Source organism: Pithys albifrons, chromosome 10 (genome assembly GCF_047495875.1).
Source record: "Pithys albifrons albifrons isolate INPA30051 chromosome 10, PitAlb_v1, whole genome shotgun sequence".
Lineage (NCBI taxonomy): Eukaryota > Metazoa > Chordata > Aves > Passeriformes > Thamnophilidae > Pithys > Pithys albifrons.
The window spans coordinates 27526756-27773852 of record NC_092467.1 but is presented as its reverse complement, the minus strand read 5'-3'; the positions used below and the strand labels follow the sequence as shown (position 1 = coordinate 27773852).

General features: G+C 42.0%; 7 protein-coding genes across 11 annotated transcripts; 5 read left to right on the top strand and 2 right to left on the bottom strand.

The window, feature by feature from the left end:
* Positions 1-16850: 16850 nt before the first annotated feature.
* On the bottom strand, positions 16851-26080 carry BTF3L4 (basic transcription factor 3 like 4). The gene is made up of 6 exons (XM_071565700.1): positions 25993-26080; positions 24912-24975; positions 23956-24069; positions 21497-21698; positions 20097-20156; positions 16851-19259 (listed from the first exon to the last, which is right to left on the bottom strand). Exons 2-6 carry the CDS (start codon positions 24963-24965, stop codon positions 19213-19215), a joined length of 477 nt encoding a protein of 158 aa, XP_071421801.1. The 5' UTR covers positions 24966-24975; positions 25993-26080; the 3' UTR covers positions 16851-19212.
* A 541-nt stretch (positions 26081-26621) lies between these two features.
* TXNDC12 (thioredoxin domain containing 12) lies at positions 26622-36134 on the top strand. The gene is made up of 7 exons (XM_071565698.1): positions 26622-26822; positions 28923-28983; positions 33524-33576; positions 34046-34119; positions 34646-34715; positions 34805-34888; positions 35318-36134. Exons 1-7 carry the CDS (start codon positions 26738-26740, stop codon positions 35395-35397), a joined length of 507 nt encoding a protein of 168 aa, XP_071421799.1. The 5' UTR covers positions 26622-26737; the 3' UTR covers positions 35398-36134.
* Positions 30366-32570, top strand: KTI12 (KTI12 chromatin associated homolog). The gene has a single exon (XM_071565699.1). It carries the CDS (start codon positions 30750-30752, stop codon positions 31470-31472), a length of 723 nt encoding a protein of 240 aa, XP_071421800.1. The 5' UTR covers positions 30366-30749; the 3' UTR covers positions 31473-32570.
* A 6852-nt stretch (positions 36135-42986) lies between the features above and the next one.
* On the top strand, positions 42987-93389 carry RAB3B (RAB3B, member RAS oncogene family). 2 transcript variants are annotated; one of them, XM_071564718.1, is made up of 6 exons: positions 42987-43145; positions 48009-48089; positions 53991-54218; positions 83342-83460; positions 88093-88217; positions 91496-93389. In XM_071564718.1, the coding sequence occupies exons 2-6, from the start codon at positions 48069-48071 to the stop codon at positions 91681-91683; spliced, it is 681 nt and encodes a 226-aa protein (XP_071420819.1). In that variant the 5' UTR covers positions 42987-43145; positions 48009-48068; the 3' UTR covers positions 91684-93389. The 2 variants fall into 2 exon arrangements, with proteins under 2 accessions (XP_071420819.1, XP_071420820.1); XM_071564719.1 differs by lacking the exon at positions 48009-48089.
* Positions 93390-95379: 1990 nt separating this feature from the next.
* On the top strand, positions 95380-121775 carry NRDC (nardilysin convertase). Its single transcript, XM_071565481.1, has 31 exons — positions 95380-95734; positions 99472-99784; positions 99972-100053; positions 100638-100791; positions 102543-102616; positions 103663-103758; positions 104691-104813; positions 106213-106270; positions 107260-107333; positions 107519-107588; positions 107982-108059; positions 108458-108578; positions 108657-108715; positions 109316-109370; positions 110541-110645; positions 110918-111041; positions 111583-111669; positions 112265-112384; positions 113094-113145; positions 113957-114107; positions 115267-115394; positions 115688-115850; positions 116851-116882; positions 117163-117301; positions 117714-117761; positions 118075-118127; positions 118723-118806; positions 119781-119871; positions 120142-120258; positions 120501-120590; positions 120805-121775. The coding sequence occupies exons 1-31, from the start codon at positions 95382-95384 to the stop codon at positions 120994-120996; spliced, it is 3486 nt and encodes a 1161-aa protein (XP_071421582.1). The 5' UTR covers positions 95380-95381; the 3' UTR covers positions 120997-121775.
* On the bottom strand, positions 121727-180938 carry OSBPL9 (oxysterol binding protein like 9). Of its 4 annotated transcripts, none has more exons than XM_071565482.1 (24): positions 180757-180938; positions 170984-171034; positions 166696-166774; positions 154636-154712; positions 144729-144824; positions 142791-142838; positions 138780-138809; positions 137912-137962; positions 133833-133871; positions 130880-130973; positions 130336-130437; positions 129706-129865; positions 128894-129006; positions 128561-128679; positions 127073-127158; positions 126671-126845; positions 125572-125656; positions 125198-125308; positions 124763-124826; positions 124511-124651; positions 123544-123622; positions 123094-123185; positions 122574-122709; positions 121727-122472 (listed from the first exon to the last, which is right to left on the bottom strand). In XM_071565482.1, the coding sequence occupies exons 1-24, from the start codon at positions 180865-180867 to the stop codon at positions 122395-122397; spliced, it is 2217 nt and encodes a 738-aa protein (XP_071421583.1). In that variant the 5' UTR covers positions 180868-180938; the 3' UTR covers positions 121727-122394. The 4 variants fall into 4 exon arrangements, 3 of the variants coding, with proteins under 3 accessions (XP_071421583.1, XP_071421584.1, XP_071421585.1); XR_011698662.1 differs by having other exon boundaries at positions 122383-122472; positions 123135-123185; XM_071565483.1 differs by lacking the exon at positions 133833-133871.
* A 20022-nt stretch (positions 180939-200960) lies between these two features.
* Positions 200961-246766, top strand: EPS15 (epidermal growth factor receptor pathway substrate 15). Its single transcript, XM_071564678.1, is given in 28 exon segments — positions 200961-201083; positions 201085-201180; positions 201183-201219; positions 201222-201259; positions 208224-208265; positions 211864-211953; positions 212282-212329; positions 213283-213378; positions 213787-213852; positions 214302-214427; positions 214864-214923; positions 215727-215927; positions 216686-216831; positions 217651-217810; positions 221307-221392; positions 226564-226636; positions 231028-231189; positions 231819-232016; positions 233924-234121; positions 234666-234740; positions 235083-235173; positions 236473-236508; positions 237399-237535; positions 239060-239129; positions 240313-240389; positions 240901-241063; positions 243769-243947; positions 245834-246766. Coding segments are annotated over 28 exon segments (3021 nt in total). The 3' UTR covers positions 245981-246766.
* The last annotated feature ends 331 nt before the right edge of the window (positions 246767-247097 follow it).

Below are 247097 nucleotides of genomic sequence, written 5' to 3'. Positions count from 1 at the left end.
GGAAGCCTCCATCCCTCACCTCAGGAACGCCTCACACCTGGAGCCCTCTCACCTCACCCCAGAGCCCCTCACCTTGGCTCCCTCTCCCGAAGGGCTCACCCACACCCTGGGGATGGGAAGGAGCCGCTGTGCCCTCCCCTCTGGGCCGTGCTGTGCCCTCCCTGCCCCATGTCACCTCGGGAGGGACACAAAGGTGACTGTGGTGGCTGCCCGTGCAGTTGCGGCCATTCGCTCTTCTCAGGCCGTCATACTTCCAGGCTATCACTTTCCAGCAGGTTCGGCTTCTCCATTAACTTCCCAGATATGTCAGTGAATGTAGTGTGATGAGCCCTGGTGATAAAATTGAGGCCTCCTCACTCCAAAAGCATCAGCCCATCCTGCTTGAGATGAAAGGGAAGCACTTAATGTTTATTCATTGATTCTGGTGGAACTATGTGCTTTTCAAGCAGAAAATGCAACATGCTCCCAATCAACTGAATCATCAATCCATGGGCAAAGAGCTGAGGATATTAAAAATTGCTCATCAATCATAGCTGGGAGTAGCTTTTTAATGGAGATGGGACTTAGTTTCTCCCATAAAGCATTCCCTGTTAACCCCAACTCTTTAGCTATTAGTGGTGTCAGGCTTGTGAAGCACAGGTGAGGACTTCAGATTGGTCCAATACACAATTACTGTCCTCAAAACAATTCTCATGAAACACAGACTGAGAAACACACAATATGCCTGAAAAACAAAAAGGAAATAAATTAAAGGGTGAGCAGCATAACTCTCCGTACCCTCTGGCCAAATGCATGCAAATACGTAGGTTTGCCATCTACAAATGTCCCACAGAGGTATATCACTAATATAATTATGTTCTACTTTAATCCCTCTGGATACAGCCATTCATTGGAATGTTTTCTCACCAAACACTGAGGTTTTTCCTGAAGGATATTTTAGCTGGCTGTGTTGCAAGAATGCTGTCACATGAAAGCATGCAAAACAGGAGTCAGAAGCAATGGGAAGCATCTCCATGAGTTAAAGTGATGAGATATGGTCTCATTTCCCATTCCTTCTGGGTGTCTTGGATGCCACATGACTTGTTCCTAATGGAGATGTATCAGAGGAGCAGCAAACTCCACAAACCCACATTGCTGCTCCAGGCAGTTGTGGTGCCAGATACCTGAGCTTTGCACAGGGAGATTGCCCATCCTGTGCTCTTACTGTGCTCTCTCTACAAGTGTCCAAACAGGAAACATTTCACTAGGGATGGTGAGAAACACTATTCCAAACCAAACCAATAATTTTGATCCCAGGCCCCAGCAAAGTTGTAAGATGTGGACTATATACCTTCTACTTGGCACATTCAGTGCTGGTGACTCTGAAGTTAAAAATTCTCCAAGTATCTTCATCTCCTTCATGTCCATGAGCCTCTACAGCATCACCATAAGAAATCACACCCAATGATGTCCCAACGTGATAGCATGGACATTTGATATTGAGTTTCCCACCTCTTTTCCTAAGTATTTTGCCATCTTTCCACAGCTCCTTATGAGAAGCTACCAAGGAAAAATCATAAAGAGCATAAAGAAGGGGATACTCCAACTTGCAAAAGTCGGGGACCTGGAAAGCAGGTGAGAAGACCACAGTTATAGAGGTGAGGGGAAGCTCTGAGATGCCCTGGTTGGAAGGAGCAGCAGAGAGTTACAGGCTCAGTACAGAGATGTACACTGGGAGCTAGGAGTTCCAGAGAACTGATACGGGATTCAAAGTGATGGAAGAGTAATCTCTGAATAACAGAGTTAAGGACAAATAAGAGGATTTTTTAACTACTTGGGGAAAGTTGCAGAAACTGGGAGGAAAGGGAAGCTTAATAAAGGCTTCACTCTATTCATAGATGGCAATAGTAGAATGGTTAACAGCAGTGGAGGAAAGGCAGAAGAACTCAATAACTATTTCTGGTCTGTATTTGGGGAAGAGGGAGATGATATACGAATATCATGTGATGATGATGAAATACCTTCCATTACTGCAAGCACTAAGGAGGATGTTAAACAGAAGCTAATGAAGTTGGGCATCAGCAGGTCCAGGTAACTTGTATCCAAAAGTTTTAAAAGCACTGGCACAGAGTATCTTTAGACCATTAATGTTGATTTTCAATAAATCTTGGAACACTGTTGAAGTTCCAGAGGACTGGATGAAATATTGTACCAATATTTTAAAAGGGTAAACAAGGTGATCGGGGTAATTATGACCTGCCAGACTGACAAGAATTCTGGGTAATATAATGGGACATTATCTATATTACTTGATTAAAAAAGAATTAAAGGATGGAAACACAATAAATGCAAATTAATGTGGAAAATAAATCTTGCCAAAATAATTTGATTTTTTAATGGCATTACAAGTTTGGTTGATGAAGGTAAGTGGGTCTGCAAAATATTCATTCTGGTAACTCACAGCATTTTAATTAAGAAGCCAAAATGATACAGACTCATCACAGCACATATTAAACTGCTGAGACTCCAACTAACTGACAGTTACAAAGTGGGGAAATAAGAAGTCATCATCAAAGAATGTGTTTCTGGGCCCTGTGGCAATTAGTTCTGTGCTGTATTGTATTGATATTAATGGCTCTAAGGAAAATATAAAATCATCACTCACAAAGTTTGCAAGTGATGTAAGCAATAGGGAGTCATAAATAACAAGTCATGCTGTAAAGTAGCTGAGACAGCTTGATAACAAGGAATATGCATTTCTGTACAGCCAAATGTAAAAACATGCACCAAAGAATAAAGACAGTGATTACAGGATGAGGGAATTTGTGCTCTAACATGTTAATGCTCAAAAACCTGGAGAATCATCACATATAATCAGAAGAAAATAAGCAGGTTGAGTGGCTAATGCAATCCTTGGGTTTATAAACAGAATATGAAAGATGTCTGTATTTATTTTTCTGGTTACAGTCCCACTGCTCCTGAAGTCTGATACCTCCAAACTCCCTAATTCCTTAACAGAAGGTGAAAAAAAGATGTTTCAGAGAAGATCAATAAACATGAATTAGGTTGAAAATGAAAATGTTCAGTCTATTTCAGGTCAAAAAGGAAGGTGAAGGGGTGACCCAATCACAGGTTTTAAGTACTTCCAAAATTCAGTGGCTCTATGGTAAAGGCAGATGTATTCAGCTTCCCAGTGAGGTCGTCTACCAGGGAAGGTGATTAATCACTGAGACACTTCAGGGAGGGGCAAGTTAGATTTCCCAGCACTGGAAATGTCAAACTCAGGTGCTTGTAAGAACTAAATTTTAGTAGAAGCAGGAGTTCAGTCCTGTAAGTCTGCACCTCATGAGACAGAACTCTGTGAACGGCACTGTGGATTCTGACTGCTCGTCTGTGCAGAAGTCGATTTCCTTGGGCACTAAAAAGTAGCAACCTGTCATCCCTTTCAGCATCATCTGACACAGCTCATGTGCTCCTCAGCACATGATGGGAGCAGCCGTGGGGATGGCAATGTTTACACCGGGGAAGGGATGGGTGGACTTGCTCACAGAAGGCAAAGCCTTTGAAGCATATTGCATGCTGAGAGAACTTTTCTCACTAAGACAGTCTGAGACATACATTGCTGGGAGCTGGGAGGTTACTCCTGACAAGTGTGACTGTATGATTATCCTGCTACTAAACTCCTCCTCTGGCATCTGCTTCTGGCCACTGTCACAGACAGGATACCGATCTTGTGCCAAGCAGTCTCTCAGGTCCACATTAAGGCTGACCCATGCCCGATCCTGGAACAGTGGAGAAGGAATTCTAGCAGGAGCAGAGAACAGACACTCGATAATATGCATGGGCACAAGAAAGAGCAACGACCAGGGGAGGGAAGAACAGAAACACTTAATATTAGAAGGTCAAAGTCTGACTTGGGTAGGGAATTGTACCTAAGGCTCTGGACCTCTCCAAAATCTGTCACTGATTGAAACGTTCAGGAATTTCCCAGTCTGATCTGGCCACATCAAACAATTAGGAAACCTTGCAGCAAAATGTCCATTACTTTCCCGATGTAGTTCCTGATACAAGTGCTCAGTCTTGTACTGATATGTAAGATCTCGAGTAGGAGAGGATGGTGCTGTGAACCTAAAGCATCCAAAACTCTTGGGTGACTGAAGCTTTTATTCACAGTTCCATGGAAGAAAATGTCCTTTTTTCCCCACACAGTTGCTAATGACTGCCTGCATACCACACTCTAGCAGAAACAATACTCTAAGTATTCATCACTAACGCCATTGACAGGGAAGGGCTTAGTGATCATTTAACCAGTGCTTGTAAAAACCCAACCCCTCGTTGATAACATCAGTAGAAAGGGGCAAAGGGCCCGGGATGATGAAGATTGCAGTGTCCTGGCTTTGCCCTCTAGTGGCTGAGAGACTGGCCAAGCTCCTGTGTTGTCTCTCTTAATACATTTTGATTACCTCATCAGCCTCAAATCTTTGATTTTTCTAAATTTTGTGCAGACTTCATCCATTATACTCAAGTACTACCTGCACCAGAACAATGTGAATCAATAAAACCCTTGGCTTAATATTCTCAGAATCCTATATTAAGGTTAACTCAGTATTAGTGAGTCATACAATAAAGCCACTAATACATGGGCACTTAATTAATCTATGATGCATTTTCCAACAGATAGGACTTAATCTCTAGGAAGGAAAAAGACCTGCTAGGTCACCAGCACATTGTGTGAGTCAATTTAGTCATTCCATGCTGAATATCTATTCTTATTTTGTCCAGTTTAAATTTTATACATGCCACGCATTCTTAGGTGTAAAAAAAAAGATTGCATTGTAATCCTTTCCAACAGTAAACTCAATAGGCTATGTATTAAAAGGGGGCATAACTTCCTTACTGTCTATGCTGCCTAAATCTTGAGACATCCATCACTCTTCTCTCCAGTATCCCATACACTGGCCTAGAGGCTCTAAGAGATCTGTGTCTATATCTGTTTTAAACTTCTGTGGGAACTTGAGCAAGGGCTTTGAACTTCAATTACATCTCGATTTTTTCTTCTTCTCTCCCTCTGGTACCCATTTTAGCTTACTAGCCCAAGCTTCATAAGGAAATAACACTTATTCAATTAAATTGTCTTTCTCTCCCCCTTCCTATGTCTTTAGGATCTCTTGGCCAGTTTCTGCCACAGCTTAAAAAGTGGCAAGTCTCATAGGAAATGTAGTTCTTACAAGTTTTGTCAGTCCCTGGTCAGACCCACAGGGGCTGAGCCAAAGCCAGTCCAAGTCTGCTGGTACATACTGAGTGTGGCAGCAGCCAGTTTGTTAACCAGGCTCTGCTCTGGCCCTCCAGGGCATGTGGAAGAAGCTGAGGTTGGTGTACCACAGGGTCACCCTGGACGTGGCAGGGCTGGGGTGAGCACAAGGAAGGGATCACAGGGTGATGACACAAATCCATGTGCAAACAAGGGCTATTTTCGTGATACTCACAGGACAACTTGCCAGGGTTGTTATTTGGACTTGGTATTTGCAAATGAGATGTGATACTCAGGTAATTTGAAAGCCTCTGTTAAGCAGTAAGTCAAATTACAGGATTTAGTAGTCCCTGTTAACAAGAAAACAATAAACAACTGGATCATTTAATTCTTGTTTATTTTGTTATTAATCTGCATTTGTAAGCCCTGGAAATGCTTAAGTACCTTTTTGATTACATTCCTGTTTTGGTCAGAAGATAGAAATGCCTTCAGTGAATACCCATGGGGTTCAAGTATTTGTGAGTGTTCCAGATGAACATGTCTGTGCTCAGTAACAACAAACCTGCCAGGATCTGGAATCAGCAGAAACAGGTTCTTGTTCAACTCTTTGCTGAGTGACATTTAACCCATCTGATCCTCTCTCTTCATGTGTGTAGTACAAGTAGTCACACTTAGAGCATGAGTAAGTATTGCATGAGACCTTAGGAAGGTCTGTGAAACCACTTGGAGAGTCCCTTAAGGGAAGTGTTATTATGATGATTACATGAAAAGCTATCATTTGGAAGATATGAAATCATCACCTAAATATGTGCTTTCTGGTTCAAGGAAACAAAAGAACTTGAGGTTCAAAAATAGGTAGGCGTTTCAGACAGTAACTCGATCTACAGAACTTCATCTTAAAATGCTGACCGATGTGTTTTTTAACATTTGAAGATCCAAAAGTGATTTACAAATAGTTGAAACCTACTAGTTGGCCTGTGAGGATTAACCAACCTGCTCCACAACACTCAAAAAATGCATTTAAGAGTTTTTTGATCTAGAATTATGGACCTCCTAATTTTGCACTCTATCCCAGGTATATTGGGATAGCACTGGGCTGTGGTATTATTTAGTTTTCTCAGTCTTATAAAACTCTTTCAAATATTATAGTATTCCACGAATAATGTTGCGACTGGGCCAGAGGATGGTGGATTGAGAACTGAAATTCTCATTGTCTGGATAAAAGTCATAATTCATGCTAGTTTAGTCTAAAAAAATTGCCTTAAGTATGATATATTGGTGAGGAGGGAGGGAACATCTCACAGCTTCTGGAAGTTTCTGAGTTGCTGACAGCCATTTCTAAAAAGCCATACACACTTTTACAAACATCCCACCAACATGTTTATGCTTCATGGCTAATAGGAAGCACAATAGTGAAGAATGGGTGATTTTAAAACTGAGATTCTCCCAAATAGACCAACTGTGGGCCTACAAGCTCACAAATAGTCTCAGGCGTCTGTGTGGGCTTCAGTGAACATCCCTAGTGCTGGGTGCACTCACTCTGAGGCAAGACTTACTCAATATGTTGGCTGGGGACAAACTGCATCAGGCACTGCAGAAAGGAATTCCACCAGCAAACAGGAGTACAGAGGATGTTTTGTGGAGGACTTCTGAATGACTGTTTGTGTGAACAGAAATCCACTCCCTCAAATGTCAACACTTCAGATGCAAGGAAAATTCTAAGAACAAAACAATTTTAGAGAAATCAACACTACAATTCAAACTTGACTCAATTTTAATTATACACTACGCAAATTAAAACTACTGCTGAAAAATTGTACCAACATAGATATTTTTGAGTAACCCATTATCATGAATGTTGATATCTTTTGATTTCTTTTGTTCCTGCCAACATAACTACATTCTATGACCAAAAAAAGCTGTCAGTTTTTTTACAGATTCAGTATACATCTTGAATAAATTAGTTAATTGTTGTACTTAACTAATATAAATGGACACACAGTTTATACAGAAGAAGATCTAATCCGTTTAAATCCTGTTTTAATCTGTGACATCTTTTAACAGGGACTTCCAAGAACTCATTGTGGTACTTCAAAAGTATATTTTTTCATCAGATGTAAATGCTCTGCTGCACAATTTAACTTAATACCCTTTTTTTCTCATATAGGATCAATCTTTCTCTGTATAATCCTTCATACTGTGTATTTCCACTGCATTCCTTCTGATCCTTCTTCGTTCTGCAAAGATTATGACATTTTCCATATCTCTTTAATCACAAGTTTCTCTGCATCATGAGTGCTGGGGCAGAGGACGAGGGACAGCTGGAGCAGTGAGGGCACACGTCCTGCATGGAGCTCACACTTTCTGGTTGAAGTAGAAAATGTGTTTCAGAAAAAGTTTTCAGTCCAAGTGTAGAGTTGTCAACGTGTCTATGATCATGTAATTACCTGCTTCCAGTCTGGTTGGTTCTGTTGTCTGAGAGACTTTTTTCTGAGGATATAAGTAAACAGAAGTACAGATCTTCATTTGTAATACCTTCTCTTTCAATGCTTATGTGATCTAATATGGATATATGAAGGGGTTTTTTAGGTCTTTCTTAGATTCAAAGGGTTTTCTTTAGAAAGGAACTGAAACTTCCTTGAAAGGAAGTGATAGATGTAGTTGGCTCATTGTTATCTTAAGGATTTCCCTTCTTTGTTGTGCTGGAGATAAATTAATAGCTGCTATGCATTGACTTGCATGACTCTCAAACTCTGGTTAATGATTTTTTGTAATTAAATCATTCAAGGTGTGATTAAGTCAAACTCCAACAAAAGGGATTTTATTCTTGAAGGAATCTGGCAGGCATCACTTCTGCAACACTGTCTTGGCTTATCTGCTGCTGGGATCCTGGTCTTTTCCTCTCTACTCCTCAGTGACAGTGGGTGCTGTGGGCATCAAAACCACCAGCCTTTGTGTACCAAGTATTTGAAGCTGCCTCTGGGAGGAGGAAGGCTCACACATCTGTGCTGCAGATTTCAGGAACATCTTCCTTTCTCTTTAAATAATTCAGGAATACGTTGCTCAGATTTAAGCACACTTGAAAGAGGCAACTGGTGACTGCTGTAGAAGGTCACAAATGGCTGTCAGGGCTGAGGGCACAGAGAGGGAGGGCAGCCACTGCAGTAGCTTTCAGCAGCAGGTGGCTGTCACTCAGAGGTCTAAAATCCCTTTTAAGGTTATTTCTCCTCTATCAGAACCACCACAGGGAATACAGTGCCCACACCTCAGGGAAAAGGTGTGTTGGGGGACAGGTTAAAAAACGTGGGCTCCTCCTGCTCTCATTAGTTCTTTTGTGCAGTGAAACAGTTCACACACACACAGGTTTAAGTACACCCTGAAGTATTCAAGGCATTAACGAAAATCCAAAGCATCTTGTTCATTTCAATTACTTCTCCACCCACATTCTTCATTGAATTAAAGGATATCCTACACACTCCTTTGTTTCACTTATTCCCCAAAGATCATTTCATCGCACACCAAGCAAAGATCTTCAGCATATTCACAGTAATGTCTCTGCCATGGCATTCAGCATTCTGATGTTCCTGGCACAAGGGATGTTATTAAAGGATTGAGGAGAAGAATAGATGGCAGATTTCCCCAGGGCAGCACATCAGAAAATGGACATCAAAAGAACCTGCCTCAAAATGCAGTGGGTATTACTGGCTCCTGGCAAATCCCATTTATTTCTGAACAGTAGCACTGTCAGGCTGTGTTAGGGACATGCCTCTCCTGGAATACCTCCATGAAACTGTGTCTGCTTATCCAGGAAAAGCATTCCCATTTCAACACCCACTGTCTCGTTGAAGACAGGGCAATCTTCATTAGCCAAAATCATTTTGGGCCAAACCCAAACCCAAATCTAAATCCAATCTTACTCCTATCATTAGCAATATTCCAAGGCTCTGTAGCCACCAATATTACCTTGACTTTCTCCTGCCATTTCTCATGAACCCATGTAGATTGTCCTGGAAACCCTCTTTGAACTTGTGATTCTCTCCTACAGAATGTCTAGGTTGTCACATATTGCATGTTGTCTTCACAGGGTCCAACAAGATGACAGGCCACAGTCTGTGATAGGAAATTTTTAAAATTTCTACTTCCTCTTTCAGGAAGAATTGGTTGGAATTTATTTTCTTAAAGCGACTTTAAATCACAAGCACCAATTCTGAAGTAGGCATTGAGGAAGGAGAAGCAGATACACTGACATGATGTCACCACCTGAATTATTCTGCTGAGATATAAAAATAGTTTGAAAAGCAGCACGGCCAAAATTACTATATCATTTAATAACAACCTACTTTCATGACAGGCCATCAGTTAATTAAGAGTGTCAAAATGCAGAATTGCCTCCAGCTTCTACATGCTTTGCAAATGACATGGAAGTCATCTTTTTAAATAGCAACAGCTTAACTGAAAATGGAAAACCCATAGTGAAAAATGAGGCAGTCAGCTCAGCTGACATGAAATACCCCACACCATAAATCCACTAGGCAAGACACTTATAACCCATTTCATTGACTCTCTGAAGATCATATTCACATGATGATTTCTCCTCTGTGTTCAAAACTATTTTTCTGAAATTGTTGTAATTTTGAAGGGTTATAGAACAGGAGCCTTAAGTGACTGTGGTCTGTGCAGTGACACACAGGGCCTGGCCCCAGCACTGGCACCTTCCCTCCAGGCTGCTACAATACAGGCAACAGCAAAGAAACAAAAGGCTCAGAAAAAGTGGGTTTTTTTCTTCAGAAATAAGTCACCTTCACAGATTCTCAAGCATCACACATGACACTAGAGAAAAATCTCCATAGAGGGAATCATGTTTCAATAAACTTGGAAAATTATGGAAATAGTTTATCCATTTATTTTCTTTTCCTCCAAGGAAAATGAATATTTCACACTGGGAAAAAAAACTTGGTGAGCAAACATCTCCCCCTATAGTTTGCAAAAAGCTGAGCATCTTAATAATAATTGAAATTCCATCCCGTGGCTGAATAAGGGACAGAAGCTGAAACTGAGCCAGAACTTTGTGTGTTATGGAAATGGATACCTCAGGGAGAGAGCTTGAATAAGGACAAGGCTACAAGCAAGAACTCTGAGAATGTGGCAGGCCTGTGGCCTCACAACTGTGGCAGTGTGCACATGATTAATGAATTGGGGCAAGGGGAGATAGACTGGGTTTCAAGAGCATGTACATGTGGGACTAAGGGGAGTTCCTTGGGCCTGTAATTTATGCCATAGGCAAGGGTCTTCAAATACTAGAAAGAAGTGAATGAGCTTTCTAAGCTGAGTTCAAAGCACTCCCTGTTACTAAAGACTTTGATTCCAAATATGTTTGAGCTTGGTAAAAATGCCAGTTAGTTTAACAGGCCATAAAAATGAAAGCTGACCAGTAAACAAGGATGGTTCCCTTTCCAGGATGACAAATACCTCAATGCAACTTTCACAAAATGGTGATTATTCAACAATTTTAAGTCTGCTTCAAAGGGAATGTGTGTGGCATGGCTCCTGTTATCCATGTCCTCCTGCTGGGACACTACAGCTATTTCTGTAAGGAAAAAGCCTTGAGCCCTGTAAATAGACCCTACTGCCATTCTCAATTACTGAACACCAGTTTCATTAATTGTACAATCCCTGTGAAGGTTTAAGGGCTGTCTTTTATTCTAGGTTTTTACAGAAAACAGTTTAAAAGGAGTTAGGCCCACTACACAGTATGTTGATGCAGCATTAATGGTACACTGTTCTCCCCTTACCTTCAGTGTTTACCAGGCAATTCTTGAGATCCCAGCATTAGCCCAACAGTGGCTGGAATGGCATTGGCTACACCCATTTTCCCCAGTGGCAGAAAATATCCAGTCAGCTGCAGCTGCACTGGCTTAGCAAATGCTGCACATACCAGCCTGTGTGCTGGCCTCCTTATGCATAGAAACATACCTAAAATTCCAATTTGCCAGGTGTTGAGGATGGACTGGAGAGTCTGGAATCCCACAGACACTGGAATATGCCAGGAGTTGGAACTATGTGATCTTCAAGGTCCCTTTCAAACCATTCTGATTCCATATGACAGAAAGTCACATTCACTGAGTGAAAGAAGCAATAACATCACTGGTATTCCATAGAGATCTGGCTGAATAGTCACTCACTGTTCCAAGCAGGTGTGCCTGCCTCCCCAGCAGTGCATTCCTCTTTCACTAACACATATGAGGGGGGGAAAAACCCCCAAAATTCCATGAATGCACATTCATCTCAATTATGGCCTTTGTTGAGTCGGCAGCGATGGCAAACAGGGAATGACTTGGTCTTACCATTACAGGCAAACACCACCACAGGCCACGGAGTGGACACAGGAGAGAAGAGGGGCAGGGGTGCACACACTCCTTGTCCCAGGAACTCCGTGGCTCTGCCAGAGCCTTCCTGTTCTCCCGGCAATGGTTTGCCTTCCTGGCACTGTGGCAACTCCCTGCTCCAGCAAAAGGACATTGCCTCACCAGGTGTAATTAAGCCTTTAAAAAATCCACCCCAGGCTCATTTGTGCCTTGCTAAATCATATGATTGGGATTTTGTGGAGTGCTGTGAGTCAGACACCTGGGAAGGCCCAACCAGCTATTTCCTCAACATGTCAGTGATTGATGCCTGCATGTTGTTCAGGTTTGCACCTCAGAACTGAGTCAGCTGAATGCTCTGAGTTTGCTAAAAAAGCCTGATACCTCATTTCAACCTGCCAGAACCCCTGCAAACAATTTTGGCTATGATGTGGATTAAATAGGGCAGAATAAATAACAGTACATACATGAGGAAGCCGCTTTGTTGGAGGGGAGGGTGGAGGGAGAGAAAGAAAAATGCTCTTTGGCATCTCTGAAATCTGCCCTTTATTTTGCTTTTACCAAACCAGAGCAACATCTCAAGTATAAAACTTGCAAATGTTTCTGCTTTAACAGGATTACTTAACTATGGTAAGAACAACTATTAAAGCCTGTTTTTATTGTGCAGGCAGACAATGCATGAAATGCCTCCCACAGCAGTTTTTCATGGGACTGCTTTATGAGGGCAAGAGTAGCTGAGGACAAGAATTTAATGACCTCTCTCCTATGTTAGTTTACCTCAGTGTTAACAAAAGGGTGAGACTTGAACTAAGGCACATCTCATACAAATTTTAACACAGATTAATGTCTCAGCAGAGAAACTAATGAAAAGAATTGCTCACCATATTTATTCAATGCAAGTGAATTCTTGTTCTAGTTCATTTGTTCTTTCCTGACAAATACTTGCCATCCTGGATCATAATGAACATGAGAGCCCAAGCAGTTTGAAAGTACCTGCATACTGTGATGTCAGTTCAAATTCAACAGTTCTGGTTCTCAGACAACACTCACAACAGCTACAGAGAAAGGAAGATGACAAAACTGGCAGTCTCAGAGAGAGTGCCCTTGGTACACACTCCTGATGATGGATTTGGGAGCTATTGAGGAAGTGTAGGTGTAAGACACCTAAACCTTTTATTACAGCTTACTGCAAACTCAGGGAGTGCTTGTGCAGATTAAAACCATTAAGACTGTGCATTTTTCATGGAAAAGCTTCCATCAGTTAAGATGCTAATGATGTATGTCTGCTTGCAGTCAAAGAACGAGCAAGCTGGTTCAAAGAACTCCCCAAGTTCTCTGTGACCCAGACTGCATTATAAAAATCCTCTATAATTTACAAAATCATCAGGGTAGAACATGTATACCACAAGAAACAATAGCCAGATTATCCCTTCAAATTTGACTATAGCCTTTTAAAGAAAAAGAGAGGCTGGAATATTTTTATGGAAAACCCATTTCAAGGTTCTCAGGAGAAGTGAGCTGGAAAAAATCACCATGTAATGGGATGAACTATTACAATTTCAGGGCTGCAAGTGGCCAACATGCTTTCTCAGTGCTTGCTGCCAATGAAAGCAACCCTGCAACTCAAAGGGCAGAAGAGTTAGAGGCAGTAACATCCCTGTGTTCAAAATAATTTACAACACAGAAATCAAGTGGCTGAGAGAAAGGTGATACAGAAAAGACTAGAAAATGTAACACATTCCCTGTTTTTCAGAAGATCAACATCACTTTTGTGTCAAAATAGAAGGTCTCAGCAAATTACCCAAATATCCAGCAGCAGGTCATGGGAAAACCTGGTGTCTTTCAGTTGAGCAGGCTGAGGGAAATTTAAGACATATAAGGGAAGAAATCCTTATTCAAAGTGAAAATTATTTTAGGCCTTATTTTCTTTCTTTCAGAAACAAACATGCAAAAATGTCATTAATTACAATTGTCCATCAACAAAGCAAGTTTCAAAACGAACAGAGCAGAAACTTAAGTTGCATCATTACTCCCTGGAGATTGTAACAGTGCTGTAAGCAAGTTACAGCTATTTTAAATGGGACACTGTGTCACAACCCACTTGAAACCAGAACTTGTCACAAAGGTGGAAATTCCTTATTAAAGATCTCGATCAGTAACTTAAAAAGTGATTTTCAGTGAATAGAACCAGCAGGATGAATCAACCCTTCAACAGTGTGCCCCAATAAATCAGCGTTTACCTGAACAGAGCCATGCAAAGCAGGCTCACAGAAAGGCTGCAGAGCAGTGGTGTGGCTGGCTCAGGGTGACAGGGACACGCTGGGGTCACATGCTGCAGCTCATCAGCCCAAGGTGAGGCAGAACCTCTGCCTCACAAGGCACAGGGAACTGGCCTGAGCCCCTATTTCACAACATAAAGTTCAGAAACAAACTGCAAGTTCCAGCATCTGAACCCAAGGCATCAGTACAGCAAATCCTTCCCTTTTCCCAACCTCAGTTATGACCCAGGCAACAGCAGTTTCCCCCAGTCTTGCCAAACCAAGGCCAGCTCAGTGCATCCTGCGAGGCTGGTTTGCTGCAGCCCATCCCCACCTGCCCCAGCAGAGCCTGCAAGCGCTGCCCATCACCCCTTATGCCACACAAACTCATGCCTGGTGGGGGGAAGCAAAGGCAACAAGAGGGGCTCCACAGCTACAGCTTCAGAGCAAGCTGGGCCAGCTGACCATAGGCATCAGCTTGAGAAAGCAAACAAAGGGAAAGACTTGCTCTACTGGCAGCAGAGAAGTTGGAGATTAGTGAAAGCTTTTCAGGGAACTTCACTCTTGGTGTGCAAAAGTCTGATAACCTGCTGACAACCCACTGAGTTTTGAAGTCTTCACTTACCTGTATCTGGCACTACCTGCATTGCTTGGAAATGTCCATCTTCCCCACATGGTCTCAAAATGAGATTTGCTGTTGTCAAAATGGAGTTTATGCCACATTTCCCAATGTCTGTAGAGAGCTGGTCTCACAGCACTGGCTCTTCTTTGTCAGCTAAGTTGCATTAGACAGAATCTAAAAATATATTAAATACTTTCTAATATTACTTTTTGACATAAGCAGTTACTATTGCTGCCACAAGGATGTTGCAAGGGAGGGCAAGAGGTTGCATAACTCCTCTTATTCAGCTGGGATATGTGCACTGAAAGGTCAAAAAGCCTTGGGATAGTTTTTGTTTCAATGTCTGCCTTAAAACTGATATTTTATCAAAAGTATCAAAAACAGCTTCAAAAATTCAAATGAGCAGATAATCTCCTTTTACTTCAAGGAGGCAACTCATCTAGCTCAGCTACAAAAATCTACCTGTAATGCAAAGTTCAAGGAAATGCCACCTAACATTTGAGGATCTGACTAATACCAATTGTCAAGAAAAACATCACCTGAGTAGCTGGGGGTTTGTTGTTTAGGGAGAGGGTGTTCAATAGCACTGACAGCCCTCTGAATGCTCTATCATGTAGAAGGAGCTGCTTATACCAATTGCAGAGATGTAGCTCTCTTAAGAAACATCCAGTTTTGTGTTCAATTATTTACAAAGTACATAGAGGAGGTAAAGCAGGACTGAAATCAAGGCACTGGAAGATGTACAAGTGTTATTTCTGGCCCAACAGATCAGTGGATGTGAATGAAAGCCGAATTCCCAATAGGAATCAACTCAAGCTTCCACCCAAACATACCAATATTTTAGCTAGTCCCTTTGCTTGCTCTGCTTGGCTGCCTGAATCCTTGATTGACACTGCAGTCCTCATGTTTCTGAATAAATCCATGAAGCTCTTCAGTGTCTGCAAACTGGTCTTTGACAGGAGGGAATAAAAAAAACATTACTTGATGTGAAAGCAAAGAGTTGAACATGAATAAGCATTCTCTGCACTTCTGCTGTCACTGCTGCAAAGCTGTTGTGGCTGCTGTTGTGCTTTTGTTCTGCATCACTTCATTTGCTCAAGTACAAAACATGGATCACTGAATTAGTGAAATCTGCACCTCCAGAATAAAGTCTGTTCACTCTGTTGAACAAACCAGTATTGTCTTAAAATAATAAAAGCAGACTGATCTTAAGTGCCAGTGGACAAACTGACTCTCTTACCTTCGCCTAAGGGGCAGTTTGCTCAGCCCCTCTGTACATCCCTACTGTCTGGAGCAGCACAGCCTGATGCCAGGGAATGTCAGAGGATCCTTCCCAGATGTTCCTCATGAGAGGCACAAATTCATCTCTTACATACAGCACAGCTTTACTGTGCTGCTACAGATTGCTCAGTTCCTTCCTGCTGACCGGGGTACACTGGTCAATCAACACGCTGCTCAGTAATTAAATCAGCTCTAAGACTTCCAGAGTTCATTTTGCACACACCAAATGCACCATACATTAAGATCCTGACAGAAGGAAGTTCATGGAAACTCCTAGTTCCCGTGGGAAGTTGACAAATATGAGCAACTTATCAACATATTTCATTAAAACTTCAGCAGTTCTAAATACTTGTGTACTCCTCAAATATTCCTATGTAACGAGAGCTAAAAATAAAAAATTCAAGGTCTGTATTGTGTGTTAAATGTTCTTTTTATATCAACTCCTTCCACCCTACCAACACCCCCAGCTGCACACTTACTTCCTGAGCACTGTGTGGGACACCCCTTGCCAGCCCCAGCCTCGAGTCTCCAGCAAGCCCTGCCCGTGCTGGAGCCTTTGCCATCCACCACACACCAGCATTTCTTTTTCAGAGAGCAAATGCACCACAACTACAGGTTTTTACAGACTTACTCTTCAGCCAGACCCAGGATTCCCATCCATTATCTAGGGAACTACACAAATCTCCCAGTAGCCAGGGCAGGAACATCAGTGTTTGCCATTTCCCAGTTCATTGGTCTTTGCTGACTCAGCTTTGATTCTCTCGCACACAATCCAGGAGATGTTTCTTTTTACTTTCTGCTTCATCTTCCTACTTTCAAAATCACTGCCAAATTATTTAATGTCAGTACCATGACCTGTATCTTTAGCATGTCAGCAGTTAGGTGGTGTGCAGATAAGCACAAGAGCTTCAGAAGTATGGTGGCTATCATGTTTCAAGCCAAGCAAAGAATATTTTCATGCTCACCTTTGTGGGGAGTTTTTATTTACCAACACTCCCTGAAACTATTTTTAATAACCTTTCATTTCCAATAGCACATACAAACACTGTGTTATACCATCAATAAATACAAAAGAGGTTTTCCCACAACAGCCTTGATGGGCTACTTTTAATTAAAATCAGTTTAATGATTGATAAGCTCTAGTATTTCCAGCAGCAAATCATAAGTGGTCGACTGTTTCCAGATACAGTGAAAAAACTGAATAGAACTACATAAGCTAGCATAGTTAGTTTACTGGTTGTCAACATAGAAAAATTGAGGGTTTAACACATGAATTGTCATGACCAAGAGCAAAAACTAAATGAGTATTTTGTAGGAATTAGGAAGTTCAGCTATATAAACTTATGGAACCATTGTTTCCAAGGCTTACTTTTATTCTCTCTCAAAATTACTTTTGACATACTGCCTACATCAGAAACCAATGAGCAGGAATTTTCAGTATCTGATTAGTATTTAGGAAGGGGATGTCCCATACATCACCTCAGTGCAGTTGCTACTTTGAAAGGTTCTTCACTCACACCCCTTCAGCAAGGGGAAGGACACTGCACACACCTGTTGCTGTGCGTCCTTCCTTTGCTCCTGGGGCTCCCAGAGGCAGCAGAAGGCAATTCCATGTGCCTGAGCACACGCCAATGAAGACATCTCCTTCTCACAGACAAAACAAATCATCTGCAGCTGATCCACCACACACCAAACAAAAGGTTCATTCAACACCAGAGGAAAAATAGGAGCGAGTCTAGGGAGTGTGAAATCCTTAAGCTGTACCAGAATCCTCCCCAGTCCTGCATGTGCCTTCCTCGGCCACTGCCATCAGGAATGCACTGCTGTTCCAAACAGCTGCTGCATCCACCTGCCCTGGGTGGGAGGAGCAGACAACACACAGGAGGGAGCACTCCTCTTTTGTACTGTCATTTTATTTTGTAGTAAGATCCATGTAGTATATAAAATGTAACAGGAAAAACTGAATGAAGCCTGTAAAAGGAACCGAGGAGTTCAGATGACAAACCACTACAGCTCTACTTCCGTGGTTTTATGAAGTCTCCAGAACTCATGGACTGTTTGTTTGTACTATTACAGTTCTCTAGCGTATGAGCCTACAGCAAAAGCTGGTATGTTCCAATCAAGCCATAGTTAAGTGACAGATGTAGAAAAAACAAAAACCAGAACGGCTTTCTTAAGCCACAGCTGCCCTTGACAGAGGTTACAATGATGTCTAACTATACTGTAATGCACATTACATCAAGAACCTTGAAAGAGCCTCTGAGAAAACAGGTTCACATTAAGCATTTTAAGGAAAGGTCATAAATACTGCACTGTACCAACAGTACCTCCCAATGCCCTCCTCATGCCTGAGGAGCATTTGTGTTCTGTAAGAAGCTACTACATAGATCACACACCAAACCTAGAGGTAGGTTATAGGCCAAGGTAAGTTACAGGCAAAAAAAAAAAATCCCTTTAGAGCTAATCACTGCACAAACTCCCCAGCAGGAAGCAAGGCAAAGTGTCAACAAGTCTTTCCTCCACCCTTAACATTGCTCACACAGTGCATTTAATTCCTAGGGCCGCAAGAATGACAGTGGATCATCAGCTGCCAGTAAATGCAGTCATGCCAAGAGAACAGCTTGAAGTTATTTAAGCAAAAACCTGTTACTGTGCAACACTGGGTGCACTGGGACTGTTACCAACCAGACCTCCAAGCTTGGGAAGGGACCCAATAGTAGAGAACCAAAATGTTTTCCTTTTGACTGGGAAATACTCTAGCAAACAACAACACACAGCTAAGCCTAGGTGGAAGGAGTCAAATATCAACTTGTATCAAAAGGTTAGAGACAAAGGGAAAAAAAGCTGAAAAAGGTTAAGAAAAGCACACTTCTCTGAGACCAGGTTTTTAAAATGTTACTGTACCAGACAAGCCGCTCAAACAGCTCATCTTGGGCAACATGTGGGATCAACTCAAGGCTGATAAACCCGTACAGTGAGAAACATCTGCAAGTACACAACAGTTAACAGCAAAGTAACCCCAAGTGTTAATGGTGCAATGCCTTCAGGTCACAAAATGTGGACAAAATGGTCATCTTAACTATCTTCTGTGCACTGTTTGGTGATACTCCAAAGTAGCAATGCTGAAAATCTGTTTTATTTCTACTTCCAATGGAAAAGGGGAAATGGTTAAATAAGTGTTCTCCAATTTGTTCTCCACTATACGTACACCCACGCACATACACACACCCCTCAAACTGCACTGACATTTCTTTTTGACCAAAAGAGTAGATCCTGGGAGTAAGTGCAAAATGCAAAATCAACTGACAGAAAATGCTGAACAAACAGCATCATAAAAATACAAAATATTTATATTACTGAACTATTAACAGATGATGTTCTCTGTTTCTTTAAAACTTTGGAACCACATAGCTGATTTCTTAAATCTAGTCCATGCCAGCTTCCAGAACTATTAATGTTTTAGTTAGCTTCATTCTTTGATGCTTCATCAAAATTTTCTACGAGATCTGAAAAAGATGAAGATATTTAATACAGTAATGCCCAGTAAAATTATCTTCTTAAGTTTAATGAAAATACATGTATTATAGGACAGGTTAAGTAGTACTTAAGTATACTGAGGGAAACCATTTGCTTATGGGCAGATTTCAAAGGGCTTTAGAAAAGACTATTTGGACATACACAAAGATCTAGAAATGCAGGAACACTCAGACAGTGGCAATCCTAATATTAAGTGATTAAAATTTGATTTTCAGAGGTGCTCTATTAGCTGCGGTTGGTTTTGAGTATCAGCATTCTTTGAGGAATGCCTGAAGTTTCAGAGAATTGAATTTTATGGAAGGTTACAAAAAATAAACCAGTGCCACATATGAGGAATTGAACCTCTGGTCCACAATGTGTTGTTTTAGCCAACACACCACACTGACGGGTACAGTAGAACGTGGTGATAGAGTAACTGTGTTATCATTGACAAAATAAGAACTTACCATATTTATTTACTTTCAGACACTGACATAAGCCTTTTTCATTCTACTACAGAAATAAAAATCCCCACTCCAGACTCTGATTTAGAAACAATGTGGTAACTATGCCAGTTATGCCATTTTTTGCAGCCCTAACCTCCTGTTGGGATATTTAGATACCTGTTCAACCTCACTGGAAGTATTTTAACCTAGTCTCACAATTATTTGCACAAGGCAAACCCTTTCTCAAAAGCTGGAATCCAAAGTTCTAATGCTGCCCTAAATATGAAGCGAGGAGTGTAATCACATTGTGAGCTAAACATTTCAATGTATGAATCAAAATATTTAGACATTAAATGGACATAAAAGCTTGTATGTGCTTACCTGGGACATCATCATCTTCTTCATCAATATCTTCTGATTTTGGTGCTTTACTATCCAAAACTGTAAAGAGAAATTTGGTGCTGAGTTCTGATACAGAATTAGGGACACTCACACAACAAAATAAAAATGATACAGGTGAAAAAAGAAGGCACTTCCCCAATCCCCAACAGTGACACACACACAAATGTCCAGGTATTGACAGCTAACAGCATGATCAAAAGGTCTAAGTGTGGACATTCTTATATCAAAGTATTAGCAGAGCCATTTTCAAGTATTCATTCACAGCTTGCAAAAGATCAAAAGATACCAAACACTCCCAGCATGACTGAATCGAACTGCAGTCACATGTTCCAAGGCAACAGCAACGTGGTGCCAGTCAGTGACCAACATATCCTATGAGTCAATTAGCAAGGGGCCACAACTGTAACAAAAAGTATTTCCAATCAGCTGTCCTGCATCAAACCTGGTCTGTCAGTGACAGAGTGTGCTCCAAGTAACCTGGAGAAATTAAAGAACTGAAAAAATAAAGTACTTTTTCCTCGTGGGTCTGACTTCCCACACTATCCAAAGAAAGAATAGAATACATTGGTACTGAGGTTGCATCAACAGAAATATGCTTATGATGATCCACCTCTTTGAATTTTAAAAGATATTTTACATATTAATAGAGAAAAAAGTAAGTCCTTTACTTTTGCTTAAACTCTGAACACAAAGCGTGGAAAAATTAAAAACTGACTTAGAAGGAATAACTACCTGCTGAAAACATTAGACCAGGTGATGTATATTCCAGTTCCAAATACAGACAAATGCAACATGTCCAACTACAGTCATCCTAATGGCCAGAACAGTCTAAACTGGAACTGTCCCTAATGTTCATTTCAGAACTGTAACATTACACTAATAGTTATACCACACACACACACACCCAAGGCTTTAAAGTTAATAGAAAAATCAAGAATCACACTCAAAACTGATTAGAGGGTTTTTTTTAATTTTCAGTCAAAACTTGGATTTTTTTTAAGTCCTGGTTGAATTCTAAAGGGAACTGTTGAGTAGAAGAACATATTTTTTCCTCTACAGCCATAACAGAAATATGTTTTGCATGAACAAAAAACCAGAACTGATGCCTTGACAAAAAAACCAGTTGAGGTTTTCCAAGTAAAAAACTGAATTTGCTTACAGCATGCCAGACTTAAAACTATTTAATTTTTTTAAGTCACTGCCTGCCTATATAATCTTGAATCAACAAGAAAGGCTTTTCCCCCACCCTCCACTTCCACAACAGCAGCAAATAAAAAGTGTGTGCGCTTTTATTTAAGTCGCACATGTTGTTAAATTTGGGTTAAAACTGTTAGTACTTCATACATTCTTTAAGTCAGCAAGATTCCAAGAAGACCCACCTTGTCTTGGGAATTGTTCAGCTAACTTCCTGAGACTTGTTAAGCTGTCAGCACCAAGCTGGCTTAAGATGCCCGGAAGCATTTCTGTGATCGGTTTGGCCTCTGCATGACCAGTGATTGCAAAGGTGTTGGCAGAGAGGGAAGCTTGAACCTTGGGATTGTTGAAGTGAATAACTGTTCCATCATCTTTTATCATGTTCACCTGTTTAAATATATTAATAACATTTACCAAAGTGTTGTAGCATCCTGTTAAACAAGCATGATCATTAAAATCTAGATTTAAAATATGAAAAAATCACAAAACTACCACTCCTCCTAGAGAATAATATAACCAAGACAAAAGCACCTGGAATTAATACCACCTAAACTGGAAATAAAACATGAGTTAATGGTAAAACAGGGGTTGATATATACTATATGAAAAGGCAGAATTTAAGAGCTATGTTTCCTCCATAAAATGTACTTATCTGAATACTAATAAATACATAATGAGTTAGGTTGTAATACAGTTCATGTGCATTTTTAACAAAAGCAAAAAATATACATAATGATTAGACTGTCAGGTATAAACACGTTGACAAGAAGAATGTGTGGGGATGGGAGGGGGAAAAAAACCCCCAACAAACTAACCAAACCCTTCAGCTCTGTAACTCTGTATGGACTCAAAGCTCCAACACAAGCTCAGCCACACCAGTTTAAGCCACTGCCTTTCACAGGTACCTGTGACACCTGTCAGGAAATCCCAATAATCCTATGATGACTCTTTGAAGACCAAGGACATCACACAGTGATCCTGCTCTCTTCCTCTTCCCTGGTCTGCAGAATCACCAAGAATTACAGCCAGTTTAGTAACCTGCTTTGCTCCTTCTGTCACAGTTTATACTGGCATATTTGTATGGGTCTGTGTTGTGGTTTTTAACTTATTGGGAAATCGAATGGAAAGTTAGAAAGGTTTTTCTTCTGGGCATGGCTAAGCTAAAGTTGTGTGGAAAATAATTTTGTCTGATCAAAGGAAGAGAGTCCTACCCATCCAACACAGCAGTGCTATTAAACTTACAAGACAAAATTAATACGCAATGTTTTTTAGTGGAAATTACAGAGAGAAGTAAGATATTTAAAACATAAAAACATCCAAGTTCTCAATCCTCACACAGCAGCAGATTTCAAAATATGTTTTGAACAGGAAAAACAGGTGTGTTGCTTTCCTGAAAAACTAAATACCCCTCCTTTGCACATGAGAAAATAGTAAAGGCGTCAAGCACAGTCATCCTATTACTTAAAAACCTCCCTTAAAATCCCACAGATGTTACTCATGCTTGACTCTATTATTACCCTCCCCAAACTGTTCTGCACAAAGCTTACCAAGGTCAACTTGTGTTCATCTGGAAGCAACACTACAAATTCTGTCCACAGCTATCAAGGTAGAAACATTTTGCATTACCTTCTTTCACACTGGGATATTTAAAATCCTTAATAACTGTGTCTGAATAAAGATCCTGTGCTTTGTGTGCAAAAAAACCCCCAAACACACAGCCAGAACAGTGTCTTCCTTGGGTTCATACAGCTCAGCATATACATATTGAGCTTAAGAAAACAGACAAATTGAAGTGTTTCTGCAACAGAGGACTGAAAATTTACAGGCAGGCCAGGCTGCTACTCTGCATCTGCCTTTGAAGAGAGGATGCACTCTGTGACCTCTGCAAGCACCTTGCAATCCTGCTTAAATTAATTAATCACAGATTAAATACTGTGCTTCTTTAACCAAGCACTAAAGTAATACTGCGTTCGTGGTGGAGGAACTCCTCCCTCCTCCTCATCCTTCTGCCCCCAGCAGTGTCACTCCCTACAGTGTCATGGAAAACTGCTTTATTCATACATATCAATCACAGGTGTTCAAGGAATATCTGAAACCTTCACATTCCCACTTACATTAGCACAGAACCTGCTTCTGTGGGGTCTCTGCAGTGTTTTAAGAAACGTTCATCTCCTTTTTTGCATAGTAAAAGATCCTAATTCTGACAATGTGAACAAGTTCTTACTCAAGGTATCTTCTAAACTTTTCTTTATATTCTGCACCACTGAACTCTTGCCTTAGATGTGCCTGCACAGAACATGTGTATTTACTGCTCTTCTCTTTAGGCAATCAAGTTCACAGAAGAGCAAAGAGAAGTTTTGCTCTGCAAGGAACACAAGACACAGACAGAACAAAGAGCTTACTGCCTCCTGTAAGCACTGTCTGGCCAGCAGAACCTTCCCTCCTTTCTCCAGGTACACACACACATTTCATGTCAACAAAACAATCCATCAAATAACTCTACCTATCTAACCAGACCTAGAAGTTTTTCTTGGAAAATAAACTGCTGTCAAAAACAAAAACAAAGGCAAAACCCACCACACCATCACCAGAACAATACAGTGTATTTAATTTCAAACAGGAAATGCTGATTTTATCCCTGTACCTCTTCAATGCCAGCAATGTTATTTACTGCCAGTTTTTTGAGGGAGCTCTGAAGTTTTTTGTCATCAGCTGTAGCTGTTCTGTGCACCACCTTCTTCTTTCTGCGAGCTGTTCCCTGGGAAAGACACAAGGTGTAACAGTCAGCTGAACTCAAAATCTCTCAACACCAATTGTGAAAGTCACATCACAGTCTCAGCAACATCTTTCAAGTTATGAGACATTTCTGTAGTCAAAAATGTTTCTCAACTTACTTCCCTTTACCTACAACTTTAGCCATCAGCCTCAATTTTAAGGGTTTTATTAAATATAGAAGACCAAAAAGACACCAAACAGCAACACATTTTCTCTTCCTGTAAACCACAGTACAAAAATACTATGTACTATTAAGCAATATATAAGAAAGCTCCCCAAGAACTTTATTTTTTCCAATATGAAGCATAAATACAGGGATTTAAAAGGTCAGAGTTCTGTAACTAAGTAATTAACATTTTTAAAGTGTTCCACAGGCGCAGTTTTGGAATTTCCACTTGGCAAACTTTCCCCTCCATGGCAGGGGACGAGCACCCACACTGAACAAATGTCATGCCTTTTTTTGGGTCATATTAACTACCTGCTGGCTCAGAGAAAAGAAAACTGCTCCGTGCAGAGTCAGTGCCTGGAGCTGGCAGTGAAAACCCCCACGAGGGAGAGGAGAAAGGCAGGACTGGAACACCCAACAGGTGAGTTTAACTGAACTTCCACAGGTCACAACAAGTCACTGAATTAAAAGAACACTGACACACTGGAAACTGCTCAGCCAGCAGTTGGGAACTGAAAGAAACTTGCCTTTCAGGTAGCAGCAGCACAATACAGGCCACACAAACCCTGTATCTGTCAAGCCTCAGAAGTATGTATTTTTTTCCCCCTTCTATGAGCTCCAGCCTATATTTTGAAAAGCATCTCTGGTGGGTTTCTTACCTTTCCTCCTATTCGGACCTGCGCTTGAAGCTTGGCCAGTTTTTCTTGGTTCATAGTGACGTGTCTAAAGAACAAGACACAAACTCAAATTAACAATCAAAACAGTAAGAAAAAAATTGTCATGGTCCATTTTGAAAATACTCTTAAAATTGCAGTGTTTATTTTAAACTTACAGAACACCATCCAAAGCAGTGTGCCTAATGAACACACAAATAAAGCTTTAAAACCTGAATAATTCGAAGGGGTCCTGCAGCAGGACAGTTTGCTGGAGTGCCTGTGGCACAAAGAGGCAAAGCAACAAGACTCATCACTCTGCACCAGTCTGAGACACTGTAAATTCCCAGAGTGCCAATTCACTTTTAGAAGCATTTAACTGACCTATTGACTGAAAACAGACCCAAAACAGCAGAACAGCAGTGTCTGGGAAAACACCCTTCTCTTATCAGGGCCCAGGGAGAGACTCATCGCTCAAGTACTTTGAATACTATTTCCATACAATGAATCTTTGGTACTTTAACTAATAAGTGCGCTCTGAACCCAGCGGAGGTCGCGTCTGGGCAGACTCCCTGTATGAAGCCCTGGCAGCTCTTCATCCCATTCAATGACCGCCAAGTTAGTCCAGTGGCTTCTCCCACAGGTCAAGGTGGGACCTTTAAAGACTGAAAGCCCTGAAAAAAACCCCTAATGCGTGGAAAAACACCTCAGGCCCTCCAGGAGAAGGCAGGCGTTCCGCTGCTGTGCCGCGGGCAGCGCTCAGAGCCCCCGGGATGAGGAGGAGCCCCCTCCGCGTGTGCTCCGTGCCGGGGGAGGGCGAGGGGCTGGGGGCCGGGCCCCCGAGCGCGGGGAGCGAGAGGGGCTCAAGACACACCCTTCAAAGCCCGCGTGGGAGGGCCGCGGCCCCCAAGCCAGGGCAGCCCCCGCGCATCGTCCCGCCGCAGGGCCTCGCTCCCCAGCGTCTGCTCGGGGAACGGCCCAACGCGCCGGGCGGGCGCGGCACCGAGCCCCCCGTCCCAGGCCACCGCGGCCAAGGGCCAGGCAGCCCCAGGGCCACGGGAGGGCCGGGCCGGGCAGGACCCCTCACCTGAGCGCGACGCAGCCCCCGCGGCCAACACGCGGCGAGCACAAGATGGCGGCCAGGGAAGGAAAGAGAGGCGCACAGAGAAAGGAAGCCCGGCGCCACGTGACGGGGCGGGCCCGCGCGCGGATTGGCGGAGGCGCCAGATCATTTGCATAGGGGCGGGAGGCGGGGCGCGCGCAGGGGCTGCTGGGAGTTGTAGTCCCCAGGGAGGGACACACAGCCCGTCTCCCCGGCCAGTAACACGGGCCCCGGGGCAGGCACCAACGCCCCGCTGTAGTCTCCGGTGCCACCGGCACAGGGAGCGGTGCCCGGTGACCCGCATGAGGGACACGGCGGCTCCACCCGCGCCACCACGCGCCCCGCCGCGGCCCTCAGCGAGCGCTCCCTCACCGGCCGCGCCCTGCGGCCGGTCCTGCATCCCCCGCGCCTGGGCAGCCCTGCAGAGCAGCGCGGCTAAAGCGTGTCTTTGGGAAGCAGAAAATAAATCCGGAAGCACCCCCATCCCGCCGGGATAACCGTGGGTGTGTCCGGGGCAGTAACCGGGCCCCGGGCTCATGGCTCCGGACCCTCCCGCCGGGACCCTCCCCCGACACCCCCGAGCCGAGCCAGGGCCGCGCACCGCCCACATCCGCCCTACATCACTTCCTGGGCTTTAGGAAAAAAGGGGAGGAAAAAAAAAGAGAGGAAAAAAAGAACCGACCTGAGCTGCGGGGCCGTACGGGGCGCCGCCGCTGCTCGCGCCGACACCATGAGGGCTCAGCCCGCGGCATCCTCTGTCTTCTGCCTGTGCCTGGTGCTGGCGGCCGCCTCCGCCCAGGGAGGGCTCGGAAAGGGTCAGGAAAACGCTTCCTTCGGGTTTTCCTCAACCTGTGCCCCCAGCCCGCGGCGTCGGGGGGCGGGGGAGAGAGCGGGAGCGGGGCCGGGGTCGGAGGGCAGCGGGGCTGGCACCGTCCCTGCCGCCGTGGTGACCCCGGCCGAGCCCCGTCCCGAGGGGCAACCCCTCGGTCTGCATGTGCCTGCCAGCCCCTCGGTGTGCCTGTGTCTGCCCAGCCCCTCGATGTGCCTTTCCCTGTCCCTGTCCAGCCCCTCGGTGTGCCAGTGTTTGCCCAGCCCCTCGATGTGCCTTTCCCTGTCCCTGTCCAGCCCCTCGGTGTCCTTGTGCCTGTCCCTGTGTCTGCCCAGCCCCTCTGTGTACCTGTCCCTGTCCCTGCCAGCCCCTCGGTGTCCCTGTCCAGCCTCTCAATGTGCCTGTCCCTGTCCAGCCCCTCGGTGTCCCTATGCCTGTCCCTGTCCCTGCCCAGCCTCCGCCGGCTGCTGGCGGGCGGTGAGTGGCGCTCCCCTCAGCCTCGGCTTCCCTCGCCCTCCGTGACCGCTGCTCGCCTCCCCCTTGGCTAATTACCGTGTCTAATAGCCGGGCTTAGCCAGGCCCTGTGCTTCACCCCAGGTGGTGGCTTTGCCGTAGAAGTAAACCTCCTCCTCAGGACCGGGAGTAACCCATTTGATCAATGACAGCAAAGCTCTGTGGTGTGGATCCCGGCCAGCCATCCACCTGTAGTTCCCCAGATGACTTTCATTCAGAAGAAACACTCCATAATGTGTTGTGTAATGCTTTTAAAAATGCACTGAAGCTGGCCACAAAGTGGGGTTTAGTTTAAGCATAAAAGAGCTTTCAGAAAGTCTTTCCTAGCTAGAACAATGGAAGGCTTTCCCTATTTCCCTTCTGGCCTTTCACTGAAATAGCTGACGTGTCAATATTCTGGGTAAATATGACTTCTGGTAATCCAGCTGGTTTTTGCTGGGGTATGTTGAGCTTGTACAAACGTGGCCCAGTGTGCCTGAGCAGCAGGTGTGTGATTGGGCTGTACGGAGCATCCCCACCTCCCTGCGAGCTCATCTCTTGGTGTGTGTTGCGTCATTGTGTTCACAGCTGTTCATATCAGGAGACAGGATCAGGTAACACAAACACTGTGCCAACTGTCCTCACCTCCTGGATGCTGAACTGGTGAAGACAATGTCCCCTGTGTCAGCACTGGGCAGTCTGGGGCTCTGACCCCTGTGTAGCTCCCAAAATCTGCTCCTTTCAGCACCCTGGGGGTTGCTGACTAATCCAAACCCTCAGTAATGGGAAGGGGAGAGCCGAGGCTGATGTTTGGTCATCCAGTGCACTAATTGTTAATTACTGGAGCCTCTGAGGAAGCCTTTCAAGGGAGTTACTCTTCAAACAGGTCATGGATCTGCTTCATCTCATCTCTCCCTGTGGCTTTTGGCCATGTGCTGTGTTGGCTACCGAAAAACCCCAACCCTGGCAGACCCTGCTCTGCAGCTGCTGAACATGCACTGACTCACCCTTGTGTCAATTGACATAACAAAACTTGTTATCTGGATACGGGATAAAATACTTCCTGGTCGTTCAGTCACTGTAACACTCAGAAATCTGTGTAGTGCTGTTCTTTCTTACTCTTCAATTATCATCAGCAGTAATAATTAGCATAATTTTAGAGCAATTAATGATCATATATTGGCCTAGGAATTTTTAAGTTTTGCTTAAGTTCACATTCAATGGGATTTAGGAAGCCAAATGCTGACATGTTTAATTTGTCACTCATCAGTTAATAAATATTCATAGATTGAAGAAGAATGGAGAATAATCAGAAGGCCCTTCAATTTTAATATCAGTTTGGGGGATTTTGGTGTCATTTGCATATAGATATAAATATTCATGAGCATGGTATGTTTTTGCTAATTAATTTCAGTGGGATTCCTCATACTATGTGGGTTGTAACTATTTGCAGAAGTCTTTCCAGAACTGGGATTATAATTGGCTTTAAAAAAAGAATATAAAATAAGTTGAAAATACACTTGAGGGTTGGACTGCTTTGCTCTGTTGGCCGACATGTTAAATTATGCAGCATTCATAAACCTTTCTCTGACAGGTTTTGGAGATCATATTCATTGGAGAACACTAGAAGATGGGAAGAAGGAGGCAGCAGCAAGGTATGTTTGCTAATTTTAAATACAGAAAAGTGTCTTTAAAAGCATTCACAAGGGTTCTATATCAATTCTAAATTTTACCACAGAAAAGAGTCATTATTAACAAAAATAAGGATGGTAAGAAGATTCTTCAGATCCCTACAGCTTATTAGAGGGAAAATAAAGTTTTATTAACTTTGCTAAGGCGTCACCTAAGTTTAATCACTGCAGTCTAATTAAATCATTGAAGCCCTAACATGTCTTTGAAATGAGAAGAAAATAATTATTTATTACAGTAAAGAAAGATGTGTGTCTCAGACTGACAAATGCATGTGTAAATAGTGCTCAGTGCCTTTGAACTCAGCAGTGCTGAGAGTTTCCCTAAATTCCTTGTGCCTGTATAGATGAGGCCTCAGCCTGAGATATTTTGTTCCAATCTGCAGAAAATGTCTGGAAGTTTCAAACTAGTGAATGGATAGAACCTGATTTGGTTAAGCTTAAACACAAAAAAGAACAGTCTCTAAATAGATTAAAAAAAATATATTTTGACACAATTTTTTCCTCAGAATTTCTTCTGTTTCTTGTTAAAATGTGAGAAGGAAAATCGTATGCTTATTTTAAATTTATAACCTAGATCTGACAATGTTGATATAAGCAGAAATTCCTCATGCTTTCCAGAATTTTGTGCTCAAACTAATCCATTTTTCAAGTTCTACACTCTACACACCAAAATAACCCAGGTGGTGCAGTTCAGAGGTCTTACAAGTTTCTGTGACTGGATATTTTTGGGGAAAAAATGTTATTTCAGTATTTACAGGTACAATTGTGGCATTACTTTGCAGTGAAGCAGAGGAAGCTTTAAAATGAGACAGAGGAGGATGGGAGGGGTGGTGAGCCATGAGTTTCAGGTTCAGGCAGGTTGGGAATTTCTGCTCCAAGAGACCCTGCAGCCAGGGATGAATGTGATCCACACCCTCTCCTTCCGCTGTCGGAAGCACAGCCCTGTTCACTGATCTGAGTTCAGCAGCATTTGAGCATTTCTGAATTGAAGGATTGGGACGTGCCACTAATAACAAAGAAAATACAAACCTAAAAAGTAGATTTGCTTTCCTGTTTCTGACCTTAGGGCAGGAGGAGATGAAAAATTATATGAAATTAACTGTGATGTGTCAAGCGAGATGCAGCAGACAGTGGCTGGGAAGCTTCACGACTATGATTTCAGTTTTGTCAACTGCACAGTGTGGATGTGGCTGGGGATGCTGGAAGCGTCTCGTTTCTAAGTTCCCCGCGGGCGAGGGCGGGGTGCTTGCTCGAACGGGGATCCAGCGGCCCCACAACTGTCGGGTGCGCGGTTCTCAGGGGCGATCGCAGTCGCATCGCGTTTCTGAGCCGGTGTCCCGGCGCCCGAGGGAAGGCAGGAGGACCGGCGGGGCGGTCCCGTGCCGGTGTCCGAGGGCAGGAGGACCGGCGGGGCGGTCCCCTGCCGGTGTCCGAGGGCAGGAGGACCGGCGGGGCGGTCCCCTGCCGGTGTCCGAGGGCAGGAGGACGCGCGGGGCGTTCCCGTGCCGGTGTCCGAGGGCAGGAGGACCGGCGGGGCGTTCCCGTGCCGGTGTCCGAGGGCAGGAGGACCGGCGGGGCGTTCCCGTGCCGGTGTCCGAGGGCAGGAGGACCGGCGGGGCGTTCCCGTGCCGGTGTTCGAGGGCAGGAGGACCGGCGGGGCGGTCCCGTGCGGGGCCGTGCGTGCGGGCGGCGGAAGCAGTCGATGCGCGTCCGGGTCGCGGCGCGGGGCGATGCCGCTCGTGGTGCTGTGCGGGCGGCGCGGCAGCGGCAAGAGCCGGCGGGCGGCGGAGCTGCGGGCGGCGCTGGGCGGCCCCGAGCGCGCCGCGCACGTCGTGGCCGAGGCGGAGGGCGGACGGGCGGCGCTGCGGGCCGAGGTGGAGCGGCGGCTGAGCCGGCGGGACGTGGTGATCGTGGACGCGGGCAACGAGCTGCGGAGCATCCGATACGAGCTGTACTGCGCGGCGCGGCAGGCGGGCACGGCGCGCTGCCTCCTGCACTGCGCCGGCGGCGCGGGCGGCCCCGACGAGCCGCCCTTCGAGGAGCCCGACCCGGGCTGCCGTTGGGACCGGCCGCTGTTCACGGTGCGCGGGGACGAGCCGCTGCCGCTGGGCGATATCCGCGCCGCGCTGTTCGAGGCCGCGCCGCCGCCGCCGCACCGCTCCACGCGCGCGCAGCCGCTGCAGTCGGGCGAGTTCCTGCACCGCCTGGACCGCGCCACGCAGGACGTGCTGGCCGCAGTGATGGCCGCGCAGGGCAGCGGGGCACTGCCCGGAGACACCGTCCGCGTCCCCGGCCTGCCCCAGGGGCTGGTGCTGACCCGGCCCGTGAGCCTGGCCGAGCTGAGCCGCCTGCGCAGGCAGTTCATCAGTTACACCAAGATGCAGCCCAGCGACGAGAACATTCCCCAGTTGGCCAGCATGTTCATGCAGTATCTGAGCCGCAGCATCCAGTGAAGCTGGCAGTGCCCGTGATCCCCTCTCCAGCTACTTCCTACAATAAGAACACGCCTTCCAGGCACAGGCCCTGCAGAGCCTGTCGTGCTTCGGGTCATTTGGCAGCAGCAGCTCTGCGAAGGTGGGTGCTCTGTTCCCTCAGTGGCGAGCACCGCTGCATTGCTGAGAGGATGTGTACGGATACAGTTCCCCTGCCCTGGATTCTCCCTGTGGAACAGGAGAGCAACTGTTGCATCCCCGAGCAAGTGCAGTCTCCTGTGGAGACATAAACTCCAGTAATCAAAGTGTCTGAACGTGGAGGACTAAAAGGTGATGACTTTGGTGAAGACTTCCCCTCTGCATTGACCTGTGTATGTCCTGAGTAAGAAGATTGTTTTTCCAGTGCTGCCACCAGATAATGTCAAACTACAGAACAGACTTCAGGTCCAGAACTGGAACAGGCTGTGTTTTGGGATGTGACTGTTTCAAAAAACCTGACTGAACCCAAGAGAGTTTTGCAACTCTGCACTGCAAAAGGTGGCTGGCTTAGCAGACTCAAACCTATTTTGGGTTAACAATAAAATGCGTGCCTTAAATAGACTAAACCCCTAATTTATCTGCAGGACTATTTTATTGAAAGAATAAAAGGTCATTAAATACTTTTTCTGCAAGGTCATCATTAAATACTTTTAAAAGCACTAATTGCTTAAGAATGAGTGTTTCCATAGGAAAAATGAACTAAAATGACAGTGTCTGTTCTTGCTGAAACACATAAGTCTGTACCAGCTGTGATGGGCAGCTTAGTTTTGTGCTTAATTTCCAGTAATTTGGGGTTTGCTACACAGGTACAGCTTACATAAATTTCTTACTTTCTGGTGGATGTGTCATCCCTCATTGTAATAAATTGTGGGGTTTGGGTTTAATTGTGTGTGTGGTGCTCCTTGGGAGGAGATGGTACAGTGGGGCTGTTTGGGTTCCTTCAGTTACAGTGTGTGCCTGACACATCAACTGATGGGGGAGTTATGCGTTGCAGAACTGAGAAATTACTATAGAAAAGTTTTGATGTAACTAAGTTTATCTTACCAGTCAAAGTAAAGAGAATAAAGCTGAGAAAACACATTCATTATCTCAGACTTCTGTGAGTTCTCTCTAAGAGTTGGTAGTTCAAGACTGAGCACTTTGATTTAAAATCTGCTTTGAAAATTTCTCTTAAAGTGTGTTGCAGTACCGATCACCAGATGATTGAACTCTTTTAACATGAACCACTGATCCTTGATAAGAACAATGTGTATTTTCCAGCTGTAAATCAGCCTCTGCTCAAGAAAGAGGCAGAACAATTTGTGACTCTAAAAACAATGCAAAAATGGTTTTTCATCCTCAGGGAGAGGACCCTGATGCAATGCAAGGAATGTGTATGAGTGTAAACAGGGCCCTGTGTAAAGGTGATGACATATCAGTTTATTATAAAGAGCAAACTTCTGTTTGAACAACTCCAAATGTTAATGGCTTCCTATCCACCCTTTCCTGGTTCTAAAGATAATAACTGAACACTGCTCAGTAGGGGTTTCTTTTCCTATCTGGTTACAGCTAAAGGGTTACTGGGCTTGATGGTTTATCAGTGGAGCGTCTTAGTCACAGGAGGTGACTGAAACATGGGCTGTGATGGGGAGGGGGATGGATGGGTGACTGTCATCCCCTGCATTACCATGAGCTCCAAAAATCCATCCTGAGCTCTCTCAAGCAGCTGGTGTCACTTCCATTTCCAGTAATCAATGTATGGCCAGTTGTGTATCTGAGGAATCTAAACTAAGAAGAGGAAACCTTCCAAAGGCAAAGTCTCCTCTACACAAGCAGTTACAATAAATTATTATATGACACATTTTAAGATGGGGAAACCTTTTTGCAACACAACCTTAGAACACAGCAGAATGTCTTTACATCTCACTTAGAATTTTCTGTTACATTTAGCCTTTGAGGAAGCCTGGACTATTAAAATGTACATGTAATAGAATTTGATTTAGAGGCTTTTTGAGAGGTTTCTATTACAATTTTCTTTCTTCTTTTTTTTTTAGTGGTTTGCCTCTTATGGTTATCATCCACAAGTCCTGGTGTGGAGCTTGCAAAGGTAATTGTATTTAATACTAGAGCTTGCTGAAATTCCTAATGAACCTTTGTATGCAAATCATGTAGCCATGAGAAACCAGAACTTTGCATTCAAAATGTAGCCAAGTGATAATTGTATTTTACTGACAGTGGCACAATATGGCCCTGCCATCACAAACAAGCAAGTTGGGGGTCCTGGCTAAGCTTAGAGGATGAGAATACTGATTTACAGCAGGCTTTCTGCTCTGTTCCATTGGTTCCTATACAACCACACATGTTGGTCAGGCTTCATCCCATGGCTGCCCAGCAAGAATTCCTTCAGTCACCTGCTGCTCTTAGCCTGGCTTTGGATGGTTTGATACATATATTCCATTTACTCACTGCTTATTGAAAAGTACCAGCTTTCCAGAGGGAGGGATGAAGTGGAGGTTTTGATGCTGATATTTTCCACTGTCTTTACATAGCTCTCTATTTTTTTCCCCCTTATTTAGCTTTAAAGCCAAAGTTTGCTGAATCTAAGGAGATCTCTGAACTTGCCCATAATTTTGTTATGGTCAACCTTGAGGTAGGCTGCCTTCTGATCTGTATCCATGTCACTGCCTGGTAATTAAGCATTTGGAATCAACTGGTTGCATCCTGTTTGGTGTACATCCTAAATCCTGTACTCCTGAATAGGCATTCAGGATTGATTGATACAGCTCATTGTTTTAAAAAAGACCCTTCAGTCTGGTTATTTTGTGTTTATAAACCTGGCTCTCTGCCACTGTCTCTTTTAACAATTTGTACCTTCTGTGTTTCTATTGCTGCAGGAGTTTGTGTTTATTTTCTCATTACTTATCAAACATTCCTACACCAAAGTGGGGTCTGTGATGCAAAATGACAGGGCAGAAAAAATATTATTTCCACAAAGGATACTTGTTTGGGTAAAAATAACTTACTTTCCTTTGAGAGTGAAAGATGCTGCAATTACTTAAGTGTCTGTTCAAGATGGAAATTGCTCAGGGCAAAAGGAATCTTGTTTCTTTAAAAAGCCAAATTTTTTGTTAGATATCTTGCTAATGTGTTCCGACTCTTCTCTCTTGCTTTGGTAGGATGATGAAGAGCCCAAGGATGAAGCCTTTAGTCCTGATGGAAGTTACATTCCCAGAATCCTTTTCATGGGTAAGGCACCCACAGCTCTTGTGTCCACTCACAGGACTGGGGTCTTACTGTTGCCACCTACATTTCCTGAGGGATTTCTTGTTTCATAGATCCAAGTGGGAAGGTCCATCCAGAAATCATAAATGAGAGAGGAAACCCCAGCTACAAGTATTTCTATACCAATGCTGATCAAGGTATGTGCAAAGTAGTTGCAACTGCATTTTAAGTGAGGACACACCTTCACTTTTTAGTGGAGAAAAGTGGTGGTACTTTCCAGCGTAACTGGGAGCTGTTAGATACAGTGTCAGTGAGTGGTTCTCTAATGCCTGAGGAACCAGATTCAGAATTATGATTCACCTTAAGACATGCTGTTATGTCTATAGGGCCTAAATTTTTTCTCCAGTGGTGGTATGGGAAATGGTGGAATTTGCATGATCCAGCTACACATAGTTGAGGAAATGGTGCCAGACTGAGTGTTTGGGATGTTTATGTTTTGGTTTTTTTTCCCAATTTGTAGCTATACATTCTATAACTATGTTGTTTTAAAACACTTTCATTACCAGTCCACCTTGATGTTTTCATCTTGAGATTAATAGCTGGTGTCTCTCTGTCTAATCTTTCAGTTGTCCAAGGGATGAAGGAGGCCCAGGAGAAGCTGACAGGTGATGCTTTCAAACAAAAGCACCTGGCAGATGAACTATAATGGATACACTAATTGATGGTTTTTCATTGCTTCAAAACTCTAAAAGGAAACAATTGACCAAGAATGTAGTTGCACTGAAGGGAGATAATTCTCCTGTCAACAAATGTTAGGTTAAACCCTGTTTGGAGTTCATACACATGCATCAGTCACAGTGTTTTCTCCTCCTGCCTGGAAGTTTGCACTGTGATGGTTATTTGTAACTGGGTAATGTGCAAACACACCCTTTGTGTGTTTGAGCAACCACTAATACTGGGAAGAACATTATTTGAGGACAAACAGTGTGATTGGAAAAACTAGAAGTAGCTGACATTTTGACACCTAAATCAGGGTTGAATTCCTCTTTTCTCACTGGTATTATGTGATCCTGTTGTTTTTACTGGGCATTGCCAGGAATGGGGCATGTTCCTGGGCCAGGTGTTTTCTAGATATCCTGAACCACAGATTCTGCCAGTAAACCAAGTAGAATACATTTCATGAATGTCCAAGTAGCATGTGAAATTATCAGCTCTGCACATGTATTTTTGTGTAAAACTCTGTGTTTCATCTTTATTTGCCTTTGGGCAGCAATTTTCCTTATGCACTCACCTTTTGATTGTTCCATCAAGTGAGGGTGGGTTATGTTGAAGCTTTATGGGGTTTCCCCTTTTATTCTTTGAATGTTTCTGGCGAATGCCTTGCCATCACATTGTACTGTATTTTTGTACCAGGGTGAAAAAAATAAACCTTTTTAAACATAAGCATGCAGAGAGTGTGTTGTGATAAAGGGCATAACTTTCCATTCTTAAGCACTGAGGGATATATTTATGTTGCAATGGTTATTAATGTTGAATGTTCCAGATAAAGAAGGTTTCTCCTTTTTTTAGTTTAAACACAGCAGTTGGTTTTCCTTGCAGTTACAGTTCAGCCATTCTTACACTGCCTGTACTGTCAAGGGCTAGGTAGTGTTTATCTACTGGAACTGAAAAGGAAAATAGAAGGGAGAAAAACCACCTCTCAACCTGCTGGGGACACTTTTCTTAATGCAGCCCAGGGTGCTGTTGCTTCTTTGCCACTTGGGTGCATTGCTGGTTCATGTCAGCTTGTTTTCCACCTGGACTCCCATATTCTCCTCTGGAAAGGAAACAGACTCTGCTGGTGCACAGGTTATTCCTCCCCAGGTGAAGGGCTCTGCATGTCCCTTTCTTCAACTTCCTGACAACCCTCCCTGCCCATTTCTCCATCCTCTTGAGATCCTTTTGAATAGCAATACAACCACCTGGTTTGCCAACTACTCTTCCCCAGCCTTTTATCATCTCTGTTTGCTCAGAGTGGGCTCTCTCAGTTCATCCAGGTAGTTAATGAAGGTGTTACAGTACCAACAAGGGGTACTCCAGTAATGATGAGCCCCTTTCAGCCCAGCAGTTCTGCCAATTTTCCATCCACCTCACTGCCCATTTATTCAGGTCATACTTCTTCAGCTGGTCTATGAGGATGCTTTGGGAGACTGTCAGAAGCCATAGTATGGCCAAAATAAACTACATCTGCTGCACTACCCTCATCCAAATTAAGTCATCTAAAGCAAAAATTCCCATCCCAAAAGCACTTGCCATAACTTCCCATAACAAACACACAGACCATTTTCTACAGATACATTTTGAAGAGTGATCTGAGGACATTAAGTGGGCAAAATTGTTGTATATACGATAAATCCAACTTGTCTACTGAGTCCATTTTTACTGTTCAGTAGCATTACATATTTTACTTTCCAGACCAGTTTGTCTAGTGTCTGATTTCAGACACCAAATCTCAATTGACCACTAAAAGAGAGGGACTCAGTGGATATAACGGGATAATTGCACATTACAATTACTCTGATCAGCTGCTGAAAGTTATTCTACAGGCTTTATCCTTTGCTTCCCTTGCAAATTGTCTGATAAATTTAACAATGAAATTGAACTCAGTAATGTTTCTCAAGTTGTATCAGCCTTCAAAGTAAAAACCTATGTAAGTCCTGGAAAAGGTTTTGTGTTTTGCCAAATTGTCTTTTCTTTCTTCTCAGCTGCATCAGTTAACCTAATAAAAAATTGGACCTGTCTGATGCTCATTTCATTTCTAGCCTTGGATGACATGATTTAAAAAGCATTGCTGTGGCTTTCCTTACTTGCCACCAGGGGGAGGACTCCGCGTTTCCATCTGGGATAGGATCCAACCAATCGTAATTAAAAGAACAATCCCTAATGAACAATAGCAAGCAAGGTGCACCTCTGCAACTTCCTATGCACAGCTTGGTGGTGGCTCTGCCCTTGGCTTATCTCTGCAGTGAAATTACAGCCCGTGAGATGTACAGCATCTGTCCCTTTCTCTGCAAACACTCTCATGTCAGAGGCAAGGTGGCCTCAAAGTAATTTTTAAAAAGTTCTTCATATAGAGACACCTCTGTTCAGTGACAGATGTGGGCAATGTGCTTCACCCTTCACATTTAAGACCATCCCGATTCAAAATTACTCTCCTTCGCATTTCATCTTGTGCATCTCCTCCTTCCAGACTTGCTACACTGGAAGGAAGAAAATATTCCATGAGCCTTTTCCCTGTGTTACTTGGCTGCCTTCTCGCTAATCCTTTTGAGCCTCCGTATGTTCAGACACGGTGAGCAGGCACAGCTTCCCCACCCTCCCTCCCACTTGCTCTTTTCCAGACCATGCTTTTGTCCTCTGTAGCAGGATGGAGCTTGGCCCTTGCTGGCCTGCTCGGTGTTTAGCTGGGTCTCAGCAGAACATGACATATGTGCTGCCACAGCTTGGTTGCCAGGGGCACCTACTTAACTCATGTGAAAGCTGTTTCACATCTCTGGATTGCAGAGTGAACTTAATCCAGTGCTTAAATATTTTTCTCTTTCCTACCTGCCAGCTTTGTATCTGGAGATTTTAGTTGCTCACTCCCACTGCAGATTCTTTACATCCTTCTTCTTTTTTGCCTAGATCAGGTGATGCTGCTGGTTGGCATTTTCTCCTGTGCAGAGGGATCCATCCAGCAGTTATTTCTGTATGTGGTGTGATTTTCTGCACACAAGCAAGTGCACAGGGCTCAGAGGGGCTGCTTGCAGGTCAGTGTTTGCTGTAGTTGTGTTTAATTATACACTGCAGCAGCTCAGCTCAACACTGCACAGAACCACTGCTTCAGATTAGTTTGACCCCATCAGCTTTGTTTCATTTGCTGCCCATCTGTGTACGACTTGCAGTAAACCTGCACACTTACATAACTTCTTCAGATGCATCCTAGAAGTCCCCATGGATTCTCAGCTTCTCCTCCTTCTGTGGTGATAACAAAACCCAAAGACCCTTCAAAATTCTTAGTACAGACCCAGGGAACTGACAGGCCAAATCAATCTCATGTAAACAAACATGCTGTCAGCTCCCTTTCCCCTAGAAACAACCCACAGAGGAAAAAAACCCAAAGTTAATTAGGGAGTGCCTGGATTGCTGCTGGCCATCTGGCTGCCTGGGAGCAGAGGTTGCTTTGTGCACCTGAGGCTGAACAGGCTGACTGGGTTTGCCCAGCCAGGAGAAGCACTTCAGGGCTATTCCTTGACAACTGTGCTATGGGTGGATCAAAACCTGAGCCCTGAGGATGGAGATTCAGAAAGCACTAAAGGTGGAATTACACTGAGCAGAGCTCTGTCCAGAGAGTGGGGTGAAAAGGGGAACCTCACTGCAATTCCACACTTGTTTCAAAGACAGCAAAGCCAAAGATGAAGGGTTGCACCCCCTCCAGCTGTGTAAGTTGTCTTTGGCACTGACTGCATAGGAAAGGTTGCTGCCTGGAGGGAACCAGGAAATAATCATGAAGGTCTGTCAAAATGGTGAAAGTCACTTTGTCTCAAAACTATTTGGAGTATCAACTCATTCCCACTTTCCTCCTCAAAGAAACAGGTGCTGATTTGTTAAGCAATTAGTCAAATAAACTCAGTTTGCTTTCCCTTTCAAAGTTTGTCCAGAGTAAGGAGTGGCTGTGCAGTTCCCAGGCCTGCCATTGTCCAGGGAGCACCACTCTTGCCAGGGCTGGTGATTCACTCTTGCAGTGCCAGCCTGGTGCCACCATGACAGCACAGGAGGAGGAACCTCCACTGACAACTGCCAGCCAGCTCCTGTGGCCTGTCACAGGGACTGGGGACAGGGGCCAGCACCTGAGTGGTCCTCTCTAGGCTGTGAAAAATGTCCTGGCACAATTCTGTGACAACTTTTGATTAGGGATGAAAAAAAATTAGAGACCTCCAACTTCGGTGTTCATAACTATGCTGGAAGCAGGAACTGGCTATCCTGTGCCTACAGCATTCCAGGTTCAGACAGCCCAGTGAGAGAGGCAGTTACACACCATCCCAGGCTGGCTGCTGGCCCAGCACAGGGCAGAGTGGCCCATCAGGGCAAGTGCAGGGGGTGGGCAGGGGATGTTCTGGGCATGGGATCACTGAGGGGGTGGCCACTGCTCCTGTGTTCTGCATTCCTGTGACCAACACAGGTGTCTCCTCCTCCATTTCCCAAGTCCCTGCCGTGATGTGGTGGATGAAGGGGAGCCACCTTCCTAGAGTTTCTCCCCTCCCCAGCTGCTGCCACTCCAAGTCAGGGCAAGGCAGAGAAGCCCCCAGAAGCAGAGAGAGGAGCTGGGGCAGAGCTGAAGGGGCAGGACAGGCTGGACTGGGTTTGGCAAAAGGTTGTGGGTAACTGGTTGCTGATTAGACATAATTTACTGGTCCAAACTCATTTTTGGGACATTTTGCACATGCACAGCATGGCATAGGTAGACCTGCTGCAGAAATATTAATTGCTAAGAATTGCAGATGTTCTCCCTGCTTTCTGAGTGTGTTTCACAACATAACATGCTGTGCATAAAAGAAGCCATACTGGTAGCACAGTGAAATTTGGATGTCACTTTATTGTGCTATCTCTGATATGAACAATGTTCAAAATGCCATTTGTGAGGATTTGGGTACATTAGTTCTGTTAAAGAGAATGAAATCTGCACACATCCTGGGGACACAGCATGGGCCACACATACTCTTTATTCCACACCAAAGCAAAGAAGCACCTGGGTGAGTGCTATTCAAACAAGGAGGATTCTGTTTTCTCCTTGAGGTTGGCATGTTTTTACCTGGCTTCCCTGGATAGCAGCTGGCAGTGAGCTGAAACCACCACTCCGTGTGCAAACTGTGGGATCCCAAACTTTGGGATACAGTTTTGTTTATGCATGTCCAATGCGTATAATTAGCTCAGACAGAGAATCTGTTAGACTCAGGGTCATTACTACCTTTCACGGCATTGCACATAGCAGACCATCATCCTTGATTTAAATGTTTTGGTGCTGCTCTTGCTTTAAGAATAAATAAATAAATAGATTGATTAATAAACCTCCCCTTTTGAGAAAAAAAGAAACTAAAAATATTAAAATTATTTCCTTAGATCAATTGCACTGTGTGAGGATGCAGTGCCTTGAATAAAAAATGCTGGGAGAATAGTAGAGTATATGTATTGTGCTTGATAAATGTGCTCTCAGGACTGTGGTGAGAGAGTGAGATAGATCCACACATCAGAAAACAAGATAAAGCACAACATTTGCTCTTCCCTTCCACCTCCGTGGGTTTGTGGGAGTTCTTTCCTGTTCCCTCATTTCCTCATCTATAAATCTAAAATGACACAGGCTTCCCTTGCTGGAAGTTGTGCAAGCAACTCATTGTACAATGTTAAAACCTGGAAGGGAAGTGATCTAGAAGAGCAAAATATATTCACTCCATAAATTAAAGAAACATGGCTAAACAAATTCCCCTGTTCTAATTACCTGGGTGCATCCCTTCTTTTGGTTATCCCTGACTGAGAACGGGCTTGTATGTAAGCACTGGCATTCAGGGATGGCAAGAAACCTGGAAAAACCTTTGGAAATTAGGCTGAACAATGGCTCTGTGCTTGTGGCTGCGATTAGGGGATGTCAAACCAGGTGTTCACTAAGCAGATGCCCAGGTGCGCCTGAGTCATAAGTGAGCTCTTTGCATCAAAAGTGCAGGTTATCTGCTTATGACCACTTGCCTTCTGCTTTATAGGGCTGTTGGCACATGGTGGTCCTCTGGATTGAGGATCAGTCAGGAGGCAGAGGGAAGACCATCCTCTCCAGAACTGCAGACACCGTGTCACACAGAGTGGAAATCAGGTTCTGGAAAAGGCAGAGATCACCTTTCCCAGAGCAATGAGAGGATTGCAAGGAACTAGAAAGACTTTTGTAGGTGTCAATCCTGTTAGGCTGTCTTTGACATACCTGTTGTAATGAATCTGGGATTCTGTTATGCTGTTGATTGTTTCTGGTTGCCTACACAAAGCTGGTATCTTACTTAAGACTTAAATCAGGGCCAGGCTTATAAAACAATAATTTTAGTTGTGGTTTTGATGGCAAATAAACATTGTCATTCTAGACGAGGGCAGAAAATCACTCTGATGCTGGGTAGAATTGTCCCCCGAGTTCCCTGGCAGATAGCTCTGGCTTGAGTAAAATGGAGAAGTTGAGTGGCATCTCTGATCTGCAGTGAGAAGGTGTTCCTCAAAGCTTCTTAGCATCTCTCCTGTAATTATTCCTAAAATGCACACCTTGGTTATATGCTCATTATATAGCACTACCACATCAACTAGTCAACTGCCCTGGTGAAAATGTGGCAATAAAAGTCAGACTCCTTTAAAGTGGCTGTACTGTTAAAAAGCTCAGGCTGGTCCAAGTGCTGGTTGATCTACAAGCCAGTCCAAAGATCACTGAAGATCAGATGCTGAAGACCGCTAGATGTGCTGAAAGCTCTTACAAGTAGACAAAACAATCCCTGAAACGCTGCAACTCCAGTGCCTTCCGGTGGCTCCTGCTCTGGCATCCCCTTACCAGGAGCCTCTCTCTCCCAGAACTGCTCAAGAACCAAGTCTTTGTGCTTGGGCACTTGTTTGAAGCCTGGCAGTGGGAAACGTGCTGCCATCTTGGCTGGCTGCGTGGGAACCACCAGAGATACATTCAAAATGCCCTTACTCTGTTCATTCTGTCCGGGGGACTATCTCTGAAAGCTGTTTTGGCTTCCCAGCAAGGAACAGACTGCAGTCAGGTCTCTGATGTGCACTTGGGCTCTGGAGGATTTTAAAGCCAACAGTGGCTGCTGCAGCTTTGTCATGAGACCTCCACGCAAACAATACAGATCGCAGCCAATGCCTCATCTTTCTACCTTCAGGTCAGATGTAGTTCCCGATGCCACAGCCGCCTCCCTGGGCTTAAGAGTTCTACCGATGAGAATCCCAAGCCGTGCAGAAGTGCGACAAGGATGGCAAGTTAGGGTGGCACGCGAGATGTGATGTCTTCTGTGCCAGCGGGGCTTTAGGAGCGGCTGAGGCGACTCTGTCCCCAGGAGCGGAGGACGGGGTGGACGGCGAGCACCTGGCCGGGGCCATTGGAGGGCTCGGGCAGCCTGTCTGTGTCTCTGTCTGTCAGTCGCCTTTGCACTGAGGGCCACTTCTCGATGCCCACACGTTGAGATTCCCCCCAGCCGCCGCTAACAGACGGGGCCACCGCCCCCGCCCCGCCGCGCTCCGCCCCCGGGGCCGCCCCAGGTACCGGCGGGGGACGGCTCCGCCACGCGAGCAGCGGCCGCGGGACCCGCACGGCTCGGCTCGGCACGGCACGGCACGGCTCGGCTCGGCTCGGCTCGGCTCGGCTCGGCTCGGCTCGGCTCGGCTCGGCTCGGCGCTCCCCCACCGCAGGTAAGAGCCGGTGCCGCGGACGGGGACTCCTCCCGCGCCGTCGGAGCGCTGCGTTCCCCTCAGAAGTACCGCGCAGGGGGTGCGGGCGGGGACTCGCCGCGCCTCACCGTCCTCGCCGGCACCCAGAAACTCTTCCCGCCCTCCTGGCACGGCGCGTCGGGGCTGTCCGGGCTCCGCGGGCCGGGCAGGGGCAGGAGGTGCCCGCGGGGCCGGGGGGTGCGCCCCGCGCCCCGAGGTGCGGAGTGACGGGCAGCCCTGGGAGCGGCGGGGCGGAGAGGGCAGCGGCAGTCCCATCGCTAAAATAAACATTTCCCAGCAATGCGAGGCTGTATAATAATCCTTTATGGTTAAAATATCCTGCGAATGGGGCGGGGGGGAGGCTGGAGAGCGGGGCCCTGCCGGCTGCTCTCCAGCTGGTGTGTGACCTGCCCGTTCCCGGCACCTCGGGCGGTGCTCGGCTCGGAGTGCCAGCAGGTAACAAACAGCACAACCGCACAGCGAGGGAGCCCTGCCGGGAAACGCGGATCGCGCCGGCGGGGCCGCTGCGGGGCACGGGCAGAGCCCCGGGGCTGCCGCACCGCACAGCCCACCCCGGGCCCCCGGGAGGTGCGGGACCGGGCTGGTGTGTCCCCCACTCTGCCCCATAGCACTGGGCAGTGCGGCCATTGCAGACCCAAACGGACCATTCTAGTTTAATTCATAAAAACTCACCAGTTTGTCCAGTTTATGCTGTGCAAAACACACATATTATTTGCCAGACTTCTGAGTCTACACGTTGATTTTCCCCAGTGTTTTCCCCGTGCTCTCAGCAGTGTCATCAGATGTAGGAGGTAACTTCGTGCCATGGGACTGCAGGACAATGTCACCAACACCGGGACGAGTCGTTCCACCTTTTTGCTTCCCAAGGCTCTGCCTTCACACCATCCTTTCCTTTTTACAAGCAGGACGTGTTGTGTGCTTGTGCAGTGCATCAGGTTGATCTGACCTAAATTAAGTCTAATCTGTCAAAGAAAAAGTGGGGGTTAATATTAACTTGGATTTTCCCTTGCCCTGAGACAAATATAAGAATGTGGCCTCAGAACACATGTTTTTGTGTAATTCTTTGGTGGCCAATCTGGTTTCAAGGTCTCCTGCTGTTTCCCGTTGCTCATTCCTGATCCTGTGCTGCACTCTCACTTGTGCAAGTGACAGTCTGTGGAGCTTCACAGTACCCTGGATTAGCTCTGGTTCAGAAAAACATCTACTTATAAATGTGGTTTTTTCCCTCACAAGATAGAAATGTCACTGGAACTATAATTTTGATCTGTGTAACAGTACCCATGGGAGAACTGGTACTGGTTTATAGTGGGTACAAGATTGAATCCATGCACTGCTGTATGGAAGTGTACAGCTAAAAGGCTTTTATTTCCTGTTATTTGTGCTTGCTATCCTGGAAGTGGTTGCATATGCTTTTACTGACACTTCAATGTGATCACTGCCTTCAGGACAGTTTTATCAGAACAATTTATAGTGTAAGTCAAAAGAGAGACAAACCAATCTTGAAATCAAGCTTCCTTTGCAATTTTGACAAAATCCTGCTGTCCCCTTTGCAGATCCAATACATTTTCAGGTAACAAATTGAAAACCCTTACTAGCTTTAGGTTTTAATAGCAGTAGTTCTTGCTACATCTTGGTGTAGCAAAGGAATACATTTAGTATTTGTTAACATGATAGTTGTTGTCATGTGATAGTCATGTTAGTTGACTTGTGTGTGGTTCAGAGGTAGTTCTTCCTACCTTCCTTTTATTTTGGTTGAGTTCCAGATTAAAATGGGCAGGTCTCAGCATCACATTTCAGTGTCCTGGGTCACGCTGGCTGGTTGTAGTTCCAGCGAAAGGCACTTGTATCCACTTGGCCCTCCCCAACAGGTCCACGTCTGTTCTCTGTTGCTGGTTTGGCTGAGGAAGTACATTTTTTTGAGGCAATTCTCGGCGGTTAACATTGAGAAATGGCCTGAACTGGTCATTTCAGGTATGTTTTTTGCTGTAAGAATGTATCTTGTGCTTCAAGTTCTGCCTATTTAGTGAGCTCCTGGAAATGGGTGCTTAGCTTAGAGCAGTGCAGGAGTGTTTGATATTTGATGTAGGCAATAAGATTTATTTTGGAAGTATTAGCTAATTAAAACACAGGAAGTGTGAGTGTGCTGCTTGTAATCCCAGTTAGCAGGTAGCTTACTTTGCAGCACAGAGAACATCACAGCACAGAGAAGTAAATTAACTTGTTCATCATGGGTTTTCTGCTTGGAAGAGGAGGATAAAAGGCAGTAAATTAAACTTCAGCACTGCAGAGGCATCCTGAGCTGGCCCTGTCTCTGTGTGATTCTGGTTTACTGGTTGTTTCTGCAGGACAGTAACAGTCTCTGGTCACCTGATTTGGCTAGGACAGAAGCTTGCTTTTACTTGTAAGTGAAAGGTTTTGGACCCAGTGATGCAGAAGAATGGGTAGTGCTGGCTCCTTTGCACTGGTGGGGCGTGTCTGCCTGAATCTGCAGATGACCTCCCTCTAGCTCCAGAAAGGATGAGTTCCATCATGTACCTGAACTTTCCTTGTCTTCCACTACTGTGGGAGGGCATGGTCTTGGCTTTCTCTGTGGAGGGCTGTATCCCAGTGTAGCTGTGCCTTGCCTTCCAGCTGGAGAAGGGTCAGCAGGGACTTACAGGTGTCCCGGAGCACAGCTGGTACAGATTGGTCTTGTGTGTTGCTTAGAGTTCTTTTATGTTGCTGTCAGTGTGTTCAGCAGTGATACACTGGCAAGTGCTTCACTACTGCCAGTTCCTTCTTGGACAAACCAAGGCAGGACTGTGAGGCTGGAGAGCCCATGAGAAGGGACCGCAGTCTGTTGTCTTGGCCATCGTTCCAGTGTTTGTGGCAGGAAGGAAGGGCTTTCCTGACAATGAGTTTTGTGGCAGCAATCAACATGGTCAGTGTGTGCTGTTCTTTGGTTTGGGGCTGGATTTGGGGCCAGCCTCAGCTACTGGTTCTGTAGGTCTAAGAACTGGCTGGCCCCTGGGCTTCCAGAATTCAGTGGAATATTCAGGGAATTGTGGAAATCTCTGCATCTGATCTTCAGGGCATAAGGAGGATATAAATCCCCTGTTCTGTGCATCCTTTGGGAGAGAGCTGGGCTGGGCTCAGTTAGTGGCTTCCCTTTACAAGGGAAGATTTTTTTACTGTGGAATATTTTTCTCTGTATTTTCAGGAGTAGCGTGTTTGCCAACAGATGTGGAATCATGTGGTGATAAAAAAGTCACAGACACTCAAGGAAGAGAGTAACAAAGTGGGAACTTCTATTTCTTTACCTTTTTCTTTTTTTTGCCATTGTAAAGTTAGAATGACTAATTCCTCCTTCCTGAGAATTTTGTTGTGGCTCTAAACTGGACTTTGAGGATGTTGAACATTGTGCAGGAAGTGGGAGAGGCCTGGCTTCAGAGACAGACACATTTGGTTCAAGGAAATCTTTCTAACAACAGTCCCAGCCTGCAACTGAACTAAGTGTAGTTGTAAAATTAGAGAGTTCATGGCAGAAGGGTGATATCTGCTGGTTCTTGACTCTTGTTCCACATGCAGAAAGTTCTTAAAAACCTTTTTAAAGCTCTTATTAAAGCCTGTGTTCCCAAATCTAAATGGGTAATAATAATAAATAACCCCTGTCATTGCTTAGAGGTTTTTATCCCTCAGTTGTCATGTATATGTTGAACTTATTTATGGCATGTAAATTCCAGAGCAAATCCACTACAAGCATCTTCTTGTAAAGACTTCTGGAGTAATTAATAAAGGGATTTTAGTTTTTGCTGTCAAGATGAGATGATCACATTTTTAAAGTAAGAAACATAGATTTTCTGTGTACAGATTTATTTTTGTTCTGGATCTATCAATAGAGTTATTTGGATGACACCCCAGAATCCAGCTGTGGACAGCCCTGAAGTGTGAGCAGAGACTGTCCCAGGGAGCAGCTGTTGCAGAGGGCAGGGGTGTGAGAGCAGAAGGAAACGTAACTGATACCAAGAAATATGCAATACTTTGGGCAAGACCAATGTGCAGCCTTGTTGCCACGTGAGGTGATTGTCAATTGTGTGGGTCATGAGAAAGGATTTGCCTTTGATCCAAATTCTCACCTGGAGTAGGTGGCTGCAGCTTGTTGTTTACACAAGGTCCGAGTTTGCCCACGTGTTTTGGCAGCCTCCACAAGGCAAGACAATGCAAGTCAGGATGACAAACAGTGGTGTGCCCTGGGTTACTGCAGAGGAAGTGCACCACAGACAAAGCTGGCCTTTAGATTGTATTAGCCATGAAAAAGATGAGTAAATTCTGTTATGTTCCTGCTCTAAATCCGGAATGACTATTACTTTCAGGCAGCTCTTTGTGTGCAGATGTGCTGTAAGTTGCAGACATTTCCATGTCCTGTTGCAGTTGCCTTTGCAGCACTACAGACTGTGATCCAGGCTTTGAGCAAAGCACCAGCCATTATGGATGTATTTCAGCTGCTCCTTGGTTCCATTTGCTGTGATGATTCCTAGCTAAGGTTTTCCATCCACTTATAGATCTGGAACTTTTATTTTAGCTTAATCAAGGTAATTTCCCTTTAATAAACTTTGATGGCCTCAAATATCTGCTGCTGTCTTAATATCTGTCACTAACTCAAACACTGTTTCTGTTCTCTTTGTACACTACAGGACTTTCCTCTTTGCCTTCTGTGAAGGAAGCTCAGGCCTTACACAGCAGTGTGTTCCCAGCCTAACCTGCCTACCTGTTAGTGTCGTACCTAATATTCTCTTTATTCACCTTTCTCATAAACATTGTAATCCTTTTGCTTCTACATCACAGGTTCAACAGTGTGACCACTCTCTTGATTCATATTCTCACAGCAAAGCCTTCATCTGTCTCATGGATTATAGATCTAAATTGGTAACTATCACTTGCTTGCAATATTTATTAGCAGTTATGTTAATTGCTTACACTGTTCTCTGCTTCTGATAAATCTCTCTTGTAGTGCAGTATTTGTGTAAGACTCCATAAGGTCACGGCCTTATTTCCTTTATGAGCTTTATTCTTAGGACAGCACACATTGGCTGTGAAAAATTCCCATTGCTTAATAGAAATTTGATTCAGAATTTAACTCAACTTCTGAAAAAGAAAACAAAAAATATTTATTTTTCCAATGACAGAGCACATAAAGGAGTGAGTTTTTATAATAGAAAGTTGACATAGATGTGTAACATGAACTAGGCTGTTTTTAATTTAGATGCACTTTTAAAAGCTCTTTTTGGGAAATAAACCCCTACAAGGTATTAACTCTTTCAAAAAGAAGTTGCATTGCATGTTAGTAATGTCTCTCATGTGTTGCTGTTAAACTATAGATATTAGAGATTAAGAAGTTTTTTAGTTTGTCTACTTTTTTTTGTTGCTTCTCTACCACATAACTTCCAGAACATTTCCCACAGTCTTTTAGCATAGTCCTGTATTTCTGTAAGAGCCTTGGCCTGTGTGTGATCTATTTGACTTAAGCACAATGCATGTGGGTTTTTTTAAAACTTTGACCTTTAATTAGACTCAGTATTTCTGCTTTACCAAATGAGTGTGTCTGGTAGTCTCTTTTCTTCCTTCCTCACTCCTCGGTGCCTGTGGATAACCAGGAATCCAACAGGTACAGCTGTTTGTGACTGTGCCCCTTCTCTTACTGCCTGCTGTTACCATTGGTTCCTTCTAGACTGATAGGCATCAGCTTCTTTCTTAGATTTTTTTTCTTGGCTGATCTTGAGCCCTGGAAGTCAGGCACAGTGCTGTGGAAGTAAGAAAATAGGAGTTCGGACTCTGATATAAAGGAATGGTTTAACACTGATAGCTCTGTGAAAAAAAATGTCAAGAGGAACAGCAGAGGCTCAGTTGCTGAAAACACAGACAAACACACACAGAAAACAAGGCTGAACCCAGCCTGGAGCAGCTGTCATAAGATCTTGGACTCTTAGAAATATGGAGGGGTTGTTTTACTCCATCTTCTCATCTGCCTAAACAAAGAAATGTGTCTGTGCTGGTGGATGATGATGAAACACTTGAACAGTCACATTCAAATTGTTACCGATCCTATATAGCACAAAACATATGTAGGTAATTTCAGTTTTGGCTTTAAAAATGAAGCAGTGATATATTAAAAGATGTTTTTACTGCTATAAATGCCCAGAAGTTGTAATATACAGAATCCACAGGTTCATAACAGATTGAATTCGCAAGTATGTCTTAGTGAGTAGTGTGAAGTACAAGTTGCATTAGTGTGACCATGTTTCATGGTTAAGTGGGGTGGCTGACGGCACACAAGGAGACTCTTCCAAACTCAGGCTTCTTTCTCACAGTGTTGTGACAGAGAATGAGACATGGAAATGGCCATGTCTGTCAACACAGCAATGTGGTTGCTAATAAAGAGATATGTAACTTCCAGGATAATGATGGGATTTTGTGTTTCTTGTCTGTGAGAGGGTAAAGAAGAAGTCTTCCATCAATTTGTAGCCAAAACTTTAAGGGCTGGCAACACTTGAAGTCAACCTTGGCTTTTTTTTTTTCTGGAAATAATTGCATGGCAAGATACAGCAGTTGATTTCTAGCCAACACTTCAGACAGTTCATGTATTTTAGTGAAGTTGGCTGTGACAGTAGATAGTGCAGAACAGGGGTGGCAGTGACCACTTGCAGTGACTCCTAAGAGCAGTAACACTGATGTTTGGTGTTTCACTACAAACTATTTTAATTCTTCTTGGTCACAAACTGAAGAGCACAGCTGTGTGAATCCATCTATATGACACATTTCAGTGAGCACTGAAAACAGCAAAGGCTGTTTTCCCATGGAGGTGTTTTAGGGCAATAGCCTTTTTTCTTTTAAACTTCATTAGACCAAAATAGAAACTAAATGCAGGAGAGCCACCTTGACTGAGGAACATACTCTTTGGTGGCTAATAGGCTCTGATTAAGATTTTATTGCTTTAGAGCATTTGCAGCATCCTGCTCTTATGTGGTTTCTCTGTCTAATAAAAGACAAGCTCACACTGCAGGCTTTTCCCTCAATAGGGAAATAATAAGATATCTCATTGCTATGTAACTGCCAATTCTGACAAAACTAGCTGGAAGTGGATGTGTTTGAGACCTTGCTCCCCTTGCTAAAGCACATGGGGGAAAAAAAGGTTCTCAATTTTAGTATGCTCTTAGCTACAAAGAAGTGGGCTAGCAAGGCAAAGAACTAAATGATTAAAGGTCTCATACTGAAGTGTCCTCAAGGACAATCTGAGTGGCAGCTTTTTCCTCTCCCATGTAATGGTTTTTATGGAATGTAGCTAAATATTTCCTGTACAGGTATTTTATTGAGGGTTATACCGAGGCGGTCGAGATGGAAACATTCCCAAGCCCCTCCTTTGCCCTCTGCGGGCCTGTTGTGTTTGCTGTGACCCTCGTTGGGGTGTGAACCTGCAGAGATGCTGCTCCATGTGGAGTCATCCTGAAAGAGCAGTGTATGTCGCTGTGCACCCAGGGACAGGGGATGGCACTGCCGGCCGAATGGCCTCTGACCAAGGAGGGATACACCCCCTGGGAGCCATGGCAGTGGGAGCTGTGCCATGGTTTGGGCAGGACCTGCCTGACCTGGGCGTGTTGTCGCTGCTGCTGCTGCAGCACCTGCTCCAGGTGCGGAGGTGCAGGAGATGTGAGTCCATGGCCCTCTCTCTCAGTAGCATAGCAACTGCCATCGCTTCCCACTGCTCCGTCCCCTCTGCTTGGCTCCCTCCACGGTGCTGGGTCAGGGGATGGACCAACCTGACAAACAGCCCTACTACAACACAGGAGTTGTAGGAGGATGTATTTTTAACTGGGCTCTCTATGTGCTCTGAACCAGCTCTCTGCGGGGTCCTCAGGACTAGCTTGACCAGGGAGTGTTGGAGGAGGAGTGAGACAACAGGTGGGGAAGAGGAAGAGAGGGGAAGAGAACCAGGAGAAAGGGCTGTTGTTTCCTGGCTGCAGAATTGAGCACACTCAGGGGCAGCCCCGTGAACACCTTCGGCCCAAATGCTGGTGGGGCAGAGCTTTAGCAATGACCTGCCTCCAGAGGAGTAACCAGAAATTAGTACCAAAGTTTCACTCCATTGACTGGGGGGCGGCGGAGAGGGAGAAGACAAATTTAAGCGAAGGGCTGGAATTTTCTTTGCCATCTTTGTGCTCTGCCGCTGCCTGTGGCGATTCAGGGCGCTGACCCGCAGCATCTCCGGCGCAGCGCAGAGCCAGGCGCGGCCAGCACAGTTGTGCTTCTATGACAACAGCCCCGCGCTCCCCGCAAGTATCATTTGATCTTATTTTCTGTGTTGTGCCTCGAACAAAGCTGCTCTAGCTGGCCGCGTTCTGTAATTGCTTTCTTAACTGAGATCTGAAAGTCACACTCTCTGCCAGCTACAGTTCTGATTAGAGCAATCCAGGAGGGTTAATGGAAGCAGCTTCAGTTAAAAGAGCAGCTTGGAGTGTGCGGGTGGGTTCTGGGGAGGCAGGGGTAGAAAGAAGATATTGATTCCTCTGTGATTAGTGGAATGTTTCTTTGTTAAAGGTCTAGCTCTGAACTTTAAATGACCACCCTTGAAGTGATGAGGGCTTCTCATTTTTTCAAGCCTCTGTGAGTGGCATGGAGAAGTAGAGATTTAATGCACAAGTGTTCTCAATTGCATTTGTAAAAATTATAATGTTTATGGGGAAGGTAAATTACTCAAATAGACAACTTCTTACTGTCTTCCAACTTGGTAATGGTACAAGTCAACTAATCACCTGATTCATAATTTGTGAAGCTCAGATTTCTGAGATTAAGGAGGGAGGGAGTGCATTGGCCTGAGTGTATGTATGGAAGTTAGTCAGATGTTGAATTTTTATTTTTAGAAATTCCTGTTATGAACACAACACATGGGTAGAAGAGCTGTTTTCTGATACACTGATGAGAGGAAAATTTGTTCATGTGTTTTCTGGAGTGCTTGCAAAGGACTGTAATCTGAGTGAATAGCAGCTGAAGTTCATAAAAGAGTATCAGAATTGTGTTGTATCCTACAGAAAAACACTTGTGGGAAGATTTCATTGCATTCAGTGCAGCTGTTCACTATTGAGCTACTGATAAGTTTCTTCAGAAACTACCCTTGTTAGTGCAGTCTGTGAATGAAATATCTGCTGCACCAGCCCTTCTCTGTGTGAGAAAGGTGCATGTGTTTAATCAGAGATAAACCGTCCTGCATATTGTACTGAAGTTTAAACTGGGTTGGTTTTGGTTTGGTTCCCCTCTGTGGGGAGTTTAAGTTAAATTATCATTGTTATTTAAATTGCCTTTGGGCAGCATTTTGGTTCAGAGCTGTTGAACTACAGCGAATTTTGAAGTATTTCTTTTGGTTTGTTTTTTTTGTTTGTTTTGTTTTGTTTTGTTTTGGGGTGTTTTTTCAGTGAATGAGTGAAGTCCTGTGTGCAGGCGAGACTTGGTAAGAAGGAAAGTATTTGGGCACATGGTGAGCGCTGACCACAGAGGGAGTTCTGTTCCCAAAGGTGCCTGTGAATCTGAGTTGAGAGGAAAATTAGTTGATCTCCTTGGATTCTGGGGAAAGATGAGTCTCTGGTCTCCACCCAGTGCTTTCTGCCCCTGCAGACAAGTAGCACAGGTCCCAGTTTGGATGGGCAGCTGCTGCTCAGACCTGTGCTGTCACTGCCCCAATTTACCAACCCTGTGACTCCTCATAAGGAACCAAAACCTTTGCTTGTTTGATGTGGGGTAGGGGTTGAAACAGCATGAGGGATTAAAAGTGTGGCATATCAGGTAAAAGGTGAAGTTTCCCTTTTCTCCTCTGTAGTCACTTGCTGTGTGTAGTTGTGTTGTGCTCTGTGCAAACCGAGATGAAAAGTCAGGGCCTTGCCTTCTCCCACGAAGTGTCTGAGCTGTATTCATTAAAGCAGCCAGGGCTGCTCAGTGAGTCTTGATGTTTCAGATTCTGCTGTTGGTTTTTGGTTTCTGAATCCAGTTCAGAGTCACAAGGGACTCTGAGGCTGCATCTTCCCCCCTCCCCACCCCACTAACATCCACAACTCTCCTGACCACATAATAGAAAGGGATAATTTATCCATCACAGATAATCTATCCATTCCACACTAAGCCCTCATATTTTATACGGTGCTGTTTATTTCAATTGCAGTCTTGCTAGTAGGTAAGTGTTGCAGAGACTCAAACTTTTCATCTGAAATTCATGGTGTTTCATCTTATCCTCTTGCCTTTTTATTTTTGCTTCTGTAAATGTTGAGGACAGAACTTTTCTGAGGGTAAAATGGTGGTGGTGCATGTGCTAGAAGTGCAGATTTTCCACAGGAGTTATAAAAGGAATTATTTAGGTTTATTTACCTTGGAGGCTGCCTGATGAATTGCACAGTTGGCTGCACTGTCAAAGATTTTAGTTCTTGGTTGCAGTGCTGCAGTTTATTGGAGCAACAGAAGTGGCACCCTGCCACTGGAGTAAGGAATGTTGTTTCCCCACGAGTATTTGAACAATCTGCAATAGCCATCTGTTATTCTGTTAAACACAAAGCAGTGCAACAGGTGTATTTCTTGGGCTTGGGAATCTTAGCAGCACAAGTGAATAATTGGCACTTAAAGCCAGGATTTAAAAAAATATTTCCAAGTGTGTCCCTCTTTATTCAGCAGATACAGTGGTTATGACATTAGAAAGTAGAGAGATAACTAAACATATGGTACACAGTTGAGGAAAACAAATTATCAACTGCCCTTAAATCTATTATTTTTCTGTGTTTGTCATTTTCTTAGATGGCTTCAGTAACAGATGCCAGATACAGGCAGAAAGACACTTCAGACCAAAATTTTGATTACATGTTCAAGCTCCTGATCATTGGCAACAGCAGCGTGGGTAAAACCTCCTTCCTGTTCCGATACGCCGATGACACTTTCACCCCAGCCTTCGTCAGCACCGTGGGGATCGACTTCAAAGTGAAAACAGTTTACAGGAATGACAAGAGGGTGAAACTGCAGATCTGGGTAAGTGCCAGCATCTCCAGAAATGCTTTATATTAATCACAGCAAAGACACCATGGTAAAAAAGAGCTTGTTTGGAAGGAGAGTTTTGAGTTGCTGTAGGTGTTGGTTGGTCTTGAGCTCAGTGAGTGAACTCTGCACGTAACTCCTACTACCAGTTTATGTCCTCTGCATAAAATACTTGTATGTTCCTGCAACTCCTGAACCTGCTTAGCAGCACCAAGCATTGCTACCTAAATCCTGAGAGCTTAGTCTTCTAATTGATCTATATACACTTGATTTATAATTAATCTTCAATAATTATATTTAAATGTAAAATTATAATAACTGCATCTGGTTTCTTGTATTTATTATGAGGATCTTGAACAGTCACAATAAATAGTGAGAATCTAAAATGAGGATTTTTTTCTTTTAACTACAACTATATGATTCATTTTATTTCTGGGTTGCTGGGTGCAAGGTACAGCAAATGATTTAATAAAAGATCCTTTTTGTGTTGTAAAACCCTGACATTGAAAATGATGTAGATAACCTGGCATGAAACTGTTTGATTTAATTTAGGGTTTAGGTCATAAAAATGTTTGTGCTTCAGGCCTTATAAGCAACTAAAGATGGTTTTCATCCAGTTGGTCTTTCTTATTTTCGGAACATGAAATTTTCTAATAAGTTGTGTAAAAGCAAGACAGAAAGCACCATAAAATAGTTGGTTTTTTTTCCAAAGATACTGGAATTAAAGTGAATTAAGCAATAATCTTAATTAAATCTGTTTGAAGGCTTTGGGGGTGGAGAGGGCTTTAATAACCTTAAACTTCTTATGAAAAGAGATGTCAGGTGGATTCCTTGGAGGTTGCTATCTGTAGGACCTGTAATGTTGGAGTTACCAACAACACTGTTGTTTTAACATTTATTTTTAATAAAAGACTCATCTAAGTGCTTGACAGTTTCCACAGTAACTCCTGTTCTGTTCTTCTCTCTTTCTGTGCCCATTGCACGAATCCCTTACGTATTCAAGGACCTTAATAAAAACACTGTGTACCTCTATAAAAACACAGTATTTGAACATGTTCATCTCCTGCCCATCCAGAGATTATACTTTTAATTTCAGTGTGTTCTTCAGGGTACATGTAGAAATAATGTGATCCTGGGTGTAGGAAGGAAGAGGTTTTTTACCAGCCTGTCTTCCAATTGCTTTTTAAAGTGATTTGCAGCTGCTGTTGAGTTTCTGTGAGTGTGGGACTCTGTGGCTCCAGTGAACACTGCTTTGACCTACAATTTTCCAGTTATGTTGACTTTCTACAATTATGCTCCTCCTGAGGCTGATGTTAAGCCAGGTTTAATGTGAAGCCAAGTGAGGAAGGAGAAGGTGCAAGTGCTTAATTTAACCACTTCAAATGCCTTTACAGAGTCCAGAGAGAAGCACTTGTAGGAACCTCTGATGCTCTCTTCTCTGCAGAGGAGGGCTCTGTGAGTTCAGGGGTACTTGTGGAGTTCTCGAGTGTGTGCAGCTGTGGCAGACTGGAGGTGCTCAAGGGCTGTGCCACATAATCTTGTTTTGTGTTCTGCAAACCTCAGGGTGAGGGAGAGGTTCCTGCTGCTGTGCTGTGATATGGAGAGATCAGCGATCAGTGGGACTTTCTGCTCTGACCTGTGCCTGTGTTGAGCAGAAGAGCAGGATATTTGGGCACAGGCTCCAGCTGCAAACAGTTCTTTGGGTTTTTATTAAGCTGAGAAACATAAGTGCCAAACAGCTGCAGGGAAAGCCTGGCAGCTCTGTCAGTGAATGTCCTTCTGCCTGTCTCAAGGGTTTGTGTCTCCAGCAGATATGAATGAGCATTTTAAAGCCAGAGGTCCAGCATTTGTGCTGTGCCAGGCTTGAGGAAGTCTGTATTTTGTGAATCAGGATTTGACAAGCTATCAAATGTAATTGTCAAAAAAGTGCTCCTCTGTTTAATTTTGATGTCATTAGTGGGCTTGTTTTGTTGACATTAATGCCTCAATTGCCCAAATTGATATTTTAATAGGAGCCCTATCAGTTGTGCCAGTGGCCAAGCAGGCTGGGAAACAATCTGCTTTGGAAAGACTGGAAAGGAATATCTCTTTAGCTTGAGAGGAAGGGCACATAGCAAAGACATTCATGATGTTTTTAAGGTAGAATGACAGTGCTGCTGCTAGAAATGAAATAATGAAATGGTCCAGAGAGGGTGGATGTGAAATAATGCTTTGCAGCTTTTTTTTACTTTCTGCCTTTCTTTAAACAACTCCCAAGATGAGTTGACTGTGTTTTAATTTCAAAATTTGCTGACTTGTTTAGAAATGGTGGTGCTATATAAATTATCTTTGTTGAGAAAGTTCATGTTGTAGTTGGATGAGATTTTATAATTAAATAGGCAATTTAAAACATTATTTACATAAATATATTCATATACTATATAGATATTATCTACATAAATGTAATTCTTGGATTAGATTTTTTTGTGCCACTGCCATCTGTAATAGTACTTTCATATAAAGAATTTTCCTTCTGATCACTTTGTAGGGAGCCAGTTTATAATCCCTCTCTGCATTTGGGGTGTGCATGTAGGTTATTTCTTTCTTGGCCAACAATTTTGTGTTCCCAAAGTTGCTAATTACTGATTACTGAAGGGAAGGTATTATATTTTGAGCTAGGTATGTGTTTTTATTATAAATAAACCTCAAAGGTAGCATTATTATATTTTTAGAAAAGCAAACAGTTAATACTTTAAGCAGAGTTCAGGTTGCCTAGCAGCTAGAGAGGCCACTTTGTCCAGGTCCAGATGGAAGCAGGCTGAATGAATAAAAGTGAGTTCAGTTTTAGGTGAGATTTCTTTTTTTTTCCCCCATTCTTCTGTGCATTTGTTTATCTGTTGGTGGTAAGTAATAATGGTGGTCAGAGCAAGAGCAGAGCTGGAGAGCAGCACAGCTTTGGGGTTAAATACTGAGGGCAAGCTCTGGTCCTTGTGCTGGCCCAGACTGTGTTAATTACATGAACTCTTTGCATGGTAACAGAAATTAATTGATGGAAAATCATTGGCATTGGAAAAATCACTGGAAAATCAACCCCAATCACTGGCACACCACACCATCCATACATTGTGTGAGGTGTTGGATGACACTCCCACTACACTTGGGTACAGCCTCTGCCCAGGGGCTCTCACATCACCAATTATGTGATTCATAATAAACAAAAACAAATACAGGGTTTGGCAGCTGATGTTACAGTTGAAAGTACTTTCAACCCCCCTTGTGAAAGGCAAATAGACTTAAATTTGACTTCAGGTTAGAAGGCAGAAAGGCTGTGCTGTTCAGAGGCCCCATGTTTAGACTGCAGTATGATTCTTCTTTTAAGGTCCTGCTTGTCAGAGTTAAACTGCCAGGATGAAGAGTTTTCCTTACCTTAACAAAATGTTTCCATGTCTTAAGTGCTGAAAGGTGTTGGGGTGTGAGTTTAGCTGGAGGGGATGTCTGGGACACGTGTTCCAGCTCTCAGGCACAGCTGGGGAGAGTGTACAAAGCAACATCCCTCTGGGTTTTTTTGATCTGTAAGAACAGAAATATGACAACTGCTAATTATACTGAGTGGCAGTTCCCATTACACAACAGAAAAATGTAAACCAAAATAAACCCCATGCTGTGTAGCTGTCCAGAAAGCACATAAGCAGTGTTTTTAAAAGCTTTTTGTATCAGTTGTCTCATGGATGACAGGATGTTACTGAGCAGCTCATCCCATAGGGAGGCATTCAAAGAAGTAACACTGGTAACTGAGGTTTTTGGATTTTTTTGGTTTCTTTTTTCATTTACAGGAGGTAAAATTAGAACACCATCATACTTGATTGTAAATTTTAATGTTAATTGCACACTTAACCAAAAGCTAATTACGCATTTCAGATGAGAGGGGATCATCTATTCCCCAGGCATCCCATTCCCATCATGGTTCTGCTGAGTTCCTTGCAAGCACTGACTTTAAGCTTGAATGCTTGCACAAAACGTGTTTCTAAAAAAAGAGATAATAAGGTTCTGTAATTTAGTGTAGAGATGCAATGGCAGTGGATGTCTCTGAAGATCTAAGGGGCCTGATTCTGCTCTGTGGGTTCACAGCTGTTGTCAAACCCTCTGATTTGCTGTTTAAACAAAGAACTAAAATGGAGACATTCACAACAGTGAAAAGAACCACTTGATCCTTATTAAAGAGTCAAGAATTACATTGTATTTGCAGCATTAAGGACTTAGTGGGTCCCAGGAATGGGAATCCTTGTGGTGAGTGGCCATAAAGCACTACTTCTGATGCTAAAACACTGTGCAGAATGTTTGAATGGAGAAGAGATGCTGTAGCAGTGTCTGTAATTCAATTCCAAGGTCTTGGTTACATCTCAAGTAATGATACTACTGCTTTGAGAAGAACTTTGTGCTCGTGGCATGAATGGGCCTTAAGGTTAGAGCTGCAAGAGAGATACAAGGAGAGAAATGAAAACTTAAAAAATGAGACCCTGAGTGGTTCGTTATCCGTCTCACTATTGAATTTATTGAACAGCCTGAGCTGGCTGAGCAGGGCATTGCTGTGTTTGCAGCTACACTGTTGACATGGAGGGTTTATTTCTGTTTATAGTTAATCACCTCAATCCCATTGTTATCTCATTATAACTCTGCATTATAACTCTGTGACGGCCAAATTCAACTTCAGTCTGAGCTCTGTTACCACTGCAGTTATTCCTGCTGACAGTGCTGGATTTGCTCTCACTGCAAGGTGGAGTATCACTTCTTGTGCTCCATCTTTGCAGACTTACTGCACATATGGAGCATTTGCCCTTGTTTTGTGCATTTCAGCCAAGTGAAAAAAGTTACAACCTGCATTTAGAGGTACCAGGCTGTATCCAGGAGCAGAGTGGAGTGTGTCTGTGTTAGCTGATAGAGCTCTTGGTGGTTCAAAGGTTTGGACCTTTTCTAGAGAAGCAGGTCAATGTTAACTGTCCTGCAGAGGAAAAGCTGTATGTGGGAAATTTCAAATAAAATTCCTCAGTTGATGTAGTAAGGCAGTTAAGCTTTGAGAGGACAAATGGGTTGCTGGCCTCCTGACATTTTGCATTTAATACTTTTTTATCTCAAATTCCAAACAGATATTTTGTATTCATTTAAATAAGGTCTTAGACTCATCTGCCTCAAAACATTTTCCTGTTGTCTTATCAGGATCACCCTTATTATGATTTTCTTTCACAGTATTATCTTCTGCATAATGACTAGGTATAGTCTATATTTAAATATACTTGGTTACACTGTGATCAGTTATGAGATAGTACAGTGGGAGGAATTTATGAGTTCTCATAGTATTTGTCTCAAGTGAGCACATACTTAAACTGTGTCACTTTTGGTCAAAAGAGACTATGGAGCTTATTCACATTTATAACTTTCATGCATTGTGTTGTCTACTGCAGTGCCATGTTGTGCAACACTTGTGTTTGCTGAATGGCTGATTTTAGAGCTAAAACCAGGAATCCAACCCCTCAAAATGGTTTTCAGATATGAGAAATTGTACCCAGGAGTTTAGCAGTGGGTACTTTGTGATTTATTTTCTGTTGTCCAGCTATTCACCATCATCCTGATTCATTAAACAGCGTGAACTGAGCTCCCAGATGCTGACACTGACTTCCTGTATTGCTCTCGGCAAGGCTGTTTCCAGTTATGTTGAGGGAAAGTCGTGTGAGTATCCCTGAAGCAGATTTGGATTTGTTAGGAAGGTGGGTGAGTGATGATCCTCCCAGCACATGGAAAAGAGTGATATTAGTTCCTTATCTACAACATAACATCCTATGGTGTTTGGTTCTTTTTTCCCTTTTAATAACCAGGTCCCCAAAATGACCTTTCAGCTGGTTCCTGTGGTTACCTGGTGCTGAAGCTGCAGTGTCACCCCAGTGTGCTCAGACACTGTTTACCAGGAGACACTGATCTCAACCTAGATTTTGGATGAGCTGTTCTGGCTGCCCAGCAAATACTATTGAGAGTGAAAGAGGAGGAGACATAGATCCTGTTTGGAATGAAGATGTATCTTTCAATAGCAGCTGAGCACCTTGCATTTTATGATCAGGGACCACTGCAGCCCCCAAGTGTGCCCTGGGCATCCCAGCCTGTGCTGTGTTTCTATCACAGTCTGGGCTCTGCAGCACTGCTGAGATGTTCCTCCATCCAAATGGAGCTGCCAGTCCCAAGGGTGTTGCTCAGCTTGCACGTGTCATCCCGTGCTGCTGTTGTGCACTTGCATCTTGTTTGAAAATTCCTCTGGTTTTGCCAGTTCTGCTTTGCATCCATTTCTGTGCTAATCAGATGCTCACTGCTTTGCTACTAATTTATGTTAGAAACTGAAACAGGAGGTGGCAAGAGTGTCTGAAACTTGGGGTGAGCAGGTGTAAGTGGAGCAGATAAACACATGTCATGAGCTGCTGTGCTTCATTAACTGAAGTACCTTCACATGGTAGAAGACTCAAGTGATTAAACTTTGTGTGTTACTCAAAGGAGGCTCAGAGATGGTATTTTCTCAGCCCTGTTCTGGCTGGCTGGTTGCTCTGACAAAGGGATCCAGCCATCTGCAGCAGTGCTGGAGGGGAAGGTCACGGCGAGAGAGCAGCGTGTGTGTGCACCTCTGTTGCCGTTGCTCTCAGGTGTCACTGCTGCTCTGCATTGCTTGTGGCCACAGCAGTAACACGGAGCACGCAGAGGGGCTGTGCACAGGGGATTTGTGAGGCAGAGCACTCTCTTTGGCATGTTCTTACTCAAAGATTCACCTGCAGCCTCCTCTCCTTGGTCCCTGTGCTGGCGATAGTGCCGTGGCAGTTGTGGAGCTCTGCGTGTTCGAGTGCCATGGTAACTGTGTCCCACTCCAGGGGGCACTGAGCTTCCCTCTTGTGAGAGGAAGCAAGTGCTCCAAGTGCCAAACTGTGGTAGACTGGTGTGAGTGAGCCTTGATAAGTCCCTGGAAACTCCTTTACCCAGGACTGCAGGTCTCTTTTTTTTTCGCAAGGGAAGAAAGAGAAGTAACTCCCATCAAACGTGTTTTGGACTTTTTTTTTTAAACTCTAAAACTGTCCTACATTATTGAAAGGCTAAAAGATGCATTCCCATCAAAGTTACCACCAAGTGCTAAATTGCTTCCTCGCTGTGCATTTTAGCCTCATGCTGTACACATTTCTGTAAGGCTGTGCCACTTTTCCTGTCCTTTTCTCTGGGCTCTGTGTTGTGCACCTTGGATTGCTCTTGGTGAGGTCAGAGAGCACCTTTGTAAGCACTTTTGCACTGATGTAAGGATAGTTCTCATGGTGTATGGTCATGACAGCATTTGCAATCATGGAGTGATCAAGAGGAGCTGGGGAGGAGAGAGGAAATTGTTTGCTTTTTGGAGAAGAAATATTCTGACTACAATAAAGCACACAGATGCATCATTTGATTCCATGGAATAATAACACTGAAAATTTACAGCCAGACAAAGGTAGTTAAGGAATCCATTTTTGGGGTCTGCCATGTGTAAAAGTGGAATGATGGACCTGAACCTTTCTGCTTCTCTTACCCTCTCATGGGCCTTGCTGGACGTAGAACTACCAAAACTGAGTGTAGTAAAAACTGGCATGAAGCTTGAGCAGAACCAGAGCAGGACCATGAAAAGAAAAACCCCAGTGCCTTTATTGATGACATAATTACAGCAGAAAACAACACCAAAGAAGCAGTGCTCATAGTACTGGCTTGCTAAGCAGCAAGGAGTGAGTAGCCCTGAGCAGCAAGCCCAGGAGGTCTGGGCTGTGCAGGGATGGAACCCCTGTCCAAAAAAAGTTGGGTCTGCATGAACACCGCATGGATTCCAGATTTCCTGGGATGTGGTTCTGGCTGGGCTTACTGCTGCCTGAGGTGAAGGTATGCATTTGGCAAAGCTCTTCAGCCTGTTTCTATACTCCCTTCCTCATCCAACCCCCTCCCTGGGTTCTTTTCCTCAGTGTGAGACATGGCGTGAGGCACTGGAGGGACTCAAATGGATTGGTGGTTATAGGGACTCAGAGCTCCAGAGGAACATTGTTTCTGTACCAATGCTCGTGGAACAGCTGCAACTCCATACCTGTTGAGGGCTTCTTGTCCTAGTAAGGATATTCTCTTTTATAAGAATGCCCTTCCTGTAGAAAACAGCATGCAGGAAGATATTAAATACGGTAAATTTGTGGGAACTGCTTGGCCCCACTCGAGGCTTTGTCATTGGAAGGGTAAAATTAATAATTTCCTTTCACTTGAACTGGTTAGTGGTTTTGGGGAAAAGTGAGTTTTTCTAAGGGAAGAATCTGCAGAAAGTTCTGCCTCTGTGATGTCCTTGCTGCTGTTCTGGAGTTGCACGTCCCACTTCATGGTGGTGTGTTCAAAGCTGTGACCATTGTTCTGAAGTCTTGGATGTGTTTGAAATTACTTCAGATTTTCTGCTAAATTTCTGATGTAAATGTGCATAGGAACGACTTAATATTCTGTCAAGAGACTGCAAGAAATCCAAAGGGAAAAATTCACCAGAAATCATCCATGCCATTGTCTTGGCAAAACTGTGATTTGAATAATCTTTCACCTAAATCTGGGAATGGTCTCAGTCTTCAGGATATTTACTGTTTTAATGTGAAGTTTCACCCGAATTGGTGGTACTTGCAGAGTCTGGCTGTGACTTGGACACAGCTTTGCATGGCTGTGGTGTTGGCCGAGTCAGTTGCCCCTTCTCCATCCCCAGCACAGGCTGTGGGAATCCTCTGCTCTCCACGCAGCTCAGGAGCTCCAGTTGCGTGGCAAAGCCTGAGGTTGCTAAGTGATGGCAGGGCAGCTCCTGCCTTGCCATTTACAGACCCCAGTGCTCAGACAGGAGGAAATGAACAGCTTTATTTTCCACTGAATGCATCCAAGGTGTTTATTCACTCTGGTGCTGGAGATACCAAACCTGCGCTTCCCTTTTATTCCAGCTGGAATCTTCAGAGTTCTAAAGTTCCTGGCATGGCAGCTGTTTATCCTGCTTGGAAATGTATCCTACAAGTGTGTAACGTTGTGTTACCCCACAACTGTGACAGTGCAGTCAGTTTGATGATTAAAAAACCACAGAGTGAAAAAAAAAACCCAAACAACCCACCCCAAAAAACCCCAATATAAAACCAAACTGCTTTTCATCACCTAATACAAAGGCAGAGAAGAGGTGGTATTTGTTTTGTTGGTTATGTCATAGTCCATGCAATATGGTCCTCTTCTGTTTTCTTCTTCTTTTTAACTGTAGTCTACGTGGCCAAGAAGCATCATAGCATTGATTTCTTTTCTTAATGTATTTTTTTGTGAAGGAAGAGGAGAACAGATCCAGGTTATCATATTTGCTAACTGCTCTTGGACTCTTATCAGGAAATAGGAGAAGTATGATGTTTTTTGCTTCTTCTCTATTTATTTTATGGATAAAAAAATTAATCAAGGTTTAATTGCCCTCATGCTACAGGTGAGTCATGTGTGTTCTGCTGAAATCTCTCTGCTCAATAAAGTACTTGTTCAAAATAGTCTCTCAAATTGAGATGCTGAGTGACTTTTGCAGTCATGACTCATTGGATCTCCATTTTTTAAATTAAAAGATTCCCAAGACATGTTAATTTTAAGATCTCATCTATTAAATTCTTGATTAATAACAATAAGAGTATTAATTTGACAGTGCATCAGGGCTTGAGGGATTCGTGTAGCTGGTTTCTCAGAAAAGCAGGGATAGTTCATTTTTTCAGAGAGGCGGACTTGCACAGACCCAGGTTTGGAACTCAAGACCCTCCGTCTGAGACAGTGGAAGCCTTGCAGTGTTTGTCTCTCTGTGAGGTGCAATCAGGAATCCACCTCCCCATCTGCAGAGTCTCCTCTTCATCCAGAGGGTGCAGAGCTCCTGTGTCAGAGGTTTTCAGGAATGAAAACCTTGCTGGCATCAGTGATTACTTCCTGCTCCTCAGAAACAAGCTTTTCCCAAGCTTTACACTTCTGCACAGCACAGGTTTTACTGGAATTCGGACATCTAGTTTGGAGCAGTTTCCAGCAGGGACTTCTGACTCCAGAGGGGGTGTTCTCCCAGAGTCAGATGTGTGTTCTGTGTACAGAAGTGTTCTCAGCTGGGAGGCTTCGTGCCTTGGTTCTTGGTTTGGGTGGTTTCAAAGTATAGCTCAATTCTCACAGGTTGCTGCAAAATCCTGTAGTTTAACATTGCACTTATGACTGACCTCTTCATTCTCTCTCAGTAATGAATGGAACAGAAAATTGTGTTTCTTTGTTTTATTGAGTAATGGAAGAGAAAATTGTGCCTCTTACTAAACAACCTTTGCCAAAAATAGCACCTGACTATATTTTATCTGTCTCTTTTTCCTTACTATTATTTTGCTATACTAAATGCAATCTTTTTTTTTCCCCCCTTTGGATTTCTTTCCATATTTGTGCCCTGAAGCTTCAAAGACCAAATTTTGTGAGTCACATAAATGTTCCAAGACATCAAATTAAGTAGAAACTGGAGAATGAGTTCTCAAAAGGTTGTGAATGCTGCTGACGTCAGTCTCAGATTGAAATAAGAAAGAAGATATGGCTGGCAGATCCTGTGAGCAAGACTGTAAGCACTTATGCTAATTCTGTTGTTGGAGGAGAAATTGTGTTTTTATAAATGAAGGCAATAGTCCCAACTGAAGATTTAACAGGCATTCATCTTGGTAACTAGATGATCTTGAGCTTTCATACTTTACACTGAAATTTGCCTTCAGCGGATTCAAACAGAATTGCTTGGAAGTGACTAAAATGAATGGCAGCATGCTCTCTGCTTTTTCAGCTTGTAATATAATTCAGGTTTCCAGCTCTGCTTTTGCAGAATTCCACTTTCAAAGTAGCATGGCATGGGGTTTTTTAATGATCAGAAGACTAAGAACCTGTTTAGAGATTTTTCTTGATTGTCTGTGACAGAAAACAGAATTTGTAAAGTTGCAAGGAGTCATGAAAGTCAATATGTCTTATGAATTATTTTGATAACATGAAACATTTATCTTGTAGGAAGCAGTTGCTAATACTGTTTTTGAAGTCAAATGCATACAGATTGCATATCCATACTGATTTGATGGTGCTATTGAAACTTCTATAGGTGTAGTGAGAAAAGTGCAAAAAGAGGCTGAAGGAAAGGGATGTTTTCCTTGTGGAAAGTAATTTTTTTATGAGCTAATCAATGCAGAATGCTTTTATGTATGTGCATGTTTTGGCAGTTCACAGTTGACAGATCACAGATGTACTTGCTGACTATCCTGCCTCCATTCAGACAGTTCACTGTAAGTCTGCAACTAATTGTTAATTAACAGTGCTGCAGTGATCCCTTTGAGTCTCGATGTGTTTTAGGCAAAGGTATGTTTCCACTGGTGAATTAGAAGTTGAAGATGCTTATCCTTTTGTCAAATCAAACTCTATTTTGGAGAGGATCTTACAGCAGTAGATACAATAGTGTCAAGTTCAGAGAGACCAAAGTGAATTGAAGTGAGCCCAGAGGTATTGAAGGAGCGAGGTAATGTGATTGCTGCTTAACTGGATCAGGGCAGCAAAGGAAATGCCTCCATCAGGTATCTGTGTTGCTGGGCTCAGGTGCCTCCCGGATGCTGCCAAGACCTTTTGACAGATTTCTGTGGGGAGTCAGTTTACAGATTGGTGGCATAGCATGTGCCTGTGCATGAACTGCCACAGTCAGGGCCAGGATGAAAACAAACAGGAAATATTCCTTCAAATGTAGGGATTAATATGGATTGGATTTGCCTGCAGGTAGCCAGCAGGAGCTCAACAGGGACATAATGAAGCAGGGCTGTCTGGCTGGGTACTCAGTGTGAAATGTGCTTGTGCTGTGAAGTGAGGAGAGTGCACGGGAAGAGGTTCTGGCTCTCGGAGCCTGTGCATGACATTCTGTGAACAGAAGTAGCAAAGAGGAGCAGCCCTGGGGGCTGGTGCTGATGCCAGCTGCAGGGGACACCCAAGTGCTTCCCACAGCTCAGTGTCCAGCTGCAGGGGACACCCAAGTGCTTCCCACAGCTCAGTGTCCAGCTGCAGGGGACACCAAGTGCTTCCCACAGCTCAGTGTCCAGCTGCAGGGGACACCAAGTGCTTCCCACAGCTCAGTGTCCAGCTGCAGGGGACACCAAGTGCTTCACACAGCTCAGGCTCCAGCCACAGGCTCCTTCTGGGAGGGGGACCAAACCCCATCAATTTACACTCCTGCTTCTGCCATAACTCCTTGGTTACCGCTGAAAGGGAGAGGCAGGCAGTAATGATAGATAATGGGACTGCAAATTTATCAGCCACTGAGACAGGAGTTAACTTGCCTGATGTATGTGATGGCAGTAGATTTCTAAGGCTTCTGAGCAAGAATAATCAGAGAGCATCTTGTCAGTTTCATCAGTGAGGGAGGGACATGTGACGGGAGAAGTCCTTTATATTATATTTAAAGGGTTAAGAAAAAGTTTGAAACTGAGAGCATCATGTCATAAAAGAGTCTGTGGAATTCGTCTGATTCTGCATGGAGGAGGAGAGGTTTTAGTGTTTCAGTTATATGGGAATATTTTGGTATTGAAAAGGGGATCCACCACAAGCTGGTTTATTGGTCATTGGCTTGTGACTTAGGAAGCTGCTTCGCCTGTTGGTAAAGTTTTACATAAATGTACTTTGCTGCAATTTTGTATCTATTCTAGAAACATCCATTTCTCATCACTGTTTAGATCAGAAGCTTGTACTGTTCAGGACCAGATGCTGAAACACTTGAGCTGCTGATCTGATCTGGCAAGGTGATTTCTTTACCCCATGGTGATTTCTCTACCTCATGGTGATTTCTTTTACCCCGTAGTGATTTCTGTACTCCATGGTGAATGAGCACAGAGAAGCAGTTTCCTGTATCTTCCTGTTTCTGATTAACTAGGATAAAAATGAATATCTGCTGAATTGATGCTTATCAGAATTCCTAAACAACTCCCCTGCCTCCAGCAGTGACACTCGATTATGTTTCTCACTCCTAAGCCTCTTAGAGGTTTAGCATTTATGAATCCCTTCTAATACTTTGCTTGACACATTTGGTTAAGCATATGACAGTGATCAGTTGAGAGAAAAACAAGTCGTCTCATCAAGTACAAATTGAGGCTTCTCGTAAGGAGAGTGGAGAGGCAAGGAATGGCTTCCTCCTGTTTGAAATCAGAACAGGGCTTTAAAATAGCTGTAATGCATTTAATACAAAAACAGGCTATGTGTCCACTTCCCAGTGGCTGTTGGGGCTCACTCCTGGTCTTGCTGGACAGAGACACCTCCAGCAGCGGCTGGAGAAGGGGCTGCTCTGCCAGTCTCAGTAACCTTTCAGCAGTGGCTTCATGATGAAGGGTCCTGAGCATTCCTGTAATACAAGTGATATTAGGAAGTAGTTGGTATTGTGAGCAGGTGCATTCCAGCTTGGTGTGCCTTGAGAATTTGACAGCAGCCAGATGTTTAACTGGGTAGAGTAAGCGGTGACTTAAATACCATCACATAAATCTTGCAAATGCTGCCGAAGCTGAGGCTCTGGGTATGCCGGGTGAATTGTGATTTCTCAGAGGTCCTGTTTGATCAGAGAGTAAGTTCTTGCATTTAACCCTTGATGGGACCCCACAGAGACTGCAGGTATTGTGATGCATCACTAGTAGCTAAATCCAGCAAGTCAGCTAATTAATCCTTTGGAGCTGTGCAAGGCGGTTGAAAATAGTTAAAAAAAGGTTTTCTTAGGATTTTAATGGGAATTGACCCAATGTTGCTGTAAGATGTAGCTGCAGAAATAATCTTCCTACAGCAGCACAGTTCTCGCTTTGGAATACATTTCAGCCAGCATATGGTATACATTTTCACTGAACACATGGAAAATTAGGTTGATTTAAGCTGATTGATTTTGATTACTGACATGAGGATATGCTAATGAGAAACAATCCAGTGTGTCTAAAAGACTGTTTCAATTTCTAGCACAGCTGATACATAATGCTTGTATCACATGCATGAAAAGTACAGGGAAAATGTGTTGGACTATTTGGAAATTTTTCTCAGTGGTTGCTCCTTGATGAACAGGAGGAGGTGCATTATTCTGATTGCAGTTCTTCTGTCACTACAAATTAGTACATTGAATACATCTAGCAAGGATGGATTTTTTTTGCCTCAGGAAATTGGTAGTTTTGGTAGCTGTAAAATTATTAAATGAAGCAAGCAAACCTGCTAAGCAGACAGGAGTGTGGAGTCTGGGGGCTCACAGCTTTGCACCCCCATGCTGAGGTGTGCAAACCCCCTTCAGCTGCCACACTTTGTGGTGGGAAAGGGTAACCTGGTGCCATTTTTCTGCCTGTGGAGCAGAAGGTGAATCTAAAAAGTTTCAGAAGGGGGTTGTTAAATACTATGTTGAACTCCAGCAGAGGTGTACAAGGTCTAGGTGGCCAGCTCAGACCAATGTCTTTGTAATTGGTCTGTTAGGTTTTAATTTACTGGAGACTGTCAGGTTTGATGTTTGTGTACATGTTGCTTAAGGAGAAAAAGCATAATGTCAGAGTGGACAGTTTTTAGAGAAAGGAGATTGTTGGATGCAACATTTCAAACCTGAGGCTAAAAGCTTTTGCTGGTAAGCATTCAGTTATGGGTAGGAAGCCTTCCTTTTGTATTGTGTGGATATAAATCAGCCAAGGTATGAAGTGCTGCTCTTTGTGAAGAAGTGTCACTCCTTCCTTGGTGTAGTTATTCCTCCTGCACTCTCAGAAAGTCATATCAATGTATCTATATTGTGGTCCTGTAAATGCTGAGTAAAGATGCTTCACTCCGCACAACTTAGAACAGCCAGCTCTGCTGCTCTTACCCTTAGGAATGTGGATTGAAATAAAAGTCCTTCCAAATGGTCCGTAAATGAAGTTGTTTCACAGCAGGTCAACTACTCTCCCTATGGGAGACTTAGAATCATGGAATTAGTGAGTCCAGAAGTTAATCCAGCACTGCCATGTCCATCCAACTGTGTTCCCAAGTGCCACATCCATATGTCTTTTAAGTGTCTTCAGAGATGGTGACTCTGTCACTTCCCTGGGCAGCCTGTTCCAGTACCTGGTTACTCCTTCAATGAAGAAACTTTCCCTAATACTCAATCTGAACCTCCTCTGGCACAACTTGAGGCCATTTCCTCTTGTCCTGTCACTTGTTACCTGTGAGAAGAGACCAACCCCTAGCTGGCTACAATGTCCTGACAGGGAGTTGTAGGGAGCAGTAAGGTCCTCCCTGAGCCTCCTTTTGTCCAGGCTAAACATCCCCAGCTGCTCCTCATCACTTGTGCTCCAGACCCTTCCCCAGCTCTGTTGCCCTTCTCTGCACACAACTGATGTCTAAGCCCCAGAGCGGTTTCCACCTTGCCAAAAATTCCCACTTCATCAAGGAGGTACAAAACCTTATTTGTATAAGAACATTAAATGATAATCCACCGCATAGTAATTGATAGCAACTGATCTGAGCGACTTATGCAAATAATCACTGTAGACACAGCTGCTTCATGAGGAGGAAAGCGAGGGGGATGTTTTACAGCTCTCTGTGTGACGTTTCTCACACAGCACTTGAGTAATCACACTGCCTGTGCCACCAAGGTGAGCCATGTAAACAGCAATTATTTAAGCAGACAAGAGCCCCCTGTACTGAACACGAGCAGGAGGAGGGGAGCTCTGCGTCTCCCCCACCTCCTTGGTGGTGTCAGATTTGTGCTTGGGCAGGAAACTGTCCCCTGAGGAGAAGAAAACCACGGGTAGGAGGAGCCCACAGGTGTCAGAGCTGCAGTTGCTTCCTCCCAGAGCAGCTCCAAGATGATGGCAGAGTGTGATGTGGTGTTGGCAGCACAGCTGGCAGGAGTGCCACTGAGATTGCTCTGAAGCTGCAAAAGCTTTCAAGTTCCCTCACTTTTAGGCACTGTGATGTGTTGAGAGGAGGAGACAGCACTCCCATGAAGCAGAAAGTCCCACTGACATGTGAAGTGTTGCTCTGGAGCCAGGTGAGGTGTCCTCCCTGGGCACAGAACAACACAACCTGGCTTTTCTGCTTTCACTGTGTGTTTTGCGAGAGTGATTCATGGGATGTGAGCACAATTGCTAAGATCAGGAAGAAGTTTGCTGATATTTAATCTGCTCCTGTCAGGCATCAGGGTGGTATCTCCTCCTGGATGCGGCAGGTGACAGCCTTGGTGTGTCTGTGAGGCAGTTTGGGTATGATAATTTGGAAGGTACAGCTTGTAGTTAACACCTGTATTCATTCAGGTGGGGAAGCAGAGAGGAAGTAATGACAAATGAAGTATAGTCAATACAAACATATGAAACCTAATTCTCTGTGGCCAAAACAACCTGTATTGCAATGCAAATGAATAGCTGTCTCCAATCTGTATTTTGCTATAAATGAATAGCTCCAATCTGTATTTCAATATGAATGGCTACCTCGAGGCTGGTGTTTCTTTTTTTTTCCTTTTTATTTCTTTTGTATATCAACTTTTCATTCCTTAAGAAGAACACAAACTGGTCCTGGACATGACTTTGTCATACTCATGTCTATAGATGCCTGTCTCTCCCCCAAAATTCCTGTCTTCTCTGCAAGGCCAGTTTGGCATAGAAGTGAATCTGTAGCACTGGAAGTAATCAATGGAGGTGGGAAGGTGTTTGTGTGGGTGGGAGGAAAATACTTGCCAGTAAAAGGTCAGTGCAGAGAGAATTGTTCTCTCAAAGACTCAGCAGGTCTTCTAAAAGGCCCTGGAAATGTGCCTTTGTCTCCCTGGCTTTATTACCTGGCTTTCTCTCCTCACTTTCGAGCTGCCCCTCTGGCACTGTCCGTTTGCAGTGACAGGAGTGTGCTCTGCAATGGGCAGGATTTCTTGCTATTGAGCAAGTGAAGACATGGAAGATCAGAACCTTCTGATTTATGAGCAGATTTTGCTTGGGTTTTGTTGTCTTAGGCTTTCATTTTACCTGCTTGACTTCTAGAACCTTCAATGTCTTTATATTTTTGTTTAATACTCACCTCAAGTCAGCAGTGGGGCTTTTTTCCTGGTTTGGGAGGCAGTAAATTGAAAATTGCCTGATCAACTCTTCATTTCCACCAAATCTTGAAAAATGACACATTATGATTTTAAAGACCTAAAAAAGATACTATATTTTATTTTTATTGGCATGTTGTTCTTAATATAAATTAATCTTGTTTATTTTATTTTTGTTTTGCTGCTGCACTTCAATTTACAGTACATGTTCTTTTCTCATGGTTGTAATTCAGTTTGGTACTTTAATCTCAAACCCACCATAAACAGCTTTCCAGAATTTCTGCTAATCTCAGCTGAGATCAGACCAACCCAGAGCAGTCCAACCCCTACAGTGGTGTCCCCGAGAGCAAAATCTGCACCAGATGCTTTGCCTGAAGTTACATTGGAAAACAGCGGCCAAAAATTGTTTCACTTTCAGATTGTAACTATAATGAGCTGTGAAAAACAAGCTGGTGACTCCTGTGAACAAAGAAATTCTGAAAAATCCTGTGCTGGTTATTGCAGCTTCCCACAGAACAGGATGAATGAGTTTGCAGTGGGGAAAGTACAGCTCTATGTTGCCTTAAAGTATTCGATTTTGTGTTGAAAACATGAAGCTGGAAGGAACAACAGTACCCTGGTAACCTGTGATCTTAATCTTTCTTACAAGATTGTATTACTGTTTACCCTGACAATATCAAGTTAATAGAGCACATTCTTTCTGAGTTTCTTGTTTTCCCTTTTGTTTTAATGGTGTGTTTGAAAACTCTCTGATGCTCTATACTGCTTTGGAAGCTTTGCAATCCCTTCAGTAACACAAATATGCTAATTACAAGCATTTTTACTACTGTGCCTAGTTGGCTTTTTATCTTTACTTGTTCACTTTCTTTTTTTAACAATCCTGTTGATACCTGAGAATTCTGATCTAAGCACAGTCTAATTGAGACACAATGTGAAGGCTGTGACTGAGTTTCTGTTTTCATTAGATAATTTCATTGGTTGTATTTCCATCCATTGCTCCTGAAATCTGAGAATGATGTCTGAGAAATGGCTTTCCAGTCACCACGTGGATGTAGAGGTGGTGACAACTCTGCCTCTACAGAGTGTGGAGTTCTCAGTGCAGTCTGTGCACTAAAATCTGCATTGCCATACTGTGAACTTGTCAGACATCCAGATTATGGGCACAAAATGGAAAAGCTCCAAGAAGAGGAGGATGCTGCATGTCAGAAGCATATGTCACAAGTCATCCAATCCTGAGTCTCTTGGGTGCAAACAGAGCATGAAGAAAATGCATCTTTGACTTCGAAAGCCCTAAGCTTTACCAGGTTTCTTGACAGCTCTGGGAGTGCTGAGTTTGGCCACATCCCTGGAAGTGACACAAGGAACTCTACATAAAGATGTAAAAACAAACCAACGAAACCCCCCAACAACTAAAACCCCCAACCCACCAGCAGAAGCAGAGGCCTACAGTTACCAAATAAAATAACTGATTGAAGAGTGTTCCTTCTCTATTAAAAATTTAAATAGTGAAATGGGCACAAGTCTTAGACCCAATAAGATCAACAAGAGTTCTTTGATCTTATTGAAAATGATAAGGATAATATCACTTTATCATGTTTAGTTTCTAATGTTTCTTGGGAGTTGTAGAATCAGAGAGTCATTCAAGCTTGAAGGAGAGACTATCTGAAGACAGTCCTGCTGTTCTCTGTCAGAGCTGAAGAGACCTGTCCCCTGCCCGAGGAAGCTGCTTGTTTTGCCTTTTCTGAAACAAGCCTTGTAACACCCTGGGATGATTGTTGCGATTAACTCATTCAAATACAGCTTGCCTTTCCAGTGGTTTATGATAAGCCAGCCCTCCCATCATCTTTTCTTGCTGGTCTTTTGGTTTATTTTGGTTTGGCCCTTTTTCCTCCTCCATGAGGTTCCCCTTCCCAGTAGTAAAGTTTCCACAGCAGATCCTGTTCCTTCTGGAGGAGTTTCAGTCTATTTCTAGTGTCATCTCTTCTATTTTCTTTCATGGGCACAGGGACGAACCTCTTTATGTACCAGATGCACCTTTAATACCTCCTAATTTTCTTCTTCCCACACAAACCCGCAGCCTCTTCCCTCTCTGAGGGGCTGAGCCATGGCCATGTCACTGGAGCAGCTGTGGGGGAGAGGTGAGTCCTGAGGTCTTGTCAATGAGCTGTTTTGAAAGATGGGGCATGTGTGGAGGTCATTTATGTTTACATCTCATTTCACAAGATAGACTGCAGCTAGTCTGTTCTCTAATTAAAAGGAAGTAAACATGTGCCAGAATGTTGCCTGTTCTTATCTGAGGGTTTTTACATAACATTTGCTGTCTGTTGATGTAACTCCTAATGAATGCAGGGCTGATTTGATATGATGCCATTAGTGATGTGGAAGGACACTTTGAGATTAGAATAGACTGTTTATTCTTTATCATCTGACTTATTTATCATCAGACTTATTGTCTGACTGTTTGACTCCAGGAAGAGTGCATGCCTTGGGTGAAACTTTGCAGCATATTTATGCCCTGCTTTATGAGGATAACTAGAATCTAGGAGATTTTTAGTCAGCATAAGGAAGGCTGGCACAAAGCACTGTCTAACCGTGGTAAAGACTCCTTGGTGAGGATTAGATCTGAGGGATTCCCTTCTCTCAGCTGCAGGTGCTGGCAGGAGATGAGCTCTGGTGTCACCACATGGTCTGCCAAGAAGGCCTGACTAAGGTTGTCAGATTTATGGGAGCTTTCTGTTTGTCCTGGTGTGGCAGGGAGGAAGCTTTCTGATGTCTCTTCAGGCTCCATATGAAGAACTAGCAAAAGAACACATATAAACAGATTTGGATAGTATTGTGGCTTTCATAATTTTTCAACTGGCTCAGAAGATAAAAAAGGAAACCTTTGGTCAAGGGAAATTACTTCCTTTTGGTACACTGGTTGGAGAAGGTAGATCTGAGTGCCATGTGAAGGCAGTTCTTTCCCTTTCACTTTTTTGTGTTAATTTTATTAATGTTTTAAAGGGGAATACATTTTGTTCTCTGGACTCTTCTGAGAATGGTGTTTGTGGTATGAGTATAGCAGTGAAACAGGAACTGTTCCCTCAAGACCAGAAATCATTCTGTTCTGCAGATCCTGTCACTGCCTGAATCTTGGAATAAAGCATTAGGGTAAACTGCAGACAGCCAACACCAAAGCTTCCCCTGCTGCTCTACAGCCTCCAAAATTGGGTTGAGTTACCATTCTTTGATGTCAGAGTAAAGTAAAACAGCAGCAGGCAGAAAGCACAATTCATTTAATTGTAGTTTCACAATGTTTTGAAGCAGTTATGCTGTTGCTGAAGTCATGTCCTCTTTTGTGAAAATGTCTTTAGTCCATTGGCAGATCTCATTCCACTCACTTATACCTTATGCTTTGCTTTAAAGTTTGCTTTTCCACTCTTTCAGCCAAGAGATGGGATTTGTACTGGGCTGGGATCAAGAAAAAAGTCTTAAGAGCGTTCTTTTTATCTCTGCCACAGTAAATCACTTGTATTCCTCAAAACATCAACGTGTTGCACCTTCTCCAGACAAGTCACGTAGATACACATGAAAGCAGAGGAGCTCAGTCTGCCCAGAGGTTTATTCTTGCTAAGGAAGCTGCTTTCATTTGATAAATATTTCAGTATCTGTTTTTCCCAGTGTGACACGACAAATTCACTCCTAAGCTGGGAAATGTCTCTAGAAGTGCGACGGTAACGGAGTGTAGAGTTGCCCTTTGCTGAACTGAGCTGGTGGTCCAGAAAGTCTGTTGTCAATTTGTTGCTGGCAGAGGGCCTGAGTAATTTGGGAAGCAGCATAATGCATGAACTTGTGCTTGGATTGTGCCTGATACTGTGATTGCTTCAATTACAGATTTGTTGATAGACCTTTGCTTGCTTTGGGTGATGCTGTGCAGTTTCCCTCTTTTATGAAGCTATATTAATGTAAAATTGCTAGAATATAATGAAGACTGATGCTCCCCATATTGTTGTTGATCTGTAAAACATCACACACATTTAGTGTTCTGTACAAATACGATCTCATGCTGTCCCTCTTGCACAGAGGCTTTTTATTAGCTTTAAATAAGCCAGTTTTTAGTTGTCATTAACAGCTCTTTTCACAGCTTTCTTTCCTTGGGCTGAGGTCTGTGTTTTGTGAAACAAGGCACATGGAAAAATGCCGTGTCTTCTTTTGCTCTTATCTGGAAATTTAGTCTCATTAGAGAGGAGTCAGGACCTCTGCCTATGCAGGATTCTTCACTGCGGTCACTGGATGCAGGCAGGACCTTACAATTCAGGACTTATGGATCAGAGTTCAATCACCAAGTGGCATCTCCCCAAATCTGGGCTGAACTGAGTGGCCCTAGTAAGTCCAGGCAGTCAGCTGTGCTTGGGAGCCTGACCAAAGCCCCACTGGGTGGTGAATGGCTGGGGACAGGTGACCCTGGAGCATACTTGCTTTTTTATAATGCCAACAACATGTTTTCTTCAGCTGGGAAATCTGCTGAGATTTCCTTCTGTCTTTCTGAAAAGATAGATAGGAAGATGTGCTTTTCATCAGGAAGAGTTGGGCCATTTGGGCCCTTGATGTGGCCACTGGCCAAAGGCAGGTCATGGCCTGGACAGAGCAAAGGGTGTCGTGGTGATGAAGTGATTAGCAAAAATAAAACAGTAAAAATACCCAACTGCTTGGCTCTCTCGCTCGTTACCATGACATTTGATCACCCAGAAACAGGCTCCGGGAGGTGTGTCTGGCTCTTGTCCGGCTGCGCTGGAGCGGGGCTCGCTCCCTTGTGCCGCTGTGCCTCGGAGCGGGAGCGGGGCCGGTGGCACCGCCGGGTGATTCCCTCCGCCTGCCCGCGCTCCTTTCAGATCCCAGAACCAGGCTCCTGAATCCAGACAGATTTGTACTGCAGATCACTTGACTTCCTCCTCACAGACTGTGCACTTGTTCTTTTGGCAGCTGATTCATAATGTGTGATGTCCCTTTGTGCCGCACATCTCCCGGGTGAGCAGAGTGCTGTCCCGACCCACGCGGTGCGACTGGATCAATCCCTGCCCTGCAGGACCATTCAGGATGTCCACACTGGCTCTTGCTCAGGAGCCCAGTGCTGCTTCTGAAGTACTCTGGCTGCCATTAATTTGTGTTCTTCTCAACAGCAGCTAATTAACAGTGCTTATGGTGACTAACATTGCTCAGACATCTGTGTGCTGCACAGCTGTTCTTACAGTTCTGATTAACAGAATTAAAGGATATACATGGGATAAGTAAAAAGATCTAGCCAAACTAGCAATATGATAAGAATGCATTCAGTGCCCAGAATGCTTCTTATCCCAGGATCTCAGCCTCTTAACATTTTCTCGTATGTTTTGGGTTTTTTTATCATGTCAGTGATGGTCTTATCACTTGCCCACAGTGGATGGGCTTTCAGATGCATTCTGTACCTCTTGAACTTTGCTGTTTACCTGCAGCTAAAGCAGTGGAAGTTGAGGTAGACATAGATGCTACATATTTTTATTACTGCCATTTCTTTATTTTTCTATCAAGGTAACTGGATCAGGGAGAATAAAAAATAAAAGATTGATCTTCATGTAATTCTGAGTTATGAAAAATAATACTTTTCATGACTTAGAATTTAAGTAATGTGCAAAATGTCCTTAATCTTTGTGTGTACCTCCTAATGTGATTTCACCTTTGCAGCCACTGCCTTTTAAGTACAGAAAAACTCTACCTACAAAAAGATGAGAAGAGTAGATAATGTTTCTAAGCAAGCAGCCCTATTCCAGTCCTCCTTACCCTCTGACAGATCAGGAAGGGCAACTGCTGCTAATCTTCACTACAATCTCAAGGCACCTGGGAAAATGGAAATAATATTTTTAACATCTTAGCAGGTCATGAGCAGTAGTGTCAATCACAGTGGCTTGGCCTGATTCCAGTGTGGGAATTACATTCTGCTGAGCAAAAGCATCCTTGTTGCATTTGCAGTGATTTACTTTTTGTTTTTTCTGGCGTGGAGTTGCTGAGAAAACCTAAAAGACTTGAGGCTTCCCTACCACTTGGAATGTTTTATAGTGGATTAGGTCAGCTTACATAACTTTTCCTCCTTGTCCATCAGTTTAATGTACAAAAATACTTTGAAAAGTAAGTGCAGTGCCTCACCTGAAAGGACACACAGCCACTGAGCTACAGAGGACTTCAAAAGTGTGTGTGTTGGGTGTGACCAAGGCCTCTGATGACTGACCAGATGCTGGTGAGCGCTTGCAGACTCTCCATGTGTTAAAAGTCTCTTTTCAAAAAGTTTCCATCTCTCTGGTGGGAGCAGTTAGAGAGAACAGGGTGGTAGAACCTTCTGTACGGGGTGAAGTGAAATAGGATAGAAAAAGTGAAGTTTGTGGAACTGGTAGTACTGAAGTTATCCAAGGCTGCTGGTTTTACTGCCTCTGAAGAGTAAAAGTGAATATAGCCATAATGGGGAAATGTTTAAAAGGCACTTGGCAACGATAGAGCTTTTCGTCAAAAAAGACAGGAGTGTTCACATCAGAAATGTTTTCCTGCATATTGCTCAAATGAAACTGGCTCTCAAGGTAGCTAAAGGTGTCTGAGTAGGTTCCAGTGACTCTGGGCAGTGGGAGCACTCAACAACAAGAGAGAAAAAAAACATGCTTAATGTGATCTGTTGAACTGGAGCATTTTAATCAGAGCTGAGTTCTGAAGGAACCAGGTGTTATTTTGCTCCTGGCAGCAATTGAAACTTCACAGGTTTTTCATGACATCACATCTTTTCCATGTCTTAACCAGTGACTCATCTTGCTTGCCTGTTTGTTCCTATTTCTAGCTGCCAGCAGGAACACTAAGCTCAATATTAACATTCTTTTATTAATGCCACATCCTAGTCTGTCCAAGGCTACTCTCCCTTGTGGTACCTGGTGGGTGGGTTGTTTTTTTTCCCCTTCATCCTTCCAAGGTGACTTTTGTTTATCTGATTCTCATTGGCTTCCACTCAAAAGTCTCCTAGTGCAAAGAAATGTGCATGTGTGGCTGTAACATCCAGGAGCTTCGATGGCAGAACAGATCCTTTCTGTACTGAGCACTGGGGAAACATCCAGCTGAGGCAGGCCCAGTCCCACATGTCTGAAATGCATGTCCTGGCAGGAGAGTGGTGGGATGGGGACAGAGCAGCCACCTTGCAGCAGACAGCCAGTACTAGTGACCAAAACAACTAGATTTGCCAGAGGCCATGGGAAATTTAGCACTTCACATTGCAACAGTTCTGAATGGTAAGGAAAAGCAGATCAGTCCAGGGGGGAAGGCAGAGCAAGGCAGCAGTGGAGGGGACTGCATGAGCACCTGGTGATATGGGGAGAGAGTGGGGTGGAATGGAGGTTATGGGTGGCCTTCAGGAGGTACCTCTATTTCTTGCTTCTTGGGGCTATCTTTCAGGTAGACAACAGGAGCTGAGGTGACTGGTCTTGCTGAGAACTGAGCTGTGCTTGCAGGGAGTGAGATGTTCCCTGACACCTGGATGTCTTAACAATGTGCTGCCCCTTTAACCACAGGGCTTGGAAGTGGGTTATCCTGTCTCTAAGGCTGACTAAACTCCAAACAAGGTGAAAACCCTATAGTGTAGGTGTTATGATGTGATGCTGAATAGCAGGGAGAAGAAGTCTTTACCACAGTGAAGCCCCAAACTGTGGTGGGTGCTGTTTTCTGGAGTGGACTTAGCCCCTGCTCTGACTCTGAGCAGCCTAAGCAAGGATGGTGCCAAGTACATGCACCTTGTAAATGTTGCCAGCTAGCTGGACAATAAGCAACTCTTATTCTTGGGTATTATTCTTCTTTCAAAAAACCCAAACTCCATGAAAATCAAACCATAATCCTTTAAAAAACCTGAAAGGTTTATTTCTTTAGAGGCTATTTGTCACATACACTGTTAGAAAAGTCATGGTGCTAAGAGGATTAAATCCAATACAGATTGGATGTTTCAGTGACATTTTAGTTGGAACAAAGAACTTGAGGCTGGAAATCTTCACTAGGAGATGGATGGTTCAGAATGACGGACTCTGATTTTTCAGACCTGCAGCAAAGGGCATCTGTCATAATTTAAAAACTCAAATATGTTTTCTGTGTAAGTACCTTGCAGTTTCTGCTGAGACAGCCAAGTAAATTTATGGAAAGCTGGTTGTGCTTCTGTTGTGAATGTTTATGTGATGGATCTTGTGACTAGAGGGCATCTGCACACAATGCTATTCCATTTAGGTCTCTTTCTCCTCTGAATAACACTGAATTTTGATGGCTCATTAATGCAAAACCTTCAAATTTTTGTTTCAAGCTACCAGCTAATGGTCTTGTGGGTGTTTTTAATTGTTTGTATCAAAGACAGGCACATACATAAGCTGCAGAAGAACAGAGTTGTTAGCACACTGGTGTAAATACACCTCCCAGACACCCTTCTGTGCTTGGTTACAGCCAAGCTCCCTGATTCCTCATCAGGGACAGCCTAGCGGGCTGCTGGATGCTGAGGGCTCAGGCTCTCCTTCCCAGGCTTTTGGCTAGACTGTTAATTAGTGCTCCATCGCCTCTCTGCTGATCCCTCCCTGTGCCTCAGCTACTTGTCTTCTAATGAGTTTGTGGTCTACCTGGAAATCTTGCAAACAGCTTAGTGGGGGGGGAGCAATCTCTGTCAGTTATTTTCTCCTTCATTGCATAAACAGCTTGAGCGTCAAAACCTGAAATGCCTAATTACCTAAGGTTTCTGGTGGTTTAAACTGAGGTAAGGACAACTATTGTAAGTGCTGAAAGAAGTGAGCTCAGATTTTGCAGTCTATTTTATTTATGTTGAGGCAGCTGTGTGTGTGTATAGGGGGTGCTCACTGAAGCTACCAAGAAAATTAAGCCAATTTATCGCTGTCTAAATCTAATGTAACCTGAGGAAAGAAGTAATTTCAGGGTGGTATTACAACAATTCAAATGCATTTGTAGAAATGCAAGTGCAAACCTGTAAGGGGAGATGACATGCTCTGCACCTGTACAGTAAAACAGAGCGAGGAAGCCATCGGTGACTCAGGGAGGTGAATCACATCTCTGCATTGTCCTACCAGGGCAAGGGTGGGAATAAAATTTATATACCATGAAATACAGGATGCCTTTCCCTCACACACACTCCTGTTGATAACCTGAGAAGGCAGACACCTAAGTGTGTCCTAATGAATATGCAAATTACCTGTCTAATGAGCTAAGTGCACTGTCCACCAGAGAATGGGTTATGACTATGTGATGTACAAAGCCCTCTGGGGTTCTGTGCCTCCTACAGCCCCATCTCTCCCTAACATATAAATGGGTGCACCCACACACAGGGGTTCACAGGCAGAATCTGCAATCAGCAAACCAGATTTGCTCAATTCCAGAGCTTTCAAGCCATAGCACAATGTGCCTTTATCACAGGTAAGTCCAATTGCTCACTGAGCTGAGGTACTGAGGTGGTATCAGGACAGGTTTTGGAAGTCACCCTCAGCATCCCTTGGGGCTGCTTCCCAGGACAGCCTGGATAGATGTCCCCAGAGCAAAGTCCTTGCTCTGAGCCACTGTCAAAATTTAATTTCTTTCCAAAATATGCCACATGTAGCCAGACAATATGTCTTGCAATCCCTGACTGCCTAGTCACATCCTCATGCCCTAAGCCAAAATGAGCACTAGTTACAAACAGAGGAGAAAATACTAGGTGAGATTTGGGAGAGAGAAGAACCTGGGAATGCAGGTGTAAAACAATAATGCTGTGAGCATGAGAAGTGAAGAATCCAGACCTCTATGGATTTGTTTGGATTTGTTGGTTGCAGAATCTGTGAAGTTACTAATATTGATTTAGGGCTTTCTCCTAATGAGGCACAAAGAAAGCCTCTCTCCTAGTGCTGGACAAAGATCATTGCACTTCAGCTTTCCTCCCAGCTAAGATATCCTTAAGGTCTCTCTTCACCTTATCAACTATTTTTTGTGACATCTGTAAGAACATTTGAAAGCATTTCCCCTCAGTCAAATTTGATCAAAAGTGCATGTGTGGGGACTGATGATTTAATAAGCCTTGTGTCTTTATAAACTCAGGCTAAAATAAGGCAACTGTTATGTCTCTCTGAATTAAAGGACAATACTATTGCTGCTGAGACTTTCCTGCTTGAAGAAGTGTAGTTAGGATCTAGTTTTCATGGCTGGTTTAGCTGGTCAGCAGCCAAGTCAGGATATGGTGTCAGTGAATACTGGAGTGCTCTGTGGTGGATTTCTCACTGGCAGGAGAAGAAAAGGTCACTCAGGCTGCAAGGTGGAGTCCACTTCATTCTGGTACCTCATGTCAGGAGAGGACAGGAAGACTCTTTCTCGGCCAGGGTACGAGGCTTCATCATGATCCGCCAGTGGACCACCCCCTCTTGAAACAAATGCACTGGTTTAGAGGAAAAAGCCTCTTCTTTTTCCTGAGAATTGGTGGAGAAATGGCATAGCCTCTCCACTGGGAAATGCACAGTGTGTTCCAGCTGTGGATGGTCTCACAGTAGTGCAACAGGCAGAGCCCTTTAAGCAAGCTGTCGGGAGTTTATTTACAAGCACTTTCCTCCTGCAGAGAGGCTCCTGCAGAGATGGTCTGTGTGATACCCTGGTGCAGAACAGCAGGCGATCACAGACTGGCTGCTCTCTCTTCTGGAAGAGCCAACACTGTCTCTTGCATGCAGGAAATACAAAGATCCATGTGTGGGAATGATGGACAAGATGGTTTTAAAGCTGAGTGGTTTCCCACCCACTGTCTACTGGGTTGTAGTGATGTGCTCTGTCTGATCTCTGTACTCCTGCAACAGTGCTCTACATGGATTTATTTCACTTTTCCAGCTAATTACAAGGTTGACAAGTCCTTTAGGGTATTTTTCTCTAGAAAAAAGAACTTTAATCACATTTTAAACCAGTTGGCAGCAAATGCTTTCGTCAGTGTGGGCTTTGGGGGACTAAAGCACTGCTCATTTCAGAACTGCTAAACCATCACAGTAACTAGCAGTCAGCACCATACTGAGCATGTGCTTTGAAGGCAAAGCCTTTTGCCTCCCTGCAGCTGTTCACAGAGCTGCCAATTGCCAAAAAATGAATGAAATAAATGTGTTTGTTCAATTGACAGATAGCTCCTGAATGAGAGATACATTCAGCACATGACTTCTTTCCTTTGTCCAGGAGAAACAGACTGGCTGCAGGACTGCTGATTTGGAAGTAGAAATATTCCTCAGTTTAAAAGCAGGCATGAAAAATGTGAGGCACAAATGTTATTGGCATCCAACAGATGGTGGTTGACATGTTTTCTAGCTGTCATGGGTCTTTCAGAATTCTTCTGTTGCATATGCCAGAGTTTCACCTTTGTGCTTCCAGCACAGGAATGACAAACACAGGCACAGGTACTCTGCAGTGCTGTACAAGTAAAGGGAATTAAGCTGAACCAACAGAAGAAGATTAGGAAATCTCAAATTACTATGTGCACCTCAGACATTGTGATGGGGATATTCCACATTAAATTCACTCTGTATAGTAATGTTCATTGCATCATATCTTTAATTATTGCCTCCAACCTGAGGTAAGAACTGAGTGACCCACAGCACCTCTCCCAAGGACATTTTCCGGACCGTGATGCTGAATTGCAACATGTAAATGTCTTTTTGCCTGGTACATCCTGGACTGTTTTCTTTTGCCTCTGCCTTGAAGTGTCAGCTTTCAGTGAACTCTGGTAACATTTCATTATTGCATTGAGGCTGAGGCAGAGAAGAGCAATTAAAGGGTTGACATCTTTGGTATTTTTTTAATAGTACATGTGTCAAAATGCATTTGACAAATCATGGTTGATGCAAAAGCCTAATTAAAGCTAAAATGTAAGCAGAGTTCATTTCAGTTGGGAGCAAATGAGAATTTTAAAATGTACAATAACAAAAAGTGTTCGCCTTATTTTAGATACAGGACCTCATTTGAACTCTTGCTTCTGAGAACTGAAGTCTTAAAGGCTAAGTATTCTCTTCTGTTCCAGGATACAGCTGGACAAGAAAGATACAGGACCATCACTACAGCCTATTACCGGGGAGCCATGGGCTTTGTGCTCATGTATGACATCACCAGTGAGGACTCCTTCAATGCAGTGCAGGACTGGTATGGAACACTGCTGGGCTTGGGCGGGGTTGGGTTTTGGCCAGTTCTCTCCTCACAAATGTTTGTTGAGAACATGAGAAATCCCACCCTGCATCACCATATTCCTTCCTCTTCATCTAAACCCTGGGATAAGTAGTTTGATTTAGAAACTTTCCTTGGAAAATATTCTACAGCTTCACTTCAATGACAAGGTTTTAATTCGAGTAGTGTAACATACTGCAGTAGTTGTTGCTTTTAAAAGTTTGAATTTATTGTAAAGAAAGAAATCCTTCAATGCATTATTTGGGCTTATGAGGTTTCTGCCTGTGGTGCTAAACCAATCCAGTTTAACAGTGGTTGTTTGATGCACAAGGGTTTGGGGAAAGGAGAAGCAGCAGCGCCATGAATCCCCTCAATCATTTCTGCCTGTAACCTGGTCACTGTGCACTGCAGGGGAGTGTGGTGAGGGTGCAGAGAAAGGCAGTGGTTGATGTAATGCCCTGAGTCTGACTGGTCTGCAGTGATCTCGGTGATGTGCTGGCAGCACGTGCCGTGCGGGCTGTGCACTGGGTCTCAGCATCCAGCTCAGCCTGCCTGCCTGCTGAACACCTATTCTGTACCCTCCAGTCTAGGCTGGAACTCGAGAGCTGCAATGATGTGGTTTGTTGTTTCTAACAGCTTGGCTTTCCCCTGGGGCTGCCCCTGTTTTGTTCTCACTCTCCACTGAGGCAGTTGGTTGTGATCATCATGTCTAAAGATGTGGCCTCCACTTTCACCCCATCTCCAGGACCATGACACCAGCCTGCAGGAGAACTGCAGCACATCCTAAGTTGTCCTTCAGCAGCTGGTGACAGAGGAGTAATTCTGTTCCTTGCTGGAAACACAAACCCAGAGGTTTTGCCAGGAACAGTTTCCTCCATGTGGCACACCCTCCACCAAGCTCAGATGAACCTTCTGCAAGTGTCTGCACGGGGATGTTTTCTGGTAGAATGGTAGGGCAATATCTTTCAGTAAACTATAAACATTTTCAGCTTGGTTCCCTGATGGAACAAGATATATATGACCATAGAGTTCATCTACTTGTCTGTTGGTTCTGCTCTAGTAAGTTTTACTTGTTAGTCATGAACTCAGACAAAGAAATACCAAATCTCAATCTCTGAGCTGCTACTATTTTAAAGTTTGTACAGATGAAGTTTTATATTGGAAGTGGTCTAAAGTCTGTTCCATCAAAGGCACTGGTGCAAGAGTAAGAATTGGGAAAGGTCATCTTTGTCTGTTTGACTTGTTGTCTCCCAGTGCCACGAGAGCTGCAGGAATATCTTTGCTAAGAGCACCTTGTCAGCCAAAGGACAGAGGTGAACCATCAGTGTATTTTTACTGTGTGTATCAAGAATCTTTCCAACCAGTTTTACAATTCTGAGCACAAACGATGTAGTGGGGAGGATAAAATCAGCACATTTCCTTCCTTCCTGGAGCTGGTCCATAGGAGAGGAGATGAGGGTGCAGCACAGCATGGCTGGGCCAGCAGAGTCCTCTAGTGGCTGTGCAGCTGAGACGTGGCTTTTACTAGGCTGAAAAACTGCTTTCTGAACTTCCAAAGGCACAAGAAAATGCAAACAAAAGCTTTTGTCTGATGTTGGTGCTGCTGTATCAGCCCATGCCATTTTCTAACATAGCAAATAGGTAGGATTTTGGGTTTTTTTCCCCCACTGTGCTGTAGGATATGGTTATGCTTTAAAACCCCATCACATTGGATCTGGTCTTCAGTCAGGAGCTATGGTCTCCATGGAAAAATAAGGTGTCTGTTACTTGAGCTCCTTTAGCTCAGAGCCTTTATCTTCATCTCTGGTTCGTTGGTACATGACTGTTTAACAGCCTCCTGATATTTGAAAATATGTAATTATTGTCTTTGAATATAAGATGTGTTTTCTATAGGGTGAGTGGAAGGGTTGAATGAGCTTTCACGACTTTCAGCTCAGCTTCCAGAATTTTTTTTAGTAGTCTGCTTTGATAGCTGTTAGTTGGCATTGGGTTGATAGTTTTGTGTGTAGATAAATCAGTGGTTTATATCTCATTTGAAACTGTACTGGAACTAGAATATACTCAGTATGTGAAACTGTAAATAGAAAATATTATGGAAGCTCTGCTTTGAACAATCTAGACAATTTCATAGAAGACAAATAAAAATTGGTAAAATTTAATTTAGATATGTGACAGCTGGGTTCTCAAACCATCAGCTTTATTTATCTTTAAACCTGATCTCTATATTGGGTTGTTGATACCTCCTGTTGTTAACTGTGAACCTGAGACTATTTTTCTTCAAAGTGTAAAGCACAAAAAACGTGCCTTATCGTTAATTTGGGGGATTCAGCACAAACAAGGCACAGCATTTTTATTGTGCCACAGAAATACGTTTCTCCCTGTGTGTATATTGGGCCACCCTGGTACTTGTTGAAACATCTCAGTTGCACAAGCCTTGTTAATTAGTTATTTGTCTTTCCAAATCTTCTAGAAATTTGCTGCCATTCTTTTTGGATGGGCATCAAGGTTTCTTTTAGATGTCCTTCATAACATTTTTTTGGTTGGTTCATTTTTATTCCTACTAAGAGTAAATGTTGTTGTTCTGTAAGAGATTTCTCACTAACTTGTACAAAACAAGAGGGATGTGTTTCTGTGAGGGACCCTTCAGTCTGTTTGCTTCTTTTTCATTTTCTAAGTAATTCTGTTTCAATGGTTGAGATTTGTCAATGTGTCCCCACACAATGTCAGGGGCTGAAATGAGTCCAGAGGTTGAACTGGTTGTCAGAAGAAGAGCCTGTTACGGTGTTTTAAATTGACCCTGGAGAGACTTTATTTCTGTTGCCTATGAAGGGAGGTTGGGGACATTTCATCTTCTGGGCTTTTGGTTGATTTCTGCAGTCCCCTCATTCTGTGAGGAGCCTTCAGAAACCCCAGAGTTCCACACAAACTCACCACAGACTCATATTAGCTCCCTCAAGGCTTGTCTACATGGAGGCACTCAGAAGGATGAAACTGGAGGAGCCAAAACTGGGACTGGAGTGAGTCCCTTTCTAGGAGGACATGTAAAAAGTTTCATTGCCCAGAGCCTTTGTTTGTATTTGGGTGTTGCACTGTGGCTCTGGTCTTGGGTTAGGGTTATGTTTTCCAATGCAATCCAACCAGGCTGCTGCTTCAAGGCAAGTTGCACAGGGAAATTTCCCCCTTTTTCATAGTTATCTGTGGAATAGCAAATCTGGCTTCCTTCCATGGAAAAGGCAAGTAAGCAACTCAAACTAATTAAAAATTGTCATTAGCAGATCAGAGCTGGAGGCTCTTGCTAATTCAAAAGAGAAGGAGTCAAGTGTTTTATTGTTAAGAGAGTTTAAATAAAAAGAAGTAAAAATTTGAGGAGACTCCTGGCTTTCCTGGGAAATGGCAGGTTTGCCTCAAAGTGTAGTGTCCAGTCTGGAGTGGTGGTTAGGAGGGACAGTGTGGGAAGGGTTGAGGACTAGAGGAGGGACTGGAGAAGGTGGGAAGGAGTGTATTGCTTCTGGCAGAGCAGTCTAATTACCCTTGGAAAGGAGGGAGTCTTAAAAGATAGAGCTGACTTGGTAAAGGTAAAATAGGTTGTGCTGGTCTGAAAGAATGGATGGAAGTGAATGGTATAAAGCTAATACTGTTCTGCTGCTGGCTCTGGGACACCTCACCAAGGTGGTGGGAGAGGACTGGCCCCTCAGGATAAACAGAAAAAAGCCTCCTGTTTGTCAAGGGAAAACTATGAAGAGGCCAAATGTAAGGTCAGAATCCTGGGATCCACAGTGAGCTCCACTGGAGTCTTTAAGTTCCCCTGAGTGCTGCTGCCTAAGCCCCCAAGCACTGCACCCTCTGCCACTGATCTGGTATTGCTGGTCTGTCATTGCATCTGCTGTTTGCTGCCTTAGGTATCACTTAATCCTGCTGGGTTCAGATATTAGCTCACAGAGCCTTGCCTTGATCTCTGTCTTCCTGATTTGGTAAATTCCTGTTACTCTCTAGGAATTGTTTCCATGTTTCTATGCAGTTTTCTGTCTCCATGATCCAGTTTTCCTGTTCAAGCAAAGATGACTTGATGCTTCCTTCTGTTCTTACAGTGCTCCTAAAACTCTACAGCAAATGTGCTGCAGCAAATCAGCATCTTTTTGTTGTCTGCTCTAAATTACTGTTGTTCTGTCTTTTATAAAAAGTTGTAAATCAGCCTGGAGTGTACATCTATTGTATGGCTTTCTCTATGGGACAGAATCTTTAAGAGGTGTAATTGATTGTCGTTCCTCTGACAGATGACAGCTGAAGCAGAATAAGCTTTTTTACCCCTAGACTTCCAAAATTCTTCAGTTCAGCTTTCTATCTGGATCTCATGATCTTTGTAACACTTGCAAAGTCTTAACAAGGAACTTTATTGTCACACCAGATTAATGAGTAGTAAAAGAGAACAGTGCTGTGAGTTACAGAGTCTGCATTCTTGCTTTATGTGTAACACAGGCCATTTGTCTTTGAGCCAACACACAATCTGGGGATGGTTATTTTGTCATTAATGGTAGATGTTTTTGTATTTAACAAATGATTGTATTCTGGCACAGCTGATGGAATGTAACTGTCCTTTCTGACCTGCTGTAGGGCCACACAGATCAAGACTTACTCCTGGGACAATGCACAAGTGATCCTGGTTGGAAACAAGTGTGACATGGAGGATGACAGGATTGTTCCTGTGGAGAAGGGGAAACACCTGGCAGATCAGCTTGGTACATGAAAAGCTTTTCTCTCTACCTCTTTTCTCCTCTGCTACTCTGTGTTCTTTTTAGTTTGTACAATAAAAAGTCCTTCCAGCAGTAATGCTTTAGTAATGGACTCAAAACTAAGAAGTGAAATGTAGGGAAAAAGCAGAGCTATTATATTCTAGGTCCACGTTTTACTTGTTTTGTGCTCAGTAGGCCAAGATGTGCTTGGTAGAACACTTGAAGTGTTGCTGTATCTGTCAAGGTAATGTCTAAGGATGGAAAGAAGATGAAATTTGAAGAGAAAAGCTTTTATTAGCCCAGCAGAGTGAAAAGACAAAAAGTTTTCATAAACACAATTCTGTCTCCAGGTCTCCAAGTACCATGTACTCATTGCAAATCAATGCAAACATTGATTTTTGTTGGAGTTTATTTTTTAACTAAACACTGAAAAAACCAAGAAGTTTATGCATCACAGCTGTAGAATTGAGTAAAACATTTTAATAATGTATCAGGCTTCTTTATCCAGATAAAGCAATGGCATTATGTTATTGGTGTGGAATAGAAAAAGCAAAACAGTTCAATTAAGAGGAAATTGGGATTGCAATGAAAATTTTAGAATGAACAGCAAAATAAACTCAGACTACTTTATAATTTATTTATCATTTTTCATTATCTATTATAGCATATATGATATTTTTAATATGGCATCAGGGTTCTGTGTTAAGATTTAACTGTACAATTGTCTTGTGTTACAGAATTCAAAGTAGCAAATAAATCCTGTTAAAAATTTAATTCAAATTTAAACAAGAAGATGGTCACTGTTCCAAAGAGTTAAGAGCAATCAGATTGTTTTTTCATGTTTCATGTGGGGGGAAAAAAAAAGCATGTCTGTAAAATCCTGCAGGTTTAGAGCCTTCAAGTTAAACTCTGCATATGGCAAGCACAAAAGGGTCCCATTTGTGACTGGAGCCTTGAGGCACTGCCATCATAACCAAATAATGAGCAAATACCAAACTAACCCATCATTATTATTATTATAATAACACATCGTTACATGTAGGACTAGCAAAGCAAACGGAGACATGGTTAGTTTGTAAAAGCAGATATGGGCTCTTTTACCCATCAGAATTTAATTTGCTTTTGAAAATACCAGTGTGAACAAACTTGGTTCCTGGCTTGCTCTCAAAAAAGGTTGTGCATGCAAGTGTATCCACATATTTTGAAGGAATAATTCCACTGTTAGTAGCTGAAAATTTCAGAGCAATGTAGAGAGTTTTATTTGAACTCCAACTTGGACTTCTAATGCTTTTTTTCTACCTGCAAAATTCATCTGTTTGATTACAAATTTGACATCTAGAATCTGAATCAAGCATGGGATACTTCAAAACACACACACACACACACACACACACACACACACACACACACACACACACACACACACACAGAGTTACCATAGCAACTGATTCCATCAGTGGGAAACTGTTTTGTTGGAGAATCCCCAGTTCTGCCCCTGCCCTGTCCCTGTGCTTGTCCAGCTCACCCTGGGCAAACACACCCCAGTGCAGAGCAACCCAAAAGCTAATCAAGCCTTTGGGAAGTGCTGTCCCAGCCCTGCTCTTCTGTACCCTCCCAGAATACTAAACACTTTTTAAAAGGGCTGAAAAATAGAACCGATTTTATCAAACAGTTTTTCCTTAGTAACCACATTAATGTGTACAGCATTATCTGAAATTATTTTGTGTGTTAGGTGGGAGGAATCTCTTTAACTGGCTATTGACTGCTTAAACTGCTAATGTTCATCATAATGATTCACATAAAGGTTATCCTTCAGCATGTTTATCTAAATTTGTATAGTGACATTAACATCATCGAAATAATACCCTAATCAGATTAAGAAATCGTTGCTGGCTTGAGTGTGAACTGAAGCAAAACAGATTAGTTTAGCAGGAGCTAAACCAGTGTTGGACTGGGAAATATCTAAGTGCAGTTCTCTGATTTCCTGTGCTTTTTATGCACATTTTTATTCACCACCAAAGACAGCAATTGGGGCAGACAGAGCACTCATCTGAAGCAGGAAAGCTGTCCCTATTCAGTTAGGAGGCAAACAGCTCCATCATCACTTCACCCATTATCCCAGGAATTCGAAAAGGCATTAGAATGCGGTGGATACATCGAGGTGACTCAGCCCACCAGCACTGACACACCAATCACTTAAGATAAATTATCTTTCCCTTTGTTTGTGGCAGAACCGAAGGAAATTGATGCAATGCGGAAGATCCCCCAAATGAAGCACAATGGAATGTAGCTTATTGCAAAAGAAACTCTCCGTGTGCCTCAGCTCTCGCTGCTGGCAATTTAATAACCTGGTAGAACAGCAGCACCAGCCGTTGTAAGCAGTGGTTGGCCCTTGAGGCCCCTGAAGATAAGGAAATGCTTCACAGCTCAGCGCATTCCTGCTGCTGGGGCAGCGTTTGGGCTGTCTGGGAGAGCCTGGATGTCCCAGAGATCCCCTGGATGTCAGTGAGAAGCAGCAGGAAGAGCTGTCTGTGCCATCCCCTCCTTGGCAGAACTCCAGCCTTGCTGGTTTGGTGTTTTTTATCAGGAGGGGTCAGTGTTGAAGGGTCAGTGCTCATCGCTGCGGCTTGGAGCCAGCCACTGGATACCAGATTAAAGCTGAGCGTAGTTCAGTGGGGCCGAACCTCCTGTCAGGATGATGCCCGGTTGTGACATGTGGTGTACAAGTATTAATCCCCCTGAAGAGCTTTTCATCTGGACAGACAAAGAATGGGAAAAACAAGACCAAAGTCAGGGAGCATTTTGCTCATGACGGCCAAAGTTGGTCAGCAGAAGGAATGAGCCACAATCTCCCTTCTCTCTCTGGCCTCTGTTCTTGCCAGACTGCAGCAGGGGTTGGTAGGGGCAGCCTGGCCCTGGGTAGGGCTGTGTGGAGCCCAGGAAGGTTCCTCACATCTTGCTGGCCTGTCACCAGCTGCAGCCCAGGGGACCTTCGCTGCTGAAAGGGGCAGAATTCACCTCCTTTCTCCTGGGGTTATTCAGATCTGTATCATCCGCAGATGTGCTTGCCAGGGCAGTGGAAAGGATCTGTGTATCCCTTTGATAGCCCATCTTACTGATGTTGATAAATGTTAGAAGTATTTCTGCTCACTATTTCAGCAACCAACTGAGCTTAAGAATTATCTGATGTCTTGTTTTCTTACAGTGTATTCTGAAAAAAGGGCTATTTTAAAACCCGTCATCATCAGTCTGTAGTGACACTTTTTGCTCACTTTTTTCCACAGGTTTTGACTACTTTGAAGCCAGTGCCAAAGAAAACATCAACGTGAGGCAGGTGTTTGAGCGCCTGGTGGATATAATCTGTGAGAAGATGTCGGAGAGCATCGAGTCAGACACTTCCAGGGGCACCTCTGGGAGGGGCATGCGACTCACAGACAACCCGCCCCCTTCGCAGCAGAACTGCTCGTGCTAGTGACCCTTCCCCCTGACTAAATTCTACCTTTTCATTCGTGGTGGTTCATTATTATGTAGTCCAAAGGCAGAAGTGTCTGTTGTAGAACCTGGTATGTTTGTTTAATGTGCTGGAGTGTTAATAGTATGTATTTCCCCATCCAATTATTTATAAATCTGAAAAAAATATTCTAAGTGTACCTAGTGTGAATGTGAGCTACACTGGAGCAAAATAATTGTATGGTGTTTCTAATGTTGTTTCCACAGAGAATGTTGCATATTTAATTACAAATTCCTCTATTGCAGAAAGAGTTTTTGTCAACAGCTGGAAGCACAAAAACCAATTAGAAGGGACAAGGTCTAAAAGAAAATGGGTGAAAATACCTTACAAAGCAAGATTATGCTTTTTTAAAACATAAAACAAACAAAATCAATTCCCAGGTATTTTGAGAGCTGTTGTTGGCTGTCCTAAAGACATGGACCTCAGTTTTTCTGTATGATGGAGCAGAAAGCAGTGTGGCAGTGTGAGGTCTTCCAGAGAGGAAAGGGAGGGGGATTTTGTGTCAAATCTCTAAATAGAGGAAGAACACATGGAGGAATCACATCTACCAGGCAGGGGAGGAGGAGGAGGCCTTGCAGCAACACCTGCTTTTTTCCCTGTGCTGTGGCTGGTGCTGGGTGAAGGAGTGAGAGCCCTTCCAAGGGGCTCCCCTTGCCTCCAAACTTCTCCACCCTCCCCAGTAACTGTTTACAGAGTGCTGGGGGTGTTGCTGTGTTTGGCACCTTCTTGTCCCTAACCCTCTGTTTCTAAAACCCCAAGAGCTGACTGTCCTGCAGCCTTTCCCCTGTATCCTGTAGTTTTACCCCTCTGGGTCTGGATTTACTCTCAACTCCCTCCTGGTGGGGTTGGTGCAGGACAAAGGAAAGGGGGAATTGGCTGCTCCATGCTTAATTGGAGGCAAAATCTGAGTTGTAAGACCTGGAATTGCACTGTCTCAGAGAGATAAAAACATTGGGAGCCAAAATACAAGTGTTGATAGATATTAGTGCCAATATTATTAGATTTTCTTTCTGCATTTTGTTGATTTGTTTTTTTAATTTTGTGCTAGATGGGTGTGTGGGGGGATATTTCTTCTGGTTTGAGATTCAAATACCACAAAGTATAACTTAAGAAAAGGAAGATTGATTAATAAAACATAAGTGTGAATGAAAAATGGCAGAGACGTCCTGTTAAGAGTTATTTGATGAACTTTTTGTTGCATCATTCTTTGAAGGGAAGAAAAATTTTTAAATTGAGTGGATATGGAAAGAAGTTTCAGATGGAAATTCTGGAAAGTTTTATGGCTTTATCTGTGAGCTCCTCTGACTGAGGGTCTTCCTGGTGTCAGGAACCAGAGTGGAGTACCTGCCGTCTGCATTGTAATGTGCTCGATCATGACTCCAGTGAGTGCTTTTGTAATTTTGTGTTGTTCTGTCTCAAATTGTAACGACTCTAAGAAAAAGAAGCACAAATTCTGGACAAAAATACAACTACTTTGGGGTAGTTTGAGCTCATTGTGCTAAAAGTTTCATCCCTCTGTTCGTGTGTTGTTTTCAGAAATCTTTACTATGACGTGTTCTGGGTGTGTGTGATTTAGTCCTGAATGTGTGACTTGTGCAGTACTGGGATTGTGGTTGTTGTATCCAAACCCCTGAAACTGCAAAATAAAGAGAAATGGAGTCCCTGGGTGTGGCCAGAGAGCTGTGTCAGCTGCATTACTTGTGTTAGGCAATCCCAGGCTTGTGTGAAGAAATCCTTTTAATGCTTCAAAAATACATCAGACTACATTGGTCTTTGTTGGCAGGGTCATTATCTTTGAACCCAGCAATCTGGAATCACTATGTATGCTTAAAACAAAATGAAGAGATGGATTAATTGGCCAATAAATGTGCAGTGCTATGTTCTAATTGTAGAAGCAGCATGTTTGAGGGCAACATGAATAACTAGCAAAAATTAAAAAAAAAAAGTCCACAGCAGATAGGAATGATTTTGAGCTGCGCAGATGTAATTGAGTACCTTAGTGCAGTTAATGATTTGTCAGCTCAGCAACTAAGTGGTAGAAGGAAATGCATTCAGCAGAAATGGAATATCAATTCTTGTCTTTCACTGTTTTTTCCCCTGGCAGAAAGGACCTTTCCCCATCCTACCCAATTTATGATTGTATTTCACTGTGTTCCAGTCAAGGCAGGTGAGTTTTTTTTAAGCCATACAAGTACATTGCAGGCCCTTCAAGTTAGGATGGGTAGAGTTGTCTTTCACAGGACAAGCCAGCAAGTAGGAGTCCAAAGAACTGGAAAAGACAGGAATTCTATCCTGCCCTATACTGCATACATGGAAAAACCTACTATTTGGTGCAGAACTCCTGCAGAGTTTATTTCAAATAGGGAATCAAATCATCACAGGCAGCTGGCACATTATGTATTTTGTGTCTCTCATCATCTTACATTTTCTGTGATGGAATACAGGGAAAGCTTTTTTTTACCTTAAATGGCCTGCAGCTGATTTCAGTGTAAGTGGCGAGTCAGTAGGAATTATTTATATTAACTTGTAAAAGGTCATGGCAGAACGTGAGACAGGGATTTGGCAAGGGAAGGAACAGACGTGCTTGTACTGAACCAAAACCTGCACAAAAACCTGCTTGCACTGAAGACAAACCCAAAATTGGTGGTGTGGTTTTGTATGGAGCTGTCCATTTGCCCAGGATAGCAAGTGTTGATAAAACAGCAGGGCTACAAGAAAGGGGTACTGGAATGTGAAAAGCAAGAGGTGACTGCTCTTCACAAGCATCTCTATGGCTTGTAGGATACAGCACCGAGCGTGAGTGCTCCAGAAAAAGCCATAGGGAAAGCTCGGGATTAGAGATGGGTCTTGGCTTCCATCTTGTGGAGAAATAAAGCACTGAGGTATCAGGCACGCATCCAGTGTGAAATGGGAAAAGGCTGAGACCTGTTGAAGCGGCCACGGCAAGAGCAGAGCGTGTTTGCGGCGGAGCAGCCGCGGGCACGGAGCCGGTCAGGACACACCAGCACACACCCCGGGGACCCGCAGGCCGCTCGGGACACACCGGCACACACCAGCACACACCCCGGGGACCCGCAGGCCGCTCGGGACACACCGGCACACACACACCGGGGACCCACAGGCCGCTCGGGACACACCAGCACACACCATTACACACCCCGGGGACCCGCAGGCCGCTCGGGACACACCAGCACACACCATTACACACCCCGGGGACGCGCAGGCCGCTCGGGACACACCAGCGCACACCCCGCGCACCCGTTCCCGGAGCACTCTGAGCGCGACACTCCCGCCCAGCCCCGCCCCGCGCCAGCGCCAGCTCATTGGCCGAGCAAGGTGAGCGACAGCGTGCTGGACCAGCCGGTGAAGGCAGTGACAGGAGGCCGGCTGCCATCGGCCGGCTGTTGGACTATTCCAACGCGAGAGCAGGGGCCACAGCTCAGCCCGCGGGCGGACCTACATGTGGGAACGCGGCGGCGCAGCGCGCGATCCCCGCGATCTCCCTCCACCTTCCAGTCTTCCCCTCATCGCTCCGGTTTCTCTGCACGCTGTGTCCGGTTCCCGAACGAAGCCGCTCTTCCCCCCACTCCTCTCCCCCTCCTCTTTTACGGTTTTCCGCACGCCCTCACGCCGGGCAGGCGCGTACCCGCCCATCGGCCATGCGCGTGCGCAGTTTGGCGGCCGCGCTCGCTCGCAGCGGGCGGGCGGCGGCCGGGGCTGGCCGCGGGCGGGCGGCGGGAGCGCGCCCGCCGGGAGCGCGCCCGGTTCGGGCCGTTGTGCGGCCGCTTTGGGGCTGCGGCGCCGCCGCCATGCCCGGCAGAAACAAGGCGACCTGCGGCTTCGGCAGCCCGGAGCTGGCCGTGGGGCAGCAGCAGGCCGCGGAGGGCGGCCGCGACGCCGGGGGCCGCTCACCTCATGGGGCCGAGGAGGAGGAGCGCGGCGCGGGCGGCCCCGGACACAACCTCGGCGACCCCGACATCGTCAAGTCCCCCAGTGACCCCAAGCAGTACCGGTGAGGGCGGGAGGGGAGGACGGGGCTCGGTGGGCCGGGCCCGGGGGGTTGGGGGCCCCGGTGCCACAGGCGGAGGCTGCGGGTTCGCGGGTGTGTCCGTGCCGGGATGGGCCGTGCGGGAGCGGGGCCGGGGCTGGCCGGGCCGGGGCCATCGGCACCTCTGCAGGGCTGGGGCATCGCCAGGCACAGCGATTCCCAATTAATTGTGCCTCGGGCGGGCAGCCCCTCGCCGAAAGCGTTAGGCAAAGTGCCGTTGAAGTATTTCAGAGCAGATCCCAACTTTAAAGGTCTCTCAAACTCTTCCTGGTTTAGATGAGTTTCCAAGTTTTAACACAGGTATGTCACTGAGTTGAGGCAAAGTGCTTTTAGGCTGTCGTTTTGCTTGTGTTTTTATTTGATTATTTCTGATTAATGTCCCTGAAAGTGACAGAAAAGATCACCTTCCCTGAGCAAAGACTCTCTGGCTACTGTAAGGCAGTTTATTCCTGAAGGGACACTCTGATAACTTCTTCTTGTTAGGCAGAAGGTGATCCAGCCTTTATTAGAGCTTTTTCTTTTTTATCTTTACTTTTCATGATGCCTAATTTGTGCAGCCAGTGGAGAATCTGCTGCCTGAGCGTGGAACTGAGTTTTAGATTTGCAGTGACATTGGTTGACAGTGAAATTCCCTGCTGGCTGCCTGACGAGGACTGTGCCCATTGGCTTAGGGAGAAACTTGCTCCCTCCCTTCTTGCCCTACTTCCTTGCTGCTTCCTCTGGGTAGCTGCCTGCCTCTCCTGGTGGCATTCTTACTCGTGCTACTTTGTGGCAGGCTGTCTGCCTGCAAAGCTCACAGCTACAGATGCTGTCAGCTTAGGGAACTTCTGCCTTGGCTACCTGGGACAGCACACTGGTGGGTGAAGCTTGGGAAATCCATTGAAGGCTGTCACTGCTATCTGGAGGCTCAGGAATAACCTCTGCACAGAGAGAATTGGAGAGTGTGTTTGCTTGTAAAATAAACTGATACAGAAATTTTCCAGAAATCTTACTGTATTCTTAACAGGATTTTTCAGACTGATTTCCATGTGTGGGGAGTGAGCCTTGCACAGCACAGACACAAACATTGCCCTTAGGAAGAAGAAGCTCAGTGTGCCTGGATGCCAAGTGTACCTGTGATGATGCAAACACAGTCTGTTCACTCAGCAGTGATGATGGATGCTGCAGTCCAGTCACAGTGGGCTTAATGTGTCTATCTACTGACATCAGCCTTAACTTACTAAAAAATTCCATGTTTTACCTTCTGAGATAGAGTGATCACAAAACCAAAAGAGCTCTGACAGATTGGAGGATGTATTTTCAGAAGTGAGTTTGTTGAGACAAAATAATTGTCATAATTGAAGTTGGGTTTGCTCAGTTTGGGTAATTATGTTTACCAAAAGTGTATGTTTTATTTAAATTCATCCATATATGGAATTTCATGGGCTCATATTGCTTGTAATTTGGGAAATTACAGCATTTCTCAGTGTTTACCATACACTGGTATGTATTTCAATCTTAACTTACAAACATTTGTCATTAATGTAAGAAAAAGCATTGTGAGAACAATCCTGTTTAAACTTACCCAGGGTGTTTAAACAGTATTGTGAAGAATTTGAATTTTATTTTATATTTAAGCTTTATTTGCATCAATGCCTGTCTAGTCCTTCAAAAAAGCAGTTGGACTGTACTTGCTTCTGTTTCTACATTATGTGATTGCATTTTCTGTACTGCATTTTGCATACTAATGGGTACTTATGTATTGGTTACATTTGTCCTTTTCCATTGGACTGAAGCATGGAAAAAGTAAAGAACACCTATGTCAGTGGTGCCTTTAGTGAGTATGACCTAAACTGTTCTAGATTGTCCTGGAGCGAAACCCGAGAGCCCCCATGGGCAGCGTGGCTCTGGCTCAGTCCTGTCCTTGCTGCTGGGTGCTTTCTGTCCTGTGTGCACCACCCACGAGCCTCCACATGAGTAATGCCAAATTAGGATAATTAAAGGGGGTATGTGGAAAGGATCAAAAAGAGCTACTGAATACATCTGGCTAAACAGCTTTATGTCACCCTGTTCCTCTGGAAGAATAGCCCCATTCTGTTCTCTGCTTTCTGTGACTGATCCCTGGGAGGGTGATGTTCTCCATGGGAGAACCTGAGGAGGAGAGTTGTGGAGGAGAAGGAGATGCTGGTTGTGCTGGAAGATGCTGCAGCCACGTTGGCTTGTCACTGTGTGGGGCTCTGGCTCTGAACTACCCAGAGACTGAAGCACCCAAGTGTACAGTGTGTATATTTTAGGACCCTTTGTATGTTCACAAGTGTGACATATGTACATAATGACAATGGTTAGCAAATGCTTCTGGCCTGTATAGAGGATTAACTTTATTCCCAGACATTAGCATGGATCTGTACTATCTGTGCCCCCTGCATTTGGTCAGAGCACCTCTGCAAGTTGCACACTCTGCTGAGGTTTGAGGGAGCCAGAATGCACTTGTGCTTTGGATTGGAGCACGTTGGTCCTGCTCAGCAGTCCTGCAGCAAGCTGGGTGTGTTTGTGCTGGCCTCGAGCAGGGGCTGCCACTTCCCCTTGGATGACTGGTCGTGATTCATAGGCTTAACATAAATATTAAACATTTGTTCATTACCTTTTTTTCATAGAGTTAGTCCAAGAGCAGTGTTCTGATCTGATATAAACTTGGGGGCTGGACTAGATGACCTCAAAAGGCCCCTTTCAAAACAAAGTGTTCTGTGATTTTCTGCTTTGTTACTCAGATTTTTCTGCAACTATGGAATATGACCATGGATTTGTTTTATTCTAGTTGTTTTTTTGTTTGTTTGTTTTTTTTCTAGATCAGGTACCACTTGTCTATATCACACTAGTTCATAGGATGGGTGAGGTATTTTCTGGATCCAGCATTCCTTCCTTTCTGCATCTGGTGTACCAGCCAGTGCAAACTCCTGGGGGGCATGCTCTGGTTAATTTGACATGTTGTGACTGTCTGTTCCAGATCTGGTGGGAAGTGAATACTGCTGAGGGCTCTTGTGCTGCAGAGCATTGGTGCTTGCTGTGCTCAGTGGGAAGAGTTGTCGAACGGTGCTGCATAGAGGGCTTGTGGGGTTTTATTTATATATGTGCACATACATATATAAAAAATTCTGTGTAAACATACACAGAGAACTCTCTTCATTGCTTCTTCATAGTAACCCAGCCAACCCCCTGTGACTTGTTTTATGGATCCTGCAGAGGAACTCTTTCCTTTCTAACACAAACCTGCTGTGTCTGTGGACCCCATTTGAAACAAAACATTGATCAAATCAAATGAAGTCTCTTGGGCCTACTTAGAGACAAAGACTAAGATCTTCATTCTGCCATATAATACCTGTTTCTAAGGGGCTGACAAGAGTAACAGACTGTTGAAGTTTGTCTTTGGCTGTTCTGAGTACATGAAGTGAGTACTAGTAGCTTAAATGTTTCACAAAGAAAGAAAAAGCCAAAATCAGTATGCTTGACCTTATGGGGGGAAGAGCTTCTGCTACGTTATGGAACTGCTTCTTATCCTTACAGCTGTTGAATAACAGAATACTGGTCTCAGTCATAGCTACTGTGAGATTTTCATTAGGAAATCACTCTCAGTTGAAGAGCACAGAAAATGATGACATTTTCGTGTTTCTGAAAATTCAGATTTAGGAAATTAACATATTCATTATAAATAATTATTCTTTCAGGTATATCGAACTGCAAAATGGCTTACGTGCACTTTTGATTTCGGATTTTAATTACTTGGATGGTGCCCCAGAGGAGGAAGAGGACAATGATAATGAGGAATCTGAAGAGGGAAGTGATGAATATGATGATTCTGGAGCTGAGATCGAAGATGGTAGAGAAGGTTTTGATGATGAGGACTGTGATGAGGAGGATGAGAGTGAGGACAGTAATGGAGATGGAGATAACGAGGATTTCGGTGGTTCTGATGACAGTGAATTAGAAGAGCTGGCTGAAAAAGAAGAGACAAGAAAGAGAGTCTATTCAGAAAAGCAGGTATGTACTGTAAGCTGTAGGTTGTAAAAATACATAGTGAGCTTTCCTGAGGTCTGAAGCCTTGAGATTAGGCATTCAGGCTAGACCTTTTTATTGTGCCTGTCCTGACTGATGCATCTTATGCTTCTGTCATTTTCCTGAAGTGTTTCTTGAAGCAGCTTTTACTGAGATGTTGTATTTTCTCTAGTCTGCAGCAGCCCTCTGTGTTGCTGTTGGCAGCTTCTCTGATCCTGAAGATCTGCCTGGATTAGCACACTTCCTGGAACATAGTATGTATCTGCTCCTATTTTATCTTCTCCAGATTTAGTGCATAATGAATGCTGTGTAGCTCAGGATGTCTGTAGTATTTTAGTATAATTTCCTATTGTGGCTATTTGAGAATTTATTTTACTTAGTGAGAAACTCTTAATATGGGAGAAAATGTCCCATACCCTTTGGCAAGCCATGCATTAGCTTAAATCAACATTATTTTTTATCATTAAATTGAGGGGAAGCATGTTACCTGTGGCTTTATAAAGCAGGCTGGAGCTACAAAGCTGTATCTCCCTAGTGAAGGGTGATGCATTAGTAGTATGGGCACAGAAATCACCTGAAGTTTCTGTCCAGATGTGTCTCCAAATGCTGTCCTTGCCTTTCTGAGGCCAGGCATGCCCAGGCTGGCACTGCTAGAGGCAGAACCACAGGGGGTCCTGGGCAGATCACACAGGCTGTTGGTATTGAGGCGATGCCCTCTGCATGTGAGCTGTGGGTCAGTTGTAGGTGACACTGTGCTGAGGAGGGGTTGCTTATTAGCTGCGACTGGGAATAGCCAATTAATGTCATCTTGGTAATGGTGCTGTTTTTTTTGTTGCAGTGGTTTTCATGGGCAGTTTGAAGTACCCAGATGAGAACGGGTTCGATGTGTTCCTGAAGAAACACGGGGGTGGGGACAACGCCTCGACCGACTGTGAGCGGACAATCTTCCAGTTTGATGTGCAGAGGAAGTACTTCAAGGAAGGCCTGGATAGGTAACTTTATATAAATGGTGATTGGGTGTTAATTAATGTTTGTATGTGCCTCAGGAGCTTAGGTGTACCTGTTCAGTTCTTCATTTTGGGGTAATCAAGGCTGTTGCTGAACATCCATAGGTACCTGCACTACCACAGTGATACTGAATATATGGAAATGTTACTTCCCACTGGGTGTGTTGCTGTTTTTTTGAGGTAGTGCTGGTGCAGACGCTGTGGGATTACGTGGGATCCATGTGTAAGTTTAATGCATGCAGCTTTTTGATTCTTTTGGTACCTTCCAACTGGCAGCATTGATGACATAAGAACTGTTATGCAAGGTGACAACTGATCAGAGGGGAAGTGCTCCCAGAATCCCGGTGACTTATCCCTGAAAATGTCTGTCCTGATTTAAGTTACTGTTTTTTCAGGTTTTGTTAGTTTGTTTCCCAGTGTAATCCATCCGGATGGGTGGGACGGGAGCCTTTAAAGTAGTGGTACAATGTGTGCCTCAAAAGGAGACATTTAACCCAAACCAGGGTGGTGTTCACTGCTCTATGTAGCTTTTGTCAGAAAGTGTTTAACTTGCTCTTCTGTGCTCTGGGATATGCTGGGACAACAGAGCTCCACCAGTTGGCATGCTTTCCTTCAGTGAGAGGAATTACTCATTCATGGGGGCAGAGCTGAGTATTCTTGATGCCATAAATTATCTCAGGAGGAGAGTAGAGTCCACTGCAAATTTACTTTGATCTAAAAACATTCCTGCAATGACCTCAACTTCAAGTGTTTGCACATTTTACCAAGTATTATTTAAATTCTACATTAGCAGGCCAGAATTAGCTTCCATTTGCAGATTAGTCCAGCTTTTTAGATGTTTGGAAGTGTGAAAGATGAAAAAATAGGATTGCAATCTGCCACAGCAGCTCACTTAGGGAAGAGGAAACACAGAAATTAGAAGTTCTGTAGAACAGCTTCTTATACAAAGGAGATAAATGGGTGCTGAGGATGATTTCTGCTCCTTCAAGCACTTGTGGATCTAAAGAAACTGAAAGACATCACCTTTTAGTTGTCTTCAGTGTAATGGGTCTTGTAGCTGTAGAACTCACTCAGCAATGTATTCCTTTTAACTTTTGCTTCAACCATCATTTAAAAACCTCAACAAATCAAATAGAAATATTAGGTTCTTTGTCAGCCTTCTGCAGAGTCTCCTTGCACTGCAGATCTGCCCCTTTCCATTGCTCTGCTCTCTGTGGATACAGAATAGATGCATCTGGATGGTAGATACAGTAGTGGGTAATAAAACTGTGGTGGATATAAAAGCTTGTGTTTCAGGACAGTTTGTTGCCTGCAGTTAGGAAGAAACTTTCCCTGTGGTCACATTTTTCCTGGTGAACAACTGATGGTTTCCTCTGAAGCATCTGACTGGTTCCTGTTAGAGCCAGGAACCAGACTAGGTGGATCCCTTGTGTGATCTGGTGTGATCATTCTCAGGATGTGAAGGCAGATAATCCTGCACCCATTAGTGTCATGTCCTGCTGTATCCAAACAAGTCAGTCCCAGTCTATGGAGCGTGGAAACCTTGCCCTTTGGTTTTTGATGGCATCACAAAACAGGCTTCCATCGTTCTTTAAGGCAGTATAGTCAAGAATTACATAATTTGTAAGACAAGCAACTTTAAAAACCAAAATAGTAGATGCTGGATTTAACTGGTGATTTTTTTTCCTAGTCTAATAGACAGTGAAGAAAAGTATATGAATTTTTCTGTTCCTTAGGTGGGCACAATTCTTTATTCACCCACTGATGATCAGAGATGCAATAGATCGAGAAGTCGAGGCTGTAGACAGTGGTAAGTAAGAGAATCTTTTCCTGTTTGTTCAGCCCATCTTTTTAAAGCCAAACCTAGATTCTAACACTATTTACTGGTTTCCATATTGGACTGTCCTTCTGAGCACTTCAGTCAAGTCCACCTACCTTGCCAGAGAGATTTTTAAACTCTGCAGCTGAAGTTTCGTGGACATCAGTGCCTGTTAGAGGAGAAAGACTGCATGTAGTGCCATCACTGTGACAGTTTACCCTCTCATTTCTTGAACTAGAAATTAATAATTTGAAGTGGTTTGGCAGTGACTGGCAGGGCAGTTACACGAGCAAGTGGATGCTCTTCAGTGAACAACATGCCTTTAGCTCCAGCATGGCCTGTGTGCTCTCTGCAGTCCTATGTGGAGTTAATATGATAAGCTGAGGTAATTTTACCTACTTCCTTACTCTAGTGCCTGAATAACAACAGAAGTGCTTCCCAGGAGGAAATAAACTGGGCATAGAAGGGAGTGGAGTGTTGATTTGCTAAAATGTGATGAATGCTTCCACAGTATAGGACTTTCTGGTTTAGAAAAAAAAGTGTTATTGGCAGATATACCAACTGGTTCAAATATTTGTTGGAATAAATCATCATCTTCATCTGTCTTCTGGCAAGGAAAAATAGCCAATTTGGTCTTTGAGTTGTGTCAGTGTAAACAAGGACCTGCCTTTGAGTTAAGGTGTGGTTCTTCTACAGCTTAAGCCAATTTACACCTTCCTGGTGGAAAGCCTGTCCTTCCCTGCACTGACACTGGTGATCTGCTGCCCAGGGAGTGGTGTCAGCTCCCCAAACTGCCTGCAGGATAACCCAGCCTAAACAATTAGCTCTGCATGTTTCTTATTACCAGCAAAACCAGGAGAATGCAGTTCAGGAGCGGGAATTCTTGATTTTGGCAGAGTCCCATATTTAGGTCAGTGTAAACTGATTGTAGAACTGCATTTTTGGAAACGTTCTTGCTCAGCTCTCAATTTTTTTGCCTCGTTTTGTGGGAACATGACCTCAAATCTTGATACATGTCACTACAAATTCTTTAACAGAGTATCAGCTAGCAAGGCCCTCTGATACAAACAGAAAGGAGATGTTATTTGGGAGTCTTGCCAGGCCTGGACATCCTATGAAGAAATTTTTTTGGGGTAAGTCCTGAATTTCTGGTATGAAGTGGTGATTATATTTAAACTTTTAACCACTTAAACATTTGAGTGGTTAGATGTACTAACATGAACTATCTTATCACAGCAAACACTAGCCTTGCTCAGATGTATTGAGCAATTACCCATTTTACAGTAAAATGATTGGGAATAAAGCAGCTGTCTCCTTTTTAAGATACTTTTCATTCTTGTACTGCTTTTTGCTGATGTTAAAGCTGGGTTGCCTGAAGTGTATAATGATGTAACTTTCTGTTAACAGAAAGGTACTGCTCTCTGAGTCATCTCCATCTTGCTTAAGCTTGGTTTTCCCCAATAAAATTTCCTGGGAAAATAAATTATTTCTGAATTTGTGTCTAAGGAGGCTTTACAGAGTTAATTAACTGTTGAACTGGCAGAAGAGTGACCTTCACAGCCATATGGGGGAGTCAGAAGGAAAATAGTCCTCCTTCCCTGGGGCGATACAGTCCCAGCTCTCCCACCCTTATGGTGCTGGTGAGTGTGTGAATTGCTTTGTGGTGGGTATTGGAGTTGGCCAGCCTTGAAATGTAGCTCATTTTTATAAATTTCTATAGTGACATACACTGAACATCATAATTCCCCCTCTTTTCCCCTCTGCTGTTCTGCAAGTTCCATTGTTGAGGGAACAGCTGGCAACACACAGCGAGCTGTGCCCCATGTGGGTGATCTGGTAATGCAGGAGGACTCTGCCCTTCCTTGGCATAGAAATATCAACTGGCATTATAGTAAGAACCAGAAATTGGAACATACTAAACTTCCATCAACATCCCGTTAACTCCAGCCTTTTGTTAGGTATTTTTATTGTGCTTTACCACGACTTAGGGACAGATAGAAATTCTTGGCATGTCTGGTCTTGACACTGTGTGGAAAACTAACTACCTACCTTTGAATGTTTCCAGGTAATGCAGATACACTCAAACACGAGCCCAGAAGGAATAGTATCGACACCTACACCAGACTGAGGGAATTCTGGCAGCGCCATTACTCTGCTCACTACATGACCTTAGTTGTCCAGTCTAGAGGTAACCTCAGTTGCTCCTTAAGAACAGCCTCCTTGCTGCTGTTGGTGTAGTGCTTTTGGAACCAGTTCAGCTGTAGCCCAAGCCATTCTAGTGGATTGTCCAGGCCTGCAGAGGGTATTTATATGTAGATTTTAGCGTGGTTTCCAAGTGAAACAAGACTTGAGCAATTGTGCTGAGTTACTGTCATCCTGCCACTTCTTGAGAATCGTTTAACTGGAGCTGTTGAATAGTTCCATATTAACACAGAAGGTAAAATCTCCAAGATAACATTTCAAAAATAATCTTGTAGCAATTAAGAGTCAGATCAATTAAAGGAATTAATGCTCCTGATTTCTCTGGCATCAACGGGGAACCTCCACAGCAAGTGATCTGAGACTGAGTCTCCCAGTTGTTTTGTGTCTATGGGAGGAAGAAAGAGTCTATTTTTTTCCCCATGGACTGAAAAATTGTGTGCAAATGGATTTGAGTTTCATTTCAGAAAAGAACTTCAGACCTGTTTTTTTTTCTGCTGAGCGTAGAGGAAACAAATTCTTTAGAGGTTGCTCAAGTTAGGTTTGTGCTTAAGGAGGAGTTTTGTTGAATGCTAAATCTGATTGCAATTTCCATCTGTAAAATGGAGATTGTAATAATAGTGGAAGTATTTCTTTTCTTCTCCTTTGCTTTTTTTTTCTGTCTAGACAGCAAACTACTTGGGGCACTGAATAATCATTAACCTAGTGATGGACTGTAGTGTTTCTTCTGGTGATTGGAAGGAAAGTGGGGGTAACTGGTAACCACTCAGGTCAACTTTGTATTTCTGTCTCTGTTAAAACAAACCGTGAATCCTCCCCCTACTCCATCCAGCCTATTTATTGCTCTTGTTGACCATATGCAGCATCAGGTTGGGAATTCAGAATGCTTGCTTAAACAAGCAATTTCCAAGTTTTTATTTTAAAAAGCCTTAAATTTCTGGTTAATGACTCAATTCACGTAGAAAAGAGCACGGGGAGAAGGAATCAGAATCCTTGGCACTGCAGGACTGCAGCTGAGTGGGAAACTGCTGTGTATGATCTGGAGAATGATGGAATGAGTTGCAAGTGCTGGTGATTTTGTAGATCCCTAAGACAATAATTCCTTTTCACAGTCACTCCAGATGCTACTGAACTTTAAATCCCAGTTGTATCAGCCTGGGATTTAAGCACTACATACAAACCCAGAACTATGACCACAGATACAGCTCAGTGAATATTAAGAACTGGCTCAAACCAACAGCTTTGAAGTTTATAATTTAGAACTTTGCAGTTTTCAAATACACTGACTTGCAGCCTCTGTAAAATAACTGCACTGGTGAGATAAGATAATTTGTCTTAGATCTTCAGGAAATTGCATTTCTATCTTTCTTTTTTTCTCTCCTCTTTAGAAACACTGGATACATTGGAAGAGTGGGTGACAGAAATCTTCTCTGAGATCCCAAATAAGTAAGATTCTTTTGATGCATAAAGTCATTACAGATGATAAAATTATCTCTTCTTAAAATGACATTAGAAAAAAAATCCCTTACTGGAGACACTAAGGAAATGACCATTTGTTAATTAACATTCTTATTTAAAAAAAGGCAACTTTGTAAATTAAACACCAGAGTTAATTGTTCCAGGAAGACTTTGTTTCTGCTTAACACTTATTTAGGCTATAAGCTTTGTGGTGCTAACTTAAAGCAGTGTTTGCTTAATATGTGCTGATACTTAGATTTTATGATAAGACTTGCAAACCTACATTATAATTTTATGTTGCTTATCTTTGCTTTGTGTCAAAAATAATTAGAAGCCGAATTAATTAGCACCATATCTGGAATTTAAGCTCCTTCCTTAGGATGGCAATGGGTTAGAAGTTGATCTGTTTTTTAGTTGATCTGTTTTTTTAAAACGTTCACTGCAATGTGCTGTATAAAAAAAGGGGATTTTGCAAAAGCTTTACTAATTTGAAAAGCATTTTATTTTCCCCTTCCATTTCCTGCTTTTGCAAGATGTTTGTTTGTGTGGTGCCTGGAAATGCACCTGTGATAGCCTAGTGCCACACAGAGACACGTTTGTCTCTCCTGCCCACCCCTCTCCTCATTCCTCCTTCCCTGCAAGACAATCCATCAGGATTCCTTGAATCCAGGGTGAACTCAGCAAGCTGTTTACTGTAGTTGGCTTTACAAAGGGAAGCTTTTTGCTCTCGCTGCCTTGTGCAGAAGGAAGGGGAGGTGTTGGTGTGGCACCCAGATGTTGGGTGCTGACTCTGCTGTGGGCGGTGCAGGCGAGGCCAGGCTGCCTGCACTGCTGGGGGTGTCCTGGGCTGCAGCCTTGGCTGAGGGCCAGTTTGGGGTTCTCTGGTGTCCTGTCAGAGCTGGGTGCTTATGTCTTTGAGTATTCACTGCAGCCTGGAATCCTTGCCAGTAACATCACACTTCAATTTTGCTTTTAAGTGGTTTACCCAAACCCAGCTTTGACCACCTGACTCAGCCTTTCGACACACCAGAATTTCACAAGCTTTACAGAGGTGAGTGAATGGATTGAAATGTTTTCAATACCTGACTTCACATTTTCTCTGGGTGATCCAGATACTTTGTAGAATAATTCTATGTGACTTTGAGTAACTTTTAACTATTCTTTCTGCATTATGTAAAATTTATTAACTCTGTCTAATTGTGTATATTTATATTCAATCCATTTATTTGTGTTTAGTTGTTCCAATCAGGAAAGTTCATTCATTGACCATCACTTGGGCACTTCCCCCACAAGAACAGTATTACAGGTATGCTGGTGCTGCATTTTACTGTGTTTATGCTGTGAATAAGTTACTGACTTTCCCAGTAAACCAAAGAATCTCATTTACTTGTGTAACAGATTATTTTGGTTCAGCCAGGGGGGGCTTTTGAAAATGAATCAAACCGATGCAGATATTGTCCCTTTAACAGAGTGGATTTTGTTCATAGCTGATTTTAATGTCATTTCTCACTGACTCAGATCAGTCATTATGTTCTGAACTCCCACAGTTTTAGCTTATTATCCTTCTGCTGCCTGAAAATGCAAAACTTGCCATGAAAAAAGAGACAGTATATATTTTAGTCATTAGCCTGGTGATTTGAATTCATTCTGTGAAATGTGTTACCTCCTGGCTTCTAATCTTCTTCAAACTTTCTTTTAGGGTGAAGCCTCTTCATTACATTTCCTGGCTGGTGGGACATGAAGGCAAAGGCAGTGTTCTTTCTTTCCTTAGGAAAAAGTAGGTATTTTTGAGCATGGTTTTAAATGCTTTGCTATCATTAAAGTGTAGATAAGCTCTATTTTGTGTATATGTATTTTCTATAGATGTAATAGCAGCCTTCTGGATGAGTGTTTTGTAGTGATATTCTGTAAGCTAATGATAGACCCAAGTGAAAAGTAAGTAGGTTTTTGTCTGTGATCTGTAGATCAGCAGTATCTGTGACTCATCTTTGAGATCTCCAAAAGGTAACTTAGCTTTTCCCTGTTTTTCTTAAACTCCGATCCTGTGCTAGAAAATCTTGTGTGAAGTGTAAATGGATTGAAAACCACTGGAGTAAAGCCATGATGTGCTAGTTGTAACTAAGCTCAAATAAAACTGAAATGATTAATTAATTAGTGCTTTTTACTCTTCTGTAGATTTTGGGCCCTTGCATTATATGGAGGAAATGGAGAGACAGGATTTGAACAGAACTCCACTTACTCCATCTTCAGCATCTCTGTGACCTTGACTGATGAGGGGTACAAGCACTTTTATGAGGTATGGTTTGCTGCAACCTGCTTTTCTCACTGATTCCCTGATGTGTGGGAGAATGAATCACTTCCTTTCTGTCTGCAGGTGGCCCATGTTGTATTTCAGTACGTGAAGATGCTGCAGAAGAGAGGGCCAGATAAAAGGCAAGTGTTTGCCACTGCATCAGATGTTTCTGGCTTTGTCCTTCTCCATTAGTCTGTTATTTGGAGTGTTTGCATTTTTTGAAAAGTTACTGGAGCAAAAACATCAGTAGTAAAGCTTGTCCTTGTGGAAAATATGTCAGTTTTAAAGTTTAGAAAAGGAACTTTCTAAATGTTTATGCTTATTCCTCGGTACTTTAATTTGTCTTACTGTGATCTGATTTCTGATGTTAGTAAGCTGAGCTAGTGTAGATGTTAGGTGCAGTTTTGTGTTTGTTTTTTAAATTTGTTGAGCCAGATCTGGGGAAGTCAGGACTGTGGTGTTCTGGTGTTAGCCCTTATGTTAATTTGGGATCAGATTCTGACTCTTTGTAGTTAAGTCTCTTCCTCTTTGAAAGAGAGCAGAACTTTCTGCCAGTTGAGAAAGGCCATTTTGGATGGAAGGAAAGTACATTCAGTACTGGCTTCTGTGTCTGGTACCTGAATGAATCACTGAACTTGCCCTTAATCCCTTTCCTAGAAGATGGCTTTCTTCAGATTCTTTATAAATGTTGTGGAATAATGGAGAAAATCTACTTTTATTCTCTTCTTCCTTCTTTGCAGAGTATGGGAAGAAATACAGAAGGTTGAAGCTAATGAATTTCACTACCAGGAACAGGTATTTATCCAGTTTTGTGTTGCCACAGGTAAACCATGAAAAGGATTTCTGTTTCCATTTTGAAACACATTTTCAAAGTTCTGCTTAACTAGAAATAGATTGTGTACTTATTGAGGCTGTATTTTGCTGAAAAAATGTCTATCGTAGGCTGAGAAATATTGTGACTTTTTCCCTAACAGAATTAAATGTTGCTTTTTCATTCCCTACCTGCTAGGTAGGCTCATTTTCAGTTTAGTCATTGGGCCCTATGTGAAATTCTTGCCCATTAATAGTGCCCTGCAAATTGTTTGGGGCTTTTCAGCATTTTTTGCTAATTTCACTTTTTTAAGCTGTTTTGGCATTGCTGATTTCCGGGAGAATACATTTTAGTTCAACAGGAAGGCACGAGCTGTCCTAAAGAATACTGGTCACAGAGACATGGGTGTGGGATAAGCAGTGCCCCAGGGGAGGTGTAATGGCTCCTCAGGTGTACAGCATCTTGAGCAAGTCTTGGACATTTTTAACACTGTGTTTGCCAGACACAGACGTGTCAAAGTGCCCCTTTTCAGGCGGTCTGTGGTCTGTCTGCCCTCAGTGTTTGCAGGGTGATGCTGCCTGATGCAGAAATCCCCCGAGCACTCAGCAAGAACCTGAGCAGCCTGGTCCCTCAGGCAGCCTTACACTGCTAAAAGGTGATGTGCAATCCATGTCCAAACAGTGGAGCCTCTTCCTCCTCACACTGTGCAGCGTGGCAGGGAACTTGGGGCAGGAGCAGAATCAGAGATACTCGTGCAGCAGCAGCAGCAGCAGCAGCAGCAATTCCTTGCTTTGCACTTTCCAGGCTCCAGATCACTTTACATCTCGAATTGCAGGACTCTGCTTGTGTTCCCTGGAGGCAAAGAGTGCATTCTGCTGCTCTCTAACCTAGTAGATTTCATGACTGTAAACTGCATAATCAGGGGTTTTCTCACAAAGATGACGCCTCTGATACTTCAGGATTCTCAGAGGAGACAGAGCATTAGATACGGTTATGGAATATATTTAATTTAATAGGTGAAACTAAATGCCATAACAAGCATGGCGTCCAGCTTATGCTCAGCATACCTGACTAATCAGGCTCTTGTCAGAACACAAAATTGATAGTTTGGTTTTCTAATTATGTGACAAATAGCTTTATTTATTTGCTTACAGACAGATCCTGTTGACTACGTGGAAAGCCTTTGTGAGAACATGCAGTTGTTTCAGAAGGAGGATTTTCTGACAGGAGACCAGCTCTTATTTGAATACAAGCCTGAGGTAAACATGCTTTGAACTCTGATTATGTGTTTTGATGTAAGAATAATACGGGCATACTCTTTAATACAGGGATGTATACAGGCATTTGTAATTAAGCATAGTGCAGGCACAGGTTCTGAATTAATTGAAACACTTCTTGTATTCAGAAAGCAAATCTCCTTTTTTGTAAAGTTGGTATGTCTTGTTCTTCCTATGTTCTGACTGAGAAGTCTCTGTTGGGTCAGGCAGAGCCAGAGCTGCATTAGAACTGCAGTATTCTCCTGAACTTTCAGGTCATTGCTGCTGCCCTGGAGCAGCTCAGCCCTCAGAGAGCCAACCTGATTCTGCTGTCTGCTGCCAACGAAGGCCAGTGTCACCTGAGGGAGAAGTGGTTTGGGACACAGTACAGCATGGAAGGTAAAACAGCAGCAGAAACTCAGGCAGTGCCTGCGTCAGGCAGTAGAGACAGTAAAAGGGTGACAACATAGAATACAAGTGCATGGAAGCAGGGGGGTGTATCCTCAGTGCTTTGCTGAGCTCACCATTAGTCAAATACTCTCTGCTACTCAGTGATTGTTCTTTGTTTGGTGACAGCTGATTCCCACTCCCTTACAGTTGTTTTAGGAGGTCCCAGTGAGCCCTCCCAGCCCTCCCCTTGGCTGCCATTCAGGCCCTGAACAGGGGAAAGCACACCAGCAGTGAGGCCCAGGGGGTGGTGGGAGCTGGATTACTAGTGCAGGCAGGCTTGGTTTGCTTTTTAACAGGACTGCCTCAGTCCTGCACCAGAAGGTCTTGTAGGAATGGATTTAGAAAGAGTCATGATGAGCCAGGTGACATTTAGAAACTCCCATCATACTGCAAATCTTCACAGAGACAGCAAAGAGATGAGATGACTGCCTGAGGAAATAGGGTGGCATTGCCTGCTTGTTGAACTGAACACATTTCATGTTTTTAATAGATATTGACAAGTACTGGAGTGATTTATGGGCCAGTGACTTTGAGTTAAATCAGGATTTACACCTTCCAGAAGAAAACAAATACATAGGTAAGGCACCTGAGCGCGAGTGAAATCACCCCCAGTAATTTATTTTAGAATTTGCTGTGGTTTACAAACAATCTTAGTCTCCATCTGAACATCAGCCTGGTTTTGCAAACTAAATAAACATGAGCACTCTGTTCTCCTGGATTTTACCGAATATTCTTTTATTTATAAGCTTGAGAACTGAATTTTTCTAAGGTATAAACTTAAGAGATCGTATATCCATAATATCAGGCCTCACAAAGGGAGAGTTAACACAGAGCTGTGGATACCTCAGAAGAGCAATTTTATTTGCTAAATCCTGCTGGTTTTGAAAGCGTCCAAATACCCATCTGACTTTGTTGCCAAAACCAAATGAAATGGAAGGCAGACCTTGTGTCCTGGATGGAATGCAGTATCACCACTCCTCACTGCTTCTGAGCCACCATTCTGGTGTGGAACTGGAAAGCAGGTGGAATAGGAAAGCATTATCAGAAATAATTTAGAAAACTGGCTGAGAGGAAATGTTATTTTTGATGATTTTGAAGACGTTGTTGCATGTAGCCTGGTTGTGTCTGTGAAACACACTAACCCACTTGAATTTGGTTTTCCTTTTTTTTAGCCACCGACTTTGCTTTGAAAGTTGCTGACTGCCCTGAGACAGAATATCCAGTCAAAACACTGAGCACACAGCAAGGCTGTCTCTGGTACAGGAAGGATAATAAATTCAAAATCCCAAAAGGTAAATGCCTGAGGGCTTTCAGACTAGCAAGTCCCTGTTTTTAGCAGCTGGAATTTATTTGAAGGCAAATAACCTGTGGTAATGCTCACCATTTAAACTAAGTGCTTGCTGTCAGCTCTCCCTGGTCCTTTTGATATGTTTATTAGCTACAATAAAAGAGAAGCAGGTAAACTACCTGCAACGAAGAAACCCTGCTGATACCTCAGGCTGAAGAAGGGAATTGCTGAAATGCACTGACTTCTGAATGTCTGACTGTGGGCAGGGTTGTGCAGACAGAATATGATACTGAGACAAGGGCTTGAGAAGGAAGAAACACATTAAAATAAATATAATATAAAAATATAGCCTGGATCTGAGACAAATGTGGAGAATATATTGCTGCTTTCAAGCAGAATGTCAAAATTTTTAGTGTCTCTAACAGAAGCTTTGTGGAGCTTTTTCCATTTCTGTTGGTCCTGCCATGTGAGTTTGTGTTCTGCAAAGCACAGCTTTGCCTTCCAATGATTGGTATTTTTAAGTGAAGATTTTTGGAGTGAGAAAGGGAAGATGTTTAATGATGACTTAACATAAGAAAAAAAAGTCAGATAGCTGAATGACCATTTTCATTTTCAAATTGTCACCAGAGTACAACATGATGGAAATGCATTTGACTTTAGGAAACTGTCACTTTCTATACAACTGCTCATTGAAGTTTCTTTTTCCACACCAGGTTATGTTCGATTCCATCTGATCTCTCCACTGATACAGCAGTCTGCAGAGAAGTGAGGATTGTGTTATTTATGCTTATCTTGCAGAGTAACTAAATTACCATACCTAGTGAAAAACCATGAAGAGACATTAATTTTAAGCAGGAATAGAATAAGGTGTCCTTTTCTCATGTTCTTACACTTTCCTTGTGGTTTACCTGCAGTTTGATGGGCTTGGGCTGGCATTGCCATTTGGAAACAATTTCATAGTCCTTTTGTGATAAGCCTGCCAAGACCTGCACAACTCATGTTTTTGGGAAAGCCTTTATAAATCTGTTTTTATGGGACTTTGTTAGTTTGAACTTTGAATTGGAATCCAGGCAATAGCAAAAACCTGGAAGCAGGGATGCAATTTCCACATTTTGTAGCCTGATTTGCTCTAGATTCTTATTTTTTTATCTTGAGACATAAAAAATCATCTCATTATTCAAGTCTTCAGCTTTACTGGGTCCATCCATTCCCTATTCCTTTACACAAAGTGCAATAATTTCATTTTTTGTGCTTATTCAATGTTTTGAGCACGTTACAATGTGCATTCCTACCTTGAAATCTTAAATCCTGTGAAGCTGGAATCTTGTACATTGCAAAGAACAGCCAAATGTCCAGCTACATTTAAGTAGTGCCATGTGCTTTCTGGACAAAGGGAAACCTGCATTCTGTGTTTCTGGTTTTGTTGAAAACATCTTTTTGAATCTCGTTTTACTCAAGTATCCATTTTTGTTGGAGAACTCACAGTATGTACCACCAAACTCATTGGGCTTGACTTTTATCTTTTTAACTTTATTCCTTTTTTCCTTTCTAACGCTGTGCCCTTTTCTCCCTCCAGCTTAGTTTTGTTTGATACATTTGTCAACATCCTTTCCCACAACCTTGGTGAACCAGCCTATGAAGCAGACGTGGCTCAGCTGGAATACAAGCTGGTGGCTGGGGAATATGGCTTAGTGATCCGAGTGAAAGGCTTCAACCACAAACTACCTGTGAGTTCTGCTCATCTCCTCGATACTTCTGTTCCTTCTTCTTTGCAATGTGTGTGCTTTTTCTCCTAGCAGCTAGACCTTTGAATGTTTAAATAGTAACATTTGTGTCTGTTCAGATACAGGGTAATGCAGCAAATGTGCTGCTTTTTCTTGTGCTTATGTGTATAAATTTGTAGTTCTAGTCACTTACACAAGCTCAAATTACTGACCCTACTTAAGAGAAATCTTCCTTTAATTAATGACTGTATCTCCATTAACACTTTTAACAGCTTCTCCTGTAAAAAGGCCTTTGAGTCTCCCATGTCCATAGAGAGTGTTAGAGCTTCTCATCTGTAAGCTGTGGCTGCACAGTCTGAGAAGTGTCTGAAAACAGGTTTTGTTTACAATTTGACTTTGGAGATCTGGCTTCTGGACACACTCATTTTAGGTGCAGATTTTCTTTGTTGGCTTGCTAAGAGTATTGGAGGCTCCCTGTTCCCATTCCCTAAATGCTGGGCAGGTAAACCTGGTAGGCACAGAGAGGACATAGTGGCTGAGGACACAACCACCAACTTTCATTGCAATAGCTTGATTGGAGCTTTAATAAGACTGTCACTTGTCTGTCAGATCTGTTAATGTGAGATTTAATAGAAAAAGCCAAATATGCAAATAGCAGGGTCTGAATATTCTGTTTTTTAATCCTGAATGTGCCTCTGTTGTGGTGTCACTGTGCTGGGCAGCTGCCAAAAGAAAAACTGGAATATCAAATACAGAAATGTTTGAGTTCCAGGCTATGTTTGTTCCAATAGAATGTGGAAACTACTATTGATTTGGGATATTGAGCTTATTCACTGTGTAAAAATGCTGTCCTTCTGAAACTGTCATTTGGGATAGAATTGTTTAGTGAAGAACATCTGGCAGAACTGAGGAATGTGCTTTCACAGAATCACAGACTATTCTGAGTTGGAAGGGACCCACAAGGATCATTGAGTCCATCTCTTAAGTCAAGTGGCCCACATGGGGGATTGAACCCATGACCTTGGCATTATTACAGCCAAGTTTTAGTAACATTGCATGATGATGATTTTATGTTACTACATGGGATTAGGTTGAAACTGGTACTTATAAAAAAACAAAACAAAACACAAACCCCCTCAACTTGAAACTCTTTCTTTTACAGCTTCTATTTCAGCTCATCATTGATTACTTGTCTGACTTCAGCTTTACTCCAGCAGTTTTTGAAATGATAACAGAACAGCTGAAGAAAACGTACTTCAACATCCTCATCAAACCTGAGACTCTGGCCAAGTGAGTTCTGGGGGAGGCCAAACAGTGGCTGCACAGCAAGTGTTGAGGTTGAGCTGAAGGGCTCAGGGATCCTGCTCTGTGCTTGCAGAGCTTGTTGCAGGGTTGCCTGGTAGCTCCAGCTGCTCTGCAAGAAGCGTGGTCACTGTTCTGAAGTGGGTGCTGAGGGCTGGCACAGTGAGCCCATGGGCTCCTGGGGACCCTGTCCCTGTTTCCAGTACAACCCTGAATCAGAGGTGGGATCTCTGACCCCAAGCAGCTATTGATGCCCGTGGGTCTGTCCTTGGTGCCTGCAGGGATGTGCGGCTGCTGATCCTGGAGCACGGCCGGTGGTCCATGATCGACAAGTATCAGACACTCATGAACGGCCTCTCCATTGAGTCTCTCTCCAACTTCGTCAGGGCCTTCAAGTCACAGCTCTTTGTGGAGGGTCTTGTGCAAGGGAACTTCACAAGCAGAGTAAGTGCAGCCTGGGCAGCTGGTGTGCTCTCTGTGGTGCTTAAAATGTGCCTTACCACACTCACCTCACCCCACAGCTGGTTGCTGCTTCTGTACTGGCAGCCTGGAGTCTTGTGGGGACAGGGCAGCTTCACCTCGAGCACCTCAGGAGTGCCCTTATGCATGGGCCAATGGACTGTCCATAGTTTTCAGCTTGAAGTTTCCAGGAATTTGGATTTAAACTGTGCAGGGGGAAAAATGTAGTAGATACATGCCTGTAATCTGTTTCTCCTGTTGCCACCATTTTTTATGTTGTTTGGTGTATTGATATATTTGATATTGAGAAATTCCTGTAGTGGTGCTGCAGGAGGAGGCTTCCCTCAAAGCACATTTATCCTGGAAATTGGATTGCCTGCATGGCTTGGTCAAACCTCACTGAGCTCCAGTCAGCTTCAGTCTTTCCCTGCAGTATTCAGTGAAGGTTTCTACCCTGGGGCTGGGGCACACATTGTCCTGTCAGGTTTTATAAACAGCTCCCTGTGTCCAGTGTCATTGTGTGCCTGTGTGTGGCATGGCTGAGAAACCTGCATTTGTAATTTGTGCCAGCTGGAGGTGTTTGTCCTTTAACTGTTTAAAGTGTTAATGTCCTTTGAGAGTTCAGAGTCTTGTACTGTTTCCTTCCAGAGCTCCAGGTTCATGCATGAGACAGGCTTTATCCCCTCCTGTGTCCACCTTTTGCTGTTGGAATGGCTGGTGCTATTTCTTTGGCTCATGCCTTTTCCTTCTGTGAAGTTCCAGTGCAAAAAGGAGTGTGGAGGCTCTTTGTCTGCAGTTTGGTGCAGAGCAGTCTGGAGGGACTTGGGACAAGGCGAGGGGACAGGGATGGAGGTGGCATGACAGACCTCAGCTGTTCTGTGCATGGGGGTCACACTCTCAAGTGCTGCACTGGGGTGTGAGGTTGTGAGTTGGGGTAATAATTCTCTTCTAAATAAACAACTTATGTTTTTGCTTTCTCCCCTAGGAAGCAAAGGATTTTCTGAATTATGTTGTTGAGTGAGTATCCCTTGACTTTTGAATTGCTTATGTGTAAACCAGCATCCAGTTAAGGTTCTTTTCTGGAGGAGGGCAAGTCCAGAGTGGGAGGGATGCAGAAATTCCCTTCTTCCCTCCAGGATTTGTAGGAGGTTGATCATGGCAGTTGAAGCAGACAAGAGTTCTGCTTTGGGGAAGGGGAAAATCAGGTCAGGCCAAATGTGGAAGTATGTTGGTGTGACACTGGGGTTGGCCCAGATGTGAGGGGGTATTTGAAGCTTTGCTGTTTGTCTCCCCTCAGAAAGCTCCAGTTCACTCCCCTGGCCCACCCCTGCCCTGTCCAGTTCCGGGTGGTGGATCTGCCAAACACCCACCTGCTCTGTAAGGTGAAAACTCTCAACAAAGGCGATGCCAACTCTGAGGTGACAGTCTATTACCAGGTAAGGTGTGCTTGGGCTGTTCTGGCCTGTTCCCTCTGGTAGCAGTCTCTGGATTTACAGGGATTTACACCTTGTGAGCCCAGGCCCTTTCCCCTGAGGCTGAGCCCAGCTGGGCTCTAACACTGTATGGGGTTCCCTCAAACTGGCCCTTCCCCTCCAGGCCATGCCAGTGCCTGTAGCTGAGTCAGTGCCCTTGTGATTTCTTGGTGTCCCCACCTCTGATCTCATGGGCTGGGCCCTTCCCCTGTCTCCTGAGGCTCAGTGGAAAACCAGACCTTCCCATCTGTCCCTGCTGTGAATTGTCACTCAATGCCGCAGTTCAGGCTGAGGTATCTGCCACAGCTGTCACCTTGGCCTGAATTATGGCATTTCATTCCATGAAATCACCCTAAATTCCTCATTCTCCTTCTAGTCAGGTGCCAGGAACCTGAGGGAATACACCCTTATGGAGCTGCTAGTGGTAAGTTAGTGTTTGTGTCTTCTAACTCTTCCCTGAAAACAGTGCTTGGAGCCAAGGCCACAGGGCAAAATGTTCCCAAGGGGACTGTGTGTACCTCCTGGTGCCTCTGCCTGAACTCTGAGTGTTTGGGTTGGGGGTCCCCCAAGGGCTGCAGTGAAGGGACTGTTCCCTGAGCTACATACCCACCAGACTGACCCTCTTGCTGCAGTGATTGTGGCTGCACAGGCAGCACTTGTGCTCCGTTTTCCATGTGGAGCCCACGAGGGGCTGCAGGGGAGTGTCACTTGTGCTGTGACACTTTGTGCCATTTCAGATGCACATGGAGGAGCCTTGCTTTGACTTCCTGAGGACCAAGCAGACCCTCGGGTGAGTTCACTGGGCAGGAATGCCCCTGCACCTCCTCCTACACTCCTGCTTTTGCTGTTCCGTAGGATTTGATTTTTACTCTGGAAAGCCTTCCTGCACAGTGGCTAATTCCTGAATTACTGTAATGCAAACAGCAACATAAACACCTCAAAACCAAGAGCATCCATCAGGACAAGCTGCAAGCCAAGTTGCTTTTGGTTCCTGTAAGAATTCCATCTATTACCAGTGTGTTAACTTGGAATTACTCAGCACAAAGTTGTTCCTTCCACTTCCACCGTTGGCTTCCCCTTCCCAGGGCTGTTTTCACAGTGGCTCTGTGGAGCAGAGCAGTCTCTCCTGCTGCCTCAGGAAACTGGAACAGGCTTTTCACAGCTATAGGTCTGTCACTGTGGTTGAATTAGTTTGCAGGAACACAGATACTCTGCCAAGCTTAAAAGGATTTCCTAAAGATGGGAAAACAGTCTAGTGCAGTGATGCAGAAAAGTTACATTTGAGATTTTTCTGTCAAAAGTACCAGCATTATTTTAAGTTGTCCTGTAAATGAAAAGTTAATTGTGCCTGTGGAATGAGTTTATTGTTTTGTCCTTTTTTTTAGCTACCACGTGTACCCCACCTGCAGGAACACTTCTGGAATTCTTGGCTTCTCCGTCACAGTAGCAACCCAGGCAACTAAATACAAGTAAGTGCTGTGTAATGAATGTTCATGAGCACTCCCAGCCCTGGGAGTCACCTGAGCACCTGCTCTCATTTCAGAGTTCACACCTGTTTCAGGCCATGGAGGGTTTATTTCATTCTATGAGGGGAGTTAGTTCAGAGCCCAGAGGGAATGTCAGAGGGGACACTGCTGACAGTTAAAACATCCTGACTCAAACGCAATACCTGAATAAAGCAGTAGCTTTAAGCTTCTTAAAATTGCAGCAGTCCTGACTTGAATAGGGAAAAGTAATCCCAGGACTAAGTGAAATATCCCACTGCCCTTCCCCCGGAAGCCATCCTGCCAGCAGCTCCAATCCCATAAATCCTGCCTTGCTGTTCTTGTAGCTCACTTTCAGCAGACACAGCACTATTATGGTTTTGTTCAAAGCTGGGGTGAATTATAAGTCTTTGACTACCAGAGGTGAAGAGTTATTTGAAAAGTGTGCAATGTGAAAAATAATCCTGTTTCAGGGACAGTTTAATTAGCACAGAGTACTCCTGCCTCTTAATTTTACATTGGGATGGCACTTCCACTATGGAGAGCTGTGTCATTGGGGAAGGTTTTAATGTGTCAGAAACCCCAGGATCCATCACGTTGATTTTCTTTTGGTCCCAATCCAGTGGAGCACAAGTACATGCCGGGCTCCGAGCTGCAGCTGGGGGTGCCACAGGGTGGTCCCCAACAGCAGTGTGGCAGTGGCTCCTCTGGCTCCCTGCTTACCTAAGTCCCTGTTTGAACAGTGCTTAGTACAGCTGAAAGTCAGCACTGGCTTTATTCCCTCATACTGGGGAAAACTGAACACCAGGTTGTCTGAGCTTTTCAGGAGACAGGGGAAGAGAACCTGTCCCAAGCTTCCCCCCACCTTTTGGGGGCTGTTCTGCTACTTTACTCCCTGGGATTGTTTTGGCTTTTTTTTCCTTCTTCCTGCCTGATTTAATTATTTAACTCTCTTTCAGTTCTGAATTGGTTGACGGGAAAATAGAGGAGTTTCTTTCTTGCTTTGAAGAGAAAATCAATGATTTAACTGAAGAGGCTTTTAACACCCAGGTAAAATTTCATCTTGAAAAGCTCTTCTTTGAACTGCAAGATTCAGTTACAGATCTCTGGTGGTTTTCTGAACAAAGGCCTCGCTTGTAAATCCTGCCTCTTTCTCTGTTCTCTAAACATTCATTCTCTGGCCATTTACAGTTAAGTTTGAAACTAATGAACTACCTTGTTAATGTTATTTGGCTTTTCTTCCAACTGCAGTCAATGTGATGACAAATTAAGTAGTTTTAGACCAAACAGTTTGTTCCAAAAGGTTTTTTCTCAATGCAGGTTACAGCTTTGATAAAAGTGAAGGAATGTGAAGACTCCCACCTTGGAGAAGAAGTGGACAGGAACTGGAATGAAGTGGTGACCCAGCAGTACCTGTTTGACAGGCTGGCCCGGGAGGTGGGTCCGTGGTCTTGTTAAATGATGCCAAATGGAACACAAAAAGCAGGTGTTCTTTTGCAGCAGCTTCAAATATAAAGCATAAATGGGATCTGTGCTACTGTGACACAGTGATTCTAAAACCACATGTTACTTTTAAAAGGTTCTTTTATGCAATAGCACAGTTTGTAGAGAAACCATTTTTATGTTTAAAATTACTTGAATCACCATTGCTACTAAAACCTCATTCCTGTGGGTTTCAGGTTGAAGCTCTCAAGTCTGTTACAAAATCAGACCTGGTCAGCTGGTTTCAAGCTCACAGAAGTAACCAGAGGAAAGTGCTCAGTGTACATGTGAGTGTTTCTGAAAGGCCAAGCTGTGGGAACTTCAGAGAGCCCAGTAAGGGTGTGGGAGGGAACATCTCCAATCTAACTTTACTGTGCTGGTTATCCACATTTTCTACTTTTCTAATTACTGTTGTTTGAATTGCAGTTCAGGATCTGGATGTAGTTTTCAGGGCAGAGGAACACTGAACGAGATCCAAAGTTGTCTTTTGCCTTTTTCCAGGTGATTGGATATGGAAAACACGAAGGGGACGGGGAGGTTGCAGCTGTCTCAGGACAGAATTCATCTGGTGAAATACCTCATCTTACTTTACTGCCCCCCTCTTCTCTGATGAGTGACGTTACTTCCATCAAGGACATCAAAGCCTACACATCAACTCTGAATGTTCTCCCTTACCATAAAATATTAAAATAAAACTGTCATCTTGCCCTGCACTGCTGTGTAAAACAGGTACTTTCTGCAACATAAACATTACAAACCTGTTTTTATTAAACCAGGGCTGTAGTGGTAGCTGGGATGAAGATGCCCATTCAGCAACTTTTCCTCAAGTCCGTTTCCAGCCAACCTCTCTCATCAGTCTCCCAAGTTCACTAAGACTAGGCCATGCCTTCCCCACGGATCCACGTTCTCCTCTCCAGCTGGCTGGAGCTGTGGGCTGTGCCTTTGTGTTCACTGCCTGGTGCATCATCCTGCAGTGCTGCAGCAGCAACAGCTCCTCAGGAAAGTATCCACAGCTCTCCCGGAGCAGTGGGAGTGGGTGGCAGGGGGAGAAGAGCCTCAGGCTTCCATCTCACACTGCTTTTTCAGTTTTTCTGTATGTCTGACTAGACAAAAATGAGGCAAAATCAAATAAAAACTAGATGTAATTGGAGAGAAGTGGTTTGATTGCTACATCTGGCTACTTACTTAACCATTAGTAACTGCAAGCAAAAGCACAGCACTGCAAAGGTTCCTGAAGTGCTGGCAAGGCTGGATGGAGAGTCCAGAAAAAATTCTCCTGTGGATGTTGCAAATTGTGCTCCTTTTGCTAGTTTGTTAACTGCTTTAAGTAGGTTGAGCTGCAAGGATTATTCCAGTGGGTGGAAAAAAGTAATACTAATACATTTTACATAAATCAATTTATCATGACTCAGCTGAAAACCAGTCTTGCTGCAAAGGTTTATTATGAAATAAATAAAAAGTCCTTAAGAGAAGTTTGAAAAATCTATTTTATGAAGCTTTAAGATGCACTGGGTAGAATTATCTATGGTTACATTTGAATCTCAAAATAACAAAGTTATTTTGGGCAAGACACTGAAATGCCAAAAGATTTGATTATCATACAGGTGGAAGATAACACTTATGTAGCATTTTCTAACAAATTGTCCCATCAAAGGAATCCTCATATTTACACACTGCCAACTCGGCGAGATTTAAATGACATCTTGCATTTTGTTTCTTGCTTTTTAAATATGTAGGACCCAGGAATATTATGCAACTGATACCAATGCTGTGGCCTTCACAGTGGTTATACAGTGTCTGTGCTCCACGGGCCAGCCTCTCCCTGCTTGGGGAGCAGCGGGAGCGGGGCCAGAGCCTGGATACACGGCCAGTATAGCGAGTCCCTGCACGGAGCTGCACAGCCAAGACACTTCCTGCTTTATTAATTGCTTATCTGCATCAGTAAGTCCAGTATCCCTGAGATAGGAACCACTGCAGCTGGAGGGGTCGGGCTCTCCCACCGGTACGTACGTGATGGCTGATGACTGTCTTGGTATCAGATGTAAACTTTGCTAAGCCAAGGCTTGAGTGTTCTCTGGCTTTGGAACCCACTTAGTGCTTACTGGCAGCAGCAAGTCGTTTCAGCAGTGGCTCGTCGTAAACCCAGCACTCTCCGTCCTCATGGAACAGCTGGGGAGAAAGGGATCAGCACATGTAAGCTCTTCCTGACTCCAGGGGAAAGGAACAGGTGCTCCAGGTTGGAGGGCACTCCCTGCTGGGACAAAGCTCACCCTTGTTTCCCAGGAGGTCTCGCTCTCCTTCCTGGCCCTGGCCTCGGCTCTCTGCCGCTCCTCAAGCGCGTGCTTGGCAGCCGTGGCCGCGTCGATGTCTCGGATTTTCAAGTTGTAGGTGACATCCTTCCACAAGCTTGAAAAAGAAATTGGAACGGAGACTGCTTTACAGGAGCAGAGTGCTACAAGTGGTAAAAACACCAATGACTAAGAGCCAGTAGGGTTTGCTTGAGTTATTGTAGAGAAAGGGCAGAAAAGCCCCCAGTATAAATTAAACACAACTGTGCTGCTATTGCAGGAGTGAGGAGGTGTGGCTGAGCTTTCTGGACCTCCCTTAACACTTGGGAGAACTCCAGGTCTCCTCTGGCCCCTTAAATCCACAGCCTGCCTGTACCTGGCTCTGTGCTGCAGCAGAGGCTCAGGGAGAGCAGTGACTGCAGTCAGTGCACCCTCAGTCTGTGTACTGCAAACTGCAGTCTAAAAGAAAATCTTAATTTGCCCAGTTAACTGAAGTTCTTACCAGCGAGACTCAAAGTCGTCTTGGTCCTCCAATTTCCTTACCTTCTTCTTAATTGTAGGCATTTTCTTGGTATCTATAAAGACAGCATTCTCCTAGAGTGGGAGATGAAAAAACCAAAACTATTCAGTGCTTTATCTAGACTTTAAATTTACCCTCACACTCCAGTACACTGGTTGGCAGGAAATACATGAAAAGGAGTAATTCTTTAGATTCTGTTCTTATATAAAAGTCAAGCTTCCTTAAGAATAAATGAACAAAGTAACTTCAGAACTTTTATCCTGAATTCAGCATCCCTTTGGGCAGCCTCATAGGAGTTCCCAGCTATTAATGTTAAAAAAAAAAAACCCTCGCCCCAAAAAAAGCCCACAGAAAACCCCCTCAAACCCCCTTTTTAAGCAATCTTCTGGTTCTGATGAAAAGGGAAAGAACAAGGAAATAAAGCTGCATTACCCCTGTTGAGTATTTTGCATACATGACCCCATTCCATTCTCCTTCAATGGAGCAGAAGGGTTTCTTGTCATTTGGAGAACTAAAGAGAAACAAAACAGTCAGTTCTCAGCTGTATTACAGGAACTAAAAGATCCTAAAGGATCAGAACTTTATCCCAGCTGCTGTTCAGTCTGGTTTATATCCTCCCTGAAGTGTCCATCACCAGTACAGAAGAGATGAGGGATCTGTTTACAAGTGAGCAGTCTGGCATGAATTAGTTGGATAAACCTTAACAGGAAGCACTGATCAGGGTAGGACAGGCCTTGCCTGAGGGCTGGATCTGCACTTGGAGTTTAGGAAACCAGTGACAGGCCTTCCAAACACATCTGAGGTGGTACATTTACGCTTAAAAACGTTTTGCAGTCCCACAGCTACCTCCCCAGACCACTGGGAAACACAGGCACCAGTTCTCAAATGGCATCTCTGTGTGTCAAAAGTGATTTATAATCGAGTTATAAACCTCATTCTGTCAGCATCCACTTAGTGACATCACAGCAATCTCCAAGTATGACGGGAGTCTCCACTGAACTTGCTGTGCTGGGCACATGCACAGGGTGTGCCCAAAACACACCAGAGCACAGGATACATCAGTCTGCCAAGGCCTGCAGCAGCAGAGCTGTACAGACACACCATGAACAGCAGCACTCCCAGGCCTGCTGCAGTACTGCATTTCCAGGACAGTGATGAAGACATTTTTGATAATGCAGGAGAGAAAAGCTCCCTCTGGCAACCAGCTGGGGATGTTTCTGAGCAGGACTGGGCAGGATACAGCCTGTGCAGGCTTCCTCTCACAAATCTGGCTAGAACATGACAGGTGATCATGAGGTAAGTTACTGGGTGTTGCTGTTTCAGTATTCTACACTCCTGACTGTCCTGGACAAAGTCAGAATTTAAGGAGAGAAAAAGTGAGATGAAGAAACCTGCTTACAAAATTTCAGCTGTAACTCTGTGCTTCTTTCCTCCATAAAATGGTTTTGTGTGGAAGACGATGGAAGCGTTATAACCTGTCTTGGAGCAACTAATACTGCACTCTCCACCAAGTTCTATCCATGGCACAGTGAGAATAGACCTGCAATGAGAAGTGCATGTACACAGTTACAAGCTCTTGACTGATAAATACTAAGCATGAAATATTACATGGCATTAAAAAATGAAAACACCAAATAGAGCATTTACTTGCCTTCCATAGCCATTAGGAAAGGTCAGAATATAGTGTTCATCATGATCTAGGCATGTGACACAGCCTATCAGAGGAAAAAAAAAAGATTTAAAAACAATTAACCAAAAACCTCTACAAAACTTTTCATCATGATCTCCTGAAATACGTCATTAAAAACAGGTACCACAAAAAGGAAAGATGAAGAGCTTTATTTTTCAGGGATGCTGAGAATGCCCAGCTTCTGGAGAGGGCAGGGATGGTTATATTGTTGGGAAAAACTGTGATTTCAGCACACAGGAGTGTGTGGAAGGAATCTCTGATTCTCAGATACACATGCTCTAGTTGCATAAATTCAATCATTCCTTAAATTTAATACAATGCCTTCAAATAATTTAGGTACAAATTCTAGTTGCAGAATGCAAATTTCTCTTCTACTGTTAAATTACACACACATACCTTGCCCTATATTATGAACCCCGATAGACATTCCTAGGAATTTTGACTTGGTCCATATGTGAGCATTGAACTGTATCCTCTTGCTAAAACACTCGGCATAAAATGCTGAAACTGAAGGAAAAGGCAATAAAAATAGTAACACAAGACATGGATAGTACTGTTTCCAAATTCACTCATCAGGCAGTATCTCCATGTGTCTCATAGTCACATGGCAACAGAGTGTGCAATTAGTTTCCCACAAAAACAATTTAGGAAGAAAACTTTCAGCTTTTAAATTAGGATAGAAAATGTAAATCAGACTTAAACCACAAACTGATTTTACTGTTGCTCCTATTCAGGATCCAACTCCACTGGCAAAGGTACTGTCAACTTACTTGGAGGATGGTGAGAGACCTGCTCTGCCACGAAGGTTACGCTGCTTTTACTGACCCAGGGCACTGGTCCTTCTGAAACAGGCTCCTGTGTGACAGGAGAGAGGGTTCCCATCACTGACAGAGCTTACAAGATGCTTCCAAGAGGAGTTGCTTCTATGGTTTAAAGCTTCTAAAAATGTATTGCAGTGATTTGAATTTATTTGTCAGTTTGCTGATGGGGAATAACCGTTAGTCCTGAAACTGATGCTTCCTACAGAATAGTGTTTCTACTCTCTTGGTTTCATGTATAAATGCATTTATTTGTCCTCAAGTAAAACAGTTAAACTGACTCATGGATAAACCCAATTTCAAAGTAATGCAGAAATAGTTTCCATTTTTGCTTCTGAGAAAGCTGATCTGCATATTAATACTGATCAGACTGTATGTACCACAAAACCATAAACCAACATTCATTCCCTGTGGCAAAGAATGCAAAGTGTAATTCTTGGTTGAAAGCAATGGAAGCACAAATACAACACTGCCCTTATGCCAGGAAATTGGAGTGCAAACATTCACCTCAGAAATGAGAAAGAATCGAGCAAGTAAATTGGTGGGAGGCAAATTAAATGGAAAAAATACACGGTTTATATCTAAACAATCATATATTTAGTTCTACTACACTGAAGCTACTGAAGTATCTCACACCAGCACTTCCCACATCATCATTTACAACTTCCCAAGGAGAGAAGCCTGAATGAGTTGTCAAAAAAAGAAAAACAGCAACCAAAACCCCACCAGTCTGCACTGATCTAAAAAATAAAAAGGAAAGAAAGGAATTCATAATCAGTGCTATGAAACAGCTAAGAAAGAAAAAGAATATTTTCAATGTGTCAAGCAGTTCTTTAAAAAACAATCAATTTTGTTATGCAAGGTATTTTAAACTTCTGCCCAAAGAAAACAAGGAAAATGAGGGAGGGCGGAGAATTGGTTAAGAAATTCCCACAATTTGTTGACTTGCTACTTAAACACAGCCTAAGCCCTTTCAGTGAGGAGGCTAACAAAGGTCTGGGAGTTGCCCACGTGCATTCCAGGCCCCACAGAGCACACCACAAGAACTAACCATGTCATCTTCACCTTCGGAGCCCGGCAACACCCAGTGACAGCGGAAGATCTCGCCCAAAATGGGATTGTAAGGCTTCTTAGCAACTGACCCTTTTCTTCCTGCATGAAAGGCTGAGAGGTACCATTTTACCACTTGAACCATCCGCTCCTTTGGGTCCTTCTGGTCACTGATGCTACAGGGGCAAAGAGAGAAAAGAAGGGAAGCAAAATGAAACACAAGAGGTACCTGGGACACAGGAAAGCTTTACAACTACAAGTTTGACTGCTCTGATCATCTTTCATCAAGTTCATACCAAACCCCAAGCAAATATTCCTCAGAACTACCACCTTACTTCTGACAGACCACAAGGGCCATAAACAATATCAGAACCAGTAAGTGTTTTACTTAAAAGTCAAATACCTGACAAACAAGTCTGGATGTGCAAAGAAGTCAGCATACATTTCCAACAGTGACCTTCGTTCCAGGATAAAAGTTGGAAGAACCACCTGAGTGAAGAAAACAACTCTTAGAGATGAAGGTATTTGAACATCCTGCACCAAAGCCAACTGTACTCACTGAAAATAGCAAACAGCCCCACAGCTCTGTGTGCCCGGAGCTGACTGTGAGCTCGAGCTTCCCAATGAGTCCTGACATATGCAGGTCAGTTGGCAGCTTCTATAAAACCCAAGATCTAAGAGCAACTGTCTTGTTTTACATGTATTCTAATCCCACTTAGGGCACACGTAGCTACGTGGCTGAGCTTATCAAAGGCTGTTCTTAATTACAGTATCACTGATTATTTAATTTCAGCTCTACGTCCACTGACAATTTTGAGTTATAGGTGAAATCTCACTCAGGCAGTCACATCCTGTTAACGTGTCTCTACCAAGATGACGGTTAATCTCTTCCCTACTACCTCCCAAAGGGATTGGCAGGTTCCATTCCCATGGATCTGCTCTCTGCCTCAGAGTGACCCAGACCCCTGATGAAAGCTACTGACTGCTGTTGCTGACAATGTCCATGCTCATGATGCTTCTTGGCAGCTAACTCGAGATCAGTAATTTTCAGCTATTCCAGGAGTTCCCCAAACAGACACAATTTGGATCAATTCCTATTCAGAACTGCCAGGAACCTCCCCCAGTTTGCTTGTGAGCTGCTGGCTGTTCTCCAGAGAAGTTTTATCTCTATCACCTACTGTGCGTTCAACACTGGACAGTTCAGTCATCCACTTAAGGAAACTAATGATAGGGCTTATCTCTCTTACCCTTTTTCAGCCTGGAATTACTTGTTTAAATTTTAGCAAACTGCCCAGAAGGCCAACACCTTCAGAATGCTGTTCATTCAGCCTTCAGACAGACACCAGCATTCATCTCATTCATGAAAAATCCAACCCTTTCCCTGCCAGACCTACATGCAGCACTTCAAAATACAAATATCTAATTTACTCAATTAATTTGCTCATTAAAATCCCAATTAAGCAAAGCATTTCACTATATGGTTACTTCCCCCTTTTATTTTATTTATATTTTTTATTGAATGTCACCACATCTGGGATCTTGCAGATCTTTGTTCTAGGAAGCTAAAGGCAGGAGTAACACTACTGCACACAGCATTCCTCTTATCCCAGCTTCACCGGCACGTCACTAATTAGGTTCAAAGAGAATAAATTGCTACTTTCCATACCAAACTGTTTTCCCAAAAAGATTTTAGCAGTTGGATCTATTTATTCTGCATTTGTTTTTCCCCTTTCAGTAAGAACTCCAATTAAAAATACCACACTAGAGACATTACAGCTTAACTAGCTCTAAGAACAAATGTGCAGTTAAATTCTTATTTAACAATGAACTGATTCACACGGAGCTCAGGGTTTACTCCCTCTCCCTTCCCCAAGGACACCAGCAGGCTCACCTTGGTTAGATCCATGCCTAGTCTGACCTGGGACAGGAGATGCATTATAACACTCTTATGCTCCTCCACCGACTCTCCTTCCCCATCATCTTCTCGATCATCAGGAGGGTCAAAGAGATCTAGAGAGAACAAATGGCTTTTGCTTTTCTCTAAACCCCCAAAGAGACTGTATTTAATTAGCACAACAGAGCTGTCAAAAACTAAGGTTTTTAAATCCTACAGTTCAGCAGTCTTCTGTGAGCAAAGAAACAGTAGATGAACCATCTCCCCCAAGTACCTTGTCACATCCTAACAGTCAGTATCTCCCACTGAAAGCTCCCCCAGGCCTCTCACCAGTGTCGTTGGTGCCGTTGGACATGGAAGAATTGAGGGACTCGGTGGTATCTGGACGTTTCATGCTGCTGCCGGTGCTGCTCCGGGTCAGGACTGCAGCAGGCCCTGAAGATCTAAGGAAGAGCCATAAATTCTCATAGTTCACAAGTGACTAATTCAGAATTTGAAATTCATAGACAGGGGTTCAGTGATAGACACTAATATATGTGCAGTGACAGACATCAACTTATGTGCTGCATGTTAATGCACAGAAAGCTCAGAATGGACTGGATCCGAAGGAATGGGAAAGCCTTCAGCCTCAGACACCAACACCTGAAGGCAGGAAACAGCTGATTAATCTCTCTTTGAAATCTGTAGCATCTCTTAAAATCAGTTTTCTGATTCATAGAAAAAGAAGAGCAAATAGGGATTTTGGGGAAAGCGTGTTACCTTCAAAAATGTCTTTTAATAAATGTGAGGGGGAATCGGCCATTTATCAAAGGCTGCACCAAATACCCATGAAATGCATCAGATTAGAGCTCTGAGCTGGTGGCTTCCCAAGCTTGGTTTATGTTAGTTTGTCAGTATATATACCTGATGGAATGGGACAGAGCAGAGGAAACTGCTGCCTTCACAGACACCAGTCTGTGGCTGAGGGAGAGAGTAATCTCACTGTTACACAAAATGGCTTTTTTGCCACCCCTTTTATTTTTTTTTTAAAGCCAATGAGGTTTATTTGCTTATTTAGCTTAATGAACTTCTACAAGCAGACAAGCCCTGGCCCTGTCGATAAAACTACTTTCAGCACAGCCTGCACACAGCCAGCTACTTACTCCAGACATCGCTTTGGGGAGGAACTGCTCTGGTAGAACTCATCAGCATCATAGAACTCATCCTCACTGCTTGAGTAAGAGAAGTCTGGGACTGTATTTGGAGACAGGTTGACGTGGCTTGGAGAGGTGAGGCTGCTGCTTGGTGCTGACTGCCCACTTCCTATGGAGTATTAAAATTACAGACTTAATCAAAACAGATTCTTTGAAAATCCACAGGTTGTAACTTCCAAACAGGATTGTCCAAATCAATTCAAGACTGATGCAAACTCAGCAGGGGAATTAAAAAAATTAGAAGCAATAATTAGTCAGGTTCACACCGAGTTGCATTTAACAGATAACAAAAGAAAGGTCACAAGGCAAATTAAGAGCACAAAACACCAGTGAAGTTTAAGGGCGTGTTTTCCCCAATTACTGCAGGATTGCAGTGCTGGAGACAGGAAGGGAACTGGCACTACTCCTGTGAATTGGGTATACATGGCAGGGAGACAGAGCAGGGGAAGTGATTCTAATAGGGCTTGATTAAAAGCAAGATGCAGGCCAACACAAAGCTGTGTTGATAACTAATCACAGACAGTACACATGCAGGGCTTGTTTCTTGTACTTCAGTAAGGCAGTTGCACAGAGCTGTACCTGTACTATTTGGTGTTGGAGTCTGATTTCCAAGCGATGCTACTACGGGTCCCACTGGCAAAGAGGAGGGTCGCTGCTCTGACTTGCACAGCTGAGCAGGTTCTAGGGGATATTTTTGGTATGTTAAACCCACAATTCAGAAGGAGATTGCACGTTATTTCACCTCACCTCCAAAAATTAAATCCTTTTCTATAAAAGCCATTCAGACAGAAAACATGTGCATCCATCATTTTCATCTAGCTCCTGTTTTTATTAGGCAAAGATAGCATTAAAAAAAAAAGGCAGTTATTTAGCAAGAAAGCATTTATATTCTGAGAACTATGGTTTCATTTATTTTTAAAAAGAGTGTCGGAAATGCAGCTTTGAGCAAGTAAAATACATCCCCTCATCCACACACCCAGAGGCACATCTGTGACAGCCGAGGAACCCTCTCCTGCTCTCTCCCCTCGCTCTGCCCCACTGGGGTGAGTGAGCAGCACTGAGTGCAGGGCCCCCCTTGGTTCTGTGCCCCTGCAGCCCGTGCTGGGTGTCCTGCCCACCCTACCTGGGGGCAGCACGGCCTGGGAGGGCATGGCGCTGAGCCCCGCCGGCTCCAGCGGGCTGGGCTGGTACACGGCGTCCACCGGGTTGATGGTGCTCTGAACCAAGACAGAAAAGCACTTTTTATTCCCCTCCCCTCAATTAAAACAAATCAAATAAAGCACAGAGAGCAAGAACATTGTGAGCAAAAGAGATGCCCAAATGCAAGAATAGCGAATTCCTGAGAGAGAAAGCAAAACAACTGACAGTTGAGGACATGAGAAATAATTTCAAAGCAGTAATATTTTAATTCCTTACAGAGATTTGATACTAAATTGAGTTTGCTACAGATTTGAAGCGTCCTATAAAGAATTCTCCTTTCAAAGTTCTAGCTTCTGGTATGCCTCCAATGTCCACTAATAAATATTGCATGCAAAGAGTGCAAAGTTAGATGCAAATTATTTGGCAAAGATTAGGATAGGTAAATTGTATTTTTAAAACCATTTTTCCACCCAAAATTAATTTGCCCAGATCACAGTAAATCAACCATAAATCAAACCAAGAATCATCAGCATGCCCATGAAGCAGCTTTTTTGCCAAAATTCTTCCCAAAGCAAGCTGAGAGTGTTCAGTGCAGCTCAGCAAAGGACATGTCAACCTACTTCTGAATGTGGGCACTTGGAAAATGAAGCACCAGGTCAGCTCAACACTCACAAAAGTCACTGACTTCAGTGTATGTTCGGGGGTTTTATTTAATGAGCCCCTTGGAAATCTACACTGCAAGGTCTTTTAATCCAAACTATCATCTAGGCATTGTTTGTTATATATGTTTACACACAACAACCAGAACTTATGGGTTGTTAACCAGATAAAAGGCACATAAAACCCTTTTCCAAACATCTTGCACTTTAAACCCCTCAATCTATGTCAGAACTGTGGAAATCTCTGCCTCAATTTGCTCGGAAATTCAGTCATTTACCCTCTTTTTTAGATCAATATATGAAACAGGAGCATCTACATCTGTTCTTCCCTCCTTTTAGTCTGTTAATTTCTATTTGCAGTCAGACTGAGGGAAACAGGCTTGTTTTAACCTTCCTCCTCCCATTCTCCTACAAAAGGCAGACTCATTCCTGCCTCCTTTTCTGCAATTCTGAACTTTATCTTCCCTTTGGACAACGCTCTCAGGCCCACAGTGTGATCTGTGGGGCTGTCCTGTGCTGAGCCAGGAGCTGGGACCTGACCCTTCTCAGTCACTTCCAGCTCAGGATATTCCATGACTCCAAAAGTCAGTGTTTTATTATTTTTTATAGCACAGGATTTATTTAATTGAAAAAACCCTGTTTATCTTTACAAAAATCTCCATTAAAACAGGCATAAAAATAGCTTTCTACTTTTCTGTTGGTGTTACTAACCAGAATATAAAACAATCCTGTACAAATACTGTTACTTCACTGTATTCCAGCATAAAATTAATGTCTCTTAAACATTACTTTACCTGCTTGTGGAATTCTGCATGCAACACAGGTAGGTCCCTGTCCCACAGAGTTCATAGTTTAAAATCACAATCCCATCTTTAGAGTTCAAACTTAAAACCCAAGATGGTTCTATGATACACAGGATGCTGCTGCTATCTCTGTCTGCCTCAGTTTTTAGGGAAACTAATAATCCATATGATACAGAACACTGGTGTGATAAAGGAAAGAACAAAGTGACACTGATTTTTGTATGCAGGATTGTAACCTTATCCTTAACAATTCTCCATACTGGAACATAGAGTTCCTGTTGGACAGTTTGGGGGGTGCCTCTGTGGGTCAGAAGCAGATGAAGGCAGAGCTGAAACTTCCCTGCTCTAATGACAATCACCACACAGGAACAAGACATCCTACCATGATACCAAACATTGACCACATTTCTGCCTAAATCTAAAGCGAACTCCTGACCTTTACCCCAAGCTCAATAGCACTGTAATTCTTGTCTCCACCACCACTGATGCCTCAGTTAATCAATTCCCACAGAAATGGGGTTTGTAACTCCCCAGAATAAGCCAACCCACAGATAATGAGACCAGTGGTTAATCAAATTCAGACTATAATAAGTTGTAATATCTCTCTGAAATGTCTGAGTTGCAGGTCACCTCTGCCTGTGGAAATGTCCACGTGCACAGCATCTCTTTTCCAGGTCACATCACAGACCCTGTGCCCTCACACTAAGGCCTGAACTACAGGACAATCCACAGGGTAGGTCATCATTCATCTTATTTACAGTAAGCATGAACCAAAATATGTATGTGCACCTTTTCTCCAAAGTTCATACCAGAAAATCCTACTGCTAAAGCTGTTTGTAGTGGAAAGACAAATTAAGCCTGGGAATTACTGTCAGCTGTAATAAAAACACACTGTAATTTTTAGAGTTCTGTTTTACTGACACCAATCTCCTATTAAAAGTATCTGAAATGTACTCAAGTGACAAAAAGAGAATGAAGAAAGAGAAATCACATGTGACTGAAATAAAAAATGACAGAAGTTACACTAAAAATGCAGAAGTTCTATTACAGAAAAACATTGCTTAGACAGACAAAACACAACTCTGCATCACAGGAGCAGCACTGCAGAAGAGACAAACTACTTGAAGCACACGGAGAGCACATCTATTTCCTACACAAAGATACTCCAGATAAAACACAAAACTATTTCTAGCCCAGTAATTCCCTTTCATCTGCTCACATGGCAGGTTTTTATCTAAGTGTTCAGTCACAACACTGCCATTTCAGACACTCCATACACAACTGACCACTATTTTCTACAGACAAGGGTGTTAGCCAACCTCAGGAGCTAAGGACTCAACAGGAACTTTAACAAGACACTTGAAGAGGTAAATTAGAGAAAGGAAGAAGCATGTTGCAAAGTGAGTGGAAATTCAGGTCTCTGTTCACATGTTCTGCAGAATTGAAGGGAGATAGAGATTAGATTTAAACTTACTATAAGTCCATCTGCGTGCTTCTCCTCATTATTTTGGTCCTTAAGGAAGAAATGTTAAAATATCAACATAACAATCTTGCATGACTTTTCAGTTCTGTGTTAAGTGAGAACAGCGAGTTTCTCTCAGGAATGTTTACATTTTCAGCCACAGAATGTTCTCATCCTGTGATCCAGTAACTAAACTTCAAAGACACAGCTCCACACACTGTCCCTGCACCTCTGAAGAGCAGCATTTTCTGAGAGCCTCTGCCCACACAAGTGTGAACAATTTTAAAACCACCCTTTCTGAACTGCAGAGTACAATTATGCCTTACAACGTGGGTTCTTTCCCAATACCTAAAAGCTCCCCAAAACATAGTCTGCAGCACCAATGAGTCCTGACACAGGAGGTTCTATTGCTGTGATCAGGACACAGGTCAAGGTTTCAAAAGCACTTCTTGCTTTAGAAAGGCAGAAGTGCCTTCATAAGTTGAAAGTGTTTAACTTTTGATTTTTGGCATCCACCAGGTTTTGAAATGTCATCAGATTACTTACAATCTCAGATTTTGGGGTTTTTTTGCCTAGAAACATAGGTGAATGAGCAGGCAATGTATAGAAAACACCTGTCATCAGGGGAAATGACATGAGCAGCAGACAAGTTAATGCCAATTACAGGCAGTGTAGTTGTAACATTGTACCAGCAAGAGGATCAACTTTACTGAACGCTGAGCCAAGTCTCTGCCCTTCTGCAAAGTTCATCTCAGTAACTGTATCAATCCAGAACTTTGCCCCATGTAACCCTTGAGACTTGTCTGCAGAGTATTTCCCCGGATTTCCAGCTGTTACAGTTAAAAGGAGTAAGAGAAAAAAAAAGCTGTAAATAGTGTTAAGAAAGTTGGCACATATTTATGTTTTAATACTTAATACACTCTTCCTTAGCTTATATAGCTGGCTCTAGGCTGAGCAGATTTCATGTCTGCTAGCTGACATTTCTTAAGGAAGGCTTCTCATGATAGAAATGACACCGTGGGCAAAGAATTCCACTGGGTTGTAAATTTACAAACAAGAAGAATAACACTGGATTCAAAATAGATACTTTTTCCCCCAACACATAAAATTTCCATGCCAGGCTATCGGCTCTAAGACCTCAGAAATAAACCACAAAGATGCTGCATGGTACTGACACTTGCTATCCCATCCCAAGACAATGCAGTGAAAAAGAGAAGGCAAAAAGGCAAAACTAAATAACTGAATTATAAAAACAACTTCACAAAACACACATATTTCTATGACTGAGGATTACCACATCACTGGCAGACCATTACATGTATTTTACAGCAAACACATCAGCAAAGCTGGACATCTTCAGCTGCCACACACACAGAGGGGACAGCACAGGGCAGATGCTCCACCTGCCCATCCCACTGGGCCATTTCGATGGCTTTTGGATAAGCAATGTGTGCATTACAACATATTCTTATTTAGCTGGTATTTACTTCCTTACTCTGAAAATGCCCTGTGTCCCCTCAGGATGAGGGGCACAACCTCACACTTGGTTCACCAGTAAGGCAACTGAAAACTGAACTGTTCAAATCCTAAGGCAGCCTTGTTTTAAAGTCCATGGAACAAATCAACACACAAATGAAACAAAGAAACAAACCAAAACTGAAACCATGAAAAATCCAGGTTTACCCCAATATATCAAATCATCCAAATAATAAGTGGCTGCATATCTGGAACAGAGAATGTTCTCAGTATACAGAGAAGTGGGAACAGCATCAAGGTACACAGAGAATCATAAGGTCAAGTCTGTCTCCTAATGAGAAAGGCACTGTAGAAGTAAAAACAAGGTGCAGGGTGGTGTTAATATGATTTATTTTCAGCAGTGTCAGTCAGCAGCCATACTTGCCTTACAGCTTTGGGGAAAAACTTGCAGAATCTTAAAAGGTTCAATACTGGAGAACAGAAAGCTGTCAGTCAGGCACAGCACATTGGTACAGAGACAGCATCACACACACACGACCTGCAGAACTGTACAAAACAGACCCACAAACCAACCCCCCCTGCATTCTTCATTTCTTACAGCAGTTACAAATCAGGGTATCAACACAGTTTACAGAAAATGTGGGGGGAAGGACGAGAGAATTCCCATGTAGTCAACAAGCAGAGTTGTCTGGGAGAGAGATGATAAAGAGATGAAATACAATAAAGCTTATTAAAGTAAGGGGTAGATTTATAAAATGTGTTTTTCACTATAAATGGATCAGCATCTTCCAGTAAGCTATGTATGAGCCACCCATTTAAACCACCTTCTCTTCAACAGCTCCAAAAGAGCTTCAGATATGGTTTAGAAAAACCAAACAACAAACCCCCACTCCCTAATGCATAAGCTCATCTATTTACACTGGTCAGTATTTACTGGTGCTGAAAGGAGGACTTCAAGGTCTGATTTAATGGAACAGAAAGCAAGTGTCAGCACCTTTGGGGGACCCAAATTCCAGTTACCTTTATGCTTATATGGGAGGTGGGGCTGTAAAGTACTGAACCTGATCTAAAATACCTGCACCTGCCATACCAGTTTTGTCCATTATCAGCAAACCACCTGAACAACTTCAAACACACTTGGCATCAGTGCAAGATCAGCATCATACCTGTCTGTCCTCCAACAAACTCACACACAGCAGAAACAGGATTTGACAGTGAACAGAAAAAAGAAAGCTAACACAGCCACCTCTTACCAGCTCTGATCAAGAGCCTGAAAAGCAGATTGTAATTCTGCTCCTTCACAGTTTCTCCAACAGCTACTTCAATACAGCAGGTCACACACAGCTAAGAAAATATGCATATTGCCATCTAATCTACCTACAACTGACTCCATCAAATCCCTCAAGAACAGCATACAGTCTGCTGGCTTCGTTGTGCTCAAACACTTCCAAATGTACCCAGGACTAAAGAACAGTACTTAAATTGTTAAGTACTGTCAAGGCTTGTCTTGCTACCACTACAGTGAAGGATTTAAGCAGTACCACTGCATGTTAAATAAACTGTTCTTGCTCTAAATTCATGTGGCACAAGCTATTGCAATGTACCTACTGCTTGTAAAATATTTTTGGTTTTGTACAAACCCATTATTTAACAAAATATTTTCTTCAGAATTTTTAAATTACTAATATGAATTTTGAATTTCACAAAACATGCACTGATCCTTTCAGTGAGTGACTTCTGATCCTGTAAGATCCTAAATACTGCAATTTTCACTGTGTTCAGGATTTTGCACAATGTATCTGGCACCTTGAACAAAGACAAACAGCAGTACTGCATTTGAAAGCTACAAAAGAAGTTGATCTGAACTACATGAAGTGCCCATGCCTATCTCTGGGTAAATCAGGATGTGTTTTGATTAAATCAGCCTGAATCCTGAAAATATCATAAACTAATTTCTTTGCAAAATACCATCTCCCTTCACTTTGGTCACGAGATACAAATCAGTAGCTGATAATTAACATATCCTAAATACAGTATGTTAAACCTGCTCGGGCAGAACTTGACAAAAAAAGCAAATCTGAACCTCACTAAATTTTAAAAACAACAAAAAAAAACATTTAGGTGAAAAGCAGAACTGCATTACCCACACTGCATTCTCAAACAATACAATTCTTACTTCAAAAGTTCCACCACCACCATGAACTTCAGACCTATGACAAATCTTGCCAAACCAGTTTAGATTATTTACATCATGTTTTCCCCCTTTTCACTTCTTAGCCACATTCTTAAAAGAGGCAGAAAGAAGAGTTAAGTCTCTGTTCAGTCACCCTTACTTAGTGTAAGTTCTTCAGTTTAACAGCAAACTCTGCAAAAGGAAGTTTCTCTGACAGAAAACTTGTGTCACCAACACAACTGTTAAAATTATTAAGAGGACTGTCTGCCATGAACTAAGAATTTCAGAAACTACATTAAAATACTACCATAAATCAACTTATACTGGGGTTTTTGATATATAGATATATCTCTTGGATCATATAGAAGGCACTTTTAGATTTCAATTGTTTTCAGAGTAATACTACATAGTTAAAATTCAAAGGAGTTCACAGTGTACTTACTTTAGCAATCTGTAGTAACACAATGCAGTGTTTTATTGATTCTACCATGCTCTAGGAAAACAAAAAGAACAGAAAAAACCCCTTGTATTACTATCCCTTAATATTTAGTCATTAGTTATACATAACATTATCTGAAAGGCTGGGTGAGAGCTAAAGGGACACTCACTTCTGTAGAACCCCTACTTTCACTTCCCCTTTTTTATTCCAGATATAAAGCAGAGCAGCAGGAAACTGGGGTTCCCAGAGGCCACAGAGAGCCCAGGCTGCCAGGGTGAGATGGAGGGCAGCTCCACACCCCCAGCTCTGCAGGCACAGAGGCTCAGAGAGCTGGGCTGGCTGAGTCTGGGCAGGGAAAGGCTCAGGGAGACCCTACCCATGGCATCAGTACTGACTGGGAGGGCAGCAGAAGGGAAGAGAGGGAGACTCTTCCCAGCAGTGCCCAGTGATGGGACAACAGGCAACGGCCACAGAGAGAAATACAGGAAAATCACCTTAAACAGAAGAAAACACCTTTCCCTTATCTCTAGGGATGATCAAACACTGGACAGGTTGTTCACAGAGGTTGTAGAGCCTCTGTCCTTGCAGTTACTCAAACCCAGTGGATTTGGTCCTGGGCAATCCATTCCAGCTGATGGTGTACAGGGTTGGGCTAAGACCTTCAGAGGCCCCTTCCAACCTCAACCATTCCATGATTCTAAAGTGCTGGACATAAATCTGAGCACAGCACCAGAACCACACTGCCTCTGCCATCACACTGCTGGACCTAGGATGAGCTTCCACTTTGCTGTAAAAAGGCTATGAAAACTTCTCCAAGAAAATAAAGCAAATTTCAGAATATATAATAGATGTAAAAATTAAAGAAACTTACACTAGTTGTTTCTTTGAGGCCTTCAATTTTCTGCAAAAGAAAAATCAAAACAGCATGGTTAAAGGCAGAATTTCCAGCATCTGGTTTGACCTAAATACTGTATAAGCACAATATTTTAATCTTGCACTGGGGGAAGGGAAAAAGCCCCTAACCAACATGTCAATAAAGACTATTTCCATATATAGACACAATTTTCAAGGCAAGAAAGAAGTCAAACTGATAACTAAAGCTTAAAGATGACCAGGGTAGGAATTTCTAAGCAGTAACATTATACACATTTACCCATTAAAGCCTACACTTTGTTTTTGCACAACATCAACAAAAATGAAATGCAGCATGAAGATTCTAAATTCAGTTTGTATCCTTATAAAGTGCACTCCATGGTGGCACATTCCCACACTAGAGCATGAAATGACCAGCACTGAAGTACAATAACCATATGCAGTTAAGCACAATTTAAAGCACATCACAGAAAACAACAGTGCACACGTGTTCTTGCTCTTTCTAAGCCTCCAGCAAAAGTGTATCTGGAAATCTGCCTACTTAATTTTATCTAGAAACACTGGTTCATAAATATTTCCTGTGTGGGACTGCACTTCAGGCACAGAGGAGGCATCTGCATGCCATTCTGCAGATCAGTGTGACCTGTTCCAGGAGCAGATGCTTCCTGTTGATGTCCCTGGCTTTGCCTGCAGAAGGCAAAATTATTGAACTGGACTCAGCACTGAACCTCGACTAATGCAATTACAGGACCTCTTTGTTTTGATTAACACAAGTGTCTCATGTGACTTGAGTCACAAACTTCTTGATTCCCGAATTATCAAAGTGTGTAAAGGAACCTTTCCCCCCACTGGGCATTGCAAGGCAAACTCTAACCAGAAGAGAGCAACATGCAGCTGAAAGTCTGCAGGAATTCAGTCCCAATTTGTGGATTAAAAAGAAAACAAATGCAGTGACAACCTCCCAGTCAATGCCTGGGGGGAATTTCTCAGTTATGCTCTGTTCTACTCCAAGGATGCTGTACATTTTCACCAAGATTAATTGGCAAGAGGTGGCCAAACAGCACCAGTCTCAGACCCTCCCACGGGGAAGACTGGACCATGCTGATCCAGGAGATTGCATATCAGGGATGCCACACACAAAGTTATATTTACTCCTGCTGCCAGCAGAGATTATGCCAACAGCTAAAAATCCCTTTGCTTTTGTTTTTCATGTCTCTGCTATACTTCCAGTACAAACTTTATGAACACGTACTGGAAAAAAACATTTAAAATATGACAGCAGTGAAGTTTTGAGCTTTTTAGCACCAAAACAGAATAGGCAATGTACCCAAACACACAGATCTCAGATGATGCAGCTGAAGGAAATCAATCAGTCTCAAAGCTTCATAGCAAACTGCAGCAGTTTTGATCATTCTTTACCTATTTTTCCCCAACATGTCATAGACTAACACACCAAATAAACTGGGATCTCACTCCCTTCAGTGACATCACCCTGCTGAAAATATGGAAGTGATCTCAGGCCACATGATGCAATTTGTAATTTTCCAAGCAAGACACTAAGACATTGCTATTCTTACACACAGGTACAGACAAAAGGGTAATCGAAAATTTCTTCTTTTGTTTAAACTTGTTTAAAGTGAGTAGTATTGATAATTTAGACACTACAAAATTGTAAGAAGATAAAAGAAGTTATGTTGAAGATAAAACATTACCAATAAGATAATAATCAAACAGTACCATTTACTACTAACATTTATCACGACTTCCTCTCTTCAACACCCCCAGGCTTTAGGCAATGAATACACATATTTTCAAATCAAACATCAATTTCCTGCAGATTTACATCTGCAGAATGCAGCCACATGCCACAGTTAATCTAATCAAACTGCAGGCTGCTGCTGCTGCCAAAACTGCTCCATCTACTTGCTGCTCGTTGCACCTCCTTGACATCTGATTTTTTATGAAATCACTGAGAAAGCTAATTTTATCTCAGTGAACATAATTTTTGCCTCATCCAACAATCATGTGACTACAGAGGGATCAGCTCATCCAGAACAGAGGCAGCACAGGCACGTAGGGCAGCTGACTCATGGCTGAGATCTGTAAGGTGCAACCTAAATCTCTGTGCTCAGCCTCAGATTTACTTCACAAAAAGCACTTGTTCTGAACCAAACAGCTTAAGCAGGCCACACTTCCCTCCCAAATCCTGTTAGGTAATGTCAGCTTCATTCCAGCCTGCAAATGTACACCTCTTTGCTGTTCCCGTGCTTTTGGGTGCTTTAAAGTTTTATTCTCCCCAGTATGTGAAGATCACAACACTGGGCACAAAGGCTCACCTGAGCTCCCAGAAGAGCGTTGCTAACACTGACAGAAAGCAGAGTCCTGGCTTGACTCCACCCTGGAACACCAGATCCCCTCCTTTGCTCCCCACACACACTGCACCCCCCCTGCAGGCTGAGCAGAACTGGCAGCTCTGCAGTTGTGTCTGATCCCACCATACCCTGCTGGTTCTGCTGCCAGGAGCAGTGATACAGCCTTGGGAATTTGTGATAATCCCTGTATTTCTCAGTCTTCAAAATTCATCAAGTCTACATCTGCACTTCCTTTCAAGTTCAAGATATTAACATGCCCCAGAGGGAAGGTATCCAAGAGATCTGGAGGCATCTCAGCACACCTATACCCTATACCATCATCTTTAAAAGGCCAAATCATCTGTAATTAAACACCAGCCCATCCAGTGCTCTGTGTGCCTGCAAAAACAATAGCTCAGGTTTGAAATTCCTGGCCAGGAAGAGTTGCAGGACAGTGCTCAGCTACTTGGGAAGCACTTAATGTTCAAACACACAAATTTTGTTTCCTCAGAGAAAAGAACTATGGGTTGGATGGAAGTATCCTGCAGGTTACACTCTGTTTATAATCTGATGGCTGAACCAGACTCCCACAAACAAACAGAACTGCTAAATACCATTTCCAAAAACCTCTCAGCTGCTTTAGTACAGGAAGAGACTTGATCAGGAAAGTGCTTTGCCAGGTCTTTTTCATTTTTAATAGAGAATAAATGGAATCTATAGTAATAGCAACCCTCATCAAGATTTAAAACCAAAGGAAGCTGACCTCTCCCAAATGAGCCTCCTGCTTTCCCTAACAAGTCAGTCTGTCTGTCCCACAGACACCTTGCTGAGACAAAGAAAGAAGTCAGCACAATATGCAGAAAGTCTCCAGGGATCAGGAGCACTGTCACAGGGAAAAAGAAAGTACTGCCTGATCTGCAGAGTACCATCTGCAGGGAGGTCAAAATTGAAGGCCAAGTCTTTCCAGTAAGATACACTGAAGGAAAAACATAAATTCTTTAGATCTCTTACTCTTGTGGTCAGTTGTCCACAGATTAGAAACACAGGCAGTGAAGTACTTCAAAGTTATTTTAAAAACCTGTACACATGAAAGAGCTCCCTAAGACACCACAGAACACACCAGGCAAGATGGATAACACATGGGAGGTCACAACCATTATAAAGAAGTGAACTAATCACAGAAAGCATCAAATGGTTTTCAAAGCTGGAACCAAACACCATGAGAACATCAGCTTGTTTTTCACAGGAGACACTGAGGGAGGGAACTAGGATGAAACACACCACTACTTGGTGATACTGAAATTACTGCATTTGCTGAAAAAAGCAACTCTTCAGTAGTAAAACCTTCATAAGGAATTGTTAAATCTCTCCTCCACACCACACAAATTAATATATGGAACCAGCACAACACTTAGTGCTAAACCCACACCATCAAAGGTATGTGCCAGCCTTTCTTAAACAGTGCTTGAATTCAGGCCTACAAACACTTAAAGGAATTACAAGCTCATTCGCAACACAAATGTTATCACTTAGTCAAACTGTTTTAACTGATTCTTTACATCAAATTTCAACTTTACTTTCTATAGGCTATAGCAAATTGATGCACAAGGCCATCTGACCAAGTAAACCAAACAATATTTAAGACAAAATGTACTTGCTTTTCTCTGTTCATCATCTTTGCAGTTCTGGAGTTTTTCATCGAAGAGCTGAAAGAAAGAGATACTTGTGAAAATACTGAAAGTGTTATTTTTCCATAAAGAGTGAAATTTCAAACTCAAAAGCATTTAATAAGTATTCAAAGCATAAACCCCTGGAATTATGATTCAAAGCAGTTTTGTTCCAGTATTTCCTAAGAGCATTTGCGATCTAACGATTTTGTAACTACTTTTTCCCATTATCCCATCCTGTAAAAGACAAAATCTCACAGCTCAGCCTGGCACGATTCTACCATGGCTTGAACAAAAAGGTGAGGTTAAATAATAAAAGTGAACTCATCAAAACACCTTTTTTCTATTTCAGCAAAGACCAAAACATCTATCAAAACAACCTCAGCTCTCACCAACCTTCCAGGTACCCTGTTATTCAGGTACATGATTCCAATCTCACAAGATCTGTAAGTACTTTTGGGAAGATATATAGTGATTTCCCAGCATTAATTTGTGCTTATGTTCTTAAAAGTGGAATCTAAGATGCAGCTAAGGAAAGTGAAACAAATTCTCACTGAGAAGCTTCCCTGTGCACGGAACACACAGTTAAGAGTTGCCTCTGAGGTGCACACACAAATAACCATGAAGTTGTTCAAGGAAGAGAAAAGATTAAGGGTAATGCTCCAAAGTTCAACACACCCACCCCTGCTCACAGAAGAGGATGTAATTTTAGGAAGTGAGCTGCAGTTCTTCACTCAACTGCCTGCCTCAAACCTCCTCATGTGTTCCCTTTCCCTTGAGGGCTGATTTCTGGTTCTAAAAAAAGACTGATCATGGTCTCTGTCCATCCTCAAATTGACTCTTCTTTCATTATTAATTAAATCCTACACCCCTCCCCCCAGCTGGCCTGAAATGACAATTAGAGGTGTAAAGATTGAAATACCTTCCATCAGTGGAGCGTGCTCCATGGCTCCAGAGGGGGAGCCCAAGGCAGCCCCTCAGCAAGTCTCTGCAGGGTGGCTTTGAGTTTTGTTTGCTTCTCTTTTGCCTCTCTTCAGTTTTGTTGCTATGTTCTTCCCCCTCTCTGCCCTCCCCTCTGACTGGATTTTTGCTGAATATCTCACATGCAATATTTGCACATTATACCAGGAAAAAAACAATCCAACCCAGCAGAACTGAAGCAATCCTAACAGCAATTTTAACCCGCTGAGTCATGGGGAAAAGTGTCCTCAGCAGCAGCAAAAGCTGCTTCTCAATAAGGTGAGAGATATGCCCTTGTCACTGCTCACATTCCCACCTATTCTCCAAATACAAAGTATGAACGAACTGTGCTTGTACAACATTCCTACAGACTGTTTTCTGTCAAGGACAAGGCATGGATTATCTACCACTATGCAACAAAGTCTGAAACTATTTGCAACTGTAGTCACACACCCCTTAACAACATTTTCTCTAAATTCCAGAACGCTACAAGTAACACAAGCATTTAACTATGTTTTGCAATTAAACTTAACATCTCTTTGCCATTTCTATAAAGGTGTATATAAAACAATCTTTCAGCCACTGTAAATCATTTTACATTAATATCTTTAAGCTATTTTAATTTTTTAACTCCATTTTCCAACTTATTTCAGCCTTTAGTTCATAACTTTTAATTTTTACACCTATGGTAAAAATACCTTTATTTAAGAAGTAGTTAAAATTTATGTAACATACTAAGAAAGAAATAGGAAATAAAATTCTATTATCATCAGACTTCATATATAAAAAAGGTGTGTTTTTTCCAGTTCACAGCCAGCTGATCTCTCTGCATCCCACATTTACCAGAACATATGCCAAGTACAAAACATGCCTGGACTCTCCCTGCTGAGCTTCCTTTCCCCCTGACCTTGAAACCAGCCTGGCCAGCAGACCCCCCAGCACAGGAAATCCACCACTCAGCCACCATACCTTCAACTGGTCTATCAAGATCTGCAAATAAGCATCAGCCTCCGTGAGCTTCTTGTCAAAATCGTGAACGCTGGGAACAAACCCTGAATCCACACCCTAGAAAGAAACAAACAAATCAAAATGAAATATCCAATTAGCATTTAGGGGGAGAACAAACGTAACACCAGTATGGTTTTGGCTGCCATCTGACAGCAAACTCCTCCTGCCACGTGCAGGCACAGGCACACAACAGCTGAACACACTGGGCTTCTATTTGCAGTTGCAGTAAATTGCTCCACATTTTCAATGGGGATATAATCATCACACACCAGAGCATTTCATTACTTATGATTGAACAAATCCTCTTGAATTACACTGATTAAAGTTTCTTTACGAAATATAAAGGGGAGTTTAAGTTTTCTGTAGACTGCCTTGTGATTCCATATCCCTACATTTCAGTCAGGGAAGCCCAAACCATACCCAGTGGGATGACCGCACTTGTCACACCTCAGACAGTCCTGCTCAGCTCACAGTGTCCTGGCTAAGAACTGCTAAATCTCCTCTTAAATAGGGACCCATCTTTGAGCTGAAAAGTCCAAAATAGTTAGTCCTGGTTGCCCCAGTTCCTTTACAGCCCTGGTGATTTTCATCCTTGTCAATGTATTTGAATTCTGGGAGCTTGTGGCACATATTCTATCAAGGACAAGTATCAGTGAGTGCCACAATGATGATTACTTTTGTATTTTCCTGCTTGGAAATTTCTTTCTCAAAATACTAAACTCAGAGCCCACTCTGCACAGAACCTAATCCTTACCTTTAAACTGATACACCACATATGTAAAGACCTAAAGAAATTCTCACTGAGCTACCACATCTTTAATGAGAGGAAAGAGAAGATTCTTGAAATGAATTATTTCTGCTTTCATGCACATATGCTATGTAAATACACTGAAGGTTTATTTATAGAATACCTTTAATGCAAATGGAACTGCAAAACAAATACTAAAGCACACCCAGCTTGAAAAAACTGCACAACAAATATATATAGGAGGAAAATATCCATGAAGGGTAAAGAAACAAACATCAGTTATAATAGAGCACAGCAGTGACAACTCTCCCATTAGCCTAAATCCATGCACATGTACTCACACTGATCTCAAACACAGCAGCTTCCCTTCAAACTCTCACAAAACATGAACTGGGCTGTTTTGATATGAGAATATCAAGAGTCTGAACGTATAAAGATCAGCCAGCGGGGAAAAAACATTCCATGTGGGGAAGATGGGCAATCCATAGTTTGGAAATTCCATATTACCACGTTTTCTTTGGCATTGTTTGCTCTGTGAGGACAGATTGTTTTATTTTTGTATGATACTGAGCCATCTTATTGGGAGCTTTGTTTATGGCTCTTCAGAGGTGTGAACACTTGTGTGCAGTACAGGAATGACCTGCTCTTACCTCTGTCCAGCTGCGTGCACAGTGTCACACACAGCCTAAAACACAAACCCACCCACTGCCTGGGGAAAATACTCTTTGCTCATTTGCCATATCTTAAACTGTGCTGCAAACTAATACCCAAGTCCTGACAACTCTACCTGAATAAATCTATTCATTTAGTTTCTAAACCAGCATAAAGAAAATATACTTCACCCTGTATTAGACAGTCCAAACAGGGCAAATTTAGAAATAGTGTTTTGAAACAAGGAGGAGGGAGGAAAACAGAAGAAAGCAATTATTTTAATTATGACTAGAAATTAAGAAAAGACAAAAAGCACTCAGTGTAACAAGTTACCAACACAACACCCCCACTAGAGGCAGAGGGAAAGTCCTCTCAACAAAGGAACTTTTGACACTCCCTCAAACTAGTCAAGTTTAAATTACACTGAAACTAGATCTGAAACCATATGAAATTAGTGTTCTATTTTCTTGTTGAAAATGGAATTGTCTGTACAGACAACCCCATCAGTTCACCAAACGGTCTTGCAAACTCAGTTAAAAATTCTGGAGCTCATGTTTTCCATACCAAAACTACCCAGAAAAATTCTGCTGAAGATACTATACACAGAAATACAGTTTATGGTGCATGGTATCTATGGGCTGCATCAAAATGCTGATTTTTATTTCAGTCATCACTCTGTGACTACTGATATGTAACTATCTGGTATTTTTAGTGGTGGCTTAAAGATAAAATGCCACTCTTAAATTTCAGGCTCTTAGCAATATGGGAAGAGCTGATGAAAACACTCAGTGTTACAACTGAGCAGACATCCACATCAAGCACAGAGAGAAAACTGCAACCTAAAAAGTTCTACTAGAGAGTTAAAACTTCACTCAACCTGAAGAGAAAGCCATAAAACCAGGTACAATGTGAAGCTAACATAGCACAGATATGAAACATGAAAATAATTTTGTAAAGAAGCAAAGGTAGTTAAAGCTGTAGCACTTCACTAGTTTGCTCTTGGTTTGTTTAGATGAAACCTATCTAGCAAATTTATTGGTCTATGTTATATGAGATTAGGTTAATAATTTTAAGTTGTCACATAGTTTTAAAATTGGAAACCAGAAGATAACTGGAAAGATAAAAAATTACCAATTGCACAGAAAAAGCCCTCCATAATCAGCAAACAAAATCAATCAGTATTTCAAACCCAGAAGTAATTTAGAAAGAGCAGATATACAAAGTGCTGATTTGCATAACAAATCCTTATTTATCTACTATCTGGTCACCCAAAGACACAGTAGAGGTAAAAAGGGGACCCTTTCTCTCCTTCCCTACCACCAAGGAAATGAGGCTTCGAAAGAAATAGGAGAGCAGAGTCAATAGAATGGCATTTAACAGCTTGTTAAACATTGAAACCAGGAATCTGCACATTGAACTAGCAACCAAATTCTCATGAGAAACTTACATTATATGCTGCTCACCTATTTATGAACTGACAAAACAGGTGCCTGCAGAGATTGTTGAACTTCCACCTTGGAGGGCACAATTCAAAACTCAACTGGATTTGACCCTTGACAACGTGATCTAAAGTACAAGTTTGTCTCACCAGGAGAAGTGGCTTGGAACAGGTGATTGCCAGAGGTCTTCTCCAGATGAAGTCATAATGTCATTCTAAAATAAGTATCTTCAAATCATGGAAAAGAATAGGAACCCAGACTACTTTAGATCTTCAGAAATACACTCATTCTATCCTACTGTCAGTATCTACCTCAAGTAATATAACTTGATTTTTCCACTGAATAACTGTATCTCTTGGTAAGTACAATTTACTTCCCTCCAATAATAACTGTGTTCATGTAAGTTTTAAAGAATTAACAATTACCAGAAGAAACAGAGGCAAAATCGAGTAATTTTAAAACCTTCTTGTCTGCCCACACCTCCCAACCCAAGGTGTTTGGTGTTCTGACTCCTCCCCATAAAGAAACCCATTCTGATAATGACTGGTGAACACAGAGTAACAAGCCATAGCGTTCTCTCCCTCATCCCTCCTGCAACTTCTGGAATGTCCCTCCCCTTCAGGAGGACAGACAGCTTAAAGACCAGACTAAGGGCACACCTGAGTCCCATGTTTGTAGGCAGCAAGAGGAAGTGGGGCCCAGCAGCTCTTTGGGTCAGACCCCAGGCAGAGGCCTCCCACTGGATTCTCAGTGATTCCTGGGAATGCTGGGCAAGCGGACAGGATGGTTATCCCAGGAAAGGGTTTACATGCTGGTCTGGGCCTGAGTAAAACAACTCATGGAAACAGTCCTGCAAAATTATTCCCTTCAAACACAACCCTTCCTTTCGGAGAGGGTAACCAAGAGGGCAACAACAAAAAATAAACCAACTGAAAATACACATTATGAGCCTTATTTTCACTAGAGAACTGCCACCATTAAGGGAGTCTACGTGTTGTTTCACTGTCCTCTGAATGAGAAGTCACACATACCATAATGCATTTGTATTCAAAACTTGTCCATGCTGACAAGTAATTCAGCCTAATTTAAACCAGTTCTTTCAAACTCAGATGGGATGAAAAGATTGCATCATCCTTAGAAGAAGTATACCAGAAAAATTCAAATACATTTCTCCAATAAAAGCATTACAATAATAGTTTTGCTGGGGGAGGAAGAGAGAAAGCTGTACAGAGCAGACTTTCTTATCTTTCTGAAGACACTTCTGCTACATTCTTCATCTAATTAGGATTCCAAGTCCAACAAAAAAGTCTTCTGTGAGTTAAAGAAGTGCATAAGAATGTTTTCCTTCCATCCACAATATCTCATAAAAACACATCCCCTGTCTACAGCATCTCTGATTTTGTCAAGTAGGACACTGCCTTTAAGGACCAAGGATAAAAAAAATGACAAATCAACTCATAAACCACTAGAAAATGAGCACTTTCATGGCAAAACCAACCCTATTTTTTGGCTCTGCTGGATTTGTAAGCAATATTTAAAGCTTAGAATGTAAATGTCTCAACTTAAGTTTAATAGCAAATATATGGGGTCTGGAAAGCATTTGAGCCTTCCAAGCAGTCAGGATATTGCAATTCTTATGGAAAAACTTCTGCTTTGCAAAACACAACACACGTTTAGCAAAGACTGTGTAACTACAGCTATTTTCAGGTCTTCAAGAAAAACAAAGTTCAAAAAACAGAAGTACCTACACACTGATGTAAAACTGTGTTTAAAGCATAGGTTACAACTCTGAAACCTCATAAATACCGAATATATCCTAGAGCACCTTTCCTTTACCTGTATCTGTTCATTGATTCATAATCAACACAGACAATGCACGTGTTCTAAGGTGCTTATCCACTGTCAATAGTCGTTAGCAAGATCTGAAAATAGCAGCATGCCTGCCAACACTCTGCCCTTCCACCAGCACCTGAAACGCATCTATACCGGATATATTTTTAATCTAAAAGAACCTGTTCTTAGTTTTATGCAAGTATTCTTGACTAACACTAGAAGCAGCACTGAAAAGTCAGGGAGTTAACAATATAATATACTTAAAAGAGTAAGACACTTAAGGCATAAGACAGCTTTACCTTTCATTCTTGTTTGCAGCTTTAGAAAGGTCACATAAATCCTGGTTAATGTAATACTAAATGAACCTCTACTATCAACACAGTTTCGCAAACATTTTACACCAGCATAAATGAAGGAGAAACAAATCAGTTGCCCTGTTGTTTACACTCACCTTTACTCCGCTCTTTCTTTTGAGTCAGCATAAACATTTACCTTGCCACACAAGTAACTCAATGTGGAAACTAATCGGGGTTAAAATTAAACTTGGAAAGGGAGCACAGCAGGAAAAGTAGTTTTAATTTGTGCCATTATTGAATCCAGTTCCAAATTCAGGTGTTCTTGCCACTCTGCCCCTTCCCTGATGCCAGGAGAAGTGAGACAGGACTGTTCCAAGCAGCAGTGCCAACTCCATGTGTTGGGAAGCCCTGGTGCAACTCAGTGTTTAAGCCACTGTGTCCCTCTTCACAGCCACCATCACACACCCACTTCTCAGAATCCAGTTTTCTTACCCTATTATTTGCTACTGAGGACGTAAACTGCTTGTTTCAATTATGGAGGTATCGAACTACAGAGCAATTAATTTTTATTTAATTCCTTTCCCTTTTATGATGGTAAGAAATGCCCCAACCTTTGTACTGACATTAATTTCAGTTCCTTTTTCTCAACAGAGTTCACCTAAAGGCTGAAATAGCTTAGGGCAAATCAAATAAGAAAGTCACTGTGTTACTGTGGCCCTGTAAGACAAGAGTTATCTTCAAGGGAGAATTCCAGAACCAAGAAGTACTTGTAGCAATAGGGTGGCACTTGAAAGACAGTGAGGACAGAGGGTGTTTACACTGAACAGGACACCTTAGAGGCATGTCCTGTCTGAATGGGATTGCTGGCTGACATAAGATGCTGCTGAGGAACTAAAGAAAATTTGAGATAACTTATCACCCCACACCTCTGCTCAGACAAACAAGACTAAGCCACAATATACCTTGACCCCATGAACATCCTCCCCCTTGTCTCCTGTGACCATGAGGCAACTGATGTGCCTGTCATCGCAAAACCGCTGCCCTGATAATGCCACAACAGCAGCCAGATCTGGGGAGAACACTGGTGGGTTCAGGATGGTACCTCCAGTAGTACTGCAGCAGGCAGTCAAGGACTTTTCAATAGCCAAAGCTAATACTAGAACAACTACGTGTGTTTTTCACAGTAGCTTCAATGTAACTGTATGTAAAAACAAAGCAAGCAGAACAACCGCCTTCAGTTTCAAAATTCAGCCAAATTAGGCTACAAGCGTATCTGAAATGTTTCCTCCCTATTGTTGTTCCCTTTGGATACAACATTACTAATAGCCCGCTGGACAGCTTGGTTCCCTTTATTCATTTTGTGTATTTATGACTCAGTTCCTTGCCTGTAGCACATTCTTACAAGTTTAGGCTTAGAAGGGCAGGGGAGAAAGGGGATACAAAAGAAGTGTATTTTATTAATGCTTCAAAAGCATTTCCATTATAAAGACTGAAGGACAACACAGTAGAACATTTAGACAAAAATAAAATCAGCAAGACTAATCAGACTAGAGAACACGCAGACACCACTTCACCTTTCCACCTCGCATTAACTCGTAATCCTTCCTGATTTGGTTCACACACCACGCAAACCACCTGGGTTTCAGCGCAGTTTCTCACATCTCAGATGTGTAGATGTGTGAAGTAAACTTTGAGGCTCACTTTCCAAACTTGAACACTCCCATCCAGAACAGGCAGACTGAAAGCAACATGAAAATACGAAAAAACGCCCCAAAACCTCAGGAACGATACATTTGAACAAAACCAGATGCATAAAGGTTTTGTATGGCAGACAATCACGTGTCTTCTGTTTGCGACAGAAACTAAGAACGTAAGAAAATGCCCTTACAGAAAATAATCTCTGCCGCGGCTCTCAACCCCCTCCATCCCGCTGAGCCAATAATCCCCCAAAGAAGCCGTTTGACTTTTTTGCCCAAGGGAAAAGGAAAGCGAAAGCGCCGCGAGTGCACGGGGAGCCGTTTTGTTTGAAGGCTACGGAGGGCACGGCGTGTTTGTGCACAGCCTGTATCCGTCGGGAAGCATCCCTGCGGGAGCCCGGCCCGGGGCTCGGGGCAGGGAAAGGCCGGGAGCAGAGCCCACCCCGAGGCTCCGGGCAGGGCAGGACAGGGCCGGCCGGGAGCAGAGCGCACCCCGGGGCTCCGGGCAGGGGCAGGACAGGGCCGGCCGGGAGCAGAGCCCACCCCGGGGCTCCGGGCAGGGGCAGGACAGGGCCGGCCGGGAGCAGAGCCCACCCCGGGGCTCCGGGCAGGGCAGGACAGGGCCGGCCGGGAGCAGAGCGCACCCCGGCGCTCCGGGCAGAGCAGGACAGGGCCGGCCGGGAGCAGAGCCCACCCCGGGGCTCCGGACAGGGCAGGACAGGGCCGGCCGGGAGCAGAGCGCACCCCGGGGCTCCGGGCAGAGCAGGACAGGGCCGGCCGGGAGCAGAGCCCACCCCGGGGCTCCGGGCAGAGCAGGACAGGGCCGGCCGGGAGCAGAGCCCACCCCGGGGCTCCGGGCAGGGCCCGGCGCTCGGCCCCGGCCCGGAGGCGCCGTGGGGGTTGCCCTGCGCAGGGGCTGCTCCGGGGGGCTCCCCATCCCCGCACCGCCCCCCGCCCGTACTCACACCGGCCATCCCTCGCAGCGCCGCCGCCGAGCGCAGGAGCCGGGCCGCCCGCCCGCCGGGCCCCGGTGCGCCGCCTCCAGCGGGGCGGGAAGGGGCGGGAGGCGAAGGGAAGGGATGGGATGGAAGGGCAGGACCCCCCCGGCCACGGCGTCACGGACAAGGAGGGCAGGGATTGGCGAGGGGCGGCCCCGGAGAGCAGGAGGAGGGGCAGCGGCCGCTGGTACAGCCCGGCGGGGCCAGCGCGGCCGGGCGGGGTCTGTGCCCGCGCTCGCCCCGGTGGCGCTGAACGGCACCGGGGACCACTCGTCCTAAACCAAAAAGCAGCAAGGTTTGGCAAGGAAGTGTGGTTGTGTTTCGTTCTTAAACGCTCAGGCAGCTGTGAGACGGCAAACCCTGGAAGTTCCCGAGCGGGGGTGTCACTGAACACTGTCCAAACAAGGGACTCGGAAACAAAAATATTACGTGCCCGATGAAGAAGGTTCGTGAAAATGAGTGGTGAACACACACAGGGACCCACAAAGTATCACGTTCAATGGTAAACATATTTACCAGGGAGAAGGATATATTTCTTAGTGAGCAGGTCTGAATTTCTAATTATTCCCTCAAACATTACTAGATAAATTACTACCTTAGGCCTTTTTATCTAATTATGCCTTACTCATTTGAACAACTCCAGGAGTGTCAACAGTTATGTAATGGGAAGCAGTTCCATCATTAGTTGCAACTATGAAATCTCTTTTTGCCAATAAAACCACACTCATGATGTGTACATTTTGATAAAACCTATGTATATTCTGGTATTTCATTCCTGTACTCTATCTACAAGCCATAAAAAAAATCTTCCAGGTGGAGAAAATGCCTACATTCTTTTTAGTTCATTTCAGACCCTAAACAGGACACTCATAATAACATACTCACTTTCTAAGCTGAGGATGGGGAAAGAGGCATCCCTTGGGAAGGGGCTCAGCTCTTCTCTCTCCACATGTTGTTCCCCACATAAGCTCTGTCCCCTCACACCCACTGCAGACCAGGGTTCTTCAGGCCCTGGTCAGCTACTGTGTCCAGATGGAGAGATTACTTCTAAAATACCCATGGCATGTTACTAAGGATACAAAGCTGATTGTCAAACAGGAATTTTTATCCAGGGATCTGCTATCCACTAGAAAATTTGCAGTGGTCTTTAATAAGTCAAAAAAGGTTGATGGCCACTCCTTAGCCAGCAAATTGACTGGGATAGCAGAAGTGCCTAAACTTGGATGGGACAAATTCAGGTTTGTTCCAACTCTTTACATTGGGCAAATGTCATCTAAATCAGTCTTTATAAGCTTCTCGTTATGTGATATTAAGGGTTTTACTGTGTGCTCCTTCACACAGGGTCAGTTCTTAAGAGACCCAACTCTCTTGCCATATTCCAAAAGCACACCAAGCCTTTATTCAACACAAATAGGGAACACCTGCTTTAAGACTTCTACACTGTCATCAAACACCTTTGTGGGACAAACTGAGTATGAGAAAATCTCTTTCATGAGAGTTTGGGTTTCTCTCCGGGGCAAAAATAAATGTTTAGCAAGTCCTATAGGTATGTCCAGGTCTAGAACATTTCCAGAAACCGATCTTAGATCATAGAATCGTAAAATATCCTGAGCTGGAAGTGACCCAACAAGGATCACTAGTCCAACTCCTTCCTGGGACTAGATGACCAGTGCTAAGAACCATCCTCATTGCAACCATCTGTCCTTAGGACCAGAAAAGTACTGATATCCAGCTTACACACTGGATTCAAACACAAGCTATTTCCTATTTCTGTCATCCAGAGGTTCAGTGATGCTGTCTCATTTTCATTTCAAAATTAAGTGGCGTACAAGCACACAACAGGCTTGACCCAAAAAGGACTAACTCCTAGTTTTAAACAAAAAAACCAAACTACATGTATGACAGTAAGTCTGGAACTTTACTATAAATATAAATTATAAGTAAATAGGAGGTAATGCAAACTGTAGATATGAGTTAATAAAGGGAAGTTTTATGCTAACTTTTCATGATGGTAAGACAAGAAAATAGTAACAGACTCGATGCTAATCTCAGATACTCCCATTGATGTTTTACTATATCTGGTTGTATAGGCTACAGAACATGCAGATATTATACAGGATTTCTTTGCTATTAGCAGTCGTGCCATTGTATTTCATTGCTTTGAAAAAAGGAAGTAAAACAAATCAAAAGTGAAGGTGAAACTTGCCTGAAGCTGGAGGGTATGGCGGAGAATGGTGTCCTCTAGAGCGTGGATCCACTTCTCCCTCTCATCTGCATCTCGGGCTACAAAAGGATCCAAAAGATACCATTAAGTTACATGAAGTCTTATATACAAAAAGCCATAAACAAACAGATCTCAAGTCCACACTAAATATGGAAATCAAACCATACTTTATTAAGTTGCCAAGGACATAATTTATTGTCTTACTATCCTGTTTATTCTTCTGTGGTTGCAGCTCTGTCCCTTGTCCAGCTTTAGGGCCATGCATAGAAAAAGAGTTTGCACAGACAGACCTCCCTTAATTCAAGTCCTTTTATAATTTTCATATTTGCAAGAAGCCATTCAACCTGTAATAGGTTATCCAGTAATTCTACTTCAGTGTGGACATAGTAATCTCTAACTGGTCACCAATGTGAATAATGAAGCACAAAGAATAATCTGAAGTAAACGATAAGTATTTTTAAACTCAAGACAATCCTACTCTAAAACCAAATAGAACTTAAATTATATGTTAACAACACAAACATGAATATTTTCATACTTACGCAATAGACCAGCACATAATTTTAATTAAGAACACCTGTCAGGATGTCTTATGTATATAAAAGAGTATTAGGATTCTCAGTTGCAGACAGTGATAATTAAGAAAGCAATTGATGATTAAAGGAGGATTACAGGACAGAAGAGAAAAGGAGCTGGAGAAGGAAGATGAAGAACAGATCAAAACAGACTAAGGCATATCATCACTTTTTTTTTACCCTGATACTGTTTTTCTCCCCCCCTACCCCCAGTACAGACACACCACCTTCACTTCACTAGTTTGAAAGAGTTCCTTGCTGTGCTCTAAGAGGGTTTAAAAACCACAGGAGCAGAGAGTCAGTGAACTCCAGGTAAAGAAAGACGAGAAAATTCCACAGGCATTAAATAGACTGTAAACAAACTGGTCTGTATACGGATTTAGAATAGTTATTGACAATTGTTTCTAGTTCCTCGCTCAAATGAAAGGTATTTAAAAGAAACAGGAAGCCTGCCAAAAGCAAGGAAAGCTTAAGTGAGTTAGCACCTATTATGAATCTGAGAGCTGAGATTCCTATCAGACTTATTTGTTCAGAAGTTCAGAGGAAATATTTTTAGGTTACACTGAAATGTACCCTCCAGCTCAAATGCTTTGTTTCCATGTTCCCCTTCTCCCCCTTATGTTTCCATTGCTTTCATTCTTTGGAATCTGCAGCTCAACCTGACCAGGTTTGAGATGACACGTCTTCCAAATATGTAGATTTTTCTACACTCCCTAAAGAAAACACTATTAATACCAAGATAAACATAGTGCATTGTTTACTTCAGTGTATAAACATTAGTTATGCCAAGTAAACAAAACCATCAGGAAAGAAGTGACAGTGTATGTGTTCATGACAGATAGGTAAGAATGACTTTTTAATACAGAAACTTGCTCCAAGCCCAACTGATGAGGTGGCCTGACCAAGCAGTGGGCAAAACTTCCATTACATGCAAGGTGAAAGTAAAAGTTTAAAATGTGTCTAGTTTTTTCCTAAAAATACACATTTCCCCAGATACTGCAAGTCAATCCCTACTCATTGTTCTTTTAAAATAGCAAAGCATGATCAATTGCCACAGGTACTCTGGTAACAATACCATTACCCTGCACAAATTACAACCAGACATGAGGGAAAGTGGCCACCCAAAGTGCTTTCAGATACACAGAGGAAGTCTGCAGGAAGAAGTTAAAGTAATTAAATGCTACTTAGAATAGCAGGTGAATAACTTTTCTGCAGGGACTGCAGCAAGTATTAAAAAGCTGAATTTGCCATCTGTAATAGTCTCAAAAGCTCACTAGAAAGAACTTCTAATTTATGGGGTCCTACCCACTAGTGATCCATACTGGAATTGAGAAGCTGAAGTAGGTGCTGAGGACGTGTCTGATGCATGGAAAGCAGAGAGGATGGAGGGGCAGGGGCCCTGTGAACCCTGCCCAGGGGCTGGATTAGGCCAAATACATTTTGCAATGTGAAAACTGTACTTTTTTTCTCATTGTGTACACACACAAACACCCTGCTCTTTCTGCACAGCACAGCTTACACTTTAACACTAATTTCAATTAGTGAATTAGTCATTTAGAATCAATTTTAATGCTTATTAGTTTCTTTGGTTCTGCTTATCAAGAACAGCCCCTTTGCCCAGTTCTGCCAAGCATATTAATCAGGTTGATGCATCTTATACCAGTTACTACAAATATAAAATATATAGTTACCTGTGTCATTAAACTGTCCATATTTGAGATGTATTAATGCTTTACCTTTCCAAAGGTGTGTTCCAAGTGACAGTGGTTAACATATTTCTATGTGTGTGAGGTTTCTTGGGTTTGTTTTCTGTTTGTTTTCTGTGGGTTTTTCTTTAAATCTTACTGGAGAACTGGGGTGCTGAGCTGCTCCCGAGTAATTCACAGGATACAAAAATCCCATGTTGAAGGTTTTTTCCCACGATTATTTAAACTAAAAAAGAAACAATTAAGCTGCAGACCAGTGAATTAATCCTTGTATTGCAGCAGAATTCCTGTGATCTTCCATACTGGCAGCAAAAAGAGGTCACTGTATTAGCTAAATACTAATCTCAATATACAGTAGGCCCATTAATAAAGGTTATCACATCATGACTTGTATCTGAACCTGCAGCAGAACAGAGAGGCTTTCCAGCACCAGGGCAGACATAGAAACCAACCAACCTACGGCTCAAAACTAGAACTGACTTGTCCATGCTCATAAATAAATTACATTTTTGAAGCTTCCACTCCTCTAATGATCCCTTTACAGCTCCTTCTACCAGGGCTCAGCAGATGGAAAAAGCTGGATTTTTCCCCCATCTACAGACATTGCAAACCTCTGGCCCAGCATGATCAATCCATAGGGAGAGTACATGGATCTCGTCCATCCTGCTGCTCAGGACACAGTCTCAGCCACGATAAATCCAGGACCACTGCCATGACCAGACTGCTTACTGCACAAAACACACAGAGGCAGAACCTTTTCAGCACTCGCTGTACAGGACACTGGATTAACTTTCAGACCATCTATCACCAACAGCAGATCCTCCTGGCTCTCCTCCACACACTCTTTTAAGAAAACCACGGAGAAAACAGTAGGATGCAGTTTTTAGTAAAGCAAGCTGAAAGGAAAGTTATATTAAATCTAATCAAAATGGCTGCTGTGAGATTAGGTGCAAGTAAAAGCTCCCTAATGGTAAAAGCAATTTAGAACTGAACAGCTGCCAAATGATCACTGATGAGAAAAAAAAATCAATGGGAACATTCAAAAAAGAGATTAGCCAACATACTCAGAAACCATTTGTGGGAAAAATCTACACACAATGGACAGAGATCATTATCCACCCATATGTAGGGAAAGCTAAATATCCAACCTGGTTTGCATTTAAAGAAGGCAACTTTGGCCAAAGATAAAGCTCTAACATCTTTTCAGCTAAAAGGTTTGTGATGCACAATACATAATATCCACTCTGCATCTGCAAATGCTGGAGGCTTTCCTCAGCAGGTAGGAACAAGAACACCTTGCTCATTAGTCCTATGTCTCAAGTACCCTGAAATCACTTCTTTGTTCAGTTCATCAGGCTCCATTTTAAAGTTAATCCCACCCTCAATTCCTATGTGAAAGCTACTCCAGAATTTGTTTCTGCCATCATAATTGGGGTAAGACAATTATTACCTAGGCAAGGAATTACACCAGTATCTGTGCTTCTAAAAACATGGAGGAATGGTATCTGGTCCCTCCTAGCACAAAACTTCTAGAAAGAGAAGAGGGGCAGGGGGCAAGAGAGAGAAGCAAGTTGCAAATTTCCCCCAGGCTGACTCTAGAATAACAGTATGACAAAAGACAAATGACAAACACTGAGACATGTATGTGAGATATATCTGGCACTTAAAAAACATAAGGGTGCTACTTCAGCTGTTTGTAAGTGATTAATTTTTGTAATGCTAATAAGAAATTAAATAGAGGAGCCCACTGTACTTCATGAATATTCACTGTGGTTCTTAGTCTGGGGGTTAATGCAAGAGTTACCTGGTCAGCTGAAATTCAAGTTGTACTAGGGCATCAACTGTGCACAAAAATAGCAGTGCTGCATCTGCAGCTGAGAGGACATCAGCACTCCCTGTGCTTTTCTCTTATTTTAAGTCCCAGAATTATTAATTCAGTTTTTACTGTAATTTAACAGTGAACATTTGCACATGGAACAAGCTAAATCCATACAGAGCTGCAAAATCACTGCCGTGTGCAAGAGACTGGAATCATCATCAGTGGCTGAAACACTGCAAATTTACTGTGATTATGTCAGTTAAACTATTTGTACTTTTTAGTAGAATTAATATTAATGAGCTAGATTACAATTTGTGCCCATATGCTTAACCCCTGACTCCTCTGTGTCTCTGGTGCACCCTCTGAAAGGCACCTCTGTAATTTACTGTGACATCTCAGCCATATCTAAGACAACCACAGGGTACTCAACATGATCACAGTCCTATTTATAACCAGTTCAGAGAAACACACTTGAAAAGCATGTCATTGCATTACAGTGGGTTTTAATATGATAACAGTGTTTTTAAAGATGTGCATTTTTTGTGATCTGCCTGGTTGAGCTTATTCAGAAGATATTTTAACATCCATTTTATACTAAAAAAAAAACCCTGAACTCTTTTCTAGAGGAGGTACAAAGAAAAACTAATTATTTGACCAAGGAGAAAATCAGAGTGAAAAAATCAGTCAGAACAAGAATCATTGCTTCTACTGAGGAATTTCTGTAATTCAGAAAAAATGTGTTTTAAAATTCCATTTTGTTTTACAAAATAGTCCTTTATCTCTGAATTTACCAAACTGCCAAGTCAGATATGACAGGGATTTTAAAAAGTTCTATTTCATGAGGATAAGAAGGCAAATGAAATGCAACTACATTAAATGCTCTCTGCTTCTGCTGATTTCCCAAATAGAGAATAAATTTTGTAATTTAGAGTTCCTATAATATTTACTTTGCTGTGGAGAGATTATATGTGTTTATATAACGTATACCAAATGTTAAAGTACAGCATAAAACAGATTACTTTTTCCAGCCTAAGCTTGATAGCATCTAAAGATTAGATATAAACAAGTTTAACAACTCTGCTCCACGATACAGCATTTCCCACCAGCATTTCTAGGTCATGCACAGCAGCACTGGGAAAAGAGAATACACAATATCACCTCAGAACCAGCATTCTGGTGCTTTTTTTGTGTGTGTTCATCTGCATGGGCATTGGGATGAAAGAAAACCCTCAAGAACTAGTAAAAAAATCCCCTCTAGATTACTTACAAACACACCATACTGTCACAAAATGAAATGCATGTTGTATTTTCATTCACTGTGACCTACTTACAGGCAGAACTCAGTAAGAGAGGTCTATTACACCCACAGAGTCAATAGAGTCAATTATGCAGACTCCATTCTGAAAAAACTGCCACTGATTTGTATGCAAAATTCCTCTATTTTCTCAGCCAAGTGCAGAACTAATGTAGTATCTTTACACACAAATAACCAGATGATAGAGATGAAATTCTGGCTATATTGAGATCAATAGGAATTTTGCCACCAGTCTCAACAGAGACAGATTTTATCAGTAGTGCTCAATAAGGTGGAAAAGTCACCCAACAAAGGACTGTCCCATGGCTAAATAAATTGCTTTTTAAAGTCACTAAAGGCCTTTCAAACCATAGAAAAACATGCAAGATGAAGCAGCATTTCATGTAAGCCTGACAAAACACTACAGTTTCACTGCTTACAAACACCCTTCTCACACACACAGCTCCCACATCTGCCACTGGGTTGAACCTTATTTCCTCCACATCATAATTTTGGAGTTGTCACAATCATTATTCTCCCTTCTACTAATCTTCCTCCTGATGCCATTCTCCATCCACACATATAAATCAACCCTCCTTTTGTTCTGCAGGTGTCAGAGCAGTCTGATCACCCTGTCCCTGCCAACACTCCTGTGCAGACACGGGACACAAAGGCATTAGACTTGCCCAAATAAAAGGCAGCAAAGGTCTCTTGTGTACATTATATTAGTAAGATTAATCTGTGATCTTGAGAAACCAACTAAACTGCCTTTCACTGTTATCTAAGCTTAAAAGGTGTTTTCAGCAAGCTTTACAATCAGCCCATAAACATACCTTTGGGTGGAAATCCTGTGACAAAGGAAATACACAAGCAAGTTGCTGTTAGTTCTCCCTGGAAATTCATACAGAATGTGTAATTTTGTAATTAAACAATTCTCAATGTGGGACAATCTGCAACTATATGGATTTTCACTGGAGAGTGTCAGTGCTTAAATATTAATTATATTACTTTGATGTAATACTTCCCATGATATAGTCTGTGAAAATGGCTTTCAAGGTATGTTTCCATTTCAAATTAATCACAGAATTATAGAATGACCTGGATTGGAAGGGACCTCAAAGATCATCTTGTTCCACTCCCCTGCCATGGGCAGGGACACCTCCCACTATCCCAGGTTGCTCCAAGCCCTGTCCAACCTGGCCTTGGACCCTTTCAGGGATGGAGCAGCCACAGCTTCTCTGGGCACTCTGTGCCAGGGCCTGCCCACCCTCCCAGGGAAGGATTCCATTGCAGATCACTCTGACAGAGCTCAGAAACTACTGGATTAATATAGAAACCATATTTTGGCTTGAACTAAAAAAATCAAATAGAAAACCAAAAATACAACAGTTTTCTTAGCTAATAAAATAGTTCTCAGTTTAACAAGTCAAACTCAAGTTTATTGCTACATGAAATGTCAAAACAGAAGGAAAAGAGTATTTGATCCCTTCCTTGCTTATAGTGAGACCTTTTCTCCCCTTCTAAAACAGTTGGCATATATCATATATACAGCTGAGATAACAGACTTGTGTTGGTGCCACAAGTAACAAGTGGTAAATATACTATTTCTTCCAAAGGAAGGACATCTCATACAGACACTGTTTCAAGGTATTATTTCTCAAGTTTAACATAAATTTTGAAATCTGGAACTTCAACCTCAAGAAATGGAAACCCAAGAGGTGTTTAGATATGCCCATAACAATTGAGTGCAGAGAGCCCCATTAAAAATGGGACACTCAGGGGATGATTAGAAGACAGACAATTATAACACAGGATGCTGCAGGGGCAAGAAGGAGCTGCATGAACCAGGGAAAGCACAACCAAACACCGTTCCCTGCCCTCTGATCCCAAGTTCTAACTACTCAAAATACCAGTCTAGCCCATCAATAGCAAAAGGGAGGTAGATGGAAGAGAGTGAAGGACAGAAAAATCAATGCAAAAGATAAATTTTTGCAGTTTTGCCCGTCAGGAGAGGATCAGCTGCTGCCCAGACCTCTGTGCAGCCCAGACCTGGTGAGGCAGAGGGAGGAGGACAAGCAGCTCAGCTCTGGTGGGAATGTATGAAGAGAAGGTGGAAGCTTTACTCTCAGCAAGCTGCTCATTCTCCTCTGCAATATAAAAGCACAGCATAGAGGAATTCACTGTTTCAGCACCACCAGAACCCTAAAAAACCCTGAAAATGTCAGCTTAGGACAAACAATGTGGTCACAGCACTAAACATCACTGAGGAAACCAGCATAGACCAGGATTTCACACCAAAATCTCTCACTAGGCTTTTTTTTTTGCATTTTAGGCATTTATTATCAGACCAAAAAGCTCTCAGAACTTTTTTTGGGAAAAGGCTGCAATTTATGAATCGTTATTTAAATTGGGTAATGTGGTGGACTAAAGTGCCTCTTCATACCACAAGGCCAATCAGCTTCCTGTCATCTATTTGGTGGACACTATCAAGGTTTTGTAGAAGACTATAAATATTGACTATTTCCCCAAGCAGTGGTGAAACATAGGTATAGAACCATTATAATTAATTTTGATACTTAATACAAATAATCAAGATCTTGAATTCTGATACTGCTCAGCAACTAAGGCCTTTGTGGACCTCAGTATATCCTTAAAAATAGCTGACTTCCACATTAACAAAAATTCTCTGCTTTTATTTGACATTTAGGCAACCTCTTGCAGTGCATACCTCCCTTTTTTCTCAGCTGGGATGGCAGGCAGACACAAATCAAGCTAAAAACTGGTTAAGGATGGGAGAGAAGGTGAAATCTCCCTTAACCAGCTGACATCTTTCATGTAACAGGAGACTAAGTTGCACAAGAACAATCATGTTTCATTTCTCAGATACTTCTGTGGTAGGAATAGGAAAGGAAAGACAAAAGCTAAAGCAAAATCATCTCAGATCAATGCACTGGACATTCCAACATTTCAGTCCTTTATTACACAAAATAGTGGAGACAAAACTGATCTGCCTTTCAAGGACCTGTGTTGCAAGATGTAAAAGTAAGAGCTGGGTTTTCAGGCAGCAGTTTAAAAATCTGAATTCCTTTTAAAAAATCTGAATTCCTTTTTCCTGCACACAATGTGCATTTGGTGAAGGAATTCAGTCCAAATAAAAGCTATTATGGCTTCAGGCTAGACAGCAAATCAAATATCAAGAAGAAATTCAACAATACCCTTGCTGGACTCTCTTGAACATCATGTTCCCACTCTTGAATTTAAGCCACAAGCATCCCAGTGAGCAGAAAGAACAGCTAAGTGATATGAAGGAGGGAGCTGAATTTCCACATGGAAAGAGCTTATACCTTGGTGATGATAGAAAAATGTTAAAAGAAAAACCAAAACAAACCAACACCACCCCTCCCCAGTGTTTGAAGGTTATGGAACATTTAGAACAGGGACATGAACTGCAGCAAGGGAAAATGTATTATCAAGAAAGAGCTTCTGACAGGAAGGTAATTTAAACTAAGAGTATTATTCCAAATGTCTTACAGCAATTTGAATGGATTTTTGCATCTAATCTGAACAAAGCCACAAGGGAATGCTTTGAGATCTACCTAATTCAGAAGCCTCACAAGCAAGACATAAAACTGGATACACAGCATGACCCACCAGGAGATAAACCACATTACCTCTAAAGACATTTTTGAATTTCTGAGGTCATTCTACCTCCCTTTCCCCTCCAGTGTGACCAGGTATCAATACAGCTGTCCATAACAATAAAATACAGGGAAAAAAGTCTGCTGGGCACTCCAGTAGAGCTAAAGTTAAACTGACAGTAAAACCAAAACATGCTGTTTACTTTAATGCCCATATTTATTCAATTCACTTCTTGCCTTTATAGCCAGGTAATAAATATATGGATCCCATTTAGGATGTATCCAGCCGTCATTCAAACCTACATTTCCAATAAAAACTTCTTAATTTTAACTAACATTCAATACAGTGATGGCCACTGGGAAGCACAGTTGAGAACAGAAGAGAGGGAGACTGCCACAGGCAGCAACAAAATATGAACTATACACCAGAAAGACTCAGAATTTACCAAGATCCAGTGACAGGCAAATCTTAAGTGGGAGGTGCTGGAGATTTAGCACTTTGGAAATTCGGTTACACACACACACATATGGGATCAACATCCTTGTGAGAAATTACTTATTTGCTCTTCACCTCATTTCCTACATCTCTAGTGTTAGTCAAATGTGCACAGTAAGAAATAATTAATTAATCCAGTATGAAGGTTTTCTTTCTTTTCCCAAATTCAAATTCTGCCTGTCAGCAAAATTTCACTGAGGCACCAATCAGTACTTTAAAATTCCAGCGGATAAAAACAGTTTTCTTTTGGAGCCTGAAAGAGACACTGTCCCACTGCAGATGGGACCCTAACTTAGACACAGAGCAGCAAATCTTTAAAATCATGGATTTTTAAAGTTCTGGGGTTTTCCCAGCAAGGCTGAAGGTTGTTTGGAGCCCCGGGTGACTTTGAGAATTAAGGAAGGAGGAAAAAAAGAGACTGTATCTTTTAAAAAGTTGCCATTTCTGCAGCAGTGTTCTCTTGTACAAGACTTCTTTTGTAAAGGGTGAATGTATTTATAGCTATGACTATCTCACAAACAAAAGTTCTATCTGGATCAGGTATAAAATAAACTTAGAAAGAAATTATTAGGAATATTGTATGTTTTCTTGGATTATTGCCAGAATCTGTCCTATATATCCTATGTAGTCTCAGCAAATATTTTGTAGTATTTACATTATTCCCCACTCACCATTCCTGACAGTGACTGATGTTTTGCATAAGTTAAAGCCTGTGTAACACTGAATTAATTTAATATAATGAAAAAACATTTTGCATAAATATGACCTAAGGGTTTATGAGGTGAGAATACATTTAGAGTGGACTAAGAACTACAGATACAGTTCTACAGAGCTTTTTTACACTGAAATATCCCAGCACTAATATCTTACCTTTCTTTTGACATTTTTGCATTAAAGCCACATATATTAACCCTGTGCTTGTATCATTGCAATTTCCTGGATATCAGGGGTGTTATAATATGCTAACAGAAAAAAGCACAATACAGAAAACAGTGTACAAGATCTCAGTTGCACTCTAAAGGAGCATACACAGATCCCATGAAATGCAGAGAAACTGAGATTATATGACAAAATTGGTGTTCAAAAATTATCATATGATTTAGAGCAGAATATTACTTGTATCAAATACTATCAGTTTTCTTTTATCTGACCACCTAAAGGAGAATACAGCACATAACAAAACACTGCAAACAAGATGTATTAAAAAAGGTCTCTCTTAGTAACTAAAGATGAGAGATTTCTGGATTTACCTGTATCAAGTTCTCAAATATTCAGCAGTATTTAGCTCTGTAGCACTGAAGGACTGCCCTAGTACAGCATTCCATTGCTGCATTAGCAATTAGCTTGCATTTTATCAGCTATCCTAGGGAACAGTAGATTGAAGTATTACTGTGAGCTCAGCATTATGCAGGTGTGTTTACGAGGCTTAATGCAGTGAAAAGCCAGAGAGCAGCAGCATTTAGGAAGAACTGTAGCACAAGGAATACAGAAGCCAGTGACAATATGGTGTACAATATTTATCATTAGAAATAGTCTCATAAAACCAACAGTATTAACGACAACTCTCATTTGCAAAGCACTGATTTAAAAATATATACAGTACAACATAGGTTATAGAATTATTTCAATTTATAGGTATATATGTTTATCATAGGATTGGTTAAATGCAAATGTGCCTCTTGGATATTTACAATTTCTGGCTCTATGCAAAGCAATTAAATCATTCAGCCACTACATTTTAGAGGAAAAGCAAAAATGACTAACAAATGCCAGCTGCAAAATATTTTCATCACACTTCCCTAGGCTTTTAACATTCAAAAAGAAGAAGTTCCCTACTCGATATCAGCACAGTATTTTGTGCTACTGCTGCAGATAAAACAATGTAAGGAGTACAGAACAATTATGCAGGACCTTACCCTTTCTACCGGTGAGCCAGAGCATGCAATGACGGAACATAGCAGTGGCAGATGGCATTGGTGTTAGAAAATGTGAATAAAAGGACAAGAGCAGAGCAATGGTGACGGGCAGACAACACACAGAAATGTAGATGGAATGAATGCAAGCTGGTAAATCTTGAAGCAAAGCTCCACCGTTAAGCCAAACGTTGCCTCTGGTCTCCTCATAACTGAGCATTAGGGTCTATCTGGATACAAATTGCAACCTTCAGGCCAGTCTTGATTCTCTTCATACAGAAATGCATAATTGTATCTTGGTAATGAAGATCAGAAAGGTTTTGTAAGCGAAACCCATAATCAGAAGCACATTACTTTCTCCCCTTGAGCAATTTATTCTTTACATTATTAATCTCCAAATCCTGCCAGAGCTACAGTCTCTTTCTAGCACACATGTATCCACTGCAGATGTAAATCCCTGCCTAACCTGCAGCACCCCTGGATCCAGAATGTTCTCACTGTGCTCATTCATGCTGTTCTGTTGCCAAACATTTAAAATCATCCATTAAATGCAAGTGGAATCTATTACAAGAAAAAAACACAATCTCTTCTTTCAGCTCACCCTGAAAATGGAAGGTTTTCTGATCAACAGTTATTGTGAAGGTGCTGTCGTCCTCGTCGTCTATACCAATCACAGCTCCCTGTGAAACAAAGAACAAAATCCTGATAAGGCAAGCAGTGACATCAGCAGCACACACTCCAGCACTACACCACTGGAATTTAAAAAGCTTTGACAAATGGGAGGCAAACTGAAGGCAGCAGAGAGCAGAAGGATTCTCTGTTTAGTCATAGGAGGCAGTTGGTTCTTTAAAATGATAAAATTTCACTTGTAGAAAAAACCCAGTAAATGCTCGTAAAGCTGATTTTCTGGATGATAATAATATGCATCTTCTATTTTTGTAACGGAGGTGGCTTTATGCTGCAGCAGCTCTCTACTACATTCCAACTTAAAGAAGAGCAGGGAGCAATATTTTATATGTACTTTCCATATATAAAAATAGTAATTCCTAAGTACTCTACAAAAAGAAGCTCTTGACCTGATTTTATGTACCAGCTTGTAGTAAAAAATAAATCATTGTAGCAGAATGAATTTGGTCCATCATGTCATGTCACTGGTACACTGCATGATCTAATTTTCAGTTCCTAAGTAAATACTAACAGTAAGTAATCAGGATATATCAAAAGCAACTAGCTTTGTCTTCTAATTCCTCATGAATTATTAGAAGGAAATGCAAACAAATTACAGAGTTAAAGGCCATCTGTGTTTAGCTATTTACAAATCCAGCCCAATTTCATTCCCACCCTCACCATTTAATAAATAACAGTTTTACCCAGGAGAAGATGACACTGAAGAAAGAACCATCTCAAACCTCTGCCAGCTCCAATAAATTATAATATTTAGTTCAAAAATCATTGGTGAGTTTACTCAGTTTCTCTTGCTCTCCAGGAGATACAGCATCAAGATCTGCTGTATCCTTACCCCTCCCACAAAACACACAGATATCACTGGGAGGTGCCTCTATTTAAAGGGCAAATTGTGACCTTAAGTGTCAGAGTAAACAGGGAGTAACAGCACTATGAGCATCCTGAGCCAGTGCCAACCAGTGCTCCATTCCACTCAGCCAGGTGCCACCCAGCAGCTGCAGGGCAGGGGCAGGCACCCAGCAGGCTGCCCGAAATGTAAGGATTCCTTTGAGTCAGACCTGGGGGCAGAGGGATCTGAGCCCATCTTACCCATTCCACACAGCCCCTGCATGACATCTGTGGCCAACAGGACCAGGGTCATGCATGGCTGGGACCACCACAGGCCCCACAAGACAGAGTGGCAGGAACAGGTTCTATTTAAACCCAGCACCAATCAGATGTAATCCAAGGCAATACTGCAGGAAAGGATAGCTCCAAACTGTTTTTTTTCTTCTCTTCACTGCCAAAAATGTACCACTTTTAACTTCTCCAAGAGTATCTTCTATATAGGCTTTTCATGGACAACTCTGTGTTCACTATAAAAGAGGCCCCTAAAAAGTGTACCCAAGCCACTGTAATTCTTAGTATTTTTAGTGCAAGGCTGTACAAACCACCAGATGACCAGTCATTACATTCAGAGACTATCTGGTACCCATGCAGTGCGCCAGTGACATGACATGATGGGCCAGATTCACTTTGATGGACTCATCTGAGTTTTATTAAACATACCAATAGAAAAGAATGTCTGGCTCTCTAAGTACATGCTTTGCTATGCAATAAATCTGAAGATCACTGCAAGTTGTACCATATCATTTTCCTCAACAGGTGTATCATAGAATCAGCATTGCTGAGGTGGGGAAAGAGCTCTGAGATCACCGAGTCCAACCATTAATCCAGCATCACCATGTTCACATCTAAATTTTATCAGCAAGTGCCACATCAACACATCCTTTCAACACTTCCACCATTCCCTGGCCATTCCATGAGTCCACCATTCCCTGGGCAGCCTGTTCCAATCGTTGACCACCCTTTCAGTGAAGAAATTCTCCCTGATATCCAACCTAAACCTCCCCTGGTGCAACCTGAGGTCATTTCCTCTCATCCTGTCACTTGCTCCCTGGGAGAAGAGACCAACCCCTGCCCTGGCTACACCTTCCTGTTGGGAGTTGTAGAGAGTGGGAAGGGCTCCCCTGAGCCTCCTTTTCTCCAGGCTAAAGATACCAAAAATCTGTAAGTCAGACACCAAGAACATGACCAAGACATTCTCCCCAGAGAATACAGGTAAAACCAACATAATGCTAAACACAGACTCAGACAGCCAAGTCCTGGCCCAACCCAAGTGTGGGAGAAAACTGAGGAGCAGGGAGAGCTCAGCACAAACCCACATGAAATTCACACTCTGCACCTGCAACCTTAAAGCAAAGGCTCTGAATCAGAAGCACAGAAAATGCTTCTGCTCTCATGCAGATGCCATGAACAAGTAAAGAAAAACGAGAAGGCAAAAGTTTAAGTGTATATTCCAGTAAACTGCAGATATTAAGCACAGTGCAGGTAACACAGAATCCTCTATGAATTAATGGACCTTCCTAAGTACAGTATGACAGTCAACAGGAGAATTTGAAGATGAAACTTCGGACCTGTGAAAGGTATATCAAGAGCAAGAAGGTGAGGAACAAGCTTTCAAAAATCCATTCAAGAGAAAGGAAGTATTTTAGCCAAATTGCTTAAATCACACGTTTGTTTATGTTCACACCTCCAGTTACAAACCAACAATTACTCTAAACAGAAAACCTCTCTGACAGAATTTCAGACTGCAAAAGCCCATCTGTTCAGCTATCAGTATCACTGTCATCTGCCAGAGGAGCTGCTGTACAAAAGCAAAAAAAAGGATGATTCCTTCCTCCCTCACAAAAAAACCCAAGCCCCCCCACATATTCAGAGAAAGGCTGGGGGAGTCAGTAAGTCTTCAGAAAACTCCAAAGAATAATTTGTGATTGAAGAGTGGCAGATGGGGAAGATGAAGGGATTGTTTCATGTTAAATACATATAAAGATGGATCATGCAATATTGAACAGATTGTTCACTTTTAATATTTCCTAAACTGGCAGGCTCAGGCCAACCTCCACACTGACAGGCTCACAGCACTATTAAAGCAGACGTGATTTTTCAGACTATATTTTTCTGCCCAATACAAAAAACATCCCCATCAATCTTTGGGAATGTCACGTTCTAGTCAGCAGCTTGAGTTTACATTACTCTTGGAGACATACTAAATTAAAATATCAGTACACTGGACAAGGAAAAGTGCAAAAAAAGTCATCTGGAATCCAAGTGAATGGAGATTCTCCAAGTCTCAGAAGGGCAGGTACCCCTGTATTAGGGCTACAGAAAGACCAGAAAGAAGTAGCAACAAAAGGAGGGAGCAAGTGGAAGATGCAGAGTTCTGCTGCAATGCTCATCACAGTGCTTGTCAAGCACAGACTCCCTTCCCTACACTTTCCTTGCTTTAAGACTCAAAATGCTCCTGTTCATACCCATTATCCTCCTGACTCCTTTTCCCTATTTACAGCAGCTCTTCACAAGACTGCTGTAGGCTGGAACCAGAGATTCTATGAGAAATGGGAAAAAAATATAGAAAAAGGACTTGTGCAAGAAATATTTTCAGTGCATGTCTGACCACAAGGTGGGAACTGGGCATGTGCAGATACCACTGCATTGCCACCTCACTGCAGTGCTGCCCCTTGAAGCTACAACAGCAGCACTCCAGGTTAAATGTTCCAAGCCTAAGGGGCTCAAAGAGGTGATGCTCAGCTTTCCCAATCTGCAGATCTTTACCTCTTTTTCTCCAATCTGTATCCACCCCCAACTGGTATTTCAAAAACTTTGCCAGTAGCTCTCCCTTCCCTTTCCAGTCCTGTGTTTCGCTGAGCTCCAGCACAGTCAACTGGCATGATGGAGGACACAGTAACAGAAGAAATGCAGATCCAAAGGACAGAGGGAAGCAGTTTCACGACTTCTGTAGCACAGAACAATATGTATATACATATACAATATATGTATTTACACCTCCACACACAAAGAAATGAGAACTGCAAAAAGCAACTTTTTCATAATTTGCTACTATTAACCCATCTTAGTCTGTCATAGAACATTTTTAATATATCATATAAAATGTATAATGTTTCTATAAAAATATAAATTATTGAATGTCATTAGCGCAGCATGTCACTTGACCTCTAATGTTTTCTTTCCTTAAAACCTTTCACTATTTCAGTATTTTGCAGAGTCAGGAATAGAGCCCAAACCTCAAAGTCTCCTTGCAGTTCTCTCCATTAGGACATATTACATACACAAAGTCATTAAGTACTGAATAAAACAACACTTACCCTGAGTCTGACACACCCTCGGCGAGAGCCTCTCATCATTTTGTCTTTTGACTGAAACAGAAAAAAACACAGATCAGTGGGTTAACAAATACAGTAATAAATTAATTCAAAGGAAAGGAGAAAAGAATAAAGCACTTTTGCATAAAGTTTTATTGACTGATTAAATGAGATGCAACTTTTGTTACAAAATAGGTTAGTTCTCACACAGAAACACACCACCATGGCATGAAAAACTAATCTTTAAGAAATAAAAATACAATATCCCTCTTCAAGAAGTTTTCTAGATATCTTCAAGAAATACTTCTAAGATGCAGTCCGACCTTTATAGAAAGTAAAAAGAAGAAAGGACTTGGGAAATATTAAAAATCGGCAACATACTGATTTACATCTTCCTTTCTCTCCTGCTCTCAGAAAAGTGTTCATACAACAAAATCCATCTGTGCAGGCAGAATTATACAAATGAAATTACAACTCTGTCAAAGTCTGCCCAATTCATATCCCTTTTATGCAGATATAAATTCCATTTTTAGACAGGTTTCTATGCCTATTTCCTAGCTAGTACAGCCCACTGTCATTATACACTTAGAAAAGTTATGTTTATGGCTATTTAAGCAGTAAGAACCCAGACCAGAAAACAGGATTCCCATGTCCATAACCAGTGCTCAAACCTGAAGACTAACCTACCCTGCAGCTAAACTACTGAATCTCTTCTTTACTATCTGGCTGAAGTACTGACACAAAACCCCTCACACCCCCAGCTCCCCAGAGAGGGAATCTTAAACAGCCAACTCACTTCTAGCTCAAAATTGTGATACTTGAACTTTCAGCTATTCCCAGCACTGACTGCAGGCAGAGTTGTGAGTGACCAGTGCCATTGGGCAGGAGTGGCAAGCCCAAGCAGCACACACACAAACTAAGGTAAAGAAGAAAAAGGAAACATTGAGGTCGTCCTAAATATTCAGTTTTCTGATAAACGCAAACATCTGCTGCTTTTTAACTAGACACACACACTTTAAACTATGAGTTACCTGCCATTGTAGCCTCATCTGAAAGGTAATCCTGTCTAATACAACCTCTTCTCTCTTACTATCCAAATATTCAAACTACATTCTTTCAGGTCATGAAAACAACAGCTGCCACTGTCATGAACAGATTCTCTTGCTGTCATCTTCTGAAATACCCACTTCTTTCCAATAGCAATCCCATCAAGACAATACCCTGACATTATTATCACCAGACTTATTTTCACTGAAGCCATTAGACAATGAAATATTGCTGACATCAATAGAAAAAAAGACAGGACAAGAAGTATCATTCTTAACAGTGACAAATTATTCTTCATCTGCTACATATTTGAGATATAGCTACAAGGAAAGCATGAAGCAGTCACAGCTAATCCTATTCACTAAAGATAATGTAAAAATACAGCACTCAGACCTTCAAATAATGTTTTTGCTGACCTCCCATTCAATTCAGGCTTTATCAGAGCTGTCTTCTGAATGTTAGAAACCATCAGTATGAATCTACTTGTTTTCACATCAACATAGGTTAGTTGGTCAAAGTGAAACTGGAAGTAAAGACCAGCAGTGCATCCATAATGTATTCCACAGATACATAATTTATTTTTAGATTTCCTGAACAAAAACCTGTACATAGGGAAGACTTTTTGGAGGTTTGGGTGTGTTCTTTGTAAAGCTCAAATGCAAGAAAGAATCTAGTAAGAAAGTTTCTCCAATAATTTCCTGTCAGAAACTGTGTATACTTGGGATATATCTCACTAGAGTGCTCTTTTATTTTTTATATTCACTGCCTTGACAGTTCTCCTAAAATGGGAGGACAATTCTGAGAGCTTATCACTCCCTCTGGTGGTTTCTGGAAGAAATATTGGCATAATCCTAGCAGGGAAAAAACCTATCTGGACTGAGGCTGCCCCTCTGCAGCAGCTGCAAAGACCTGTCCAGGTCTGGCTGCCCAGATCACACACAGCAGGCAGAGCCCACCCAGAGCCCACAGCAGGCAGAGCTCACCCAGATCCCACAGCAGGCAGAGCTCACCCAGAGCCCACACAGCAGGCAGAGCTCACCCAGAGCCCACACAGCAGGCAGAGCCCACCCAGAGCCCACACAGCAGGCAGAGCCCACCCAGTGCCCACACAGCAGGCAGAGCTCACCCAGAGCCCACAGCAGGCAGAGCTCACCCAGAGCCCACAGCAGGCAGAGCTCACCCAGAGCCCACAGAAGGCAGAGCTCACCCAGAGCCCACAGCAGGCAGAGCCCACCCAGATCCCACACCAGGCAGAGCCCATCCAGCTCCCCGTGCTGGGCCAGGCAGGATCCACATCGGATAAAAGCAAAGGCAGCAGAACAGACACTTGGGTTAGTTTGCTTTAGACTCTCAGCCAGGGAAGTGCAGGGAATTCCAGAGCTTGTCCTCATGCAAGGTAGGGCAGAATCCCACCAGTCCTCCTTTCCACCGTGCAGGCTGACTGTCAGCCCAAAAAATAAAGCCCTCCTTTTTCTTATACACCACATTTTAATGGAATGGAAATTAAGTTTAAACATTATCATGGTCTTAGTCTGCAAAATGATTCACAAGATAAATCACAGGTCAGAGCGTGGCCTATATACTTATAATTTCACCATCTTCAGATACAGCTTTGCTTGGTTAATGCCAATTATAATGAAGCAGTAAATCTCATTCATTTTACCCTAGTGAAGCACCCATCACCCCAGCATCTGAACACCCTGAGCACTAAAGCACAGAGCTGTCCTGTCAGCACACCCAGTGCTGGATCCTCTCACTGGCAGGCAGCAAACCCTTCACTGGCTGCTCCAGGACAGCACTTTAACTCAGTTGACATTTTAGATTTGCCCCCCACCTCCAAAAGCAAGATTTTACAAAAATACAATTCAAACAAGTGTCAGCTTTCCCTTATCACCCTTTAGTTGAAAATAGCTTATCCAGTATGTCTTTGGATAAATATATTAAATTCCTGGATAAATAAAGCCATCCCATAACTGTTTCGAGGAAAGAATTAATTTCATTGAATAAAATCTCATTCAGCAGAAAGACATCTCTGAATGCCTAATAAAAAAGCCACATTTTACTTTCTTTTTCAAGTTTTAATATGCAGCTATCTCTTTTCAGTGATCAGTTTTCTAACCAGACAAAATTACATTTTTCATAAACTTTCAATACACACTGTACTGATTTTGATGATAAAAGACTTGAACAGGTTACAAGCAGACAGCAATATGAGATACATTTCAGCTGAAACTCAAATCAAAATTTGTAAAAACTGAACAAAGCTATACATCATTACTGCAGGGGAATGTAGGTATCTTCCAAAATAATATGGCCTTTATTGGTTTCTCTTTTATATCCACACAGTGAAGTTGGTTACATACAGAACTGACCTAGCATAAGGCATTTCAGAGAAATCTTTTAGAGAAATTAAAACAATGTCGGGGTCTATCTGAAAAACAAATCAAAATTAGAAAACTAACCCCCCAAAAGCCCCCAGCCCTTCCTCATCTTTGGAAATTCTACAATTTCTTTCACTTGAGTTGTAGCTGTTGTGTGGAAAGTTGAAGGTTTCCAATAAAACCCAGCTGCTTTCTGCCTCCAAAACTTCTCAGGCACAAGCTCTGCTTGCACAGAACTCTGAGAGGTGCATTTCTGACTCACACAGTCATGGAAATCACTAACAGAAGTACACAGAGGAGCAAAACCACTTGGGACATTCATTTCCTGTTAGGGATGAAGAACCTGGAACACGCTGTATTTATAAACACTGATCTTTGCGGTTTAGCTACATCTACAAGAGAAGCTTTCATTTGGATCACTTTCCATAATAGTCATTTTTCTCATCAAATCCTAAGGCAGAAATAAAACTCAACAATTTAAAGCCTTTACAGGCTGTTCCCAACCCACAATTCCTTCAGCTCCCTCGCAAGGCACGTGCCAGTCTCAGAGGAGCTCCCTGAGCTCAGGGACAGCATCTCCCAGCCATGTTGTTCCTGCAGCCAAAGCTGTGACTTCTGTGAATTCAGACAAAGAGCAGGAACCAAAACACCGCAGGGATAACCGAGGGTGCCACTGGGTCTCATTTAACACCCACAGATGTCATGGATTTATGAAACAGGTAATGCAACAATTTATGGGTCCTGTCACAGAAAAGCTTAAACAGCTTAGAGAATTCTACAGGAAATTAATACATGAGAGACCTCGACTGAATCAAGGTGTAAAAGACACAGCACAGTCACGGGACCCTCCCTCCAGCCCCTTCCCAAAAAGCACAGCTACAGATTAAACAGTCTATAGCAAAAACAGGACCAGGTATCTGATCCCAGGCTGACCTTCCCAGGCTGTTATTAGATCATTCTGCATTATTCTAAGATATTTTAAATAAAGCTTTTCATTAAATTGCCTCTCTCACACGACCATACATTAATTATTAGTTATTAGTTATCAGCTCCATTCACAACCTGCACTGGTGACTTTAAGTAGCAGAAACCTTAAACTAAGTCGTAATTTAGCCACAACAAAATAACTGCTGGTTTTATTCTGCACACCTAACAAAGAAAACATAAAAATTTGCAATAGATGAGATTTTACAGGTAAGTGAACAGATTGAGTACCGAGCCACTGTTAGCACATGACCTGTACTCCAAATTCTGATTTGCCACACTGTGCCCATGTTGATCCAGATCCTACACAAGTGCCCAACTATGTCAAGTTAACGGAGCCAGAAACAGGCTGGCTTTGTGGGGACAGGTGACACACAGTTTGGAGTGCCAGTACAACATTAACCCACCAAATATTTTTTGAACAAAACAGGCAAAATATGCTTATAGTGGATGGGAAATGCCAATGACTTGCACTGCAAAACAATGGTCAGGTATTGGGAGACCTACAACCAGTCCCAGCACCCAATTACTATAGAGGAAACAACTACTTAAATGATCATCCTGTAACAATTTCTTCAGTGCATCAAAACCTGTGATATGAAGTTTAAACCATGTACAAACTTCAATTTAGTGATGCACAGTAGCCATCGATGTTTTTTATCCTGTGACTATAAATTCAGAATTATTATTACTAGTTCACTTACAGTTTTATCTGTTTCTAATAGACTCACTGAGCTGTCTGTAGTGGATGTGACAGAACAAGTTATTACAGAAAAAAAGTGTCACTTCATCTGAGAATGGAAAACAGAGACCTCAGAGGGAATGTTTGTGCAAAAGCAGATGGGATTTTTTTCCTGTTTTCTTGGGATTTTTGCATGCAGCTGTTGATTGAGCAACTGTATTTGGAAAAAGCATTCAATTGAAAGTCTCTACCATGGGGCACTGAGCCACGACTGCAGCTTCAGAGCCAGCATCTCAAATCAAGTCAACAAGGTTTGCTCTTAGATCACCACCAAAGATTCATAAAACTGCTCCAAAATTTGAGTTCCTCTCCTCAGTATCTGGGTAGTGGCATCCACAAGCAGTTCTTCAGTTCAATACAATCAGTAGTACTAAAGTTGGTAACTAGTAGTAATGAGGAGAAAAATATTTTTATACTACCATAACTACTTTTCCTAACTGTTTTCACACAGCTTTTGCTCTTGAAAGCATTCACCCAGCAGAGGTTTTAAATGCAGTTTGATGGAATTATTAACAAAAAATCAGCTCTTAAATCTATTCTTTAAGCCCTTACTGGTGCAAGAACCATTAAGATGGTGGGAAGTTCCCCAGTTTGGTTTCAAGAATACACACTATGGAATTGTCATACACAATTTTTTCTGGCAACCCTCATTCACTATGCAAGGCAGCAGATTAAGCCTAAAACATTTTGATCAGTTCTCCTTTCTATACCACCATATGTCAAATATCCACAACATTTTAAATAATTTAAGGAACTGACCTTCCTCTGTACTGGCCCTGGTTTTAGCACTGTTTGCACAGCTATGCCAGTTCTGCTTTCAATTTATTATACAATTTAAATATTTATTTAAAGAGGACACTTAAAACAAGAATTTAAATCAGATTTTCAACATTGAGTGGTTCTCTGGACTATTTCTGCAGGATTCCCAAGGGTTATCAAGGATATAGCTGATGTGTATTTAAGACAGCACTTCTGACAGAAAACACAAACAAAAAGCAAATTGCATTTCTTCCTCCCTGGCCACTTCTTTGTCTTCAGGTTCTCTTCCAGCATAATGTTGACACGTTTTTACACTGACATGCATAAAACAAATGACAGAACAAATTCAGCTGAAAAAAAAATCAGCACAAAGCTATTTTTCAGCTGGAATGCAGCTCATGGAACAACTTTACAGCTCCTGTGCCAGCAGAAGGCAGGAATGAGCCACTTGGAGACTGGTCAGTTAAATATCATTAGTGTAGTTACACACTGAAAATCCACAATGCTTCAGTAGACTTATATTTGCTATCCTCTCAAGAGAAAACATTGGTAAATTCACAAATCAGAGAATATTGGCAGGAAAAAGGGAAATAATTTGCCAAGCCATTGGTCAAACTGATCGAAAATGGCAGAACATCATTTATTTCATAATTTGCTCTTAAAAAATAAAAAAGTGGTTATTTACTGATATCAGATCATCATTTATTTGAGCAAAACTATGAAAAGAAAGCATTTGGATGACAAGTTCAGGTCATACTCTCTGAAATACAGAATTCAAAACCACCTTCACACAAATGTAATTATAAGCAAATCTGAGCATGAACATTTGTATTCTAAAGGAGCGAAAAAACTACTGAAATACAGAAGTGGGAAAAAAGCAATTTGGCATTGTAAAAGGCCTTTGTAAAATAACTTGTAAATGCATGTGAGAAGCATTTGCAAGTAGTACTACCAGTGTTCACTGCAATACAAGAACAGAGGAAGGAATATACAAATTAAAACAGAAATAAAAGTGAACATTGAATTCTCTTTTTTCTTTTGTGAGTCATACTTGATGCAAAATCTTTTGCCTTGCTCCTTTAAAGTTCTAATCATATCACGAATGGATAATTAATTGAATTAATTTGCTTTTGCTGTATGTACTTAAAACATACTTAGCTTACAACCTATTCATTTTACCAAAATACAAAGCATACCCTTTGTTTCCCCCAGAGAATTGCAATACTATTGCACTAATTATTTTTGAATGTTTATTTCATATTAAGGGTCCTTTTCTGCGGTTTATTTTAACTTACTACCAAAACCAACTAAATACAACAGTGCAAGGACACGCCTAAGAAGAAACACGTTTGTGGATCAGGCTCTGATGTAAAGTTCAGCTGCATCAGGAGTTATTACCCTGCAGTTTTCCACAACTCCCCTGCCAAAGGTTAACAACCTGTTGGATCTACTGCAGAAAGTGTTTCCTGCACACCCAACTTTTTGGATTGAAATGGGCTGAGGAGCCTGAAGAGGCAATGAGCAGGTCCAAGCTGATCAGATACCTGTAATGCCTCCTATCAGCAGAACTGTTTCCAGTCTGTGGGTCTGTACAGCCAGGGTGAAACCACCCCAGCCCACCCCACCCACGATTACACTCATGGGAAGGGCCAGTCAGGCTCAGACACGGCCCAGTCACACTCACAGCAGCAGAGAGAGGCAGCTCTGTTGCTTCAGACTGAAACTGGCCCAGAGGGAACACAGCATGTCCCTGTGCACCTGGTGACACACCTCAACCTCTAATTCAAAATACAGTGCTGCATATAAAGGCTCACAACAGGCTGTTTCTCCATAGAAAAAAGCCCCCAAATCTGCAAACATCCAAATTTATGTTGTTTATGAGCCTCATAAACTACCACTCAGGAATTACTACTCTAAAACTAAAGGTGAAGCTGAAGGAAACCGTATCCTACCACCCTGTCAGTGATAATATTAGTTCTTGTCAGGCATGTGATCAACTGAGACTAGATGTGAGTTATCTTCCCACTCCAGCTCCAGCTGATCCTGCAGCCCTGGGAGCAATCGTGCCAGCACACATGAAGAGACGTGTGCTGGAGGAGCAGATCTCTTGGCAGGCAGTTTTAAGCACGACACACACCCTTAGGTACAAGAATGACTCCAGATGTCGAGAGAACAGCATGACAAGCACTTCACAGGCATATGTGCAGAAAAGACAGCACATGGATGAGGAAAGCATTCCAAAGGAAATGTTAACTGCAGCCACTTCTTAGTGGTAAAGGCACATAAATAGCAGAGCACATGATTTTAATCCTTGAATCCAACTTGAATTTTTTAGGATAGGTAGTTAAAAAGAGGATTTTTAAATTTGGGAACTCAAAGTTGTTATACTAACAAAGAAAATAATAAATTATATAAAGTAAAAGCGTAATGTATAATTGGGATACCTAGTTATAGGAAATAATAGAACAATTTTTATTAAACAACTGAAGACCCTAGAATGACAGTCAGTGCAATAACCAGGATTACAATTATACACACCACTCATCAGCAAATGTTTCTATTTCTGTAGCTGAGCATTAAATGACTTTGCACCTTGGACTGCTACTTAGACCACACTCACTAATTCATCTCTGTCACAGAGCTGACATTTGAACAGCCATTAAATAGCAACCATAAAAGCACGCTCATTTCTTCATCTAGACTCCAGGTGAAGTATTTTGAATGTACATGAACAAAGTGTTTTGGGAGTCTCTAACTGTTTTCTGTCAAGAGCCTAAAACTCCTGAGCGTGGGGAGACAAGCTCTCTCCTAGAAATGCAGATTTAGGGACTAAAGTGGTATATGCTTCTGTATGAACATACCTTCACTGACAGCAAGTTATTCGCTGTGAATTTGTTCCAACTTACTACAAGTTTAATTTGTATGTGTTTTACTCAGGCTGACACACTAATTGCTCCATGAGAAGAAAACTCTCGTGCACAGATGCAGTTCACCCAGTCAGCCTTCTCACATCAGGGCACATCCTTGATAAAATGAATTTGCACCACTACAGTGTTTCTAAGTTATGTAAAAAACGTGAATTAAGCAGCCGAACAAGCCGGCAGGGTTGGATCTTTCAGAGGTTATGCAAAAAAAATTAAAAAGAAAAAACAGTTAAGGAAAACATCAGTTTCTTAATACAGCGCACTTAAAAAGTTGGTGTTTCGAAATGCCAAGTCCTGAACGCAAACAGGGAAAGCCGATCGGGCTCCGGGGAGCACCCGCCGTGCAGCAGCGAGCCCGCGATCCCCGGGCCCGATCGTGGCCACGAGAGCTGCTCGGCGCTCCCGGGGAGGCGGCACCGCCCGGGCCCTGGTTGGGTTGAGCGCCCACAGCGGGGCGAGGGCGAGCCCTCCCGCATGGGGCGGGGAACCGGCGAGCCCGGCAGCCGCGGCCACCCCGAGCACGGCTCCGGCCGCCCGGGGCAGGACGGTCCCCGTGGGCAGAGCGGGATGAGCGCGGCCCCGCAGCCGCCGGCACTGCCCGGGAAGGTCCCGCAGAGTAAGCGGGGTGATCGCAGCCGCCGGCACTGCCCGGAGGGTCCCGCGGGGTGATCGCGGCCCCGCAGCCGCCGGCACTGCCCGGGCGGGTCCCGCGGGCGCTCCCGCCGCCAACAATAACAGCACCGCCCGCCCCCGCCGCCCGCAGCGCCGCCCCATTGGCTGCGCCCGCCGCCTCCTCCTCGCCCATTGGCCGCGCCCGCCGCCTCCTCCTCGCCCATTGGCCGCGCGGGCGCTCGCACGCCGCGAGTCCCCTCCCCGCCCCCACCCTGCGCCCCGGCCGCTCCCAGCCCCTCTCGCCCGCGCGGCCGCCGCCGCCCTCACCGTGTAGTAGGAGAGCAGCCCCGCGTTGTAGTCCAGCACGAACCAGCGGTACTGCCAGCCCTTCATCACGTTGGTCCATTTGCTCAGCGGGCCCTCCATGATAGACGCCATCTTAGGCACCGGACCGGCACCGCGGCGCGCTCGCGGAGCGGGGAAGCGGCTCGGCGGCCGCCGGGCGGGGCGGGGCGGGGCACGCACCGGGGGGCGGGGCCTCGGCCCACACAGCCCCGGGGCGGGGCCGGGAGCGGCGTGAGGGGACAGGGAGGGGCGGCCTCGGAACGAGGGGAGGCGGAGTGGGGGATTTGGGATGTTGGGGTGCTGCCTGAAGGAACCCACCCCCAGGGGAGCGCGGCTCCCCCTCACGGCCCGGGAGAAAGCTGTGAGGCGGCAGCGGAGCAGCCTCAGCGCTGCGGGTGGGTGAGGGCATCACCCCGTCCCCTAAAATGCTTAGAACTTCGTAGTGTCGCTCTGCAGCACTTGGCACCACCTGGACCCTTTTAGCTCCTCTCCCTGTTGTGCTTGTCCCTCCGCCTGTCGGTTGTTTCCTGACCAAAGTGCCTTAAGTGGGTTTAACAGGGGTCTGAGGATGTTTCTTTGAAGGGGCTACGTGGTGAGAGTGTACAAAAAACATTCAGCTCTTGAGATAAACTTCAGAGGGTAGGACTTGAATGTGACACAGCTTTCCTGTGGACTGATCCAAGAATGCGGAATGAATTCCCCAGGAGCTACAGACAGTTGCAAATCTGTTTGGTTTTGGCACTGATCTTTTCTGACATGAGTAAAGAACTTGAGTTGTGCTTTAACATCAAAACTTCAAAGGACCCGTAGGGATACTCATGTCCCTTCCCAGGAATCAACAATAAAGCAGCAGAAATAGTGCTTTTATCATGAGGTTTGTGTCATGTTATCTTCAGAGTATTCATGAAATAAGGTGTTTTCCTTCTCCACATTTTTTATTATTTTAGTAGAAAAATACCTTTATAGTAGGGCTGAAGTAGCTTTAGTGTCTTACAACACTGCAACTTTATACTAAGTTAAACTAAATTTAATAGAAAAATCATCCATTTTGTGGAAAAGAATCAGTGTGCTTGATTCGAGAAAATAAATACTTAGATTATATATGTAGATTACATACAAATTTTTCTAATTGTCTTCTCATTTACTACTTGGTTACCAATTGGAACTTAGAGTGTTGACTTTAGGATGCCCCTTGGAGTCCCCTGGTGATGTATTTATGCACAGGGCTGCCAGTTTAAGGCACGTAAAGCACAATCTAGTCTTGGAACCCATCTTGTTAAGTTAGATAACATTCTTTTTCAAGCTGCATATGACCTTAGTAGTCTGTTTTGTTCTTTAGTTTCACTGACTAAACAAAGCCTGGCTGCCTAGAGATTATACCAAGCAAGCAAAACAAAAAACATCAGATGGTGCCAGAACATTACTAGTGCTGCCAGTTAAAGCTGGAGCTGGAATGGAGATTCATTATCCCAGATCACTACTTTGACTGTATTATATCACAGGAGTTGAAACAATGCAAAGAACTCCTGCTAAAAAACCTCTTGGCTTTAACTGTATAGGCAAAGCATCTGCAGCAAGAAATTCTGCACAGGAGAGCTTTCTATTTACCTTGGTTTGCCAGAGGATGAATCTCCTGAGCTTGGGCTGAATATCTTACAAGTTCTTTGTTCTCTTTGGCTTTTTTTTTTTTTTGAGGGGAAATGTTCCAAAGACTGGCCTCCTCTAGCAGAATCATGTATTTTAGTTAGCTCAATTTAGCCAAACCTTAAAAGCCCTAGAGTAGATGGAAACGTTGTGTTAACAGGTATTAGAGGGCAATTCAACTGAAGGTTTCTTTTAGAAATGTAGTGGAGATATTCTCTTTAGGTAATTTGGCAGAGATCAGAGAATCATTGTTTTTCAAAAACACCCATCACAAATTAAAATAAATACACATGAAATTACAGTCTATGAGCATCCAGAATACAATGTCATACAGGTTTATGTATTTCTGTGGCATCCCAGAATGCTCTGCCCTCTGTGTCTTTCAGATTACTCCCCATACATTGAACGTGGATTATGAGGGTATTATTGAAGGGATTAGGCTTAAGTCATTAGATCCTTCTGATAACAATTCTAGAGGCCCATTCAAATTCTTTTGAAAGATAAATGCACCTGGTTTAGTTCATTTAAACAAATCAACAAACTGAAATCAGCCACAACTGTGGTATGACCACTCTATATATGCTTTGTATTTTAAATCATCAGTAACAATGATTTTGATTTTAAAAATTACTTCAAATAGAAGTTAGTGAGTAACTTCCGTAACAGAAGAATTTAGTTTGCTTTAGCATGTTCCATCAGAATCCAATCTGGAGGAGTAACAAAGAGCTGTTATTTTTTATCGACAGTTTTATTGTGAGATTGTCTGTATTTTTCACAATGTAAATCAGACTAGTATGTCACCCTCTAACATTTAGTACTTACTGTTGTCTAAAAGAGTGATGAACTACGACATCAACAGAACAAGGCAGGAGGCAGAAGCTGCTTCCTTGTGCTGCCCTTGTTTCACACACTGCTCCATCAGCTGGAGATCTTGTCCAGCACTGTTTTCTTGCCACACAGAGGCCTCAATTAAATTATCCTGCTGTGGTGTCCCAGACACACACAGATTTCCTGACCAGCCACAATGTTTAGCCCATGAAGTTGCCTCTGGAGTACTCAGATTGTCCCAGCAGGAATGTAGGGGGACACCTGAGATATGCCTGGTCCTTCTTGTGTTTTACAGGACATCCCAATTTGCACCCTGCTTTTAAAAACTTCTTTCCTTTGTCCAAGCTTGTCCAATAAATTACATTTTTTGGCCATGACAATAAAAATCTCTATGGTTTCTAGCCAAAAGGAAGATACTGCTGATTAGAGTAAATACCAGTGAAGGGCCAGGGCAGAGGGAACAGGAAGCAGCAGTGTATTGGAAGTCTAATTCTTTAAGAGGGAAATGCTTTTGTGCTGTAAATTTTCCTGACGTTGAAGCTGAACTAACTTTGATGAAGTTGTGGCTTGTGGGTTTCCTTGAGGGTGTTTGGGAGTGTGACTGGCTGCAGTGAAAGTGGCTTTAGGTTCTCGCAGCAGCTGCAATTGCTTGGGGTTTTGAGGAACATAAGGAAGCCATTTGAGAAGAGAACAAATAATATTTTGTTTATTTTCTTTTCCCACTACAGAAATGTGTTGGTAGTTTAATTTTGTATTGCTTGTCCTATCAGGTGACTGTGTGTCAACTACTGACAACATAATCATCATAATCAAGAAATTATGTTTTAGCCTGATAATGGATCTTTCTTTTTCTGCTTGTTGGTAGTAAGTAATGTCTTTTATTTGTTCCTTCAGGTAAAAGTGTCTTCCATTTTATTTTTTATGGGTAACAAATGCACTAAACAAGTACAATCAAGTAGTAGATGGAGCATTCTGTGTCATCTTCAGTCTTCTGCTATTGTCTTTCAAAGGTATTTTCTAGTCCCTCTATGCACATCCCAACTATGCTAAAAATGAGAACAATGTTAAAGCCTAAATATTTTTTATTTTATTTCTTCAGAATTATGTTTGGTTTAGGGGGTTATGGAGAAGAAGATAGATGGGAGAGAATCATCTTCACCCTACAAGCAGTCATTCTTCAAAGAAGATAATTAAATCAAGTATGACAGTAAGTGCCACTGTAAGTAGATTTTCTGAATAGATTTATTATACTGTCACTGGTTTTAATACAAATGTTTACGAAAAAAATCAGAAAGACAGTGGAAGGAAGACAGTAGTGGCTTTCTGCAGCAAACAAATAATTCTCTTGGGCCTTTCTTGCCATTTCCTGTATGATTCTATGAAGTAAAAGCCATTAGCAATGAGTTTTCCCAATTCTTTCCATTTTCATCTGGTTTTTCGCTGATCTTAATGAATTGTCATAAATTCCTCTAGGTCAGGGATGAGCAACCTCGTTGAGGGCTAAGCACACCTTTCTGAGTCTTCTAAATGACTCCATATTTGCATACACTGGGGAAAATCAAATCACCACAGGTTGTGTGGAGCTAAAGACATCAAGTCTAAAAATTCCTGTTCTATTTCTGCTTGTTGCGGTGTTTGGTGTAAGTTCATGACAGAAGGGACTTTTCTTTTTGAATATTATAAATACCTGCCATAGTAATCTTCATATTCTCATCCTTTCGTGGCATATTTAAAGCTGCACCAGAAAATATTCAAATATTGGAGCCATTTCCCTAAAACCCATGGAATACGTTCAGCCAAAATGTGACAGCATTTAGGAAAGGGCTGAAGACTTTCTCTTGCATTTAAAATAGATAGGGATGATTCTGAAACTAAGATTTATTTAGTCTCTAGTTGTTTAATCCTCTCTAGTAGTGCTGTGTGTCAGGGGGATGATGCAGCAAAGGCACAGCTGGCTCACCTCACTGGCAGCAGCCCCCGCCAGGCCCGGGAGGGGTTTGTCAGGTGGTGCAGTGTGTGTTAAAAACAGGGCGTGAAGGGACTGCCTGAGCCATTCCAGTGACTCACTGAGTGACCAAATCCTGTTACAGGCCCTATGGAGAAACACATTTTAAGGACACTGTAAAGTTGAGTAGCTCTGTAACAATAACAAAACTTAAATTTCAGTATGGTCTCATAAGAGTAAATTCAGGTTAAAGTTTTGCAGAACAGTTTGACATAACAATGTTATCTGGGAGCTGCAGGAGGTGTAAACTGACATTTTAGGGCTCAACATTTCTCCAAGAAGTACATTTCTGAACTTCCTGAAGGGCTTTGCCATTAAGAAATGTGTGTATTTTCTGTACTCACTTTACACACAGGGCAGAGAATTCCTCCCACACGTCCTGGTCACACTTGGGATCTTTCAGTGTGCCAAGCTGAAGCCATTAACAGCAATAAAAAGTTAATGGAGAAAGAACCTTCTAACAAATGGTGTAACTTAACATAATATAAATCTAGTCCAAAATAATTTTTAAAACTACCCAGCCTTTATACTGAAGAAACAGTTACACAAGCTGTTTTTCAGCTGAGCTCTGTTAATCTGTTTATCAATCTTGCAACTAGAAAAATGCTGGAATGAATTTTGTAGGGTAATTGATTCACTGTAATCCTTGTGTTATTTTATTATAAAACTTAAAGTGTCATAATTTACTCTTGAGATTGACAGGCCTTGTACACTTTTAAGATTCAGCTGGGCAGGGTGCTGGGCCATTTTGTCTAGAGTGTGCTTTTGCCAAGGAAGATGAGACCAGATGATCCTTGAGGCCCCTTCCATCCTGGTGTATTGTATGAGTCTGTAATTCTTTGCTGAGTACAAGAGTTGAGGATTCACAGCATGCTGAATGCTATTTGATACTCCTAATGCACTGCTGAGATGGGTAATATCTCATCATTTGATTTAAGCATCTTACCATCCTCTGGGCAGAATTTATTTAAAATTTAATGCAGAAGTCCCTGCTATTTTCTCAACCGCAAATAAGTGATTTCTACTTTAACCTCCACAGAGACTTTGAAGAGATACAAAGGAATGCTACTGGACTGGAATGTTTCCTTCACTGCAGCTGTGCTGTGCAGCCCACTGGTACTAAAAGGCAAATGAGCATAATCTCTTTTTCCAAAGCTTGGCCTTTTTTCTTAGTGTTTGGCCTATTAATATGTTTCAAATAAGGTTACTTGTTCTTAGTGGTCAGTTCTGTGAGCCTGCAATACATACATCATCATCTTCTCACGAAAATTAGACTTTTACAGTATTATGTGTAGCAAATTCAGCAAGGGAAAAGGTAAGAACTCAATATTTTAGAGTATTGTCCCTCATCATAAGGATTGTATGCTGTGTTTATTTTTCTTTATACATCATATTTACTTGTTATTGATAGATAGAGCAATATCAAGGGTAGTATTTAAAGCTGGTGTATATACATACATAAATATATACACAGTGCATCCCAAAATATATGTGTGTTATTACGTGTTTTGAACAGTATGCATGCTCTCTGGTACAAAGTCATATTGAAATCTGGAGAAAAAAATATCTTTTCCCTCTTTTATTTCCCACTTTTTTGGTTCCAGGTAAATAACAGAAATCTGACTATGGTAATTTTTAGGGTACTAGGTGGGAATTTAAGGAGATGAAAGGAAGATGTAAAGGCAAGGAGACCTAGAGCTGAGCAATCAATCAAAAAACACAAGTATATAGAATGTGTGCCTCTAGTGTTCATTCTATCTCCATAGTTGAAAATTCTAAAGGATATCTGTTAAAACTAAATTTCCCTTGTGTCAATTTAGAGTCAATTTATGTCTCCTTCTGCATTTTATTCTGGAATTTAAGACCAAATAATTTTTCTTTAGGTCTAGCATTGTTCCCTATGATTTGTACATAGGAGGAGTCCTATATACAGTATAAGCCCTGATTTAATACTGCCCTGATTTTGGGATGCCAGGAAGATTTTTCTTCAAGGTTACTGTTTTTTGTATGAAGATGAGAGACAGAAGTAACAAGGTTCACCCTACCAAAAATTGGAGAATGTTTTTTCTTCTTATCTGAGAATTAAAATATCCCTTTTGGGCCCTACTTAAGGGATTTGCTTCTTCCTTGTTCTGATGAAAACAAAAATGCAGATTTTTTTTTTATCCTACTCAACTTTCTCTCTCTCTCTTCCATAAGAAATGAAGAAAGACGGGGAGAATTGATTTAGTAGAAGAAAAACAAATAACCACCAGAACTGGCAGAATAAATTCAGATTGCTCCCCAAAAATCCTTATCTTCACTTGGGCTTCAATTTAGAAAGCAGATGGGTGCTTTGCTACTGTGACAGCTCTCAGGAGCTGTCAGGAGACTCTTCCATCTCTGTGTGAACAGAGCAGACTCAGGCAGAATGCAGTTACATCTGATTTCCAGATGAAGTGAGAGTCAGTTCACAGCAGCACCTCCTGCAGTTTGGTGTCAGCAGGAACAAAACCCAGGGTCGAGGATCAGGGAGAGCCTTAGCACACCCTGGTGGGACTCCAACCTTGGCAGTAGGAAAACAGAAGCCTGGAACATACTACAGGACACATTAAGCTGCTGTCTAGGCTAAAACAACCACTCACAACAATCAACTCCAGCTCAGGTAACTTCTGGGCTGTAAATCATTGGAAGATTGGGAAGTACACCAGGACAGTCTGACTACATTTTCCATTCCTGCCATTTTCCAGGACACTGGTCTGTTTAGACTTTATTTTCGGACCTTTTGCAGAGCCACTACCCCTATTTTTATATTATGCTCTTATTTTCATTAAGGGACTTATTTTCACTAGGGAATTCTATAGCTCTCAAGCAAGGTTTGGGGTTCTAGGGTTTTTTTTCAGCAAAATTAATGGAATTTCTTTGGAGATATTTAATGATATCATAGTCTAATTTCACATTTCAGTAGTCAGACCTTATTTTGCCCACTCTCTAACATGAACAGTTTTGGTGACTTTCACTGAAGCTGAAGTTGCTCAGAACTGTTGAAATCCACCCAGATGTCACGGACTGAAACAAAGGAAATCCTGCCCAGCTCGCAGGCAGCAGCACACACAAGGCAGCTCCTCACTCTGTAAACCAAGAAAATCCAGGCCTTCTTGCATCTGTTTGCTTCCAGGTTTTAAAAGTTCAGTCCGTGAACTTCTCAGTGCCCTGATAAACTATTTAATTTTAGCAGTAACTGCAACATATCTTCTAAGCAAATGGTAAAATAACATTGATATTAAAATCTCTAAATGCTACTGGAGTTAACTGAATTCTCTGGACAGTTGACAAAATGGAGAGTTACATCATTTGCTTTCCATTGCCCGAGAGAATTAGTTTTTGAAAATAAACTTGTGAGGAATGTACTTACAAGGAAGTCTAACTATAAAAATAGTCTGAAGTGTACAGTGAAACTTTGATTTCCATAGATAAGCCGAAGTGGGTAATGTTTAGGGTGTTGTAATTTCTTAAAGTTTGTGTTTACTTGAGGTATACACAATAAATAGTTTGTTTTAATTTATTGGCCAAGAGTGCAATATAGTTTGTAGATCAGCCTTCAGCCTTTGAAAATAAGTTACCAACAAAGGAAAGCACGAGTTTAGTTGGGTGTTTCCAGTTCAGGCCTGACAGGACAAAAGTTGTTCATACTTGTGTGTTCCTTTGGTGTTGATATGGTTACATGTACATAATCAAGGGCAAAATTTATCACACTAACTTAGAGATTAAAGCTTGTAAATGCCCACAGTTGTGCTCTGCTATTCCTACTACATAAGCAAAGAGGAGGATCTGAGCGTTTCATTAGTATTACACTCTCTGGTTTATGTTGACTAGTTCTAATTATGCTGTTCCTAGTCTGCCAACTAGAGAGAAGATGCAGCTCTTCTGAATACAGCAAAACCAGTAGCCAATGAGCTGTTGTCAGTCTTTCAGATTTTGGCTTACATATCTGCCAATTTTAGACAAAACAAAATCCTACCCACAGTTTTCCCTGATCCAACTGTCACTTACATATTGATAACATTAACCCATTCTGTCTGTGAAATGTTCTATCTACTTGGCTTTACACTTTTAGATGGGAATTTAATCTGTTAAATATCAGAAGTGTTGTCTCCTACATTTAATTGCTACAGTCATTGCATTAAATTTACTCTGAATTGCACTGAATTTCTAAAACACAAGGAGGACAATGCTCTTATTCTTGTAGGTAGTGGACCAATCTTGACTGTGGAGTTAACTGAAAATTTCTTTGTGGTTTTTAGCTTTACTCCTTTATACCCACAAATCCTTAACTGTAGCACTGTAGTACTTTGAACATTTCAGGGATAATGAGTGTGGTGTCAGCTGGTGCAGTGTGAAGCACAGGTAATACCCTGCAGCATGACTTCTCTTAGTAGTGCTTGGCTGACTGCAGTGATGGCTGTCATTTCTGTTCCCAGCATATTCTGTACTGTGAGTGCTCAGACTGTGTAAGTACTTCTTGGAAATGTTTGATTTTTTCATGCACAGAGAAACTCTGCAGTAAGAAATCTGCCTTTCTCTGGGGTTTTTTGTATGTATTCGATAATCCTTTGTCAGATTCCTGATGTTAAGAAATTCAGATGTCTGGATACAGAGACTGGGGAGATGGACAGATTAATAGACATACACATATGTACATAGATGTGTCTGTGCTCTCATGGAAAAAATCCAGATGAAAAAAACTGTCATGTATGGGAAAATCAAGACATATGGTAGCTTTAAATCAGATTTACTTTACATTGCCTAAAGCATAATAATGCCAGCAGGAACAATGCCTTCACTTAGGCAAGCTGTGGACCAAGTGCTGGGCAGGGAGTCCTGTGGAAAGGGTAGGAAGTATTACAAGCTGGGGAGAACTCTCTGGTACCATGTATCAGATTGTGTAAATGGAAAATCAGCACACTTTATATCCCAGGCATTTAAAATTATTTATGTATGCTTAAGCTCTTCCAACCAAAGTAGAAGTTAAAAAGGAATTTTGGTTTCTGAACCTTCAGTGTTCATTGCAACCTTCATTTTCAATCTTTTCTTGGCAACCCTGAAGGCCAGCAAGGTCCTATATTTTGCTGTTTTCTTGTTGGCTTTTTTTAAATTTTAACTAAGGCTCAAATAACCCATGCAAGCTCCTAACTCCAGAGTCTGGAGCTTTCTTTAAAAAAACAGACAAAAAAATTGGAAAATGTTTTATAAAATCTTGGTAGTCAGTAATACTGAACTTGATTTGTAGAACAAGTAGGCAGAAAATGAGAAAGGAGCATCTTCCAAGCAGATAGGCCTTATTAATCTAAAATGGGACAAGGAAAACTTTTATTCCACTTAATTTTAACTTTTGGGTGGTATTTGAATTAGCCTTGTGTGTTTGGCAGCTCCTCTGCTGAGCCGTCTGTTTCAGATTATGAATGCTTGGAGGGCACATCACACCCAGGGACACATTCCCCTGAACACAAGAAATTTGAATTGGATTTGCAGTGTAGTCATCTATAAACATGGACATGCATTTACATGTGCATGACACATCTAAATAAACTGTTTATTTGGGACAAGTTGGAGCATTCAGACAGCTGGAGAAACCTGAGGGAGGGCAGATGTGGAAAACCTCAGGCCATGTTTGCTGTCCTGTGCCCCCCTGTCAGTGCTCAGGCCAGGCAAAAGAAGAGAAAACCACCCAAGGTTCAGGACATTCTCTTCTGGACTGAAAAGTTCTTAATGGACCGAGAGCTAATATATTAACCAGTTTTACATTGCACTTAAACAGTGTCTTAAAGGGATTGTAGGGTAGAGAAACTGTAGTCTGGCTCCCTCGGTTAATGAATCATCTCTCGTCCCATCACAGTGCTAGAGGTGAATGGCACAGTGAATCAGAACACTGTAACCAACTCTTGGAGAGCCTTTGTCATGCCTAAGTACTTCTTGGCCAGGAAAGATCCATAAACTTTAATGGTGCATTAGCTAAATTTGATATTATTTATGGCATAGTAGTAGCACTTATCTTTTTCATATGTTATCTGCTTTAAACATACTTTTTTTTTCTTTTAAGAATATAGTGACCCCTCCCTTTTCCTTCCTTTGCCCAGAATGCTGACTCAATTCCTTTTACTCTTTCAGTCAGCTTGCAGTTTTAGACATTTCCTTGTCCATTTTTCAGGGGAACACACTTTACTTCCCTCTCATGAGCATTGTTCAGTTCTGTTGCAGCTGCTGAATCTCATGCTGGCTGGAGACGGAGGGGATTGCGTTGCAAGCAGTAGATACTGACATTAGACCATCTGCTCTTCATGGAATTCACTGAAACTTTGGACTTGGGTAGCAGTTGTGTATGAGAAGAATATTTGGCAGTGATAGAAGAAATGGTAAATCTAGAACCAGCCAGGAGACTGGAGGGATAAATTAATTTTGTCACAGATTTTCCTTCTAGGTCATTTAATATCTTTTTTTATAGGTTTTCACATAAGCCAAGTCCCCCAGACTGTTTGCATTATCAGCAAAGTTTGAGTCCTCTGGTGATGAGGATCAGACTTAAGCAATATAGTTTACAATAAATTGTGAATAGAGTGTTGACCAAATGTAGACGTATTGTTTGGTCAGATCTTATTCAATTTGCATGAAGAGTGTTAATTATGACATTAGGTCGAGTGAGGTGCTATGAAATACTCCTTCCTGCTTGAAGTAGCACTCACAGTTCATTTAATCAGATAACTGCACATTTGCAGTTAGATGTGCAACATCTAAAATTTTAGCAATTTTAGTTTTTGTAATATACTTAATCTGCTCATCTCATCCAAGACAGATCTTTATATTACATTGCTTACTCAAGCATTAAGTTCTATTACTTTTTAAATTAGTAATCCCAAAAGAGCAAGAGGAATTGATGAATATTATTCCATCAATGTTACAAAACTGAGGTACCTGAAAGAAAAAAGTCTAATGAAATTTTTTGCTTTTTGAATCCTGTTAGTAGAATAAGTGCTTTTCCCATATGAGCAATTTGTGAAGTGATTGCAGGGGACAGAACTGCAGATCCATATAAAAGTCAAGCTGTATGATAATGGTAATGGGGAGAGAGAGAGACAGACTCTCTTTTTAGAATCTGCCAAGGACGTAGAAGCTGTTTTGGGCAAGAGAACCTCTTTTAGCCTAATGCCATCTGGATGCTTTCCTCTGTGCCAGCTGTCATATAGGCCAAGCTGCCTGTCCTGCCTCTACCATATTTCTAGAAATAAGAATTAGATTAAAAATACAGTAATATCCTGTTACCTGACTGGAAACATACCCATGAAGTGGCTTAGAAACCCAAGAAACCCAAGGAAGCAAGCCAAGCTTCTGTGCTGCTAATAGAAAGTTTGATCAGAAGTTTCCCATCCATGTCCTGAAGTCATCTTTGAGTACTTTTTGCCATTCAAGCCTCACTGGCAGCAAAAAATCCTGGCTGTAGGATCTGCTCCAATTTGTTGTCCAGTGCACATGATAAATACAGTCAAAACACCATAACAAAAAAACAAAACAAAAAACCTCCACAAACCCCCACCCAACATCTTCTGTTTCATTCTTTTAATTAGTAACTAGATAGCTGTATTTATGAATAAAATGTAGAGGTTTTTTACCTTTATCTCTACAAGGTGCCTGTACGGTTTGTATTTTTGGGCTGGCAGTTGTGCCATCTGGCTGATGGATTTGTTCTGCAATCCTGTGTACAAGAGCCATAGCTAATTTTTAGCCTGGGATTTATTCCTTACTTAGAAGAATTGAAGTTGAATTTGCAGTTAACTAATAGCTCTACTGATGATTTTGGAGTATTTTTTTCTCATGCTTATCTGTATGTCTGTAATTTACCATCATTAATGCTATCACAAGCAAAGAAGACAGAAATTCATGAAATTATTTTGTACAGATGTTTCTGTAAGGAAAATCATTAGGGTGAACTTGATTTAAACAGGAACAACTTCTGTATCTTCAGTAAACAGGAAGAGACTGACAATCAAGAATGTTTCAGTTTGGATTTAATTTGAATACCTTTTGGATCATGGAGATTCTTTTAGGAAGAATAGATCCTCTGTTTGTGCAAAACTCATCCAGCTGTCTGACCTTATGTTGCTTATATGGCTTCATCCTCTGTCTTATACCTAAAACCTCAATACTCATCTTCTTTGGACCTCAGTGATCTTTGTGTCATTGTTTGTCTTGTGAGCACTGTAGGGGAGTTGTCCTTCTAAATAAGGTCAAAATTGTTTGTCATTAAACTGATTTGACAAATTAAACTGATAGGGTGATCTAAAAAATCTGGGTGGTTTGATACTTGTGCATCTTCATCAATAATTTTGGTAATCTGGTGTAAATAGCTATACATTCTTCAATCATTTCTCAGCTTTTGTGCATCTCATTTAAATGACTATTACCAGTAACAGTGAGAGTTAACAGTGTGTCAGATTCTGCAGTGCATTTTAAAGACCAGAATATATTTAAATGTAATTTTATTTGTAAACTGAGCAAGTTTGATTGCAAAACTGCTGAGAAGCTACTGAATCCATGATGTAGTTTTCACAGTCACAGTGATTATGACTCTGGAAGTATTTTCCACGACTTTTTAAGTGCTACTAAAACTCACTTAAAGAAACTTTTTTTATGAATGGTCCCCAGACTTCCATATCTCTGCTGCTGTGTAGCTATATCTGTTTATGGATCAATCAGTTTCACTTGTTTAAGAAGGGACATTGATGCAATATCTTTTATTGCAGGTAACAGGACAGGAACATGAGGTGACACAGAGGTAAGGAAGTCCTTGTGAGCTGGTGGAGTTCAAATTCCATAAATACCCCTCTCACCTGACACACAGACACATGCACACCTTAAACTGTTCCATCTAGGCTGAATCACTGCTACATTACTTCAGCAACTCAATCATTAAAAAAACAAAGAAAACCAACTAATCAAGCAAATCATTCATTGAGAAAATAATTTGGTCATCTTTAAGGATATTTTGTGTTTCATTGTGTGTGCAGCCATATGAGAACATATGTTGAGTTGTGAGCTATTTACAGCACTTGTACGTTGCAGCAAGAAGAGAATGTTCAGTCTTTGATACTTAGCAGTCATATTTATTAAATGTGCTTAAAACATCTTTCAGAAAGGAAAATATTTTAGGTATTATCTCATCAGTCAAGTTACATTCTCTTATTGATAGGACCAAACTGATGTAGAAGAATGAAAAATTATAATTACACATCAATTACTCAGTAGTCCAAAAAACAAAGAGAGGTTTTAAGGCAACATTGCTTATCATCCTTACATGTTGACACCAGTGGGAGTATATGTTTTGCACTTAAAGGAACATTTTGCCTGCTGGTGTTGTGCAATAGTTGGCTGAGTAACAGAAGAGATTCCTCTCCCCGCTACAGAGCTGTAAATCAAAATAATCCCACATGGTAGTTTCTCATTTATGGCCATGCAGCAGGATTGTGGTTTGGAGAAGGGGAAGTGCAGCTGAAGGAGCATCTCTGGAGATTCCTGCAGACTCGCACCAAATTCCTTCTGCCTGCACAAAGAACCCTGCAATATGGGATTTGATAGATTTCACAAAGTGCAACCTGCAGTCTCTGATTTAAGTTTAGGAAAATTTTTAACTACTAATGTAAAATTCAAAACAAATATTGTGTTGTCTTGAATGTGTGTTTTAAGTGTTGTGTTGTTAGTGCCTGAATTGTTGCTCTGCTTGAAAACCGGCCTGCAGGTGATGGGCTACTGTGATTTGGAAGAGTCATTTTTTTGTCTTATGACACACATTTGCATCAGTGTTATTTTAATATTTCTGAAACCATTTACATTGTTATGATTGTAATTAAGACTAGATGAATATGAAAGAAAATTGAGAAGGTAAGGATATATAATTAGATAAAAATAATGAAAAGGACAAAAAAGGAAAATCTCAAGAAGAAACTCTTGCTAGTATCAAGATTTACAGCAATGCCAGAAAAATGGCATCATGTCATAAATAGACATGAGTTTGTTTTACAGACAAACCATTTTAAGAGAAGAAGAATTATCAAATGATCAATAACATGCTCTTTTACCTAATTACTTCTTGTATCTTGTAATTTTGAAATTAATTAATGATCTTTGCAAAGTGCAGAGTGAACTAGTTCTAGGTTAGGGGAATTTTGGGAATTCAGTATGTAGATTCTATTTGTTAATATTTTCTATTTACTTAAAACATAATAATCCTGTAATTGCTTCAGAAAGGCAAGCCATGGATTCCCTGGATATATAGTATAAACAAAATGCCTAAGGAAACAGGGAGCAGAAGAAACTGTTGGTAGAAGCCTTCCTGCCTGTTACTTTATAAATACACTAGTTTTCAACCCTCATTTTGGTTTAATATACAGTACACACTACAATATTGATGTGTTCAATTTATAATGAAGACTGATGCTGTTTCAGCAGTGGTATTGCTTGTTCTGTTTCTGTCAGAACATGTATTCAGCTGTTCAAGGAACAGTGAAATCTCCAACTGCTACATTAGCTGGACATCATATCTAATTAATGCCTATTGAAGATTTTTCTGGGTTTCAAATATAGTCTTGAATTAAAAATGTCACTCTGCTGTCTGTTGCCCAGCTAATTATATTGAGGTCAAGCTGACCTCTTGAATATAGCAACATTTTCTCTTATTCTTTTGCAGCATGAAATTGGCTCATATAAATTAATTTGAGAAAAAATGCTGGCAGTCTTATTGAAAAGATAAACTGTGTGTGTCTTAAAATGGCATGGAAGAGTCTGTACTGCTGCATTTTAGATTTGCCATCTCTTCCATCAAATGTAATTGTTCTGAAGAGATACACTCAAGCCCTATTCAGGTTATTTTCAACTGTAATATTCCAAACTCTTAATGAAATTTCAAGATTGTTTGTTCTGATTTTTATGGTTCAAAAATAATTTTAGCCTTTGGGATTTTGAGAATTTGTAGTATGAATTACATTATTTTACAAAAACAAAGAGGTACAATTATTCTATACTTTACTCGGTTTCTGCCAGATGAAGTTAAATTCAGGTATATTCAAGTATTTCTGAACATCTGAACTGAAAACACTTCAGAAATGAAGAAATATGCAGTTACCTTAATATGCTTCTTTAATACTGCTACAGCTTTATATAAATTTTATCATCCCACAACCCACTTTGAAACACTTTCAAGGCAGCTAAAACTGAAAGTCTGCAAACCACCTTAAGAAGCTAAGAGACAGCACAAGAGGAATGAGCAGATTATTCCTACTCAGTTTTCCTAATGATCACTGCACATACTCTAATAAGTAAACATCCTCCTAGAAGACACACTGTAGGATTCACACATTACAAGTTTTATGCAAAAAAACCCCATAAGTTAACAGATCTCTATGGAAGAGAGAGAGTCAGGCCATAGGACTGTAATGTTCTCTTGTGGCCTTAAAACATACTAGCCTATCTGCAACCCTCTGTCTAGAAAACTTGAAGCTGTATAAAATGTAAAGAGCACATAAAGCATATCCTGGGGTGTGGTTCTGGTTAAAGCCACACCTACAGTTGTGACTTCCTAACCCAGCTTGTGCCACTACTCCTGGAAAGTACCCTGAGATTTCTGATAAAAGGTACCTTCAGTCCAAAGGTCATCAAAGTTTTGTGGGATGATCTTCCTCATTGCTCAGGAGGGATCTCTCAATAATCCAGGTGTGGGAAAATGCTGTTTGGGATCAGGACGATTTGGGGTGCTGCTTGGCTCTCTCAATCCTGTGCAATGTAAGACAGTCTCTGTTTACCCATGAGCAGGTTCCCTTGCATAGTGTTCTTCAGTCATAGAACAGTGGCTCTTTTTTTGGCCTGCATTTTGTGTGTTCATGCACATGGTTCCTTTTGTTCTGAAAAACTCAGAATGTTTTAATCCTTCTGACCTTTAGATCCCTGATTCTGTATATGCAGTATTTGAGCTACTAATCTGCTTTGCCCTGGAATTCCAGAGGGCTGGGTACATCATTTCATGCTCAGGTATGCAGGAGGCAGGAGTGAATCACTCCTCTCAGCCTCCTGGGTGCTCATGGGTTGCAGCAACACTTTTCCTAGAACGAGCAGAACAAGTCATACAAAATGCCTGTGTGATGTTTTGGGCTTCCTGTGTGCTCATCCATAGGATAAACAAGGCTATAAGAAAGGAAGGGATGGACACTTAAGATATTATTTCCAGGGAAACCAGTGGATGTGATTAAAATGCTTTTAGGTATGTTTGCTTTACTAACAAACATACTTGGTAATCATAAGAGATTTAAAAAGCACAGAGGTCATTAGTGTCTGACTCTGACTGGTGTGAGGCCTTTCTACACTGTCTTGCCACAGCATAGGTTTCAAATTCAAGTCAGCTGTACCAGAACAAGTTGCTTTATACTCTTACACAGTGTTTTACAGTGGGAATTTGCACCAAAACAGTTATGCTGCTGATGTGCTCGCAGCTCTGCTGCAAGGCCCAGCCTTCACTAGCCATTTGGCTGGGCTTGATTTGTTAGTAGTCACTTGTCTGTCCAGTGCAGACTAACCTTGTGCATTGTGCTGTTAAAGAAACAGTAAGGAATGTTGAGATCCGATACCCATTTGTCAAAATGTCAGTACTTAGAGTCATAAAAAATCCTACTACACTTACAGATATTAGCCTGCTAATACTGTTCTCCATGTCCTTTTGATATCCATGTCCTGTAATAGAGGATCTTATGACAAAATATCAACACATAGCAGTTATTGCAGAGCAAATTACAGATAAACACATTTCCTGCAAGGGATTTCATGTTGAATGTGAAAAGATATAAAATGAAACTGTCAGTTCTCACACTTCATTGACCTTTTGACTTTCTTATGTATTTAACAAGCTTTCCCAAAAACCCAGCACAGAATTCTACCACTCCTTACACAATTCTTGGTGCAGAAGATATTGCAAAAGAGCAAGATTGATGGGGAGAGACAAAAAAATGGGATTTCCACTGAGGAGCAAATGGGAGGAGAGGTATGTTGAGAAAGTCCCCCAGTTCCAGAGTTCAAGGAGATCTTCTGCCTTAGCCAAGCCCTTGTGAGCTGCTCATGGCTAAACCAGAAAGGCAGTTGGAGGGCTTTGTTTTACAAACCTGCCAACAGTTCTGGGTAAATTTTAGTAGCATTAATTTTTCTCTTAACAGAAAATAAGTATGAAGTCTAGTTTTATGACCCAATGTCAGGTGATGACATTTCAACTCCAGCTTAGAAGCAGAGAACTGTTTCCTCCTGGGAGCTGTCATTCTGGATTCATACAAACCTGCAGTACAATCATTTATCATCAGGAGGCTGGCAAGTGCTCTTGTAGTTGTTACAGAGATATTTGAGGCTCTGAGCTGGTTGTTTTAACTCAGGTGCTTGGTTGCATCCAGGACAATTTGTGTGCGAGATGCACAGAACGATCAGCAACAGCAGAGATCTACATGACTGCACTAATTCAGTGTTGATTGTATGAGACTCGTGATTATTTTAATTTGCAGAGGCCACAGTGGTTACTATGAGTAATTCTTGCCCTCTGACTGTGGACAAAGTGGTCATGTGTAATGATTGAAAGTCCACCTGTCCCTCAGAGGAGCCAACTGTGCTGTGGATGTGGCCAGGGTGGAGGTGTGTAACCATGTACCTGGCACTGTCTGCTGGTTCCTAAGCTGCGAGTGCAACTGCTACTGCTGCTTAGGAGAGCTCAGCAGCAGTATGGAAGGGCTCTCCAGAGTGGTGAACTGCCTCACAGTTCACAGTTTGAGGGACAAAATGGTGGCTTTTTTTGTTGAGCGTATTTTGTAACCCAGAAGTTCCAGGAAGGTCAGCCCTCAGGAGTGATCGTTTGGACAGAGCAGACCCACCTCCTGGACCAATGATCTGCTTGGGGGGCACTTGGGACATTTCATCCTGCTCTGGGTGAGGTTGCCCTGCTGGGAGAAGCCTGTACAAGTCCCTCCTTGACTCAAAATCCTTTCTCCAGAGCCTCACTGCAGCTGAGGGTCTAGGCCTGGACCAGATGGGAAACAGCAGAGGGAAAGGGAACAGCAGAAAGAGCACATCTGCTGAGCCACATAGCCTGCCCACAAAATCCTGCTCACAGCAGCTCTTGACATCAAGCCTCTAAGTCCAGAGCAGGTCTCAAGTCCCTGTTTCACATTTTCCTTCTATTAGTAGTATGAACACATCAGCCTGGGTGTAACCTCTCTCCTGAGGGACCACCAGTCCCTGCCAAGCTGTAGCCATTCTCCTCATCCAGGAAAGGAGATTGAGAGACTGAGAAAACAACTGATGGAGCAAAGGGAACCCACATGAGATCACGGCAGCTGACAGAAACCCAGGACCTCCAGATCCCTACCAAGGGGCCCCCTCCCAGATATGAACGGCCTCAAATACTGCTGGTCCCAGGAGACACAGCTGTAGTTTTGCAATCTTCCAGTTTAATTTCCAGGTATTAATTAGTGTGGGATAGTATTCCAATTTTAATCAAAGAAGAAAAAAATCAACATGGAAATATAGAAGACTGCTATTTTCTAGGGATTTTACTTAGGAGAGGATGTGTGTGACGTGGAGTAGAGGTGTGACAGTGAGTATGTGAATGGTGTGAATATTTTTATGTCTGTTCTGTTTGCTTTTTATATTCTTCCCTTTTATATCTTTTTCTTGCTGAAAAAATGACTGAGAGGCAGATCGGTAAAGCAGATCTTTTATAAAGCCTTTTTTAAGGAATAGGTGGGAAGGAAGAATTCCACATGTTTCATGACAGATGATGAGCTCAGGATGGAGGAATGATGGGATGCAGAGGTGGGGCATGAGCCTGCAACTGAGCTGAGAAGGACAAAAAAAATGCAGTGGTAGAGAATTAAGACGAGAGAAAGAAAAAGCGTATTGGGAAACCTTTCCAATAATCAAGCATGACTTCAGGTGATTTCCTCTTATTAGTCCCAATTTGTATTTCAAGTTTAAATTTGTGCCTAATCCATCTCACAGTAACGTATAAAAATAGGAACATTTTCCCTCCGCCCTCAGTGACTGATGTGTGCTGTTGTAGGCAGCGCTTAGAGTAGGAGCTGAACTATCCAGGGTGTGGGAGTGAGCAGGTACAGGAGGAGCAGGGGAATAAATGGTGACATGAGTATTGCTTTCATCCAGTCCCTATGCAGTCATTTCTCACAGTTTTGGAGAACATGGTGCAGTCTGCTCCCCACTCCAGCTTGCTCCTTGTCCTCTTGCTGCCTATGTTGTCTCACAGTTTCTCCTGTCATAAGGATAGCTCATCCCTTTCTTCTCGTTTCCCCATCCCAGACAGGACAGGAGAAGGATGTGTACAATCAAGAGTTGCCTAGGCAGGCATCTAATTTCCGATGAGTGGAGTAGGCAGGAGCCTGAGCCCAGGGCTGCTCCTCGCTGCTGCAGAGCCAGGAGAGGATGCGTCGGGTCAGGACATCCCGCTGGACTCACGTGCGGCTTCCTGCTGGGCCCTGTGCCCAAACCTGTTGCAACCAAGCCCAGAGCTGGTGCACCTCCTGTTTAGGGACTTCCCCCACCTGTGTGGTGAGTAGACTGGAGAACTGTAACCGTTCAACATGCTGGAAGCCTCTCCAGCAGAAGCAGGGCCAGCAGGGAAGGTAAGGCAAGGGCAGGAACGGCCATGTTGGCCACCGTACCAGGCCGAGCGCTCCGGCTCCGGGTTTTCGCTGCAGCTGCCTCGAGCAGGCTCCCGCTCCGGCGCTCCGCGCCCGGGTTTGCTGGCGGCCGCGCTGCCGTGAGGCGGCGGGGGCGGCTCCGGCTCCGGCCGCCGGGCGGGCGTGGATCCGGTGCCGGGATTTGCCCGGGGCCGGCTGGGGAAGTTGCCGAAGTTGTGCGGCGAGTGGCGGGGCCGCGGCGCGTCCTTCCTGCGGCCCGGCCGGGGCATGGACCAGCATGGCCGCGCGCCTCTCCCTGGCACAGGTACCGCGGGCTGACCCCCGGGGCCCGGCCTTTGTGCGGCCGCCACCGCCCCGCAGCGCTGCCCCGCCGCTGTCAGGTGGCGGCGGGCCGGGGGTGTGTCCGCGTGTGGGAGAGGGAGGGGGAAGGGGGGGAGGCAGAACGCGAGCGAGGGGCGGCGAGCGGGAAGCCCCGAGGTGCAGCCTCGCCGCAGGTGCCCGTGCCCGGGCTAGGGGGACGCGGGCGAGGAGCGGCCCTGGGCGGGCGGAGCGCCGAGCTGCGCCCGCGGCGGTCGCGCTCCGTCTTTTGTCTGTGCAGGACGCGGCACTGAGGCTCCGCCAGCCCGTCCCGTGCAGCCCAGGGCGGAGGGGCTGCAGGGCGGCACTGCTGGGCTGAGGTGCCCGTGCCCAAAGCGGAGGGGCTGCAGGGCAGTAAGGCCGGGCTGAGGTGCCCGTGCCCGCCGCAGCCCCGCGCTGCCCGCCCCGCACACCGGCACCGGGGGCTCTGCGGGCAGCTCAGCCCGCGATGGAGAGCCCAGTTCCCTCTTGTGACAGAAACGCATCTCCATAGACGCTCCGTGAGAGGCGTTGTGAGGTGGGCGCCGCGGTGCGGGGCACGGACCGCCCAGACAAGGGGTCCCACGATGAGGAGCTTTGCAGGTGGTGGCCCTAAAACTTGGAGACTCTTGGCACCGTTTCGTGCTTAACTGATCTCACATCACCTCAATCTTTGTTGATTGCGGTTTTTCCCTATGGTAATAGAATCGCTTCACACAGGTTACTCTATACCGTTAGGTCTATGTGTTACTCCCTAGAGCTGCGATAGCTAATGAACTGCACTTTTTGATACTTTTTAATTTCATTTAGCGGTGACATGAGAAGTTTTCCCTCCTACCTGACATAAGCCTGAGGCAGTCCTGTTCCTGCACCCTCCTGGCTTGGGATGCTTCAATCTGATAATCAATTGTGACATTTACAGGAAGGAAAGCTGGTAAATAAGCATGAATTGCTTAAGGACATAGAAGTTGGCAGCAAGGCTGCTCAGTTTGCAGTTACTCACTTACATAGTTGACTTTGGAGAATATTATCAACCATTCAAAGAAAGAAAGGAGGATAGTTCAGTGAAAAGGTGAACTTCAAATAAGTGGTGAAAATGTGTCTTGCAGGGTCTAAAGGTAGAGTTATGAAGTATAGTACATTTTGTGAAAACTTTCTTTAGTATTAAAATTGCAAAGTTAGCCTTGTCTGAGTCTCTTTTTCACAGTCTTTAAGCAAAAAAAAAACAACTTTAAACATCTACTTACTGAAAAGGACAGAAGTTTTCACAGCCCAGCAGCCTTCATTCTGCTGATATAATGGCATGGGCTGTTCTGGTTCTTGTTTTGGGGAGAGGAGCAGTGTCTGCTCTGGTGTGTTCTACAGCAAGACTTCATTGCTTACAGGCTGTGTAATCCTTTCATTGTAGAATTTATTTTTTTTTTGGTCACATGGAAGGGGGACTAAATACAAATGTGATAATGTTGACAGAAGCAGAAAAATCGGCAGTACCCTTAAAACCATTGTGGCTGCAGCTTACATGAGTGGTTAAACTGAGGGAGCTATTTCTGTGTGTTGACAATTTGTGTAGGGATTTCTTTTTTTGGTTTGTTTGTTTTTTCTTCTTGCATTGCATAAGAATCGTCTTAGAAAGTCAAGCAAGCCTGAAGATGATATTTTTTTCAACGTAGGTTCTAACTAGTGGAATTTTAGGGCTATGAAAAGTCCTAACAAATGGTGAAGTGTCTGACTCTGTTGGGATGAGCATGAGGAAGTGAAAAGGGCAGTGTGGGGGTGGGGAGCTCACGGAGGTCAGTAACTACACCAGCAATAGAAGTGTGCAGATGGGTACATTCTGCTGTGCATCACAGACAGAAAGTGCAACATTAACCTGCACTCAGGCTCACAGTTATGCCCAGTTTTCTGTTCCCTTTCCTGTGGTGGCTTTGACAGTGCTGTAGCACGGCTGGGGCATTGGGTATTTCCAAATGAGATGAGGGTATTTTCAGATGACTTTGCAGCTGCAGTGTCTGAGAGGGCTGCACATCCTTTATTTGACTAGCAAAGCTGTAATTTCACTGATTTGAAACTTTTTGGTGCTAATTGTATTCTGTTGGCTGATTTGTAAAAATACTTTAGGACTGTGTAGCTGTAGTGAAATTTATTACATCAAGTATGCTTGAGCCAGCCAGGGTTGCAAACTGAAAATGATTGTCTGCCCCTCCTCTCTCCAATTTAATAGTAACCTGAAGTGTCTTTTTTTATCTTCCCAGTTTGAACCCATTTTGCAACATCTTGTTGCCACTTGTGTTTGCTCAGTGACTGTAATGGGCCGAGCATGACTGTGAATTTAATGTGGAACTTGCACCACGTGAATGTTTTGTTGTGGTTGCCTTGAGTTTGGAAACAAGTGAGCACCAGGAATAAGAAGGAACTGTACTGTCTCACAGACTGTCATTTGTTGCTGGAAAGCTCAAATTAAGCTGGAGACAATATAAAGAGCTGTATTTTTTGACCTTACAGGAATGGTTGCTTCTCTGGCCTATTTCATGTGGAGAATTTAGGGAGGAAGAACAGAAAACTGAAGATGCAGAAAATGCATGTTCAGAGTGGGGAAGAGATGATTGTTGAAAGGTGATCTAATACAGACATCCAAAAACTTCTTGTTGCTCTTGAAAATTGAACTTGTGGTTTATTCTGAAAAACTGCCTATGTGTGATTGAGGGGGAAACTCACAGTTCAGGGAAGGACTGTAAAGAAATACATAGGGAGAACAGGAAGATAACTTCTTGTATTTGCCTTCCTGATGTCATGAAGTGCTTCTTGTGAAAAATGTGATGGTTGTCTTAAAGTCATTATGAGCTGCTTTGGTAGACAAGACAAAATCATGTAATATCAATTTGTATCCTAATTAGCTGCGGGTCTCATTTTAAACTTGAGTGCTGTGTTGCAGAGTCCAGAATGTTGTGCTGTGCTGTTGAAGGGAAACATGGGGTGTTATAGCTGAGGCTGAGCTGGGTGGATTCCTGTCTCATGCACACATTGCCAGGATTAATGTCTTATTACTGGAACACACAGGATCTAAATCTTTGCAGTATGAATGATACCTTCATGGTAATGTGCATGTTACGTATAACGTAGAGCCAAAGATTTTGAGGTCTCTGGCAAACTCCTGATTTTAATTTCTTTTTAAGGAACCAACAAAATGATCAAATTAAGATCTTAGCTTATTCTTTTTAGTGGAATGAGGGTCCTGTTGTTCCTCTTTCTGTGCTCCATGAAAGATGAAGAATTTTGAGTATGCATGTGTGTGTTTAAACCTGCACATAGAGGAGCCTGACTGCTCCTGAAGCAGATAGGACTTATTTTTTTCTGACTGGCATTGCATCCACCATGCTGGAGTGTGGCTGCATCTGAAAAGGCAGTGGAGCTACTCTTTCATGTTATATACAGGCTTTGTTCAGTGCTGATTAGAAGATGGTGGAGATCTTCCGAAGCAATTTGAAAATTAAATGGAACCATTTCTAATTATGCAGTGACAGACATCTGGGCAGAGATAAGACAGCAGGCCTTGTGCATTCGGCTGTTCAGTGGGAAGGAAAGTGCTGGATTTTAAGTGCTTGGGAATATTTGTATATAAAGTTACAGTAAATATTTCTTATCTTTACCTTTGTTATTGCTGTAGGAGATGTTCTTGGTTATGTAATTGAAGGGGGTAGAAAGCTTTATGCCATGAAATTGGAAACTGCATTGTGAGAAAACCACCTTGCCTTAAACTTTCCTGGTTTTTGGCTGGCTGACTACGAGAAGAACATTTATGGCCTGATGGTGTCCTTTGTCCTGGAAACTCTTAAAATGAGTCTTAGGGCTTTGCATCATGATAGAATACAGTTATTTTGGATTTTGATCAAGATAGAACAGCTTGTTTCTCCCCTTCTATCTCATTGCAGTTGGAAGGGAAAGTTACTTTTTTCTCAATAGACAAGTGTTATTTGTCTGTTTGTTTTTAAACCTTTCTCCAGAAGGAAGGTTGTGGCTTGATGGGGTGGACAGACTGGTAATAGTATCTTATTACAACTAAATACAAGTGTGCCAGAGAGATGAAAACATGGGGTTATAAGGCTTGATTGACAACAGAAGATGAAAGACACAGGTGTCCCTGAAGGTGTTTTTTATTTCCTAGGTTAGCATTCTAAAGTTCATAGATTTGTATCAAAGGTTGTAATTACTAGAACACACGTTACTCTTATGAGGTGATCAGCTTTGAAATGGAGTCATAATAATGTCTTTCTATTTTTGTACTCTGTGGAGTCTGACCTTTTCTCCCTCCCTCCTTTTTGCATTTAAAACAACTTGAATTTACTGTGCAATGGGTTGTTACAAACCCCATAAAAAGAATTTTGCCAGTTAAATTCTACAGCAGCACTTGGAAATGTATTGAACAATATTTTTATTCTTATACCAGAAGAATATCCTAGATTATTGTGCTTCTGTTGGTATATTGTGGAGTGTACTTTGAAGGGAAACCAAGTCTGTTACTAATAAAATAGTCTGGGAAACTTTTTTACTACTATTATTCTGTTTGGCATCACAGGAACTTCCAGTTACTGCAGTGATACTGATGTTAAAATTAATATTACACTAATGAAATAAACACTAATGAAATAAATAAGAATTATTGGCTTGTACTCATAAGTACTGAATGAAAAGAGTATTTTGCATTTAGTGTTTTCATTGCAGGACTTCAGCACGATGTTTCCTGTCCAAGAGTGACAGTGATTAGTTTGATTGTGATAATGAAACATTTGGCTGAACAAAGGGTGATATTGGGCAAGAGGGATGGTGGACAAGAATTGATGGTTCCAGTGTTTGCACTGGCCAGCTCTGTTCTAGTTTGCTGCTCAGAGCTTCGATTCTGTTCTGTGCCTAGACTTTTACATTGTAATAAATGATACTTAGTCAAGTACCTGGATGTTTAGGGGAACTGCCCCTCTAGGTTGCTGTGCAAAGTGCAGCTTAGCTGGGAAGTGCAGCACGTGAGGTTTAAGCAAGAAAATACAGCATGCTTTGGAGTGCTGGAAAGTGATGGGAAGTTGTTTGCTGAATTGGTGTTATGGTAGTCTGGGAGCTGTCAAAACTTTAATATATTTGATCAGGCTATTTTAAGGGATGTGTAAATGCATGCTTAGTTGTTGGCTGAAATAATAAAAGTCTTTGGGTACCACAGCAAAGTCACAGCAAGGTTAAGCTATAAAACTGGAGGTATTGCAGTGAATACCAATGATGGTTTCCCAGCATATGTAATTTTTCTTGTCTGCCAGAGGTATTTCCCAGCCACCCCAATAAACAAATAAGACCTCACCAGTTGTGTGTCCCTGTCATCACAACCCCACGTCCCCCCCTCCAAATACAAACCCAAAAATCAAACAAAAATACACCTAAACCCCAGCTGGAAGATGAGAAACTGAGTGTCCCTGCAGCAGTGTACTTGCTGAATAAGCAGATACCAAGGTCTGAATGGAAGTTCTCCTGTTATTTCTAGCTGTCCTCTACAGTTTGTCTTTCAGGACATTCTGGTGATCCTGCACACATTCTGTAGTTGAACAGGATTGCATTACACCTCTGATTCCTACCAAACTTCCTCTCTTAATAATCTTTGAACACCTCTGAACATTTAAGTACTTGCCCAAAAGAGTAACTGTGTTAGCTGTTGCTGTAGGAAAATGTGTGGGGTTTTATTTAAGCTGTCACCATTTATCCAGACTGTAGTAAGGGATTTTTTGCAACTATATGGTTGACAACACCTACAGTACTATTGGTTACCATCTTTCCATTCAAACTTCTGAGTTTTAAATCCAAAGAAGCCACTTTGTTTGATTCAGTTTGTACAAAGGTCTGTGAAGCCAGGGGAGTTTAAGACCATATTCCTTTTAAAAGGGAGAACTCTGTTTTTGGGTGGTATTTGAAGTTATGTGGTTTGGGCTTTTTTAGTGTGTGTTGTGTAATTACATTGTATTGGGCTCAGTTGTTCCCACAGGGTTTGTCAGGGCAACACGTTGTGGTAATTCCAGGGTTGTCCTCTGCATAAATGCACCCAGTCATGCATCTGTGGTTTAAGCAACATGCATTTCCTAAACATAGTGTCTGACTTTGTGCCTGTTTTTATGTTGGCGAGAGAGGTAACCCTCACACTTCATTTCTTGGGTATCCCCTCGACAAGGATATTTGATATAGGCCAAATAGGGTTTGTCTGTATTGTTTGAGGCCTTTTTTTTTTGAGTTTCTAAGAATGATTTAAAAATAAATTCATAAAGAAAGAGGCTTTTCCAAAGAAGCTGTTTTATGCTTGCCCACTTCAGTTTGGGTGAGCACTGAATGTGTGGTGGATGGCAGTGGAATTTAGGCATAAATTGTCCCTGACAAGGATTCAAGTTACAAAAACCCAAGTTAAAATATTACTCTCTTTTAATGTGGCACTGTGGCTGTGGATTCAGTTGTGAATGCAGAGTTTAATTTGGATAACTGAAAATTTTACAGACTGGTTGCATATGACACTAAATTCTAAAGAATGATGCAATGGGGAGCAAAATAAAATTATGGTACTCTAATATTAGAGAGCACTTCCTAGGCCGAGTCGTGTCAGGTTTCTGCTCTTGCCTGTGGGCGATGTTGCCCAAGAGTTCCTGTTTCACAGAGCTCACCTGGTGACCTGGTGATGGTAATCTGAGCTGGGCTGGTGTCACTGGCTGCAAAACAAGGAGCCAGGCCTCTAAAAGTTACAGCATGAGGAGCTGTCATAGTCCTCAGCATTTTATAGAATAAATAGAATTATACAAAACCTTAATGTGTCCTTGAAAACCCATAGAAAGTGTTGTGTATCTTTATTTGTCCAGGGAGAGGGGAAGCGAAATGTGGAGCTTCAGGGTTAATTTTCTCTCTCATCTCTTTTACAGCTGTCGAGTGCAAACCCTGTGTATGAGAAATTCTATCGACAGGTATGTGTGTTCTTGTTGAGAGAACAAACCTCCTTCTGATTGTAAAGAATTGATAATCTTTCGCTGTGGACTCAGCATGGCCAACAGTGTGTGAACAATAAAAGTTCAAGAAAAATTATTCTGCTTTAAAATGTAATTTTATAGTAACCAAGTTAGGTCTGAGCTATTTTGGTATAAATTTAATATTGGTTGTAAGATGACTTACTCAATTTGCCAGGGAACTGTCAGGTATTGTGACATACATCACTTTACAGTTCTAACAGACTGTGAGCTCTTGGAATGGAGTGAATTGTTACAAGGTGCTGTATTGATATGTTCTTTGTTCCTTTTTACTAGTCAAGCTGAATTTCCTGTTTGTAGTGCAGGATCATGTGAGACTTGCAACAGTCTGAGTATCCCCAGAGGAGCTTCCAGGGTGTTGTAAGGAGTGGAATTGAATGGAAGGCCACTGAATGCAAAAAGAATGCCTGTACTTCTTGCAGCTTCACTCAGGAAATACAAATGTTTTGACTTTATAATCTAAAAATAAAAAGTTTATATTAATAAAATATAATATAAATTATATTTATCATATGTCTTTTATATTTTGGCCCGACAGTACTAAGGTGTATAATTCTTATAAATACAGATTTTTAAAAAACCAGCTGTTTTACCTGCTTTATCATAGCAGTATTTTTTATTGTGTGCATAATGTATTTTGTACAAATATAATATAAAAACTTTCAAGGAAATGTAAACTACATGACGGTATAAAACAATTAAAAATAGATTGCTTTTTTAATAGCTCTGATGAGCAATTGATGAACCCTGTAAGAAACCAACCTTATAGGAAGGTTTTTATTTTGTGCAGCTGGTAATGTTCCTGTTTGTTTGTCTCAAGGCAGAATATAGTGTATATGACCTCTTTACTTAGGAACTTCTTTTGGGTGTCAACATCAGGGTGTAAGTTTATCTGCTGGGCAAGACCATGATTTCCATCCATGCTCTATTTTGGGATTGTGCTTAGAGGATCAGTCCCATTACTAAGTGCATAAACCAGCAGTTAAAGCCTGTGATGCCTGAAGGGTCTGAGCTTTCCATTGTACTTTAATAAGGGTTTTTCTCCACGACAGGAGAGCACAGATTGATATTGCCAAGCAGAGAGAGTTCACCTCAATCCAAGTTCAGGTGGCTCCTGGTGGCTGAGGGAGATGGTATCACCCTCACAAAGTTTTCCTTCAGTCTGGTGGATGAATCCACTGTGTATTTATCTCTAGGCATTGGATTAAAAGCCTTAGGAGAATCCCATATCATTATCAGGTGATCACTGTAAGGGCACAAGAAAAGGCAAGGGACTCATTGTTTTGCACAGTAGGTTTCCTAGTTGGTATTTCTGACTCACCATCATATACCACCTTTGCTGTGGGTCTGTCTCTCCCTCCTGCTGCAGTTGTTGAACCACTGAAATGTGAAGCGAAAATTTGGATGAAGAAACTGAATTGAAGCCCAAATGTGGTATTGGTTCCTAAGCCACTTACCCTCTTGCACTTGTTGGGATAGATACTGTGGTGTAACTGGAGCACTGTTTGTTGTCCAGCAGTCTCAGTAGTGTACAGGAATGGGGATTCCTTAAATATGACGTTACTGTTAGTGAAGTTGTGCCAATGGATTTGTTTTCCAGAGGATTAATTTTCTGACTTGCTCAGCTGAACTCTTTTCTGCGAGCATTTACCTTGAAGAGCAGCTTTCAAACAGACTGTGAAGACTTTCAGTTGCACTGGAGCACTTTTGCCTTCCCTTCCTCAGATAAGGAGATGTCAGTTTTCAGAACAGAAGTGTTTGAAAGACATTTCCCACTCTGTCTGTGGTGCTGGTGGAGTGCGTTTATGCTTCAATACATACCAGAAGCCCTTCAGAGCATTCCATGCAATGTGAGAATAAATTCATCACCTGCAGTAGCTCTGATGCCAAGTAGATTTCCAACTCTATCCCAAACTTGAAGTAATTCATCTGGCCTAACATGCTGCAATGGGTGTAAATCCTGGGCTTTGTACTTAGAATGAGATTGGAATCTCAGCCTTTCAGTAGGGACACTTTTCTCTCAAATAATTATTTTTCTGTTTAACCTTTTCTAGACTGACTCTCAAAACAAGGTGAGGTTAAAGTATAAATTTAAATACATGTCATAAAGCAGTAGGAAATGGCTTAATCCCGTGGTGCAGTGTAGCAGGAAAGCAGAGTGCCTGAGCTGCTGCTGAACCCTCCATGAATCCTGAGCTGAAGTACTTCTCACTGTAAACCTTGTGACCTAATGACATCAGATGGATGTTTGTAACTTTTAATAATTTCTGGCCCTACAAAAGACAGACTGCAACAAGGGAGTCGTTGGCTGATAAAGCTCTGAAAACTCCTTTTTGCATTTCAGGGAAAAGACTCTGCCAAGCTGGTGTATAACTGACAAACACCAACAATCATCTCAGCACAATATTCAAACATAAGTACCCCCATGCCAACATTCAAGACTCAATAATTTGTAAAGAAATTGAAATCAGCTCTTCAAAAAAAGCAATTACTAAAATTTAGGTAAATAGTTGTACAAAAAGAAACTATATCCATATTGAGTTAAATCAGAATCCTGCTTAAATCCCCTAAAGTCACCTTCCTCTGGGTTGGAGGTAGGGAAATAAAGAGTAAACACAGCTGATACTGTGGTGTTTTTTGAATTTCCTGACAGAGAAGTCCTAGGCTGGAGGTTTTCTGGGTGGATGCCAAGATTACTGTGCTTACATCCAAGGTCAGCTCCACTACTTGAAGGGAGACTTGATGCAGTGTCTTAGCAACTTTCTGCCTTTAAGATGAACAGCTCTCCCATACAGACTGAATTAGGTATTTAAAAATCTGAGGAGTAGTGTAACTACAAGGCTGTAGAGATTGTAATTTTATTGCCCTTACCAGGGAATCCTCAATGAGAGGAAAAACACCCTCCTAATTAAAATCATACTGCTTATGTTGAAAACAAAGTGTTTTCACTTTCGCATTAAATGACGTTTTTGGGATTGCTTTTGGAGCGTTTTGTTCCCTTTCAGAAGTGTCTACAGCCCCCTTTGGTCTGCTGCAGCATTCTTCCCAAGTGATAAATTCTCCAGGCTTTCAGCAGCCAGGTCTAATCCCCTCTTTGGAAGCTGTTTGCTTTGAGCACCTTGTGAGAGCTGCACCTGCCAACTTGGACTGTTGGTCTTACAATCCAGACACAATATTGAACATAGTCTTTGTTTAAGCACAAAGCTGTGAGACTGTAAATGCACCATCATCTTCAAGCTACCTATGTAATGTATTAAAGCTGACAGTTTGTATTGACTGAAGATATCTTTAAGTCCTGTTTTCCATACTGTGCCCTTTCGAAGCATCCTTTTGCTTTAGGCTCTCAAAACCTCACAGGTCTTCCTCTATTTCCCTGTCTTTGCATCACCAAGTAGTTTTTCTTTTTTACAAAAAGTCTGAAGATTGTTCTCAAAGTGACTGTTAACTTGAGCATTCTTCTTTGCTGGCTTTTTGGCAGCCTGTGTAGAGGCATCAATTCAAAAGCTAGTTTGTCATTTGAGGTGTTTTTCTCCCCCAGGTTGATTCTACTAATGCTGGAAGAGTGTTAGCTTCTGATGCAGCTGTTTTCTTGAAAAAGTCTGGATTGACAGATTTGGTACTTGGAAAGGTATTTAATGGCAATTATTTAATTATCCTGTCTCTTGCTTCAGTTGGTATCCTGTGTAAATTAAAATCCTTAGTGGTACTACAGGGTACATGATCTTCCCTAATGTTCTGTCCAATAGTCCCCAACTTCAGTATCCTTGTTTGTTCTACCATGTGTGTTACTTGTGGTGGAAATTAAACCACTATTTAAATTTGTCATCACAAGTAAGTGCTGTCATGAAAGTTAAGACCTGAACTTCCCTCCAAGAATGCCTTGTTAAATAGGATGAGAACTTGCCACTTCCTCACAGTGCTGTGAACACTTTGTGTCTGTTATTTTTATGTTTTAGATTTGGGACTTAGCTGACACTGATGGCAAAGGTATCCTGAACAAACAGGTATGATTATTTATGTGATGTATGAGGTTACCTTAACCATTAGTAAGCCTTGAAACAAGATAAATATTCAGATTTCTGGTTCAGGGAAGCAGGTTTTTTAAGTGATTTTCCCCCCAGATTTTTCTAATTGGAACTAGCTATGTAATTCCCACTTGAGTGAAAACTACAATAAATTAAACTGCCTTCAGCTGCCTCATCAGCATCTCTTCAGGTCATAAAATGGGCTCCTATGTAGATATGCAGTACAATATTCTGAGAAGTAATTTAAGGTTTAATGTACTGTATTTACTGAGAAGGTGACTTTTCCCCCTTAATCATGGAGGAACAATGCAGAAGTTAAAATTTTGGTAAATCTTCAAAATTCTTATTTATCTAATTTTGGTGGGCTGGACATGGGGACATTCTGTTTGGGGCTGTCCTTCCCCAACTGTGGCAGTGAGCAGAGTGAAGGCAGCCTTGCAGCAGTGGTGCTACCAGCAAGCTCTGCTGTGTGTGTTGCTGTTGGATTTCCAGTGTAATTCCTTAAATGACTGCCCATGCTTCATCCCGTGGTAGGAGAAGGAGGAGATTGTAATGTCTACCAAGCAAGTTTATTTTTTGGGCTTCTTTTGGTTCATTTTTTTGTTTTTCTCCCCTTTCCTCGACCATCTTTGGGATCTGCTCAGTTCCTCAAAGATAAACTGCTGTAATTACATTTCAAATCTTCAGTGTTCTGTCATAGAGGAACTGAGTGCTGAGAACTGGCTGGAAAGGCAGTAAATGCTTGGAAAATTAATTACAAACTGCCTCACTGGAGGAATCCAGCAGTTGCTGCCTGCTGCTTTCCTTCACTTTCTGACCTTCTTTGAAGCCATTTGCAACCCCTTTTATATACAGAATTACTAGAAAAGCTTCTTCTGAAATTTTAGTATTTTCATAAAATAAACCCTTCCAAATTTCATTTTTTCCTTCAGGAATTTTTCGTGGCTTTACGACTCGTAGCATGTGCACAGAATGGATTGGATGTTTCCCTGAATAGTCTGAACTTGCCTGTTCCTCCACCACGATTTGTAAGATTTCTCTTTTAATTGAACATACGAACTCATTAGTAAGAACTGCTTTTAGGTGAGCAATTAGGAAGGTTTGGTATAAATACCAAACACTTTAGAGGGTGAAGTTGTACAGCAATGGTGAAGTTGTACAGGAGGGGAAGATTAAGCCATGTGGAATAGGATGCTACATGTTCTAGTAGGGATTTTAATATAAAATTATGTGTAATTTGAAAAAAAATATTGTATTTTTTCTATTGGTATTGTCCTTAACAGAAAAACATTTTAAATTTTTTACTCTAAACTTTGGTGTGAGTGACTAAAATGCAGTTCTGGGTTTGAGAAGCAGCTTTTCAAGGGAGGGAGTGGTTTTGCAAATTCAGAATCATGTCTCTCTTAATGTGGTTCTTTTTCACTGTTTTTCCTTAGACTGATACTGGCAGTCCTTTGCTACTCAGTGGAACTGTATCAAGTGATCTACCATGGGCTGTTAAGGTAAACTAAATATCAGGCTGTTACCAAGAACTATTATCTTGTTTGCAAGAAAACGTGTCTTTCTGAGAAAAATGTAATGCTACTGGTAGCTACAGTTTATAGTGTGTGATAGTTACCATTCATATCAAATCTGTAATTGGGCTAGTAGACCTAATTTGATAAGAACACTTTAAGAACACTTGACCCTTGGGAAATCTCTTCATGTTTAGAAATTTGTAATAAAAAATAGTTACCTGAAGCCATGAAAATAATTGAAGAGGAAGTCTCAGTTGGTTTTGGATGAATCTCTAGCTGACTTAAAAATAACATATTTTTTCATACTTTCCTATAAGCAACAGGAACTGCAATGTGTTTAGGAAAGAAAAATAAGGGTTTTTGAAGGAATCGCTGCTTCTTGGACTGTGAGTGTGACTGTTTGCATAAGTAACGTTTTTCTTCTGCCCCTGCAGCCAGAAGACAAAGCCAAGTATGATGCTATTTTTGACAGCCTAAATCCAGTGAATGGACTGTTGTCAGGGGATAAGGTGAAACCTGTACTCCTCAACTCAAAACTGCCAGTGGATATCTTAGGACGAGTAAGAATATCTTTCTTCTTAATTGTTAATTCACAGATAATGGTGCTGCACTCAGCAATACCTGTTTTTCAAGCTGAAGATCGGTGGTAATGAGCCCAACTATTAAATGCCATCTTATGGAGTGGCCACACATGTGCAACTGTTAAACTGAAAAATGAAATTAAATTTATTTTGATATTTGCTTGGATCACCTCTTACTCCAGTGTGTCAGCTGTGTGTGCCCTTTAACACTTGGTGCCTCTGTCTCCAGCTTAAGAATCTGTGCTTTTGGTTTATATGAATTTATGTTGCTCACTGAAAACTAATGCTGTTAATCTCAGTAGAACTTGGGATATGGTGAAGGGAGGCTGTTCTCATGTTTGTTTTTAATGAGGTTTTCAATAGCAAAGTGCTGCAGTTCAGGCAGACATCCCTATATTCTGCTTTTTGTTGGCAGGTGTGGGAACTGAGTGACATTGACCGGGATGGAATGTTGGATAGAGATGAGTTTGCAGTTGTGAGTACCTTTTGCCTCTTGGGATTTTGGAAGCCTCATGGCAGGCAGAGTTTAAAATAGATGCATTGTGTATTAATTTTTGACTGTGTGGGTCATTTATTATTTTATTTGGAGACATTAATCAGGTTTTAGTACTGTTTAATATTTCTATCAGTGTGTTGAATGTCTCTCAGTACACAGCAGTAACTTTCTTTGTGGGCTAAATGAGCCATTAAAAACTTAGACCTGAGATCTGCTGTCCCATGAGACACTGAGTGTTTCACACCTTAACTGGCAAGAACTGCTTCAGTATTTATAGAACTTGAATGCCTCAAGGTACCCTTGAGGAAAATTTTTAAAGGAATTATGTATAAATTCTTTTGACGTTCATAGCAAGTTAGAATTTTAACACTCTTTATGCCAGGACTGATGAAATAATGTAAGAATAGTAAATAAGAGATGGCCACAACAAAGTAATAGATGTTGAGTGCAGCAATTCCTGGAAAAACAGTGATACATTAAAACTGAGTGTTTGAAGTCTTCTCTCAAATAAAATTCTTCAAGTCATGATACAAGTTTGGTAATATTTAGGAGAATCATTTTAGTGTTCTAAAAAATTCTGAGCTTCTTTTGCTAAGCATTGAATCTCAAATGAAAGTAGTAATGGGACATGCAGAAGGCAATAAGCTGCAGTTTAGCTGAGGGGCTTGTGAAGGAGAAACAATGAAAAAATGATACAAAGTTATTTCTTAAGTAATGCTTTAGTTTATATCTTTATTTATTTCTTATGTATTTTCATCCACACACTTTGTTTTCTTGTTCAGGCCATGTTTTTGGTGTACTGTGCTTTGGAGAAAGAACCAGTGCCAATGTCCTTGCCTGCAGCTTTGGTGCCACCATCCAAGAGAAAACCTCTTAATGTTCCAGGAGCAATGCCATTAATTCCATCTTCAGCTTCCAACAAAGAGTCTCATCAGTCCTTGCCACCTGTAGGCATTTTAGCTGCCAAACCCCCACTACCACAGGTATAGTTCTGAAGTTATTTGGAATTAGAAGGTTTCCGTTCCTAATTTAAGGTTTCTGCTCTTTGGAGACTTCCTATGTAAAGAGTCTTGATACAGGTTTTTAGTTTGCTTCTTGCCCTGTTGACTGGTTGATGAATTTTAGGAGGCTGTTGGGAAGTGTCCCTCTGTGCTGGAATTAATTAGCATTATACAGGCACTTGAGGACATTTTCACTCAGAAAACTCAAACGTCTTTATAGTAGCTGACTGTTGTGAAAAATTGCTCAAGTAACAGAAGTGGCTCTAATTCCCATCTTTACCTTGTTCAGAGGTAAATTTTCTCAATTTAAAATGTGCCGACTGTTAACAGTCTGGGCTTGAGCAGTTCTCCAGTCCCTCCAGCTAAAGCTCTCCAGCTGTGTAAAGGGGAATAAAATTGTTAGAGGCAGACAGTCAGCAGGACTGTGACTGGGCACAGTGGTGAGGGCTCAGTCCTGTGCTGGAAGCAGACCTGGGCTCCAGGGGATGCTTTTATTGCAGAGGCAGAGCAGTTCAATCAGCCTTGGTGCTTCACTCATGTAAATGCTTTGCTTCTGGAGTTGCTTGTGGATCTCTGCTTGTCTCTGTTTTGAAGGATAAAACTGGTTCATGCATTAGGCACTTGAATCACTTCATAAATCTGTGCTGTAATCATTGACTAATGTAAGGCTGAAAACAAAAGTGCCTCTGTCTTAGCAGTGTGGGTTTGGTTTTTAACCCTTCCACCCTCACCCCCCTCAGTGGGTTGTGTCGCCTGCAGACAAAATTAAGTATGATGAGATCTTTGTGAAGACTGACAAGGACATGGATGGATTTGTGTCAGGTGTGGAAGCCAGAGAACTATTCCTGAAGACAGGACTGCCTTCTGCTCTCCTTGCACATATCTGGTAGGTTTTTTCCATGACAGCTGCTTAGCTTCTTGTTATGCTGACTTTTTGGAAAGTGAGTTATTTTTTTGTGTATGATAGCATGGCCTTTGTATACTCAGTGGCAACTTACTGCTTCTGCTTTTGGACAGAAATGGGGGGAAACAGCTTTATGCTTTGCTCTGTGCCTTAGGGGAGGAGGCAAACACAGATTTTTACAAATGCTCCAATTCAGCTGCCCCATGTATTTAGGAATCAAAGTGTCACTGTGTGTCTATCACTGATGCTGCCCATATACTGGTAAGGGCAATTGTCTGTATAAAATCATTAGAATGCAAGATCTATGTCCGTTCTTATTCTTGTTTTCCTTACAGCTATATGTTCATTACAGCATTACATTCACCACAGCAATGCATTCATTACACTCACTGCTTTTTTAATGCTTTCCCTACTATGAACTATTGCAGGACACCCTCATAGGAACAACCTTTTTTTTTTCCCAAGGTTTGGTTAACACAACCTCTAATGTAGGACAAAGTAGATAAACCTGTGTTCACTCTGGAAAGTTCTTTAATTTAGGAGGACCTGAGATACTCAGGTGTTGTTAATGTCTGCCTTTCACCAGACCAGAGCTGTGGGCCTCAACATGAAAACAGAAAGTGATTGTGTGTGTTTGAGTGATGTTTCTTCTTCAGTCTACCTTATGTCTGCATTGTTTTATTTTAGAAGAGGAGATACAGTCTAGCAATTTCCACATTTTTAATTGACAGCAGGTCCAGTAAGCAGGGCTGTACTTGCAGAAATGAGGATTTGATTTATTTCATGTGCATCTCTGTGCAGGGCTCTCTGTGACACCAAGGACTGTGGAAAGCTTTCAAAGGAACAGTTTGCCTTAGCTTTCTATTTAATTAATCAGAAGTTGACAAAGGGCATTGATCCACCTCAGGCTCTGACTCCAGAGATGATTCCACCTTCAGACAGGGGTGTCAGTTTACAGAAGGTAAGGATGTGTTTGGCATTTTTGGTATGAAATCTTAAACAAATAATGTTAATTTCAAAGGCAACACCAGAAGCACCTCAAGTACCGACATACCTTTAAATTTATCATAATATCAGGAAGAAAAGAAGTTTTAGGTGCAAAGAATTGACAAACAACTTCTATCCATGTTTCAAAATGAAGCTGTCATTTATTACATCTGCCAACCAAGCAGAGAGATCTTATGTTGAGAAAGCATTTTCTCTTTTGAAAGAATAATCTTGCTGCTGCCTATTTAAAGAAATTTCAGTTTGCATCTGAAATGACACACACAAATTCAATGTTTGTCTCCTAATGTGTTCAGTTACCTTTTTTTACATTGATGTTTTCTAGTAAGTTTGAAAACAACATGAACTAAAAGTTCAGAATTTTGTATTTAAAATTTGGAAGTGAATGCTCCTCCATTTTATACTTCACAGATGATTTAGGTGTCTTCATAGGTTGCCATCCATCTTAATCCAGTAGTAGACTGCACCTCAGCAGTGTAAGCTGTAGTTATTGGAATGGTAGTGGGCATCCCAAACTGTTATGGGACTTACACATCATGAAGGCTGATGTGGGTTACCTTTTCTTGGTTGTGCAAACATTGACCTAATTCTGCAACTTTCTTAAACAGAATGAAAAATTGGCACCTGAAACTCAAAATTTGGCACTGCTTTTGAGTTTCCGTAACTGGTATCTAATTCATTTTTACATTCTGCTTTTAAAAGTAATTGCTTTATTTGCAACTCTACTAATCTTTTTTGTATGTTTGCTTTCCTTTCTATGTCTCTTTTCTAGTTTGGACTGTTTTTTCCATTCTGCACCACTCTGCTTTTCATCCTTATTATTCTGTCAGTTTGTTAACTCTGCTTTCTCAAGGTTAGAGAATCTTTGCTTTTCTAATATTTACTGTCTGTTGATTGAATAATGAACATCCTTCTAAGACTCTCCATAGTCACTGAAATATCACAGCACTTCTCTGAAGTGTCGCAGTGTGTTCCAGTCTCAGGGTTTTGCTGATTTCCAGTTGTTCATGTGAAAGAACCCTGAGGTTGTTCCTTGCCCCCAGCCCTCTGGGGCTGTTGCTGTTGGCAGAATGTGCTGCCTAAACTGAAAAGAGGAAATGCTGTGTCTTACACTGGTGAGATTGCTGGGAAGTGGTGACAGAGCAGTAGCTCCACTGCCAGTTACCAGCAGGTCTAATGACCATGGTCTTACTGATGATACTGCAGGAAATTCAGTGATCAGAACACATTAGATGAGGTCAGTGTTGGTTACTTCTGTGTGAATTGGTTGTCTAAAACTCTCAAAGACATCAGTGTGATTTTAGTTTTCATTACTAACATAAACTGTAAGACTGTTGTGAAAGAAGGTAAGTTAGCTTTGAGTTAGCTCTGTAGTCCTTACTAGAATTTCATTTGCTAAAGTGACCTGAACCTTCAGCTCATTTTGAGCTTTATCAAAAGAGATGTCTTATTGGTATGAAAGAACTTTTTTGTTCAAGACTATTGCTCAAGATTTGAACTCAAATGATAAGAGCAGTAGGCAGAGATAGACTTTGTGCAGATTTTGTTGATGTGGTGTGGCTAACATTGTGAAAAAAAAACCCAACCCAAAAACCAATTTAGGCTTTATTTTCTGAATTGACAATTTAAAGATGGAAGCAGAAATATCAGTAAGTAAAGTATATTCCCTTGTGGTTTTGAAGTAGAGGAGGTTAACTTGTAATCCTTGACAGATGTTAAAAATGCATATATGTGTGTACTGCTGTTACCTAATGTTTGATTCTCTTACAGAATTTTATTACCACAGTAGTGTAACTTTTATTTCTGTTTTGAGGCCTGAAGGCAGATTCCATGAATGGGATACAGCAGCAGTTTAGCACTTGTTGCTGTGTTTCTTTACCTAGAACTGTTTGTAATCACCACTTGCATTACAAGCCATGAAAATTAAACTTCCACGCAAGGTCTTCTCAAATAATTTTGTTAGGAATTTACTGTTATTACCATTTTGAGTTAAAACTCAAAGTGTTGTTTACATGCATGTTGCAGTGTAGTAAATGGCAGCATATAGTTTTAACTTTAGTCTCTGTTAACTTGTATATTAAAACTAAAAATGCTGGCTTTTATGTTCCTCTTCAACACCAGTTCTAACAGTTGAAAATACAGTTGAACTACATTTTGCTCAAGTTTCATGCTGGTGTTACTGTGCAGGATTTCTTTTAACTGGTGAGAGAAGGAGGCCTGGAAAAAATTTTTACTTGTAGTTAATAATGGTATGTCCTCCTCCTGCTCCTGTTGTAGAAGAAAAAGCTTTCATTGACATGCCATGAGCAACTCTGCAGAACTGCTGTGTAATTCCTTAGGAGCAGGATTGAGCATCATAGCTAGTTTGCCCATTTGAGGAGCTGATCTAACCAATTTAAGAATAGCTGTATGTTTGGGGGATTTTTGTTTTATTCACAGTTCATAATACTTGTTCTAGTAAAATATGCATACAAAATCTGTAGTTTTGCTGAGTAATATTCTTAGCTACTGTGTGCTCAGTTTTGCTGTTTAGGTCCTTTTTTGTCTCTTGTCACGTTTTTTTCCCCAGAGTATAAGCTGAATAAACACATAGTTAATAGCACCTGGATTGTTCTGTAGAGAAACTTCAGCATTTAAAAACTTTGTGTTATTTTGAGAGTATCTCTTGCCTTTTTCAATTACATGTATATATTTTTCCTCTGAATTTTGTGTTTGTCTTGGATGAGTTTATTCAAGACTTGAAGGAACTGATGTATTTACAGAAGGTATTTACAGTGTCTGCCTTTCCAAACATGCTCATATTGTGATAAGCCACAGTAGAAAAATTTAAGCATTTGCTACTTTGTCTTCAGCATTTGTTTTCTAACCATTTGTGTATGTATTTTTTTAAAGAAATAGTTTGCATTACAGTCATTGTCTTATAAAGACATTAAGTAAATGAGACCTCATGGGTGTAACTTACTTGTGATTTTGTATTATCAAAGTTTCATTCAGGACTCTGGAGGTTCACATTAAAGTAGCTGGATATCCTTAAAACATTTCAAATCAGTGTCTGTACTCTGCAACATGAGGATCCCTGAGGTGAAGGAATAGAAATACAAAAGTAGATAAACCTCTCTTAAATGAATGCTTGGAAGCCAGCTAAGACAAATCTCATTTTCAAACCAGATGGTGTGTTTTTTTTGTATGACCAGGTTGTCCTGTGCTCCTGTGGAAGGTGCCTTCAAGGGTTTGCAGGAGACACACTCTTTGAACTGGGCTCTCTACATGCTTTGGTGTTTGTTGTTATTGAGCATCTCTACTGGTTTGGGGTTTCTGAGGTGAAGTGTTTGAAATATGGTGCTACCAACAGTTGTTACAAGAGGATAGCTCGTGTTGCCACAAAGAGTAAAGTGAACGTAGTTGCTGGACAGCATAAGCTATAGACTAACAGTATTTGTTTTATGTTTCAGTGTACTCAAGGACCGAATTCTGTAGCAGATTTTTCTGCAATTAAAGAACTCGATACATTGAACAATGAAATTGTCGACCTGCAGAGGTAAGTAAAGGAGGAATAGTCATGGTTGCCTTAGACTCAGTTGTGCGTTTTACTGGTTTTTAAAAACCAATTCCATGCATAAGAGAAAAGCAGGTGGTAACAGTCTGCTTTGCTGGAATAAATGGTTAATCTGTAGTGCTTGTAACATCCTGCTCTTTGTTCACTCAGAGTGCACTGAACAACAGTGAGGCTGTGAGAGGTCTGTCCCTCGTGCCTTTGGGGTGTGTCTCAGAGAGCTGCACACCTCAGCAGCCTCAGGTGGAAATACTCCCTCTTATTCATCTTAATTGGCAGATGGGAATGGAGCAGATCTTTAGGATGCTGGAATCAGGCTGTAAATTGGTATTGGTTGTCTTTGATTTGTAGACGGAATTCTGAGGACTCTTTTTCTAGTGGCAGAAAGGAAGTGAGATGGAAAAGATCAAGAATTGTGCAAGGTAGGGAGTGGGAAGGTGGCTTTATGTATGGACCTCTGATGGTGGTAAAGATGGAGATGCTTCTCTTCTGTTCAGTAAAATCAACTGCGACACTGAGAAAAATTGTTTTGATGTCTGCAGACCCTTGGGTTCCTCTAATTATTTCTAAGGTAATTAGGATGACTTTGACTAAGAAACAAATTCCTATATTTTCTATAGTCTTCATCATGCTTTTGAGTCATAGCAGGGATTTTTCTTTGGTGTTTTTTCTCTTAGTATCATAAATCTACTGAAAATTCTATTAAGAACAGTAAACTCTCCTATTTTTTAAGTGAGGGTGCTTTGTCATGATGAAATCTGCCTCTCTAATTCATGACACTTGCAGGACTGATTTAATTTGGCAATGTGTCAAAGCACAGTTTGTTTCCTAAATGCATAAATGTTTTTTCACTTCAGCTGCTTATTCTGTCTTATTACTCCCACTGCCTCCTCACTTCTCCCTGCTCTGCTTCCTCTGTTCATTGGGTTATGTTAATTCCATTTTTGAACACATTTATTAACCTGAAATATGATTTACAACTGTGTATATTTGCTGTTAGTATCTTAGAGGGAAATACATTGTTGGCTAGCGTGAATTTTTAGATGAGGTTGGTTTTCAGTAGGTGGGATTGCAGCCTAACATGCAACCCAGGCTTGTTTCAGACTTGTTTTCTTTTCTTACTGTGAGGTGTGAAGGAACAACGGCCTTTGAAAAGTCTTACTTTCATTTCTGCAGTGGCAAGTACACATTGACAATATTATGCAGTGGCAAATATACACTGACAATATTAAAGACACATTTGAATGACATTAGATTGTTGAAGATATGGTAGGGGCAAGTATTAGTATGTATTTATTTTTAGAAAGGGCAAATTTACTTTGATATGATTTTGAGGTTCAGAACAGAACAGGATTAACAGTGTGGTAAATGCAGGAAACTTGGTCTTTACTGTATCCATGTTTCTGTTTAACTGGTAAATAACACTTTCACACTTGATAGTTGTTACATAAAAATTCTAATTTAAACTGAAGTTATTTTTGTTCATTATTAAACAAGATACATTGTTCAGCTGTTGGAATATAAGAATTACATATATTATATATAAGAATATTAGAATTCTAGTCTGTGATTCCATTGAGAAGTATCCAAGAGAGCTGCATCTGTGAGAACCAGTAATAGAAGTTGAGTCTATTTTTGAAGTGCACTTCAGAAAAATAAAAAACAAAAAAAGCAGGAGAGGAAATGGCTAAAAGAATGACAGTTGTGGGAAGCAGCCTTTGGAGAGACTGAGCAAAGAATACAGAGGTTCTGTCTTGGTGGCTCAGCCATTTGTGTGGGAAAGATTTCTGGTAGCCAATAGCTTTGTAATCTCATTTTATAAATACAATGTCAGGAAGGTGGAGGTTGAGGATCAGAAGAAGAATAAAATGTAGAACACTTACTTACTAGAGAGGATAATTCCCCTCTGATGGGGGAATGATTTGCTTGGGGACCTTGTGGAATCTGCATCATTTTGAACCTGTTAGCACTGCTGCTTCTAAATTTTGTTTCAGTTGCACCGTATTTTTAGAAAGCTGTTTGAAGCTTTTTTTGATCAGTAGTGGGAGGCTGGACCAGGTGTTCTTTAATATTCTTTTTTGAGCCATAAAACCTTTTTCTTCCCCATTAAACCCTTTGCAGTCATGCATTCAAAGCTACTGCTCACAGATGGGTGGAATTTCCTCAGGCTTTACCAATACTACATTCCTCTCTAAGCATGAGAAGTAGTTGAGCTTAAGCTGGGTTATCTCATGGAGATGCCATCCTTCACATGTGCTGGATACCAACAGTTCTGTTGTCCTGAATATAAATCAGGTCAAAAGGACCACAGAGCTGGGCAGGTGATCTCTTCCAGACAAACTGAAGCACTGCTACATTGGGGATGCCCAAAATTATAAATGCAGAAAATAAGAAATATTGGGCAACTGTGAGTGTAGATAATGGTACCAGCTGTGAGAGTAGTCAGCTGTCTCTCATTATGGAAAATAACTGTGTTCTCTTTGCTTTTGTAACTAAGGTGGTTTTAATTGTTGGGCATCCTTCAGCCTGGCCAGGGCTGAGTGTTTGGCTTGAATGCCTGTGCTGAGACTGGGGCACTGCAGTTCTCAGCTATGATAAATACTTGCAATGTGCTGGCTCCCATTTAGAAATTGCTCCATTCACAAATCAGTATTAAACTTAGGGATTTCCTAAGGCTGATTGTAAGTCATGAAGCATCTGCATGCATCAGTTAGTCATTGCTTTTAGTTTATTGATAGGAGGTTCTCCTGGCCTCCCTAGGAAAGTTGTATTGCTTTCAGTAATTGACTTGAATTGGTTACAAGTGTCATTGATTGGCAAGACCACGGTTCTTTTTGCGTTGTTTTTTTGCTTTGGGGTTTTCGTTTTGTTGGTTTTTCTTTCCAAGTGCTGATGTGTTAAGGGACTTTATGATCCAGGAAATCTGTCATATCCAATAAATCAACTTTATGACTTGTTTTTGGTTCTTTCAGTTGCTGAGCATTCCTACAGGGGCATACCAGATAGTTTGTAAAAAAAATGGAGGCATTCAGAAGAATTAGTGAATTAAGTAGGTCTGTGTTGTCTTTTCTTTGAAACAAAGAGGCATTACTGGGGGGAGGAGGGGTTGTATTATGTGTGGACTACATGCACTCAGCTTGTTTTCCTTTGCCTGAGACTGCTGCCTAAGCTTTTCTTGTTCTGCCTGACAATACTTCTTTCACTTGATTCTTTCCAATTCATTGTTTGTGTTCTGACTTGGCTCCTCTAAGCTGCCTGTGGGTGGGTGTTGTATCCTGGTGCTTAGTCCAGGTTTGAAGGGTTTGGATACCTGGCTTCTGTTGAAATAAAAAGGAAGTAATGAGCATCTCTGACAGCCTCTTAGGCACATCAGTGACAGAAATGTGAAAAGGCTGTATAATAAGCATACATAACTGCTTGCAGTTCCATTTCTTGCCCAATTTTCACACCCAAGCAGGAAAAATAACAAGTATTTATTTTCCTAGTCAAATATTCTCTTTTATCTTCAATCAGGAAGAATATGTGAGAATTTACTGTACTTAATGGGTGCTTGAGGGCATGAAGGTGTTTTACAGCCTGACTGGTATGTAGAGATGTGGAATTGCTTTACTGAGACCCTTTGTTCATGGAAAGTTATGAAAGCAAAAGCAACAGAGCTTGTTTCAACCTTGTGTTTCAGTGCTTTGTCTCTAAGTACAACTGTGCTACAGGTATTAGTTTATTGGGTTGGAGGGGTTTGCTGCAGCTTTGATTGAGAAGGTGAAGATTGCTTTAGAATTTCTGTTTTCCAAGGAATGGAGAGTGAAGAGTTTTGTGAAACTTGGAAGGCTCACACTCAGCAAAATAACTAGCCATGTTCTTCAAAGGCCCTCTTTCCACATCTTTCTTTTTGCTTCCGTTTAAACCTTCCCTTTGGGCATAATCAGGAAGTTGCTCTTTATTCAGATACTGAGATAAGTAATAGCAGAACACAATGTGTAGTAAGTAATTGTCAGAGCAAATGTTCATTTAAGATCTGACATCTGGATTCTTTTTATTTTCCATTATATGTGCTTTAGCAGTAGACAAAAATCCCTCAGCCTGAATAAAAAGAAGTTACAGTAGACTTGCTTTACTTTGGAGACTGAAAGGCTTTCTGCTGTATTAAGTAAGAGTAAACAATAAAATAAATAGTTTTAGATTAATTAAGAATCTGCTGCTATTAAAATATAAAGTTACCTTAATTTCAGTATGTACCAGTAATAAAATTTGATAGGTTTTCACTGTGGTATTTTGTTTAGAAATGTGAGTTTTGTCGTTCGAATTCTGCAAATTTATTTTAAAAATTCTTCATGAAAGTAAGTGTCTGTGTACACAAGATAGTGTTAAAACTGTAGAGCTTAATGTTTTTCTGCATCTGTGAAAGGAGAAAAGATTCCTTATGCTGTCTGGAGAGAAACACTCATGATTTTTTAATAATAGTAATACTTGTGAGTTGTATGTTGGTTCTTTTCCCTTTCTTACAACTATTGTTGAGTCTGAGTGCCAAGAATTTATTGATGATAATTCCCCTGTCATCAGGAGTCACTTTTCAACTTGAATTAACATCTGTCGAGACAGGCTTGATATGACACAGCACATCACTACATGTGGAGTCTGAGTAGATCGGGACTCCAGCAAGCCAAGCCACCCTTCCTGCTCCTCCCTGCGCTTCCCAAGGGATGGATCGGGAATCTGACAGGCGAAGGGCACCCAACAGCTCCACTGGCCTGCTGGCAACACCGTGAGCACAGGCATTGCTGTGTTTGCAGGGGTTAACAGATGGAATCTGATGCAATCCCTCCCACTTTTCCCAGCAGTTTTCATTAGACAAGTGCTCCATAGCAACAGTGAGATCACACAGACAGTATTTCATTGATTTCTCCCTCCGCCCCCTGCCATTTTTGGGCCGTTCTTATCGCTGGAGTGCAGTTGGTGGAAAGACAGGGGGGTTTATGCAGAGCCCTTATGTGGGCTTCTGTCTTGTCAGTAATTTGGGAAGCAGAAATCCCTTACATCTTTTGTGTTTAATGTTTCACTATGTATTTAAAGAGAGATACAGGCTTAGGGGGCTGGATAACGGTACCTGCTGTAGCTGATGTTCTCAAGTACTCTTGCATTGTTTGCTGGTCTTCTAGGGAAAAGAATAATGTAGAGCAAGACCTGAAGGAGAAAGAAGATGCCATCAAGCAGAGGACAAGTGAGGTGCAGGTAAATAAAACACCAAATTGCTGTTCAGACACCTGATATTGCACCGTGTGCTGCTTTAATGGCAATGGGATTAATGAGTCCTTAGATCATGTCACTTATCCAGTAAAAAGGAAAAAACCAATTATGGCTAAGAAAAATAATGTACTTTGAAGTGTATTTTCTATGTGATTGTGGGTCGGTGTAGCTGTGTATATTTATAGGAATGTCTGAGCTCCTATAGGATATATAGGCTGCATGGAGTTTTAAATATTTAAAAAAATATTGCAAAAGAATAGAATTTTTTCTTTCTTTCTTTTTTTTTTAGCAAGACTATCTACTGTATAATTAAAACTAAAGAGGACACTGTAGCACTGTAAATTAATTAATAAACTTAAGTGGCTGAATTAAAAGGGCTTGTGTATAGGGCTGCAGTAATTACCAGCTTGGGAGAAATGTTGCCTCAAGTTAATTTTGCCTAATACAAGTGAATTTTAAAAAGAATCTGTTGATTTTTAATTAAAAGGATTACATTGAATTTCTAGAATATTTGAAAATTTAAATTTACCATACAAATTTAGAAGTTATTTATAGTTATACTGTCAGCATCAGTGTTTAGGCTGCTGACAGTCTAGCCAAGCTCTGAATTAAATACTGCAGAGCAATATTTCAATGACATTTTAAGTTGCTCTTTAAAAAAAAATCTTCAGTGTGCTATCTGACCATTTATATTTATTTCTATATTTATTTTAGGAACCTACTATTGTAAATGATCTTTATTTGGCTGAGAGCAAATAGTGCAGGATCTCTGTATTTTAATTTTGGTTGGGCTGAAAAGGAGCTAATGTGTTACAACAGTTGTGAATTTGGTGTTTGGCTATTTAATATCCTTAAAGCCTGGATGGTAATTAATAGTCTGCCCTCTCTGGAGGTGATCAGGTGCTGGCCTGTTGGTCCTGCTGGCAGCCTCAGCAGCTGCAGGAATTCATGCAGGAGGGGCCGTGCCCGCGATTCCGTCCCCGTGTGCTGCGCTCATCCCTCCCCACTCTGCAGGTTGCCTCTCACACTTGGAAATTCTCCTGGCTAGTCCTGCTTTTGCACACAAGAGGATTTTGTTGGTGTGTTCTGGAACCTGTGTGTGTTCCTGTGAAGGTTGTTCTGTGGTGTCGTTGCACAAAAGGCATGTGAAGGTAGATAAAAGCCTTACCTTGAATGTTCTGGTGTGCTCATGTTTTGTATCCTGAGCAGTAATGCTGGAACCAACTGTCTCATGTCTTTAACCTCTAAGTGATCACACAACCTGTTTGTTAATTATAGTTACAGAGTTCTGTCAGTGTGCAGAGAAGGAACAAGCTATTACTGGCTTGTCAGATAAATGAGAAACCTTCAGGATCAAACAGGAAATGGCTGCAGCATTTATTGAAGCTGCTGGCCCTTTACCTCTCATCCCTTCCTTGTTCCTGAATGTTGGGGGACCTGCATGTTTCAACAAACTTTCTAGAACTTCAGAGAATAATGTGGCAGACTTTACCTTATGTTTTTTTTCTCTCTGTTTTTATTCTAATGGTGGCATTTCAAAGATGGTGTACAGAACCACTGCTCTCTAACCTGCCACCTTGGTTCAAGCTAGTTTTGTGGCATCACACTCCCAGGTTTCTGATCCAGAATTCCTTCCATGGACACAAATAATAATGTCAAATATAGCCATGGTCAGTAATGAATCAAACTGATTTGTATAGGAGGAGGGAAAGAATGACAATTCTTTTCTTCCATATTTTTTCTCCTATAAAATAATATATATACTATGTAAATAGGTACTAAAAAGCAAAGACAGAAAAAGAGTGGTAAGGAAAACATAGCATGTTGATGCATTTTAATGTGCTTGTTAAAATATCAGCTCCTTAGTGGCAGAGGTTAAGGGGTGGTGTTTTCTCCAAGTTACACTCTTCAAGAACCCCTCTCAGTGTTGGATTTTCTCTGTTCTTGGTTGCAGTGCACCAATGCCTTTAGAAAGTCAGTGAAGCTGAGATTTTCTGTCCTCTTTGAGGCTTAACAGTTCTTAGCACATGAGTTGTTTTGGGGAAGTACAGACTGACAGGCTATTAAATCCATTGTCATGTCTGTGGAAATACAGAGCCCTAAACCTGTCCTACACTACATTAGCATCAAGAGTTATAGTGATCATAAATCAGGATTCCTGTTAGCATCAAAATGCCAGTTTGTACCATCCTCAATATGTTCATATTGTACCTATTCTTTAATTTGAACATATGTGAGCAAAAAACCACCGTGGGATTGGGATTTGGTTGGGATTTTTTCCTTCTTTTCTCTTCTGGGAGCCACCAGGCTTAGTCATGTCTTTTTAGAGCTTCTCTACTGCTGTGCCTAGGACAGACAAGAGTGGAGATGACCTATATTTAGCTTATATGTCTGTGAATTCTTTCTTCCTTTCACAGAAGAGATTGGAATCTCTTTAAGTTGTTACTTTTTCCATTGCTTGTGTTAAGTGTCAGCTGATACTTGCTTTTCATGTTAAAAATTAATGGATCAAGAATGTCCCAATTATCCAAGTCAGTGGCTGCTCTGAGAGCTTTTTGTTTGTGTGCTGGTTTGTCTTTCATGGATCAGAAATACCCAGTAATTCACCTGGTCTGATTGCTGTGCATCAGTCATATACCCTTGACTGAACCTCAAATTTGATTTGGGGTGGTTTTGTGTTTGGGGTTTTTTTTCTGATGATTCAGGGTTTTTTTGCTTGGTTTTGGGTCTGGGGTTTTTACATAAAGGCATTTGGGGTGTTTCTTTAGCTGTTCTTCCAGCTGTCTGGAGCTTACCTAATTCCCCAGCATCTGACTGCTGCTCCATATGTCTTTCTATTTCTGTCTGGCTTTTTTGTCCTCGTTATGTGGAAGTGTTAGCACCAAAACCAACCCAAACAAAACACCCCTAAAAAAGGACAGCAGGATGTAGCTTAGAGCAGCACACATATGTGGGATCTAATCGGAATTTCAAGTCTCTTGTTTTCCTATCCTCCTTAATTTTGTTTAATCTCTATTCATCTTTTTACTTTTGTTGATGATTCCTCCTTCAATCACCATATTTTCTAGAAAGGCTGCAATCTTCTCTTTTCTTCTGATACTTTTCCTTTTGTATTAATCCTTTTTGATCTCACTGTATTATCTCTTCCTCTTGACTTTGACGATTCTTTCTTCATCCTAATTTCTTTTCCTGACATGTTTTTCAGTGTTAATCTCTGCAGCTTCTTGAAGTATAACCATTCTTGTTGCTCAGAAATGAACTAATTATCATATGATGCTACTTAATGTACTTAGAACAAAAGACAGATACTTGGTACTGTTTCATAAATAAAAAAATGCCATATTGTTGTGTATGAAATTTCCATTTCTTACCAGTACTGTTCCACAGAAAATAAGTTGGTGGCAGATTTTTGCAAAATTAGAGGCAGGAATGTCCTAGGAGGGAGTGCATTTGGGTTAGTAACACACTGCTTTGGTCTTTCACTATGTCCCTAAGACCAATTCTTATTTTTGACCACCTGTTTTTGAAAGGGGAAGGAGCAGAGTAAAGAATTTCTATTACCATAGAGTGTCAGAATGGTTTGGGTTGGAAGGGACCTCAAAGATCATCCTGTTCCCCTCCCCTGCCATGGGCAGGGACACCTCCCACCAGCCCAGGTTGCTCCAAGCCCTGTCCAGTCTGGCCTTGGACACTTCCAGGGATGGGGCAGCCGCAGCTTTTCTGGGCACCTGTGCCAGGGCCTGCCCACCCTCACAGGGAAGAATTCCATCATAAAATCCCATCTAACCCTGCCCTCTGTCAGTGTGAAGTCATTCCTCCTTGTCCAGTAACTCCATGCCCTGATAAAAAGTCACTCTCCAACTTTCTTATAAGCCCCCCTTAGGTCCTGGAAGGGGCTCTAAAATCTCCCTGAAGCTTCACTTCTGCAGGTGAACACCCCCAGCTCTCTCAGCCTGTCTCCAGAGCAGAGGTGCTCCAGCCCTTGGAGCATCTTCCTGGCTCCTCTGGACTTGCTCCAACAGGTCCATGCCCCTGATAAGGAACATATTGCTGAAACACAGGACAATGTAAGCAGCTTGAGTAAAGATGACTTCTAAATTCGAAATGAAACCCTGATCTTCTGGTGAGGAAAACAGCCAATGAATGTTGATGCACAGTCCTCAATATTTCAAAGAAAAGACAACACAAATAACCTGATTATTTTTATGGCATAGAGTCTGAGAATCCTTGCTTGTCTGACACGCTGTCAGTGCTGGCTTCTGAAAGATGACTTGTGATACTTGGAAATCTAAGTTAATGCTGCAGTTTGTACTGTGGAATTTAGTGGTTAGGAGGGAGAGAGGGAACAAGTGTCAAGCTGATCTGTTTTTTTACAGGATCTACAAGATGAGGTGAAGCGGGAGAGCAATAACCTGCAAAAGCTGCAAGCTCAGAAACAGGAAGCACAGGAAACCCTGAATGATCTTGATGAGCAGAAGGCCAAGTTGGAAGAGCAGCTTAATGACATCAGGCAGAAGTGTGCAGAGGAGGCCCACTTGGTAAGGTCTGGTGGGCAAGGCCTTGGGAACAGTAAATGCCTTGCTTTGAGTTACAGTTGTTGGGGCAGTAGGAAAAGCTGTAATAAATAAATAGCCTGAGTGTCAAGGTTTTGTGTGCAACAGAGCATAGAAAATACATCACTCACTTCAGTGACCTCCTAATTCAGTCTCAGTGTGTCAACAAACTGAGATGTACATGCACATAAATAAGGTTAAGAGTGAACCAATATTGCAAAATTATAATATAAATGTAATTAGGAGTGCTAATTACTGGAACTGATTTCTTAGTGATTAAAAAATATGATTATGTAATTTTTTCCCTAACACAAAGCTGTTACATTTCTTCAAGGTGTAAAATTATCTTTTCAGTATTAGAAATATTTGTGTGGGTCAGAAAAAGAGCCAGAATACACTGTTCCTATTGAGACCAATAGAGAATCAGCTGTGCATTCAGGTATGATCCACATTAGACCTATGTCAGGTATTATCAGGTATGATAAGTCACTTAGTTATGATCTTTAATCTCTGAAATAGCTATCACATTTTTACTTTTTCTAGTCATAAATGGTAGTATTTAGATGCGTTTGGAAGTGTTTAGGGTGGGTTTTGAAATGCTGTTCATGCTTCAGATTGCAATGCTGAAGGCTGAAATAACAAGCCAGGAATCAAAGATTTCAGCGTATGAAGATGAACTGACCAAAGCCCAGGAGGAGCTGAGCCGCCTGCAGCAAGAAACTGCCGAGCTGGAGCACTGCATCGAGGCTGGGAAAGCACAGCTGGGACCTCTTCAGCAACATCTGCAGGAGTCACAACAGGAAATCAACTCAGTAAGGCAGTGTGAAAGACCCACCCCCCAAAAATATTTTGAGCTGGCAACCTTTAGTGTGGTTTGTCTTCAGGGGAAGGCGTTGTTTTCTTTTTTTCTTCACTGCTCATGTCTTTAGTACTTTACACTTGTGTTCTGGGGTAGTAGTTGTTAGGGTTTTCAGAGGCTGATTTAAGTCCCTCAAGATACTTCATGATTTTTCTCCCTTGTTAATGAAAGGGATTCATTTATTATACTTTATAAATAATTTGTCTTAACGTAATGAATGAAAAATGGATAGTGTAGACTTAAATTCTCTGTGACCAGCAGTTATTTGACTTTTCATCCTCAGCCATGGCCTGAGGCACATTCTCACTATTCTTTATGTGTAGTCAGTATAAAATTACTAATAACATTTACTTAGTGCATTGTTGAGGGGGGAAAGTAAAGTGAAGATAAGAATTAACTGGGTTGAGATTAGGGACTGAGAAGCAGAGAGCTGGCTGCACTGGTTTTTAAGCCTTGTGCCTTGAAGTGTCTTCTGTTGCGTGGAAGACTTTCAGTTTCTATCTGTAATCAGTGATTTGTTATTACCTCAGTGGTTGCTTGCACACCCTTTCCTCATTGTTCCCCTCTGTGTTGCCACCTGTCTAATATATGAGCCACTCACTCTCTTATCAAGTTAAAAACAAAAGGCACAGCCTACCTGTGAACTTTGAACCCTGGAAATGCCTGACTTTGGGGTTGGTCATTTCACACAACTCAAGTCTGTAACTTTCTAGTTTATTTTTTAAAAAAACTTCTACTGTTGGAGTTCATGCAAGACCACTTTCTTCTGTTGAGGAGTCTTGGAATATTCATCATTTTTAAATTTGTCTTTTAGAAACGGAGAAGTAAACAAGTGGATTTTTCTGTTGTTTCATTGCAGGTAGAGGGAAAGTTGTGCTATTTCAATGTTTATAGACTGTCAAGAGGAGCTGCAGTGAACTGATCTGAGACTGATGTAGGAGTGGTTATGCTTGACTGTACTTCAGACCTTTTTAAAATGGGTTTTATATCAGTACTCCTGATTTTATTGCTCTTGGCTCCCAAATAAGGAACAACAGGTGCCTTGGTGCTTCAGGCAAGATTTTCTAATGGTTGGTCTGAGTCAGTGTATGTGAGAGACACTTTGTTGTCTTTGCTGCCATCCAAGTAGGGACACGTGCAAGGCCATGAAAACTACTGGGTGACTGACCTGGCAGTGGATTTTAGGCACCTAAATATCTGAGCTATGTTCATTCTTCTGCATAATCTGCCAAATCCAGTAACTCCTTCCTGACTGGCAGGTTGGTTGTAAATGTTTGCACTGAGGCACTGCATTAAACACATTGCTGAAATAACAACATGTGAATGTGTTTGCTTAGGAGGATGTACTGGGGGGTTTCACTCTTGAAAAGTCATGGGGGAGAAGATGACAAATATGTAATTTCCCTTCTTGGAAAATGAGAATTCTGATAAAGCAACCTTTTTAATTTAGACTTCAAGGTAGTTGCAAATACATAATTGGGAAAAAAAAAGCAACCACCAAAAAACCCCTCAACAAACAAAAAAAAAACAACCAAAAACCCCCAGAAAAACTACACAAACAAAAAGCCCCTGAAAGCTTTTCTTATGAGTTTGAGTAGAAACAAAGCAACTAGTCTTGATGTTGCCAGTGCCGCAGTCTGCTTTTTGGCAAAAGGTTCTCAGCTGTGTCCTCAACCATGTTGCATCTCTGCTAAATGAGATTTCTGCTTATCCCTCAAGTTTCACACTTTGAAAGAACAGGAGGTTTATTATATTTCCTTTAGAAAACAAGAATTTCAGACCTATCATCCATGTTAGATTTGAGAGGGGATGGTCCATGTGCTGCCACACTGATGCATGTGCATTTATTTCTGTTCACAGGTGCAGACAAAACTTCTTGAGCTGAAAGAACTGGAAAACAACCAATTTAGTTGGCACTCTCAGCCACACAATACACTTGTCAATGGGACTGTGGATCATTGTAGTCTTAGCAACAGCAGCAGTGAAACTGCAAACCTCAACGAGAATGCTGACAGGGAAAGTATAGCAGAGGAGGAACAAGCGAACAGCGTGTCTCCTGTGAGTAGTGTTTTGCCTGCTTGGTCATGATGCAGTGCAGCTGTGAAGTTGGAATAAGTTAAGAATATATCAAGATTGATTCTGTTTTTAAACACTTGCACGAGTGAAATTTCAGGGTGTTTTTCTGAGGGACTGTGTTTTCACAATCTGTAAGTTCATAAGCAGAAAAGGAGGCAATTTTAGCTTGCCTGGAAAGTAACAATATTTTTTTTCTGTATTTATTTTCAAAGCAAATGTCATAAATTGAGTAGTAGAACTAACATTAGAGAGCAGCTGTCTTCATTTGGTGCAACAAGAATGAATTAAGGAATAGTAAAGAAAATCTAAAACTGTCTTTAAATGTTCCTCCTTATGTCTCAGTAGATTCTTGATTATTTTTTTAAACTTTCACAGGGTTTATGGAACATTTCAGTATGTTCTATAATAAGTATGAACCTCTTGAAGTGTGCTTTAGTATGTTCTGTGATTCTGTTTAGTACTTACAATTTTATTGTGCAGTCTTGTATTTACTTATTTATGGTGAATTGTTTTTACCCTTGTACAGATAAGGAATAGTCCTGAAACAGCAGCCTCTGTTGTAGAAGAGAAGGAGACCCCAACTGCAACTATTACCAAAAAAGTGAGTTTGTTCAGGGTTGGGGGAGGAAGAAGGAAGTTTAAAAGAATCCTGGTTAAACTGTTTTGGGCTTGCATCATCATTGTCATATAACAACAGAGAAATAGAATTGTCACTTCTTACTGTTTTTATGTAGAGTGTGGTGTCGTGAAAACATTTCATCTCCTGTAGCAGGCAGGTTGTTGAGAAATTTTGAATCTCCATTGATGAATTATGTAGAATTCCAGCTGTCTCTTTGCTTTAAGCTTTAAGAAACCACAAAGTGCTAACAGGACATGACATAAGTGTTTTCCATTCTGCAAGTCTTAAAAATTTAATACCTCTCTCTCCTTTTACATTGCTCAGGAAGATCCATTTGATGCTGAATCTCATCCATTGCCTGATCTGGTTTCTGAAGCCAACTTAGAGTTCTTCCAGTCTGACCCCTTTGTTGGCAGTAAGTAAAAGTTTCTCTCTAAGTGCAGTTTTGCAGAAACAGGTCTTGTGTGAAGATATCAGACTGATCCTCACCTTGAAACTGTTCTTTATAGAGTAAACCTGAAGATATGTGAATGACAGGAGTGTGGAGTCAATAACTTTACAAATACAGAACTGATAGAAATGAGAGCTCCAGGGTGTTTCTCCTTCCTTCATTTGGGCTTTTCAGTTAGCTGTGAAAATTGCTGCTTTCCCTCACTGCCCTTCTGGAGTATTTCTCTTACCCCAAACCCTCCCTCCCCCTGCCCTGGTGGCATTTTGGCCTTAAGGGTGTGGCCGTACTTGTGGCACATGTGGTGGCACTAACTAATGTACAGCACAAATGACAGCCAGGTCAGTGGAGGGTTCCCTGGGCTGTGCCTTGGGGAGGGTGTGGGTGGTTGAGATGAATGGCTGTGGCCTACTTAGGGTGAGTTTGGCACCCAGAGAAAGGTAATGTGGAACTGCACCATCTGTTCTTCTTGGGAAAGTGCTGGGCTTTATTTTAAGAACTTGCCACTGACAAATGCTGTTGCTCTGCTTTTATTTTTATGGAAAAAATGATCTGCCTGTATGGAGCCAGTTGGAGAAGGGGAGTTAATTTGAATGAACTGCTGAAGCAGATGTTTTCAGCCACATTAATATGGCTTTACATGCTTTCAGAATCAACATGGTCTGATCAATTTAGCTTGTATTGCTTCAAAGGGAAAACAGGCTAAATTTGTTTCAGATCACTTGGCTTCTGAAAGAATGTCAGGGCAAATTTAATATTTTAAATGAATAAATTAAACTAGCTTAAAACAGGTTGAATGGTTCTGGTTCTGTGTAGATATTGCTTGATCTTTGTATTGAGGTGATCCTACTTATAGCATATGACAAGGCCTTCCTTTCAGAGGAAGAGGGGTTTGTGGTAGTAGCCAACTTTTTGGGATGTGTGTGCTCAGAATGCTCAGGGTAGATCCCTACAGCTCAGAGGCAGTGGATCTGGCTCTCAGATGTAGATGTGGAAGTAGAAATGAAGCAGTTGGAATCATGCATCCAGTACAGAAGGGAACACTTAGAGCTCCCATCCACAGTGCCTTACACACATAGAATTCACCAAAACTGGAACTCATATCAGTAGATAGCCTGGATTACTGCACTGGTAAATACTGCATAATGTGGGTGTTTGTGGACAACAGCCAACAGAAATGCAGCTTGGGGGTGGCTGCTTTTGTGTTTCATGATGGCAATAAGCTGCTTAATGAATATTTGCTTTTCTTATTCTTTTTTTAAACAGGTGATCCCTTCAAAGATGACCCTTTTGGAAAAATTGGTAAATAACTTTGTAACTTCTAATGTGTTTGTTTTTCTAAGTCATTCCTAGTAGAATAAAACCTAAATGGTTCTTTCTAGTATGTGGGGGGAAAAGCATCACCACTTTCAGAGGGAAAAAAGAGTGGAAATGCCACAAAAAGTCACTACAGGATATATAGTAGTAGCAGAGGTAGATATATAGGTAATGTAGAATAGATATATATGGCCACTTTGTTAAAGCTTTCCAGAGAAACCCATTGCCAGGGAACTTTGCTCTTGTTGGAAGTACCTTAGTTGGGATTTAAGTGTATGAAGGTAGTGAACAAAAGGTCCCACACTCTTGCTGCCTGTTTTGTATGCACAAAAGTAGGACTGTGCTCTTTTAAAGGCTCTTAACCTGCCAACTTGCTTTAGAACTAAGTACTGAAAGGGTGGGAAGTCTCTCTTGGACTGAATGTTGTTGCATTGTCTGCTCAGGCCTGAATGGAACTTTTTTACCACCTTGTGGTGACAAAAAAGAAAAAGAACCAGTGGGAACAGAATAAAAAATAGCATGGAGCACCAAGTGCCAAATAGAAAACATCAATTGTATTTGGGAAAGAAAGGAGGGTGGGCAGGAGAGTTCTGATAAACACTAGGTTTTGTAAAAATGCTTCATTTTTAGAGGATTTGGTAATGAACCTATATGCTGAGATGATTGAACCACTCAACCACTGTCTTCATGATGTGCAGAACATGTTGGTTTGCCTAATGTTTGGAATCACAGAATACAAATTATTCACAGATGAACTTCATACTTCAAAGGCTTGGTCTTAAACATGTCACTTTGTAGCAGTATGAAAAAAGCAGTGTATTGTTTAGGTTTTTTGGAAAACAAGCAGAAATGTTAAGGAGATGTTTGCTTTTTAGATCCCTTTGGTGGTGATCCCTTCAAAGGCTCAGACCCTTTTGCTGCTGACTCTTTTTTCAAACAATCCTCCAGCGACCCTTTTGTGACTGCTGGCACTGATCCATTTAGCACTGCAGACAACAGTAGTAACATCACAGTAAGTTTGGTATCATACCTTTACTTCCTTCTAGATGTGATTTGGACAAAATAACCCATTCTGTACATTCAAACGTGCCTTAAAAAATTGATAGTCAGAACATACAGATAAATGTTACCTCCAATCCCCTGGCTCTGTCTTCTCTTTTTTTGTGTCCTATTTTCTAGAAATAGTTACAGATTAAAAAAAAGTGAAAATAAAAACATTGTATAAATGTTTCAGTGTGGAGCTTCATTGCTCCACAGCTAAGAGCATTTGACAATAATGCATTAAGCTCTGGTGGTAGTTGGTGGAACAATAATCATGGAAACAAACCCAAGATTAATCTCACCATGTCATGTTGAGACACTTGACTTTTGCCTCCATACCCTGTAGGATCAAGAAGTATGTTCTGTATTTTGATTGAAATCTGATATGGTTTCCCTTCAGCAAAATTACATTGTTCTCTTGCTATATGTTTGGGTTTTGTTGGGGTTTTTCTAATGAGAGTGGAGATGGGGAGATTCTTGCTGCAAGTACCTCTTTCAGGTGTACTTCAGTGTAACTTTTAGCTGTCCTCATTATAGCTGAGCAGTAATTGAATAGTCTTCAGCCTTTAATATGGTAGAGTTGGGCATAAAACCCTCTGTGGTGTAGACTAGAACTTGTTGAATATGTAATATTTAAAGCTGATGGACAAGCAATCTCAGCAGCTGAAATTCTTCATGTTGTTGTCTCCATTCTTTTGCCATCTCCTTTTTTTCCTTCTCACTGCTGTTTCTGGTCATGCCTCACTTCCAACTGTGGATGTGTATGAAATGTGCATAGACATGTATAAAACTTAGATACATGTGGCTTAGGAAGCAAGAGAAGTGCACCCACAGCAGCCAGGAGTGAGAAATCAGTGCATGTGACAGTGGTGGTCCTGTCCCTCCCCATGCTGTGCACATTGTGCAGATCTCAAGGTTGAATTACACACCACAGCCTACACCTCCAGCCTTGAGAATCAGGTTTCTGCAATCTTCAGTACTTGGCACACTATCCTTTTCAAAGTCTTGATATTATAAAATGACCAATTCTTGATCATATTACAGTCTGATAACAAGAGAAGTGCAAAAGAGGGGGGGAACAAAAGGAGGTGAGAGCTGTGGTGTGGGATTAGCAGTAGGCCTTGAGATCTGAACTGAAGTCGTGCATTCATCAAACGCTTCACCTCACACCCCTGGAGTGGTGATACCTTGTAGGTAAAGCTCAGGTTGTAGAAACCTGAGACTAAAATGAGTGGTAGATATTCTTAACTATTGCATTAGTTATTACCAACTATGTTGCACATATTCTACCTTTTTTCCATCCCTTGAAAGCATTAATCAAAACAGTGAGGAGGAGTTTCTGTTAACAGATTTGTTTTCTGATGCTGATAAAAGCTACTTTCAAAATGTTTTATCTTAAAACTTCTAAGCTAAAATAAATCTGATGGTATTCTTAGATTGAGGACTCTTTTAAGCTGAAAAACAGATTTCCCTCCAAAGGAATTTTTTGTTTTAGACAGAGATATCAAAGAAGAATGACCCCTTTGCTCCTGGTGGAACAACTGTTACTACATCAAATGATCTAGGTAAAAGTAGATTATACACATCAGACTTCTTGGGGTTTATTTTTTTGTTTGTTTTTACTTACTTTTGCTTCTTTTAACTGAATTTACAAGAGGTAATTTTGGGATCTTCCATGTTTTCTGAATTTTCCTATAAAGTGTGACATAAGGTGCCAGTTTGCAGAGGGGGATTTTTATAAACCCAAACTGACTCTTTAGCTGTAGTGTGGATCACTGAAGAATGATTCCACAAAAAACACTCCTGTGCTTTACCCAGAGCTGGTGCCATATCCTGATCTAAGAGTTGGACTATTTGCATGGCTCATACTGTGTCCCACTGGGGTTGTTTTCAGAGATTTCTTGATACTTTCTAAGTAACATATAGGATAACTTTGTACTACGAGAGGAGATGTGGGACAGAGTAACTACTTCATCAAGTATTTATCCTGCTAAAGCTTTGCTCCTTCTGCTGTGACCCTCTCTCATCTGAGGGCTGAAAATGCTCTAGGGAAGACTCTTGCCTCCTGTTTTCCCAAGCTGCACTGATGAGTGATAATCCAAAACATGAATCCATGTGTGATTTTTGTATTGTAAATCTGTTCAGTTTAATTTTAAGGAAAAATTGTGTTTCCTAGAGATGCAGAAGTGAGTGTGGCAGCTCCTGCTCTACAGCAGAATAGCAGTTTGAACACATTTTAAGGCACATCAAATGAAAGGGTACCATTGAATTGGATTGAGATGATAAGAGGTTCAGGTCCTTGATTCCATGAGTGGGCCTGCAGTTAAAAGTGAGCTCTTGTCCATGTTCACACACATATATATACATATATATATATGTCTGTATGTATATTTATGGGTGTATGCACACAAAGCAATCCCTTTGTGTGTATTCATACCTGTATCTCAGCAGAGCATCCGGCATATGATTATCTGATACTTTCAGTGGAATTTAACTTTTTTAATGTAGGAAAACAGAATACCACTATTTCTTTTGAATCAGTCCCTGTTCAGGTTTGTTATTGTTAATTGGAAGTTACCATTCAGAGGTTTGTAAAAGCTACTTAATAACTTGAAGTGGTCACCTCATGAAGTGCTTCACTTGAATTAGTCTATGCTGCAAAATATGTAACAGTTGCTATTTTGTAGTGGGATTTTTTCTTTCATATTTAGCTTTTAACCTCATTCTCTTTGGTTTGTGTGTGTTCAGCTGCAGACCCCTTTGCCTCTCTGTTTGGAAGCGAGTCCTTTGAAGGTGGCTTTGCTGACTTCAGCACCCTGGCAAAGGTAACGTGAGGCACCTGCTGCTCACAGACAGTGCACGAGGCTGCAGGGACAAGGCAGAGCTTACTCTACCAACACTTCCATTATAGTTTTGTCACTACTGAAAATTTATAATGGCTGACTGTCTTGCAAAAGAGGTCTTGGTAGTAAATTGTCCTGCAGCTCCACTGTGAAGAGTTCAGTGTAATCTTTGTGGCTTTATAACTACTTTTTCTCTTAGAAAATTATATACTATAATTTATGTATTTTTTAAAAAATTTGCTGAGTTTAACTGTAGAAGTATTACTTTTGCATGTTTAACTGCATTCAACTTTATATTGTTGTACACACTAACCATTCCTGTTTTTTCTTTATTTTCAACCTTCTGGAGTATATGGATGATATGTGTAAAAACAAACAAAAGTATCTCTTTTGTCTTAGTCCAAACTTTGTTCTGAATTAATATTGCATTATCAAGGAGATGCATTGTAGAATTGCACTGAAAATGTGTATGTTGGTGTTTTCTTTGTTGAAGGCCAACAATGAGGATCCCTTTAGCTCTTCCACGTCTGGCTCTGTCAGCAGTGTGACCATAACTAAAAACATATTTGAGGAACCACAGGCTAAAAATGAGGATGTTCCTCCTGCACTGCCCCCTAAGACAGGAACTCCCACCAGGCCCTGTCCACCACCACCTGGTAAGAGCTGGCAGGGAGAAGGGCTGACAATCAGCTGCTTCAGTGTGGGCAGTGGGACAGTAATTATGAGGGGCCAGTGAAGGGTCTGAACTTAAAATGAAAGAACAAGATGTGCAACAAGTCCATTCTTGATTTGCTGGTCATTTCCTCAGAGTTAAATTTTGCATGTTTTTAAAATTTCATTTGAAGAGACAAAGGATTTAAAAAACAGGAAAAAAGTCATTGCAAGTATCTGCAAGAACACAGAATAGCTGCAAATTAAATGGTTACTGATATAATACACTGTGAATCTTGCATTAAATTATGTTCAAAGTGAGAATTTATTGTGTTTTATCCATTGCAAAACCTCTGGGGTTAATGCAAAATTTATTAAATAGAGTGATATGCCTGGCTCAGGTTTTCAGATTACCTTTTTCCAGGTGGTCTTGCCAGAGGTCTGTGGCAATAACTGTAACAAACCCAACTTTCCTGGGCTATTTTCTCTCCAGTGGTAGCAGAGTCCTCTGGGATACTCCATGGCACAAACCACTCTGGCTTTCCAGAAAAGGCCATGATTATCAAAGATAACAATACCTTGTGGTTGCAACAAGCTCATGTTCCCACAGACTGCTCACTGTCAATTTTTTGCAAAGATAGGAAAATATATTATTAGTACTCCTTTTTAAGTTTCTGTCCTCTGTTTCATTGTCTTTAAAAACTCTACTGCATCATTTTTTTCAATATTGCACTAAATGGATTAATTTTAAGGTGCTTTGAAAAAATGTAGCATGAAATATAAACAACTGTTCAATTTTCCTCAAAAGCAGAATGCAGTAGGCACAGGAATGTTAATACTGAACTTTAAACTCAGGTATGTAGTTTCTAAAGTTGGTGTGAGATCTGGCTCGTGCTAATGCCTTGCAGGTAATCAGTTTCTCTGTAAATAATATTAAAACAGCTGACATGGGAAGTGATAATATTTGAATGTTTGGTGTTGTTCCTTATTTAAACAGGGAAAGGATTCCTGACTTGATTGTGTGGGAATGGCTGTGATATGGTGCACTTTTGGAATTGAAGCTTCTGGGGGCAGAGCAGCAGCATCCTGAACAATAGATGACTAGAGAAAAGTAGCCTGTTTTGATATGCACAATTAAATATGTGGTTATCTTGATAACCATTCCAAATAAATTCATTTCCTAATGGAAATAAAACCTGGAGATGCTCAAGTGTATTTATTTTTAATTATTCCCTTGGTCTGATTCAAAACAAGGGAATGCTTTTTCAAGGAAATGCACAAAAATCTTTCTCTTAAATTCTTCACGCTACTGAAAAAAGTGTAGAAGGGCTGTTGCCTCTGAATCTGTTGCCTACCAAGATACTGATAAGCACCCCCATTTCTTGATTTTGGGGAGGATTTAGAGAGTGTATATTTTATATTACAATAATTAATCTTTTCTGTGCAGAAATAAAATTCCCTGGATATCATTTGGAGTGCTCCTCCCACATCATTCAAGAAAGATGCATTTTTTTGCCAGTAATAGAATCATAGAATCACAGAATGGTTTGGATTGAGGGATATTAAAGCTCATCTTGTTCCACCCTCCCTGCCAAGGGCAGGGACAACTTCAGTAAACCAGGTTCTTCAGATCCTCATCCAACCTGACTGAACATTTCAGGGGTGGGGCAGCCACCAAATCATCCTCAGTTGCAGACAGAACATCCTCAGTGAGTGAGAGCTGTCACAGCAGGGTTGTCTGGGGAGTGTCTTAACTAAATCATACATTCCAGAGGGGGTATCCTCTAAATCCTTGCCAAATTAGAATATCTTTGGGTTTTATGAGAGACTTTTTAGACTAATTAACATAGTGATATGCAAAATAATAAGCACTTTGGTTCAATTCTGCAGTTTTATTCAAAAATGGCAACAGAAGGACGTTTTAAAATACAACCATTGTAAGTGACTTGGAAGCACCCACAGAACCTGATAGTAGAATTCAAGACACTGCACTGCAACCTTTTCTGTAAACAGGAACATACAGAGGGAATGGTGGGATGAACTTCAGCTCAGCTGTTCTTGGAAGGATTTGGGTTAATGTCCTCAAAGGTGGTGAAAGCTGACTGGGGGTTATGCTGAAAAAACAACAAGATAAGTGGGGGCTTGTCCCTGATTCTATTTATTTGCAGCTACTTAGACAAGAATTAACAAAACAGTTCAGGCTGTGATTGCCTGTTACCATACTCTTTCATTCTATTAGTTTAAAAACTACAGAAATTCCTGGTGTTAGCATAGTGAAAGCACATGGAGTTTTGAGGACTTACATATATATGATAATATGTTTCTGGTCTCTGAACAAAATTGTGTTAATTTTATCCAAACAAATAATAAAAGAGCCTGGCTGGAATGATCACAGACAGCTGATGAGCAGAGAAAAATACTGTGTTGGTAGAATAGATGCTCAAAACTGTTTTACAAAATAGTGAATTAAAATATAACTGTGTTCCTGAAACATTGCCATACATGTGTTCCCTTTTTCCTGATTACCCTCTCAGAATCTGTGGACCATACCCCCATTTTTTGAACTGCCAACCCTTCCTCTGAAATTGCTGCAGCCCCTCTGATTCACAGGAAGGGGTTGCATAGCTTTTGAATAGTTGTTTTCTTTCACTAGTTTGGGCATGTTATTACCTGCTATCCTAAATTCATTTTAAATTCATTTTAATCTAAGGGAAAAGACCTATCAATCAAATAGACTCTTCAGATTCCTTTAAACCGAGCGATCCATTTCAGCCCTTCCCCACCCCAGACATTCCCAAAGAACAAGAAGCAGATCTATTCTGTGATCCATTTGCTCCCACCAGCAGCAGTAAAGAGGCTGACCCCAACAATTTTGCAAACTTCAGTACTGTGAGTAAACACTTTTTACATTTGTTTGTCTAATGGCAGCTTTGAATTGTTCACACTGAGGGCTTCAGTCTGGTTTCAAGTATTAAAACACATCCCTTGTACAAAAGGGATATTGCTTCCAGTTAAAACAGTGCTTACTTTTACAGCTGAGGCTGTCCTAAAACAAAATACTGCACACTGTTGTAGCTAATGTTTAAATTGCATTGTTTTTATGAGGTTTTTTTTTAAATGGAGGCCTCCTAGCTTTTAGAAAATAGGACTTTAAAAATATCTGTGTTCTAAGGATTATCCATTTTATCAGCCTGTGCAGCAAATTTAAATTATGTATCTAAAACAAGCACACTGTTCACTATCCAATTAAAAATAAACCAAAATGGGATTTTAGTTGAGCTGTCACTGAACTGTTTGGTTGTAATTTTAATGTACTGCAATACTGATAAACAGCCTCTTAATGCTGTATATTAATGAAGTATAATTTGATGAGTTTGAGTTGCTAGTAAATTCCAGACTTATGTACAATGAAGTAAAAGTAGTAAGTGTCTCTTTATAACCAGAATTCATTTCATAGAAGTCCTGGTGTCCAAGCAGTAGAAGCAAATCTAAAGGTTTGTGCATGCCTACATATTATTTTTCATTTTGGAGCTTTTGCAAGTAGGAGTTTTGAAGGCCATCGATCTCCCTTTCAAGCCTGATACCTGTTAAATGCAATTTCCATTTACAGTATCTTGACCATACTGCTTTTTTTTTCTGTTCAGGCCTAATAGACTTGTCAGGCTCTCAAAATAGACTTGCACTGGTTGATGTGTCTTGTGGCATAAGAACTTCTGAAAGGTGGTTCTTGGTCTGTGTTAGAGGACCGAGAAGCCAGTTTGGAGGACACGATGTGGAGGAGAAAGCAAAAAATGTTCCTTATGAAGGAAAGAGTATTCTTTTCCTGTTGCAATTACTGAAAATCCTGAGTGAACTATGGGGAAAACTCAGGTGTTTCCACATTTATTTCCCAGAGAGAAGGTCCCAGAGAGCAGCTGGAGGATGATGTGATAACCCTTTCAGAGCTGATGTTGGGGCATTCATGACAATGTGGCCTTCACCTCCCTCTTAGTTTTTCTGTACATTTACTAGAAGCAAACTTTAGCATAATCTTTTGTATTTTATTTAAGATAAACTTATTTAAATTACTTAAACTTCATTTAAGATTAATTGTCTCTAATTTATCATCATTGGACCACAGATACTTAGTTCACATTCTGTTCACACCAATAGACACAGAAATAATCTGTTCTCTTTTTTTCCCCTCTCATATCATGCTGACCTTTTTTTCTGTATTACTACTAAGCTTCTAACTGTGTGTTATAACCTTATTATTTTGCTGCTTCTTGGCAGAAGTATTTTTCATCTCTGCATTCAGAAACAGTCAGTCTACAGCTAAATTTTTGCAGTCATTGTCACTTGAAAAAATCATCCCTAATGAAAGCAGAGTAAACCAGGCTGGCCTAATACTGTGAATAGGGGGGTGTTTTGCAAAATGTTCTCTTGATTTATTCAGTTTTTCTTGTATAGACTGGGTTTTATCTAAAATAAAACTGATTTTGCATTATAGCACTTTCTGCTCAGTAGTAACATATTTGTAAAGTTAATACTGAATTTTGAAACACGGCATATTTTGTTAAAATACATCAGCTGGGTGGCTTCAATGCAGAACTCAGTAGTTAAACCTTAGACTAAGCCAATCTTAATAATATATTACAACTAAAAAAGTAATATTTTGAAGAGTAGAATATATACAATTACAGAATAGCTGTAATTGTCCCTTAAAGCAAAGATTTGGACAGTCATAGTTATCCCTGTATTATTAATCTGGTTTATTTTGTCTTTTATAAATGCAGTATTCTACTGAGGAAGACATGATTGAATGGGCTAAGAGGGAAAGTGAGAGAGAAGAGAAAGAAAGATTGGCACGACTAAAACAGCAAGAGCAAGAAGACTTGGAACTGGCTATTGCACTCAGTAAATCTGAAATATCAGAAGCATGAAGTTTAGAATAAGATTTTATCTTATGTAAACTGGTTTGTCCCTTTCCCTGAATACCTAACCTATTTAAATGTTAATCAGAAAATGCATATATACAAGAAACTATGAAAGGTTTTAAATTTCTGAAAGTGATGTGAATGTTTCTGCTAAATTTAATCCTTTTGGTTACTGTTCAAATAACTGTTAAGTTTAGCATTCAATTTCTCTCAAGTTTTCAGGAGAACAAAGTACTTTTCCCAGCTGAAAGCAAATCAGTTTAAAATGCAGATAGAGATTGTGGTTTGACTGTAATCTATCAGCAGTTGGTAATTGAGCATAAAGTGAACACAGCAATTATTCTGTCCTGGCTGACTGTCTCCCATCAAGCAGTTCGTCACTGGCAACCTTTTATCCTTCTAAAGAGGTTTTAGTAATGCCAGAGTTGTGGAGTGCTTTATTTTATATGTATGCACATAGATTTTTCTCCTCATTGAAGATCTTATGTTGGATTTGACATAATCTTCATGGAGTCTACATCAGAAAGAGTGTATCTTTCTGAAACCTTCCTTGCTTTTCTTGCATGGTCATAAGTTTTAAGACAGGCCTGTTGTTTTGTTTATAAAGCAATTAAGCTGAAGATTCATGTGCATTTGCTGTTGGCTGAGGTGACTGTCAACTTGTAAGACCCCACTGCTATTTGAGCCACTTTTGCCTGTTAAATATGCAGCTGAACTGGCAAGTTAATAAGTTCCATTTGAAACAGGATTGAGAATAGAAAGAAAAAACAGGTAGTCTGATTTCTATTTTTTTTAACAACAGTTGATTTCTGTATATGTAATTTATTGAATGCCAACTGATAGTTGCACCTTAAACTGAATGATTTCTGAATGGTCACTGAGTCAGAGTAGGATTGATAGAATGTTAATGAAAGTAACTTAATGAAAATAACTTATTGTTCATTTTGAAAGAATTCTATTTGGAAAATCAGTTTCATTAAAATAATTCCAAAAAGAACAATCTAGTGCCCTATCAATGGCAGCAGCATAAACATCTAGAGGGGGTTTTTTTCTTGCACTTTTAACCTGTGGAAAGGAAATTGAAGTGTTTCAACACACAGCACTGGGGCAAAGGGGAGAACTC

Excerpts from the sequence above, each read along its gene's own strand:
- BTF3L4 (XM_071565700.1), bottom strand. The coding sequence starts at position 24,965 with ATGAACCAAGAAAAACTGGCCAAGCTTCAAGCGCAGGTCCGAATAGGA. Across the intron at positions 21,699-23,955 it reads ACATTGCTGGCATTGAAGAG|GTGAACATGATAAAAGATGA; the intron begins GTACAGGGATAA and ends ATATTTAAACAG. Across the intron at positions 19,260-20,096 it reads AGAAGATGATGATGTCCCAG|ATCTCGTAGAAAATTTTGAT; the intron begins GTAAGCACATAC and ends CATCTTTTTCAG.
- TXNDC12 (XM_071565698.1), top strand. The coding sequence starts at position 26,738 with ATGAGGGCTCAGCCCGCGGCATCCTCTGTCTTCTGCCTGTGCCTGGTG. Across the intron at positions 26,823-28,922 it reads CCAGGGAGGGCTCGGAAAGG|GTTTTGGAGATCATATTCAT; the intron begins GTCAGGAAAACG and ends TTTCTCTGACAG. Across the intron at positions 34,120-34,645 it reads TTGTTATGGTCAACCTTGAG|GATGATGAAGAGCCCAAGGA; the intron begins GTAGGCTGCCTT and ends TTGCTTTGGTAG.
- KTI12 (XM_071565699.1), top strand. The coding sequence starts at position 30,750 with ATGCCGCTCGTGGTGCTGTGCGGGCGGCGCGGCAGCGGCAAGAGCCGG.
- RAB3B (XM_071564718.1), top strand. The coding sequence starts at position 48,069 with ATGGATTATAGATCTAAATTG. Across the intron at positions 54,219-83,341 it reads GGGTGAAACTGCAGATCTGG|GATACAGCTGGACAAGAAAG; the intron begins GTAAGTGCCAGC and ends CTTCTGTTCCAG. Across the intron at positions 88,218-91,495 it reads ACACCTGGCAGATCAGCTTG|GTTTTGACTACTTTGAAGCC; the intron begins GTACATGAAAAG and ends TTTTTTCCACAG.
- NRDC (XM_071565481.1), top strand. The coding sequence starts at position 95,382 with ATGCGCGTGCGCAGTTTGGCGGCCGCGCTCGCTCGCAGCGGGCGGGCG. Across the intron at positions 107,589-107,981 it reads CCACAAGAACAGTATTACAG|GGTGAAGCCTCTTCATTACA; the intron begins GTATGCTGGTGC and ends ACTTTCTTTTAG. Across the intron at positions 118,807-119,780 it reads ACCCAGGCAACTAAATACAA|TTCTGAATTGGTTGACGGGA; the intron begins GTAAGTGCTGTG and ends ACTCTCTTTCAG.
- OSBPL9 (XM_071565482.1), bottom strand. The coding sequence starts at position 180,867 with ATGGCGTCTATCATGGAGGGCCCGCTGAGCAAATGGACCAACGTGATG. Across the intron at positions 138,810-142,790 it reads AAGATGATGAACAGAGAAAA|AAAATTGAAGGCCTCAAAGA; the intron begins GCAAGTACATTT and ends TTTCTTTTGCAG. Across the intron at positions 128,680-128,893 it reads CAACGGCACCAACGACACTG|ATCTCTTTGACCCTCCTGAT; the intron begins GTGAGAGGCCTG and ends TGTTCTCTCTAG.